Raw genomic sequence first — 288,358 nt, forward strand, 5'->3', positions numbered from 1 at the left:
GTCGGCTGCTGGTATTCAAAATGGCGCCGATAGCCTTTGCACTTACTATGTCACAAGGGCTGACCAATGGCATCAGTAGCCCCTGTGACATAGTAAGGGCAAAGGCTATCGGTGTCATTTTGAATACTGGCAGCCACGACCTCCCCAAGACTTGCCAAAAGTCCCTGGTGGTCCAGCGGGAGTCCTGGAGCGATCTCCTGCACTCGGGCCGTCGGTGGGTTGTAGTAAATTAAATTTAAAGGGTTGGAATGGGGTTTTTTTTGGGAAACGAATATGTAACTAATGAACAGATTGGGGTCCCCCGAGAATGGATGCAATGGATTTGGGTCCCGACGAATACCGAATGGGACGAATCTGTCCCTGCTGCACATCCCTACAGCACAGCAAGTGAGGGCACTGCTTGGTTCGGTTCTGTCCCCATCAGTAGAAGCTGTGAGCCCAGCACAGCTAATTAATCCTGCCTCTAGAACCCAGCAACCTGTTAATGAGCTTAATGCTGACGGCTAAGGAAGAAACTTGCAAAACTTTTCTTCCTGCTGTTTCAGAATTCAAAACATTCCACAGAATTAATGCCAGCTTGTTGTTCTGCCTCCAGGTACCTTCAGCACTTCTTGTCATCAAGTAAGTGAAGTGAAAATCCTGTTAAATCCTTTGCTTCAATAGAAGCTCAATCCTTTAGCCACAGTTCCACCTCAGTAACTAGAAGACTCGTCCAGATGATCAGCTCCGTCCGGAACAGTCCAGTATGATGGACCTATTCCAGCAAGTGCATTCTTTTTTAGCTGAACCTTTACAGGAAGAACCTGCAGCCATAGCCTTGTCCCAGTGGGAACCTGCTTTGTCTACCCCTCTGCCACCTTGAGGGACTCCAATCCAGCCATGCCGCTCCAGGAGAAGCCCCAGTTTACCATGCCAGCGTTTCAACTTTCCACTCACCCTGTGCTGATGAGACAGTTTTCCAAGGATCCTGAGCCAGTGGTTTTACACTTGTCATCCTGTGCCTATGGTTATGCTTTTCAAACCCTCTGAGTCCTGCCCATACAGCCTGACTGCCAAGAATGGGGTGCTCTTCCACAACTTGCTTGCCCAGAAGGGGGCACTCTTTCACAACCTGCCTGCCCAGAAGAGGGTGCTCTTTCATAGCCTGATGCTAAGTGCCCAAGAGAGTCACCCTCTCTTGGAAGAGGTGCCCCCCTTCTAGGCAAGCAGGCTGTGGAAGAGTAGTTTGAATATCCAGCCTTCCTGCTATGTTTTGTCTTGTCACTCTAGCTGAGCCATGTCTTGTTTTACCTGCACATAGCCCTCATAAAAATTGGGACCCAGGAGGAGAGGTTTTTAAAAGGAATGGGTACTGTTTGGATTTCATCTGTTATACAGTCTTATATTACCTCCCTGATTCCTCTCCACCAGCAGAGACCCTCAGCATGGCTCATTACTAGTCTTGTCAAGTTCCTCCTCATTGCCCTTGCCACACCCAAGTCCCAGCCCTATGTAAACCCTTCTTGCCATATTAGCCTTGTCTTCTCATGGTGACACTTCTGGTTCCATGATCTGACCCTTGTCTTGCCTTGCCTTGTCTTGTGGCCAACAGGCCTTCTGTCTTGCCTTGCCTTGTGGCCTTCGGACCTTTTAGTCTTCTGCCTAGCCTTGAGGCTGTTTGGCCTATTCTGTCTTGAATCCTGTCTTAGGGCCTTCAGGCCTATTCTTTTCCAAGCCCTGCTGCCTTCAGGCTTCTGTTATTTGTTCTGTGTTCCCCTTATCTAAGTCCTGCCCAAATCTGCCTTGTTGGTCTTGTTCTGTCTGTTCCAGTTTCGTCCTGCTTGTATCAGAGTCCTGTCTTTGCCTTGTCTCACCTCTGTGTCATCTAGTTCTAGGTCCTGCTTAGTGGCCGGCCGGCCTGCCTTGTCCTGCCCACCAAGCCTGCTTGCCTTACCTGCCCACCAAACCTTGTCTCCAGCCTGCCTTGTCCAAGCCTTGCCTATGTGAACTCATTACTATAAGGTACTGCTGCAGAGACCTACTGGCCCCCAGACCCAGGGGCTCAATCTGCGGGAAAGGGGGCTGGCTAGGCAGAAGACCGGACCTTGTCTTGCTCTGGGTCCTTCCTTACAATGCTGTGCTGCTTCCCAGGTGGGTTTCCCCAACACTGGGGCCTGTAACACTGAATTTAAAGGCATGATAGAGATTTTATTTATTTAAAATCTTTTCTATACTGTCATTAAGCTAGATGCCGTCACACGGTTCACAATAAGGCATATAACTTCATGTTGCTTAAATGTGTTAAATTATATCAACTAAACAGGTGCCATCAAATACTGTAACATAGTTTCATATTAAATATTAATTGGTGGGTGTGATAAGTCATGTCTACTTCTATCTATATCAGCTATAAGATAAATTAATACTTAAATCTAGTCCTTTGTTGTTGAAATACAATAAAAATAAAATACACACAATTCGAGTAAGATGGTGTGTGTGTGGGAGTTCTGCTGACCGCATCCTACATTTCCCTGGATTCTACTCTCCATTCTCTTTGTGGTATGCTTGTTTGAGATACAATAATCACTTCCCCCCACCCTCCCTTTTTAAAATCTAACCCTTTTTTGCAAGCAGTTAAAATCGTTATATAGAGGGCTTGATTTTCAAAAGCATTTATACACTTAAAAATAGGTTTTACATGTGTAAATGCACTTTATCAGTGTAAGTGGGCTTTTGAAAATTGCTACAATAGTAGTTACATTTACATGTGTAAATCCTTCTGAAATTTACCCCCATTGAGTTCAACACGTTATCCTTAACCATAAATGGTGTAGAAATCCATAACAAACATTCCCATATTCATGAGATATACAGTATACACCTCCGTCACAGGCAAAATGTAATTTAAGTCATTCACAAAATAGCTATGAAAAGGGAAGTGCAATTACTAGGTGATTTCAATTTGCCAGATGTTTGTGAGGTCATCTAGATTGCCTGTAGGAAGACCTGGTCCAGAAACCAGTAACAGAACTGACACATGAGGGGTAATACTGGACCTGGTGTGTGGGAAGAGTTCTTCTGATGTCAGGCAGTGGTGGTTTATTTAAAGGCCTGAGACCTGGAGTTCAGGAAAATTAACTTGATTAAGATCAGAAGTACCTCATTAAGTCATTAACTGATGGGATAAGCTAGGGGAAGTAGAAAATAGGGATGTGAATCGGGCTTCGGACGATTGAAAATATCGTACGATATTTTCAAAATCATCAGAAATCGGGGGCTCCCCCAAAACGATAGGAAAACCCCACGATATTGTTCGTGGGGGTTTTCTTTATCGTTTTGGGGAGGGCGGGAAAAACGGCACACAAAAATAACCCCTAAACCCACCCCGACCCTTTAAAACTAATCCCTTAGCTTCCCCCTCCCTCCCGACCCCCCCAAAAACTTTTTACAGGTACCTGGTGGTCCAGTGGGGGTCCCGGGAGCGATCTCCTGCTCCCGGGCCGTTGGCTGCCACTAATCAAAATGGCACCGATGGCCCTTTGCCCTTACCATGTGACAGGGTATCCGTGCCATTGGCCAGCCCCTGTCACATGGTAGGAGCACCATTTAAACCCGCGCCATTTTTAAAGATGGCAGGGTTTAACTTTTTTTTAATCATACTTTCTATCTCTAATGATGATACTTCTTTGAAATTAGACCATTTAGAGGAGAGGAGGTGCAGGGGTGATATGATACAAACCTTCAGATACTTGAAAGGTTTTAATGATCCATGGTCAACAACAAACCTTTTCCATAAACCCTGGCTATAAGGACTGGCTGTCCTTTTTAATTCTTAGCCCTAGAAAGCAGACAAAATAGCTCTCTTTCAGGTATCAATTTCAAATCTGCCCCTTTCTAACAAACAAGGCACAATATTTTACTAATATAAAGCCCTATTACATTAAGCACAACTAAAGAACAAAATAAAATTGCACTTAATTTCACAGCAAGGCTTGGCTCATGAAGATCCCAGCTCCATGTGTTGCTACATGAGATCAGGTTGGTGTTTGGGCTACCTCTGCCCAATTCAATACTTAAATCTGAGCATGTAAACCTCCCTAGGGTCTCCTGTGCCGTGGGCAGCCCTAACTAAGCCTTTTCTCTACTTGGATTGCTGGCATGGTAGATTCTGCCAGGCAGCCCCTACTCCATTTTGTATGCTGGTATCCCCAGGCTACCACCCCCTCACATCCACTGCTCCGTGCAAGTGCACGGCTTGCACAGTGTGTTGCGCTGGCCCTGCCTCTTTGCTCCATCTTGTCCTATTCCGCTAGCTTGCATTCACACTCCATCTTATCGAGTCCTGCCCCACACTCCGGACCTCATTGCACTTGATAATTTGTAATGTGGTCCCAGCATAACAAAGCTTGCCCACCTCTGGGCTAGAGTGCTGCATGAGAATGCAGAGAGTGAGACTTCTTCTGGCTAGCCGCAGGCGTTTCGCTGCCCTTACTATTAGTTTTTGTCTATCCAGATGACCAATAATTTTGGTCTTCACAATAGTTTGTTTATTTCGCTTGGCAGGACGTTAGTCTCACCAGTCTGGGGATTTCACAATTCACCCTTGAAAAAATTAGCTATCAAGTACGATAGCTGATTTGAATAATAAGTTTAAAGCTTTGACAGCCTTACAGCTCACGAGTTTTAAAATTGTAATTCAACCCCATCAGAGAAAAATTTGACAAACCCTAGCTGCATGCCATTTCAACGAAGGCAACAACCGTTAATGATAAATTCAGTCATTATTCTGCGTCATATAAGCTCGTTTAAGGGTATTTGCTTTGCTTACTGCAATCATTCGAGAAATCACGTTGTTACGTCATCGCGCCGAGCCCAGTGCTGACTTGCCTTTCTCCAACAAGGGTGCATATAGAGATAGTTTGGGTAGATATGGCTTTCTGCATGGGGGAAAAATGTAACTTACAGAGAAGAAATAGTATGCCACTATATTGCCGCTCGGGAGGACATTCATTTGAGTCAGGCAATGTGCTCGGTTTCTTTGTTGCTATAGTGATGGGGTCTTGATATTTGAACTGTGACTGGCGAATAGGAGCGTGGTGCGGGAGCGACGCGCGAGGTTTTGTTTCGGGTTGTCGGTAAGGCAGAAGGAAAGGTTACTTATTAGTTATTAATATTCGCAAATCGCAGAGGAGTATACTGCTATGAAGCAACTGATTGATTATAAAGCGCTGGTGCAAGTGGCTATATTTCAACAGCTCCGGTTTTACGGAATAAAATTGAAACATTCGCACTGCAAAAATCGGTCGATACTGGAGGGAGGAAGAGATGGAGTAACTCCAGTTGTGCGACAGGAGAGAGTGAGTATAAATAATACCCTGTGGGAAAGTACAGTGGGTAATGTTCTGCGAGCATGAGGATAAATTTAGTGTATGCTATAATAGTAGTGCTAACACTAAGGTACAGAAAGTACATCATTGCTGTATGAGTTTAAATGCAAATGGTAGGCTTACGTACTTCCTGCTTTTCAATAAGTTTCAATCTTGTTTGACTAATAAGTAGGAAAAGGATGCAAATGTATGACTTTTGTAATGCTTTCCAACATTGATTTGTAAATGGGTTTGTAGAGGAGTATGTCTATGTTTCTGGTTTGTGTGAGATGGAGGGAGCATGTATGGTATATTGGGTGGTAGGTGATGGGTGGCAAGTGTAGGACACGGCTCAACAAACTCTGGGCCTGATCTAATAAAATATGAACTAAAATTTAGTTCATGTTTTCTTGTGCATTAAAAATTGAGTTAACTTATGCAGTAAGCTAATGGTATATTAATGAACTGGGAGTTTAAAAAAAAAAATAAAAAGCTTGCTAACCCAGAAATATGTATAGAAGATATTCTTAGCATGCATAAAATAAGATTTAGGCATATAAAATATTTTCAATATATACAGCATGATTTGTGTGCACATAAAAATAATGTAAGCACAAAAGCTGTATAGAGAGAGGAAGAACCAGCAAGAAAAAGAAGGTGATAATGCCCTTGTACAGGTACTTGGTGAGACCTCACCTGGAGTATTGTGTTCAGTTCTGGAGACCATATTTTAAAAAGGACAGAGACAAGATGGGAAGTGGTCCAGAGAAGGGGCAATCAAAATGGTGTGTGGTCTATATTGGAAGACATATGAGAAGATGCTGAAGGATCTAAATATGTATAGCCTGGAATAAAGGAGGTGCATGGGCGATATGATACAAACCTTTAGATACCTGAAAGGTTTTAATGATGCACAAACTTCAGACCTTTTCTGTCAGAAAGGAAACAGTAAACTAGGGGTCACGAAAGAAAAGATGGGGGGGGGGGGGGTTTGACTCCGAACCAATGTCAGGAAATATTTCTTCACAGAGAGGGTAATGGATGTTTGGAATACCTTTCCGGAGGAGAAGAAGAAAATAGTCAACAAATTGAAAGGGGTATGGGATAAACACTGGATCCCTAAAGGCTAGGACAGAAATGAAGAAGAGGGTGCATGGGAGTAACCTGCATGGACCGGCAGTTATTACGCTTAACAGAAGCCATGGGAATTACTACCCTCAATCAATAGACTTGATGCTTTTGACTCAACTTCAACATCACTCCCTGCTTTGAAAAGGGGGGGGAGGGGACCTGGATACAGACAACAACCAACATGGGCCCTGACTTTTACAGTCTGGGTTACTGACACACAGACATAAAGGAAAAAGCACTGGATGGCTTCTATGGCCAAGTCCAAAGCAAAGAACATCAAGCAGCATTGTCTGAATTATCAAGAAGGTTCCTCACCCAGTAAAAATGTTGATTACAGTAATTTATAGATTTGAGAGTTGCTTGGTTTTGATTGTAACTATTACTACCCTTATCATAAGGCTAACTGCACAGAGCTTGCTGGGCAGACTGGATGGGCCATCTGGTCCTTTTCTGCCAAAATTACTATGTGTTTATGTATATTATCTGTGCATATAAAAGTTATGTGCTTAAAACTTGATTTGTACGCTAATAGTTCAATATACATAAATTCCGAATACAGGACCACTGCATTACAAGCTCTGGGTTCCTTTCCATTGATTAATCCTAAATTAACTGTATTCTGTCAGGAATTATATTTCCAGTGTTGAGAAACCATGCATTAAGCTTACCAACTCTCTCTGCATTGGGGAGTAATAGCTAATGCCTTCATTAACATGGGATTTAAATGGAGATGTGCTAATTTGTACGCATAATTATTTGCAGGTATTTTTGCACACTTTTTAGCAAGCAAAACTCCTTGCTGTTTTAGGAATAGTCTGCGCACACACACTATGCGCACAGCCCTAATGCACCTTCCTACATCAGGGTCCTGCGTGCCAGCCAGATCACAATGGTGATCAGAAAATTTAGGTGTGATACCTAGGGCCTGAATCGGTAAAGAGGATCAAGAAGTGTCAGGAGGCTCTTTGGTACAATACAAGTATTAAGAATGCATTAGCAGTAAATTTGAGAGATTGAGATTATCCTTAACATGCTATGGCTTATGAATGAGGTTCATTCTTGTCAAGGTATGCACGAAACAAACCCAATTAGAGAAATTGCCCATGAAGAGTATCAGCAGCTGGTGCATTCAAAGAGGAAGAGACGTATTAGCGGGTCAGTGAGAGAAGAGGGGGGGAGAGTCAGCAGACCTGTTATGGGCTGAAGAGGAGTAGGTGGTGGGCAAGCCAATAGAAGAAGACGGTAATGTTGGTGCCTGCGCAGGCCAATGAGGAGAGTTGTCAGTGACAGTGTGGGCAGAAAAGAGCACTGCATAGTCTCTCAATTTCTTCTACCAGTCAGTAGACACTTTTGCTGCAGGCCTTGTGGTCCGCTATTTCTTAAACAGCTGACTCTCTTTTTTTGTATTTTTGCATATTTTCATGTATATTAAAATAATTAACATACCCAAAAATAAATACCCCAGGATATTCCTGTGCACTCGGGCAGGCTAGTTCACACCAGTGGGTAATGTACCTCTGCCAGCAGAGAGAGACGAAGAAAAGCTGACGTCACGGACATTTAGTCCTGCCCTGACATTAGCTCGCCAATATTCTTCGTCTCCAGCGGATGGTGGACATGCCTCTCCCTATTGGGGATTACTTTGGTAAAATAAAGAGGAAAACTTAGAAGATAGATTTAGACACACCGCTTGAGCTCCTGAGATGACACCCATTTGGTCCCTCCCTCAGTTGAGCGCTTTAAGTCTGGAAGCTTGACAGGCATAAACTTAAAAGAGGAAAAAAAAGGCAGAAAAGAGGACGAGGGGGTGCTCAATTCCCCCCCCCCCCCCCCCCCCCCCAGCCGTTGATCTGAATGTGCTCTCAGCCAGGGGAAGGCTGATCTCAGGTAACAAAAAAGGAAAGAGTAGGGAAGTTCTAGTTCACCTCTTTTTTTTTTTTTTTTTTCTCCTTACTGGGTCTTCTTTCCCTTTTCGTTTGTTCCTCTGCATCTCTTATCCCCTTTTCCCTCTCACTTCTCTGGGGAGTTTGTGTAGAGAGGAGGTGGCTTGGGCTCAGTGGGTTGAGGAGCTTTTGGCTAGGCCCCGTTTCTCTGGCTCGATTTAGTAAGCCACATGGTAGGCCGCAGCGGCATTGCTTTAGGCGTGTACACGCATTCTCGCCGCATGGCAACGTCCTGACATGGGTGCAGTACTTAGCTCGTAAGAGTTCAGCATATATTTCATTCTGGGGTTCTTGTGCGCATACGCTCGTGGCCTAGATATGAGCGCGTATTTACGCATTCAAATCGGGGGGGGGGGGGGGTATTTGTGCATGTACATGCGTAGCCTAGTTTTGAGTGCCTATTTACGTAGGCGCTGTTGGTGTGCACATAGAAAGTCGCCTAAATCAGAGAGCAGGAAAACTATGGCGCTGGGGGACAAAAGAAAGTTCCCATATTGGTCACCTTTCACAAAGCATCCTGTTTTCTTTTCCTTTTTGGATATGTAGGTAGGGGAACAGTTGCAATTCCTGAAGGTCGATGCCTTGATATAAGCTGTTACCAAACGAACCACATTCCAGTGGAAGGAGGGACAGCTCTAACCAGATGCTCAAGATAGGAGGATTCGTGCTATCCTTAAGCAGGCCTCTGGGGCTATGGCAATACATTTTCCAGTTGTTTCTTGATGCTGCCAGGTGGCTCGGGCTGCTTTGCATCTCTCTCAAGAGACATGAGGAGCAGAGTCCGATAGCTGATCGGTGATGGAACCGGGGGCCGCATTCTTAGCCGATATGGTCTGTGACTTGGTGCGGGGGGTCACTAGAGGGGTGGCTTCCATGTTAGCATATAGGTGCTAGTTGTGGCTGCAAAATTGATCAGCAGACACTATTTCCAAGTCCAATCTCACAAGGTTACCCTTTGAGTTCTTTTATTTGGCAATGAGTTGGAGAAAATGGCAAATAGCTAGGGGGGAGGGGGAGTCCAAGGTTCTTCAATTGCCGAAGGGCAAGAAGGCCACGTCCTGTCTTTTTGGGACGAAGGGCCACTCCAGGAATTTCTGTCTGTTTCATCCTTGCAGAGGAGCATCTACTTAAAGGTCTTGACCCTTCAGAAAATCTCAGCCTTTCGGCCTAAGAATCCTTATAAGAATGCGGGCTCTGGGGCTGGAGAAACTTGATCTTCACAATGAAGGTGTGAGAGCTCACCTACTGGATTAGGCAATAGGCAGTGTCTATCTTACTTTTATCAAAGGTGGCCTCAGGTTATGGCAGACCTGTGGGTCCTGGAAGTAGTGGGTGATTGCTTTGCTCTGGAATTTCTCCAAATTCCTCCAGATGCATTTATGGTCTCTCCATGCAACTCTCTACAGAAGAGATTGACAGTGTAGACTACGTTAAGGAGGCTGTTGGATTTGAAAGCCGTAATTCCTGTCACCAGATCGCAAGAGAAAATGGGACGCTATTCTAGTAATTTTATTGTTCCCAAGAAAGAAGAGGCGGCTTTTTCAGCCCATCCTGAATCTGAAAGGAGTCAAGCGACATTTGCTTGTGGCTCGTTTCAGAATGGAAACTCTACATTCCATAATACTGGCAGTACAAACTGGAACTTATTACGTGTCTCAACCTGTGAGAGATCTATCTGTGTATTCCCATTTTCCAGTAAAATTGTTTCCTGCGCTTCACTGTTTTGGGATGTCATCATTAATTTCAGGCCCTTTCAGGCTGGTTACAGTGCCCAGGACCTTCTTTAAGGTCATGGTGGCGGTAGCGGTTTCTCTGTGCAAGGAGGGCATTCTAGTCCATTTGTATCTGGCTGAGTAGCTGGTTGATTTGGGCCAAAAGTGTAGAAGAGTCACTTGGCATCTTTCAGGAACGAGGCTGAGTGAACTTGGCCAAGAGCAGTTTACAGCTGTCTCAGACTCTAGCGTATCTTGATATGCAATTCAATATGGAGCAGGGCAGGGTGTTTCTGCCAGGGAGTCACATTCAGAATTACTCAATGTCAAGCTCTGATGAGGACTATTCGCCCAATCGTGTGGTTTTACCTGCAGGTTTTGGATCGATGGCAGCCACATCCCCTTCGGCACACCTTGTTCTCTGGGTGGAATCCGCAGTTACAGGAGTACACAGTGGAACTCCACTTGCCATTAGACAGGAGCGTCCAGTTTGCATGGTGGTTACAAGCACATCGTCTCAGAATGGGAGTTTGCTTAGAGACATCAGACTGGTTAGTGCTCACGACAGATGCAGGCCGCCTGGGTTTGGGGGGCTTACTGTCAAAAGTTGATGTAAGATCACTGGAATGCTGAGGAGCAGCAGTAGACATTTAATTGGTTGGAAGCAATTGCAGTTCGACTGGCATGCTTGCAATTCGCTGACCTATTGGAAGCTCGGGCGGTAGGGATAATGTTGGACAGTGGCCTACATCAATCATCAAGGCGGAACCAGAAGACAGCAGGTGTCGGTGGAGCTAGATGCGCTCATGGTGTAGGCAGAACAACTTCTCCAGGACATAATCTGCCTCCCACATTGCTGGGAAGGACACTTTAAGAGCCATCTTCTTCAGCAGGCAGATCTTGGACACAGGAGAGTGGGAGTTGGCAGACGAAGCCTTTCAATTCATGGTGATGTGCTGGGATCACCAGTACCTGGGTTACTGGCAACCTTTGGAAATGCAAAAGTACCATGGTTCTTCAGTCACAGAAGGTATTTGAAAGTGCTGGGCATCAATACTCTCATTCAGGTTTGGCTGCAGAGCAGAGTGTTTGTGTGTCTTCCCGCCATGGCCAATGATAGGCAGGGCCATTCGGAAGATTACAAGTCAGACTGAAATTGTACTTCTGGTGGCTCCAGATTGGCCCTGGAAGCAGTGGTATGCCGATCTTCAGAGGCAACTGGTGGATAATCCACTGAAGAAGGACGTTGCATAAGGGGTCCATACTGCATGACGATCTGGGTCAGTTTTGTCTTACGCTTTGGCCCTTGAGAGGGCTTGGTTGCTGAAGCGTGGTTATTCTTCTACAGTGATTGCCATTTTTCTCTCGGCCAGGAAATTATTTCTAGTATATATTAGAGTTTGGAGAATGTTCGATAGCTGGTATGAGGAGTGAGGTTTTCATCCTCTCAAAGTTGAAATTCTTCTGGAATTGGAATTTTTACAGGAAGGCATGATTAAAGATTTGGCCTTTTAACACTCTGCAAATGCAGGTAGCAGCTCTTTCTTGCTTTATGGGGTGAGTCAATGGTGGACCCTTGTCTTCCCATCCAGATGTTTCCAAATTTTTGAAGGGAGTTAAGCATCTATGCTCTCCCTTGCAGCTATTGTTGCCTCTTTGGCGAGTCCTGCATTTTGGCCACTGTGTGGTTGCTCTTTGCAGTTGCTCACTGTGAAAACTGTTTTTTTCATAGCAATATGTTCACCGCGATGGATCTCCAAGTTGCATACTCTTATTTCTGTGAGCCATTTCTACGAATAACTCGGGGGGGGGGGGGGGGGGGCGGTACAGCTTAGAACTGTACCTTCTTTTTGCTGAAAGTGATTTCAGAGTTTCATTTGAATCAGTCTATTTCCCTGCCCATGCTGGACAGCGATAAAAATGAGCATGATTATTATCTGTTGCATGCCTTGGATGTCAAGCGCCATCTTGTGTAGTAGAAGATTAGTTGCTCTTTCAGGAAGTCTGATCTACGGTTTGTGCTCCGTGGTGGAGGTAAACAAAGAGGACCAGTAACACGGGCGACTTTAACCCATTGGGTGAAAGAAATCATCACGGCCACCTATGTGGATGCAGATGTCCCATTACCTAGACAGGTTAGGGTGCATTCCACTAGAGCTCAGGCAGTTTTATGGGCAGACCTTTGGTTGTCGTCTCCCATTAGATTTGCCGAGCAGCAATGTAGTCCTCCTTACACACTTTCTCCAAGCATTACCGCTTGGACGTTAGGGCTCAGGAGGACACGGCTTTCACATATGCAGGGTTGATGGGGCAGCGAGTAGCCTCCCTTCCTTTTTGGGAGTAGCTTTAGTACATCCCACTTGTGTGGATTGGCCTGCCTGAGTGCAGAGGAATAAAATATGCAGGGTTAGACATTTTGGGGATCAGAAATCCAAGGGGACAGTATTCCAGGGGTGCGCAAACAGGATGGGGGGGGAGGGAACAAGCTTCCAGGGGGCCGCGAATGTCGTACCGCTGGGGAAGGTGAATTCAACCACCGGTGGACCTGATCCCACTGGCGGCAGAGCAGAGGAGGACACCCTGACTATGCAGATCCGTGATATTAAAAATGGACAGGACGAGATCAGCATAGAGAAAGTGCTACTCTCGCCAGTTCTAATACTGCAGGCCTGCACAGTCTGGAGGAAATTCTAGTCCTGCCCATTTTTAATATCACGGGGCCTGCCTTCAGTGTGTGTATGTATATGGGAGCTTGTGTTTTTCTGTGTGAGAATGAGGGCCTGCCTTGGGGTCTGTCTGGGTGAGAGCCTGTGTGTGTATGAGGGAATCTGGGGGAGTGTAAGCTTTTGTGTGCATGGGGGGGAGAGGGACTTAAAGCCTGTGATGAGAGTGTGTGGCGTATGAGAACATGCATGTATGCGTGAGAGAGATTGATCATGCAAGTGTGTATGTGTGAGTGAGAGAAGTTAAAACTTGGATGTCCCCCTAGCCCCCCCCTAATCCTCGACAATCTCAGGGTGACTGGAAATCAAGTTCCCAGGTATAGAAGCAGGGGCTTTTTTTTTAACCTCATTAGTTTTAATTATTGGGTGTCATTTGATCTGTGTGCTGTTTTAAAATATTTTATTGGTGCTTAGAAAATTTTAAAAAAAGTATATAATTTTAATAGATGTTCTTATGTGTTAGTAGTTTTGAAATATTTATTCTTGTATTAGCATGATTCTACTATTATAATTGATGCTTTGTTTCTTGATTTTGTTTTATGAGGAATGGTTGTTTTGTCATTGTTACACTGTAGACAGAGTCTGGCTTCTTGGAGTTTCCATTTCAGTTTTTGTCTGCATATTGCTGGATCTAATTTGTGATCCTTTATTCTGTATTTGGTGAGGATCTGTCTCTGCTCTAAGTGGGACCAAGGGGAGAGATCTTGCTAGCATGTAGTGTCTGTGTAGAGATCTATAGCAATTGTTTCCTCAGTAGTGTGCTGTATTGATATTCTGGGAATCAGTGTAATATTTACAGTGCTGCTTTTTCGCAAGTATGGTTCTTGTTTGAGTTATTGGTGTTACTATTGTTATAATTTAAGATTACAGTATAGATTTTTAGTGTCTTTTACACTGTGTCTGGCAGTGGAAGGAGTTTGTGCTGAGTTACTGTGAGGTGCTTGTCTGGAGGTGGTGTGGTATCTGCTTTTCTCCAAGGACAAGTAGGATGGTAGTCCTCACACGTGGATGACATCATCAGATGGAGCCCTGATGCAGAAACCTTTCTTAGCATTCAGATAGATGAATCCAGAACCAGTGGGTTATGCACCTCTACCAGCAGATGGAGATGGAGCAAAGCTGACGACATAGTATATATATTCCTGTAGTGAGATCAGCCTGCCAGTATTCTTCGTCTCCAGCAGATAGTGGTTGTGCATCTCTCTACTGGGGACTGCTTTAAGTTTTAGAAGGAGAAAGAAGGAAATGTAATTCACCCCACACTCCTGTGGTGTTACCATATGGTTCTGCCTTCAGTTGAGAGTTCTTGCGTTGTTTTCTGTGGTCCCTCAAATGAGTGCCTTGGTCCGGTAACTGTTTTTTTCAGCCAGCTTAGACTTAGCTGTTAAAACAGCTGAAAGGTGTAGTGGGTGCAGGAAGCCAAGCGCGACGGTGAAGGTATATGCTCTCTCTCTCCCCCCTGCAGTCTGAGATCAATTCTGTTCTTGCCTGGGCTCTGCCCATCCCAGCTAAAAAAACAAATAAATAATTTTTGTTATAGGAAGCAGAGTGAGTTTTGTGGGGTTCCTCTCTACTTTGGTCTCTGTGCATTGATCCGATGTGTGTTCCCGCATCCGTGGGAGTTGGGGAATGTGGGAAGCTGGCGAATTGAGCAGCCCTTTGGGCTAGGCCCCGCACTCAGGCTTCTTTGTTGTTCGCTACGTGGTAGGCTGCAGTGGTGTTCAAGCGCTTTCTTTCCCTGCAAGTTACGCTGCCCTCTTCAATTCTTTGGATTGTGTGAGTGCATCCGGCTGTGCGTCCAGATTTGCATCTAATAGTGAGCTTAATTGGACGACCAGTTGGATAGGAGCGTCCATCTTTGCGCCTAATTTCACACACGCTTACATCGAGGTATGGTGTGGAGCACCTAAATTTTGGATGGCTAGAGTTTTGTAGCTGCTTCAGCTAGGCACACACTCCTCAGATGCTTGTTCAGCGTACGGATAGACTGATGGCGCTTATATCTAAGAAACTTGCCTTACCTTCTGTGCTGCTTGTCATATTCGGGCACCTCAGCCTGACATTCCCTCTTTATTTATTTATTTATTTATTTAAGGGTTTTTTATATACCGCGGCAAGTTTGGAACATCACCTCGGTTTACAGTCGAACATAATGCAGCAACAGGATTTACATAGAAATACAAACAACAATGGTAATAAATTACATGGTAACTAGGTAATACATAAATATTTGGTTTAAATTTAAACTTAATAAATAAGAGCTTAAACAGGATAATGCATGCAAAGGGTATAAATATATTCTCATGTTATGGGTATAAATACAGTATAAGAACAGTATATCAGTACGGTACAGTTTAGGATGTTCCTAGATTGGTGGGGAGTAAGTATAGGGAGGATTGCTTGGGAATAAAAGTAGAGAGGGAAGCTGTCTTGGAGAGGAGGCAAGAGTCCGAATTCTGGTCGACATGGGATGTTATCTGCAAGTGGGAGAAGTTTAGAATCAGTCATGGGTATGCTTGTTTGAAAAGCCAGGTTTTAAGGTTTTGTTTGAATTTCTTGTGGCATGGTTCCTGGCGTAGATTAGTTGGCTTGTTGTTCCATAGGGTAGTTCCTGCGATGATAAACGAGCGCTCCCTAGTGGATACATGTTTAGTTAGTTTTGCCAGGGGTTGTGTTCTTGTTGGTCTGTTTGGCTTACGGAATATGAGATGCTCAGAGAACCATTGCATATTTTGGTTGTAAATGGATTTGTGTATGAGGTGAGGGATTTATATATTATCCTGGATGCTACTGGTAGCCAGTGTAGGAACTGGAGGACCGGTGTAATGTGATCGTGGCGGTGTGTGTTAGTGAGTATACAGGCAGCAGCGTTTTGCAGTTTCTGTAAAGGTTGTATGGAGTTTTTTGGTAGGCCTAGAAGGATGGTGTTGCAGTAATCAAGCTTGGAAAGGATAGTAGCTTGTAGTACTGTGTGGAAGTCGCAAGGGTGTAGGAGTGGCTTGATTTTTTTTTAGTGTGTGTAGTTTGAAGAATCCGTTTTTTATTGTGGCGAGGATAAACTTTTTTAAGTTAAATTGGTTGTCAATCATTATACCAAGGCTGCGGACATGTCGTGAAGTGGAGGGAAGGGATTGTGAGTGTGATGATGATATGTGGGTAGTATTGTTGTGGGGTGAAATAATGAGGAGCTCAGTTTTGCTGGTGTTAAGTGCCAAGAAGTTGTCAGTGAGGAGTTTGACAGTGAGGGCTGAATTCCAGATTTTTAATGCATTAGGAAGTGAGTCCGTTATGGGAATGAGGATTTGTACATCATCCGCGTAGATGAAGTGTGGGAGACCCAGTTTGGAGAGGAGTTGACATAGAGGGCGGAGGTATATATTGAATAGTGCGGAAGAGAGTGAAGAGCCTTGTGGTACTCCTTGTGACAGTTTTATCGGTTTTGATTCGCTGTTACCAATTTTTACACTGTAGCGCCTATCGTTAAGGTATGATCAGAACCAGAGATGCCAATTTCCTTGAGGCGCATAATGAGTGTGTTGTGATTGATAGTGTCAAAAGCGGATGAGATGTCTAGTAGTGCAAGATTGTAGGATTGTCCTTTGTCCAGAGCTTTAAGTATGTATTCTGAAAGGGAGATGAGGAGGGTTTCAGTGCTGTGATGCTTGCGAAATCCATATTGGGAGGGGAAGAGTATGTGATGCTCATCAATGTATTCAGTAAGCTGCCTGTTGATGATTTTTTCTATTATTTTGGAGAGGAAATGGAGGTTCGAGACCGGGCGATAGTTGGCCGGCTCAAAAGGATCAAGATCAGGTTTTTTGAGGGTGGGTTTTATGATTGCATGTTTGAGTTGTGCTGGAACCAGGCCAAGGGCAATGGATTTGTTGAGAATGTTTGTTTGCTATGGGTTTTGCTATAATATTGGAGATGGAAAGGAGCGTCTTCGTGGGAATCGTGTCTGAAGGATGTATTGCAGGTTTGACTTTTTTGAATGTAGCTTCTATTTCTAATGCGGATGTATTCTCGAAGTTAGTAAGAGAGGCAGTAGAGTTAGCATTTTGAGTGGATTTAATTGGGTGCGAGTTGTGTGTAGTGTTGGTGTTGGGTGTGTTGTTAGGTGTGAGTGGATTGGTGGTAACAGGGGGAAAAGGAAAGCGTGCCATGAGGGTTTCGATTTTATTGTGGAAGTATAAGGCTAGTTTTTCACATTTGGCTGCGTTATCATTGTCCGGAGTTATATTGGAGGGTGAAGTGATAAGGGTGGAGACGTATTGAAAGAGGGCTCGTGGGTTGAATTGGAATTGGTGAATTCTTAAAGCATAAAAATCTTTTTTGGCTTTGTCCGTGGCTTTTCGGTAGTTGTGCAGTAGAGCACAGAACTTTGATTGTATGGCAGGAATTGAGCCAGTTTTGCTTGTAGTCTCAGGGAAAATTGCCTTCATCTGATTTTACTAAGCATGGTTCTTCCCAGCCTTATGTAGGACTGGGAAAAGATGCCAGAAGGGTCGCATAACTTGGATCTCCCCTAACTGGTTCGTCAGCAGGGGATAGTAGTTCAGTGGGCTCAGGATAGGTGCCCCTGATCTCGGCATGAATCCTTCTGCCTTTCGTGGGTAACATTTTTTTTTTCAAGGACTACAGTCCTTCAGGCGAAGTCCTCTGCGCCAACTTCTATTGCCAGTTCTGGGTTGCAAGCAGTGAAACCCTGCATGTATGCGGGTAAGTGTCAGGGTGTGTCTAGATCAGCTGTCAGTCTTCCCGATGGGGTTCCTGATGGCATGAATGATGAAACCGATCCTTGTTCCCTGGAGGATGGGAAATTCCTCCAGGATTGGAGTTGTATAGAACTATGTTGCAGTTCTTTCATAAAGATGTTACTGGCCCAGATTCTCAGACATTGAGGATGCTGGGTGTACCTGGGACTGAATCCATGTCTGAGCCAAAGAAAGACCTCAAGAAAAGCAGTAACCTGAACGAGAAAAGCTGGAAAGCTTTGAGTACAAACGCTCGCAGTTTGGGCAATAAAATCCCAGATCTGCAAGCCCTAATGGTGGAGGTGGACTTGGATATTGTTGCTGTCACGGAGACGTGGTTCATGGAATCTTATGATTGGGATATGGCCTTACCGGGCTATAACTTGTTAAGGAAGGACAGAGAGGACAGAAAAGGGGGAGGAGTGGCTCTTTATGTCAAAAACAATATCCAAGCATCTGAGCTGCAAAGAAGAAGCACTATAGGCCGACCTTAAAAAAAAGATGATGGGGCATCCATTTTTATTGGAGTGGTTTACAGGCCTCCAAATCAAATGGAAGAACTTGACAGAGATCTGGTTGAAGACATCCAAAAGATGGGAAAGAAGGGAGACGTGATTGTTGGAGATTCTAATCTGCCGGATGTAGACTGGAGAATCCCTTCTGCAGAATCTAACAGTAGTAGAGAGATAGTGGATGCCCTGCAAGGGGCTCTCTTCAAACAAATGGTAATGGAACCCACGAGGGAGGGAGCTATACTCGATTTAGTGATCACTAATGGAGATAATCTGTAATGTCCAGGTGAGTGCCCACCTCAGCACCAGTGATCATCAGACTGTACGGTTTCATATCACAAATAGGATACGGAGAAGTCGCACGAAGACCCGAGTTTTGTAATTCAAAAACACGGACTTTGTTGACATGGGGAAGTACCTGGAGGAAGAACTAGAAGGCTGGGAGAACAAGAGAGATGTGGACCAAACTAAAAGGAGCAGTTACCAAGGTAACTAATCTATATGTTAGAAAAGTAAAGGAAAGCAAGAGAAAAATGAAAACTATCTGGTTCTCAAAAGAGGTGGCTGATAAAATAAAAGCTAAAAGAACAGCATTTAAAAAAATATAAAGGATCCCAAAGGGAGGATCAGAAGGAAGAATATCTGGTGGAACTGAGGGAGATGAAGAAAGTAATCAAGACAGCAGAAAGTCAAGTGGAAGAAAGGATTGCCAAAGAGGTAAAGAGAGGTCACGGATACTTAGAAAAAAAAGAAAAAGAATTGAAAAACAACAAATCAACCGAGAATCTAAGTAAGTACAGAAAACAACTAGCATACTACAAAAAAACAATCTTAGACACCAAAAAAAAAAACTACAGCTCAAAAATAGAAAAATTTGCAAACAATGCCAGAACCCTATTTAATATAGTAAACAACCTAACATGCGACAACACTATCAATCATCTAACCCTACAAGAAAATCAATGCAATGATGTAGCCCAATTCTTTAAAGACAAAATTGAGAATCTAAGGAAAAAAATCCCCATAACTTCAAAACAAGAGATTAGGATGCCCACTAGAGACGTCCGTATCTGGTCTGAATTTGAGGAGGTATCACACCCTGAAGTAGAAAAAATGATTAGGCAATTAAACCCTGCTACCCACAAAAGCGACACCATACCCATTACAGAACTTAAAAAAAATAGCCGACACAATAACCCCAACCTTAACTAAAATCATTAACCTCTCACTAGACGAAGGAGTAATGCCGGATACCTTGAAAGGAGCCATAATCAAGCCAATTATTAAGAAAAAGAACCTTGACCCCTTAAATCTTAGCAACTACAGACCAGTCTCCAACTTACCCCTAATAGCCAAACTAATCGAAAAATCAGTTCAAAAACAACTATCGAACCACCTTGAAAATAACATACTATATCCAGCACAACATGGATTCCGCAAACACTACAGTACAGAAACGTTGCTATTAGCTCTATCAGATAATATCTTAAGAGGATTCGATACAGCAACACACTACATTCTGGTTCTATTAGATCTCTCTGCAGCATTTGACACTGTAAATCACAGAATACTAATCAATAGACTGAAAGAAATAGGACTCACTAACAAAACACTAAAATGGTTCGAGTCATACTTAAACAATAGATGTTTTCAGGTACAAATCAAAAATGCACTTTCAGACAAAATCAAACTGCTAACTGGTGTCCCACAGGGATCAGCCCTATCTGCAACACTCTTTAGCATCTACCTCCTCCCAGTATGTCACTTACTAGCAGGACTGGGAATCATACATTACATTTACGTAGATGATATACAATTACCGTTACCCATTCCAAACACCATTGAAGAAACAATGAAACTAGCCAGTATGTACCTAGAAATAATCAAACAGCTCCTAAACCAGATGGAATTGGTAATAAACATTGACAAAACGGAATTCTTACACCTTGAACGTAAAAACACTCACCACACACAACCAACATTCACAATCAAAAATATTCAAACCACCGGGTTAGCAATAAAAGTTAGGGATCTAGGAGTAATAATTGACCCTGAGCTAAACATGAAACACATCTCACAGAAAATAAAAGAAGGTTATGCAAAACTAATGATCCTAAGAAGACTAAAACCTCTCTTAACGATTAACAATTTTCGCACAGTTCTACAAGCAATGATATTCGCTAGCACAGATTATTGTAACTCCCTGCTTTTAGGACTACCTCAATCTACAATTCGGCCTCTGCAAATATTACAAAATTCTGCTGCCAGAGTTTTGACAGGCAAAAAAAAGAGTGACCATATTACAGGAACACTGGCTGAACTCCACTGGCTTCCAATTGAACAAAGAATACAATATAAAGCACTTTGTATAATCCATAAACTAATCCACGATGATAAAGCTGACTGGCTTAACATGGAACTGCGCGTGCATGTACCACAAAGAAACCTGAGATCTGCAAATAAAGCTCTACTAACTGTCCCCTCTGTCAAATCAGCACATCTCACGCAAGTAAGGGAAAGAGCACTGTCACTGGCTGGTCCTGTACTCTGGAATACCATGCCACTCGAAATAAGACTACAGACAAATCTGAAATTATTCAAAACTAATCTGAAAACCTGGCTTTTTAAACAAGCATTTTATAAAGATAAAGAAAAGGAGAAAAATAGTTGAGCGATAAGGATGCACCAAGCTAGAAGTTTTTAGTAACCTACATAAGCATATTAATGTTAAAATCAAACTGCCTAATTTGTTCCTAACAATCAGGTTTAACTTACACACCTAGTTTATTATTTTAAATTGTTACCATACTATGATGGCACACGAGTAATTTGTAATCTATACCACCCATATTTCTCTTTATCGTGCCCTTCTGTAAACCGATGTGATGGTATTTAACTTAACGACGGTATAGAAAATTTTTTAAATAAAATAAATAAAACTTTTCAGATACATCAGAGAAAGGAGAAAAGTCCAAAGTGGTATATGAAATTGAAAGGTGAAAAGGATCAATGTGTGGAGAGAGATGAAGAAATGGCAGAAATATTAAACAAATACTTCAGTTCGGTGTTCACTAAAGACCCTGGAGAAGGACTGTCGCTAAAGAAACTGGAGGAGAGTGGAGTAGATGAAACTCCGTTTACAGAAGAGAATGTATGGGAAGAGCTTGGAAAACTGAAAGTGGACAAAGCCATGGGACCTGATGAGGTTCATCCCAGGGTACTGAGGGAGCTCAGAGATGTGCTGGCGGGTCCGCTGCGTGACCTGTTCACTAGATCCTTAGAAACGGGAGTGGTTCCGAGTGATTGGAGAAGAGCGGTGGTGGTTCTGTTTCACAAGAGTGGGAGCAGAGAGGATGCTGGAAAGTACAGGCCGGTTCGCCTCACCTCGGTGGTGGGAAAAGTAGTGGAGTTGCTGCTGAAAGAAAGAATAGTGAACTATCTACAGTCAGAAGAATTGCTGGACCAAAGGCAGCATGGCTTCACCAGGGGAAGGTCCTGTCAGACAAATCTGATTGACGTTTTTGATTGGGTGACTAGGGAATTGGATCGATGATGAGCGCTCAATGTCATCTACTTGGATTTCAGCAAAGCTTTTGATACGGTCCCGTACAGGAGGCTTGTGAGTAAAATGAGAAGCTTAGGAGTCAGTGCCGAGGAGGTGGCCTGATTTGCAAACTGGTTAATGGACAGAAGACAATGTGTGATGATAAATGGAACTCTCTCTGAAGAGAGAGCGGAGTTAAGCGGAGTGCCGCAAGGATCGGTGTTGGGACCGGTCCTGTTCAGTATCTTTGAGTGACATTGCGGATGGCAAAGAAGGTAAGGTTTGTCTTTTTGCGGATGATACTAAGACCTGCAACAGAGTGGACACGCTGGAAGGAGTAGAGAGAATGAGACTGGATTTAAGGAAGCTGGAAGAGTGGTCGAAGATATGGCAGCTGAGATTCAATGCCAAGAAGTACAGTGTCATGCATATATGGTGTGTGGAAACCCGAAGGAACTGTATTTGATGGGGGGTGAAGGACTGATATGCACGGAGCAGGAGAGAGACCTTGGGGTGATAGTGTCTGACGATCTGAAGTCGGCGAAACAATGTGACAAGGCGATAGCTAAAGCCAGAAGAATGCTGGGTTGCATAGAGAGAGGAATATCTAGTAAGAGAAAGGAAGTGATGATCCCCTTGTACAGGGCCATTGTGAGGCCTCACCTGGAGTACTGTTTTCAGTTCTAGAGACCGTATCTCCAAAGGGACAGAGACAGGATGGAGGTGGTCCAGAGGAGGGTGACCAAAAAGGTGGATGGTCTTCATAAAATGACTTATGAGGAGAGATTGAAGAACCTAAATATGTATATCCTGGAAGAGAGGAGTAGAAGGGGTGATATGATACAGACTTTCAGATACTTGAACGGTTTTAATGATCCATGGACAACAACAAACCTTTTCCATTAAAAAAAAAAAAAAAAAAAAATCAGTAGAACTAGGGGTCATGATTTGAAACTCCATGATTTGAAACTCTCAGAACCAATGTCAGGAAGTATTTCTTCACGGAGAGGGTGTGGATGCCTGGAATGCCCTTCCGGAGGAAGTGGTGAAGACTAAAACTTGAAGGATTTCAAAGGGGCATGGGATAAACACTGTGGATCCATAATATATTGAACAGTAAGGGTCCCAATACAGATCCCTGAGGCACTCCACTGTCCACTCCCTTCCACTGAGAAAATTGCCCATTTAATCCTACTCTCTGTTTCCTGTCTTTTAGCCAGTTTGCAATCCATGAAAGAACATCGCCACCTATCCCATGACTTTTTACTTTTCCTAGAAGCCTCTCATGTGGAACTTTGTCAAACGCCTTCTGAAAATCCTATCCGCCTTACACTAAACTCCTGCAGAACCGGGCGGTACTCCGCACTCACCCTAAATTTTTACCTAAGGTAGTTTCGGAGTTTCACATCAATCAATCCATCATACTACCTATCTTTTTTCCCAGGCCCCACTCCAACTCCGGGGAACAGACTCTGCATACCCTAGACTGTAAACGGGCTCTAGCCTTTTACCTAGACCGTACAGTTTCTCACAGGAAGAGCACTCAATTATTTGTCTCTTTCCATCCTAACAAGTTAGGACAACCTGTGGGTAAGCAGGCTCTTTCCTCCTGGTTGGCGGACTGCATTTCCTTCTGCTACGAGCAAGCTGGCATTCCTTTCCAAGACCGTGTCAAAGCACACTCTGTGAGGGCCATGGCGACTTCAGTAGCACACCTTCGATCGGTGCCGCTTCCTGACATCTGCAAAGCTGCAACCTGGAGTTCCCTCCATACCTTTGCAGCTCACTATTGTTTGGATAAGGCTGGAAGACAGGATTCCATCTTCAGCCAATCTGTCTTGCGTAACCTTTTTCCAACTTGATGTACCAACACCCTTCCACCTTCCCGGTAGGGTGCGGATGTCCTTTACCAAATTCCACCCCAGTTGTTGTGCTTGTTGCACGCCGTTGGGAACATTTGGTGCATGTCAGGACATCCTCAGCTCGGTACTCACCCATTTGTGAGGACAACCATCCTGCTTGTCCTGTGAGAAAGCAAATGTTGCTTACCTGATGTAACAGGTGTTCTCACAGGACAGCAGGATGTTAGTCCTCACAAAACCCGCCTGCCACCCCGCGGTGTTGGGTTCGTTTATTTTATTTTTCGGCACTGCCTGTAGCTATCAAAACAAGACTGAAGGGAGACCCCTGCTGGCTGCAGGGTTAGTGCCGTGCTGGGCATGCCCAGTAGGGGCCAGTCAAAGTTCCTGAAACTTTGACAGAAGTTTTCCGTGGTTGGGCTCCATCCTCGATGTCACCCATTTGTGAGGACTAACATCCTGCTGTCCTGTGAGAACACCTGTTACATCAGGTAAGCAACATTTGCTTTCTCGGATTAGTTTTAAATGTGCCACATGCTAACTTCATGGAGTGCCCCCTAGTCTTTCTATTATCCAAAAGAGTAAATAACTGATTCACATTAACCCATTCTAGACCTCTCATGATTTTAAACACATCTATCATTTCCGCCCTCAGCCATCTCTTCTCCAAGCTGAAAAGTCCTAACCTCTTTAGTCTTTCCTCATAGGGGAGTTGTTCCATTCCCCTTATCATTTTGGTAGCTCTTCTCTGTACCTTCTCCATCGCAATTATATCTTTTTTGAGATGCGGCGACCAGAATTGTACACAGTATTCAAGGTGCGGTCTCACCATGGAGCGATACAGAGGCATTATATTTTCTGTTTTATTCACCATGCCCTTTCTAATAATTCCCAACATTCTGTTTGCTTTTTTGTCTGCCGCAGCACGCTGAACCGACTATTTTAATGTGTTATCCACTATGTCGCCTAGATCTCTTTCTTGGATTGTAGCACCTAATATGGAACCTAACATTATGTAACTATAGAATGGGTTATTTTTCCCTATATGCATCACCTTGCACTTATCCACATTAAATTTCATCTGCCATTTTCATACCCAATTTTCCAGTTTCACAAGGTCTTCCTGCAATTTATCACAATCTGCTTGTGATTTAACTTCTCTGAACAATTTTTTATCATCTGCAAATTTGATTATCTCACTTGTCGTATTTCTTTCCAGATCATTTATAAATATATTGAAAATTAAGGGTCCCAATACAGATCCCTGAGGCACTCCACTGCCCACTCGCTTCCACTGAGAAAATTGTCCATTTAATCCTACTCTCTGTTTCCTGTCTTTTAGCCAGTTTGCAATCCACTAAAGGACATCACCAGCTATCCCATGACTTTTTACTTTTCCTGGAAGCCTCTCATGAGGAACTTTGTCAAACGCCTTCTGAAAATCCAAGTATACTACATCTACTGGTTCACCTTTATCCACATGTTTATTAACTCCTTCAAAAAAGTTATGCAGATTTGTGAGGCAAGACGCCTTGGGTAAAGCCATGCTGACTTTGTTCCATTAAACCATGTCTTTCTATATGTTCTGTGATTTTGATGTTTAGAATACTTTCCACTATTTTTCCTGGCACTGAAGTCAGGGTAACCTGTCTGTAGTTTCCCGGATCGCCCCTGGAGCCCTTTTTAAATATTGGGGTTACATTAGCTATCCTCCAGTCTTCCGGTACAATGGATGATTTTAATGATAGGTTACAAATTTTTACTAATAGGTCTGAAATTTCATTTTTTAATTCTTTCAGAACTCTGGGGTGTATACTATGTGGTCCAGGTGATTTACTACTCTTCAGTTTATCAATCAGGCCTACCACATCTTCTAGGATCACTGTGATTTGATTCAGTCCATCTGAATCATTACCCATGAAAACCTTCTCCAGTACGGGTACCTCCCCAACATCCTCTGCAGTAAACACCGAAGCAAAGAAATCATTTAATCTTTCCGCGATGGCCTTATCTTCTCTAAGTGCCCCTTTAACCCCTCTATCATCTAACGGTCCAACTGACTCCCTCACAGGTTTTCTACTTCGGATATATTTAAAAAAGTTTTTACTGTGAGTTTTTGCCTCTATGGCCAACTTCTTTTCAAATTCTCTCTTAGTCTGTCTTATCAGTGTCTTACATTTAACTTGCCAACGTTTATGCATTATCCTATTTTCTTCTGTTGGATCCTTCTTCCAATTTTTGAATGAAGATCTTTTGGCTAAAATAGCTTCTTTCACCTCCCCTTTTAACCATGCCGGTAATCATTTTGCCTTCTTTCCACTTTTCTTAATGTGTGGAATAAATCTGGACTGTGCTTCTAGAATGGTATTTTTTAACAATGTCTCTTGCACACTTTTTACTTTTGTAGCTACTCCTTTCAGTTTTTTTCTGACAATTTTTTCTCATTTAATCAAAGTTTCCCTTTTGAAAGTTTAGCACAAGAGCCGTGGATTTGCATACTGTTCCTCTGCCAGTCATTAATTCAAATTTGATCATATTATGATCACTATTGCCAAGCGACCCCACCACCGTTACCTCTCTCACCAAATCCTGTGCTCCACTGAGAATTAGATCTAAAATTTCTCCCTCTTTCGTCGTTTCCTGAACCAATTGCTCCATAAAGCTATCATTTATTCCATTCAGGAACGTTATCCCTCTAGTGCAGGGGTGGGCAATTCCAGTCCTCGAGGGCCACAAACCTGTCGAGGTTTTAGGATATCCTAATGAATATGCATGACATAGATTTGCATACAACTGAGGCAGAGTGCATGCAAATCTCTCTCATGCATATTCATTAGGGATACCTGAAAACCAGACTGGTTTGAGGACCGGAAGTGCCCACCCCTGCTCTAGTGTGTCCTGATGATACATTTACCCAGTCAATATTGGGGTAATTGAAGTCTCCCATTATTACCGCACTACCAATTTGGTTAGTTTCCCTAATTTCTCTTAGCATTTCACTGTCCGTCTCACCATCTTGACTAGGTGGATGGTAGTATACTCCTATCACTATAGTCTTCCCCAACACACAAGGGATTTCTACCCATAAATATTCAATTTTGTATTTGGTCTCATGCAGGATGTTTATCCTGTTGGACTCTATGCCATCCCGGACATAAAGCGCCACACTGCCTCCCAGGTGCTCCTCTCTGTCATTGCGATATAATTTGTACCCCGGTATAACACTGTCCCATTGGTTGTCCTCCTTCCACCATGTCTCTGAGATGCCAGTTAAGTCTTTTTTTTTAATTTATAGTTTATTCAATTTCACAAATATAACAAGGCAATTTTTGCAAGGAAAATCTAAAAAGGCAGAAATAATACATAAATGAAAAAGATTTCCAATAAATACACAAAAATGCCTATTTCAAATCAAGTCCCCAATCGGGGAGAGACCATTACACAATTTCAGGAAAACATGTATTACTACAAATATTAAATTCAAGAGAGTAGAGTAACGAACGTGAGCTATAATTAAGGACTCTTGTGCTGAAATGATGGATCCTTAAGTTGACGAGTCAGGAGAATTATTAACAGGTAACTTATCTGCCAGAAATAACTATAATTGAGTTGGTTGGAAAAAAAAAACACAGGAGACCTCTTTATACTTAATGCAACATTTACATGGGAACTTCAAAAAGAACATCGCTCCCACTTGTATAGCTCTTGGTTTCAGGATCAAAAATTGCTGATGTCTTTTCTGAGTCTGTTTTGCAACATCAGGAAATGTACGAACATGGATGTTCAAAAAAGAATCAGTCTTATGCCTGAAGAAAAGACGCAAAACCCAGTCTTTTATCAGGTTCAAGAAGAAGAGTAGCTGGTATAACTTCTTCTGTAACTGATTCTGTGACAGTTATGATGGCTCTACCGAATGACTGTATATAAAACTCAACAAATAAATAAATTTCTCCCAGATCCCAGATAAATTATCCATATCCAATGCAGGATTTTGCTGTGATGTTGAGGATTCTCTTCTAAAATTCAGAACATAATAGGCTTTAGATATAGGTGGTAATGCCTGTTCAGAAATCTTCAAGACCTCCAGAAAATACCTTCTAAGCATGTCCTTTGATGTAAACGAGGGACACTTTGGAAAATTTATAAATATTAAATTATGATTTCTAATAGTATTTTCCAAATTCTCTATTTTGAAGGTCAACTGAGAATTCTCCTTAATAATAGAAGATTGCATAACTTTAATTGATTCAACCACGGTTTTGTTTTCATCACAATATTTCTCAGTTTGTAATTTAACTACCTCCAAAGTTGTAAGTCTGGTATCCATATCCTTAATTTTTATTCTATTTGGATTAATTTGGGAAGAAATCATCTTGCTTAAACCTTCTATAGTGTTCCATATAGACTCTAAAGTGATATGGGTTGGTCTTACCAGGAAAGATGGAGTACTGGAACCAAGAGTGTCTAATCCATGTTTGGATAAGGAAATATCTCTTGCATCAACAGCTGTTACACAGTCTCCAAACTCAGCACCCCACTGAAGGCTAGATGTATTGAGAGCTTGGGCCCTGGAAGCCGCAGAAAAAAACCTTCCATCTCAATTGAGAGGTGAGGAAACCCGGCCTCTTCTGCCTGCAGTGCAACCCTGCCAGGGGTCAATGCTCTCACCCGTTGTAGGATTTGGCGGGGGAGTCCGAACGCCGGTTAATGAGGTGGTCGATGAATCAAAGGAGAGAGCAAGTGTCTCTTTCTCGCTCACCTCCCAGCGATTCCTCCGGCGGTCTCGGTCCTCGTAACACATGGGCGTCCATTGGTCCGGTCTGAGAAAAGCCAGATAGGGCTGCAGCTGAAGTCCTGTCTTTAACGTATCTCTTATGAGTCGAATGTGGCATAGCCGAGGGAAAAGAGGAACAGTAGAACGCCCAGCATCAGTGTTACTCCGCCATCTTAGACGGACTCCTCCTTGAACAAATTTCTAATAAAAGAAAAGATGATTTCCTTGGGCACCTTGATCCTCCTTTTGCAAAAAGGGGACTAGCTATGCTCTTCGACCTAAAGGACGCATACACTCACATCAAGATCTTCCCCAGTCACAGGAAAGTAGCACTTCCAGTCCATAGGACAATCTAGTGAAAGTCTTTCTATAAGCCACCAGGACCAGAGACCCATGAGTTCTGCCAAGCTGTGTATTAATGTTAAACTGTATGGTGAAGTCTTATCCAAAACTCTGTGCTATTATGGCAAGAACCTTTTGTGAAAAGACCTGGACTTTTTCTTTGGCTTGGAAATAAGCTTTATCCCTTTTGTGCTCTGTTAGAACTTTTTGTTCTAATACTTGCAGTATTTAAATTAGGAACTGTTATATTTATCATCATTTCTGTATAAAACCTCTAAAAAGACAATAATCCTGTGTCCTATGCTACAGAGCCTTCAACCTGACAACACGGCGAAAATGGCTTGGCTTTCCAGGGGTTAAGCAAACATGACTGGCCAGTTTTCTACAGATAATGGCGTCGTGCTGGATTGAGTTGAATGTCCAGTCTCAAAACTTAGTTTGAGCTTTGTGAAAAGTCTTGGGTACCAAGATCACGGATATGGAGTTTAGGTGAATGGTAACAAGCAGGGCAGCACCACGTGGTCTGGTATCTGCAAGTCCAGAGTCCCCTTTTTCTCTTCTCCAGACTTCATACATATGCATGTGCTTATGATCGAAAAGTTGATCTTAACTGGTTGTTGACACAGAAAGAAAAGTGATAAATGCACACACTGCCAAATATACATACAAATAAGGCAAGAGGCATGGTGCATAAATTTGAGGAGTCCTTTGATTGGATGTTACCACAATTCATTGGCAAAAGATTGGTGGGCTTCTGGTATGGCTTCAGCTTAAGTGGTACATGTATATCTGTTCTCACAGAAATGCTGGTGTGAGTTAGAAAACATCTAGCAAATACTTATTGCTAGATTTCAACGATTGCTATTCTTCATACGAAGCATTCTGTTTCTTCTCTGTGCAGTTCACTGGTATTCACCTGTGGCAGAGGCTATCACGTGGCTAGACTTTGTTTGCAGAGGAGAGACAGATGAGAGATAATAAAGTGAAATACCTAAGGTATTAATACCAAGAAGTAGATTTCTCATTGGAAAGGATGTACTAGAACAAGGGGTTATGATGATGTGAGGCTAAACTGAGGAGCAACATCAGCAGATATCTTTTTTTCATGCAACGAGTGGTGGGTGTGTGGAATGCCTTCCCAAAAAAGGTGGTGGAGATTATAACAGTAACATACTTTAAGAAGACACACCAGATCTTCACCTATAAAAGAGGTAGACCTGTGACCTAGAAGTATATGTTTAGGTGTTTAAAGTGTCCAGCGTGAACAATTCAGTGATGAAAACTGGGCTGCTAGAATGAATGGCAAAGTGAGTAATATGCAGTGCTGGAAAATCTTAGTGGGAATGCAGATGCCCACATAACTGTTCCTTCTGGCAGGCTATGCAAGGACTCTAGATGTAGTGGTAAATGGAAGAGAGGAGTGATAAATGGAGTTCCTCAGGGATCACTTATGGGACCGGTTCTGTTCAATATCTTTGTGAGTGATATTCCGGAGTCTTTAGAAGGTTGTCTTTCTATGGATAAAACTAAGATCTGCAACAGCGTGAAGGAGAAGAAAAAATACAAGATATAAGAAAGCTTAAAAAGTGGTTGAAGTTTTGGCAGCTGGGATTTGGGGTATGGCAATTCAAGAGCTGTATGCAATGGCGATTGAGGAGTGGGGTGCCAAAGTTTGATATACACAAACTTGGAGAGAGACCTCTGGGTGACAGTGTCTGTCTGAAGGTAGTGAAGCAATGTGGCAAGGTGGTGGTTAAGGCCAGAAGGATGCTAGGCTGCATAGAGAGTTAAAACCAGTCATAAAAAGGTGATAATGGTGAGGCCTCACTTGGAGTAAGTATTGTGTTCTGTTCTGCAGATCATATCTGAAAAAGGATAAAGACAGGATGGAAGTAATTCAGAGAAAAGTGGCCGACATGGTGTCTGGTCTGTACTGAAGACCTATGAGGAGAGGTTGAAGGATCTAAATATGTATACCCTGGAGGAGAGGGGAAAATATGAACAACACAGACCTTCAGATACAGAAAAATCAAACCTTTTCCAATGGAGAAGAAGTTGTAAAACTAGGAGTCACAATAGGAAACTCCAAGGAGGAAGACTCAGGAACAATGTCAGAAATTTTTTTTTTTTTACAGAAAGGAATGCCCTCCTGAAAGAGGTGCTGAAGATGAGTAATGCAAAAGGGCATGGGATAATCACAGAGGATCCCTAGTGATTATAAGATGAAAATGAAGAAATGGGGTAACCTCTTGTGATGGAATGTACCAACAACTCGCTCATTCTACCATAAGGAGCCCGGTTCAAGTTTTTAACCCAAGTCTCCTTAAGGTAGAAGGCTGCAACAGATTCTGTGTGAAGGGAAGTTCCCTTCACCCTGCCATAAGAGCCCAGGCCTAGAGAGCTTGAGGAGGCCCCAGGGACATGGTAGGACCTCACGATACACTCAGACAGAGGACGTTTGCCTGTTAGTTGTGTTTGATGCAAGGTGAGCTACTATTTTGGTTTTTATATCTTTGAAACACTGAAAATAAAAAAACCCTGCACCATAACTAAGTTGGTCCAGTCTTATTGTATTCCTGAACTATTCCTGCAGCCTCAGCAGGCCTGAATATGCTACATCTCTATTAAACCCAAAGTTTACATTTCTGCATGGGAGGACCAGCATGGAGAAGGAGTTGCTACACTTGTCAGAAGGCATTGGGTAACCTGCATGGAGCAGTAATAATTACACTAAGCAACTTTCTGGGCAGATTGGAGGACTACCTTTTGGTCTTTATCTGCCATCATTGACTGTTACTATGTTAGTATTAGAAACTCTTAAGTTTATTGAAAAACATTGTTTGATGGGAGGGTTGCTGGATGTGAAATAAATGGGGGATCTTGCATGCTCATCTGGCCAAGATGGCAGAGTATAAATTAAAATGATGCCTAGAACTAGATAAAGATCTTAGGCAGAGTTATGCTATATGGCTAGCAGCTGGGACACATCCTTAGTAGAATAATTGGGCAGATTGGATGTGTTAGTTTGTATTTTTCTGTCTGCCACTGTTAATGTGAGATTGTTCTTAGTTACTTCTGGTGTCAGAAATAACTGTTTGACCTGAGCTAACAATTCTCTAGGGCCCCAGTGTAAGAAGGAGTGAGGTAAAACTGTATGCTGAAAATCAGAGCACAATTTTTTAAATTGTGTGGAAAAAAAAAAATCTCTCAAAGCAGCAAGCAAATTGTATGCTAATACATCGGCAGTAAAAAGAAGCATGCAAGCTAGAGTTAAAATGTGCTTTTAGCCTTTTTGCATAAGCTGAGCGCACATTTGAACTCCGGTGGGAAAATGGAATCTCTTAGACTCAAAATTTCTGAACACAAAAATATTCTTTTATGTGCACGCTTTGGGGCAGATTTTTTTAAAAAAGTACGCGAGCGCGTACTTTAGTTCGCGCACCCGGCGCAAACAAGAGTACACTGGATTTTAATAGATACGCTCGTAGCCGCGCATATGTCTTAAAATCCGGGGTCGGTGCGCGCAAGGCTGTGCAAAATCAGCAGCCTGTGCGCGCCGAGCCGCGCAGCCTGCCTCTGTTCCCTCGAGGCCGCTCCGAAATCGGAGCGGCCTCGGAGGGAACTTTATTTCCGGCGCCCCCCACCTTCCCTTTCCTTCCCCTAACTAACCCGCCCCCTGGCCCTAACTAATTCCCCCCCCACCTTTATTTCAAAAGTTACGTCTGCAGGCCAGCTGCCGGCGCGCCATGTTCCAGACCGGGGTCTGGTCCGGAGGCTGCGGCCATGCCCCAGGACTTGCGCGCGCTGGGGGTGGAAGGGGCAGCTTTTCGGGGGTTACGCGCGTACCCCTTTGAAAATCTGCCCCTTTGTGCCTGCAAAAATGCTATCAGTGCAGAAAACACTTTTTGCGCATATAAATTATTTTATGCACCAAAACATGCTTTGTGTGGAAACCATGTTTTCTCTTCATAAAATTCCAATTACAGGTCCTGGCACTAGAACTCCAGTTTCTGCTTGGAAGCTTTACTCAACTTGGTAAGTTGGCACTCCTCTCAGCATTGGGAATAATAGCTAATACTATCATTAGCATGGTCTTTGCATGAGAGGGTGTTAACCAGTATACACGTTGTTGTGCGGACATTTTTTATGTGCACAGAACTACTTGCTGCATTGGTATTAAATTTTGCGCACAACTTCAGGTTAAACTCTGCGCTCTGTTGAGTGCACCTTATATTAGCCAACAGGTACACTACTATAGGAAAATGATCATTGCAGGAGTTATACCTGACTTGGAGTTATGAGTGATTTAGTAGACTATCAAAAGAGCAAATGACAAGGCAAATAGATACACCTAATCTAAATAACATAAAATACCAAACTTCAAGAAGTATATCTTTTTTTCTTGCAGGCTAAGACCTTTGGAACACCTCTGTGTGCGCTGTCTCAGTCCTTTGTGCAAGAATTTGGAAACATTCCAACGTAAGTACAGCCTGGATGTTAAAGCAGTATTTATGATGATAAATTATTAGCTCATTATTAGCTCATTAGCTCCAAGTTACTGCCCTGCCCCTTCCCCCTCCTCCCCCCCAGTTAAAATATCAGTTACAATGTAAAGCCCTGTTGGCTGATTTTGCTGTTGTCTGGAAACCGATGTGATGTCTCGTGCGAATGTCGGTATAGAAAAATGTTAAATAAATAAATAATAAATAAATGTCTTTTCCCCCCACAGATAAGCAAGCTGAATTAGCCATGCTGTCTGGGAGCACACCCTGGTGGCTCGATGCGGGAATTTCTCTTAGAATGTTGAAAGATGTTCTCCTGCATGCCTGTGCGGTACCTTCCCGTGCGTCTGCCTGCATCGCGTCAGCTTTTTCGCTTTCCCATGCAGCAGAGGTCGCAGGTTCTTCTCTCTCTCACCTCTTCGCTGTTTTTCTTCTTTCTTCTCTCTCTTTCTTTGCCTAGGCAAACCCCCAACAGCACCTTTCAGTGCTATCATGGCACCTAAAGCCCCGGGCTTTAAATTTTGCCCATGCGGCAAAATCATGTCCATCACGATGCCATGATCAGGCATCCTGCCGAGACTAACGTCACTGGGCTGTCAGGATCGTAGAGCTAAAAAAAAAAAAAAAAAAAAAGCACAGTCTTCAGGCTCTTAAGCCCCCTCCCAGAGGGCGACTTACTCCTCCCCAGTACGGGAGCTCAGAAGGCCATGGATGATCATCCTCCCTGCAAACTTCTTCAAGTAAGTCACATGGGGCCATACCCCCGAAGGACTGGACAGAGGAGAAAAGGCCAGACCTCGTCTGGCCTGTTACAGGTGCCGAGGTGGCCTCGGCACCCGTAACACCTCCTGCATTGAGTGCATTGACTGCGGCGCCCCTGGCCAGAGATGCACGCAGGACCACACTGACGGCCCCAACGCATTCTATCTGCAGCAAGTCTCCCGATGCTATGCGTCATAGAAAGCATAGTGCTGCTGCATCGGATCCTACGGCGCTGAAGTGCGCCTCGAAGTCATCAATGCAAGGGGTGCCGAAGCACGCTGCGAAGCATTCGACGTGATCGGCATTGGAGCGAAGTGTCCCCGCCATCGACGCCGCCTCCTGCAACGGGAAAGGTCAAGACCCACCACTCCACCTTGATGCACTCGATGTATCAGCACCATGCGCCACACAACGCAGGGAGGAAGAGCAGCTCCCGCCACTCTAGGACTCTGTCTGCGCTCCTAACCTCCGATGTCAAGGGCTCTGGTCCCTCGGAAATGGACACTACAGGCCTATATGGCCTTCACTCTCCTCTGCTTTCGACGAGTGCTCAACAGCCCAGAAACGAAAGAAGCTTCCCTCGGCATCCCCAGAAGGGGTGGGGGGACACACAACAGAATGAGCCACTTGGACCATTTTATTGATAAAGTCCCAATACCCTCCCCTGGAATGGTTGGAAATACTTCCCCGCTGGCCAAAAGGAGGAGAAAGAGATCATCTGCGTCTGCATCACTGCGGCATGCTGTGACCCAATTGATGTCCCAAGTCACAGGGATTCTTTAATCCTTTTTTGACATCGTGATGTCTTCTCAGATCCCACAGTCTGGTCCATCCACCTCATCTTCAGACTATTCTCCTATTTTGTCCCTGCAAGAGAAACACCCAGATCCAGCTCACCATGACGAGGAAGATCAATCCACCACACCCTAGTCAAAGCAGGAGCCAGTGTATTCGCTCCCCCCCGGATCCTCAACAGGAATACCCTCTGATTTCCTTGAGGATTCTCCGGAGCCCACGTCCCCACCAGATGATCTGTCCTACTCCAGATTTGTGGAAAAAGTGGGTACCGTTCTCAGCCTGGAGACTAAAAATCTGCCGGATCGAGGTCTGCAGTCCATGGTTTGCTCAAGATTTGTGACATACCGGCAGAGCCTACAGCCCTGTTCTCAGCGCCTGTCGCCTCTAGAAAGATAGATCTCAAGTTTAGAATGAGGAAACCACTGCCGCATGGATCAGTAGTGGTGGAATCTGCCATGAAGCGAGCCAGAAAGAACAGGTTGTATTCCAATTTCCCTCTGGGTAAAGACAATCATTACCTAGACCAGTGGTTCTCAACCTTTTTTCTGTCGGGACACACCTGACAGATGGTTCTCACATGCGTGACACACTGACCCATGATCGTCACAGGGCTAGATGTAAATGTACAGTTTGCATCCACGGGAACCCCCCTGATCCACAATAATGGATGTAAAGCAGAATTATGACATTCCCCATTCAACTCATCTACAAAAAAGATATTCTGGTTCTGGTGTCATCTCAGTAACAGCAACTCAAACTCCTTCTACTTTCAGGCTCAATAGCCCTACTTATGAAAAGACAGCAGTTTACCACCAATGCATGTCCTCTTGAGAAAACGCAACAAATAAGACTGATAAAACACTTACATGCTAGTAAAATATCTCTGTAACAGACACAGAACCGACCTAACATACTCCCAGGATCTGTAGTAATGCACATAAACTAATCCACACACAGTTACACCTGTATTATGGAATACACTCAAACAGGAGCAACCCTATCTATGAAAAGGCAACACTATAAATATTAAAATCAGGCCCTAAAAACCAATACACCTCTTATTAGGAAAACAGAACTAACAAGCAGCTATAGATCCCCACACAGAAATAATTGTAAAACTATACTAATAAGCAGAATAAATGTTTCACAACAACTATGAACAGAATAACATCCAACAATTAAAAACTCATAAAAACTATTAAAAATTCTCCAAACACCAATAAAATATTTCAAAAAAAGCAGACACATCACATAATATTAAATAATTAAAATGGCAGTCAATCAAGAAAAATAAACTTAAAAAGCCACCTTTACTTACCCCCTCCAGCAGCTGTCCTACTCCTCTTCCATGCAGGCTGTAGCACACACCAGAAGCAGCAGTAGTGGCTAAGCTCTATACTCATGGTCCTCTTCCTTAGGGCCCATGTCTCTCACACACACACACCATACCAGTCATGCCCCCATGACCAGTTTCTGTCTCTCACACACCAATCATCTCCCAGTCTTTGACAAACACACCAGTCACCTTCCTGAACAGTTTCTCTCATGCCATACACACACACACAGGCTTCCCACTCCCGTGTTCCACTTACATATATGGGCTTCTCACTCTCATAATCACTTTCTCTTTCTCACATACACTCACCAGTCTCTCACTCCCATGCTTGTTCTCTCCACATGCACAGGCTTCTCATTCCCATAATCACTTTCTTTCTCTCACACATACACACACACCAGTCACCTGATCTCTCTCATGCATACACACACACAGGCTTCCCACTCCCATGTTCTCTTTCAGATATACAGGCTTCTCACTCCCGTGCTGTATCTCACACACTCCCATGCTCACTCTTCACATGCACAGGCTTCTTATTCCCATAATCACTTTCTTTCTCTCTCTCACATACACACAAACACACACCAGTCACTTGATCTCTCTCATGCATATACACACACACATAGGCTTCCCACTCTCATGTTCTCTTTCAGATATACAGGCTTCTCACTCCCATGCTGTGTCTCACACACACACAGGTTTCTCACTCCCATGCCCACTCTTCACCTGCACAGGCTTTTCATTCCCATAATCACTTTCTCTCTCTCACACATACACACACACCCGTCACCTGATCTCTCTCATGCATACACACACACAGGCTTCCCACTCCCATGTTCTCTTTCAGATATACAGGCTTCTCACTCCCGTGCTGTATCTCACACACTCCCATGCTCACTCTTCACATGCACAGGCTTCTTATTCCCACATACACACACACCCGTCACCTGATCTCTCTCATGCATGCATACACACACATACACAGGCTTCCCACTTCCATGTTCTGTCTTACATACACAGGCTTCTCCCTCCCATGCTGTGTCTCACACACACCCAGGTTCTCACTCCCATGCTCACTCTCTTCACATGCACAGGCTTCTCATTCCCATAATCACTTTCTCTGTTACACACACATACACACACACCAGTCTCTCTCTCTCATTTCCATGCTCGCTCTCCACGTGCACAGGCTTCTCATTCCCTGAATCACATTCTCTCTCTCACATTCACATACACACCAGTCACACCGTCACCTTACCAACCAGTCTCTCTCATATACATGCACACACACAGGCTTCCCACTCCCATGCTTTCTCACATACCCAGATTTCTCACTTCCATGCTTTTTCTCTCTCTCTCTCTCTCTCTCTCACACACACACAAACACACATCCCTGACTGTCTCACATACACATCAGTCATCTCCTTGAGCAGTCACTTTCATTGTCTCTCACATATACACATACATCAGCTCTCTGACCAGTTTCTCTCAATCACACACATACTCTCGATCAAATACATTCTCTCACTTACACACAGGCTCTCAATCACACACATTCTCTCACACACAGGCTGGCTGGCTGCTTCTCTCTCTTTCTGTCCCTCACTTCCTCTCTCTCTCCCCCCCCCCCCCCCCCCAACGGTAGCTGCTCCTCCTCCTCCAGCCCCCGCAGGCCAATAAGGAAGAATTCCATCGATCGCGGGAGGCTCCTGCTGCTCTCTCCTCTCCCGATTACCGTCTGCTGCAATAGCTTGGGGGCCGATGCTGCAGCGGCCGCTGCTACTTCATCACGCGGCACGGCCTTTCTTCTTCCCGCGCACCGCGTATCACTTCCTGGTCCGGGGGGGGGAATGCAGGCGCGGGAAGAAGAAAAGGCCAGCCGCGGATGCCACAGATTTTTTTTTTTTTGCACCGCTGCCGTTGCCGCTGGGCTTGAACGTGCTGATAGCCCGGCGGCAACGGCAGCGGTGCAAAAAAAAAAAATCTGTGGCATCCGCGGCTGGCCTTTTCTTCTTCCCGCGCCTGCATTTCCCCCCCCCCGGACCAGGAAGTGATACGCGGTGCGCGGGAAGAAGAAAGGCCGTGCCGCGTGAGAAAGGCCGTGCCTGCTAGTTTATCACGCGGCACGGCCTTTCTTCTTCCCGCGCATCACTTCCTGTTCCGGGTCCGGGGGGGGGGGGGGATGCAGGCGCGGGAAGAAGAAAAGGGCAGCCGCGGATGCCACAGCTTTTTTTTTTTTTTTTTGCACCGCTGCCGTTCCCGCTGGGCTTGAACGTGCTGATAGCCCGGCGGCAACGGCAGCAGGGAAGAACGAGCAGCGGGAGGGACCGGGAGCCACGCGACACACCTGCCGGTGCTTGGCGACACACTGGTGTGTCGCGACGCACCGGTTGAGAACCGCTGACCTAGACAACTTTAGGAAGAAGATATTCCAAGGGTCGATGCTGAATGCCAAAATTCAGCAACACCAATTCTACATTACTCAATATCTCTACGAATGCCTCCAGTCCTTGAAGTCGGAAGAAGACCAATATGTGGGTGCTCAACCCCAGAAAAAGGGCATTATTGACATGGCAGAAGGGCTCCGACATGATGCTCCGCACAATCTATGAGGGCTTTGATACATCGACTTGGACCTCCGCCGCAGCCATTGCGGCCAGGAGGATGGGTGATTGCGAGCGAGTGCTATTCATGAGGATGTTCACGAAAAGCTAGCAGACCTCCCCTGCAAAGGAGATAGATTGTTTTGGGACAAGCTGCATGAAACAGTTTCCCAGTTAAAGGAACAAAGTGTAGCGGTGTCCTCTCTCACGATTCCAGCAGAACAGGCACCACCAAAATGATACTACTCTACCTTGAGGAAGCCATTTTACCCCAGGCGGTCGTACGGACCTTTTTCATCCTATAAGCCTCCTTACCAGTCACAGACTGCAACAGCAACCACCGCAGCAGAGGAACTGTAGCTGTACCCCTGCGCCTGCCGAACCAGCGCAGAGCATGGGACAGAAGCCTCAGTAGTCTTTTTAAAATCATCCGGGCCACAATTACAGGAAGCTTTGGGCAGCCGTCTGGCTTCCTACACACAGGCATGGGCACAAATCATTGTTGTTCAGAATGGTTACCACCTAAACTTCAGGTCCAAGCCTGCGTTGCCACACCTAACTCCACCCCCCAAGGGGGTGCGGGATGCTCCACTCCTCTTGCAGGAAGTTCACTCACTACTCCGTCAGCGAGCCATTCAGGTGGTGCCTTCAGAGTGACAACTCCAAGGGTTCTACTCCCAGTACTTCCTTATTTCCAAGAAGAATGGGGGACAGCGACCGATTCTGGACCTGCGTGCCCTCAATTGCTGGGAAAGGTTGAAGATAACTTCCCTCAAAACTATTTTGCCTTTTCTTCAACACGACTGGATGTGTTCCATAAACATCAAGGATGCCTATGCCCATATGCCTCTTCCTGGGGCTGCTTTGTTTGAAGGTCAACACTGGACACTACCAATATAGAGTACTGTCGTTCAGCCTATCCTCGGCGCCCTGGGTGTTCACAAAATGCCTAGCAGTAGCTGTAGCTGTGGCCCACCTTCAAAAGAAGGGAATAAAGCTCCTCCCCTATGTGGATGACTAGCTTCTCGGCGCCCCAAGCCCAAAATGTCTACACAAGCACCAACATCTAACAATAAGATGCTTGGAGCAGCTAGGGTTCTTTATCAGTTACTAGAAGTCTCATCTAGACCCCTCTCAGTTTCTACAGCTCATAGGCGCCATCATCAATATGAACCTCTGAAAGGCCTTCCTTCCAAAGGACAAGATTTGCATCTTCTGGCGCTCACTTCAACTTTAAAGAGCCTCTCCCACCTAACAGCACGTCAAGTTCTCACATTGCTAGTTCACATGGCAGCAGCCATGTATGTGGTGTCATCTTCACATGCACCGCCTTCAGTGGGGACTGAAATCCCAATGATCCCTACCCATGTCGAAGACAGTGAGTCTCACTTGTCTGATGTTGTAGGATGTCGACTGGTGGCTGCGGCCAGGAATTCTCCAACCTGGAGCACCTTTCCGGACTCCATTCCACCAGCTAATCTTAACCACGGACGCTTCTACCAGGGATTGGGGAGCTCACCCAAGGCCTTTGATCCCCCTCGGAAAAACATTTTCAGATCAATCTGTTGGAACGCTGGGCTATTTGATATGCAGTCTGAGCCTTCCTTTCCCTTCTACAACACAAAACAGTCATGATCTACACAAACAATCAGGTAGCCATGTTCTGCATCAACAAAGAAGGCGGGTCAGGATCCAAACCGCTTTGCAGGGTAAGTCAGTGCTAATTCTGAAGTGGGCACCGACTCACTGCTTATAGTTGCAAGCCACGTACCTACCCGGAGTAAGAAATGTGGAGGCAGACTGGCTCAGCAGGATCTTTCATCCCCACGAGTGGGAGCTGTATCCAGAAGTGGTGTCCTCCCTGTTACACAAGTGGGGACTTCCGATGGTAGATCTCTTCACCACTGAACAGAATGCGAAATTGCCAGCATTCTGTACCCCAGCGCCCGGCGAGTGGCTCAGGTCGTTGATGATGCATTCCCCCCCCTGATCCCACTAATCGCACGGGTGGTACAAAAATGCATCGCAAAAGAGTTGGATTTCATCCTCAGAGCACCGGCATGGCCCAGACAGCCATGGTATGTCTACCTCGTACATCTCTCCCTTCGACCTCTGATCCTTCTTCCTCACAGACCGGATCTCCTAACATAGGAAGACGGGACGCTTCTTCATCTCATGCAGGACGCTTTCCATTTGACAGCATGGAGATTGAAAAGGAGGTACTGAGCCATCTGCCCATCTCAATGGAGGTACAAGACGGCACAATTTCCTCGAGCAGGCCATCTACGCAGAGAGATTATGCATCTAAGTGGTCACGATTTTGCCGCTGGTTTATGTCTGTGTCCCTGGACCCCTTTTAGTGCCCTCTGGAACATTTCCTTCAGTACCTGCATTCCTTATATATGTTGGGTCTAGTAGTCTTGTCAGTCAGGGTACACCTCAGTGCTATTGTAGCCTATCACTCCTTCATTCAGGTTTCCTCAATTTCCACGCATCTCCTCATCTCTTGTTACATGAAAGGAACTCTACAACTACGCCCTCCCGTTACACGCCTGACAGTTCTGTGGGACCTAAACGTAATCCTGGAAACACTGATCTATCCTACGTTTGAGCCAATGCAATCGTCCTCACTGAAGTTTCTCTCGTGGAAGGTCCTCTTTCTAGTAGGTATAAGTTTGGCATCGAGGGTTAGTAAGCTTCAAGCGCTGGTCCATCATGCGCCCTATCTTCAGTTCTACCATGACAAGATCACTCTTCAGACACATCTGTCCTTCCTCCTGAAGGTGGTTTCAGCATTCCATCTCAACCAGATCATAACGTTACCAACTTATTTCCCATGTCCGCATGCCTCCAGCTGAGAGACCCTGCTGCACACCTTAGACTGTAAAAGAACGTTGGCCTACTACAAGCAAAGGACTAGCATGCCCAACAGACATTCTCAACTCTTCCTTTCCTACGACCCGAAATCTCCGGGACTGCCGGTAACCAAAATTACCTTGGTGAGTTAGTTAACTCAGTGCATCCACTTCTGCTATTCATCTGAGTGTGAAAAGCTGTCCTCCAAAGCCAAAGCACACCAGCTGAGGGCAGTTGCTGCGTCAATTGCACATCTACAACAAGTGCCCATTCAGGACATCCGCAAAACAGCTACATGGTCCTCATTGCATACGTTCACGTCTCATTACTGCCTTCATCAGCATGCCAGTACCGACGCATCCATGGGGCAGGAGATATTGAATTATGCTACCAACTCTTCAACTGTCCACGACCTCGAGGGCATGCTGCACAGCGAATCCTCCTTCCTTAGGAGCTTCCTTCATCTCCCTGATTGCATATTCAGCTGTGCTTTGTTCCCTAGCTGGGGACTCCCCAGACAGCATGGCTAATTCAGCCTACTTATCTGCGAGAAAAAAGCAAGTTTGCTTACCTAAAAGGTGTTTTCCATAGATAGCAGGATGAATTAGCCATGTGTCCCCACCCTCCTCCCTGGACGGTTCTATTCTCTGCCTTCTCTAACTAGATGGCGACTACCGCTGCCCTATATGCTATGCTTTCTCACAAAAACAGAGGCGATGCTGGCAGATGCGCAGGAAGGTACCATGCAGGGGTGCAGTAGCTAGTCTTTCAACATGCTAAGAAAAGGTCCCACCAGGGGGTGCTCCCAGTCAGCATGGCTAATTCAGCCTGCTTATCTGAGGGAAAAACACAGTTTATGGTAAGCAAACTTGCTTTTCTCTATCTTGATTACAAATTAACAATTTTTCCATTGACAAGCAAGGCTGAATAGTAATGGCACATAGGGTGATGTGATCTGATGATGCCAAATGGACCTATCTCTTAACTCATAGAGCCTTTGTTCTACTGAGCATGTGCATGAGTTCCTGCATAGACATTGCTTCATAAACCCCTCTGTCTTTTTTATCATCTGAGGCATAGCATAGACATGTACCCTTCTCTGTTTTTATTACATTCATAAATATTTTCCATCATTTCTTAATTTTTTCCAGCACTCTTATATTGCTGCACTGCCTTGGCAGCCCCCAAATAACACTTTTCTGTGCTATTTTAAATTAAAAAAACAAAACAAAAAAAACCCTTTTAAAAAAAGTAAAGAAGATCGTAAGAAAGCAGCCTTCAGCAGCTTCAAGGATTGCATGTGTGGCAAAAATGTCTATTGCTGATAGTCATGACATTTGTTATGGGTGTCTTAGGCTTAACCACAATGCACTTAACTGTTTTCACTGTCTATCTAGAGATACGGAAACTATTAGATGGAGGAGATGCAGAGATTGGTAAGATCCACTGCTTTTCCTTCTTCAAAGTGGAGCTACCTTTGGTTTACCAGGTGACCAGTCGAGCAGGAGCTCCTTGAGCAGACCTCTTCCCCCCCACCCCCTTTCAGAGCAGGCTTTAGACCCCTCCACCTTGTTGAAATTGAGCAAGCCGTGAAAATGCCATGCTCATGCATCCAAGTCCTTCGCAGGCACTATGGGGCTTGTTGCAGGCCAAGAAAAAAAGCATTTCTCAGAGCCAGAGATGCAGCTGGCACCATGAAGCAGCACTGATCCCTAGCGTAATTGGTACTATTGATGCACAAAGCCTCAAACTGTCTATTCACCACTTGCCAACACCTTGAAGCACAGATCAACGCAGTCGACACACCAGGCTTCGGTGGTACCAGCACAATTATTTCTTAAATTGCTAATTTCTTTACATTCCAGGAGGATAGGAGGTGTGAAAGGAGATATGCTTCATTTGTATCCTCCTATCTCGGGCAGTTTCTCCATTGATGCTTTTAGAACAAGGTCTTTGTCTAGAGAAACTGGATCTTATCTTTTCGGTGGTGTTGGGATGATCTCTATACACCCCATGAGACACCTACTACACTACTACGAAATCCAGAAGGCCTTCAAGAAGAATCTATTGTAGTTTCAGAAGAGGATATTCTACCCCCAGTGCTTGGCTAGAGGACACGACAGAACAAATGGCAGAGTTGGTTAAGACATTGCCTCCATGGTGGTTAAGGACAAGGAAGGCACTCCTTAATCTCTCCTGTCCAAGGTCTCAGGTTTGCTCTCTCAAGAGGGAGACCCTTCACCCCTGATCCCAAGAATATCCCATCAGGGCTCCCATGGATAGATTTTAGTCCTCGTCAATCTCTCGCAGCAGAGTCCAGCCAATCAGAGGATGTTCCTTAGGAATACTTCCTTCCAAGGCAACCAAGGACCCCATCTTAGTTGCCTGCATCTTCATTGGAGTTGTGTGTCAGTGTCCTTTCTCCCATTCGGTCAGAGGAAGGATCAACAGGAATTAATTCACACCCTACCGGAGTTTACGGAGCACTCTTCACCACTCAAGGACTTCCTCTGTTCCAGACTTCTAGGTAAGTTGGGTAAGGTGCTGGGAGCTAACATTTGTAAGGACAAGGACCCTCACGTGGAAGTCTTCTGCCTTCTCCAGATCCTAGACACTGACGGAACAGAATCCAATACATTTGATTCTGCAAAACTTAGACAAGAATGGGGGAAAATCAGATTTCCTGTGCTTCACTAGCCAGAAAACTAGACTTAAAAAGTAGAGTCCAAAAGACCCATGTGGTTTGGAGTCCAAAAGACCCATGTGGTTTGGAGTCCAAAAGACCCATGTGGTTTGGAGTCCAAAAGACCCATGTAGTTTGTGCAACTGCCCCAGGAATTGGTCGTTGTGAAGTAAGCACTAAAGTGGGCAAAGAGAACCAGGATATTCGCCAGTATTCTGCTAGGGAAAGATCCCATGCTGCTGGACAACTTTGAGGGGAAAGATTTTTCAGAACTCACTTCTTAATACCTGTATTGCTATGCACCAGTTCTATATGGTGCAGTGCTTACTTGATTGCATTCAGAAACTGAATATGCAAGGAGAATTATTTACAGTTGACATGGCTTATGCCTGGAGTGTTTTGTGTATCTCAGACAGATGCTTTAATTTTCACTCCTTCCCTAACCCAGGAGCTAAAAAAAAAAAACTATGTAAAAAAACAGGCACTAACAGGTCTCTCTGCTAGCATAGTACTCTGAATTGCCTGGTAATAGTTTAATTTACATAGCATTTGCATGGGCCTGTGCTAAACTATCTGAGAGTTTTTCAGTGCTAAAACCTTTATTTCCTAGAACCCAGACAGCTTAATTCAGGACCAGTGGGTTATGCACCTTTACCAGCAAATAGAGACAGAGCAAACTCTCTTCACAATATATATACTCCTGCAGTGACATCAGCCTGCTAGTATTCTCCGTCTCCAGCAGATGAACATGTATGTTCCTACTGGCTGGATGCACATTCTCCGTTGGCTGTGCACTGATGGCACCGGTGAACAAGAAAGCTAAACGCCTTTCTCGCTCTGTTGCCTGTCATACTCGTGCATCTCAGCTTGACGTGTCCTTTAACATGTGTGTGTGCTTTTTAGAGGCTCAGGGAGAGTTGTCTTCCTCTAATTTCGCTAAGCTTGGATCCTCCCATCCTGATGGTGGTCTGGTTAAGGATCTGTCTGGAGGTACGCCGGATCTTGGAACTCCCTTGACTGGTTCCTCCGCAGGGTTTGGCAGTTCAATAGGCCCCACTCCAGTTCCTTCTGAGTTTGGCCTGGATCTGGCTATTTTTTCTTGGTTGGAGTTTTTTCAGGGTTTGCAATCCTTTATTCGAGCACAGTCTTCAGCTTTGCCCAATCCTATCAGGTTGGACTCTCCACCGGTAGCCCGTTCCTCTTTCGGTCCTATGTTTAAGCACCGGAGCTTACCTCAGTTCACTGTGGGTATTCCTTACAGGAACCCGGAGGGCACTGATGATGAGGCAGATCCTGATTCCCTGGAAGATGGAGAAATTCTGGGACTGGAACCGTATTGAACCATGTTGTGTTTTTTTCATAGTGATGAACTGCCAGTCCTGATTTCCCAGATATTAAAGATGCTGGGTTTTCCTGGGGCAGATTTCATCTCTGAGCTGGAGAAGAATCCTATTTCGGTTTCCTTGCGAAAGGCCTCTTGTTTTTTCTCTGTTATGGATGCCATTCAGGAATTGATTGATCTTGAATGGGGCGCCTCAGAGGCAAATTTCTAAGGGGGTTGGACATTGGAAGTGCTGTATCCCCTGGATCCAGCAGCAAGAGAGGATGGATGTGCTGGTCTGTGCCATCTCTAAGCAGACTATCCCTGTGGAGGGAGGAGAGGCCTTGAAGGATATGCATGATTGGAGGATTGAGGCTATCCTTAAGCAAGCCTTTAAAGCAGTGGCATTGTCTTTACAGATCGCTTCCTGTTGTGCCCTAGTGGCATGAGCTTGTCTGCTTCTCTCCCAGGAAGTTGAAGATTCTGTAGTGAATTCCAGAGCGGTTATGGAACCCACTGCCTTAGCAGATGTAGGCTGTGATTTGGTCCATACCTCAGCCAGAGGAGTGGCTTTGGTGGTGGTGGCCAGGCATCAACTATGATTGTGAAATTGGTCAGCAGACGCAGTCTCCAAAGCTAACCTTATGAAAATGCCTTTTAGAGGCTCGCTCTTGTTTGGGAGCAAGTTGGCCAGTAAGTGGGGCGAGTCTCTGGTCCCTCAGTTGCTGGAGGATAAGAAGCAGTTACAACGCCCCTCTGGTATGAGGGGTTGTCTACGGTGATCTAAGCGTTTTCGTCCCTACAGAGAGTCGACTTTTCAGAGCAGCGATTCTCAACTGATGTCGCCATGCACTGACAGGTGTGTTGCATGCTATTCGCAGCCGGCGGAGCCGAAGAAAAGAAGACCGGCGCAGCTAGCTGCCGCCGGAGACCAGGCTGGCGGGCCGAAGATGAGCTGTTCAGCTGGGGACCTGTGTGTGTGTGTGTATTTGATATCGGAAGGGTGCTTCTGTGTGTGTGGGGTTTGTAAGGGTCATGGCTGAGGCCATTCCCTTTTAGCTGCTCACGGAAGAGGATGTGCAACACAAAATGCTGGAAGTACTCCAATTTGTCAGTGGTTGTGGAGTTTGCCCTGAAAAAGGCCCAGCACTCTTGCACCATTGCCTCCGCAAGAGCACAGGAAACTTGATGCCTTGGGCAGGAAGGTCTTCCAAGGCGCTATGCTGGTGGCTTGCATCACCGCCTATCAGCTGTACATGACCCAGTATAACTGCAACCTCCGGAAAGGAGACCAAGACTTTGCGTAGGGCCTGCCTCAACAGCAGGAGGTGCTTTCGGCCTTTGTTCTGCTGGGCCTAGATGCTGGCAATCCACCTATGATGTCTTCGAAACAGCAGCCCGCGCAGTCTCCGTGGGCATTGGTGCCCAGAGGATAGCGTAGCTCTGAGCCTCTGACCTCCATCCAGAGGTCCAGGAAAGGCTGGCCAACCTCCCCTGCACAGGTGAAAATCTCTTCGGGGATAAGGTCCAGGTTACGGTAGCGCAACTGAAGGATCATCAAGATACCCTTCAGCAGCTTTCCACCAGCGCCTCCGAAGGACCGTCCTTGGCTAAGAAATCCCCGGAAATCATTTTACAAACAGCGGAAATATCCATCAGCCTCCTGAGCTCATATGTCACACACTGGTTCTAGGGGCCGTTCTCGCCAGCAGCGAGCACCTAGTCCCCCGCCGGTGCAACAGCAAGCCCCAGCCACGGGCTTTTGAGTGGCGGCAAGGGAATGGAAGTCAGTTGACTGTACCCCAATGCCGGATCCCCCAGTAGGAGGCAGGCTTCTCGGCTTCACCCATCGCTGGGAAGAGATCACTTCGGACCAATGGGTCCTTTCTGTCATCCGTCAGGGATACCGTCTCAACTTCAGCCGGCTCCCAGGGACCTCTCCCCCATGTCCATTGTGGGGTTTGTCCGCCAAGCAGGTCATACTTCAAACAGAGCTCTCTGCCCTTCTAGAAGCAGACGCAGTAGAGCCGGTCCCTCGCTCCCAGCGGGGCCGAGGGTTCTATTTGAGGTATTTCCTCATTCTGAAAAGGATTGACAGCTTGTGCCCCTTCCTCGATCTCAGGGCGCTGAACAAGTTTCTTGCAAGAGAAAAGTTCAAGATGGTTTCTTTAGGCATGCTGATTCTCCCTTCCTCAGAGGAGGAGACTGGCTTTGCTCCCTTGATCTCAAGGAGGCATACGCTCACATAGCTATTTTCCCCAGTCACAGGAAGTACCTCCGCTTTGTGATGTGGATGGCTCATTACCAATACAGAGTGCTGCCCTTTAGGTTGGCTTCTGCCCCCCATGTTTTCACCAAATGCATGGTGGTGGTGGCAGCCTATCTCAGACATCGAACAGTACATGTCTACCGTTCCTTGACGACTAGCTGATAAGAACACCTCTCGGGTGGGGCCCTGAGTGCTCCGGCTTTGACAGTGCAGGCGCTACAGACTTCGGGGTTTGTTATCAATTTCCCCAAGTCTCATCTCTGCCCGTCTCCTCAGCTGGACTTTATAGGGGCCAGGCTGGACACAACATGGGAGAGAGGGTTCTTGCCCTCGCCTTGTTGGCCACCTATGTCCGCAGCAGCAGGCAGGTATCTGCTCGCTTCCTGCTCCGCTTGTTGGGTCACATGGCGGCCTCCATCCATGTTACCCCTCTCACTCGCCTGTGCATGTGTAGAGCTCATTGGACCTTGCGGTCGCAATGGCAACAGGCCTCCCAGGACCTCGAGACTCCTGTCACAGTCACGGATCCTCTGTAAGTGTCTCTGTCCTGGTGGGAAGACCTCCCCAACTTGGAGAAGGGACTCCCTTTCCAGACTGCTCTGCCTCAGATGGTCCTAACCACTGATGCTTCTCCTCAGGGCTGGGGAGCCCATGTGGATGGTTTCCACATGCAGGGTCTCTAGACCGCCTGCGAAGCCCACTGTTAGATAAACTTCCTGGATCTTCAGGCGATCTGTTACGCCTTGTGGGTGTTCAAGTACCGGTTGTCACACAAGGAAGTCCTTATCTGGACGGACAACCAGGTGGCGATGTGGTATATCAACAAGCAGGGTGGCACGGGTTCTTTCCTCTTCTGCTATGAGGCACTGCAAGTGTGGGCCTGGGTATTTTTCACAGGGGATGTCTCTGCAAGAGACATATCTGCCATGTCACCTCAGTATGCTGGCGGTCCGCTTGAGTCTATTCTTCCAGCACATGAGTGTTTTCTCAACCTGGAGGTAGCGGCCGAGCTGTTTCACCGATGGGGTACGCCAGATGTGGACGTCTTCGCCTCCCCACACAACCACAAGGTGAGCAGGTTCTGCTCCCTGGTGTTTGGGGGATGGACATCCAGCCTGCGATGCCTTCTCCATCCACTGGGGGAGAGGCCTGCTGTACGCATACCCCCCTCTGCCGCTCCTCTTGAGGACACTGCTGAAGCTTCAGCAGGAGAGGGAGAACATGATACACGTAGCACCTTCCTGGCCCCGACATGTGTGGTTTCCGCTTCTGCAGGACCTGTTGGTGCTGGCACCCATCTGGCTGGGGACAGGAGGCGATGACATCTCGCAGAATAAGGGTGCCCTGCACCATCTGAACCTCAGGGCGTTGGCCCTAAGGGTTTGGATGTTGAGCGCGTAGTCCTCCAGCCCTTGGCACACTCAGACTGCGCGTCCCAGTTCTGGTGGCTTCTCGGAAACCTTCCAACAGGATGTCCTACAGCTTGAAGTGGAAAAGATTTTCCACCTGGTGTGCGGGACATTGTCTAGATGCTCGGTCAGGGTTCACCGTAGCGCTGTCAGTGCATGCCATCGAGGTGTCACTGGCACACCCTTTTCGGTGCAACTGTTAGTAGGCCGCTTCATGCGGAGCCTCCTACAATTGAAGCCCCCCTCTCCGGCCTCCTTTTGCATCCTGGGACCTCAACATTGTCCTGGCACTGCTCATGCGCTCTCCTGTTGAGCCGCTACATTCCTGCAATCTGAAGTTCCTCACCTGGACAGTGAGGCAAGGTGTACCTCAAGGTTCCTCACTATCATCTACCCTTTTCAATATATACCTCCTTCCCCTCTGCCACCTTCTATCCAAACTCGGTCTTCCGCACTTCATCTATGCGGACGACGTCCAGATCCTCATACCTATAACACACCCTACCCAGCGCCATGAAAACCTGAGAATCTGCCCTCACCGCCATCAATACCCTGCTATCAAACAACTACCTTACACTCAACACCTCAAAAACAGAACTCCTCCTCATCTCGCCTCTTCACAACAACATCAACATACTCCCACCCAATACCCTACCCCCCCCCCCCCCCCCCACCTTCTCCCAAAACGTCCATAGCCTAGGAGTCACATTGGACAACCACTTCAACTTTAAAAAGTTCATAAATGCCACGCTAAAAGACGGTTTCTTTAAGCTACACACACTCAAAAAACTGAAACCTCTCCTACATCTTAACTATTTCCGCACAGTTCTCCAAACCATCATCCTATCCAAACTTGACTACTGTAACGTCTTCCTCCTTGGCCTTCCAAAGAATGCCATCCAACCCCTGCAAATGCTCCAGAATGCCGCTGCCCGCATCCTTACCAATACCCACCGACATGATCACATCACCCCCGTCCTCAAACACCTGCATTGGCTGCCTATCCCATCTCGTATAATATTCAAATCTCTCACCATCATTCACAAATCCCTCCACAACCAAGACATGCATTGGTTCAATGAGCACCTCCGTTTCCGCACCACTGACAGACCAACCAGAAAGCAATACCTTGCAACGCTGCACACTCCCTCACCCAAGCTCACTAAACTAGTGACCACCAGAGAACGTGCCCTCTCCCTTGCAGGACCTTCTCTCTGGAACAACATGCCTCTCTGTCTCCGCCAGGATCCATGTCCAAGAAAATTCAAACAGAATCTCAAGGCATGGCTTTTTAAACAAGCATTCTCCTGAACCTTGTAACCAACCCTCCCACCTCCTCAGTGTTTGCATCCCCCCTTCCGCTGTAGACCTACCTCTGCCAATGTATTAGCCTAGAACGCTTTCCTCCTGTTATTCTTCTCCCCCCCCTTTAACTCTTCCCCCCCTCCCCGAATTCCCCCCTCACCATGCCAAATTTCCATCCTCCTTTCGCCCACCAAATCCTTCCTGCATCTGCATCTGCCGCTATTCCATAAGCTTCTAGAAACTTTGACAAACGTTTTCCATGCCGGGCTCCATTGGATGATGTCACCCACATGAGGACTAGCATCTTGCTGTCCTAGGAGAACACCTGTTAAAGGTAAGCAACTGTGCTTTACTCCCATAGATAATGGGAGAATAGCTATAGTAATTCTGGCTCCAAATGAGCTGGGATTTCCTTGATGCAGCTCTGGAGGTACAGGTGGAGAAGGACTTGCTTATTCCTGCAGAAGAGGCCTCAGGTGCTAGTTCAGTGGTGGCCAACTCTGGTCCTCGAGAACCACAAACAGGCTTGGTTTTCAGGACATCCATAATATGCATGATATAGACTTGCATACAACGGAGGCAGTGCATGTAAATCTACCTCATTGTGGATGTTCTGAAAGCCTGTCCTGTTTGTGGCTCTCGAAGACCAGAGTTGGCCACGCCTGTGATAGTTTCTCATGCTGCCCAGGGGAGAGTGGGTGGGTGAATAAAACCAAGAGTTTCAGCAAGCCAAGGAGCAGCATTGGTAACAGGGAGCCATGTCATGTTATCAAAGCAATGTGAAATCTATATTAGGACTATTATTAGAGATATCTTATCTATTCTATATCTATATATCTGTATCAGTATCAAATACACAGGACAAGTCTGTAACTGTTGTCACTTTTTCCATAGCTTTCTGATTGAAGCTTGTAAACATTTGGAAGAGCATGCAGAGACTGAAGGGCTTTTTCGGAAATCTGGATCCATTGTTCGCCTGAAAGCCTTAAAGGTAAAAGTGCAGGACAATTTGTGGCATACCTGGAGCATTTAAATTGGAAGTATATCGGACACATTTCCCCCAAGATTGTCCCCATGACCTAACAGAAGTTCATATGGCAGGACTTTGTTTTTGCTTGTTTTCGTGCGGGGGTATTGCCTTTTGTTTGGCTTATAACTGCCATTTATTTTTTTTTAAGTAAATTGTTGCTTTGTTTCTAAGTCTTAGGGTAAGGATACTCACAGCTAACTTGCCATACTTCTCTGCTGGTGCCAGGATATATTCTTGGATGAACCTCTGTCATATTAGTGGTGTTTATTCTCTGCATTGTTCATCCGAAGGCATGGACAGTCCTAGCAATTGCCTTCAATGGCCAAGCTTTTACTTTCCTTGCTTACCAGTATCTCCAGTCCTCCTCTCACCTCATGCCACTACCATTTTTCTTGCTTTACCTTAATCACTGCTACTCTCCCTTTCCCTCTCCACCTCATATTGTTGCTACCACTCCTCTAGTCCAGTGGTTCCCAAACCTGTTCTGGTGGGGACCCCCGGTCAATCAGGTTTTCAGGATATCTATAGTGAGTTGCATGAGATAAATTTTCATGCAATGGAAGTAGCACGTGTAAATCTCTCATACACAAATTCATTGAACATATCCTGTAAACCTGACTGGCTGGGGAAACCACTGCTCTATGAACCTCATGCTAACTGTTGCTCTTCCTCAAGTTCTTCCTCTTCCATTCACCTCCTACTTCTGTTTTCACTCTTAAGATGCCCCTCACCTCCAGCCATTGCTTGTCTGCTTCAACCCCTGTATCCTACTGCTATTGCTGCTTCATAAATTAGACACATCACCCATGGCTTTTTTCGTTGCTGCTAGTGAACCTCTGCTACCTGCACCTGCTAGCTCTTTTTTTATCCTGCTGGAGACTTCCATTGTGGAGCCAGAGTATAGTGTAGACTTCATAAATGACTCACCGTACTGATGAATCACTTTTACACAACAACAGGAAATGCAAACAAATTAAGATGATTGACAGTTAAAATAGAAAACAAGATTGGAAGATGTATCCATGGAAAACACAATTTCCTTTGATTTCTGACTAGGAACAGTAGAGATGTAAAGTTGGATGTGTGGGGGCAAGGCAGTGTTCTATTCTGTTGCAGTCTTTTTCTAAGCTATTCTTTGTAAAGTTTCCAGCATCCCACTGCCAGCTATCCCAGTTTTAAAGTTGCTGTTTTAGCCCTTAATTAAAGAAAGAGGAGTACTCTGACGAGTTATGTAGGTTCTTGGGGACCACTTTGGAGGAATAAAGTATTTCCCAATAAAGAAGATATTTGAAGCTCAGTTGAAATCAAGACATTTGTCTTAATATGACTTTAGTAGTTGTAAAAGCCTGTCCAATACTTTGAAGTGTAGGATGCTCTTAAGAGAGATGTGTGGTAGTAGAGAGTGCAGGCTGAGCTCCCGTGTACTGTTGGTAATAGAGAGGGGATTGGTCCATTTTAAAGAGTGAGCAGGGGCAGAGCTAGAGAGTAGAGTAAGAGAGAGGAGTGGAGTTTGGTTTTCATATGTGGCAGGAGAGAGTGGGGCATAGCTGTAAAGTACAGGGGGAGAGAGGGACGGAGCTCAGTGTCTATACAGAGAGAGAAGAGGGGTGGAGCTGGAGAATGGGGCATAACTGGAGAGTTACAGGGAGGGAGGTGGTAGAGCAGTTTGCTTACCGGCGATGCAGTTGCAGGGCAACTATCCTCTTTATTATAGTTAACGAACTTATAAATGAAAGCCTGGAGAATTTTGGATAGAGGTGTTCATGGTACAGCTTATATATGGAGGGTAATCGTCATAAATTTTTCCTATCTGTTTTAAAATATTTTTTTAAATTCTTATTAAACAATCTTCCAAAATATGTTTTCTCTAAACATAAAGAATATCAAAACTGCAAGACAAGTGGAGTAAAACAGTAAATTGAAAATATTAAGACAAAATATAAGACAACTTAAGGTTAGACCTTAATGCAGTGTTTCCCAACCTTTTCAAACTCAAAGCACACCTACTTTAACAAAAATGTTATGTGGCATACCAACCTCCGCAGAATAGACGGTACAGCATGGAGATGATTCATGTGACCAAAAAAAGAGCTAAGGAAGCACTGAAAGCCCCACCAGTCTCTTTTCCAAATTTTAAAATGAAAGGAGAGAGTGGAGACACACACTAACCTGTCAAAATGGACCACTTCCCTCTAGAGTGCAGGAGACTAGAGAAGTGTATGGTGGTGCGAGCTGCTGGCTTGGTTAGTTGTCTTGGCTGCTGCATTTGGCTGCCAGAGCTCCTCCACTGCAGCTGTTCCCAGCATGCTCTCTCCGTCTCACTCAGACTGGGGATAAGACAGAGACTAGAAGGACTCAAATGAAGAAGCTCAGAAGGGGGAAGACTAAATACTGTGTACAATGTATGTATTGCACAAAGTGGAACCCAGCTACCATGCTCTGCATCTTGCCCCTTAATTACCACATTCTGGGGTTCTTGCTATATCTAGGAAGAAGAAACATGCATGATTATTCATGTTCTCTGAAAGGAGCTCCTACACAATTAAGAGCCATTGCTGGTGTCACTTGTAGCTACTGCTGAGAGCAGAGCTGTGCGCTGACCTAGATCTGAGAATAACAGTGGTGACTTATTTCCATTACACACCTGATCAGGTCTGAAGGTACAGTGATTGGGAAACAGCGCTTTCTCACAGGACAAGCAGGATGGTTGTCCTCACAAATGGGTGACATCGAGGATGGAGCCCACCACGGAAAACTTCTGTCAAAGTTTAAACAGAACTTTGACTGGCCCCTACTGGGCATGCCCAGCAAGGCACTGACCCTGCAGCCAGCAGGGGTCTCCCTTCAGTCTTCTTTTTTCCGCGCAGCAGTTGCCACGCGGTGAAAGGAGCTCCCTTACCACGTTCCTGACAGGAATTCGGTACTTTTCTTTCCGAAGAAAATTTGCCCCTCAGGGGTCTCCCTTCGACAAATTTTTGTCACCTTCGCGGAAACCGGTAAGTTTTTTGCCTTTTTCCTCGACTACCGTCGAATTTGGCCCTCGAGGCCTGTTGGCACTTACCGAGCCCGCGACTAAATTTGGCCTTAAGCCATGGCAACGGGGTTCCGTCGATGTCCGGATTGTACCCGGACTATGTCAATCACAGACCCCCATAGGGTTTGTGTTTTGTGTTTGGGTAGTGAGCATGATGTCCTGACTTGCACCAAATGTGCCCTAATGACACCTAAGGGTCGCAAGGCCAGGATGGAGAAGATGGGGCTCCTCTTCCATGCACCCACCCCAACGCCATCGATAGCATCGACGTCATCGGAACCGGCACCGTCGAAATTGCACCACCATCGTCAACCCTCCGGTGACCGTCCACCATCGATGACTTCTCGGCCGTCGACTCCTGTCCCCTCCCCGGATGGGCGAGGAGACCGGAAGGACAAGCATCGCCATCGACGGCACAAGTCTCGGCCTGTCGAGGATCCACAGTCATCGACCTCTGAACAGGCCGAACCACCGACTAAGAGGCCTCGATCAGACTTGGCACCGTCCACGTCTCGTTCGCAGGCATCAAGGAAACCCTCACCCTCTCGGGGTGTGAGAGCCGTGATCCCACCGGTTACGGTGGTCCCTCCGGCTCTGCCTCAGCCTCCTTCTCCCGTCGAGCCGGGTATTGTTACCCCTGGTCTCCGGGCTGAACTGGACCGGCTGGTCCAGGAGGCCATCGAGAAAGCGATGCAAAGATTCCAACCTCCATTGGCACCGTCTCCGGCACCGATTCCGGCACCGCCACCGGCATCGACCCCGGCACCGACTCCGCCACCGAGGAAGGAACCGACCACCGAACCTTTGGTGGAAGCGCTGGCACCGCTACTACAACGTATGGAGGCACTTGTACATGCCCTTCCATCGATGATTCCAGTAGCACCGACAGCGCCATCGTCTCCGACTGGATTTTCATCGGCGGGAGAAACACCGTTCCTGATTTCCCCCTTCCGGGGTGGTCCCATCGGTGCCTTCTCGTATATCTCCACCGATTTATCCTTTGGCTCCATCGGTTCCAAGACAGGCACCGACTCCATCGGCAGCACCGAAATCCTCGATGCCGTTCCCAGTACCGATTGTACCACCGGTTCCTCCAAGGTTTCCTTCGATGCCTTCGGATCCTCAACCAGGTCCATCGGGGCTTCAGCCCCCAAGTGATCCCTATGATACCTGGGGTGATGATACATCTTCTGACACAGATTTACCATCACCGCCTTCTCCTACAGAGAGTAGAAAAAGATCTCCTCCAGAGGATCTCTCCTTTATTAATTTTGTAAAGGAGATGTCCGAAATTGTACCTTTTCAGCTGCAATCTGAGACCGATGACAGACACCAGATGATGGAACTGCTTCAATTTTTGGATGCTCCAAAAATCATCGCTTCCATCCCCATTCACCAGGTGTTTCTCGATCTCTTAAAGAAAAACTGGGAATCTCCTTCATCTGTATCACCAGTTAACAAGAAGGCTGACTCCACATATCTCGTCCAGTCAGCCCCAGGCTTTCAAAAGCCTCAACTGGATCATCGCTCTGTTGTGGTTGAGTCCGCACAAAGAAAGGCCAAGCGTCTAAAGCCACACTCCTCCACTCCGCCGGTCAAGGACAATAAATTCCTGGACAGTGTGGGACGGAAAGTGTACCATGGAGCTATGCTGATTTCTCGCATAGCCTCATATCAACTCTACATGACGCAATATAACAGAGCCATCCTTAAACAGATGCAAGATTTTGCTGACACATTACCTGACCAATACCAGCCACAGCTTCAGACCCTTCTTAACAAAGGGTTTGAAGCAGGGAAGCACGAGATCAGAACGGCTTATGACATCTTTGATGCCTCCACAAAGGTTTCAGCTACTGCCATTTCGGCCAGACGTTGGGCTTGGTTAAAATCATCCAACCTTCACCCAGAGGTCCAGGATCGTTTAGCGGATTTACCCTGCTTAGGGGACAATTTGTTTGGAGAACAAATTCAGCAAATTGTAGCTGAATTAAAAGATCACCACGAGACGTTAAAACAACTTTCTTCTGTTCCGTCTGAGGTTTCCTCCAAACAACCACTTAAGAAGGACTCTAAGAAGTCGTTCTTTCGGCCACGCCGTTACTACCCTCCATCAGCCAGGCCTCGTCCAGCTCGATCCTCTACTAGGCCTCAGCCGCGTCAGCCTAGGAAACAAAGGCCTACTGTAGCCCCTCCTCCTGGGCCTGCGGCTGGCCTTTGACTCCCCTGTAGGGAACAATGCCAAACCCCTCTTCCAGACATTCCTGTAGGAGGTCGACTGTACCATTTTCTACAACCTTGGTTGCAGATCACCTCAGATCAGTGGGTGCTAACAATTATCGCACAGGGTTACCACCTCAACTTCATAACTCTTCCGGCAGACTCCCCGCCTCTTCAAGCGTGGAGTCTATCCACCCATTTGGCTCAATTACAACAGGAAGTATCTCTTCTTCTGCAATCAAATGCTATAGAACCCGTTCCTCCCTCTCAACGAGGCAAGGGATTCTATTCCAGATACTTCCTAATACCAAAGAAATCAGGGGGACTACGTCCCATTTTGGACCTTCGAGCCCTCAACAAATACCTTCAAAAAGAGAAGTTCAAAATGGTAACCCTAGGCGCGCTGCTCCCTCTGCTACAAAGAGGGGATTGGCTGTGCTCTCTCGACCTCAAGGACGCTTATACCCACATTGCGATCACACAATCTCATCGCAAATATCTGCGGTTTCTAGTAGGCCACGACCATTATCAATACCGTGTCCTACCTTTCGGTCTGGCTTCTGCCCCACGAGTCTTTACCAAATGTCTCGTAGTGGTAGCAGCATTCCTAAGGAAGAAAGGTGTCCACGTCTACCCCTACCTGGACGATTGGCTAATCAGGGCCTCCACCCAACAGATAGCTCAATCCTCCCTAAAATTGACAATTCAAACACTCCTTTCCTTAGGGTTTCTTGTCAATTACGACAAATCTTGCTTAGTCCCATCTCAAACCTTATCCTTCATTGGGGCAGACTTGGACACCTTACAGGCAAAGGCTTACCTTCCTCTTCAGAGGGTCCACACCCTAATATCCCTGGCTCGCCAGCTCCAGTCTCAGAACACTGCCACGGCTCGCCAGTTCCTCATTCTCCTAGGACACATGGCATCCTCGGTTCAAGTCACTCCCATGACCCGACTAGCCATGAGAGTAACACAATGGACTCTACGACACCAATGGATTCAAGCTTTTCAGCCTCTGTCCTCCATAGTCACAGTCACACAAGCGCTGCGCCTATCCTTAACCTGGTGGACGACTCAGGTCAATCTCCTTCAGGGCTTACCTTTTCTTCCACCGGATCCGCAAGTAATCCTAACCACCGACGCTTCTCACATCGGTTGGGGAGCCCATGTGGACGACTTTCAAACCCAAGGGTTATGGTCCAAAGAGGAAGCCGAACACCAGATCAATTTCCTGGAACTTCGAGCAATCCGCTATGCGCTCCGAACTTTCAAAGATCATCTATTTCATCAGATAATCTTAATCCAGACGGACAACCAAGTGGCCATGTGGTACATAAACAAGCAGGGAGGCACAGGCTCCTTCCTTCTGTGTCAGGAAGCTGCGCAGATCTGGGCGGAAGCCCTCTCCCACTCCATGTACCTCAGGGCCACTTACCTGCCGGGAGTAGACAATGTATTGGCAGACCAGCTGAGCCGTGTCTTCCAACCACACGAGTGGTCACTCGATCCTCTAGTAGCGACCTCTCTGTTTCACAAGTGGGGTTCTCCCCGCATAGACCTCTTTGCGTCCCCTCAGAACCACAAAGTGGACGATTACTGCTCTCTCATTCGGAGCCAGCACTCTCGGCCGAGAGATGCATTCTCCCTCAAGTGGACAACCGGTCTGCTCTATGCATTCCCTCCACTCCCTCTTGTGTCAAAGACTCTCGTGAAGCTACGCCAGGACGGAGGAACCATGATCCTGATAGCACCTTACTGGCCACGCCAAGTATGGTTTCCAATACTCCAGGATCTCTCCATCCGCAGGCACGTTCCTCTGGGAAAGGACCCGCATCTGCTCACTCAAAACGACGGATGCCTCCTCCATCCCAACCTCCAAGCCTTGTCCCTGACGGCATGGATGTTGAAAGGTTAATCCTTCAACCATTTAACCTTTCAGATTCCGTTTCTCGGGTCCTGATAGCTTCACGAAAGCCTTCCACAAGAAAGTCTTACTCATACAAATGGAAAAGGTACACATCATGGTGCACTTCTCAGTCCCTTGATCCCCTTTCCTGTCCAATCTCCAAATTCTTGGACTATTTATGGCATCTCTCTGAATCAGGTCTTAAAACCTCTTCTATCAGAATGCATGTCAGTGCGGTAGCCGCCTTCCATAAGGGTATTGGGGGTAATCCTATTTCAGTACAACCCCTAGTAACACGCTTTCTTAAGGGCTTACTCCATCTAAAGCCACCCTTGCGTCCTCCGGCCCCATCCTGGGACCTTAACCTGGTTCTTGGTCGTCTAATGAAACCTCCTTTCGAACCTCTGCATTCCTGTGACTTGAAATATCTCACTTGGAAAGTGTTATTCCTTTTGGCTGTTACTTCAGCTCGCAGGGTTAGTGAATTGCAGGCCCTAGTTACCTATCCGCCTTACACTAAGCTCCTGCAGGACCGGGCGGTACTCCGCACTCACCCTAAATTTTTACCTAAGGTAGTTTCGGAGTTTCATATCAATCAATCTATCGTACTACCTATCTTTTTTCCCAGGCCCCACTCCAACTCTGGAGAGCAGACCCTGCATACCCTAGACTGTAAACGGGCTCTAGCTTTTTACCTAGACCGTACAGTTTCTCACAGGAAGAGCACTCAATTATTCGTCTCTTTCCATCCTAACAAGTTAGGACAACCTGTGGGTAAGCAGGCTCTTTCCTCCTGGTTGGCGGACTGCATTTCTTTTTGCTATGAGCAAGCTGGCATTCCTTTTCAAGACCGTGTTAAAGCACACTCTGTGAGGGCCATGGCGACGTCAGTGGCACACCTTCGATCGGTGCCGCTTCCTAACATCTGCAAAGCTGCAACCTGGAGTTCTCTCCATACCTTTGCAGCCCACTATTGTTTGGACAAGGCTGGAAGACAGGACTCCATCTTCGGCCAGTCTGTCTTGCGTAACCTTTTTCCAACCTGATGTACCAACACCCTTCCACCTACCCGGTAGGGTGCGGATGCCCTTTCCCAAATTTCTCCTCAGTTGTTGTGCCTGCTGCACACCGTTGGGTACATTTGGTGCAAGTCGGGACATCCTCAGCTCGGTACTCACCCATTTGTGAGGACAACCATCCTGCTTGTCCTGTGAGAAAGCAAATGTTGCTTACCTGATGTAACAGGTGTTCTCACAGGACAGCAGGATGTTAGTCCTCACGAAACCCGCCCGCCTCCCCGCGGTGTTGGGTTCGTTTTATTTTTCCTTTCTAGGCACTGCCTGTAGCTTGATAATCAGACTGAAGGGAGACCCCTGCTGGCTGCAGGGTCAGTGCCTTGCTGGGCATGCCCAGTAGGGGCCAGTCAAAGTTCTGTTTAAACTTTGACAGAAGTTTTCCGTGGTGGGCTCCATCCTCGATGTCACCCATTTGTGAGGACTAACATCCTGCTGTCCTGTGAGAACACCTGTTACATCAGGTAAGCAACATTTGCTTTACTGTGAGAGCCAAGGCATACAGTGCTGAGAGTTTGTGAGCCCCCTTGAGCTGGACTGTGTTTTAATACAATTTGGGGTAATTTTTAATGAATATGATAGTTGTGTACATAAAATCAGCACACATATGTAACTAGCTTCGGTGCATGGTAAGTGAATTTTCTGTTGCTGCCTGGAAAAGTGTGCAGACACAAAGAGGGTGTTCCGGAATGAGGGGTTTGGAAGTATGCACACAAAATTTCTGTATTTTTTAAATGGCGTACGTGCTTACATTAACATGTGTATGCTTTTACAACTGCTAATCAAGTCAACTATTAATCTGACTTTTTTGTCTGCAGTTTTTAAGTGGAGGGTATGGGTGAACTGATGTAGGTCTCGACAAACTGGTGCTTGGAAGTATGTACAAAAGTTTTTCCATAAGCAAGATACATGCCTATATCAGCCAATTTGACAAAATACCTGTCTCCATGCCAGGGCCAGATTTAAGATTATAGTTCCCATAGGCAGAGGACTTGGTGGTAGGGGGATTTTGCCCCTGGAAATCAAAGAGCAGCAGGGGGAGTCCCAGTTCTTGGGTGCTTTCAGAGTTTGGTGCCTTAGGCATGTGCTGTATTTGCCTATGCTTAAATCCGACTCTGTCGAACCAAACGTTAACATGCATGTTACCATTATTTAACGTGAAATGTATGCACTCACATAAAATTACTATATAAACTGGAGGTTTCCAACTTTTTTGGGTGTGGAAACTCATTTTCAACATCCAAACATTTGGGGGACCCCCATCCTGCTCACATTGGTCTCTCTCCCCTCTGCCAGTCCCTTCCCTCCCCATTACTTCCTCTCCCCACAAGTGTCTCTTCTGTCACCAGTCTTTCCCCAGCCTCTTTTCACAAGTGTCTCCCTCCAAACTCCTGCCCAGCTCCATCCTACTGTTTCAACCCCCATACCTTCCCCACTAGTCTTTCCCTCAGCCCAGCATATCCTCATTAGTCTTTCTTTCAGTTCATACCCCAAAGACTTTCTCTCCAGCCTCTCCTAACCAGTCTATTTTTCTCAGCTCTTCCTCATTACTTTGTACCCATGGACTTGCAAGCAAATTTTCAAATGGATAGACCCCATGGAATATCCCAGGCCTGGTGGAACCACAGGTATATTACCACCTACAGACTTTACATGTAGGGATTTCAAAATGATCTTGGATAGTTGTCTGTCATTTTGACCCCCTTCCTTGATCACTTGTAGCCACCTGTCTTGACCTTCGTTTTGATCCCTGCAATCATCTCTTCCTCCTGCCTTCTCCCCCTGTGATCCCCCTTAACCATTTCTCTCCCTCCTACCCTCCCCCATAGCCCTTTCCTAAATGTCTTCTTTCCTGCCCTGCTTGCCCTCACCTTTGGCACCTTTCTGAGTATCCTTATTCTTGCCACTTCTCCTCTGTAAACCCTTCCCTGATCTTCTTCCTTCTAGCCTTCCCACAAGAACTCTTCCCAAGTGCTTTCTCTCCTGCCATCTCCCACTTGTGGCACTTCTCCAGTTCTATTCCTCATGAAATAACACGTGCACACATACAATATACTCATAGATACACACACACACATGCATACATCAGTATGAAATACACACAAACATTTGTACAAAAACTCTGACACACAAACCCATACAAATATGCACAGGTAAACACACACACAGACACTAACACAAATAAATACACAATCAATAAAACTCAAACAGACACACAAAACACATACAAATACATACACAAATACTCAAACAGAAACACAAACCAAGAAGTCTTTCTCATACAACTAGCTGAGGAACCCACTGGAGAAGAAAGAATTCTTCTCCAAAAAAAATACACCACCTCATCTTTGATTCAAGAGCTCTTTTTTCCTATGTTTCAACTCTCACCAAACCCCCGGCGCCTACCATCCCAGAAGAACAAGCTCTCAACAAAGCGAACGAACTAGCAAACTTCTTTGACAATAAAATCACCTCACTCCTAGCCCCCCTCAAGGGACCACATCCACACCCAAACTACTTAATCAACCACAGCTCACAATCATCGCACTCAACCGTTCAACAATCCTCGCACTCAACCGTCCAACAATCATCTCACGCAACAGATCAACAATCATCGCACTCCACCACCCAACAACACAACACAACCCCAGCAGTGCTCGACTCCTTTGAGCCCACAACTACATTAGAAATTGAGAACATCCTTAAGAAGATAAAACCATCCTCTCATCCTTCAGACCACATCCCCTCAAACATGCTGAGTCTGATCACTAACACCATAACTAAACCTTTAGCAGACATCATTAACTGCTCACTCTCCCAAGGCCAGGTTCCTAACCAACTAAAGTTGGCCATGCTGAAACCACTCCTTAAAAAGCCCAACCTTCCCACTTCAGACCCAGCTAACTTCAGACCTATAGCAAACCTCCCTATGATAGCAAAAATCATGGAGAAAGTTGTTAACAAACAACTTACAGAATATCTGGACGAAAACAACATCCTCACCACAAACCAATTTGGTTTTCGTAAGACCAGGAATACTGAATCACTATTAACCTCCCTATCAGACACAATTATCTTCAACCTAGAAAAAGGCCAACCTTGCCTCCTCGCACTATTGGATCTCTCCTCTGCGTTTGACACCGTAAACCACCCATGCCTCCTGCAGCGCCTAGCTGACATCGGCGTCATAGGAGCAGCCTTCAACTGGTTCAAATCGTTTCTGGAGAACAGAACTTACAAGGTCAAGATAAATAACAAAGAGTCTCACGCCATTGAATCCAAGAGAGGGGTACCACAAGGGTCATCCCTATCTCCGACACTTTTCAATATATATCTTCTCCCGCTCTGTCACTTACTCACCAACCTCAAGCTAACACACTTCCTATATGCGGATGACATACAAATCCTCATCCCTATAGAAGACTCACTACACAAAGCCATGTCATACTGGAATAAATGCCTTTCATCCATCAACAACCTACTCGCCAGCCTCAACCTAGTCTTAAACACAAACAAAACCGAAATCCTCTTTATAGCTCCGGAAAATTATGTTCCACCCACACCTACTATAGCTAATCAACGTCCGGACACCAGCGTGCACCCCACCACGCAACAAGTAAAAGACCTGGGGGTCATTATAGACAGAAGTTTCAGCCTCAACAAATTCGTTAACAACACAACAAAAGAATGTTTCTTTAAACTACAAACCTTAAAGAAACTAAAGCCACTTCTCCAATACAGAGACTTCCGCTTGGTCCTTCAAGCCATCATATTACCGAAACTGGACTACTGCAACTCTCTCCTTCTAGGCCTACCAGCATGCACCACCAAACCACTTCAGATGGTCATGAATGCCTCAGCCAGAATTCTCTCAAATGCCAAAAAAAGAGACCATATTACCCCAATCCTGCATCATCTCCACTGGCTGCCGATTAAATACAGGATCCAATTCAAGTCCATAATGATGATACACAAGGCATTACATAACATCGCTCCACTCAACTTAACGTTTGATCTTCAGCTACACACCTCCTCGAAACCGACCAGAAGCGCGTATCAGAACAGACTTATCACCCAACCGGCGAAATCATCCCTGAGGAAACGCGCACTATCCACCGCGGGCCCATCACTTTGGAACTCACTACCTCCAGACCTCCGCATTGAACCCTGCCACACCACATTCAAAAAGAAACTCAAGACTTGGTTATTCAAACAAGCATTCCCTGAGAGCTAAGGACAGGAATAAAGTTATCATTCAGTTTTCACTCACCCCCTCGCCCATAGCATAAAACCTCCGTAGAATTCAATTCTGAATCTGTATTTACCCACACAATTATATCATGCATTTACTCACATATTACAACTATTATTTTTAACTGTTTATTTATTTATCTATTTTACAACTACTATTTTTAATTATTTATTTATCTATTTTAACTGTTCCTTGTTCCGTTAACTTGTTTTAGTAATCGTTTTCTACATTATAAATTTGTTATAACATGTTGCAATGTAAACCTTGTTCAATGTAAACCGCTAAATGAAGCGATAGTTTGAGTTCCTTGTAAACCGGGGTGATATGTATTCTATACAGGAACCTCCGGTCTAGAAATACTATAAATAAATAAATAAATAAATATGGACCTGGGCCTGAAACTGACAAATGGATATAGTGGACCTGGTGTTGACAGAGTCAGTATCACAGAGATTATGGCGGGGGACAAACTAGTGACTAGTGATCACCATACCATGTGGTTCAATATAACACTGGATCAGAACAGAATTGTTAGAACAAGAGTCCTAGAGTTCAGAAGGGCTGACTTCAAGAAAATGAATAATTATGTTAAGGAAATCTTAAGAGGAGCAGGGAATCTAAGAGCTACAAAGTATTTATGGACAACAATACAAAGGAGCAATGAAATGGCAACAAATCACTATCAGACATGTTAGCAAGGAGGAGAAAATGAAGTGACCATTAGGATTCAATAAAAAAAAAGGATGGCAGCTTTTGGCCAAACTTTTATTCTCAGGCACACTACCCCTGAGTGATCTGGAAGTCCATGTTCAAAAGCGTTTAGCTGGATAACTCAGAAGTTATCCGGCTAAATGAAGATTTGGGCACTTGTCTGGCTAAATTCTGGCCGGCTAATAAGTGGCTGGCTGGAATTTAGCCAGGTAGGTTAGGGGCATTCTGGAGGGATAACTGGGAAGTTGGTCAAATGAAGTTTGCCGGATAAATTCAGTGGTGCGGCGGCACTATTTAATATGATTCCAAGGTTAGTTGAATAAGTTAACCATCTGACTTTGGTATCCAGACAGTGACTGAATATAGACCACCTGGTTGATTCTTGGCAGCAAAGTCTAGAATTGGCAGTAGAGAAGATTGCTCCTTTAAAATACCAATTGACTTCTTTTGTGAAATTTGAACCATGATATTCAGTACAATTAACATGAGAAAAACATAGATTTATCGCTTATTTTGTTTTACAAATATATTCTATTTCAGATATGGAAGAATGCAAGACTGCTCTGCAGAAATATAAAGTTGCAGCTAAGGAACAGTATTTATCTAGTTCTCTTGATCCAGCTCAAAATAAATCTAAGTAGCTGTTTTCCATTTTTATAATTTTTTTAAAGCCATCCTCTGCAATTAATTTCATTAGTTTTATTTATGAGCATTTATATATCACCATTTCCAAGATAGGTCGTGGTGATTTACAACATATAAAATCATCATAAATAATACATATACCAATAAATCTTACCATAACAAAAAAAAAATAGCTCCCCCCATAACAACCCCCTACCTCACTACCATCCACTCCAATGTACTCTCCAATATCTCATTATATTATAAAACCCTGTACCTCAGCCAATTTACTAATACAGACTTTCACCTCTATTACTACTACTGTACTTTGCTATTGTAATCACATTCCCAGTCACCACATCAACCATTAAGAACTCTAAGATAAATAGTTAAAAAGGCTATTGTATGTACACTGTATCCAATAATCAGGTTTCAGTTTCCTTTTGGAAACAATGGTCCGTTTGTTGCCATAGCGCAAACCATTTCAAAGAACTGGAACCACTGCTGAGAAAATACAAATTGTTCCCTGCATGTAAACCACTCTAACATCTGGACTACATAAATATTCCCTTTGAATGACCATGTTCCAAAAAAGAGCATGCACTCTTCTTAAGCATTTTGCCAAGTACAGAGGGTACTCATCATTCACTGCTTTAATAAACCAAAATCTTAAGAACCAAGGGTCCATCAAGCCCAGCATCCTGTTTCCAACAGTGGCCAATCCAGGCCATAAGAACCTGGCAAGTACTCAAAAACCAAGTGTCTTCCATGTTACTGTTGCTAGTAATAGCAGTGGCTATTCTCTAAGTCAACTTAATTAATAGTAGGTAATGGACATCTCCTCCAAGAACTTATCCAAACCTTTTTTAAACACAGCTATACTAACTGCACTAACCACATCCTCTGGCAACAAATTCCAGAGTTTAATTGTGCATTGAGTGAAAAAGAACTTTCTCCGATTCATTTTAAATGTGCCACATGCTAACTTCATGGAGTGACCCCTAGTCTTTCTATTATCTGAAAGACTAAATAACCAATTCACATTTACCCGTTCTAGACCTCTCATGATTTTAAACACCTCTATCATATCCCCCCTCAGCCGTCTCTTCTCCAAGCTGAAAAGTCCTAACCTCTTTAGTCTTTCCTCATAGGGGAGCTGTTCCATTCCCCTTACCATTTTGGTCGCCCTTCTCTGTACCTTCTCCATCGCAATTATATCGTTTTTTGAGATGAGGTGACCAGAATTGTACGCAGTACTCAAGGTGTGGTCTCACCATGGAGCGATACAGAGGCATTATGACTTTCCATTTTAGTCACCATTCCCTTTCTAATAATTCCCAACATTCTGTTTGCTTTCTTGACTGCCGCAGCACACTGAACAGACAATTTCAATGTGTTATCCACTATGACGCCTAGATCTCTTTCTTGTGTTGTAGCACCTAATATGAAACCTAACATTGTGTAACTATAGCATGGGGTTTTTTTTCCCTATATGGATCACCTTGCACTTATCCACATTAAATTTCATTTGCCATTTTGATGCCCAATTTTCCAGTCTCACAAGGTCTTCCTGCAATTTATCACAATCTGCTTGTGATTTAACTACTCTGAACAATTTTGTATCATCTGCAAATTTGATTACCTCACTCGTCGTATTTTTCAAGATCATTTATAAATATATTGAAAAGTAAGGATCCCAATACAGATCCCTAAGGCACTCCACTGCCCACTCCTTTCCGCTGAGAAAATTGTCCATTTAATCCTACTCTGTGTTTCCTGTCTTTTAGCCAGTTTGTAATCCACGAAAGGACATCGCCACCAGTCCCATGACTTTTTTTATTTTTCCTAGAAGCCTCTCATGAGGAACTTTGTCAAACGCCTTCTGAAAATCCAAGTACACTACATCTACCTGTTCACCTTTATCCACATGTTTATTAACTCCTTCAAAAAAGTGAAGCAGATTTGTGAGGCAAGACTTGTCTTGGGTAAAGCACTCTGACTTTGTTCCATTAAACCATGTCTTTCTATATGTTCTGTGATTTTGATATTTAGAACACTTTCCACTATTTTTTCCTGGCACTGAAGTCAGACTAACTGGTCTGTAGTTTCCCGGATCGCCCCTGGAGCCCCTTTTTTTTTTTTTTTAAATATTGGGGTTACATTAGCTATCCTCCAGTTATCAGGTACGATGGATGATTTTAATGATAGGTTACACATTTTTACTAATAGGTCTGAAATTTCATTTTTTAGTTCCTTCGGAACTCTGGGGTGTATACCATCCGGTCCAGGTGATTTACTACTCTTCAGTTTTGTCAATCAGGCCTACCACATCTTCTAGGTTCACCGTGATTTGGTTCAGTCTATCTGAATCATTACCCATGAAAACCTTCTGCAGTACGGGTACCTCCCCAACAATCCTCTTCAGTAAACACTGAAGCAAAGAAATCATATAATCTTTCCGTGATGGCCTTATCTTCTCTAAGTGCCCCTTTAACCTCTCTATCATCTAATGGTCCAATGACTCCCTCACAGGCTTTCTGCTTTGGATATATTTAAAAAAGTTTTTTAAGGATATCTCTCTGAATGTTTGAATTGTTATGGTCCATTTTGAGAAACTAAGAAGCTCGGAGAAATTGCTGTTCAAATATGCCTCACACTAAAAGGAAGGCCAAATTAAGGCTTTCCTCAAATTTACCAAATGTTGATTCTGGGCAACGAAGTGTATCAGAATGGCTAGGATCTCCAGTTGTAAACCCCGATGGACTGACCGCGTTGGAGGAGGGAGTGGAGCGAATCCATACATCCATTGTCTTAGAAACATCATTGAGTTCTGGGGTACCGGAGACACCGCCCCCACCTGGTAGCAAAGGGAGGTCCCCTTTGGTTGTACCGGGAGGAAATGAGGAATTGAAAGATGTAAAATCCCTAGAGACTGAAATACAAATGGCACCAACCCTAGCCGAATCATTGGAAGAATCCGATATTGATATCTCTTTATCATCTCCAAAAAAGGAAAGTACTCCTTTTGGGAAATTAGTTGGAACTAGGGAACGGGATACTGTTAGATCAGTGATATTAAAGCCTCCTACCATTACTTTAGAAAATCTATGGAATTTTATAGCAAAGTTAGACGGTTCAATAGGAAAAATTATGGAAGAAGTTAAGGAAATAAAGAATTCCCTAAAGATCAACTTGGAGAAAGTAGAGGAACAACAAAAAGAAATTAAAGATTTAGCTAAGAGATGTGTGCAGATAGAGAAAATTCAACAACATCAAATTAAAACGGAATAAGAATTCCAAAGGAAATTGAGTTTTTGGAGAATAATATAAGGGCCTTAAATCTAAGGGTAGTAAATTTTCCCATCATAGATCAATTGGGACCAAGGGAACTGTTTAAAGAATACATTAAGCAAATTCTAAATATTCCAGAGGTTAACCATCCAGTTATCGTAAGGGCTTTTTATATAGGCATAAGGAAAAAAAGTTCCAACAAAATTAGATCAAATACAAAATTCTCAAGAACATCAGGAATCCATAAATATTTTTGATTTGTTGCAAACATCGCAAGGAAAGATAGAAATAAAAAATAGCGGCACATTGTTGCTACAGTTTGCCTTTATTACTAATAAGGATGTTATACTTAAATCTTTTTTTTGCAATAGATCAAAAACTTTTTTATGGACAAAAAATATGGGTCTTTCCAGATTTGGTAAGGGCTACTCAGCTCCGTAGAAAGAGTTTTCTACTACTTAGAAAAGGTAGTGGATAAAGGAGGTTTCTTTTTATTAAAATACCGCTGTAGATGTATCATCAAGAGCGAGGGGAAAAATTACTCATTCCTAGAGCCAGAACAACTTAGAAATTTTCTAGGGGGGAAAACAGCCGGTTAATATAGATTGATGGAAATCCCATAACATTTTCTGGTTAGGTTAAGATTTCAATTAGATTTTCGCTCATAAAATGTTTCACAGAGGATATCCTTAATTTTTCCTGTAGTTAGGAGGAACAAGAATTATTTTTACTGTATTTCAAAATGATACTATATATATTTCTTATTTAAATATTTCTTTCTTGTTCTGCTATTACTGTCTTGGTAATTATGACTGTATAAACTGAAAATTCATAAATAAAAAATTGAAAAAGAAAAAAAACAATTTTTACTGTGAGTTTTTGCCTCTACAGCCAACTTCTTTTCAAATTCTCTCGTAGCCTGTCTTATCAATGTCTTATATTTAACTTGCCAACGCTTATGCATTATTCTATTTTCTTCTGTTGGATCCTTTTTCCAATTTTTGAATGAAGATCTTTTGGCTAAAATAGTTTCTTTTACCTCCCCTTTTAACCATGCCGGTGATTGTTTTGCCTTCTTTCCACCTTTTTTAATGTGTGGAATACATCTGGACTGTGCTTGTAGGATGGTATTTTTTTAACAATGACCATGCCTCTTGCACACTTTTTACATTTGTAGCTACTCCTTTCAGTTTTTTCCTAACAATTTTTCTCATTTTATCAAAGTTTCCCTTTTGAAAGTTTAGCACGAGAGCCGTGGATTTTCTTACTGTCCCCCTTCCATCATTAATTCAAATTTGATCATATTATGATCACTATTGCCAAGTGGCCCCACCACCGTTATCTCTCACCTAATCCTGTGCTCCACTGAGAATTAGATCTAAAATTTCTCCCTCTCTTGTCGGTTCCTAAACCAATTGCTCTGTAAAAATGTGCAATCGGCAGTGCTCAATGCGATGCAAGGCGTTAACTGTGCCACTGGCCCCCATACCGGTACCCAAGCCTCCGCCATTGATGTTGGCACCCCTGCTAGATCATTTGAATGTCCTTCTGGGTGCTCTACCGATGCAGCCGGTGCCTGAGGGGCAGTTGATGCCCTGTCGGCCACTGATGCCCTCCACCGGAGTGATCCTGATCCTCAGGTCCTCCGATGAGGATGAGGCCACCGGGGCCGGGCATCCTCACCCACAGTTCCCTGAGCCGCTGCCAGGCCCCTTCGGCTTGCCACATCCAATGATCCCACCTGTGCTGCCGGTATCCCCACGTCCTCCAAAGACCTCAGTGCCCAGGGTTGATGTCCCTCATGACCCTCGCCCTTGGCGCCCTGGCCCATTTGAGGAAGAGGGTCCTTATGACCCTTGGGGTGATGACTCCATAGACTTGTCTTCAGAGTATTCCATTGACCCCCTCTCGGAGCCTTCGCCCCTGGAGGAGTGCACTGTTCACCGCCTGAGAACCTGTCGTTTGTGGGGTTTGTTAGGGCTATGGCTGAGGCCATTCCCTCTCAGCTCCTCACAGAGGAGGATGCATGTCACAAGATGCTGGAAGTACTCCAGTTCATTGATGCTCCTAAGGAGATTGTGGCAGTTCCAATCCACGATATTTTTAAAGAACTTTTCCTCTGTATGCAGGAACACCCCATCTCCATTACCCCAGTTAACAGAAAGGCCGATGCCACCTATTTGGTGCAACAGGCCCTGAGAAGAGGCAGCTCCCCCACCAGTCGGTGGGAGTGGAGTCAGTCTTAAAAAATGGCCCGTCGTTCTTGCACCCATGCCTCCGCTCCTCTTGGACATGAGCATAGGGAACTCGACGCCATAGGGAGGAAAGTTTTCCAAGGCGCCATGCCGGTCGCCCGCATTTCGGCTTACCAACTTTACATGACTCATTACAACCGCAATCTCTGGAACTGAGTCCAGGATTTTGCAGAGGACCTACCCCAGCAGCAGCAAGAAGTACTTGCAGCCATTGCCTCACTGGGTTTGGAAGCAGGGAAACACAAGGTGCGTTCCACCTCCGATGTTTTTGAGACTGCAGCCTGCTTAGCCACCGTGAGCATCGGCGCCAGAAGGATGGCATGGCGCAGGGCCTCGGACCTCCGGCCGGAGATCCAGGATAGGCTCGCAAATCTCCTCTGCACAGGCGAGAAACTTTTCGGGGACAATGTCTGGGATACGATGGCGCAGCTGAAGGACTATCATGATACCCTCCAGCAGCTATCCGCTAGTCCCTTAGAAGGGCCATCCTCAGCTAGGAAATTTTCCAGGCAAGGCTCTTGTATGCCCTTCTACCGGCAGAGGAAGTATTACCCTCCAGCCACTTGAACTTGCACACCCCGGATCAGTTCCAGGGGTCGCCCTGCCAGGAGCGACCCCCCCCCCCCCCCCTTGATGCTGACTGGTGCCCCAGCAAGCCCCGGCGACAGGTTTTTGAGAAGGGAGCTTAAGTCAGCTGGCAGCACCCTTGGCACCCGATCCCCCAGTCAGTGGCAGGCTCCTCAGCTTTGCCCAGCACTGGGAAGAGATCACGTCGGATCCTCTTCATCGTCCACCAGGGGTACCATCTGCGCTTCAACAGGATCCCAGAAACCTCTCTCCCATGTCCATCATGGGTTTCATTTGGTTGCTCTTCAAAACAAACTCTCCCCTCCTCGCAGCAGGAACAGTGGAACCGGTCCCATGCGAACAACAGGGCCAAGGGTTCTATTCGAGGTATTTCCTCATCCCGAAAAAGAATGGTGGTTTGCACCCCATTTCCAACCTCAGGGCACTGAACAAATTTCTCATAAGAGAAAAATCAAGATGGTCTCTCTGGGCATGCTGATTTCCCCCCCCCCCCCCCCCCCCCTCCTCCGAAGAGGAGGCTGGCTTTGCTCCCTCGATCTGAAGGAGGCGTACGCACACATTGCAATTGTCCCCAACCACAGGAAGTACCTCCGCTTCCTGGTGGGGAATGCACATTTTCAAAACAGTGCGCTACCCTTTGGACTGGCATCAGCCCCCTGTGTCTTCACCAAATTCTTGGCAGTAGTGGCTGCCTACCTCAACATTGCTCGGTCCATTGTTCTCATACCTGACAGCTAGCTGTCCAGGAGTGACTCCCACTCCGGAGCCGTGAAAACTCTGGCCCTGACGGTTCAGACCCTGCAGACGATGGTGTTCGTTATCAATTTCCCCAAGTCGCACCTCTGTCCACCCCTGCAGCTAGACTTCATAGGCGCCAGGTTGGAAGTGGCACAAGTGAAAAGCTTTACTGCCCAGGGACTGGGCGATTGCCTTCGCCTTGCTGGCTACCCTCATCTGCAACAGCAGAAGGGTGCCAGCCTGTCTCCTGCTCTTTCTACTAGGCCACATGGCGGCCTCCGTCCACATAAGTCACTTAGCCTGCCTCCGCATGAGAAACCCTCAGTGGGCCTTGGAGACCCAGCAGGCACCTCAGGATCTGGAGGCTCTGATCACAGTCACTGAACCTCTCAAGCTATCCCTGGCCTGGTGGGAAGCCCTCCCCAATTTAGAACACGGCCTTCCCTTTCAGCCCGTGCCGCCCCAAGTGACCCTCACCATCAATGCTTCTCCTCAGGGGTGGGGAGCCCACACGAACAGCCTACACACTCAAGGCCTTTGGACCACCTCGGAAGCACGTTGCCAGATAAACTTTCTAGAGCTTCGGGCAATACCTTGTGGGCATTCTGGGAGCAGTTGTTGTCGAAAGCAGTTCTGATCTGGACGGACAACCAGGTTGTGATGTGGTACATCAACGAACAGGGGGGCACAGGCTCATTCCTCCTCTGCCAAGAGGCAGTACAGGTTTGGAACTGGGCCCTCTCCCAGGGGATGTATTTACGGGCGACGTATCTACCAGGTCACCTCAATGTGCTCATGGACCGTCTCAGCCGGTCCTTCCATCCACATGAGGAGTCCCTCAACCCGACGGTAGCGGCCAGCCTCTTCTGCCACTGGGGTATGCCGGATGTGGACCTGTTCAGGTCCCCTCTCAATTACAAGATGAACAGATTCTGGTCCCTAGTACCGGGAATCAGATGTCCGGCCTGCGATGCCTTCTCCCTTCACTGGGGCCAAGGCCTCCTGTATGTGTATTCGCCTCTCCCGCTCCTCTCGAAGGTGCTGTTGAAGCTTCAGGGAGGTGGGGGGGGGGGGGGTGTATGATTCTTGTTGCTCCCTCCTGGCCTCGACAGGTTTGGTTCCCGCTCCTCCAGGACCTGTTGGTGCATGCGCTCATCCCTTTGGGACAGTGTCTGACCTCATATTGCAGATTCAGGGCACTCTGTGCCACCCAAACCTCCGGGTGTTAGTCCTCATGGCTTGGATGTTGAGCACATGATCCTCCAGCCATTACAGTTTTCAGACTGTGTTTCCCAGGTCCTGATCGAATCCCAGAAACCTTCGACTAGGAAGTCCTACACCTCAAATTGGAAACGCTTTTCCATCTGGTGCGGAGGGCATGGGTTGGACCCCTTCTCATGCCCTCTTCCCCCAGCTGCTGGACTACCTGTGGCACCTGTCTGAGTCTTGGCTTCAGACCAGTTCCATCAGAGTACAACTCAACGCTGTCGGCGCATACCACCCAGGTGTCGCTGGTACGCTCATTTCAGTCCAGGCCAGAGTTGGCCGTTTCATGCGGGGCCTTCTCCAACTGAAGCCCCCTCTTCGGCCTCTGACAGCGTCCTGGGTCCTCAATGTTGACTTGGCGAGACTGATGCAGCCTCCCTTTGAGCCCCTACAGTCCTGTGGTCTGAAGTTCCTCACCTGGAAAGTCATATTCCTGGTGGCGATCACTTCTGCTTGCAGGGGTCATTGAGCTTCAGGCCCTGGTTACATATGCACCATACACGAAGTTCTTCCACGTCCGTGTGGCCCTGCATACACATCCTAAATTCTTGCCCAAGGTGGTGATTGATTTCCACATCAATCAGTCAATTGTTCTACCCACCTTCTTTCCGAGGCCACATTCTCACCCAGGGGAACGTGCTCTCCATACCCTGGACTGTAAACAGGCGCTAGCCTTTTACCTAGACCTCACAGCGAGCCACAGATAGTCCACCCAGCTCTTCGTGTCATTTGACCCCCAACTCACTGGGTTCAGTGGTGGGTAAGCAAACCCTATTGACCTGGCTGGCAGATTGCATTGCCGCTTTCTACTTGCAGGCAGGCCCCCAGCTGGATGGCAGAGTGAAGGTTCACTCTGTGTGGGCCATGGCATTGTTGATGGCCCATATGCATACGGTCGCTATCGCTGAAATTTGCCGAGCTGCGACCTAGAATTCTCTCCACACGTTCGTAGCTCACTACAGTCCTGCGCAACCTGTTCCAGACTTGAACCCAACTCTCTTCACTTTTGCTCCTTGTGGGACCAGACCACCCCCCTGTTTTTCCTGCAGCGCAGCAGTTGTATTGTGCCCATTGGCACCTTGGTCGGCCGCTGTTGGTCTCTCTGGTTGAAAGGGGCAGTCTGGAGCTCTGTACTCACACACATGTGAGGACTATTATCCTGCTTGTCCTAGGAGAAAGCGCAGCTGCTTACTTGTAACAGGTGTTCTCCTAGGACAGCAGGAGGTTAGTCCTCAGGAATCCCGCCCGCCTCCCCATGATGTTAGGTTCACCTTCGGTTTGCTGTTTAATTTTTTCGCTCGTTTCTTTTGCTATGTTACAAGACTGAAAGGGGACCTCGCGTGGACACGCAGATAGTAGCAGGCTGGGCATGCTCAGTCTGCTGGCCAAAGTTTCTAGAAACTTTGACAAAAGTGTTCTGTGCCGGGCTCCATTGGATGATGTCATCCACGTGTGAGGACTAACTTCCTGCTGTCCTAGGAGAACACCTGTATGAGGTAAGCAACTGCGCTTTCTAGGTGGTCTATACCTTTTTTGTGATGCAGTGACCAGAATTGCACACAGTTGCGGTCTCATAAATGATACAGAGATATTATGATATTCTCTGTTCTATTCTCCATTTCTTTTCTAATAATTTCTTTTTATTTTTCTTTTTTGGATGCTGCACCTTGAAGCGAGGATATACTTGCTTGAGGAAAGAAGTGAAAGTCAGAATATGATATTAATGTGCAAATATTTGACAGGCTTTTATAAATTTCAAGAATGTGAAATTTTCCATAGAAAAGGAATTTCTGGGGACATGGGATCCATGATATGAGGTTGGAAGGAGAAAGGTTCAAAGAAAATACGAGAAAATGTTATACCAGTGTTAACCAACCACTTTGTTGTCAGACCTGGTCCAGGTGTGCCTTGGAAAAATCAGCACTGCTTGATGTTCAGATCCAGCCAGCACCTGGGCTCTGCTCTCATTACCTCACAGCAACAAGGGACACCAGCGGTGGCTCTTAAATGTGTAGGAGCTCCTTTCAGAGAACATGTATAATCATGCATGCTGCCTTTTCCTAGGTATAGCATGAACACCCAGAATGTGGTAATTAATGGGCAGCATGCAGGGCATGGATTGTCAAGCCCCACTTTGTTAGCTCATATACAGTACACACAGCAGCTCCTGATCTTTCCCCTTCTGAGCTTCTTCATTTGAATTCTTCCAGCCTCTGTCTTATCCTCAGGCTAAATGAGACAGGGAGAGCATGTAATGAGCACTAGATGTCACTCTTGAGTGTTGGGAACAGCAGCAGTTGAGGTCTAGCAACCACATGCGGCAGCCTAGATAACTAACTATGCTGACTGCCCACAATATACCTAATTCTCTCTTCTCCTGCACTTTTATGTATAGAGAACTGATGTACTGTAAAGAGTTTGTGTGACTCTGCCCTTCTCCCCTTTTAAAATTTGGAAGAGAGACTGGTGAGACTTTCAGTGGTTCCCTAGCTCTTTTTTTTTTTTTTTTTACCTCTCCATCAGGCCGATACAGTAAAAGTCGCAGGAGAGCGGGCGAGCGCACAGGCCACTCTCCTGTGCGTGCAATTTGGTATTCAAATGAGGGCCCGTGGTAAAAACAAGGCGCTAGGGACACTAGCTCGTCCCTAGCGCCTCTTTTTTTTGACAGGAGCAGTGGCTGTCAGCGAGTTTTTACTGCTTTTTACTGCTTTTCTGTACACTTTCCCGGTGCCGGCAGAAATTAACGCCTATCTTTGGGTAAGCACTAATTTCTGAAAGTAAAATGTGCGGCTTGGCTGCATGTTTTACCTTCTGAATCGCACGGGAATAACTAATAGGGCCATCAACATGCATTTGCATGTTGCGGGCACTATTAGTTTCGGTGGGGTTGGCCGCGTGTTTTTGACGCGCTATTACCCCTTACTGAATAAGGGGTAAAGCTAGCGCGTCAAACGCGGGTTAACAGTGCACTCCGCCGGAGCACACTGTACTGTATCGCCTGCTGTCTACATTGCTTGCCCCATAGAGATTGGTGTGCCTTTCAAAAATACTGTTAATGTAGATGTGCCTTTGGCTTGAATAGTTTGGGAAAAACTGTCCTATACACTGATTGTGGTAGATGCCTTGAATAATCTACCAACAGAAAGATAAGGTCTGGAAAGGTACAGGATGCAGACTAAATGCTTATGAAAAAATGACCACTCTAAATTTATAGATTTTTTAAAGAGGAATTCATTTCTCAGAATTGATGGATGTTAATTCAGCAAGGCTAAAATGACATCCTCACTGGACCATGAAGTTTTAGACACATCTGGAGTGTGAGTCATCTTACCTGTCTGGAGCATCCTTCTGCTGTTGGGAGAATCCATATTAAGTTGTTTGTACAGAATGTGGGAAATGAATAGCTATAAATTGGATAGGAGCTAAGAAATGGGAGTCTCAGGTGAAGGCTATCGTGTCAGTTTGTTCATATCTTGTTTATGTGGAACTGCAGCAGATCAGAGGTGTCGGATTCATCTCTCCAATAGCAGTATAATACTGGCAATTGGGTTGGAGATTAAGGAGAATAAAAGCTTTGAAATTAAAAATAATAAGATTTTAGCAAACTTAAGGCTAGAATGGATTTGATCTTTATTTTCAGAGAAAATTAGACCATGGTGAGAGCTGCTTATCCACAGCAGCCCCTTGTGATGTGGCAGACCTGTTAAAGCAGTTCTTCCGAGAGCTGCCCGAGCCCATTCTTCAAACAGAATTCCACGAAGCTTTTTTCAAGGCTCAGCAGCTGACATGTGAGAGAGAGAGGATCACTGCCATAATGTTACTGTCTTGTCTTCTTCCTGGGAGAAACATTGAGATATTGCGATTCTTCTTCAACTTTCTCCACAATGTGGCACGCAGGTAAGCTTGCAGCAAACAAATTACAACTGTTTGGTATTGGGTCCTGGTCTTCCCAAATTAAAAAAAAAAAGGTAGCGAAAGTATTCTGTGTGTTTAGTGTCACCACTCTGGCATTGTTATACTTTCTATTGATTCTAGATGTATTTATATTCTTTTACTATAGTTTTGTTTGCTTGAATATTTCAGTTGACATAAACTGCCCAACATTTTCTAGAAATGTTTTGTAGTGCAAGTACAAACACTGAATGGAAAATCTGGCAGTAACTTCCTGTAAACTAACATTACCAAGACTTTTTCCCTTTGGAGTAGAAGGAAAGTCTTTCCATCTTCTATGTTCTGAAAGGCCCCTATAAACTCCAGATAATGAGTTGAGATCAATTGATTAAAAAATGTATCACAAACCCTTGAAACGGCAACATTTGGAGGACAAAATGCATATTGCACTTGGATTCTGTGTAATGTATGCTCATATTAGCCAATCGCCTAATAGGGAAAGACTAGTAGTACACTGTTATTCCTGATGCAATTAATAGCCACTGCTATTAATTGCATCAGTAGCATGGGTTCTTCTTAGTGTTTGGGTAATTGCCAGGTTCTTGTGGCCTGGTTTTTGGCCTCTGTTGGAAACAGGATGCTGGGCTTGATGGACCCTTGGTCTGTCCCAGCATGGCAATTTCTTATGTTCTTATGTTCTGAGATGGGTAACCACATCTACACAGCACTTTGAAGACCCTGCGGACTGCCGCTAGATCAAATGGAAGGACTTTGTACTGGAAATGTTGATTCTCCAGAATAAACGTAGGTACTATCTCCGAGGACAAGCAGTCCTCATACATGAGTGACATCGGATGGGAGCCCCAGTCCGGAACTTTGATCTCAAAGATTCTAGAAGTTTCAAATATGCCCTATTGAACATGTGCAGCTGTCCCCTAGGCAGAGTCCATCAGTCTCTTTTTCTTTTTTTTTTTTTTTGTGGAGCCAGTTGGTCATGGGAGCCGTGTGTGCCATGATATTCAGCTTTGCTCTCTCCTCACAGTTTTTCTAGAGCCTCAGCTGTTTTTCTTTCCTTTCCCTTATGGTAGGCAGTTTTATTTTCTTTTTCATCATTTTTCTACTGTCTGTCAGCCGCATGATGGGCTTTAGTCGCTGTGCAGTCTGTCAGAGTCTACTACTATCCCTTATTAAATAAATACTGCACCTGCAGTTTAATATCTGTGTCCTTTCCTTACTCTGCCTGTTTTTGTACCTTTGTCAGGTGCTGGCAGGACTGACTAAATGCTGTCCGTGGGTGATCCATGTAGGCTTCTGAGCCTGAGGACTTGCCTGATTTCTACCTAGGCAGGAGTTCCTTATTGTTTCATCATTCGATCTGCATTGATAGAGATTCAGATAGTGAAGAGATCGAGGATCACACTGTTCCTGTGGAGGAGGGGGGGGGGGGGAGGGATGGAGAGCTCAACCTCCCCACATTGAAAGGAACTAGTTTCCAAGGGTAGGAGCCCAGGGTGATAGAGCCTCCGCTCCTGCTTGCCTGTGATGGCAGTGCAGTCTCATTGAGAGAGGGCAAGCAGGAGCCTGGCAAGCAGTTTGCTGCTGCATCTTCTGTGCCGTGCCCAGTAACAGTTACCCGTGACCTTCGAACTGTTGATCTGATGTGTTGATGTCAGGACCACGTCTGGGACCAGGACTGACACCAAGTGCCATGGTCACCCTGGACGCCATCGAGGTGCTGGTACGCCCTCCCTCAATGCTGCAAGGGCCTTTTGTGCCATAGGCATTGTCTCGATACACCAGAGTCATCGAGAGCCTTGAGACTCGATGTCGCAGAGTAGCGGTACTGACCTCTAGTGTCGGGGACCAGGACTGCCATCGAGTACTATGGTCCCTCTCGATGCCATCGGAGACACTCTTGATGCCATTGAAGGCCCCGAGGGCATTAATACCATCAGGGCCCTCGATCCCATCAAAGTGCATGCATGGCCACCTGTGATGTTGTTGAGTTACGTGGCCTTGATCCCGTGACTGTCCTTGATGCTGTCAGGGTGCATGGCTTTGTCGCGGCTGCCCTCGATGCCGTTGAGGTGCGTAGCTTTGATGAAGTGGAGGCTGTCTAGGTGCATGGCCTTGATGCCATTGCGGTGCAGAACTGCCTCGATGCCATCAAGGTGCGGGACACCATGGAGGGCCATCAGGCATGTTGGCCGTGGATGCCATTCGTTGCTACTCTCGACGAGGACGACCACCATTAACGAGACACTGGGATCGCTGTTGAATGCCCTGGTCATCCTTGAGGCTATCGACCGCCGGGACTCTTGAGAGCTCTTGAATGCCACTGAAGCCCTTGTGCAGTGGGGGTTTTGGCCTTGGACGGATGGAATACAGAGGTCATCATCCATGCAAGGCACTCTGGATGCTGAGGCATCCAGACACTGTAGTCTGGTGCCCGCCAGGCTCCTTGTGGCACTGAGGGGTATCCTGCTTTCCCATCACTGGCCTACGGCTATGGAGCACAATGGATATAGACTATTTCAAGGGCCTGAGCTGCTGGGATCAGGGAGCATTGGAGGTCCCGCCTGGATTTGTGCACCATCAGTGCTAATGAGCACTAGCAAGGCTAAAGTCAGCCATAGCCTCTGGCGAGGGACGCCATCGTGCTCACAGCATCCACATCCTCTGACATGTAGGTGAGCCAAGGGGAACTGTCAATTGTGCAGGCAGCCACCGGTTCCTTTGGAAACCATGAGAAGTGTCGGGGCCTTGTTGGGGCTACAGAGTCTTTGCCTCTGACATCCTTGGTTGCTGCCGGTCCATCGATGCCTTTGGGCATGGGGGTCTCTATCGGTGAAGCTGGACTGTCGATGTCCATGGGCGCCTTTGGTGCTGGGGATGGCGCTATATACCATCAACCTGATCAAGATACGGTCAAGTGCCATCAAAGCCCTGGGCGCAACATTGTTTGGTGCCCTTCATGTGATCCATCATTGGTGAGTGTGAGAGTGCTCTTGGCCTTACGGACACAGTCACCATGGTGGGCACCAGTGGACGTGGTTGGATGCCGCAGGACACGATCACAGAGCATCATGGGCACTTTCAGTTGCCATGGACTTCGCTGCTGCTATTCCATGAGGGAAACAGCAGTTAGCCATTCCTGACTCAGTTTCAAGGGCTTTATCCAGCCTCTTGGAGCGTTATCAGGTACAGGAGGGGGCAACGCTATTGATAGCTACCCACTACCATGCTGTAACCAGAGCCCCAGTGGTATTGGGGACGCTGTCATCGCACTGTTCCTATTCACTCCACTGGGAGTTAGTGTGACAGTGGAGCACAACATGTGGGTCGGGTACAGTAAGGCATCTGCTCCAAGCGCCTTGTGCGATGGCAGGCTGCATTCTTCCCTGACTGTGTAGTACTCAGCCATGCCGGGGTTCTGCCATCGTTGCATCAAGGTTTCAGCCCCTTGTCAGCTCTGCACCACAAAGTGCTGGGGAGCATTGGAAAGGAAGGCACTATCACACACACTGCATGCAGCCAATGACTTTTAACAAATGGTGCTCTGTCTTTGCTGTGACATGGGATTTTACCCACAAGCACGGTGAGTGGTTTCGTGGATGTCCCGCCATCCGTAGGATGGCATAACACCGTATGAGTAGTAGTGTTCTTTTACAGTGGATAGCTTTATTCTTCCAGTTGCCCTCTACTGTGTGTGTGTGTGTGCGTGCATTTCCCTCGTGGCGAGCACAACAGATTATGTGCCATAGGCATAGGACTGAACTAGGACTGCGTTCCTGGTCGAATACTTAGGGGAGAAGACACCAGGAGGGTAATGGGGGGAGTCTTTTCCTTCCTCAGAAGAGGAAATGGGTCTTTCAACCCCCCTCCCAGATCACAAATCCCCTTTTGGAGAAGCCCCTGGGGCTCCGTCCCTTGCAGGGTATCGTCGTACTGGCACCTCAGTTTTTGAATTGATGCCTCTCCTTGTAGGCCAGGACCAGGGGACAACAGCAGCAGTCATTGGCCCATTTTTGCTGAGGTCCCTTCGTTAATTATTGTGGTGACCTACCCCATCTGAGGGTAGCTGCCAGTGGCAGATTCGTTGCTTCTGAACCTCAGTGATCAGTGATTGTAACTTAACTCTCAGCTGGAGAGTTGAAAGTTTTTTCGGGATTGTGAGGCCCCAATTCCCATTGGTTTCCTGTCCCTTCAGGAAGGGGAGATTTGACTGGGTTCCAGTCAACCCTTATGGGTTCCCCTCTGGAAGCTTGGTTATCCACTCCTACAAGGGGTTTCCCTCGTTCTCCATTTCCTGGAGAAGGGCTGTCACTGCTTCTGAATGGCGGTCATGCTCGGTTCCTCGCGGGCGCTCTCCTTATATCATCTTAAGGCACTGCAGGTCTATTTTGCATGGGAGCCATTACAGAATACCTCCCCGGTAAAGATTATTTATTTTCTCCTAGGACAAGTAGGATGGTAGTCCTCACATATGGGTGGAGCCTGGCACATGACTGGCACACTGAGCATGCCCAGCATGCCACTAACCACAAGTCCACGCGGGGTCCCTCTTCAGTCTCTCCTTTTCCGCGGAGCTATGATTTCATGGATGTGGAGCTAGCTCTGTTTCTTCTGGAAAACTATCACGTTCTAGTTTTTTCTCTGATTTTTCCTGCACTGTCCCTTGTCATCTTCCCGGCCTTAGAGGGTATTGCGGTGAGTTTTGCGTTTGTTGCAGTTGATTCTTGATAATGCCATCTCCCGATGGCTGCTGACCATCGACCGCTTGTTGGTTGTTTTTTGATATGGTGGCATCTGGCTTTCGCCGATGCCCCCAGTACCTCGGACTATGTCCATTACAGACCCTCATGTGCCTGGGGGCATCGCACAACATCTCGGGGTGCTCGTTCTGTGTCCAGATGACGCCTTAGGGTTGCCGCGTGTACCTAGATAAAATGGAGAATCAGTTTGGCCTCTGGAAATCCAGTCCCTCGACCTTGGCGTCGGGATCGTTGACGCCTCTGGGGAAAAAGGACCCAGTGGCTACTAGCCTGTGCTGTCTTCTCCACCGCTGGGTCTCCAGGTTGAATTGGGCGCTGGAGACCGACCTACATCCCTTTCTTCTCGTTCCAGGTCCGATCCTTAGCATCTTCGGTGCCAGGGAAAGACTGGGCCAAGCACATGGGAAGTCTAGGAAGCACCCTCACCAGTCGCCGTCTTCACAGGAGACCAAGCTTAGGAAGGCACCAGCGCTGACCGAGCTGCACCCAAAGTGGTCCTGGGCCGAGGAGGCCTCTAGCCAGAGGGCTCAAGGCGGTTTCCACTGATTCTGATGCTGGACATCAGTCTCCCTCAGGGCTCTGAAGGAGGCCAGGTGGCACCTCCTCCTCCAACTAATAATATAACACAGTAAATATGATTTTTTTTGACCTGTAAAAGTACCTTCTAGGTACACCTGGCCAGAACCTACATCACTAAACATTTGTACGTATTTTTATGATTTAATGTAACCGAAACTTGATGGCACTGGTTAGAATGTACTACAGTACGCTTACTACAAACTTACTTATGGGCCTTCATGTAAAGCGTTGCGATGGTATATAACTTAGCGACGGTATAGAAAAGACTTTCAATAAATAAATGAATAACTAACTGTCCTGTCTTTGGCAGTTTTTGAGGAGGAATTAGAACGCAGTTGCCAGTTGACCGAGCCCTACAAGGCATCGAGCTGATAGTCTCACTAGGGCCGCCACTGATGCCAGAACCGGCGCCTTCGATGCTGGCATTGTTGCTGCAGTGTTTAAACATGCTCCTCTGTGTCCTACTGATGCCCTGAGGGCACAGATGCTGCCTCAGGCGGAGACCATGCCTATCGCCCTGGAGTCTGGATTCTTCGGATGAGGGAGGTCCATCGGGACTAGTTGCGCCTCTTCCGAGGCTGACTCCCACAGCCCTTCCGGGTTCATCGAAGCCTTTGGTGTCTCCGATGCCCTCCGTGCTTCTGGGGCTCTTGGTGCCTCGCGCCAAGAGCATGGTTAGGAATCACCCCACTGGTGTCCCTAGGCACGCTCAGTGATGATGCCGCCGCTGCATATGACCTATAAGAAGATGATGCCTCTGAGTCATCCTCGGATGTCCATCCCCTTCCAGCTCTTGACTGAGGTGGACTCCAGCCACAAGATGCTGGAAGTCCTCCAGTTTATGGATGTGCCTAAGGATGTGGTGGCAGTCTCAGTCCATGACATAGTCAAGGAATTGTTTGTTTGGCTCTGGGAACATCCCATTTCAGTGAACAGGAAGACCGATGTGGTGTATCTGGTTCAGCCTACCATGGGGTTTGTATGGTGCCAGCTTCCACACCACTCTGTGAAAGTAGAGTTTGTCCTATGGAAGGCAAAGCATTCTCGTATCCACACCTCTGCTAATCCGGGCCGAAAGCACAGGGCTCTGGACGCCCTGCGGGGGAAAGTCTTCTGGGGCTCCTTGCTGGCTGCCCGTATCGCCTGCTACCAGTTGTACATGAACCAGTATTCCAGGAAGCAGGAATGCCTACCTCAGCAGCTGAAGGAGGACTTCCTGAAGGTGGTCCAGCATGGCTTGGAGTGCGACAAACATGAAGTCCGGTCTTTACAAAGTGCCTAGTGGTGGTGGGGGCCTAGCTGAGGAAGTTACGGGTGCAGATCTTCCCCTACCTGGACGACTGGCTCATCAAGAGCACCACCCAGGGGGGAACACTACAATACCTGCACTCCATCATTTGGTTATTAGAGACCTTAGGCTTTCTGGTCAACTACCCGAAATTTCATCAGGTCCCATTGCTGTAGCTGGACTTTATTGGGGCCAGGTTCGACACTATTCAAGCTCGGGCGTTTCTAAGAACATAAGAAAATGCCAAACTGGGTCAGACCAAGGGTTCATCAAGCCCAGCATCCTGTTTCCAACAGTGGCCAATCCAGGCCATAAGAACCTGGCAAGTACCCAAAAACTAAGTCTATTCCATGTTACTATTACTAATGGCAGTGGCTATTCTCTAAGTGAACTTAATAGCAGGTAATGGACTTCTCCTCCAAGAACTTATCCAATCCTTTTTTAAACACCGCTATACTAACTGCACTAACCACATCCTCTGGCAACAAATTCCAGAGTTTAATTGTGCGTTGAGTAAAAAAAGAACTTTTTCGATTAGTTTTAAATGTGCCCAATGCTAACTTCATGGAGTGCCCCCTAGTCTTTCTACTATCCGAAAGAGTAAATAACCGATTCACATCTACCCATTCTAGACCTCTCATAATTTTAAACATCTCTATCATATCCCCCCTCAGCCGTCTCTTCTCCAAGCTGAAAAGTCCTAACCTCTTTAGTCTTTCCTCATAGGGGAGCTGTTCCATTCCCCTTATCATTTTGGAAGCCCTTCTCTGTACCTTCTCCATCGCAATTATATCTTTTTTGAGATGCGGCGACCAGAATTGTTCACAGTATTCAAGGTGCGGTCTCACCATGGAGTGATACAGAGGCATTATGACTTTTTCCGTTTTAGTCACCATTCCCCTTCTAATAATTCCCAACATTCTGTTTGCTTTTTTGACTGCCACAGCACACGGAACCGACAATTTCAATGTGTTATCCACTATGACGCCTAGATCTCTTTCTTGGGTTGTAGCACCTAATATGGAACCCAACATTGTGTAATTATAGAACTTTCAAACATGCCCTACTGAGCATGTGTAGCTGTAATTATTACCCTGCTCATCTGTGGCCCCTTCTATCACATATTTAAACGTTGATGATTTTGAATGTCGATATGTATATAAATCTGAATTTTGGAAACGTAATATTTTGGAGGTGATATGTATATGGGGCAGGTACTTTTGATTGTTTACAAATGTTAACAAAATGGATTAATCGGTAGATCCTAATCTTCAATTTTTGTTTAGTTGTTTTCAAGACTGTATTCCTTTCTTGGACTTATGGATCTATAAGCAGCATGGTGTCTTGAAAACTTCAATTTTTCAAAAATCTACTGATAAAAATACTTTGTTGCACTATAACAGCTTTCAGCCTAGGTCCTTAAAAGATAACATACCAGTAAGCCAATTTTTGAGATTGAGGTGGGTTTGTTCTACAATGGATTGTTTGTTCTACAATGAATTTAAAAAAAACAAGCGGTAGTGTTAACACAGATTTCCCGGTGATAGCAGGCTGAATTAGCAATGCTGTCTGGGAGCGTCGTCGCGCGATCGGCAGGCGGAGCTTTTCCTAGAGTTCAGAGTTCTGAACTCTGTGCGTCTGCGCGGTGAGGTTCCCACGCGATTGCTTAGTTTATCTCAGTCTCTTTTTTTTCCGCGAGCAAGACTGCAGGCGGTTTTTCTCCTTCTCCTTGTCTCTTCATCCTTCGAATTTTTTCGGAATTTTTTCAAATTTTTTTGATTTCGCGATGGCTCCGAAGCCATCGGGATTCAAGTATTGCGAATGTGGCAAAATTATGTCCATTCACTGGTGGGCATAATTATTGTTATATTTGCTTGGGTCCGGAGCACGACACGGCCTCTTGCAGAGACTGTGGTCGGATGTCGCCCCAGGCCCGAAGACAGCGCGCTGAAAAAATCGCGCACCTACGGTCCCCTCTTTCCTCGCCAGGCCCGGCGAAGAAAACAAGAACCAAGCCACGACGATCCACATCGTTGGAAGGGGACTCTGCCAGGTCGGTGTTGCCACCAAGGCCAGGAAGGGATAGCGAGGCTTCAACTCCCTTATCAGTTAAGTCGACTGTGTCGTTGGGGACACAGGGCTCTGTGTCCCCTCGCTCCCGCTCCTCGACGCCGAAGCACTCTGAGCACGGGAGGAGCTGAAGTGCTCATACGAAGTATGGCGCATCGGCGCCTAGGATACTTCAACGCGAAGATAAGAGGCTAGGTGCTTCGGATGCTCCTTCAGGGAGATCTGCTTTGCTATCGGGGTCATCCCATCACGCTATTCAAAAAAGAAAACACGTGCACCATCACCATCATACTACTGTGAAGCGTGCAAAACATCATGACCCACCTACAGCTTCACCTCTCCCCTCTCCCCAGGGTGCAACTCAACAGGAGCACATGTTAAGAAAAAAGCCAAGACAAAACATCTCCACATGGCTCCTTCACCAGTATGAATTCTGATGGGGGACATACTTTCTTCAGAGGGGGAGAGTTCTCAATCTAATTGGTTCTCTTCCTTGAGATCTCAATCAAGTCACCATGTGGAACCAAGTCGCCCTTCTCAAGATTTCTCTCTGGAGGCACCACCTCCTCCTTCAGAACCATTTCCTACGTCTTCATATCATACTTTAGCTTCAGAAGCGATGTCTCAAATTTCTCTTGCTTTGTCATCTTTTTTTCCATGATCTTGATGAACTACACCCAAGGGACCCAGGTTCTCAATCTCCAATTTCTACTCCACATATCCCAATGGTTCCACCACCACCAAAGCAAAGAGAAAAATCAATTCCAGATCCCTATCGGCCAGACTCTCCACATTCACAATGGTCCACGTCTTCCCCTTCATCATCTACAGGTTTTCCATCAGACCCACCCGAAGGTCTTCCCAAACCATATTCTCCTCCCGAGGATCTATCCTACGCTAAGTTTATTGAGAAAGTAGGATCTTTGCTAAATATTGAAACGGGAAAACTTTCTGACCTTCGGGCGGAGGTCCTAGGCATCATAAAAAATTTTGAAATGCCGCCTGAACCAACTGCCTTACCACCACATGCGGTGTTGGATGCGGTTTTACATAGAATGTGGGAGAAACCTTTTTCTACCTTGGCGGCCTCAAGAAAAACTGATTTAAAATACAGGATGCGAAATTCCACAGTATATGACTCCACACAGTTACCTCACAATTCGATAGTGGTGGAATTGACTCTAAGGGCCAAGAGATCGAAACTCCATGCAAATTCACCACCAGGAAAAGATCTCAAGTCTCTGGATGATTTTGGCCGTAAAGTCTCTCCTCCATGCTGGCCACAAAGATACAACACCATCAGTTTTATGTCATACAGTATCTCTTTGAATGCTTGCAGAGATTACGTCCAGTATGTTTGGCAGAAGATAATTCTTTACCACAACCATTCACAGTTATGGAGGAGGGTCTCAGACACTTGCTGTGTTCGGTATATGAGTCATTTGAGTCACCGGCTCATTCCTCAGCAACAGCAATAGCGGCTCGCCGAATGGCATGGTTAAGAGCTAGTTCCATAAGGGACGATATCCATGACCAACTAGTGGATATTCCTTGTTTGGGGGAAATCTCTTTGGTACCAAGTTTGGGGAAACTAACTCTTCTCAAGGAGCAGAATACAGCTGTGCAATCTCTGACTTCTTCAGATCCACATTCTTCCGCTAAGCGTTTTTATCCTTCATATCCTTCATATCGACGAAGATGTTACGGAAGGATTCCCTTTAGACCATACAACGCATACAGATCTCAGTATTACCAGCATCAACGTTTCCAACAACAACCACAGGCGTCTCGTGGACAATCCCGCCAACCACGTCCGCCAAAACCAACTCTGGCGGCACCACCAAAACCAGCTCAGTCTTTTTGAGTTACCCAGAATCACCTCCACCCAACTACATAGGAAGACGCCTTCAGCATTTTTATTCCAGCTGGGAAAACATTACTTCGGATCGTTGGGTGCTAAACATCATAAAGGAAGGTTACCGTCTAAATCTGTTAACTCTCTTCCCACACTTCCACAAATTTCTTCTCTCAAGAACATATCAACTTATTCAACAGATCTACAGGAACAATTAGTCAGTCTGCAGACGCAGAGATCCATTCGAATTCTTCTGAATTCGCTACCGAATCAAAGATTTTACTCCCCATAATTTCTCATTCCAAAAAAGTCAGGAGGACTTCGACCCATCTTAGATTTAAAAAATCTCAACAAACACATTCAAAAAGAAAAATTCAAGATGACATCTCTCAAGAGTATCCTACCCCTCCTGCAACCCAACGACTGGCTATGCTCCATAGACCTGAAGGATGCTTATTCCCATATACCCATGCATCCTTCCTCCTGGCAGTACCTTTGTTTCCAAATTCAGAACATCCATTATCAGTTCAAGGTACTACCCTTTGGCCTTTCCTCAGCCCCGAGGGTGTTCACAAAATGCTTAGCGGTGGTGGTGGCTCATCTCCGACAGCTCTCGATACAGATTTTTCCTTATCTCGACGACTGGCTGTTAGTAGCCTCGGATCCGACTACCTTAAAGACTCATACATTCCAAACAATCAGTTGTCTTCAGAAACTGGGATTCATAATCAATTACGAAAAATCCCATCTTCTACCTACTATTCATTGGAGCCCTCATAAACACGGTACATCAGAGGGCGTACCTCCCACAAGACAGGATACAAACTATGTCTTCTCTGGCACAATATCTGTTCAACCAATCACAGACACTGGCACGACAAGTTCTTCAACTGTTGGGTCATATGGCAGCAGCCATCCATGTAGTCCCATATACAAGACTCCACATGCGTCGCCTACAGTGGGGTCTCAAGAACCAGTGGTCACAGTTCTGGCAACCACTATCAACCAGAGTACGCCTCACCAAACAAATGCGAACCGACATTCAGTGGTGGATGAATATCAACCACCTGAACTCAGGAGCACCGTTTCAGCGACCTTCTTATCAAGTCACTCTCACTACAGATGCCTCACGGAAAGGCTGTGGAGCCCATCTGAACAACTTAGACTTAGGGCCGTTGGTCTCTAAGGGAGTCCAATTTTCAAATCAACCTCCTCGAGCTTAGAGCTGTTTGGAAAGCACTTCAAACCTTCTCGGTCCAACTTCAAGAAAAACAAATCATGGTGTACACAGACAACCAAGTAGCTATGTTTTATATAAACAAAGAAGGAGGGTCAGGTTCTTGGATCCTCTGTCAAGAAACGCTTCGCATACTGATGTGGGCAGTATCCAATCAAGTTTTAATACAGGCCACTTACCTTCCCGGTCTCGACAATGTAACAGCGGATCGCCTCAGCAGAATTTTATATCCATACGAATGGACTTTGAACCGGGATGTAGTAGCCAACATATTCCATCAGTAGGGATTTCCAACAATAGATCTGTTTGCCACAGAGAGCAATCGACAAACTCGGACCTTTTGCTCAATCTACCACAGCAAACTCAGTTACGCTCCAGATGCTTTCCTCATTCCATGGATGGAGGGTCTACTTTACGCTTACCCTCCCATTCCACTAATTTCCAGAACAATACAGAAATGCATCACAGATGCAGCGGACATGATACTCAAATCCTCATCTTGGCCGAGGCAACCATGGTATCCATATCTCAAGCGACTATCCATTCGCCCTCCGATTCTACTAGAAGACCATCCCCAACTTCTGACTCAGGAAGGGGGATCCCTTCTTCATCCAATGCATCAGTCCCTCCACCTGACAGCGTGGAAATTGAAAGGCACGTATTAAATTATCTGGGGCTCTCATCCCACCTTGAAGATATTCTCATTGAATCCAGAAAGCTGTCCACTAGGCGTAATTATGCAGGAAAATGGTGCAGACCAAAAAACCTAGACCCTTTCTCTACTAAGGATAACACATCTTCTTGAATACCTTCATACTCTATTCGCAGCGGGTCTCGCCTATGCCTCCGTGAGAGTACATGTTAGCGCAATAGCAGCTTTTCATAATACTCAAAACGGACTATCTATTTCCAACCACCCTTTAATCTCCAGATTTTTGCGGGGTATTCTACATCTGAGACCACCGGTCACAAAACCACTGGTACCATGGAATCTCAATACCATACTGGAACAACTAATGTTTCCTCCTTTCGAACCTATGGACACCTGTCATATCAAATACCTCACTTGGAAAACAGTTTTCTTAGTAGCGGTAACATCAGCAAGGAGAGTAAGCAAATTACTAGCACTAGTTCACTACTCCCCATACATACAATTTTTTCATAACAAAGTCACACTTCGTCCTCATCCCACCTTCCTCCCGAAAGTGGTATCGGCGTTTCATATCAGCCAGACCATTACTCTACCAATCTTCCAGCCAAAACCTCATCAGAACGATAGAGAAAAACTTCTCCACACCTTAGACTGTAAAAGAGCGTTGGCCTATTACAAACAAAGAACTCGTTCGGAATCCAGACCATCTCAATGATTCCTCTCTTTTAATCCAAATTCTCCTAACCAACCAGTCGCCAAGAGGACTTTGGCTAGTTGGCTGTCCCAATGTATTACGTTTTGCTACAATAAGCGTAATCTACCACTACAAACAAAACCAAAGGCACACCAAGTCAGAGCAACTGCAACATCAGTCGCCCATTACAGAAATGTTTCCCTAATAGACATTTGCAAAGCGGCAACTTGGTCTTCTCTACATACTTTCACTGTACATTACTGCTTGCAACAGCAAAGAGCTTCTGATGCGGCCATGGGCTCGGCAATCCTGACAACCATGACACAAAGATAAGACTGTCTACTATATATAGGCTGACGGGTGGCGTCCTAAACTACAAGCAAACATGCCGGGTCCATTCTAACTTTTGATTCTCTTCAGGAGCTGTATGGGTTATCGAATACTCATATGTTTGGGTATATGCAACTACGTCAATATGTACAATCCCTGGGACCCCCCACACAGCATTTGTCAGCGTTCAAAGCTTTAGATTTGTTTTTTCAATTTGATCATTCAAAAATTCCTACCCTCTCGGTTTATTATCGGCGAAGTTTTCCCATGGACCGTATAAAGTGTCGGTGGAGTGCTGGACCCGGGACGGGGTTTTTATAATGACACCCACCGTTTTTTTCATTCAGTATAAGGAGTGTGTTTTCCATTATGGGGAATATGTATTTTCGAGAAATGCACTTAAAATTTTTGCGCAGAGCATACATATCCCCTCAAATTGCATTCCGTGCTGGACTGGCCTCTGACAAGTGTATACGCTGCCAGATGTCCGTGGGGACTATGTCTCATGTATTCTGGGCGTGCCCCTCCATTCTGCTTTATTGGAAACTGATTGCCAGTTATCTGGCGAAATTAGTTGGGGTTCACCTTCCGATGTCCCCTTATCTGTGGTCGTTTCACTGTGTTACTCGAGTTTTGGTGAAGGAGGTGGGCCTGCGAATTCTCCTAAAAAAAAAAAAGGCCTGAATGGTGGGGAAAAAAGGTTATCCTTATACAATGGGAGGAGGCGGCGAAGCCTTTGTTTTGGGTTTGGCGAAACCACTTTCATCGATTGATGCAAATGGAGAATATGTCATCCCAAAACTCACCTAAGCATCGACGATCCTTTATACAGACATGGAAACCCTACCTACAATTGCTACCTCACAGAGCCAGGAGTTTGATCCTAATTGCTTAAGGACTTTCTGTACTGGGACAAGATGCCGGTTTCTTTCCCAAGGCTAGTGGATGGAGGACGGATACGGAAAATTCTGGTTTGGATCTCTTGGGGGGTGGGGGGAGTGGGCTGGGGCTGGGGGGAGAAAGGGGGGGGGGGCAATTCATTCACTGGGAAATATAGTGATCACACGACTGTGATGACTACCTTGATGGAAGTTGATAGTTTTTTGTTGCTTGTTATGTCTGTATTTTCTTTCCAAGTTTCTGTATTCCTTTTCTAAGCATCACTTAATAAAACATATTGAACATAATTTTACTGCACTGGCAATATTTATGTCCATCACAGATGTACATAACTAATGCTACATCTGTCTCGGGCCGGACCACGATCAGTCCTCCTGCTGGGACTGTGGTTGGATGTCCCCTCGAGATCAGCGACAATGCACCAAGAAAATGGCGTGCCTCAGATAATCGGGCTCCTATGCCCTGATGCCGTTGACTCATTCCTCGCCGGGACCGGCGAAGAAGAAGGCGTCAACTATGAAGAGGGCCTCCTCACTGGGACTGCGAGGCCCACTCAGCGCCGTTACTGTCATCAGGCCCAGGTTGTCACAATCTCCAGTGCCCACACAGAAGGCCAAAGGATCGGGTAACTTACCTCCTCAGGGAGGAAAACCACCAAATGCGTCGGGCGGGAATCAGGGACCTGTTCACGGCCCTTCATGACCTTCGGCGCAGAAAGCATCGAAGCATGCGGCACAACCGGAGAGTCCGAAGGCTTTTATATACCGGAGTTCATGTACTAGTACATACCACTTCGGTTTACACAGAACCAATATTGGAAAATTACATCAAACAAGTGGGTATAAAATAACAAGGCTAACTTTGTAGGAACTTAGAACTTGAGGTAAAGGAGAACAGGACCAAGTGGTAACAGATCAATGTAAATAGCTAAATAATAAATACAAATTCTTACAATGAATACAAATGCTTACAGATTACAGTCTTCAAAATCTAAGTTTACATCTTCAGAATAATGTTTAAATCTACAAGAACTAACGGTTACATCTTCAAGGTTTGTAGACTTCAAAGCTGAGGTTACATCTGACTTAAAAGGTATTGGTGTAGCATGCTGTAAATTTAACGATTGGGAATATGAGACCAAGAAATACAATTAAGAGTTGCGGCATCAGACATCTGGTTAACGTGATTATGAAATGCGTGAATGAGTCTAGTTCTGGGACGTGGCTCTGAGCGAAAACTTTAAGTGAAGGCTTTTGTAAAGAGCCAGGTTTTGAGTTTCTTTTTGAATGTTCGAGTACAGGTTTCAAGACGAATGTCCGTGGGGAGGGCATTCCAATGGAGGGGGCTGGCAGTCGAGAATGCACGTTTCTTGAGTGAGGACTTGGCTGAAGGTACGTGTAAGGTGCCTAAGTAACTGGTTCTGATTGGTCTTGATGATGCATGTGGACGAAGTGGACAGCTTAGATCAAGCGATGTTTGGGAATGGATGGTCTTGTGTGTTATAGTTAGCACTTTGAAAATGATTCTGGATCTGATAGGGAGCCAGTGTAAGTTTTTTAGTATGGGTGTTATGTGTTCACCTCTGCTGGTGTTAGTAAGAATCCTGGCAGCGGAGTTCTGCAACATTTGTAGAGGTTTGGTGGTGATGGCTGGAAGGCCTATAAGCAGAGAGTTGCAGTAATCGATTTTAGAAAATAGAATTGTTTGGAGGACTGTTCTAAAGTCCTGAAAATGTAGGAGAGGTTTCAACTTTTTCAGAATGTGTAGTTTGTAATAGCATTCTTTCGTTGTGTTCTTGACAAATTCTTTGAGGTTCAGCCTATTGTCTAAGGTAACCCCAAGGTCTCTTACTTGATTGGAATTGATCATTGGAGGTCTGGTTAGGTTGTTGGTAGGCTGAAGGTTCTCATCTGGAGTGATTAGCAAAAGTTCCGTTTTTGACGTATTAAGTACTAGGTTAAGGCTAGAGAGGAGTGAGTTTATGGACTGTAGACAATTGTTCCAGAAGTTGATGGTGCTGGAGATGGAGTCAGTGATTGGCAGCAGAATCTGGACATCGTCTGCGTATATGAAGTGTGTGACCTTAAGACTTGAGAGTAGATGACATAAGGGGAGAAGATAGATGTTAAAAAGGGTAGGGGAGAGGGAGGATCCTTGAGGAACTCCGAAAGTGGACTTGACCGGGAGGGAATCCTTGTTGCTGATTCTGACCTTGAATGTCCTATTATGAAGGAAAGATCTGAACCATCCCAGGGCTGATCCTGAGATGCCTGTGTCTGAGAGCCGGTCGATTAAGATAGAGTGTTTTACGGTATCAAACGCAGCTGATAGGTCGAGAAGAATCAGGAGGTATGGGGTCTTTTTCTCCAGACCCGCTAGGACTCTGTCAGTTAGAGAGGTTAGGAGGGATTCCGTACTAAGGGATTTGCGGAATCCGAATTGGGCTGTTGTGAGGATCTTGTGATCTTCTAGGTATTCAGATAACTGTTGACTATCCTCTCCATAAGTTTGGCTACAAATGGTAGGTTAGCGATGGGGCGAAAATTAGCCGGGTCTGCAGGGTTCAAGTTGGGTTTTTTGATGAGAGGTTTGAGGGTGGCTAGTTTCAGTGTGTCTGGTACTAGGCCTTGGGTTAGCGAGCGATTGATGATCTCTGCTAAGGGCTTCGCTATGATGTTCGGGATGGTGAGTAGGAGTTTAGATGGGATGGAATCTATCGGATGAGTGGAAGGTTTCATCTTTTTGAGAGTCATTTCGATTTCGAGTGAGGAAATAGGTTCGAATGAGTCTAGGTTTGTATTCTGGTTGCATGAAGGAGTGTGGATAGAAGGAGGTACTGTGTTACTGGTTGCCAGAGGAGCCATTAGATTGAGGATTTTGTTTTCAAAAAATTGAGCAAGTTCTGTGCATCTGGATTGTGCTCCAGCCATAAAAAACACTCATCACATCCTAAACACTCAGAGCATCCCAAACATCATGCTCCTAAAACCCCATCGACGCATTTGGAACGCTCAGGACATTTAACACACCGCAAACAGCCGCGAGGAAGTCCTGATGTTGATGTGGAACTGCTATCGGACCCTGACTCCACATCCTCTAAGGGTCCTTCAGGAAGTGGAGATTCCTTCTTCTCCGACTTGTCTTCCATATCCCAAAGGAAGAGATTATCACCTCAAATGCAGGAACCACTCCTTAAGAGACATAGACCATCTCCCATAATTCCACCAGGTCCTCAAAGCGTACGGGAGCGCAGGACATTCTTCTTGCAGCATTGGCTTCAAGACCCCCATCCAATGGAGGACAGATTCCTCCACAGCCGAGCAACCTGGCATCTAAGGCCATGCTACAAATGTCACAGGCCCTAAGTTCTTTTTTTGCAGACTTAGAGTCCATGGGGACCAAGCAACCAGCAGCTTCCCCACCTACTTTGCCACTGATTATAACACCACCTAGACCTGCTTCAATTCATCCACACAGCCCGGAATCACAGATATCTGTATAGTCTCCAAGCTCCTCTACGGACATGCCCTCTGATCCACCAGAGGGATTGCTGGAACCATACTCACCGCCAGAAGATGTGTCTTATGTGAAATTCATAGAAAAGTGGGTCATCTACTCAAGGTGGAAACGAGGAAAATTCCAGATCCACAATCCGAAGTCCTGGACATATTAAAAATCTCTGAAATGCCACTGGAATTGTCGACCCTACCGCCACACCCAGTTTTGGACGGAGTACTTCAAAAGATGTGAGGGAAATCCCTTTCTCAACCCTTGCTGTGTCATGAAAAACGGACTTAACATTTTGCATGAGAAATTCTTCGATTTACGAGTCTGTCCAACTACCACATAATTCCATCATGGTGGAATCTGCAATGGTGAAAGCCAAAAGATCAAAACTTCACGCCAATGTTCTGCCAGGTAAAGACCACAGATACTTGGATGTCTTCAGACAAAGGGCTTATCACGCCTCTATGCTGTCTTCCAAAATTCACCATCACCAATTCTACATAACACAATACTTGTACGAGTGTTTGCAAAACCTACGACTGGCCTGTCTCTCGGCCCAGGAAACCTTGCCACAACCCTTCCTAGACATGGAAGAGGGCTTACGCCATTTACTGAGATCTATTTACAGAGCCTTCAAAACCTCTGCTAGGTTGTCTTCAGCGGCAGTCGCTGCCCGGTGCCTTGCCTGGTTAAGGGCAAGTGCAATTAGAGACGATTCCATGAAAAACTAGCGGACATACCGTGTAAAGGAGACAATTTATTTGGAGACATGTTCGGCGAAACAGTTTCGCATCTCAAAGAACAAAGCACTGCAGTACTGTCTCTTACTTCGCCTTTGGAACATCACGCTGCATCTCGAGGGTATTACCCTTCTTACAAGCATAGGTCTTATCCAAGAGGCCAATTCCAACCTTTTCCTCCTTACTGGTCGCAACATGACACCCAACCGAGACTTTCAAGCCAACCCCATCTCCTCGCTCACATCCACGCCAGCAGAGACAACCCAGACAAAGCCTGACAGCTCCACAGAAGCCGCCAACAAATTTTTGAAAGTCGCCGAGCCACCTCTACTGCTTTTCATAGGTGGACGAATCCAGCACTTTTACAACACTTGGGAGTCAATCACCTTGGATCGTTGGGTTCTCGAGATCATCCGAGAGGGTTATTGCTTGAAATTTGTAACTTCTCCATCTCTTCCTCACGTAGCCCCTCTTCAAGTGGCATCGACCCAGTTACCATCACTTCAAGCGGAAGTCTCAGATCTTCTAATTCAGATCTGTCCAACAGATTCCGCAACAAAACAGGGTCAAGGATTCTATTCCCAATACTTCCTCATTCCAAAGAAGTCTGGCTGACTTTGCCCCATCCTAGACTTACGGAACCTCAACAAACATATTCAGAAAGAAAAGTTCAAGATGACCTCTCTGAAAAACATCCTCCCTCTCCTGCAACCCAATGACTGGATGTGTTCCATCGATCTGAAGGAGGCGTACTCTCATATACCCATGCACCCATCCTCCTGGCGCTACCTCTGTTTTCGTATCCAGAACACACACTACCAATACAGAGGTCCTGCTGTTTGGCCTTTCCTTAGCCCCGAAGGTGTTTACAAAATGCCTGGCGGTGGCTCATCTCAGACAACTGTCAATCCAGATCTTCCCCTATCTGGATGACTGGCTTCTAGTGGTCTCAGTCCCCATTACTCTGAGAGCACACACAGTACGCACGATCAATTGTCTACAAAACCTGGGTTTCCTAATAAATTACGAGAAATCGCACCTATAGCCTACCCAGTCACTACAGTTCATTGGAACCCTAATCAATACTGTAGCGGGAAGAGCCTACCTACCACAAGACAGACTCTTTCCTGCCTAGCACAATGCTTACACAGCCAATCTCATTCCTTTGCATGTCGAGTGTTTCAGCTCTTGGGTCATATGGCAGCAGCTATTCATGTCATGCCTCACACAAGACTACACATGCGTCGCTTGCAATGGGGCCTCAAACAGCAGTGGTCTCAATTCCTAAAACCGCTAACAACCATGGTACTGCTAACCAAACTAACGGTCGCAGACATTCAGTAGTGGCTCTCTCCCACCAACCTATCCATGGGAGCTCCCTTTCGGGTTCCTCCTCAACAACTAATACTCATGGCAGATGCCTCCAGAAAGGGTTGGGGAGCCCATCTGGCCGACCTCAAGACACAAGGCTTGCTGTCTCCCGAGGAATCCAAATACAGATCAACCTCCTGGAACTACGGGCAATCTGGAGAGCACTGCAGACCTTCTCTTCTCAGGTTAAAGGAAAACGCCTAATTGTGTACACAGACAACCAAGTTGCCATGTTTTACATAAACAAAGAAGGGAGGGTTTGGTTCATGGTCACTGTCAGGAAACACTTGGAATACTCCATTGGGCGGAGAAGGCCAATGTATCCCTTCAGGCCACCTACCTGCCAGGTTTGGACAATGTCACGGCGGATCGCCTGAGCAGGGTTTTTGCCCACACGAATGGTCTTTAAATCGAGAGAGAGCCCTCACCATCTTCCAACAGAAGGGCTTCCCAACAATCGACCTCTATGCCATGGAAGAAAACAGGCAAACTTGAGTCTTTCGCTCCATTTACCCCAGCAATATTCGGTACGCTCTGGACGCCTTCCTCATTCCATGGACGGAGGGCTTGCTGTATGCCTACCCTCCCATCCCTCTAATATCAAGGACCATTTAGTAATGTATTCAAGACATAGCGGACATGATTCTCATTGCTCCAGCTTGGCTGAGACAACCATGGTATGCGTATCTTATCCGACTTTCCATAGCCCCACCCATTTCTCTGGGGGCCGACCAGCATCTCCTCACACAGGAAGGAGGCTCACTCCCTCCACCTCACAGCGTGGAGATTGAAAGGCAACTATTAAAACACCTCGGCCTTCCTTACCAGGTGGAAGATATACTTATTGACTTGAGGAAACCTTCAACCAGACGCAACTATGAAGGGAAATGGCATCGCTACTCCAAATGGTGCAGATCATGGAAACTTGATCCGTTCTCCTCTACTGCTACGGATCTTCTGGAGTACCTCCACTCTCTCTACCAAACTGGTCTAGCTACCACATCAGTTAGGGTGCACATCAGTGCTATTGCGGCCTTTCATCTCCCCCACAATGGCCTTCCCATTTCCAATCACCCTCTGGTCTCCAGATTAATGTGAGGCATGCTTCACCTCCGGCCTCCAGTAACAAAGCCACCTGTACCCTGGGACCTTAACATTATCCTGGAACAGCTAATGATGCCTCTTTTCGAGCCTTTAGAAACTTGTCACATAAAATACCTCACCTGGAAAACGATATTCCTAGTGGCGATTAGAGATGTGAATCGTGTCCTCGATCGTCTTAACGATCTATTTCGGCTGGAAGGGGGAGGGAATCGTATTGTTGCCGTTTGGGTTTTAAAAATATCGTGAAAAATCGTTAAAATCGTGAGCCAACCCCCTAAAACCCACCCCCGACCCTTTAAATTAAATCCCCCACCCTCCCGAACCCCCCCCAAATGCTTTAAATTACCTGGGGATCCAGCGGTGGTCCAGAACGGCGGCGGTCCGGAACGGCCCCCTCAATTGAATCCTTTTGTCTTCAGCCGGCGCCATTTTGCAAAATGGCCGCCGCAAAATGGCGGCGGCCATAGACAAAAATGATTCGACGCAGGAGGTCGTTCCGGACCCCCGCTGGACTTTTGGCAAGTCTTGTGGGGGTCAGGAGGCCCCCCCCCCCAAGCTGGCAAAAGTTTCTGGGAGTCCAGCGGGGTTCAGGAAGCGATTTCTTGCCGCGAATCGTTTTCCGTACGGAAAATGGCGCCGGCAGGAGATCGACTGCAGGAGGTTGTTCAGCGGGGGTTCCGGACCGCCGCTGAATGACCTCCTGCAGTCGATCTCCTGCCGGCGCCATTTTCCGTACGGAAAACGATTCGCGGCAAGAAATCGCTTCCTGAACCCCGCTGGACTCCCAGAAACTTTTGGCCAGCTTGGGGGGGCCTCCTGACCCCCACAAGACTTGCCAAAAGTCCAGCGGGGGTCCGGAACGACCTCCTGCGTCGAATCATTTTTGTCTATGGCCGCCGCCATTTTGCGGCGGCCATTTTGCAAAATGGCGCCGGCTGAAGACAAAAGGATTCAATTGAGGGGGCAGTTCCGGACCGCCGCCGTTCTGGACCACCGCTGGATCCCCAGGTAATTTAAAGCATTTGGGGGGGGGGGTTCGGGAGGGTGGGGGATTTAATTTAAAGGGTCGGGGGTGGGTTTTAGGGGGTTTTAGTGTGCCGGTTTTCCTGCCCTCCCCCTTCCCCCGATTTACGATTTTTTAACGATAAATCGGGGGAATTGGTATTGTATCGTGGCCCTAACGATTTTTGACGATTTAAAATATATCGGACGATATTTTAAATCGTCAAAAAACGATTCACATCCCTAGTGGCGATGACATCAGCTAGAAGAGTGAGCGAATTGCAAGCCTTAGTTTACTACCCTCCTTTCTTGGAGTTTTACCACAATAAGGTTACCCTGCGACCTCACCTCACCTTCTTACTCAAGGTCCACTTTTCATCTCAATCAGACCATTACCTTGCCAACCTTCATGCCGAAGCCTCCTCACAACGAGCGAGACCGCCTCCTGCACTCTCTAGACTGTAAACGAGCTATAGCTTACTATAAACAGAGAACTCAGGCTCCTTCCAGACTGTCTTAGCTCTTTCTCTCTTTTAACCCTAATGTTCATGGTCAACCTGTCTCTAAAAGAACTATTGCCAGCTGGTTTTCACAATGCATTCAATTTTGCCACGAGAAGCGCTCTATTAAACTAGATAAAAGACCTCATGCGTACCAGATACAGGCCACAGAGACATCAATCGCCCATCTCAAGAAAGTACCGTTGCTGGACATCTGTAAAGCAGTTATTTGGTCCTCCATTCATTCTTTCACATCGCATTACTGTCTGCAACAACAAGCAGCCTTAGATGTGGCACTTGGCTCAGCAGTCTTGTCAAACCTTCAACACCGATAAGACACTCTACCTTTTCCATAGGTTAGTGTCCTGAACTTCTAACACAAACCTTACAAGGACACAATCCGACAGCTTGGGACTCCCAGACAGCATGGCTAATTCAACCTGCTATCGATGGGGAAAAAAGCAAGCTTGCTTACCATAAACGGTGTTTCCGTAGATAGCAGGATGAATTAGCCATGCGATCCTGCCCGCTTTCCTAGACAGTCAATTAAAAAAAAAAAAAAATTAGTTCATGAATACTAGCTTGTCTACAAAGGGACTGAGGGGAGGACACTGATTCGCGCGGGAAGACGACCGCGCAGCTGCACAGAGTTCACAGCTCTGTGACTCACTGAGAGAATCTCCGCCTACACCGGTTGCGTGCACACTCCCAGACAGCATGGCTAATTCATCTTGTTATCTACGGAAACACCGTTTACGATAAAGCAAACTTGCTTAAACATGAAATCCAGATATCAGATTGGTTATTTTTTCTTTAAAACCCTCTTCTGTTTTCTTTAAAGCCTTTTTCCGGCTTGTGTTCCGCCATTTTTTGAGCATCAAGTAGATGAGTTTGACAAATTAAAGTTTTGATTATTGAGTATGTAAACCCCAAGGTAAAGTTTTGAGTCAATATATAAATTGTTCTTTGAAATGCTTGCAACTAAATTTGATTGATCGTTTTTAAGATTTTTGAGACTGTCACAAAATTAAAACTTATGGGAAGCCAGAACACTCCCTGATGCAGCATGCTTGGCGAAATGCTGGCTATCATCGCAGAATTATGGAAAATTACATTTTCATCTTCAGTAAGGAAGATTACAGGATCTTCACAAATTGTCTATTCTTATCAACTTTCATGATCATTCAGATTTATTTTTCATGTTTTTAAGATATGTGGTCTATCTATGGAGGTTTTTTGACAGATGATTAAGAATCCCCAACTCTGGCGATAAGCGTTAGCTCCGCTTGGTTTCTGAAGTCTTTTTCCTCCATGAAAAATATATAAAGTTAAATAAAATATAAGAATATAAAAAATCTTATTTATATGTAATCAGTGGGGATCACATTTGTAAACGATTGATGGGTATTTTTTCTTTTAGTTTATATTTACCAGGTACCCTGGCCTTGGCTTTTTGCATTTTGACAGTATATTTCTAGACATATTCGACTAGCCCTCACATGTGAGAGGTCTTTCTCTGTTGCTGGTCTGACATGCTTGAACTCATTACCTCTGGCTATTTGCTCCATCACAGGCCCCAAGGAATTTAAAACAGCATTAGAAACCTACTTATTTACACTTGCCTTCAGCCCTTAGAGCCTTAAATCTCCTCTTCTAGGACAAGCAGGATGGTAGTCCTCACATGTGGGTAACATCATCAGATGGAGCCCGGCACAGAAAACATTTGTCAAAGTTTCTAGAAACTTTGCCAGACTTTGCCAGTCAAAGTTTCTAGAAACTTTGACTGGCAGACTGAGCATGCCCAGTCTGTTGCTATCCGTGTGTCCACTCGAGGTCCCCCTTCAGTCTCTTCTTTTCCGCGGTGCAGTAACCTTGTGGTTGTGGAGCTCCAAACCCTTGAAAGCATTTTTGATGAATTTTTCGGGGGGGGTTTCTGAGTCTGGTCCCCCTTCGCATTCGGCATAGGGAAGAAAATGTTCCAAGGAGCTATGTTGATGGCCCTTATTGCAGCCTACCTATCTAAGCAAGTCCAGCAGTTTGCGGAGAGCCTTCCCCTGCAACAGTAGGGAGTCCCTTGCAGCCATTGCCTTGCTGGGACTCGAGGTCAGGTCTACCTATGACGTCTTCAAAACCTCTGCCAGAATAGCCACTGGTGGAGTCTGCGCCAGACAGCTAGCTTGGCTCCGGGCCTGTGACCTGATGTTCAGGATAGGCTTGCGGACCTCCCCTGTACAGGAGAGAACCTGTTTGGGGATAAGGTGAAAGAGGTCATGGCGCAGCTGAAAGATCAGCATGATACTCTTCAGCAACTCTCTGCCAGCCCTTCTGCCGCCAGGAAGTCTTCCAGGCCGGGCTCTCGCAAGCCCTTCTACGTGTCAAGGAAATACTTCCCTCCAGCTGCCCGTACTCGCCTGCCTAGGTCCAGCCCTAGAGGCCGTGGCCGGCAGAGGCGATTTCCAAGGGCCCAATCAGCCCCCCAGCAGGCCCCGTTTGCCGGTTTTTGACTGGCGGCAAGGGGGCATGAGCCAAACGCTGGTTCTCATGGCGGCCGATTCCCCAGTTGGCAGCAGGCTTCTTTGCTTCGCCTGCCACTGGGAGACTATAACTTCGGACCATTGGGTCCTCGCCATTGTCCGCCAGGACTACTGCCTGAATTTCAGCTGGCACCCAGAGACCACGCCACCATGTCCATCATGGGGTACGTCCGCCCATCAGGTCGTTATTCAATCGGAACTCTCTGCCCTTCTAGCGGCAGATGCTGTAGAACCTGTTCCCCACAAGCAGTGGGGCCACAGTTTCTACTTGAGGTATTACCTCATTCTGAAGAGGAATGGCAGCTTAGGCCCCATTTTCGACCTCAGGATGTTGAACGTTTTCTCGTAAGAGAAAAATTCAAGATGGTCTCGCTGATCTTGCTCCTCCGAAGATGAGACTGGCTCTGCTTCCTCTACTTAAAGGAGGCTTACACCCATATTGCAATTGTCCCCCAACCACAGGAAGTACCTCAGCTTTCTGGTGGGGACGGCACATTTTCAATACAAAGTGCTGCCCTTTGGTCTGGCTTTAGCCTTACGCGTCTTCACAAAATGCTTGGCGGCATCGCTTGGTCCACGCCTTCCCGTACCTGGACAATTGGCTCATCCGAAGCAAATCACACTCCTGGGCCATGAATGCTCTAGCCTTGACGGGGAAGTTGATAACAAATCCCAAGGTCTGTAAGGTTTGAACCAAGTCACATCTCAGTCCATCTCCACGCTGGACTTCATCAGTGCCAGGTTGGATATGGCACAAGCGAAAGCTTTCCTGCCCAGGGATCGAGCAGTTGCCCTCTCCTCGCTGGCTACTCTCATTCGCAACATAAAGAAGGTACTGGCCCGTCTGCTAGTCCGCCTGTTGCGTCATATGCAGGTGACCCCCTTGGCCCACCTCCGCATGAGGCACCTGCAGTGGGCCTTGCGGTCCCAGTGGTGGTAGGCATCCCAGAATCCGAAAGTGCTGGTGATGGTCAAAGGACCCTCTTTGTCGCTCCCTAACCTGGTGGGAGGCCTGGTCCAGTCAGCCCGCGCCACCCCAGGTGACCCTCACCACCGATGCTTTGCCTCAGGAGTAGCAGGCCCAAACAGACGGCCTACATACCCAGGGCCTCTGGACTGTGGCAGAGACCCTCGACCAGATACATTTTCTGAAGTTGTGGGCGATCCGGTACGTCTTGTTGGCTTTCCAGGACAGGCTGTCCTCCATGGTCGTCCTCATCAGAACGGACAACCAGGTGGTGATGTGGTACATAAACAAGCAGGGTGGCACAGGTTCCTCCCCCTCTGCCAGGAAGCAATACAGGTTTGGGATTGGGCCCTGTCCAGGCCACATGCCCGCCGGGCCACCTAAACACGCTGGCGGAACACCTCAGCCGGTCCTTCGAGCCACACAAGTGGTCCCTGAATCTGGCAGTGGCAGCAGTCTTATTCTGTCGCTGGGGCATGCCGGACATGGACCTGTTCGCTTCTCCCCACAGTCACAAGGTGAGCATGTTCTGATTCCGGGTAAGGACCGTCCGGCCTGTGACATGTTCTCCCTTCACTAGGGACAAGGTCTCATGTACGTGTACCCCCCTATTCAGTTTCTCTCGAGGACTGACGAAGCTGCAAGAGGACGGAGGGACACCATGATCCTGGTGGCACCCTCCTGGCCAAAGCAAGTATGGTTCCCTCTGCTCCAGGACCTGTCCATGAGCACACCTGTTCCGCTGGGGACAGTTCCCGACCTCCTATTGCAGAACCAGGGCACCTTAAGCCACCCGGACTCTGGGCCCTGGCCCTCGCGTCATGGATGTTGAGCACATGATCCTCCAGCCCTTACAGCTCTCGGATGGTGTTTCCAGGGTCTTGATTGAATCCCGGAAACCTTCCACTCGGAGATCTTACTGCTCAAAGTGGAAGCGTTCCTCCACCTGGTGCGGCAGTCATGGACTGGACCCTTCCTCCTGCCCAATCCCCCGCCTGCTGGATTATCTGTGGCACCTGTCCGAGTCTGGCCTCCAGACCAGCTCGATCCGAGTATACCTCAGTGCCCTCAGCACCTACCTTCAGGGCGTCGCGGGGGTGTCCTAGTCCAGCCACTGGTCGGGCGTTTCATGCGGGGCCTAGTTCAACTGAAGCCCTCGCTTCACCCGCCAGCAAACCCATGGGATCTCAACGTTGTCCTGGTGAGGGTCATGCGGCATCCATTCGAGCCTCTCAAATCCTGTGACCTGAAATTTCCAAGTGAAGAACTTTGTTTCTGGTGGCGATCACTTCCACTCGCAGGGTCAGTGAGATCCAGACTCTGGTTATGTACATTCCCTACACAAACTTTTTCCATGATCATGTAGTGTTGCGCATACATCCAAAATTTTGACGAAGGTGGTGACTGCTTTCCACATCAACCAGTTAATCATCCTTCCCACATTCTTCCAATGGCCTCATTCTCACCCTGGGGAACATGATCTTCATACCCTGGACTGCAAGCGGGTGCTTGCTTTCTACTTGGACCGTACAGCGAGGCATAGACAGTCCACTCAGCTCTTTGTGTCCTTTGACACCATGAGGCTGGGAGCAGCAGTTGGGAAGCAGACCCTATCCGACTGGCTAGCGGATTGCATTGCCTTCTGCTACGAGCAGGCAGGCCGACAGGGTGAAGGCTCACTGCACGTCTATGGTTGCGTTAGTGGCCCATCTGTGTGCGGTCGCCGAAATCTGCAGAGCCGCGACCTGGAGTTCACACATTCGCAGCTCACTACTGCCTCAACAGGGATAGTCGTCAGGGCATCGCTTTTGGCCAGTCTGTTCTCCACATTCTATTCCAGTCTTGAACCCAACTGTTCTCATCATACTCTCTGTAGAGCCAGACTGTCGCTGTTTTTACCACAGCGCTGCAGTTGTGTTGTGCCCATTGGCACCTTGTTCGGCTACTGTGGGGCTCTCTGATCACAGGGGACAGTCTGGAGCTCTGTAATCACCCATATGTGAGGACTACTATCCTGCTTGTCCTAGGATAAAGCACAGTTGCCTACCTGTAACAGGTTTCTCGTAGGACAGCAGGATGTTAGTCCTCAGGAATCCCGCCCGCCTCCCCACGATGTTGGGTTCCCTTTCGTCTTGTTTTATTTTTCGCTCTTATTTTGCTATGTTATGAGACTGAAGGGGGACGTTGCGTGGATGCGCGGATAGCAGCAGGTTGGGCATGCTGTCTGCCAGACAAAATTTCTAGAGATTTTGACAAAAGCTTTTTGTGTCGTGCTCCATCTGATGATGTCACCCACATGTGAGGACTATCATCCTGCTGTCCTAGGAGAACACCTGGTAATAGAAAGCAACTGTGCTTTCCTCTTCATAGATGACCAGATTGAAATTTGAAGCTACAATCTTGTTTTTCTATCTATTTTATCCATGTCAATGTTCATTTTATGCTTTATTTTAAAAGTTTTTCATTTAAATTTATTGTATTTTACTTATTTTTTATAATGCTAATATGTATGCTTTGAAGTAACCCACCCCAAACTTTGGAAGATACGGGATATAATTTCTGCTAGTAAATAAGTAGTGTTCTTCCTGCGGTAAAGTCAAATTTGATCGTGTTGTGATCACTATTGACAAGTGGCTCCAACACTGTTATCTTTCACACCAAATCTTGTGTTCCAATAAGGACTAGGTGTAAAATAATTTCTCTCTTGTTGGTTCTTGTACTAGATGCTCCATGAAGTAAACCTTCATTGCCTTGGGACTTAAGTGTGGTCCTGGCTCAGCTCATTAAATCTCCCTTTGAAATTTTGAGCCATTGGTTTTGAAGTTTCTATCCTGGAAAGTTTTTTGTTTATTTTGGCTGTTATTTCAGAATGAAGAGTAAGTAAATTAGAGGTCCTGGTATTTTATTTGCTGTACTTGCACTTCTTTCACAGCATGGTGGTTCTATGAACTTTCCTAAATTCCTTCTAAAAGTGGTCTGCATTCCACGTTAACCAAGCTATTGTGCTATTGCTGCTGATCTTTCCAAAACCATATGCATACAAAGGAGAATGGGCGCTTTACTCCTTGAATTTAGAGGACTCAACCTCATCAAATTTCTCAGCTCTGTGTGTGTCCTTTAATCTCAGCAGATTGGGACGGGTGGTTGCCAAAAGAGCTCTAATTATCTAGAGTATTGGATAGCGCACTGTTATGCTCTGGCTTATTTACCAATTACAAAAATCTTTCAAGGATCAAGTGAGAGCCATAATGACTTCAGTGGCTCATCTGAGGGCCACTTACATTGAAGAAAGATGAAAAGCTGCTATTTGGTCATATGTTTATTTATTTAGACATGTTGTATACTGTCGTTCCATATATAGATCACAACGATTTACAGGTGACATTCATAGTTATAAATTCAGCAATCAGAAACAAAATGATTGGTTTCAATGTTATTAATCGTCTGTAGGTATTGATTTCTATCTATCTAAAGGCGGTTTCTGGGACATAAGGAATAAAATTAACACAAAAGGCAAGAAGTATGGTTAGTTTCAGAAAAAAAAATGTCATTTTCAGAACTTAGTCTTTTGAGTAGTTTGAGAATCTTGCATTCTTTGTTGATTTATTCTTCATGATACAATTGTCTTTTGTCCTCCTTGTCTTTGTGGCTCATATATTCTGAGTTTTTAAGTTAAATTATATGCATTTATGAATAGCCATGTTTTTAATTTGCCTCTGGTAAGATACATTTTATTTATTTATTTTATTTATTTAAGGTTTTTATATACCGGCATTCATGATATAATCACATCATGCTGGTTTACAGTTAAACAGGGGTGCATAATAAACTTCAGACAAGAACTATAGTGCGGAAGAAAGCAGTTACAAATAACAAGGATGATTAAACTAGGAGAGGAGGGAAATAAAAGAAAAGGTTAACAACAGCTAAAAATATTTACAAAGAGCTGAAATTGAGCTGGCTGTGTTATAAATGTTGATAATGACTCCAGTACAGATTTCCAGAGCTTTGAACCTACTATGGAAAATACTCTTATTTGTGTCAGGTGTGTGCTCCATGTTGTGGGAATATTCAGTAGTTCTTTATTTTGACTACCATTCCCACCATGGACATCAAAAAACTAGCTGATATAACCTCCTATACTATAGCAAAAATAATTAACCTATCACTTAGTGAAGGACTAATGCCAGACTCTCTTAAAGGTACAATAATTAAACCAATACTGAAGAAAAAGAACAGTGACCCAAATGTCTTAAGTAACTATAGACCTGTTTCAAACTTACCCATGCTTGCTAAATTAATAGAAAAAAACAGTACAAAAGCAACTGGCAGAACATCTAGACAACAATAACATACTTTACCTCTCACAACACGGCTTCAGAAAACACTATAGCACTGAAACATTACTAATCTCACTAACAGATAACGTATTACGGGGGTTTGACAGCGGAAAACACTACATTATGATATTACTAGACCTGTCAGCAGCATTTGACACAGTAAATCACAGCATACTAATAAAAAGGCTTGAAGAAATAGGACTACAAAACAAAACAATTGAGTGGTTCCGCTCCTACCTACACAATAGATTTTTTCAGGTACAGATAAACACAATATCAGACAAAATCAAGCTAATGACTGGGGTCCCACAGGGGTCAGCACTTTCGGCAACTCTATTTAATATCTACATGCTGCCTCTATGCCACCTCTTGGCAGGACTAGGTATCATACATTACATATACGCTGACGACATTCAGCTAATCCTACCAGTAGAGGAAACAATTGAAAAACACTAAACTTAGCAATGTTGTACCTAGATATAATAAAACAACTATTAAGCCAAATGGAACTGGTAATTAATATTGAAAAGACAGAATTCATACACCTTGAAAGAAAAACCACTGAATTAATACAGAATCCCATCAAACTTAAAAAGGATCAGATAGTGGAACTAAACGAAAAAGCCAGAAACCTAGGTGTAATAATTGACAATGAACTCAATCTTAAGCAACACATATCAGTGAAAGTTAGGGAAGGTTATGCCAAACTTATGGTGCTTAGAAGGCTAAAACCCCTATTAACCCAAGCGATCTTTAGAACCGTTCTTCAAGCACTTATATTCGCGAGCACAGACTATTGTAACACACTCTTCCTTGGATTACCATATACAACACTAAGACCACTACAAATCCTACAGAACTCTGCAGCCAGAATTCTAACTGGAAAAAGCAGAAGAGATCACATCACTCAAACACTCGCTGAATTACACTGGCTGCCAATTGAACAAAGAGTGCAATTTAAAACACTATGCACAATCCACAAACTAATTTTTGAGGAAAATACTGACTGGCTAAACACTGCACTACGACTACATGTCCCCCAGAGAAATCTAAGATCAGCCAATAAAGCTCTACTAACCATTCCCTCTGTAAAGACAGCAAAACTGACGCAAGTAAGAGAGAGAGCACTATCCCTAGTCGGTCTAATATTATGGAACACACTACCACTCGAAATAAGACTAATGAAAGATTTAAAACTCTTTAAAAAAAAGTTTAAAAACATGGTTTTTCAAAAAGTTTTTCACAATGAGAGTGGGGAGTAAGGAATACTAGCGGACAAGAAAGAGAACTCCGGCAGACTGTTAAAAGTCAACAAATAGCAGTTATCCCTCCTTTATTATTTATTATTTTTTCTCATACCTAAAGATTAATTTGAGTACAGTATTCTCATATGGATATCCTATTATTCATATAAATGGAATTTCCAATCCATAATCCAAATAGCATATATTATTTGATTCATGTAACCAAAACTTTATTGGCACCTACTAGCTAATTTATAATCCTAACCAGACTTATTTATGTGCCTATCTGTAAACCGTTGTGATGGTATACTACTAAACGACGGTATAGAAAAGTTTTTAAATAAATAAATAAATCTTAGTGTTCACTGAGGGTTGTATGGCTGTAGTGGCACGCCTAATAGTCCAGTGTTGTTGAAATGAATGATGTTGAATATTGTCGCTATTACTTTATAGTAGATTCTGGATTGTACTGGTAACCAATGTAGTGCCATCAGTGAGGGTGTAATGTGATCATATTTCTTAGATCCTATTAATAGTCTTGCTGTAGCATTTTGTAGTAGTTGTATGGTTTTAAGTGGCTTGCTGAAAAACCTAGAAGTAAGGCATTACAGTAGTCAATATTGGAGTTTGTAAAACTGTATGAAAGTCCACAAAATTAATAGTGATTTCAGCCTTTGTAGTATACACAGCTTTGTGTAGCCTGTCTTAATCAATTTCTTGATGTGCATTTTCATTTTGAGGTTCTCATCTAGCTGTGCACCTAAATCCCGTACTTGATTTGAGGGATTAATTTGAAAGTTGCCTAGGTCTAAGGCAGGTGGTTTAACTATCGATGAGCTTCTACTCAGATTATTTCAGTCTTTTTAGGGTTTAGTGTCAGTTTGATTTGCGAAAGCTCTTGTATTGCTTTCATGTATGTAGATATTATTGCAGCTGTATTTTCAAATGATCTGGAGAGTGGTATGTAGAACTGCATTTCTGCGTACAAGAAGATGTTTATTTCTAGATTCTTCAGTAATTTACATAGTGGGACGATGTCAATATTGAATAGTGTTGCTGAGCCTTAAGGGACACCTGGATCACACAAGAAGGTATCAGATATCTGGTTGCCCAGTTTGACTTGAAATGTTCTGTTAGAGAGAAATGGTGAGAACTATTTGCTAACTGTACCATCGATCCTAATGTTTCTCAGCTGATCACATAATAGATTATGATCGACAGTGTCAAAGGCAGCTGTTAAATCAATTAGCACTAGGCAATAAGATTCATCTGCGTTGAGTCCTTGTAAGACCGAGTCCGTTAATGAGAAGAGTAATGTCTCCATTGAGTGATGTTTCCTAAAACCAAATTGATTTGGGTATAGGATATTATGATCTTCCAAATGATATTCAAGTGGGGATAACACTGCTTTCTCAAATACTTTGGCTAGAAATGGCAGGTTAGATATTGGGCGATAAGTTGTCCCAAACGTCTGTTCGACCAGACTTATGTTTTAGGATCGGTTTTATCACTGCTTGTTATAAACCTTCCTTCTAATAGTGAATGGTTAATCAGGGGTGTGATTGTTGGAGTGATAACTTGGTGTACTTGTTTTAATGAAATAGCCGGTATTGAGTCACGTGGGTGAGTAGCTGGTTTAATTTTATTAATGATTTGACTAATTTTCAACTTCGATACTCTGTTAAATGTGCACCATTTGACTGTGTCGTTTGAGCCTTCAGGTGCTTTTGTTTGGGGAACTGATAGTGAATTGTTTTTTCAACTTATCGATTTTGTCTAAGAGTATGGTGGCATACTCATTGCAAGAGGACTTTGTGAATTTATAGTTTCTTGATATGTAAGATGTCAGGTCTTTAATTAGATGCTTAACCCTTAAAGAGAAGTTTAAAATTAAAAATAGCCCAGTGAATCTGTTTGACATAGTAATCTTTTTTTTTTTTTTTGCTTTATTGGTTAGTGTTCGGTATTTTATGAGGTAAGACATATATTTTTCTAGGGATTCAATCGAATGACACTTCCGCCATTATTTCTTGAGTTTCCTAAGGTTCTGTTTTGTGCTTCTTAGTTTATCATTGCAATTTGTGGTCTTTCTGTATTTGGTGAAGGTCAATTCTATGTATGTGACAGAGGTGAAGTATTGCATTGGTGGTAAATTACTGTTTTTTCATAAGGAAGGCTGTTGTACCTGGTAGATGAGAGTGTTTATATTGCTGTTACTGAGATGACACCAGAAATATCTTTTTTGTATGGTAAATTGAAATAGGAATGTCCTAGTTCTGTTTTATAGCCATTGTTGGGGGCGGGGGGGGTTAGGGTGGATCCTGTAGATACAGAATATATGTTTACATTTAGCCCCATGATGATCATGTGTTCAGTGTGTCACGCATGTGAGAGCCATCTGTCAAGTGTGTCCCGACAGAAAAAAGGTTGAGAACCACTGGTCTAAAGTGTGGCCTGCTTTGTGCGTTGCATTCGAGGCAAATTGTGACCATCCTATGACTTCTATTGCTTCTAGAAACATTTTACATACTAAGGATCTTGGTGTTTTGTCTACCTGTAGGTTAAAGTCTCCTACAATTATTGTAGATTCTGGTGTAGGATACCTTGGTGAATAGTTCTATTAATGGTGAGCAATCTTTTTGTAGTAAACCTGGAGGGCGATAAAATCTCATCAGCTAAACCAGTCCTTTGGTTTAGCTGATGAGATTTTAGTATTGCCACATCATAGGGTGGGATAATGTCTATTTTGCAGGGTTCTAGTTTTAGTTCTTTTTTTTTTTTTTAACTGATTATGTTCACACCTTTACATCCCACTATTGTCTGGCAAGCATGTCCTGGGAGACTAACTTTGGACAAGCAATTCTGCATAGGCTCTTCACCTAGTAGTCCATTCTCTCCACTGGTGCGTTCTGGGTTGTTTAAGTTGCTCTGAATGCAATCATGAGCTTGGGACTTCCCATGCATTGTGACTGTTTTATGCCTTCTTGTTGATGGAGTTTGCTTACCTATAAGTATGTGTCTTCATAGATGATAGAATGAATCAGTGATATCTAATACCCACCCACCTCCCTGGAGAGTCAACTACCTAGCTAAAGCTTAAGCTCTGGAGGAAACAGGGGCTCAAGAAGCAGCATCCGCGTGCAGAAAATCCTGTGCATTCTAAGACTTAGAGAGTTGGGTCCATGTCTGTGCTGTTGGATGACATCACCCATGCATTATAGCTGATCTATCTTGCTGTTTACAGGAAAGCAAGCTTGATATGCATGCTTTACTAGGGCTATTATAAGGGAATAGAGGTTAAACTTAAAACAAGTATAGTGAGAACTGTCACCCTTAGGCATTTGCTCTGTTTCCTCTTTGACTGTAGTTTTGTCAAAACATTAACACAGTGTACATAAAAATCAATAGGAAAATACAACAGTAGTAAATAAGGCAATATTATAATTTAAAATATATAGCAACTAACAAATACTACAGTTACCAGCTGGAGTGTGGTGGCGGTACAGTTTGATTGCTGGAATAGTGAAGAGACTATATCCAGGTACATTTTTGTCCTATATTGAAATGTAATAATGTGTGGAGCTTGCATGTTGAAGTGAGACAGCTTCAGAAAGATAAAGTGGTGTTCAGGAAAGGGTTTATTTATTTTATTTTATTTTTATAAGATCTGATGAAAACAAGATGAACAGCAACAATCTGGCAGTGATCTTTGCCCCCAACCTGTTGCAGTCAAGTGACGGACATGAGCGAATGTCAGCAAGCACAGAGAAGAAATTGCAATTACAGGCTGCTGTGGTGTGCACTTTAATTGACCATGCAGCAAAGATTGGTAAGCTGGCTTACTTTGCAGCATTATGTGAAAGAGCAGACAGCAGAGATTGGTAAACTGCACCCTGAGTACTCTGATCAAGCAGGCTACAAATTTCTAAACCTTGTGAAAGCTTTACTAAAGTAGAACTCCTTAGTGATCCACTGATGATGATTTAAGTTTTCAAACTTTTTTGCAAGGGACCCAGTAGAAGAAAAATATTCCTGCCCAGCCCCCTATTGCTCACTTTCACTCCCCACTGCTGACTCTCACTACCTTCCTTCTCTCAGCCACTTTACTTACTGTCACCGTTTTCTCCTGCTCTACGTAGCTCTGTCACTCTGAGCTGCATTGTGCCTGTATGCAGCCTTCTCACCCCTCATTGCAAAAGTAAAGCTGAGTACAAGAACTATTATGGCTCAAACTTCTGAGAAGCATGCGATTGTCTCAATGGGGTCAAGAAGCTTGAGAATACAGGCACTGCACTATTCTAAATAATTGAGCTGTGCAGAGAAGGAGCGTAAGGAACCGGTCTGCGACACGATACTTTTAGAATCCCAAGTTTGAAAACCACTAATTTAGGTAGTAGCAGATATGACCTGTAATAATTCTACCTGCAAATGAAAACCTGAAATGTAACTTAAAGGTGCTTTCAATAGCTAGCTTTCCCTGTGTATAATCTCTGTATCCTTTGTAATTAAGGGTCTTAGTTTTCAGTTTTTATTTAATTTTTCTGAGAATTTCAATGATATAACAAAAAATTAGAGAAAACAATTTCTCCTAGGACAAGCAGGATGGTAGACCTCACATGTGGGTGACATCAGATGGAGCCCGGCACGGAAGACGTTTGTCAAAGTTTCTAGAAACTTTGACAGGCAGACTGAACATGCCCAGCCTGTTGCTATCCGCGTGTCCACGTAAGGTCCCCCTTCAGTCACTTCTTTTCCGCGGTGCAGTAGCCTCGCAGTTGTGGAGCTCCAAACCCTTGAAAGCGTTTTTGCTGAATTTTTTGGGGTTTATTCTCTGTCTCATCCCTCTTTGCATTCGGTTCCTCTGGTAGATACCTGTGGCTTTTGCAGTTGGTTTTTCGTGGTTGATTCCCAACTCCCACCTTGGATTCCCGTAGGTCATTGACCACGCGCCGGCTTCTCTTTATTTTTCGATGGCGTTGTCAGGTTTTCGACGGTGCCCCCAATGTCCGCGGACCATGTTCATCACGGATCCGCATGAGGTGTGTATCCTCTGCCTGGGGGCCTCGCACAACGTTCGAGGGTGTCGTTTGTGCGATCAAGTGACTCCCAAAGGGCGTCTTGCATGCATAGTTAAAATGGAGAAGCTTTTTGGTTCTCTAAAAACCTCCACTTCGGCGTCTGTGTCCTCCACGCCTAAGGACCACGGGGAACAGTCTCCATTGCTTCCCCTGCTGCGAGGAGAAGGAGATCGATCCTCGGTGGTCTCTCCCTTCCCTCTAACCTCGGGGTCGTCTTCATCCTCTGCACAGGGGAAAGACCGGGCCGAGCACCAGAAACCCAAGAAGTATCGACACCAGTCACCGTCCCGACACAATTCCAGGTCCTGGCTGCCGAACCGCCATTGAAGTGGCATTGGACACCGGAGGCCCCATCCTCCAGTGCCCCTCGTTAGCCCGAGGCGTTCCCCACCGGCAACAGTGCAGGGGGCTGTTCCTCCTCGTGATTCCTCAGAGGATGTGCCAGCGATGCATTGTCCCCCTCCACCAGTCCTTACTACCCAGAACTTTCAGGAGGAGTTGGACCAGAGGGTGCAATCGGCAGTGCTCAAAGTGCTTCAGAGCGTCGAGCTGCCAGTGCCACTGGCCCCCCATACTGGTGCCCGAGCCTCCGCCTTCATTGTTCGCACCTCTGCTGGAGAATCTGGACGTCCTTCTTGGCGTCCTACCGATGCAACCGGTTCCCGAGAGCCCTCCGATGCCTACTCGGCCACCTCCCTCCACCGGAGCGATCCTGGGTCCTCCGAGGAGGATGAGGCCTCCTAGGGCAAGTGCACACACGTTGCCTACACTTTTGAATACGTCATGGTGGGACCCTCGGGGGCGTCCCCACCGCATGACGTCAGTACCTCCGGGTATTTAAACTTCAGCTCCGCTCCAATACAACCAGTTAGCAAGGACTTCGGTTTTGCTACTCTGACCGTTTCTAAGCTGTTCGCTTGGATTCCTCGCTACTCTCCGGGGTATCTCACTCCTACGGAAGCTCTGGGTACCCGCTCCTTGGGGGCCTCTCGCTTCTACCTGCCCTTCGGGGGTTCGACTGCCTAACTTTAAGGACACCCGTGTCAGTTGCCCCAGTGAACAGGAAAACTGATGCGACTTAGCTGGTTCAATAGACCGTGGGCTTCGAACGGCGGTACTTACCCCACCAGTCTGCGTTGGTGGAGTCCAAGCTTAATAAAGCCAGATGCTTCCAGACACATGCTTCTGCCCCTCTGGGGCGCGAACACAGGGAACTCGACGGCATAAGGAGGAAAATGTTTCAAGGGGCTATGCTGGTGGCCCGTATTGCAGCTTACCAGCTGTATATGACTCAATACAACCGCAACCTATGGATGCAAGTCCAGGAGTTTGCGGTGAACTTTCCCATGCAACAGCTGGAGTCCCTTGCAGTCATTGCCTTGCTGGGATTCGAGGCGGCTAGACATGAGGTAAGGTCTACCTATGATTTCTTCGAAACCGCTGCCTGCCCAGCCACCAGTGGAGTCTGCGCCAGATGGCTAGCTTGGCTCCAGGCCTCTGACCCAGATAGGCTCGTGGACATCCCCTGTACAGGAGAGAATCTGTTTGGGGATAAGGTGAAAGAGGTCATGGCGCAGCTGAAAGATCAGCATGATACTCTTCAGCAACTCTCCGCCAGCCCCTCAGAAGGCCCTTCTGCCACCAGGAGGTCCTGCAGGCCAGGCTCTCACAAGCCCTTCTACCAGTCAATGAAATACTTCCCTCTGGCTGCCCGTACTCGCCCACCTAGGTCCAGCCCTAGAGGCCTTGGCTGGCAGCAGCAAGTTCCGAGGACCCAACCAGCCCGCCAACAAGCCCCGTATGCTGGCTTTTGACTGGCAGCAAGGAGGCATGAGCCAAACGCCGGTTCCCATGGTGGCCGATCCCCCAGTTGGCGGCAGGCTTCTTTGCTTCGCCCGCCACTGGAAGACGATCACTTCGGATCGTTGGGTCCTCTCCATGTCCATCGTGGGGTACGGCCGCCCATCAGGTTGTCCTTCAATTGGAACTTTCCGCCCTTCTAGCGGCAGATGCGGTAGAACCAGTTCCTCGCAAGCAGTGTGGCCATGGTTTCTACTCAAGGTATTTCCTCATTCTGAAGAGGAATGGCGGCTTACGCCCCATTCTCGACCTCAGGGCGTTAAACCTTTTTCTTGTAAGAGAAAAATTCAAATGGTCTCTCTGGGCATGCTGATCCTGCTCCTCCGAAGAGGAGACTGGCTCTGCTCTCTCGACATAAATGATATTTTACACCCATATTGCAATTGTCCCCCAACCATGGGAAGTAACTCTACTTTCTAGTGGGGACGGCACATTTTCAATACAAAGTGCTACCTTTTGGGCTGGCTTCAGCCCCACGCGTCTTCATAAAATGCTTGGTGGTGGTGTCTGCCTACTTCAGGTTCGGTCCACGTCTTCCCGTACCTGTAAGATTGGCTCATCCGGAGCGAATCATACTCCGGGGCCGTGAATGCTCTAGCCCTAACGGTTCAAATATTACAGACCTTGGGATTCGTTATCAACTTCCCCAAGTTACATCTCAATCGTCTCCACGGCTGGACTTCATTGGTGCCAGGATGATACTGCACAAGCGAAAGCTTTCCTGCCCAGGGATCGATCGGTCACTCTCTCCTCACTGGCTACCCTCGTTCGCAACAGAAAAAAGGTACCGGCCCATCTGCTGCTCCACCTGCTGGGCCATATGGTGGCCTCTGTGTGCGTGACCCCCTTGGCCCACCTCTGCATGAGGGACCCGCAGTGGGCCTTGCAGTCCCAGTGGTGGCAGGCATCCCAGAATTTGGAAGTGCCGGTGACTGTCACAGGCCCTCTCCGTCTCTCCCTAACCTGGTGGGAGGCCCAGTCCAATGTGGAACTCGGGCTCCCATTCCAGCACGCACCACTCCAGGTGACACTCAACACCGATGCCTCGCCTCAGGTGTGGGTGGCCCACACGGATGGCCTGCATACCCAGGGTCTCTGGACTGAGGCAGAGTCCCGCTGCCAGATAAATTTTCTGGAGCTCGAGCTATCTGGTATGCTTTGTGGGCCTTCCAGGACAAACTGTCCTCCAAGGTAGTCTTCATCAGAACGGACAACCAGGTGGCGATGTGGTACATCAACAAGCACGGCGGCACGGGCTCCTGCCCCCTCTGCCAGGAATCAATACAGGTCTGGGATTGGGCTCTCTCCAGGGGGATATACCTGCGGGCCACATACCTGCCAGGCTACCTGAACACGCTGGCGGACCAACTCAGCCTGTCCAGCCTCATGAGTGGTCCTTGAACCCAGAGGTGGCAGCTGACCTATTCCTATTGCTGGGGCAGGCCGGACATGGACCTGTTTGCCTCTTCCCACAATCACAAGGTGAGCATGTTCTGCTCCCTGATTCTGGAGAAGGACTGTCCGGCCTGTGACTCGTTCTCCCTTCACTGGAGACAAGGTCTCATGTACGCGTACCCCCTATTCCGTTGCTCTCGAGGACTCTGACGAAGCTGCAAGAGGAAGGGGGGGACCATGCTCCTGGTGGCACTCTCCTGGCCAAGGCAGGTATGGTTCCCTCTGTTCCAGGACCTGTCCATGAAGGTACCGGTTCCACTGGGGACAGCTCCCGACCTCTTATCGCAGAACCAGGGCACCCTGCACCACCCAAACCTCCGGACCCTGGCCCTTACTGCGTGGATGTTGAGCGCATTATCCTCCAGCCCTTTCAACTCTCGGATGGTGTTTCCAGGGTCTTGATTGAATCCCAGAAACCTTCCACTCTGAGATCTTACAACTCGAAGTGGAAGCATTTCTCCACCTGGTGAGGCTGTCACGGACTGGACCCTTTCTCCTGCCCGATGCCCCGCCTGATGGATTACATGTGGCACCTGTCCCAGTCTGGCCTCCAGACCAGCTCGGTGCAAGTACGCCTCAGCGCCTACCATCAGGGCGTCGGGGGGGCACCCATCTCAGTCCAACCACTGGTCGGGCATTTCATGTGGGGCATAGTTCAACTGAAGCCCCCGCTTTGCCCGCCAGCAACTCCATGGGATCTCAACGTTGTCCTGGCGAGGCTCATATGGCATCTGTTTGAGCCTCTCCAATCCTGTGACCTGAAATTTCTCACCTGGAAAGTTATGTTCCTGATGGCGATCACTAACGCTACAGGGTCAGCGAGATCCAGGCCCTGGTTACGAATGCTCCCTGCACGAAATTCTTCCATGATCGTAAAGTGCTGCGCATGCATCCAAACTTTTTGCCAAAGCTGGTGACTGCTTTCCACATCAACCAGTCAATTATCCTTCCCACATTTTTCCCATGGCCTCATTCTCACCCGGGGGAACGTGCTCTTCACACCCTGGACTGCAAGCGAGCGCTCGCTTTCTATTTGGACTGTACAGCGAGGCACAGACAGTTTACCCAGCTCTTTTGTCATTTGACACCAACAGGCTGGGAGCAGCAGTGGGGAAGCAGACCTTATCCAAATGGCTAGCGGATTGCATTGCCTTCTGCTATGAGCAGGCAGGCCTCCTGCTAGCCGGCAGGGTGAAGGCTCACTCTGTGTGCTATGGCGGCGTGAGTGGCCCACCTGCGTGTGGTCTCTATCGCCGAAATCTGAAGAACCGTGACCTAGATTTCACTCCACACATTCATGGCTCACTACTGCCTCGACAGGAATAGATGCCAGGACAGCACTTTTGGCCAGTCTGTCCTCCCCAATCTGTTTCAGTCTTGAACCCAACTGTTCCCATTTGTGCTCTCTGTGGGGTCAGACACTCCCTGTTTTTCCCACTGCACTGCAGTTGTGTTGTGCCCAATAGCACCTTGTTCAGCTACTGTGGGTCCCTCTGATCACAGGGGACAGTCTGGAGCTCTGTAATCACCCACGTGAGGACTACCATCCTGCTTGTCCTAGGAGAAAGCGCAGTTGTTTACCTGTAACAGGTGTTCTCCTAGGACAGCAGGATGTTAGTCCTCAGGATCCTCCCCCCCCCTGCCTCCCCACAATGTTGGGTTCACTTTCGTTTTGTTTTATTTTTCGCTCATATTTTGCTATATTATGAGACTTAAGGGGACGTTGCGGACGCTCGCATAGCAGCAGACTGGGTTCTAGAATCTTTGACAAAAGTTTTCTGTGCCAGGCTCCATCTGATGATGTCACCCACATGTGAGGACTAACATCCTGCTGTCCTAGGAGAACACCTGTTACAGGTAAGCAACTGCACTTTTCCTCTGACTTTTTTCCTATGTTATTTTTACACTGATTCTATTTTATTATAACATTGAATTTGCAGGAAAAATAAACTAAAAATTGAAAATGAAAATCCCTATATGTAATGCAGTGCATTAACGTACAGTTTGTCTTTCTTTTTAGGATTTGTCCCTGAATTTATCCTGGAAAAAATCCCTGCTTTGCCGGGTGTAGAAGTGCATTGTGGGACTCCTTCCCTGGAGGGTAATAAGGAAGGGGAATGTGAGTCTCCTGGTGAAAGCAGGGGACACAGAAGACGGAGTGTAGGAGGTGAGGAAATTAGCAGAATCAGTTGATTTCACAGATTATCATTAATCCTCTAGAAAGCAACATATTACATTGACTCACAGCTGTGTGCAAAGATCTCTACAGCATTTTCTTTCAATGTTCTGGATACTTGTATCTATCCCTTCTTGCATCCACACCAGGAGCTTTTGGCCTAGGAACGATTAAAAAGGAATATAAGGGTACACATCCACATATTCCTGAGAGTCCTGATCATATATAATGTGTTTTCAGGTCTGTAAGGTTTTCTTTTTTTTTTTTTACATGCTGTAATGAAAATGTTCATCTTTCATTAATTTATAAAGAAACAAATTAAGGAAAGCAGACAGAAAATAATCCTGAAAATAAGAACACAAGAAATTGCCATATTGGTTCCATCAAGCCTAGCATCCTGTTTCGAATAGGGACCAATCCATGCTAAAAATATCTGGCAAATACCCAACAGTAAATAAATCCCTTGCTATTAATACTGGTAATAAGTATTGGATATTCCCCAAGTCAACTTGATAAATAGTCGTTTATTGACTTCTCCTCCAGGAACTTATCCAGTCCAGCTATACTAACTGCCCTAACCTCATCCTCAAGCAACGAATTCCAGAGCTCAATTGTGCATTGAGTGAAAAAGTATTTTCTCTGATTTATTTTAAATGTGCTGCTAACTTCATTAAGTGCCCCCTAGTCCTTCTATTATTCGAAAGAGTAAATAACCGATTCACATTTACCCATTCTAGGCCTCTCATGATTTTATAGACCTCTATCATATCCCCTCTCAGCTATCTATTCTCCAGCCTGAACAGCTCTAACCTCTTTAGCCTTTCCTCATAGGGTGCTTTTCCATCCCCTTTATCATTTTGGTCGCCCTTCTCTGCATTTTCTTCAATGCAACTATATCTTTTATGAGATGTAGTAACCAGAATTGCACACAGGTATTTAAGGTGCAGTCTCACCATAGAGCGATACAGAGGCATTATGACATTCACCATTTTATTTGCCATTCCCTTCCTAATAATTCCTAACATTCTGTTTGCTTTTTTGACTGCCACAGCACACTGAGCTGATGATTTGAATGTATTGTCCACTATGATGTCTAGATTTTTTTTCCTGGGTAGTAACTCCTAATATGGAACCTAACATTGTGTAACTACCTAGTAATTTCATTGTATGTCCCCTGGTCTTTGTACTTTTCGAAAGAGTAAACAACTGATTAACATTTACTCGTTCCATTCCACTCATTATTTTATAGACTTGTATCATATTCCGCCTTAACCGCCTCTTCTCCAAGTTGAACAGCCCTATCCTCTTTAGCCTTTCCGCAGAGGGGAGCTGTTACATCCCCTTTATTATTTTGGTCGCCCTTCTCCATACCTTTTCCAGTACAATTATATCTTTTTTTTTTTAAAGATGCGGCATCTTTAATCGCACACAGTACTCAAGATGCAGATTCACCTTGGAGCAATACATAGGTATTATGACGTTCTACATTTAAATTCTTCATTCCTTTCCTAATAATGCCTAACATTTTGTTTGTTTTTTTTTTTTGCCTGCTGCAGCACACTGAGCTGATGATTTCAATGTATTCTCCACTATGACGCCTAGATATTTTTCCTGAGCAATAACTCCTAATATGGAGCCTAATATTCTGTAACTATGGCATGGGTTACTTTTCTCTATGTGCATCATTTTGCACTGTGCACATTAAATTTCATTTGCCATTTGGTTGCACAGTCTTCCAGTCTCACAGGGCCTCCCTATAATTTATCACAAACTGCTTGTGATTTAGCAACTCTGCATAATTGTCTTCTCCAAAGTTGATCACCTCATTTGTCGTTCCCCTTTCCAGATCATTTAAAAATATATTAAAAAGCACCAGTCCCAGTACAGATCCTAGGGCCACTCCACCAGTTACCTCTCTCCACTGAGAAAATGGACCATTTACTCCTACTCTCTCTTTCCTATCTTTTAAGCAGTTTGCAATCCATAAAAGGACCTTTCCTTCTATCCCATAATTTTTTAATTTTCTTAGGAGTCTCTCGTGGGACTCTGTCAAATATCTTTTTAAAATCTAAATACATTACATCTACCGGCTCATCTTTATCCCCATGTTTACTAACCCCTTCAAAAAAATGTAGTAGATTTGTGAGGCAAGACCTTCCTTGGGTAAATCCATGCTGACTCTGTCCCATTAAACCATGTCTTTCCATATGTTCAAAGATTTTATTCTTTAGAATAGTTTCCATAATTTTTCCTGGCACTGAAGTCATGCTTAGCGGTCTTTAGTTTCCTGAATCATCCTGGAGTTACATTGGCCACCCTCCAGTCTTAAGGACAATTTTAATGATAGGTTACAAATTATGAGTAATAGATCTGAAATTTCATTTTTTAGTTCTTTCGGAACCCTGGATTGCATACAATCTGGTTTGGGTAATTTTGTTACTCTTCAGTTTGTCAGTATGCCCTACGACATCTTCCAGGTTCACTTTGATTTGGTTCAGTTCATCAGAATCATTACCTTTGAAAACAGTCTCTGGAATGGGTATAAGAACATAAGATATGCCGTTCTGGGTCAGACCAAGGGTCCATCAAGCCCAGTATTCTGTCTCCTTCAGTGGCCAATCCAAGTCACCTGGCAAGTACCCAAACATTAAATAAATCTCGAGCTACTATTGCTTATTAATTAATAGCAGTTTCCTAGCGTGTAGCCAGATGGACTCAGGACCATTGGGTTATGTGTTCCCTTGCTAGCAGATGGAGACTGAGTCAGGTTTCAAAGCTGATGTCACCCTAGATATAACCCTGCAGTGACCTTAGCCATTCAGTATTTCTCCGTCTCCTAGCAGATGTGGACGCTATCCCCACACCAGCAGCAGTGTTTAGCGGGATTGCAGCACTAATTAATAGGAGAAATTTTACCTTCAAATTGAAAGGAAGATTGAGCCCCGCTCTCCTGTGGTGATACCTAAGGGTTCCCTCCCCCAGTTGAGAATTCCTGAGGTGATTTCCGACATCCCTCAGAGGTGTGACTTGGTCCGGTAGTCGGCTCCTGGCATGGACTTTGCTGCTGAAGCAGCTGAAAGGCAGCTGATGTAGAAGTAGAGCGATGTGGCGAAGGCCTAAACCCTCTCCCCCCACAGCCAGAGACCGTCTCTGTATTCAGCCTGAAAGCGCTGAGACTAAGTAAGTAGAGGAGAATTCCTCCGATCCAGAGACATGGAAGGGCTTCGGTAAGTCTTTTCTCCGGTCTCCTTGCTCGGCGCGCCATACCGGCATCATTCCTGTTCGGGCAAGGGAAGGGGGTTTCCGAGCGGGTTGAGCGGCCTCCCAGTGGGCTAGCCCACAAAACAAAAAGGTAGGCAATCTATAAAAGCCATGAGGAAGTAAAAAAGAAATAGATGCCTGATGTCCATCAATTAAAATTTATTTCAAAGGAGACAATAAAACACTTTAAAAAAAGCCCGACTCAGGCTGAGTTTCGCTCCTGTCTTGGAGCTGCTTCAGGGGCTGAAACATGCAAATAGTTTAAATTAACACAAATATAAACACTAATAAAACACATATAAATAAATAAACATATATATAAAGAGTAAATCATGTTAAACCCATATCATGGTGACATATAAAAAGACACATAATTAAAATATAAATGTAAAAAGTTAAATATCAAAATAAATATAAGAAGGGATGCAAAGATATCAAACAAGAATAAAATTATTAAGTTGTAGATTTAAGGTTAAAAATCTAGTGGTTCTAGCCAAAAATGATATATATGCAAAAAGTGTACATTGGCAATGGATTAAAACATATATTGGATGGAAGCATAGACTAAAAAATCTATGAATGATGTCAGGGTGAGCTATAATAAAATGTATAAAAGTCCTTATAAAATGATGCTTTAACTTAATGTGCTTTATATGAGTTATACTGTTCAGCTTGAGGGAATGGGATGGCACTGTGAATGAATAAATAAATGATCACTCTTGAAAGTGAGCTTACAGTGTAGTATTTATAAATATGTAAACCAGAGGGGGAGAAAATGAGATCCCTTTTTCCTCAATCAGATTTGCAGTCATTGGATGCAATGTCTAGGAACAGCTGATATTAGAAAAAGAACATTAAGCAGCATGGATCGTAAGGTGCAACTTAATGAAGTAGGATGACACTGTTAAAGATAAATATATGGTGATTCTTAGAATGAGTTTACTGCAGAATGTATGAAAAAGACCCATAATAGAGTGATGTACCTTTTTGCTCTTACTGTCAGTTTTACAGTATTGGATGAGCTGTGCAATATGAGGTGATACTGGAATGAGAATATTGTTTAATGAGGTGAAGTATAGATGAGGAAACTGTATTTAAAAAATAATTTTTAATAAAAATGTACCTACTATTTTTCAATAAAACCGGTTCCCTGTACGTACCAGGATCAGTCCAGACTGCTGGGTTGTGCCTCCCCTCCAGCAGATGGAGTCAGAGAAAAGCTGAAAGGCACCCCCTAGATATACCGGTGTGCCTCCTGCGATCCCTCAGTATTTTCTCTGACTCTAGCAGATTGAGAGGCATAACCTGCGGTCCTGATCTCTCGGTTTTCTACATTATTTACAGGTTTTGTTTGTTGGAATTAACCCTGACTAGATCAAGTAGTTTGTTCTTCCTTCCTTGTCTGCTAGTTTAAAAAAAAAAAAAAAAAAAAAAAGATTTTGGGTTAAGGGAAGCTGGTCTTGTTTGTTGGGGTATTCGCGCAGCGAGGTAGCAATCTTGCGGGCAGGCGTGTAGGGCACTGCCCTCTAACTAGTTACCCGGAGCTAGGATAGTCCCAGGGGACAGGGGGAGAGCTTACCGGTGGGCCGGTCACCCCCCCCCCCCCCAGTGCACATCTTCCAGAGGATTACTCTGAAGGGGGGCTTGTACTCAGATTTAATTAATCTTTAAAAAAAACAAAAAAAAAAAACTTTGTGCTCTGCGGCCGCGTGAGTCCTGCTGGGGGCAGGCAGTGAGCCTTTTCATTTCAGCCCCAGCCTGCCATCGATCGGTCCCGGGACTCCGGAGGGGGTGGCTGGTTCACCCGGCGCGATTCTGCAACTGTGTAGTGCTTACCTTTTTGGCGCGCTTTTTGTGGCAGCTTCTCTTCCCGCGTCGCCATGCTGCGTTCTTCGGCCTGCACGGCCGGTGGGGGGGGCGGGGGCGCGATTCTCCCGAGAGGGTCTCTGCTCCCGATGCCTTCCCGGGTGCGAGGGCCCCTCTTGGGGGCCGAGCACTGCCCGCAGGTCTTCTTCCCCTGCTTCTTCTGTGCGGCCCCGGAGGGTTGCTGGATCAAGGTCGGCAGCCCCGCCTCCCATAGAGGAAGAGGCGGCGGCCATTTTGAACACGTTGAAATCAGTAGGTACAGCGTTGGAGGAGGAAGATTCCCCTCCTCCCTCCCCGCCGGTGCTTAGTCCGCAGAGCACAACAGAGTTTGAGGTTCCTCGACCCTCCACCCCCCCACCCCCTTCCTCCCGACCCGTGAAAAAAAAAAAACCAAACAACCCAAAAACTGGTAAGGGCATTTTCCTCGACGTTTGTGCCTTTAAGGCACAAACCCTTTTTGGAGGCAGAGGCGGGTTGGGAGGCAGCTGGACCCTCTTCCCCGAAGATTCCCAGGTCGGCACCGGAGCTGGGGGGAGAGGGCCCCCCCCCCCCTAGGATTCCCAGGTCCGTACCAGAGGTGGGGGGAAAGGGGGCTCGAAGTCCTCACACGCAGGGGGCTGCGGGAGTTCCGGAGGTACCGGATCCCTACAATCAGGGGGCTGTAGAAGGGGCTGATCCCCAGGTCCTTCCTTTATTGGGAAGGACGAATTGAATTTTTTTTAATACAGCATGTTTTGAAGAGGGGACCCCTGTGAACTTTTCCCTTTCACCACAAGTTGCTGCAGATTGCATATAAGGAATGGGACATTTCTGAAGCCTCTTTGCGGGCAGGGCTATGGATAAGCTGTACCCATTGCCGCCTGAGTCCTGGATAAGCTGTACCCATTGCCGCCTGAGTCCTTGGACCTTCTCAAAATTCGTGGATTTGGCGGTCACGGCCGTAATAAAGCATACTACCATCCCCGTGACAGGGGGGATAGCTTTGAAAGGTCTCCAAGTCTGAAAGTTGGAGGTCTTATTGTAACATATCTTTGAGGTGCCGGCCCTAGGTGTCTGGGCGGCGGCCTGTAGTAGCCTCATACCGCGGGCCACGCTTCGCTGGATTCAGCAGATGCTTACAGTCCAGGATCTTCCACCGGATGAGGCGGAGCAGGCCAATTGCAGGAAGGCTGCGGTGGCCTACACGGCGGATGCCTTATATGATCTTCTCCGGACTTCAGCTCATACTATGTCTTCTGCTGTAGCCACCATACGGTAGCTGTGGCTCTGTCGATGGGCGGCAGATCCTTCCTCTAAGTCCCGTCTGGGTTCCTTTCCCTTCCAGGGAAAGTTGTGGTTTGGGGACGAGCTGGATCAACTCATCAAAACCTTGTTGTCCCCCAAGGTTATCAGTTACCTGAAGACAAGCCCCGGCAGTCTCGATCCTTCGGGAATTCCAGGGGTCGATCTCGTAGCCAGCGCCGGTTCTCCTTCGGGAATTCCAGGGGTCGAGCTCGTAGCCAGCACCGGTTCCGCCTGGGGAGGGGCGGGGCCTTTCCCCAGAGACAGCAGCGAGCGGGATCCTTGCAGGCTTTCACCCCTACCAAGGCTACTCAATGAAGGTGTGCAGACCCATTCCTCGCTTCCGCGAATCGGGGGTCGGTTGTACCTTTTTTGGGAGGAATGGGTCAAGATAACCTCGGACCTGTGGGTCCTCGACGTGGAAAGTCAAGGTTACGCGTTGGATTTTACTTGTCCGCTCCGGGATCCTTTCCTGGTGTTCCCCTGCTGCCCTCCGGAAAGGAGGGTAGCTGTGGCACAAACCTTGAACCGATTACGGGCGCTAGGGGCGGTGGTCCCAGTCCTGCCAGCCGAGCGTCGCACTGGCCTGTATTCGATTAGCCTGTATTCGATTTCCTTCATAGTTCCAAAGAAGGAAGGCGCGTTACAGGCCGATTTTGGAGTTAAAACAGATCAACAAGGCCTTACGGGTTCCCCTTTTTTCGTATGGAAACGCTGCGGTCTGTCATTGCGGCCATCCACAAGGCAGAATTTTGCCTTCTTTGGATCTAACTGAAATGTATCTCCATATTGGCATCCAGGAATGCCACCAGAGGCTCCTGAGGTTCATGGGTCTGGGTTTTGAGCCCTTCCATTCGGGTTAGCGACTGCCCCCAAGGGTTTCACCAAGGTTCTGGTGGTCGTCGCGGCTTTTCTGCGCTGTCAAGGGATACTGGTTCATCCCTATCTCGACGATTGGCTCATCCGAGCAAATTCGGAAGTGTGGTGCAAGCAAGCGGTTCAGTTAGTGGTAGAGCAGCTTCAGTCACTAGGTTGGGTAGTCAACTTCGTGAAGAGCCAGTTGAAACCAACTCAGCACTTGGAGTTTCTTGGAGCCCGATTCGATGCTGCGCTGGGCAAAGTTTCCCTGCCCCATCAGCAGCTGGTCGATCTGATGGCGCAAGTTCAATCTCTGTTGGATCTGCAGCTGCCTACGGCCTGGGTTTATTTACAGGTCATTGGTCATATGATGTCTACTCTGGAGATGGTACCATGGGCCTTGGTGCATATGCGGCTTTTCCAAACAGCGCTGCTTTCTCGCTTGGACACTAAGTCCGAGGCGGACGACATGTTGTTACCATTGCTGGAGCCGGCCCGGTCCAGCCTCGCAAGGTGGCTGATCCCGGACCATGTTTTGAAGGGGGTGGACTTGAAACCTCCACCTTGGCTAGTCGGGATGACGGATGCCAGTCTGTCCGGCTGGAGGGGCTGGGTGTCACTCCCGAGCAGTGCAGGGGAAGTGGTCTCCTCACCAGACCTCCTGGTCCATCAACCGTCTGGAGACCAGGGCGGTCCGTCTGGCCTTGCGTCACCTTCTTCCGATGATTCACGGTCAAGCGGTGCGAGTTCTGTCGGACAACGCGACTACTATTGCATATATAAACCGACAGGGAGGCACGAAGAGTCGTCCGGTGACGGCCGAAGCGTCATTGTTAATGGCCTGGGCGGGACGCTATTTATTCCGTATCGCAGCCACCCACGTTGCAGGAGTGGACAACCTTCAGGCAGATTCTCAATCGACAGCAACTAGACCTGGGAGAGTGGGAGATGTCGGCCGAGGCGCTGTATCTCATAACTCAGCGATGGGGAACTCCGCACTTAGATTTGATGGCGACTCGTTTAAATGCCAAGGCGGTGCGTTTCTTCAGCCGAAGACGAGAGCACGGATTATGTGTTTCCTCCGTGGCCTCTAGTGGGAAAGGTGTTGAGGCGCAGAGTCCCATTGCGGTCCGGTGATTCTCGTGGCGCCAGAGTGGACACGACGCCCGTGGCTCGCGGATCTCGTCACTTTAGCGGTGGACGGACCGTTGCGTCTAGGTCATCTCCCAAATCTACCTCACCAGGGTCCGGTGTTTTTCGATCAAGCGGATCGCTTTTGTCTAGTGGCTTGGCTTATGCGAGGCGACAGTCGCGGAAGAAAGGTTATTCAGAAGCGGTGATATCTTCCCTCCTTCGGACGCGCAGATCCTCCACCATTTTGATTTATGCGAGGGTAGGTAAGGTTTTTGACTCAGGGTGTCGTGACTTACATATTGCGCCATGGCAGGCTTCAGTGGGCCATATCCTTACCTCCTTTTCAAGATGGTTTGAAAAAGGGATTGGCCTACAGTTCGTGTTCAAGTGGTGGCTCTAGGCTGCCTGAGGGGCAAGGTTAAAGGATGTGGCTTGGTTTTTTTTGCGTGGAGTTCGGAATTTGCGTCTGCCGGTGAGAAGTCCTTGCCCTTTCTGGAACTTGAACTTGGTGCTCCGGGGTCTCTGTTCAGCCCCTTTTGAGAAGGTTAAGAGGGCTGCCTTGAAGGATTGACTCTCAAGATGGTGTTTCTAGTGGCCATTTCATCGGCGCATCGTGTCTTGGGGTTTCAGGCTCTTTCATGCAGGGAACCGTTCATGCGTATTTCTCAGTCTGGAGTGTCCTTGCGTACCGTACCTTCATTCTTGCCTAAGGTGGTGTCAGCCTTTTCACGTTAATCAGACAGTGGATTTGCCCTCCTTTTCCGAGGAGGAGTTACAGTCCTCGCAAGGTCGGGACTTGAGGCGGTTGGATGTCCGGGTTCTCCTGCGATATTTGGCAGTAACTAATGAGTTTCGACCGGATCACCGGTTTCTGTTGTGGCATGGGCCCAAGAAGGGTCTTCCCGTCTCCAGGACAACTATCGCACGCTGGTCGAAGGCCGCAATCACGTCCACTTCCATTGGTTGCTGTAAGTCTGTCCCTGATGGGCTTAAAGCTCACTCTCTGAGATCTAAGGTGACTTCTTGGTCTGTTAGCCAGTTCGTGTCTAGACAGGAGGTTTGCAGGGAGGCCACATGGAAGTCCTTGCATACGTTTGCTTGCTAGGATGTTCATGGTCCGCCAGAGAGTCCTTTGGAAGTACGGTCATTCGAGCGGGACTCTCGGGGTCCCACCCCATTTAAGGCGGCTCTGGTACATCCCAGCAGTCTGGACTGATCCTGGTACGTACAGGGAAAGGAAAATTAGTTTCTTACCTGATAATTTTCGTTCCTGTAGTACCAAGGATCAGTCCAGATGCCCGCCCAAGTCTTTTTCAGGAGAGTCCGTTCGTACCTTGTTCTGTGTCTGCTTACTTTATTCACAGTGTTTTACATTGCCATGTTGGATAATAAGTATGAATGCATCTTATACGGTAAGTTGTTCTAAGTTTCGTCTCTGGTGCGAGGCATCCTTTCTGTTTAGACACACAGGGATTTGTGTGTTTTATGTCCTTCGGGGCACTGTTTCTACTGGCAGATGAAATTTAATGTGGATAAGTGCAAGGTGATGCATATAGGGAAAAATAACCCATGCTATAATTACACTATGTTGGGTTCCACATTATGTGCTACAACCCAAGAAAGAGATCTAGGTGTCATAGTGGATAACACATTGAAATCGTCGGTTCAGTGTGCTGCGGCAGTCAAAAAAGCAAACAGAATGTTGGGAATTATTAGAAAAGGAATGATGAATAAAACGGAAAATGTCATAATGCCTCTGTATCACTCCATGGTGAGACCGCACCTTGAATACTGTGTACAATTCTGGTCGCCGCATCTCAAAAAAGATATAATTGCGATGGAGAAGGTACAGAGAAGGGCTACCAAAATGATAAGGGGGAATGGAACAACTCCCCTATGAGGAAAGACTAAAGAGGTTAGGACTTTTCAGCTTGGAGAAGAGACGACTGAGGGGGGATATGATAGAGGTGTTTAAAATCATGAGAGGTCTAGAACGGGTAGATGTGAATCTGTTATTTACTCTTTCGGATAGTAGAAGGACTAGGGGACACTCCATGAAGTTAGCATGGGGCACATTTAAAACTAATCGGAGAAAGTTCTTTTTTACTCAACGCACAATTAAACTCTGGAATTTGTTGCCAGAGAATGTGGTTCGTGCAGTTAGTATAGCTGTGTTTAAAAAAGGATTGGATAAGTTCTTGGAGGAGAAGTCCATTACCTGCTATTAAGTTCACTTAGAGAATAGCCACTGCCATTAGCGATGGTTGCATGGAATGGACTTGGTTTTTGGGTGCTTGCCAGGTTCTTATGGCCTGGATTGGCCACTGTTGGAAACGGGATGCTGGGCTTGATGGACCCTTGGTCTGACCCAGTATGGCATTTTCTTATGTTCTTATGTTCTTATCTGGTCAGTGGTTGGGTTGAATTGGTTACTTATTCAGCGGAGGTATTTAATTATTTCCTGCTTTGATATCAATTATACTGAGGGATCGCAGGAGGCACACCGGTATATCTAGGGGTATATCTTCAGCTTTTCTCTGACTCCATCTGCTGGAGGGGAGGCACAACCCAGCAGTCTGGACTGATCCTTGGTACTACAGGAATGAAAATTATCAGGTAAGAAACTAATTTTCCTTTATATGCTAATGATGAATTGTCTGTACTTATTTATTTGATAAAACCAACAAAGTATCAGCTGCTGTATAAAGTAATTACAATATATTAGCAACAAGCGACTTCAAAATTGAAAATAAACTTTTCTGCTATTGACTAGTAGCAAGTAAGGCTTACCTATAAGTTCCCTCTGCACTTATGCTGCTTCCAGATATCCTGGGTTGAGCAAAGAAACAAAGCATCATGTTGGAGCTAATCATACCACATGTATGTCCTAAAAGTGCCTTGAGATAACAGATAAATGTGAAGAGCCTTGTATATTATTTTTTGGACCAGATAGAAGCAGAGTGCAGCTAAACTGAAAGTTACTGATTGAGTAGGCAATGTTAAATAAAATATACATGTAAAGACATTTGGATTTACCTTGTCTTGCAGCATACTGTGTTTAGTGTCCTCGGCAAAAGTTTGAAAGAATGCCAGCATCAAAGGCACTGTTTAAGTACTTGAAAAGCTCGCCAAAATTAGTGCCAACGGTCACAGGGGGAGGAGTTGAAATGATTGACAAGGGGGAGGAGTTACAGAACAATGATGTCGGATTCAGGAAAATTCAATGGGACTAATAGAAAAAACTAATAGATGATATAAATAAAACCAAATATAAAGAAAAATTGCAGAGGAAGAAGTTTAAAAAATATGAGCAGGAACCTAAGAATAAGAGTGATAAATAAGTTAAAAGGTGTATTGCTGTAATGTGAAGTGTGAAAAAAGTTCCTGAACATACCCAGATCAGTCCAGACAAATGGATTTTATTCATCCCTACCAGCAGATGGAGGAAGAGAACAAGACTTTGGGCACAGCCACATATACGAGAGTGCCACCTGCAGTCCCTCAGTATTTCTCTACCTCCAGCAGATGGTAGAGGAGCTAACCCTGCAGTCCTGACTGATGTGGATAGTTTGAGGAAAATTTGCTCCCCAAGGTGCCAGGTTCCTGGAAATGGGCCATCCCTCGGGTTGAGCCGGGCGAACGGGGGGGGGGGGGGTTGGATACCCCTGCCTAGTTCAGCCCGCATCTCCAGGATACCGGACAGCCAGTGGTCTGGCTCCTTCGGTGGGACCTGAAGCCCCCTCCGCCGGCCAGGACACCTCTCAGGGAAGTACCCTAGTTTTTTTTCTATGGGGACTTTCTTGTGGGGTGCACGTGCCTTTAAATTTTAGTTAAAAAAAAAAAAAAAAAAAAGCCTGCTTTGCGGCTGAGGTGGTTCGAGCTCAGCTGAGCTGCCTCTAGGTACAGGAAACTCGGCAATCGTTGCGGGTGGGCTCAGAGGAGAGCGGCGCATTGGGGACAGCTAGCAGTGGTAGAAACTCCCCGGGGGTGGGGGGGTGTTCATTTCACTACTTTTTGACTTAGCTGCATGGCCGTTTGGACCGTGTGGTTTCTCAGCCACTCCAGAGGCCTGTTTATGGGCGCTGGCGGGGATAGTGCACCCTCTTCTGGTTTGTTCCCGGCCGCGTGGTGAGCCCCTGCACCTTGCGGCCCGACCGCGTTCCTGGGCAGTGTCAGCGTGACTGCAGCATTTTTTGGCAGGACCTGTTTGTTTATTGCCGTTTTGAAATTTTGCTGGCTATTTCAGGGGAGTCACTGATTTGCAGCAAGGGGAGGCCTGCCAGTCCTGTGGGGGTCGGGTGCCCTTCCTCAATGACCTTCTCCTCTGCACGGATTGTGCAGAAGGGGGGGAGGGAGCATCGTAGGCAAAGGTAAAGGCGTGGAAAAATTCCAGGCCCACGGCAGCAGGTCTGGGGGCTCCGGAGGGAGTGGCTATGGCCGTGGAGGCGGCATCAGACAGTGGTCAGCCGCCCCGGGGTTTTGGCGGGGCCCGCGCCGCCTATTACTCCCAGGGTTCGGACAGAGCCGGAAGTCTCCGGGGGCCTCGGGTCCGAGCAGCCCTAAACGCCCTTCGGGAGCCTCGGGGGGGGGGGGGGGGGGGGTTTCTCCTGAATTTCTACACGACGCCTTCCTGGCTAGGCATGCAGGTACGTGCAGGCGGAAGGATGGTCCCACGGACTCGGCGAAGCAAAAGCAGGGCCCCTCTAAAGGTTCCTACCCCAAGGGGAACGCCGGGCACAATTGGAGTCGGATTTAGAAGATTCGGAGGAGTCACGGGAGGAGGATGTCCTTTCCTTGGAAGCTGATCAAGATGAGGATTCGATAGGGGACCCTCTTCTGAATTAATTGATTCTAGACCGGATCAGGGGGTTGCGGAGATACCAGATTACATCAGACCGCTGGGTGTTGAGTGTGGTGAGCGAAGGTTACGCCTTAGAGTTTTCTCATCCTCTGCAGTTCGCCTTTCTGGAGTCACGTTGTCTTTCCCGAAGCAAACTGGCAGCCTTCCAGAAAACTCTTCAACGGTTGTTAAGTCTGGAGGCAGTGGTGCCAGCGTCCGAACGGGGACAAGGCCGGTATTCCATCTATTTTGTGGTGCCAAAGAAGGAGGGCACTTTCCGTCCTATCCTGGATCTGAAAAAGGTAAACCAGCGTTTGAAGGTACCATGCTTTCGGATGGAGACGTTACGGACAGTGATTGCGGTGGTACGGAGAGGAGAGATTTTGGCGTCCCTGGATCTCACCGAGGCTTATCTTCATATTCCCAGCCGGCAGGAACATCAGAGGTTCCTCAGATTCATGGTGCTGGGACAGCACTATCAGTTTCAGGCGCTGCCCTTTGGTCTGGCCACCGCCCCGTGCACCTTCACGAAAATAATGGTGGTGATGGCTGCGGCTCTGCGACAGGAGGGATTGTTAGTGCACCCTTACTTACTTAGACGACTGGCTGATCCGGGCAAAGTCTCTGGAAGAGTGTGTATGGTCAGTAGACCTAGTGAGGTCATTTCTGGAATTGCTGGGTTGGATCATCAATGTGCAGAAGAGTCATCTGACACCCTCTCGTTCCCTTGAGTACTTAGGGGCCCGTTTCGACACCCAGCGGGGCAGAGTGTTTCTCACGGACGACAGGATGAACAAGATTCAGGAACAAATAGCTCGTCTACTTCGTCTGCTGCAGCCAAAGGTCTGGGATTACTTACAGGTCCTGGGCTCGATGTCGTCCATGTTGGAGCTGGTGCCTTGGGCGTTTGCTCATTTGAGGCCTCTGCAGAGAGCGTTACTGTCCCCTTGGAGTCCTCTGTCGCAACAATACTTTCTGTCCCGGTCTCTGTCGGAATCGGCAAGGGTTAGTCTGGCCTGGTGGATGACAAGCAGCAACCTGGAGAATGGCTTGGGTATCGATTAGGGAATGCCTCTCAAGGTCCCGGATTGGGTGGTGGTCACCATGGATGCCAGTCTTGGGGGCTGGAGGGTGGTTTTTCTGGGCAAGACTGTGCAGGGCCTATGGTCGACGGCAGTGCAGGCATGGTCCATCAATTGACTGGAGACTAGAGCGATGCACAGGGCTCTGATGGAGTTTCTACCCTTGGTCCGTGATCAGATGGTGTGAGTTTTCTCGGACAGCTTGACCACCGTGGCTTACATCAACCGCCAGGGGGGAACTAAGAGTCCCATGGTAGCGCAGGAATCTCAACTGTTGTTCGAGTGGGCAGAGCTCCATCTCGAGGGGATTGCTGCCTCCCACGTGGCAGGAGTCGACAAGGTCCTGGCAGACTATCTCAGCCGGCAACAGTTGGATCCGTGGGAGTGGGAACTATCTCCGGGAGCCTGGAATCTCCTTTCCTAGCGTGTAGCAGATGGACTCAGGACCAATGGGTATAGTGTACTCCTGATAGCAGTTGGAGACAGATCAGATTTCAATCTGACGTCAGCCCCTAGTACATATACCCCTGCAGGAAGTGCACCTCTTCAGTATTTTCCGTCTCCATAGCAGTTAGGGACTATCTGCACGCTCTCACAGCGTTAGTACAAAATTCAACGGAGAAAACCCAAATTCGGAAGAAAACTTACCTCTGAAGACGAGCCCCGCTCTCCGGTGGTGATACCCTCAGGTCCCTCCCCCAGTTGAGAATTCCCGAGGTGAAAAGATATAATGTACCAGTGTTTATGGACTATCCAAGCAGTGACAGCTGATTTGTTAGAAAGTTGTAGTACGCATACAGCACGGGAAGATCTTGCCAATGTACAATATTGCAGTAGAATATCCCTTTCTGTATATCTCGCTCTTTTATGCACTGTCTTGATTGATCTCATAGGATAGCTGTAGTCAAAAAAATAAAAAAGGCAACCCAATTAACCATTCTTGAAATTTAAACTCATATAAATCCAGGGCCGGTGCATCTACTAGGTGAACTAGGCAGTCGCCTAGGGTGCCAACTATTAGGGGGCGACAAAGAGCAGCGGTTTTTGGCTTGCGAGCGGAGCCCAACCCGCTCAGAGCTGAGAGGAGCAGATACTCAGCGGGCCGTGAGTGGAACCCATCCCAGTTGCAGCCAAGAAGAACAGCGATTTGGTGGGCTGCAAGCGGAGCCCATCCCGCTCATGACCGAAAGGAGCAGAGCCCATCCCACTTGCAGTCAAAGATTTGTGCCACCAGGGCCGTGGGCAGAGCCCATCCCGTCCGCAACAGAAGAGAGAGAGAGAGAGAGAGGGGAGCCTGGGAATGGCCAAAGATAGAAGAGATAGGCAAGGAGGGCTTTTCAAGATGGCGACTTAAGCAGACGGGTGTGTGAGAGGCTCCCTGTTTTTTTCTTATTTCCTGCTTAAAGTATGCCTCATACTAAAAGAAAAGCCAGGGTACGATGTGGAGAAAGTTCCTCCACACCGTTGGAAGACACTCAAACCCAAATTTATTTATTTATTTTATTTATTTATAGGTTTTTATATACCGATAGCCGTTTGCACATCGTATCGGTTTACAGATAACTAAAACTTTTTGACAGTGTCATTATACAGAACTTTTGGCACTGCCATTACATAGAACAGTAAACTTTGCATACAAGAAATAAACATCAACAAACAGTAACTGGGTAACTATTTACAGGGAACGAAGGTTCCTCAATTGGTAGCTTTTTCACCCCGATTCCACCTATACATCCGGGTGTGCAGGTCGCTGAAGGGACGACCCTGGAGCACGAGCCGTCCTCTCTGACCACGATATCTCTATCCCCCGGCTCAAGACCGGAGCCGCCAACCCATGGAGAAGGATATTGGCAGCAGGAGTCCGTGCCACATCGGAAGGGCTCCGAGGAGTGGCAAAACCGGCCGGACAGAAGGAAACAACAATAGGATTTACCATCTCAGAACCCAGCGAAGGTAAAATCCCGCGGGGAGGCTGGAGGAGAGGGATTGGACTCCGCTGGAGAGTTTGAGTGCTTGGGTGCTGGCAATGGCGTCGATCTAGCAGCGGGTGGAGGAGGGGGAGAAGGGATCCGAGAATCCCCAACGCTGCTGAAATTGCAAACGCCCTCTGAAATAAACCTCACTACAATATGGTTTGCTTTGCAATCAATAGAAAAGGCCATAAATGGATTGACTAGAGAAGTAACTGAAGTAAAGAAACAAGTGAATCTAAATGCCAAGGAAATTGTTGCTCAGAATAAAAAAATAGAAAAGATGGAAAATCAAATGATTGAAATGGACAAAATACATAATGTATTAATTCAGAAAGATGGAGAATTGGATAAAAGAGTGGAAAGGTTGGAGAACAGTATCAGGTCACATAATCTAAGGTTTATAAATTTTCCCGTGATAAGAAATATTGCACCATTGGATCTTTTCAAGTTTTATGTTTCTCAGGTATTAAAAATACCTGAGGAAGTAAAGCCTGTAATAACGAAGGCATATTACTTAAATCCAAGTAACAGAAATTTGGACGATCTCCAGCCGCAAGAAGAAGAAATTCCACCTGATCTAACAACACTTCTAGATTCATCCCAAGAATTGATGGTTTCACAGCGGAGACCTTTATTAATATCATTTGCTTTCCTAATGGACAAGAACAATATCTTTAAAACAGTTTTTCAGAAATAGTCAGGCCCTTTTCTTTGGGCAGAAAATTTGGTGTTACCCTGACTTGGTAAAGCAGACACAAGAAAGGAGAAAACATTTCCTGAATATGAGGGCTGAAACGCTCTCTAAGGGCACAGCTTTCAAATTACAATATCCATGTAAATGTTGTCTGCTATACCAAGATCAAAAGTATGTATTCTTTGAACCACAGCAGTTAAGGGCTTTCTTGGACTCTCACTCCACTCCTAGTTAGACTCGCTGTCTGATGTAAAGTAGAAATGTAGGTGAATCTGCTTTAGTTAACCATCAGCGTATTTCTATATACTTTTTGTATTTGTGCTCTTATTTTCTTAAGCCCTCCCACCTTTATTCCTTTATTTTATTCAAGTTCAGATTTATAATTTGGATTTTGTGGCTACATTTTGGTATTATTTCCATTCTGTACTTGAAGCGATTACCTACAAGTAGATACTTGTAATATGTTAAAATGCAATAAATAAAAAATTAAAAAGAAGAGATAGGCAAGGGAGAGCTGGGGATAGAGCCCAATTGTCTGCAGGAGGAAGAAGAAGAGACTGAGCAATCCTGAGAGAGAGAGATTGGAAGGTATGTGTATATGAGGACGCCTCTGATGTATGTGATAGAGAGAAGGGAGCCCATGTGAGGGAGTGAGTGCGTATATGTGTGTGTGAGAATGGGAACCTGTGTAAGGCTGTGTGTGCCAGAGAGAGAGGGATCATTTGTGAAGAGGCAGAAAGTACAAGAGACAGTATCTATATGAGGGGATGTATGAAAGAGAGACAGAGGGATGATGTGTGAGAGAGAGAGGGAGCCTCTGAGGTAATGTGTATGTTAGTGAGAGAGAGAGGAAGCTTGTATGAGGGTGTGTGTGAGTAAGAGGGATTTTGTGTGTGTACGCAAGAGTGATGGTGTTAGTGAGAGAGAAGGAGGGAGCCTGTGTGAATGAGATGAACCTGTGTGTGTGTGTGAGAGAGAATGAAGGTGTATAATTGTGTGTGTATATATGAGAGAGAAAGGAGAGAGTCCCCACCCCATTAGTTAATCCACGACAATCTCAGGGCATCTGGAAATCAAAGGTTCCCAGGTATGGTGAATAGTTCATTTTATATCCTTGTAAGTTTTAATTACTGGATGTTGATATGTAATGTGTGCGCTGTTTTTCAAGTTTTGTTTTGGAGTTGAAACTTTTTTTTCAATTTTGAGTTTTTAATGGATGTCATTCTGTTTGTCTTTTATTTGAATTATTCCTTTTACTAGTATAGTTTTACTATTATTAATTTTTTATATCTCTTCATCGTATTGTTTGATATTTTATGAACAATGGCATTGTTTCTGTTTTCCAATTTTGCTGCATCCAGAATCTGGTGTCATGGTTTCCAGTTTAGTTTTTGTCTGCATATGTTTTATTTTTGCTTAGGTCTCTCTAGGAGTTCCTCAAGGTTCATCTTTATCACCGACGCTATTCAATATCTATCTTCTCCCCCTTTGCAATCTACTCTCCGAGCTGAAACTTACATATTACCTTTATGCTGACGATGTCCAAATCCTGATACCGATCACCGACTCGCTGCAAAAAACTCTTCTCCATTGGAATGCCTGTCTCATCCACATTAACAACCTCCTCTCAAAGCTTAATTTGTTACTCAACACCGACAAAACAGAATACATCCTAATCACACAAGATGGCAGCGTACCTCTAAATAACGTTCACCAGCCAATGTCCCCTACTTTCTCACCCAAGGTAAGAAACCTCGGGGTAATCATAGACAGCCAAATGACCTTCACAGGCTTCAACAACACAGTAAAGGAGTGTTATTTTAAACTCCAAGTTCTAAAACGACTAAGACCCCTCCTCCATTTCCACGATTTTAGGTCAGTTTTACAAGCCATCATATTTTCCAAAATTGACTTGTAATTCACTACTTTACGGCCTGCCTGATGTTTCTCTCAAACCTCTCCAGCTACTACAGAACACCACGGCCAGGATCCTCACAAAATCCAATAAGAGAGACCATATAACTCCAATTTTAAAGAATCTACATTGGCTACCAATTAAGTTTAGAATCCTTCATAAACTACTAACAGTCATTCACAAAGCCATACACAACATTACTCCTCTGGATCTTACAAGACCGTTGCAACTCCACACCTCGGTCCATCCAATTAGACTAGCCCAGAGAGGCTCTCTTCAAGCACCCACCATCAAGACCTCCTTCAGTAAGAGAGCTTTATCCGCCTCGGGCCCCAAGCAATGGAACCGGCTCCCTCCTGAACTGAGACTGGAACAATGTCCAATCACCTTTAAGAAGAGACTTAAGACTTTGTTGTTCAAACAAGCCTTCCCATAACTACTCACCTCAACCTTGGTTCTTATCCGCATCATGTGTACACTATCCAACTTGAGGCCTTCACAGTCCTCCTCTATTTAATTTCCCTCCTGTTCACCCAAGTTATACAATCCCAATTCTCTATACTTGCCTCACCCATTTTATGTTTTCCAGGTTATTTCTACCCTGTTCATTGTTTCATCCAGGTTATTCTACCCTGTTCATTGTAAAACAAGACTTTGTGTCTGTTATTTTTTGGCTGGTTGTAATGTAAATCGAAGTGATAATTAATCTTGTTAATTGAACCTCGGTATATAAAAGTTATAAATAAATAAATAAATATTCTGTATTTGAGGTTTTGTCTGTGTTCTGCATGTGTGATCAAACTTGAGGTATTCTGCTAGCGTGTAGTTTCTTTGTAGGGTTCTATAGCAGCTGGATTTGTTCTGTTTTCTAATAGGAGGTGTATTTGTGTGTTAGGACCTAATATAATATTTACATCATTGCCTTTTCATAGGTAGGGTTGTTTCTGTTTGAGTGCTGGTATTTAGTGCTGTTTGGGGTAAGGGAAGTTCACTATTGCAATTCTAATTCACTTATACTCATGATTGTGGGTACCAAACCTACACCCAATATGCATTATAATAGGTCTAATACCATATACCGTATTTTCGCGTGTATAGGCCGCGGCTTATACACGGATTTACATTTTTGAAGAGAAGGGTGCGGCCTATACAAGGGTGCGGCTTATCTAAATCTGTATTTACATAGGATAGACTAGGATAATCTATATAATACCTACCGGTATTCTTTATATATTTTTTTTAGTTTGCTTGTGGAAAGTAATACCGGAATGTTTACCACTGAAAGTAGGAGCAATAACGAGCACACTTCAAATTACCGTATATAACAGTATTGTTATTAAAGAAGAATGCACTGCAGACAATTCAAAACCAGATTGAGATGTTAATTTAATTAAGTGTATATATCGGTACAGTACCTTTAATTTACCAGTAATTTTGAATTGTCACATGAAAATTTAGAACACAAAAGCATACAAATATTTCCAAGTACTGTATTTCCATTTGGAACCAGTTACACATAAAGAATTCGGCAAAAACATGTAAACTTCAGTCTATATATTAACGGGGAAATAAGAATCTCAGTTTGTTATAGGCAGCAGTGTAATCTCAGTTGGCTAACACAATAAGTCAATATACAGACAATATATACAGACAATGATTCGTTGCCAAATATTTTGTCATATCCAGTTTGGCGATTCCGGAGTACCGGTATTTACAGTTGTAGAGCAGTTTTGCTCATTTGGTCCCTAGAAAGAAGAAAAACATTTATTTATTAACAAGGAAAAAATATTTTCCGGAAGAGAGTCCAAAATTAAAGTACGGAAGATGTATAAGATTTTAATGTTTTATGATATTTACACCATACCTCGTCATATGTTGAAAATCCCTCAAAGTCTGTCAAGCAATCAGAATTAGCAAAGTGTTCAGCTGCATAGTCATCATCTGAAGCTGATTCCAAAGCCGATGAATTAGCGCCATCTGTGCTCTCCAGTAAGCCTGCCTTCTTGAAGCCATTAATTATTGTCGTTGACTTTACAGCCTCCCAAGACCTCAAAACCCATAAGCACACTTCTGAATAGGTAGCTCGCCGCTGCTTCCCCGATGGCGTGAATGAGTGCACCCCATCTGACATCCACTTCTCCCATTCCTTCCGCACCAGGCACTTAAAAGGGTAATTAACCGCAATATCCAAAGGTTGTAATTTGCAAGTTAAACCTCCCGGAATTACTGCAGTATGAGCGCCTGCTTTATTTAGAGCTTTCTGAACAGATTCCTGCTTATGGGCAGCCATTGAGTCAAAGATCAAAAGAGATTTGGGTGAAAAGAATGCGCCAGGCCGTGCACGAAAGCACTGCTCCGTCCACTGCATCATAATGTCTTCATTCATCCAGCCCTTTTTATTGCATATGATGCTTAGGCCCTTAGCAAATTTTTCCTGCGGCATAGTTATGCGCTTAAAAATAACCATTGGCTTTAATTTCTTGCCATCGGCAGTGCACGCCAAAACCACAGTGAAACTGGTGCGTTCATGTCCTGTCGTTGTAATGGGTACCGTTTTAGTGCCACGTGGAGCAACCGTTCGAGTAGCAGGAATATCAAACCACATCGGTATCTCATCCATGTTTACTATATCTCTGGGCCCTAAATTACCCTCAATACACTCTTTCCGCACAAAATCATGAAAACTTGTACTTAGTTCTTGCCAGTTCTCGGGCAGCTTTTGACCTACAGTGGTCCTAGACCTTACTGACAACTCGTTGCTATGCATGAATTTGTACACCCAATTCACTCCTCCAGAGAAATCACCAATTTCTGTTCAGTTCAGCAGCCAATGCTTTAGCCTTATGTTTAATGCTAATGGTAGAAACTACCCTGTTGCTATCCCCTCTGTGCAAGCACCCATTCTCTTAGATTGGCTTCAAGAACTGGCCATTTGGCAGGCATACCTTGATGGGCACGCTTCTTTGGATTCATCTTTTCAAGTTCAGCTTCTTCTTTTCTCCAGCTTCGAATACACTTTTCGTCCACAGAAAATTGACAACCCACTTCTCGATTTCCGTGTGTTTTTGCGTATTCTATTGCTGCCAGTTTAAAATCTGCCGTGTACGAATGACGCTTAGGCATAGTACGGTATACAAGGGTGCGGCAAATGTATGGGTACAGCCTATACAACAACTTGCTGACATAGACACTGGATTTCCGTAGCTTATACATGGGTGCGGCTTATACTCGTGTGCGGCCTATACACGCGAAAATACCTTTTTAGCAGGGTTTTCTGGTTGACATACAATATATATATTATATTTATTTGCACTTTTGTAAGTGATATTTTTATCTCGGAAAACTATACTTTGAATGTCCTATTTCATGTAAAATCTATTATAAATGCATAATTTTTACTTGTGTGTTTGGGCGGGAGTGAAGGCAGAGGCTGGGGGGGGGGGGAGGGGTTACACAAGGCAGAATGTTCGCCTAGGGTGCCTAATACCCTTGCACTGGCCCTGTATAAATCTGAACACAACCTATGGATCCAGAAGAACTGGCTAACAAGAAATTCCCATTTTCAATGAACGATGATGGCAACTCTCAAACCTCAATAAATTATTTTGCTCAACCAGCTTCCGATAAAGCATAGTAGATATCTTTTTTGGATATCATAATCTATATTTGTTGCTAATAAAATTAAATAGTAAATTTTGAATTGTTGTAGAATGAATTAATCCATGCCTGAAAAGCCAATAATTGTTTCCCCCAATAACTAAACAAAAAATATATCCTCTATATAGCGCTACCATGTCACAATTTGTCAAAACAGCTCTGAAGAATAAATCAATCTTCAAATTGAGCCATGCATAAATTTGTTATATTTGATGCCATAGGTGATCCCATTGGCTGCACAATGTTTTTAAAGATAAAATTATTGTTGAAAGTTGAAGAAATGTTTTGTTAATACTATGTGTGCCAATTCTCTAATGAAATCTGCCAGAATACATTGAGGTGCTACACTAAGAATTTGACTGACCACCGCAAGCCTTGACAGTAAATATTTTTTTTGTGCACCCTGCATTGAGAGGGTGTCTAAGGTAGAATTTGTATGGTATTTAATTGATGGATAAGAACATACTAGGTCAGACCAAGGGATCATCAAGCCCAGCATCCTGTTTCCAACAGTGGCCAATCCATGCTACAAGGACCTGGCAAGTACCCAAAAACCAAGTATATCCCATGCTACTGATGCTAGTAATAGCAGTGGCTATTTTCTAAGTCAACTTGATTAATAGCAGGTAATGGACTTCTCCTCCAAGAACTTATCTAAACCTTTTTTTTAAACCCAGCTACACTAACTGCACTAACCACATCCCCCCCCCCCCCCCCCCAATCTATATAGGTTTAGTTTATTTTTTGGTATTTCTACAAAACATAAATTAATACCACTTACTAAATACAAAGAGCTTAAATATAATTAATATGTATTTAAGTCTTACGGCTGCTAATTTTTGTTGAGGGAGGAGAACTTTTCATTTGATTCTTTCCTCTATTCTCTGATTTACTGTTGCTAGGCCTTACTCCTCACAGTTGGCAGGAAGAGAGCACTCTTACTTGCCTCGTCCCCCACTGGTTGATGTCTTCTTGTGGTTTGAACTGCATGGGCCCTTTGTCTTGTGAAACTACATGGCCCTGCACAGTTCAAACCACCAGAGTGAAGGTGGTTGCCAGAGGAAGACACAAGTAAGCATACCCTCCAGTTAACCCGACAGCAGTCATAGAAAACAGAGCGCTATAGGAGTGGTAGTGTTGCCCTTTCCCCTGCTCAGCAACTGCATCTATTGGTAGTAAGAGCTGAAACAGTAACTGAGAAGGCCCTGAGCCTGTCACTTTTCTGACTGAGTCTGGAGTTGCTGACTGGGATTTGTGGGATGTGGCTGCTGACCAGCATTTCATTTTTTTTTTTTTTTGTCAGAGCCTATACTTTTCTGGGCTTTTTTTTTATGATTTATTGCTAGCATGAGGAATATAATGAAACTTCTGTTAATTGGGAAGATCTGTTTTCAGCTGTATTTCAGAAAGTCATGTGAGATGGTAATTCAATTACTATCTTTATTTCTTAGTTATATGTGTTACAGTTCAGATATTGTTAGTGGAGCATTGAATAAACTTAAATCTAATAGAACACCCTCCACTACACCACAACCTGACAGAAATGGTAGGTATTGCTTATGTGTATATTAAACATAAATTCCTACAGTATTTGTTGAATGCTGTGAATTATATTTCAGCACTATTGGGGCTGTTTGAATTTATTTTATTTATTTAAAAAGCATTTATTACCCACCATTCCTACATTCATTAATTGGGAAGCATGTTACCTGACAATAAGTGTCTTCAGGCATTTATCATAGACACCCAATAGTGTATCAAGTACATAAATTTGGTAAATTAATATTACATTTTAAGCTATTTTGTGTCTACATGCTAAAGTTCAGTTTTACTCTGAGGCCCTTACTAGCTGGGTCCTAGGGCAGTCAGAGCATTAGGTTCCCATCTTAACTTTCTAGACCAGGTAATGACAGATTAGGTATCTAGATAGAATGAGCATGTCCCATTATAAAGGTATTGAATGCAGTTCTGGTTATCAGTGGAGATACCGTACTTGCAATATCAGAGCTCTTGGTGCTATTAATGATGTTGGATTCCACAGCTTTAGGATATGAGCTAGCAGTTACTGCTGCACAATAGTCTCTTGCAGATTAATTTCTTGCTGGCATGGATTATGTGCATTGTCTTAAAAAGCATGGTCTTTAACACATTCCTGTATAACCTGAGGGCTGTGTAACATTCATGCTTTGCACATTTGTCATGTGTAGCAACTCCGTTTTTGTACTTCATCTGCAGCTATTCTGCTTCAACTAAGTTATTCTGTTTTGCAACATCACATTTCATGCTTTTTAAAGTACTTTTTTGTAAATGGATCATGTAATGGTTTCTTTATCTTGATTAGGGATGAAGGGAATGATTTCTATAATGTGTGTCTCTGTCAAAAATTAATTATGGAAACTCCTCCCCTCTTGGGTGAACAGCAAGAATAAAACCATTCATCTGCTGTATGGCTGCTAGGAATTCTGTTTGCCGTTGTGACACTGATCACAACTGATTAATTAAAGATGAGCCTTTACTTATTCCAAACCCCTTAACAAAAGTTATGACTGTTTTGAATGAAAATTCCATTTTTGTTGGTTTTCTTTTAATAGAACATGTTTCTCCCTTAGACTTGTTCTCATTGTTCATGAATCATGGGAGAGGGCTTCTTAATTCTTGCATGTGAAAAGAGGGTACAATTGCACCTCTTCAGCAGGAGAACATTAATTTTTTTTTTGTTCTTGGTTCTAAAATTTTGCCCTTTAGGGTAGCACTGCCACAAATCATGCACTGTATAAAACCTTTTATGGACATGACATTGTAATAAATGGCATTCTGCAGATGAAACACTGGGGCCAATGTAATAAAACCCATGCTAAAATCGTAGTTAAATTTTAGTGCAGGTTTTACTTAACACATGCATTAAAAACATGTCGCCACGGGATGCAGTAAGCTAAGAGGATGCAAATCAAACAGGAGTAAAGGAGGTAAGTGCTTGAAATTGGAATAAGTGACCAAAATGACTTGAATGCAAGATTGTGGCCAAGTTGGAATTACCAGTGTGAGTCTAGCATGCAAGACCATTTGGGCAAGCCATGCCAAGTGAAATCAAAGGATAAACTCTCTAGGGCAGGCACCTACAGCTGAACTGAATGCACTTTGGTGCTGTACATCTCAAATGGTTGTAATTGCCTGTTCCAGAGAGCATACCCTTAGATATCACTTGACAAAATGATCTTGCATGTGAGATTGTGCAGAAGTTAGGATGCCAGTACCAATCTCGCATGCAAGTCAGTTTTGGTCACACTCCTTCCAACTTCTATACTGCCCAACCCACATTCCAGCAACCCTGCTCCCAGCACCAGCAACCCCCGCAGAGAGGATACCAGCGAGAGTGAAGGCTACAAAAGCAGCAACAGCAGTAGACTCCAAAGAATCCGCAGGGTTTTTAGAGTCCACCGTGCCATAATCACCACTTCCAGACACAGGCAGGCTTTACAACCATCGCACAGCATGGTCCCAGATAACATCGGACAGCTGGATATTGATCATCATTTCAGTTCGGTTATCACCTGGATTTCATCACTTCCCCGAATCTCTCTCATCTAGCCCCTCCCATTCAAGATCTTTCTCACAATTCTCAACTACATATGGAAGCAAAGAAGCTGCTGAAACAAAATGCCATCCAGTATGTTCCACCAGCTTTCATTCACAAGGGATTCTATTCCCAAGACTTCCTCATCCCAAAACGGACAGATCTGTGCCCAATCCTAGACCTTTGCCCGCTCAACAAGACATTACGAAAGGAAATATTCAAAATAACTCTAAAATCCATACTGCCCATAATACAACCGAACAATTGGATGTGCTCACTTGACCTCAAAGAAGCATTTGCACACATTCCAATACATCCTTCATGCTTGGCAGTACCTTTGTTCCAGATAGGAGGTGAGCACTACTAGTACAAGGTGCTCCCCGTTGGACTCTCATCTGCCCCAAGAGCCTTTACCAAGTGATTAGCGGTGGCTGTGACCCACCTCCATCGCAAAGGGCTACCTATTTTTCTATATCTCGATGACTGGCTGATAGTGTCGCCAACAGCAGAAGCCCTCCACACAACGATATGCTGCTTAGAAGCATTGGGCTTCATAATCAATTACGAGAAATCAGACCTCCAACTGACTTGAACGATTCAGTTGATCGGAGCAACTATAGACTCCACCTGCTCAAGAGCTTTTCTACCCATGGACAGACAGCAGCACTTGCGGCTTTGGGCTCTAATATACTGAACCAGTACAACGGTGCGCAAGCTTCTAGTCCTGCTAGGCCACATGGCAGCCATTCATGTAGTTTCACTAACTAGATCGTGAATGAGAAGGTTTCAGTGGGATCTAAAAGCAGAATGATCACAATGAATGCAACTAATGTCTACCATGGTAATACTTACAGACTCCATGAAGTGGGACTTACAATGGTGGCTAAGACCAAACATATTAAAAGAGGGAGCACCCCCTAGACCACTCCCTCACCAACTAATTCTTACTACCGATGCATCCACCTGAGGCTGGGGGGGGACACATCTGCTGCATTACCAGTCTCAAGGCAGTGGTAAGCCCAGAAATCCACTTACCAAATAAATCTACTAGAGCTCAGAGCTATTCACAATGCACAATTGTGCACAATGCACAATACAGTGGTATTCAACTCACATGCATAGTTCTCTTCCTCACAGCAATTACTTCTAGGAGAATCGGTGAACTCCAAGCTTTAGTTCATATTTCGCCATACCTACAATTTTCAATGATAGTGGTCCTCAGACCACATCCAAAATTCTTGCCAAAGATAGTACCCGCATTTCACCTCAATGAATCAATCTCCTTACCATCTTTCTCCCCAGTATCGCATTGGAATGAAAGAGAGAAGTTATTATACACCTTAGATTGTAAACAAGCTCTAGCATACTGTAAGGAAAGGACGCAAAGCTACAGATGAGATCAGCAATTGTTTGTCTCCTAGACCCTAATAAACCAGGAATTGGAATGGCCAAGAGGACGCTATCCAATTGAATAACAAGTTGCATTCAATATTGTTATAGCAAAACCTCCCTATCTCTCTCTGGGACAGTGAAAGCTCATAAAGTTTGATCCACTGCATCTTCTTTAGCACATTTGAAGAATGTACCCATCGTGGATATTTGCAGCCGTGGCTTGGTCATCAGTTCACACCTTCATGGTTCACTATTGTTTGGACAATTTATCAAGATTGGACAGTGCAGTTGGCAAAACTGTATTGAGTTCACTATCAAACCTCTAGAGACTACCACACAGGTAGATGGGTTGCAAAAATAAAAAAAAAGATAATACTAATAACGCAGAGCATGTTATCCTGCACAATACATAGCAACCCTTACCTTGGGACTCCCGAAGACCACATGGCTAATGCAGCCTGCTTATTGACGGAGAAAAGCAAATTTACTTACCATAAACTGTTTTCCATAGATAGCAGGACGGATTAGCCTCCCTGGCAGTCTTCAAATGTACAATCTTTGATATCAACTGAGGAAACCAGAGCGGTACAATCGCACAGGAACTGCCCGCATGAGCAGAGCATCACAGCTGTTCTATATAGAGAAGATTCCAGATCGTGCTCCATCAGATGATGTCGTCCTAGACTGCATGGCTAATCCATCTTATTATCTATGGAAAACACCGTTTACGGTAAACCTACTTGCTTTTACTCTATCTCTGACCCAGGGGATGTTGCATTTTTTTTTCTATAATGCTTGAAATTTAAACTAAACTCTTGTGTATCTGAGCCAAAGAGACTCTATCCCAAGACCAGAAAGCCCTCAAACCATCTCCCAGTCCATCCATCACTTTTGCTGGACTAACCATCCTCATAGTTTTCTTTGTGATCCTGCTATTGTCTGGCTCTTTTCCTGTGTGTTCTTGCTACACCCTGTCTCTTGCTCTGTTCCTGAGCCTTGGCTCTGATTCAGGTCTTTGACTCTATTCACCTTCCTACTCTCCATCCCACGGATCTCACTATAGGCTGAACCAGTCCCATTTTAAAAATGGTGAAGTTTCAGCTGAATTCGGTGACCTCAGCTGAGTCCCTGCCATTTTTAAATAGTTGGCACTGAAAATAAGTTTCACAAGGGAAAGGTAAGCATAGTAGGACCTGTAGTTTGGGGAGGATGATTCTAACTCTGATCCTGGGGCAGTGTCCACTAGCACAGAGATCCTGGACTTGACAAGAGCCTCCAGTTTTTGTTTGGTTTTTTTTAAGTCAGAAATGGTAATAAGTTAATACATTATTCTACCTTAACTGTTTAAGATACCTGGTTGATGTAATAAAGGTGTGCTAAGCTTGACATATTTTATTACTGTTTTTAGCATATATATTGTCTTAGCGTGATTTTTTTTAACCCAATTAGCATACCATGTGTTTTTGGCATTGGGAGTTAATTCAACTTTTAATATGTGAGAGAAAAATGGATGAATACTAAATTTTTAACATACATTTTTAAATCATATTGTAGTATATCCAAGGTCCAGGTGTCAACCATAGGTACACCTGTGGTATCTCAGGAAGACATGGTCTTCCTTCCTGCCTCCCAACCTGTGTTGGTATTGGCAGTCTTTGAGGAGGAGCTGAACAGCAAGATCCAGTAGGCCTTGGATTTCCAGCCCATTTGGGGAGGAAGCTTCATAGAGATGCAATTGTTAATCATCAGGGTCTAGGCCCCAACAGACAAGTCTAGCCTTGTCTGCTAGCCAGGTGAGATTCAGGTCCACGCCTCTGACCTACTTGTCAGACTCAAACTAAATATTCTTCTGAGTATGTTAATTTATCTGGAAACTTCTTGAATAACGACGAATTGCCACGTTTCCAATCTGACCCATCTTCACAGGAAAGGAGAAGGTGTCCATCTGATGACATCTTCTTTGCCAGTTTTGGTCAGAGAATGGCACTCAATTCCTTTTGCTTTGCAGGAAGAGGATGAATCCAGAAACAAGATGTTGTACATTCTCTGATTTATGGAGCCTCCTAAAAAAAAAATTGTGGTACTCCCAGTTAATGATATCCTTCAGGAAGTGCAAATAAGGATGTGGTAGAATCCCTTCTCTATGCCTCCCATCAACAAGAAGATGGTAGTGAAATATATATGTATGTATATAGAGAGAGGCCCTATATATAGGGTCTAGAAGGCTCCAGTATTAGAAAAGCAGTAGCTACTGCACCAGTTTGTGATGGTCAAATCTGATCTGAAGAGGACCAAGCAACCTGTTTGTTTTTAATTTTATTTTACAAAAAATGCAAAGAAATAGTGAATTATGACTTTGAACATTTACTTTAAGAGCATACTGGCTTGCAGTAAACATACTGTGTGGAGCAATCTGTGTGTCATTTGTAATCCACATAAATCTGCTGACTTTTTAGGGGTTGAATACTTTTGCAAGCCTGTGTGTGTATATATATATAGAGAGAGAGAGAGAGAGAGAGAGAGAGAGAGAGAGAGAGAGAGAGACACAGATATGCACATACTGCCAAAACATGCAGTATGTTAAAGAATTGGTTGGTTCTATTACAGTCCTCTAATCACTGGGTACTTTTGTTTGGGAAGTGTCATAGACCCAGGGCTACCACAAGTCTAGTAGAAAGTGGAAGAAATCTTTGAAAGCTCATACATTTGGAGAAAGCTTATGTTGGTCCAATAAAAGGTGTTACACCTATTTCCACATTTGTACAAGATTTCTCAGGCTATGACTGGTGGGCCGCATATGGCCTGCTGAGATTTTGCTGGCCCACCATGCTTTTCATTGGCCAGATCTAGCCTGCTGACTGTGTGTGGGGGTTTTTTTTTGTTTGTTTTATTATGCACTGGTGCACAGAAAGGTTGACATAAGCTGCTGGCAGGGAGCCCAGGCTCCGCCAATGGCAGAAAAAGCAGACCCGCAGCTGGCACTGAAGAAAGTTGCTGGTAGAGAGGCTAGTGGGAGCAGAGGCATGTCCTGCCCCTGAAGGGATACCAGTTGGGGAGGGTGGGCGAGTAAGAAGGGAGTGGGAAAGGAAGGGAGTGAATGAGAGAGGTGAGGAGGTGAAAAGAATGGGGGGAGAGCAGAGAGTAGAAAAAGGGGAGGGCATATAAGAGAGAAGAGGAAAAGAGTGAATAAGGAGTGAAGGAAGGGGAGAGAAGACGGGAAAAGAAGTGATAGGGTAGGAGGGATTGAGAGGACAATGAAGAGCCGGGAGAGAATGTGAGAGAAAAAGGGGTGAAACTGAGAATTGAGTGGGTGGGAGAAGAAGAGCCAAGAATGAAGAGAGGGGGGAGTGAATGAGATGGAGGAAAGGGGTGGGGATTTACAGTATGCACAGGTTCACATGTACCTGAAGGGAAGACATAGAGCAGTGTTGCCAACTTTGGAAAAATCTAAAAATATTACTGGCACTCTGCTTTGAGAACTGTGTTCCTTCTCTTTCCCAGTATCTTAAATCATCTAAACATGCCCCCTTTCAGCAAATTGCGAGTGCCCCCACTCCCCCAGCTTTGCAAAGTGGGGGTGTCTAAAGGAGATACCCCACTCCTGGCCCTCTGGGCGATTTGAAGTTTTCTATGTGGTCCTTCTCTTGAAAGGTTTGGGGTTGCCACCATTGTATTATACCTTTTATTCTCCAAACTGGACTACTGTAACGCTCTCTTGCTTGGCCTTCCAACAACCACTCTCAGACCGCTGCAACTACTCCGAAACGCAGCAGCAAGACTACTCATAAACAGCAAAAGATCGGACCACATCTCACCTATCCTCTAAAACCTATACTGGTTACCCTTTCAATTCAGAATTCAATATAAAGTCCCCACCCTCATCCACAAAGCTCTCTACACTGACAAGTTTAACTGGATGAACACATTCGTCTACTTCTGCGACCCACAAAGGAGCCTCCGCTCCAACAACACCGGACTCATCCCAATCCCCTCTACAAAAGTACTTCACCTGACCACAATAAGAGAACGCGCTCTATTTGTGGCCGGACCCTCGCTCTGGAATAACCATCACAGCTAAGGCTGGAAACAACAACGCAAACCTTCAAAACAAAACTAAAAACATGACTTTTCCAAAAAGCCTTCACAACAACCGCTTAATGCCTATTTCCGATGCCACCATACGATAAGATACTCCGTAGGACATATAAGTTACAATTCAATATTCACGTTATTACACAATAAGACACTCCACCAGACGTATTGTTTTTCATTTCATGTCTTTTGTAAGAATTTAATTTTAGAGCCATAATAAGACTCTACGCAGGACATTCTGTCGTTACTATTACAGTTTAATCTCCTATTTAAGAAGTAATTAAGTTTAAAGTTACAATGTTAATTAAGAATTGATAACAATGCTAAATAAGAACTAATTACGATGTTAAATAAGAACTAACTACAATGTCAAATAAGAATTTACTGAAGTTATAATGCAAACAAGAAGGCCTCTACCTCTTGAACACAGTTACAAATACAATGTTAAATAAGAATTTAATGAAGTTATAATGTAGAACAAGAAGACCTCTACTTCTTGAACACAGTTACAATGTAAACCGATGCAATATTCTAAATTGAACACTGGTATATAAAAACCAATAAATTATAATTAAAAAAAATCATACAGAGGAGAAAGCTGGCACTTAACTTTATGTGCTTTTAAACATCCCAGTTTATTATCACTTAGTCTATAAATAATTTTTATGTATTTTCTGTTGCAAATAGCTACTTTTTTCAAATAAGATGGACAGTATTTTTATCTAAGCCATAAAGTCTCTGACATGCTTGCAAATATGTCTCTACTGTTATGAAAACATAGGTCTGTTGAGAAAGATCATATCCTATTTCAGTGGAAAACACAGTAAGCTGTCCAATAATGGCTACTATTGCTAAGGTGACATATGCTATCTTATGATTATATAACAAATGATGGCCCACTATAGGTGATTGGATCTTTCAAATATTTAGACAACTTTGATGTTCCAAAAATCTGGTTTCTACCTCTTTGTTCTACTTACTTATAAAACATGGGCATGGATAAATAACCATCCATATTATAAACTGACATTTACAGTCTGTGTCCTGTTTCCATATATATTTATCTCAGTCACCAGAGACATCCATTCTTGACCTGTATGCTTGCGCATGTATGCTATATTGTTCACGTTTGCTGACCACTAAATGAATGTAGTGTGTCAAGGCTCCAAAACTGATTTAACTAATCAGTCTAATATTGTTTCCTCTATGCAATCTATGGCTTATCCTTGAAAGCCACATGCTATGCAGATACATGCTAATAGCAATATATTTGCAATGGAAAATACATAAATATGTATTTATATGACTGGTTATAAATTTGAATACTTAAAGGGATATAAGTGCCAGCTTTGTCCCTGTATGGTGTATCTTTTATTATAAGCAGTCATCTAGGTATAGTATATAGCTGATTTAGTATAGTATTAGAGTGAATATAGGTGCAATATTGTGTGATTTTCATCCTTTTGAGCTAATTACAGTGCCAATAAAAGCAATGAATTAAGGACAAAGCAAGCTTTTGAAACCTTTAGTTTTTCACTATAAGAATGAAAAATAAAGTTATTAAATGGGTTTTAGATAGTTCTTGTTTCAGAAGTCAATCTGAAAACAGGACCGACATAGCTGCTGCTATAAGAACATTTCTGGAAATTTATTTTTTTGGAAACTTGGCACATATTTTGACACAAGTTTCTACCCATTTTTCTTCTTTCTTTTTTTAAGGCCAGTAGTTGAGCAATTAATCTGTCTGTTGCTAAGCTTCTAACAAACAATCTTGCAAACATCTTACTTTCTTAGCATCCAGTCATATAAATCCAGAACAAATGGGTAATGCACTCTCACTAGCAGATGGAGATGGAGAATGCTGACATCACAGTACATATACCTCTGCAGTGACCTCAGCCTGCCAGTATTCTCCATCTCCAGCAGATGGTGGATGTGCATTTCCCCACAGGGGATTGCTTCAATTTAAAGAAGGAGAATTTAGGAAGAAAATTATTGCCCTGCTCTCCTGCGGTGATACCAAATAATACCTCCCCTTTTGAGATTTTCTGAGATGATTTCCATGGTCCCTCAGAGGTGTACCTTGGCCTGGTAGCTGGTTTCCGGTGTGGGCTTAGCTGCTTGAGCAGCTGAAAGGCAGCAAGTCCTGGAAGCCGAGTGTGGCGGTGACAGCAAATGCCCTCTCTCTGCTCAGCCAGATAAGGCTGAGCTCTGGTAAGTTTAAAAAAAAAAAAGAGAGATTTGGCAGGAGGTTTTACTTGTAAGGCTTCCTCCTCCCTCCGGTTTTCATGCTCAATGCGCCATTCCGACTTTCATCCCGCTCCATGGGAGGTCAAGGGCTAGGCCCCGCTCTGAGGTTTTTGCTGCATGCTGTGTGGTAGGCCATGATGGCTTTTCGTACACTTTTGGGCCGATTCAGTAAAGTCCGCGGGAGAGCGGACGAACGCCCACTCTCCCGGCGTGCGCACAGGCCACTCGCCTGTGTGCGCAATTCTGTATTTAAATTAGGTGGTGCGGTAGAAATGGGCAAAAGGAGGCGCTAGGGACACTAGTGCGTCCCTAGCACCTCCTTTTGACCCGGAGCGGCAGCTGTCAGCGGGTTTGACAGCTGACGCTCAATTTTGCCGGCGTCCATTCTCGAGCCCGCTGACAGCCACGGGCTCGGAAACCGGACACCAGCAAAATTGAGAGTCCAGTTTTCGGCCCGACAGCCGCCGGCCCATTTTAAATTTTTTTTTCTTTTTTTAACTTTTTTTACTCTTCGGGACCTCTGACTTAATATTGCCATGATATTAAGTCGGAGGGTGCACAGAAAAGCAGTTTTTACTGCATTTCTGTGCACTTTCCTGGTGCAGGCAGAAACTAGCGCCTACCTTTTGGGTAGGCGCTAATTTCTTAAAGTAAAATGTGCGGCTTGGCTGCATGTTTTACTTTCTGTATCGCGCAGGCATACCTAATAGGGCCATCAACATGCATTTGCATGTTGAGGGCGCTATTAGGTGCCGCGGGTTGGACGCGCATTTTCCGCCCCTTACTGAATAAGGGATAAGGGAAAATGCGCGTCCAAGGGCAGGTTAACAGTGCGCTCCGTCGGAGCGCACTGTACTGTATCGGCCTGTTTATTAGGTTGCTCTCTTAAGTCGTGTGAGTTTGGCGTGAGCGACCTACTGTGCGCTCAGTTGTGCGCCTAGTTTTTGTGCACATAGTATTGCCTTATCCTCTGAGCGCCCACGTTAAGCGCTGCCTAGTGGCTGCGTGTTTACTTGGAAAGGGCTCGCTTATTGAAACGTGGATATTCTGTGTCAGTGGCTAAGAACTTGCAGCTTCTCCACTTCCTTGGCCTATGTGTGAGTTTGGCGAATATTTGAGGCCTGGTGTGAGGATCAAGGTGCTCTTCCTTTCTTGAGCCAGATTCCATTCATTTTGGAATTTTGCCGGATGGTTTGAAGAAAGGCTTGGCTCTTCTCCCAGGGCAAGCAGGATGGTAGTCCTCACATATGGGTAACATCATCGGATGGAGCCCTATCACGGAACACTTTTGTCAAAGTTTCTAGAACTTTGACTGGCACACTGAGCATGCCCAGCATGCCACTAACCCTGTATCCATCAGGGGTCTCCCTTCAGTCTCTTTTTTTCTGCACAGCAGTAGCCTCGCGGTTCTTAGGAGTTCTGTGAGAATTTCTCACAACTTTTTCCTCACTGAAATTTTTCCTTATTTTCAAAAATTTTCCCCCGTCCCGGGGTCCCCCGTCAACCACCATCCTCTGATAACGCTAGTAAGTTTTTACCTCATTCTTGCAATTGGTTCCCAGTGGTGCTTCCTTCAGTGCCTGACGACCACCGACCGCGCTGCCTCATTTTGTCAAAATGGCGACCGGTTTTCAGAAGTGCCCTGAGTGTCCGAGGACTATATCCATTATGGACCCTCATGACATCTGCATCTTATGCTTGGGGCCTTCCCTCGACGTCCGACGGTGCAGCAGTTGCACCCAAATGACTCCAAAAGGCCGCTGGGCCCGGTTAGAAAAAATGGAACATCTATTCACATCTAAGCGCTTGTCTCTGTCTACTCCGGCCAAGAGTGCACAGAGTCGGAAGCCGTCTTCTTCATCGATTCCATCGCCATCGATGTCTCAACACTGTCAAGACACCGGTGACTGGCCGTCACTGGCATCTTCGTGCTCAAAGGCATAGACATCTTCGTCGTTGGTGCTGGAAAAGGACCGGACTGAGCATCGAGAAAAGCACCATCATCGACACCAAGGTGAGCCCTCTTCGATGCTGGTACCGACAAACCTTCGACATTGACTGAGCCGCCGTCCAAGAAGTCCCAGGGAGAGAAGCCCTCATACGCCTCTGGACCCGGGACACAGTGGCGTTCCCCACCTGCACCGGTGCCAGGAGCGAGAATCCACAAATTTCTGTGGACTCCTGGCAAAACGTATTCAGCCTCCAACCCCGGCTGCTGTGTTGCCAGCACCAGCTTTCTGGGAGGAATTCGACCGGATGGTCCAAGAGGCTATGCTTCAGGCACTTCATGGATTCCAATCGCCACCGGCGCTGACTCTCATGCCGATGCCTGATCCGGTGCCTACCATGCTGGCTCCACTCCTCGAGCGATTGGATACCCTGATTGGTGCACTTCCATCGGTGCCCATTCCTTCTGGATCAGCGGCACCTCTGAAGCCATCGCTTCCTCCACCGGTACCGATCTCGATTCCCTTGTCCTTGGACGAGGAAGAACCTCCACCGATGCTGGAGCCTATTCCAGGACCATCGGGTCTACTTTCACCCCAACAACCATCAAAAACACCGATATCGGTAACACCGATATTGGTGCCACCGCTGTCCTCTGTGCCGCCGCCTCCTCTTTCAGTTCCTCCATCCTTCCCCTCTGTGCCACCTCCAGATCCAGCTGGTTTTGGATATTTGCCTCCATCTCAATGCCCGCAGGGTGGAGGAGATCCACCATTCGACCCCTGGGGTGATGATTCCTCTGACTCTCAAGATTCCAAGGAACTTCTGTCAGAGCCTTCGCCCCCAGAAGAATGCCATCACTCCCCTCCAGAAGACCTCATATTTGCCAACTTCATAAAAGAGATGTCTGAAACCATCCCTTTTAAACTGCAAATGGAGGAGGATGCCAGGCATAAAATGCTGGAGGTGCTTCAGTTCATGGATGCCCCCAAGGAGGTGATGGCAGTTCCAATCCATGAAGTTCTCCTTGACTTGTTACATGGTACCTGGGCGCACCCTCGCACAGTTCCACCAGTAAACAAGAAAACTGATGCCAACTACCTGGTACAGTCAGCTCCAGGTTTTCAAAAAAGCCAGCTACCCCACCACTCTGTGGTGGTTGAGTATGTCCAGAAGAAGGCTAAAAGATCCCGGCCTCATTCTTATGCCCCTCCTGGCAAAGAGCAAAAGTCCTTGGACGCCTTCGGCAGAAGAGTGTTCCAGGGATCTATGCTTATGGCACGTATAGCAGCCTGCCAGCTATACATGACACAATACTCGAGGAATCTCTGGAAACAAGTCCAAGACTTTTTCAAGGAACCATAAAACATTAAGGATTCTTTATTATCACAAATCTTTACAAACTGCCCGACTCAGGCCGAGTTTTGCTCATGTGTGAGCTGCTTTAGGGGCTATTGTAAATATAAACAGATAAAAATCACACATAAAGACGTTTAAAATATACAGACATTCATTTAATTTTTATATATTATTAACATACCAACTGAACATACGTTTAATGGAGAAACATAACAAAACATAAATATATACCAAAAAATGATACATGTATAAAATATGACATACAAAATTCAATAAATACCAATGTGGCAAGGTTTACCCATGATGGTATTGTACTTAAATAGGTTGATTCCTTATGGTGATCTTTTGAAATCACTTTATCATATACCTTAATATATTTACAAATAAAAAAATCAGTGTCAACAATTACACCAATCAATAGTGTGTGTGTGTGTGTGTGTGTGTGTGTGTGTGTGTGTATATATATATATATATATATATATATATATATATATATATATATATATATATATACACACACACACACACACACACACACACACACACACACACACACTTATTTATTTATTTATTTAATAATTAAAAAAAAAATATTAATCAAAAATAACACACACTAAAAAGCCCTGATTATTAAACTGGTGCCATAAAAAATGAATAATAAAATGGGAAAAGTGACTTAACACAATGTGAGATCTAAACATGGAGTAATACTGACCAAGCTATAACAGGATGCTTTTCATCCTTGAGAAATGTTGCCACAGAGGATCCTAAAAAGCATGCTTATTGTATGCAGGCACAAATAACCATTTGACTTCAGTGGTAGCCTAAAGGGAGAGCTCTTTAGAACTGCCAAATTTTTTACTCTATTCACATCCAATTTGAGATACTGGAAGGAAAAATGTAAATAAATGCCATGGCCAAAACTCACTAATGTAATTAAAATAAGACTATAAGGGAGGAGTCGGTGAGAGATACCCCTCGGAGAGAGGGAAAGGCCACGGGACTGTGACGGGGCTTTCGCTGCGCCCAGGAGGTCGTGGGAACATCCTCTCAGTACGCGACCTCAGTGACGTCATCTACTGGGGCCCGGACTGCCCAATAAATTCGGAGGGACTGCGGCAGAGAACCGGAGGAGTCAGTGAGAGATACCCCTCGGAGAGAGGGAAAGGCCACGGGACTGTGACGGGGCTTTCACTGCGCCCAGGAGGTCGTGGGAACATCCTCTCAGTACGCGACCCCAGTGACGTCATCTACTGGGGCCCGGACTGCCCGATAAATTCAGAGGGACTGCGGCGTGCAGCCGAAGCCGTGCACCAAAGGGGTGCGCCCCTTCTGAAAATTTTTCTTTTTCCTTTTACACCTATATATGGGTAGGAAAAGGAAATCCAAGCTGTTTACTTCGTCACCGGGGGCCTCTATGGTTAGAGGACCTATGGACCTTCATTAGGATCGTAGGGTAAGCTATTTTCCCAGGAATATTCCTGAAATTTCATTTTCCTCTGGTTCCCCCGAGAGTCCAGGCCCAGTGCAGATATCCCAACTATAAATGGAATCGTTGGAAGTAGTCCCTCGGGATATTAACCCTGAGGGAATGCTACCTCTAACTAATTCCCCTAGTAATACGGTTAGGGGTAGATTTTTAAAAACGGCGCATTCGCGTACTTTTGTTCGCGCTCCAGGCGCAAACAAAAGTACGCTGGATTTTAGTAGATACGCACGTAGCTGCTAAAATCCAGGATCGGCGCGCGCAAGGCTGCCGATTTTGGGCAGCCAGCGCGCGCCGAGCCGCACAGCCTGCCTCCGTTCCTCTACCTAACCCTATCTAACCCCCCCCCACCTTTGTCCGCGGATTTGAGAAGTAAATCCGCGCGCGCCAGCGGGCCGCTGGCTGTTCCGGAGGGTGCGACCACGCCCCCGGGCCCGCCCCCGAAATGCCGCATCCCTCCCCCAAAGCGCCGCGTCGATCGGCCCCGGCCCCCCGACAAAAAACCCTGGGACTTATGCGAGTCCTGGGGCTCTGCGCGCGCCGGCGCACAAGGACCTGCTCGCGTAAATCCGGGCGGATTTACGCGAGCAGGGCTTTTAAAATCCACCCCTTATTGAGGGGGAACAGATCGAACCTGGTTCTCAGGCGACATCTGAACCCCCTCAAGATATTAATTTAAATCTAGTAAGTATTGATCCTCAAAAAGTTACTTTGGATGATGTCTGGAAAGTCTTAATGGATATGCAAAAATTTCTTATAAATTCCACTACTCAGTTTAATAATGTAACCTCGGAGATTAAAAAAGTTATGGATAAACATGAAGTACGCTTGAATCAGTTAGAAGAAACGTCTAAAATGGTTAATGTGCAAATACCTGTGATACAGGCATCAAATACTGCTTTCATTAAAGATAGTTTAATAATACATAGACAATTAGAAAATATTGAGAATGAGACTAGAAAGAAAAAATCTTAGATTGTTAAATTTTCCAGTATCTAGACTCTTGTCTGCTATATCTATCAGAAATATTGTCTGTTACATCAATAGAGGAAAATAATATTTCTAAAATATATTATGTTCCTAAAACAAAGATTAGGGCTCAAAATGATTTGGAAGAAATGGATGTATTACAAAGGGAATCACCTAATCTAACTTCTTTCTTAGAGGCATCAATAGATGACATACCGGAAAGAGCGACTCTTTTGGTCTCTTTTTGTAGTGAAAAGGATAAAAACTTGACACTACAAAAATATTTCAAAAATAAAGATTTTGTATTTTGTGGCCAAAGGATTCAAATCTTTCCGGATGTCTCTCGCACTACGCAATTTAGAAGGAAACAATTTCTAGCTTTGAAGCCAAGGGTACTAGCTATTGAAGCGACTTATTTACTTTGATTTCCTTGCACATGCTCTGTGATTTATCAGAAGAACAAATTTATTTTCCAAGATCCTGTCCATTTAGAGACTTTTTTGACAGATAAAAAAGTTGAGATATATATCTGCACAAAGAAATGAATGATGCTCTCAATTAATTTGCTGATGCAAAATGTTATTTGGTTTGTTTTTTTTCCTTATGTGTACCCTCCCAATTATGAGGACTCCTTTTTTTATGTGTACTTATAATGTGATAACTTGTTTCATGGAATTTGCTTGTACACAGGAAAAATTTCTTATTTTGTGCAAATGTTTAATTTGTGTAAAATGAATAAAATATAAAGTAAAAAAAAAAAAAAAGACTATAAACAAAAATAAGGACAAGTTGGAAAGTATACTATTAGTGGTAGATTTTAAAAGGTTGCGCGCAGGCATGCATGAGCGCGTGCTACCCAGTGCGCACATGTACACCTGATTTTATAACTTGTGCACGCAAGTTATAAAATCAAGGGTCTGCGCGCCTCATGTGCGCCGAGCTGCGCTTCCTTCCCCCGTTCCCTAGCCTGACCTTCCCCCCCCCCCCCCCCCCAGCCCTACTCTAACCCCCCGATCTTTATTTTACCTTTTGCTCAGGCGCAAGTTACACGTGCCGGCTGACTGCCGGCCCGCGATCCCCGGCACAGCGGCAAATATGGTTGCTGTGCCGGGAGCCTGACCCCGCCCCCCGGACCACCCCTGGGACTTACATGCGTCCCGGGGCTTTACGCGCGCTGCCGGGCCTTTTTAAAATAGGCCCAGCGCACGTAACCTTTTGAAAATCCAGCCCTTAATGTTCTACATCAATGAATCTAACTAAGTAAAATGAAATTATGAGAAGGACACAGCCACCACATTATTTAAAGGCAGGGATGCACACCAGGAACCTCAGAAAGATTGAGAGAACCTACCTCTGACTCAATTCTGGATGGGTACACTATTAAAATACTAAAAGCAGCTTTAATGTCAGAAAGCAATAAATAAGATGCAATGAGCCCGAAGAAAAAATGGATCAAAAAACGGCTAGAATTAAACATGCATTTGTAATGACAATTGCTATCGCTAAAGTAACAAAGCTGCACTGCTCATAAATAGCCTGTTCGCGTCCAAAGATTCATGTATATGTAAACCTTAAAAACAGTTTCTCTACTCTAAAGTTAACAGACCCGTGCGCTGCCATATAGCACCCGATTACAGTAGTGCAAAAACAGAGAAATATGCGCTCGCATTGATTAATTAAAACATATTAACTAAAAACTGAGTATCCTGTTTCCACTATGTAAAGCAAATTAAAATACAGACAAGCCAGGACATACCAAGATTAAAAACGCTGTGTCAGAAGCTGGCCACCGCTGAGTAAATGGAAACCTGCGCGCTGCAGACTGCTATTTAAATGGCTGCTTTTCGCGCCAAAAATGGGGGTATATTAAGGAATGGACCAGGGCTGAGCCATGGTGAAAAAATAAGTAAAAAGTAATAAATGATAAATAAAAAAGGGCATATCGAACTAAAAATATAAAAATAAAAAAATGGGTTATATATTTAAAAAAATAAAAAAAAACAAAGGACTGTTTGTTTTAAAAAAATATATTGAGTAAAAAGTAGTTATATATAAAAATTATGGAGGGTAAAATTGTGGACACCTTGCATACAATAGAAATATACACTAAAAACTTGGACACCTTGAATAAAACAATAAGGACATATAAAATAAAGGTACAAAACCAAAATTGAACATAGGAAGCCATCATAAACTGTATCAGTGGTAAAAAGAACATCTGAACAGGAAAGCATCGTAACTTAGTAATTATAAAAAAAACAAACCCAATAAAATCTAGTTCATGGTTAAGACCATTCGGTATTACAGTATTAAAATAAAAAATAAATTTCTGTTCAAGTCGTAGAGGATTATTATCAGTCACCCCTTCTCCAACTCGCTTTTAGTTTTTTAATGACACAAAATCTATAATCCTTAAAACAGTGTTGATAATAATCTTCTACGACTTGAACAGAAATGTATTTTTTATTTTAATACCAAAAGGTCTTAACCATGAAATAGATTTTACTGTTTTTTTATAATTAGTAAGTTACGATGCTTTTCTGTTTAGATGTTCTTTTTACCACTGATACATTTTATGATGGCTTATTGTTTTATTCAAGGTGTCTAAATTTTTAGTGTATATTTCTATTGTATGCAAGGTATCCACAATTTTACCCTCCATAATTTTTATATATAACTACTTTTTACTCAATATATTTTTTTAAAACACACACACAGTCCTTTGTTTTTAGTTATCTTTTTATATACATAACCCATTGTTTTTGGATTTTGATTTTTTAATTTTTAGTTCAATATGCCCTTTATCATTTATCAGCCCCGAAATCTGTTGGGGGCAGCCTGTAGCTAGAGATTCCCCACATGCAAGGACTGCCATACTGCTTATCCTCAGAGAAAGCAGAGTTGCTTACCTGTAACAGCTGTTGTTCGAGAACAGCAGGATGTCAGTCCTTATGAAACCTACCTCCCCTTGGACGGCTTCTCTGATTTTCTTCATTGTGAAAATACAAGACTAATGGGACCCCACATGGGCACATGATATAATGGCATGTGTGTATATGCCCATTGAGGCACAGTTAAAATTGCAGAAACTTGGACATTAGTTTTCTGTGCCGGGCTTCATTGGGTGATGTCACCTATGTGGACTGACATCCTGCTATCCTCAGAAAACACTTGTTACAGGTAAACAACTCTGCTTTCTCTTGGCAGTTATTTTGGTAAGAAGGCATAATTGAGCTTCAAGCATTAATAATCTTCAAGCCCTATACACAAACTTTTAAGAATAAAATCTGCATCCAGAATTTGTCTAATGTAGTCTCACAATTTTATTTTAATGAGTCAATAGTTCTACTGTTCCCCCCCCCCCAGCTGCATTGTTCTCATTTGTAGTAGAGCTCTGCCATTTTATTTGAACTATTCAAAAATCTCAACCATTATTTTTATCATTTGATCAAGTATGTCAGTCGTGCAGTCAAGCAACAGATCTTATCTGGTTGGATATCGCAATGTATATGTTTCTGCTCTTTATGGCAGGAATTCCATTTCAACAGAAAATAAAAGGCTCTCCAAGTGCAGGTATCCAGAACATCAATAGCATTCCACCATTCAGCATCATTACAAGACATTTGCAAAGCAGTTACATGGTCCTTTATTCATATTTTTACTAAGCATTACTGCTTGGAAATTGATTCTCGTACAAATTATAACATTGGTCAAGCAGTACTGTGCAACTCATTCAAATAGCTTAAACTAACCCCCACCATCCTTTCATGAACTGCATAACCTGCTGTCTAGTTAGTTCTTCCTTCTTATATGCAACCCTATGCTTGGAAGTCCCCACTTCTGTGGCTTTTTCTCTGCTTGTCCACACAAGAAAGTGAAATTGTGTTCTAATTGTTAAGTTTACATCAGGCCGTGGACATTATTTAAAAATACCATCTTGTAAGCCTAGACCAGATTTATTGCATGCGTTAGAAATGGTAGAAGGAAAGCTAAATGACTACCAACATGGTTTAAAGGAGAGGTGAGAGAGGCTATAATAGCTAGAAGAACATCTTTCAAGAAATGAAGAAAACAGGAAATAGCATAAGCCATGGCAAGTTAGATGCAAAGCTTTGATAAGGAAGACAAAGAGAATTTTAAAAGAAACTTGCTGTGGAAGTAAAAACTAATAAAATATTTTTCAGGTACATTTCAAGTAAAAAGCTCATGACAGTTGATCGAGGGGTAAAAGGGGCACTTAGGGATAACAAAGCTATAGCGGAGAGACTAAATGAAGTCTTCATTTTGGTCTTTACTGAGGAAGATATAAGAGAGATACCATGCCAGGAATGGTATTCAAAGGTGATGATTCTGCACAAAAAAAACATAGATGTACTAGGGCAAATTACCAGTTAAAGAGTAGCAAATCACTTGGATCAGATGGTATACATCCCAGAGTGCAGAAAGAACTAAAAAAAAAAAAAAAAGAAATTGCAGACCTGCTATTATTAATTTGTAAACTATCATTAAAATAGTCTATGGTACTTGAAGACTGGACGGTTGCCAATGTAATGCCAATTTTTAAAAAGGGCACTATGGGTGATCCAGGAAACTAAAGACCAATGAGTCTGACATCTGTGCCAGGCAGAGTGGTAGAAAATATCATAAGGAACAAAATTGCTGAGCATATACCGGTAGATAGGCATAGTTTAATGGGACAAAGCCAACATGGATTTAGCCAAGGGAAGTCTTGCCTCAGAAATTTGCTACATTTTGTTGAGAACATAAATAAACGTGGATAAAGGTGAGCCAGATGATATATCTGGATTTCCAGAAAGCATTTGAAAAAGTCCCTCATGAGAGACTTCTTAGGAAATTAGAAAGTCATGGGATAGAGGGCAGTGTCCTGTTTGTGAACTTGTGATTGTGAACTGTTTAAAAGATAGGAATCAGAAAGTAGGGCTAATGGTAAATTTTCCCAGTGGAGAAACTTAAATAATGGAGTACCTCAAGGATTTGTTATGGGGCCATTGCTTTTTAATATATTTATGAACAAACTGGAAATGGTGATCAAATTTGCTGATGAAACCAAATTATTCAAAGTTGTTAAATCACAAAATGATTGTTAGAAATTGCAAGATGACTTTGCAAAACTGGGAGACAGCATGCAAATGAAATTTAACATAGAAATGATGGCAGAAAAAGACCAAACGGCCCATCTAGTCTGCCCAGCAAGCTCCCACACTTATTTTCCCATACTTATCTGTTTCACTGTCTACCAAGTTCAGGGCCTTTGTTGGTAATTGTTTGATTCAAATTTCCTGCCACCCCTGCTGTTGATGCAGAGATTAATGTTGGAGTTGCATCAAAGGTGAATCGTAAGGCTTAATGGTTAAGGGTAGTAACTGCCGCATCAAGCAAGTTACCCCGATGCTTGTTTACCCAGACTGCACAGATCAATGCCTTGTTAATGTGGACAAGTGCAAAGTGATGCACTTGGGGAAGAGTAACAAAAATTATATCTGCACAATGCAAGGTTCCACATTATTAGTCACCATTCAGGAAAAGGATCTAGCCGTCATCATAGATATGTTGAAATCTTCTGCTCGGTGTGCAGTAGCAGCCAAGAAAGCAAATGAATGTTTAGAATTAAGAAAGGAATGGAGAATAAAAAAGAATATCATGCCTCTATCACTCCATGGTATGACCTCATCGTGAATATTGTGTGTAGTTCTAGTCACCACATCTCAAAAAAAGATAAAGCAGAATTAGAAAACGTACAGAGGGCAATCAAAATTATAAAAGGGACGATTCTTCTATGAGGAAAGGCTAAAGAGGTTAGGATTCTTCAGCTTGGAGAAGAGATAGCTGAGGGGGGCGATATAATAGAGGTCTATAAAATGAGAGGAGTGGAATGAGTAAATAATAATCGGTTTGCTCTTTCAAAGAGTACAAAGACTAAGGGACACACATTAAAAGTTAATAGTTGATACATTTAAAACTTTTAACCAATGCATAATTAAGCTCTGGAATTCATTACCAGAAGATGTGGTGAAAGCTATTTGTGTAGTTGCATTTAAAAATGGTTTGGACATGTTCCTGGAGGAAAAGTCCATAAACCATTATTAAAGTAGAGCTGCAGAAATCCACTGCTTAATCTTGGGATAAGTAGTTTAGAATCTGTCTACCCCTTGGGATCCTGCCAGATACTTGTGACCTGGATTGGCCATTATTGGAAACGAGATACTGGGCTTGATGGCTCTTTAGTCAGACCCACTATGGTAACTGTTATGTTCTTATCTGTAAGGGGTGTTCTTTGTGGACAGCAGAACAAATCAGTCACACCTTCCCTCCTTCTTTAGTTTGTGAAAAAACTGATGAGCCTCGTGCATGCTCAGAAGCTTTAAAAAAAATTCTTCTGAGCTTTGAGAGATAGTGTTTTATCCCAGCACCGTAGGAGGATGACAGCTTGTGAGGCTGATGTGGTCTGCTATTCACAGAAAACAATCATTAGATAAGCATTTTTGCTTTATTGCGAGATAATGCAATACTGTGTTTTTCCTCCTACCTGGCAATTTAAATGGTGAGACACATGCCACTTTTCATTCAACACCTGCATGAGTTTTCCCTCTTCTGATAAACTCACTCTTTTTGCCAATTCCAGTTTTATCATCTATGGTGACACCATTGAGTCTTACTCCAAGCATGAAACGTAGACTCCCATCGGACTCTTCACAGGGATTCTCCAGCAAGAAACTGAGATCCTTCAAGCATAACTTGGCTTATAGTTTACTGCCTAATAGCCTTTTTGACAGTGGTTCTACCCCAGCTTCAGGTAAGACTTTAAATTGTTTTTAACATCAGTTCTTAAATAGTCACATATTATGGTACTTTTATTCGCATGGTGTATGGTTTCATGATTTAATTGAGAGAAGTCAAATTAAGTTTGTGTTGAATTATCTATTCTTTGGACAGCCAAGGAAAGACTGAAAACTTTGTTTCAATAGGATAAAAGGTCTTATCTCTATTAGCAATCTTAACAAATTACTGAACCAGAACTCACCAAATCTTAACACCCAACTACACTACCAACCACTATTGTCCATCTTAATTTAACATGTTTACTAAGGGTAGATCCTCAATCTGCAAAATATTCCATAGATTAACTTTTTATTTTTATTTGCTTTTAATCTTTATGGATGACCCTTTTGGTTTATGATTCTGGTTATTAAAGGTTTTGACTTGGTTTCTGTATAGTGTTCCTATGGAAAAAAAACTTTAAAAAATGTATTCAAAATAGTTGTTTATCTATAGGTTGTTAACATCACAGAATTTTTATGTGTTTTGCCTGGCTGTGAAGTTGGTTTTTTGAATTAATGCAAATGAGAGAAACCTCATAAAACTATTTTATAAAGAAAGTGAATAGATTAATTTTTTTTAAAAATTGTACAAGATATCCATGATCTTGTCATTTGTAGTAAAATCTGTCAAATCGTGCAGCCACAGTAGGAATGTAATAAGCAATTTGATATTGTCGCAAACCTTTAAGGCTGCTCGAGTGAAGTTTTTAAAGGAGTAAATATTCCTACATATGAAATAGCATGGACTCTATAGAAGGACTGAGTGTTCCTATAAGGGGCAGTTTTCAAATCATGCAGGCAGGTAAAAAGTCAGGATACTTTTTCCTGTAGATTTTGCAGCAGTTTCCAAAGAATCCACATGTACTTTCCCTTTAAAAGGAAAAAGTACTTGTACAGATTTTTACCTGCTTTTTTCTGCAGATAATATTTGCATCCAAAACAACCATTCATAATTTTGAAAATCCAAAAATATGTGCACTGTTGCCCGAAAACACCACCAGGAATTTGTGGCTAAAAGTATATTTATTGTAAAACATGCATATTTTTGCCAGCATGCAGGGTGGCCAAGTTTGACAGCCTATTTACAAGAGTAAATAGTTTTGAAAATTGCCCTTGTAATTATATAGTATAACAGATAACTTTTGAAGCTGGATGATTATTTGACTATCTATTGACGAAAGCTAATAAGCTATTTGTTGCCACTTGCTTTTGCTTGCTCTTGTAGGTCAAAATGAAATGAGTCCCTGTACATCTTTTGAGATCTCCCAGAGCTCCCTGTCTCACTCTGTCATCAGTGGGAAATGTCTCTCTAACTCAGGAAACCAAAGGCGAAGCAAAAGACTGGAAAACAAGAAAGTACATAGGTGATTACCCTTCTATACATTTACCACATCCCATTTTCTATTGTGTTAGAGGTGTGATTAATAGGGGAAAAATCTGTGCATAATAAATTCCAGGTTCACATCTCCCTATGTGAAGTGAGAGATTCTAGGCCAGGGTATTTTAATTAACCCTTTAGTGATGAATTACTGTAACATTGCAATGCTTAGTTTTAGCCGATAAGCAGGGCTGAATTAGCTGTTACACATGGGTGACATCTGATGGCTTAGAATGGACCCTTCTCTCCTAGCTTATTGAGCTTTTGCTCTACTGAGTATGTGCCGGAATTCAGCATGTGCGCTGCCTCTTGAGCCATTTGGTCCTTTGTCCAAGCTTCTGCAGGAATCTGTTAAGGAATGTCTGGCTCCAAGAAGGCTACTTCCAGTGGCTACAAGGATTGTGATTGTGGCCAAAAGATGTCTATTACCATTGGCCACAATATTTGTTACACCTCAAGGGCCAGACCACAACACAGCCAATGCTATTACTGTGGCAGGATGTTACCGAAGAAAAGAGCACGAAAGGTGGAAGAACTTCGCAGGTCGGTGAAAAGCCAGAGTTTTTCCTCCTCAAGCTCTCTCCATGCCACCTTGAGCAAAGCTCCCCCTTCTGCAGTGCCAGTTTCCAGATCTAATGCTCTATTACATCTGTATGCCCCTTGGGGTTCATTGGCACACGAGAAAAAAGTGCCTTCAGTGCTGCTGAAGCTAAAGTCAGGATCAATCCAGTCAACATATCTGTCCCTAGCACTGTTGACACACCAGCTGTCAGTGCCGTTGGACACCGCGCCCAGTACTTTTTCTAAGATCATAGTGCTGATAGCGGCAGTGTTGAGATAGGATAGCATGCTGTTCCGCCCGTACTTTGTCGATTTGGCTAATTTGTGCCAAGAGCTATAAAAGAGAATTTTCAGGCTCCATTCAAGGTAATCTCCTTGCTGCAGGAACTAGTTTGGGTCGTGAACTTGGCCAAGAGCAATCTGCAGCCATCCCAGACACTGGAGTATATAGGTGTTGGTTTTTGACATGAAGCAAGACGAGTGTCCCTGCCGGGGGTCCGTATTCAGAACTGATGGTACAGGTGTAACTATTGACAGAAGCAATATGCCTGGTGGTGTGGTCTTATCTACAGGTGCTCGGCTTGATGGCAGCCACCCGAGAAGTAGTTCTTTGGAAGTGGGGAGCATTTGTGTCCTCTTCGGCGCACACTGCTTATGCATTGGAGTCCACAATCTCAGAACATTTTGATACGATTTCAGTTATCGGTGGAGATCAACATCCGAGTGCAGTGGTGGTTGCACGTGGGTCATCTAATGAGGGGTGTTCCACTACGAACACCAGACTGGCTACCACACACAACAGATACGAGCCTCCAGGGTTGGGAAGTTCACTGTCAGGAGGTGAAAGTGCAGGGCCACTGCAGTACAGAGGAGTACCTCTGGCGCATCAATTGGCTGGAAGCCCCTGCAGTTTAGTTGACATGCTGAGAATTCAAGCAGTTGCTTAAATGCTCGAGCAGTCCGAATAATGTCAGACAATATGAAGACAGTGGCTTATATCAATTGACAGGGAAGAACCAAGAGCCAGCAAGTATCACAGGAATGGGTGGAAGTACATCTTCAGAAGATCTCAGCCTCACATTGCAGGAAAAGACTTTCTCCGAGGACAAGCAGGATGGTAGTCCTCACATATGGGTGACGACATCACAGAATACTTTTGTCAACGTTTCTAGAACTTTGACTGGCACACTGAGCATGCTCATTATGCCACTAACCCTGTGGCCACACGGGGTCCCCCTTCAGTCTCTTTTTTTCCGTGCAGCAAGTTGCCTCGCAGTTAGGAGCTCTGTGAGAAATTTCCTTACACATTTCCTCACGAAAAATTTGAGTCTATCTTCCTAATTTCACCCTCACCGGGGTCCCCCATCGCGCTCCGGTCCCTCCGATGCTCGATAAGTGCTTTTCCCGTGATATGCGGTCTGTTCCCAGCGGCATACCTCTTGGTGCTCGACTGTCACTGACTGCGCACTACTTTTTTTGGCATGACGACCGGGTTTAGAAAATGTCCCGAATGTCAGAGGACTATGTCCATAACGGACCCGCACAATGTCTGTGTTTTGTGCCTAGGGCCCTCGCACGACGTCCGTCGCTGCTCCAGTTGCGCAGAAATGACCCCCAAAGGCCAGCGTGCTTGACTGGAGAAGATGGAGCATCTGTTTGCTTCAAAACACTCTGCTCCATCGACACCAATACAAGTTGCGCTGACAGGAGAGGGTCTATCTACTTCAGAGACGCCCCGCCAGGAACACTGTGGAGCGAGTGACCTTCTGTCACTGACCCCTTTGAAGACATATGCTTCATCATCCTCTGTGCCAGAGAAGGACCAGACCGAGCACCGCGGGAAACACCATCACCGACGTGCATCCTCACCAGGTGCCGGCACCGATACCGCAGCAGCATCGACTTCCACCGAGCTGCCTGTGAAGAGAGCCCGGGAAGAGGAGCCCCTATCCTCCTCTAGATCCGGGATCCCGAGGTGTTCCCCACCAATATCGGTGCCGGGTACTGAGCCTCCACAGACTCCTGTGGAGGCTCCAGTAATGCCTAGCCTGCCTCCTACCCCAGGCGCAGTGTTGTCTACACCAGCCTTTAGGGAGGAGATGGACAGACTAGTCCAACAGGCAGTGCTGAATGCCCTTCGGGGCTTCCAGTTGCCACCGGCGCCAGCCCCCATACCGGAACCGGTGCCCTCTAAGTTCACTCCACTACTCGAGTGCTTGGACACCCTCATCGGTGCCCTGCCAACTCAACCCGTACCACCGGACACACTGGCACCAAGTCGACAATTGAGGCCTCCATAAATTCCAATTCCCATACCGGGTTCCTCGGAAGAGGAAGAGGCGACTTCCGGCCCGATCCCTGCATCGGAACCCTTTCCCAGGACCATCGGGGCTGTCTGTGCCTAAGCGCATATCATCTACTTCAGTGCCCTTGATGCCAACACCGCCTCCTTTGATTCTGGTGCCGCCTCCATCAATGCCACCTCACCATCCATCGATGCCTTTCCGCCCTCTCGACTTTGGCATCCTTCCTCCCTCAGGAAGCACACTGGGAGAAGGAGAAACTCCCTATGATCCATGGGAGGATGCATCCTCGGACCATTCCTCACAAGCTTCTGATGAACTGCTCTCAGAGCCTTCACCCCCGGAAGAAAGGCGTCGTTCTCCGGAAGACCATCCATTGATGCCTTCCTGCCCTCTCAGCTTTGGCATCCTTCCTCCCTCAGGAAACCCACTGGGAGAAGTAGAAAATTCCTATGATCCATGGGAGGATGCATCCTCGGACCATTCCTCACAAGCTTCTGATGAATTGCTCTCAGAGCCTTCACCTGCGGAAGAAAGGCGTCGTTCTCCTCCAGAAGATTTCTCCTTTGCCAGCTTTGTCAAGGAGATGTCTGAAACTATCCCATTTCCATTGGTAATGGAGGAAGACGCTCGCCACAAGATGTTGGAGGTCTTACAGTTTGCAGATGCTACAAAAGAGGTAATAGCAATACCAGCGCACAAAATTCTTCTTGACCTCTTGCACCGCCTGTGGGACCATCCGGGTACTGTACCTCCAGTCAACAGGAAGACGGATGCTATGTGCCTGGTCCAACAAGCCCCAGGATTTCAAAAAGCCAATTGCCCCCACCATTCTGTAGTGGTGGAATCAGCCCAAAAGAAGGCTAAAAGATCCCGTCCACACTCCTCTGCTCCTCCTGGAAAGGAACAGAAGGCATTGGATGCATTTGGGCGCAGGGTCTTTAAAGATTCCATGTTAATAGCGCGAATATCAGTGTACCAATTATACATGACCCAATATAATAGGAATCTCTGGAAACAGGTCCATGAATTCGCAGAGACCCTACCACAGCAACATCAAGAGACCTTGACCTCCATCCTACAAAAAGGATTGGAAGCAGGTAAACACAAGATTAGAGCTGCTTATGACTCTTTTGAAACAACATCCAGAGTCTCTGCAGCGGGCATCAGTGCTAGACGCTGGGCCTGGCTAAAGGCCTCAGACCTATGCCCGAAGGTGCAGGACAAACTTGCAGATTTCCCCATTACAGGGGAAAACCTGTTCAGGGACAAGATTCAAGATGCAGTGGCCCAGTTAAAGGACCATCATGAGACCCTGCGTCAGCTTTCAACTGTCATCTCAGAGAACAGCCTCCATAGCCCGCAGGGACATACATAGGGACACCAGGAAGCAATTCTACAGACCACACAGGTATTATCCTCCTGCGGCCCGTGCTCAACCAGCTCGGGCCCCTCAGAGAGGACATGCATGCCAAGCGAGAACTCCTAGAGCGCAACCAGCTCCACAAGCTAGTCCTGCGACTGGATTTTGACTCCTTTCCAGAGAGCAGCTGCCACCCCCCCTTCCCCATCCCACAACCTGGTTCACTAGTGGGAGGCCGTCTCTGCCACTAGTGCATACTTATTTAATTATGACTATAGCACTCACCAGAAGCAGCAAGGGCTGCTGAAGCTCTGTCCTCACAGTCCTCTTCCTTAGCGCCCACAACCAGTCACAAACCTCCCCCCCCCCCCCCCCCATTAGACCCCACGACCAGTCTCTGTCTTTCTCTCACACCAGTCACAGACACAAGCTCTCACCCATGCATCCATTCACAGCCACAAGCTCTCACCCAGGCATCCATTCACACCCACACACACACAAGCTCTCACCCTGGCATCCATTCACACCCACACACACACACAAGCTCTCACCCTGGCATCCATTCACACCCACACACATAAGCTCTCACCCTGGCTTCCATTCACACCCACACACACAAGCTCTCACCCAAGCACCTATTTACACCCACACACACAAGCTCTAACCCAATCACCTATTTACACCCACACACACAAGCTCTAACCCAATCACCCATTTACACCCACACACACAAGCTCTCGCCCAGGCTTCCATTCACACCCACACACACAAGCTCTCGCCCAGGCTTCCATTCACACCCACACTCAAGCTCTCGCCCAGGCTTCCATTCACACCCACACTCAAGCTCTCGCCCAGGCTTCCATTCACACCCACACACACAAGCTCTCGCCCAGGCTTCCATTCACACCCACACACACACAAGCTCTCGCCCAGGCTTCCATTCACACCCACACACACAAGCTCTCGCCCTGGCACCCATTCACACACACCAAGCTCTAACCCAAGCACCCATTCCCTGTACATACAGGATCAGTCCAGACGGTGGGTTATGTCCCCCGTCCAGCAGATGGAGTCAGAGTAAACTTTGGAGGGTGCTGGTATATAAGCCAGTGCACCCTCCTAGATCCCCAGTATCTCTCTGACTCCAGCAGATGTGAGGAGGGGAACCCGTTGTTCCCCCTACTTAGTGGTTCTACGCTATATATATAGACTTTATTCTTATCTCTTTCTTTTTGGTGGATCAAGCTATAAAAAAAAAAAAAAAAGTTCCTGTCAGGAGGAGCCGGTTTGTGCTTGGCTCCTGTGCACTACCTGCCATCAGGACTGCCTCTTCCTTTTTCCCTTCCTCGCTCACTCTTCTGGTGATCGTCAGGGGTAAGCTTGGGGGAGGTTTTATTTTTTCCTTTTGTTTCCTTCATTTTCAGCTCAGGTTCGGCACAGTAAGAGGTGGATGCTGGTGGTATGCTGGGCATGCTCAGGGTGCTGGTCAAAGCTTCTAGAAACTTTGACAACATGTTTTCATGCTAGGCTCCATCAGATAATGTCACCCACAAGTGAGGACTAACATCCTGCTGTCCTAGGAGAACACCTGTTACAGGTAAGCTACTGTGCTTTCTCTTACCTCGTCATGTTGTCAGTCAGCCCTTTGATCCCTCTGCAGTTTGGTCTTTACTAACTCAAGAGGAGGTTTGTATATATCATGTGAATATTTTCTCTCTCAGCTTGATATCATGGATGTTGAGTTCTCATTAGTTTCATCATTGTCGCTGTCCAAGGAAGTTGAGGATATTGTGATTTCGGCAAGCAAGCCATCTGGAAGCTAACCAAATTGGTAGTGCAGTAATAATGGGAGACTTCAATTACCAAAAAGAGAAGAAGCAGGAACCTTGCACATCTGCAAGTAATAAAGTACACTGGTGCAAGATAGATTGTATCACCACCAAGGATTCCAAACAAACTTTTTATTCCAATTCAAGGTAGAACCAGGTGAATAGACGTTGAAACGGCAACTCCATAAATTAAATAGCACACAATTTATAGCGACCCCCCGACACGGACCGTGTTTCGCTGGGCTGCATCGGGGGGGACCAGCACACACATTTCAATCTAAAACATAAACAAATTATATAGTCATAATATGGTGGTGAAATGTGGCCAAACAAATTCTGAAAATAGTACACATACCTTCTCAAAATGTTCAATGGAGCGCAGACGCCCTCAATACTAACAGCCATTTAAAGGTGAGAAAAGGGCGCGAAAGCAGACAGTCTCGCGAGCGCTGTCAAAATTGAACATGACAGCCAAATGCAGGACTCAGTTGAACAGATACCAGTCAATATCCTTATTTAATCCTTTGGGGGAAACTGTATCCAAAATAAAGATCCACTTCTGTTCCCTCCGACCCAGTACCTCGGGATAGTTGCCACCCCTAAGGGGACGGCGAACCACCTCGAGGACCGAGAAGGAGAGGTCGGAAATGGAATGGCCGCGTTCCAGCCAATGTGTCACCAGGGGTTCGTCCGCTCTGCCTAAACGAATGTTCGAACAGTGCTCAATCATGCGAGTCTTGAGCATGCGGGTGGTCTTGCCGACATACAGCAAGGGGCAGGGACATTTAATTACATAAACTACTCCTTTTGTGACACAATCAGAGTCAGTCCGAATTTTAAATAAACGGCCCGTGGAGGGATGAACAAAATCCGTGGATAGCTCAGTGTGGCAACACATACTGCAGTGTCCACAGGGTTTGTGTGTAGCATGCATGGAGGGCATAGAATCAGCCGTAGATAAGGTTGTATCTGTGGATGAGGCCGCGTGTACAAGCCTGTCACGTAGGTTTTTACCCCGCCGAAAAGTGAAGCGGAGGGGACTGTGCAGCAGCTCAGAAAGTGATAGCGACGTCCAGTGGCGGCGGATCATGTTGGCAATGGTATTCCCCAAAATGGAGAATGGTAGGATACAATTGTTCGCTACATCGTCTGACCTGGTGGGGGGTAGAAATAGCCAATCCCTGTGGGTATACAGTGCCCTTTTAAAAGCTCTCTTGATCACCCTGGGGGGGTAGCCGCATTCCAAAAAACGGGTTGTCAAGCCCTGTGCCTGTGTCAAAAATTCCGACCGAGATGAGCAGAGGCGGCGGAGCCGCAAAAACTGTCCGGTGGGAATATTATCTTTTAGGGGTCGGGGGTGGCAGCTCTGATATTGAAGAAGAGTATTACGATCGGTGTCTTTTCTAAACAGACAGTGTTTAACTTCTCTTCGCGCCCCTTATCTGTGTCAGAGATGAGTGTTTTACATCGAGGACATGTTTGATCTCTTTATACACCTACATCGGTTTTTCCGCCGACTGAAAGTTAAGCTTTTCTTCGCTGACTCTCCGCCCACAATGGACCTGTCCGTTGTCCACCCTAAATCGAGATGGTGTCCTCCGGCACCTTGTGATGTATCTCTAGGGGCTTTTGAACGCCTGGTATGTAGGGATGTTCGGTCCATATGTGCTACAAAACATTATGCTAGGTATAACCTTTCTACCGATGACATTCACGCGATTGAAGCTCTAGCCAGGGACCCTACCATTGTTATTAAGCCGGCAGACAAGGGGGGTGCGATTGTGGTGCAGAACCGCGTGGACTACCATGCTGAAGTTCTTCGACAACTCAATGATGAGTCCTACTATAAGTTGTTATCCTCTGATCCCACTGAATCTCTCCAGGCCATAATAAAAACGACTGTTCAGGAGGCTTTTGATCAGCACATGATCACTAGTAGGGAGTATAAACTTTTACTTACATCGCATCCGATCATGCCACTATTCTATACCCTCCCAAAGATTCACAAGTCTCTACAACAACCCCCGGGTCGCCCCATTGTCTCGGGCATAGGGTCTCTTCTGGAACCCTTGTCACAATTTGTTGACGTTTTTTTTAAAACCTTTTGTTCCCCTTATAAGATCCTATGTCCGCGACTCAGCACACCTCATTACCATCCTTACTCAATTGGAACTCCCTCATGAACCGTTCTTCTTAGTTACCTTAGATGTAGTAGCACTTTACTCAAATATCCCGCAGGGGGAGGCATTGCTTGCTATTTCACAAATACTGAATACTCGCCCTTTGCCACACCGGATTTCGACATCCTTTCTCACTCAGTTATCTGAAATTGCCCTGACAAAAAATTTCTTTCAATATCAAGATTTGTTTTACCAGCAAATTAAAGGCACGGCTATGGGTGCCACCATGGCCCCTAGCCTGGCTTGTCTGTTCATGGACAAATTTGAAAGGGATTTTCTATACTCCTCGGAATGGTTTGGCTTTATTCATGAATGGCGACGTTATATAGATGACGTGTTCTTGATTTGGAAGGGCACTGAACCCCAATTTTACATGTTTTTGGATTGGCTCAACTCACGTCATTCACACATTCAATTCAATTTTTGTTTACATGCTTCAGATATTCCCTTCCTGGATGTCTTGATCTCGGTGGCAGGGGACAGCTTTCAGACCACATTGTTTAGAAAAGACACCGATCGTAATACTCTTCTTCAATATCAGAGCTGCCACCCCCGACCCCTAAAAGATAATATTCCCACCGGACAGTTTTTGCGGCTCCGCCGCCTCTGCTCATCTCGGTCGGAATTTTTGACACAGGCACAGGGCTTGACAACCCGTTTTTTGGAATGCGGCTACCCCCCCAGGGTGATCAAGAGAGCTTTTAAAAGGGCACTGTATACCCACAGGGATTGGCTATTTCTACCCCCCACCAGGTCAGACGATTGTAGCGAACAATTGTATCCTACCATTCTCCATTTTGGGGAATACCATTGCCAACATGATCCGCCGCCACTGGACGTCGCTATCACTTTCTGAGCTGCTGCACAGTCCCCTCCGCTTCACTTTTCGGCGGGGTAAAAACCTACGTGACAGGCTTGTACACGCAGCCTCGTCCACAGATACAACCTTATCTACGGCTGATTCTATGCCTTCCATGCATGCTACACACAAACCCTGTGGACACTGCAGTATGTGTTGCCACACTGAGCTATCCACGGATTTTGTTCATCCCTCCACGGGCCGTTTATTTAAAATTCGGACTGACTCTGATTGTGTCACAAAAGAAGTAGTTTATGTAATTAAATGTCCCTGCCCCTTGCTGTATGTCGGCAAGACCACCCGCATGCTCAAGACTCGCATGATTGAGCACTGTTCGAACATTCGTTTAGGCAGAGCGGACGAACCCCTGGTGACACATTGGCTGGAACGCGGCCATTCCATTTCCGACCTCTCCTTCTCGGTCCTCGAGGTGGTTCGCCGTCCCCTTAGGGGTGGCAACTATCCCGAGGTACTGGGTCGGAGGGAACAGAAGTGGATCTTTATTTTGGATACAGTTTCCCCCAAAGGATTAAATAAGGATATTGACTGGTATCTGTTCAACTGAGTCCTGCATTTGGCTGTCATGTTTAATTTTGACAGCTCTCGCGAGACTGTCTGCTTTCGCGCCCTTTTCTCACCTTTAAATGGCTGTTAGTATTGAGGGCGTCTGCCCTCCATTGAACATTTTGAGAAGGTATGTGCACTATTTTCAGAATTTGTTTGGCCACATTTCACCACCATATTATGACTATATAATTTGTTTATGTTTTAGATTGAAATGTGTGTGCTGGTCCCCCCCGATGCAGCCCAGCGAAACACGGTCCGTGTCGGGGGATCGCTATAAATTGTGTGCTATTTAATTTATGGAGTTGCCGTTTCAACGTCTATTCACCTGGTTCTACCTTGAATTGGAATAAAAGTTTGTTTGGAATCCTTGGTGGTGATACAATCTATCTTGCACCAGACTTCAATTACCCCAATATAGACTGGGTAAATGTATCATCAGGTCACGCTAGAGAGATAACGTTCCTGGATGGAATAAATGATAGCTTTATGGAGCAATTGGTTCAGGAACCGACGAGAGAGGGAGCAATTTTAGATCTAATTTTCAGTGGAGCACAGGACTTGGTGAGAGAGGTAACGGTGGTGGGGCCGCTTGGCAATAGTGATCATAATATGATCAAATTTGATTTAATGACTGGAAAAGGAACAGTGTGCAAATCCAAGGCTCTCGTGCTAAACTTTCAAAAGGGAAACTTTGATAAAATGAGAAAAATTGTTAGAAAAAAACTGAAAGGAGCAGCTACAAAAGTAGAAAATATCCAAGAGGCATGGTCATTGTTAAAAAATACCATTCTAGAAGCACAGTCCAGATGTATTCCACACATTAAGAAAGGTGGAAAGAAGGCAAAATGATTACTGGCATGGTTAAAAGGGGAGGTGAAAGAAGCTATTTTAGCCAAAAGATCTTCATTCAAAAATTGGAAGAAGGATCCAACAGAAGAAAATAGGATAAAACATAAACATTGGCAAGTTAAATGTAAGACATTGATAAGACAGGCTAAGAGAGAATTTGAAAAGAAGTTGGCTGTAGAGGCAAAAACTCACAGTAAAAACTTTTTTAAATATATCCGAAGCAGAAAGCCTGTGAGGGAGTCAGTTGGACCGTTAGATGATCGAGGGGTTAAAGGGGCACATAGAGAAGATAAGGCCATCGCGGAAAGATTAAATGATTTCTTTGCTTCGGTGTTTACTGAAGAGGATGTTGGGGAGGTACCCGTAATGGAGAAGGTTTTCATGGGTAACGATTCAGATGGACTGAATCAAATCACGGTGAACCTAGAAGATGTGGTAGGCCTGATTGACAAACTGAAAAGTAGTAAATCACCTGGACCGGATGGTATACACCCCAGAGTTCTGAAGGAACTAAAAAATGAAATTTCAGACCTGTTAGTAAAAAGTTGTAACTTATCATTAAAATCATCCATTGTACCTGAAGACTGGAGGATAGCAAATGTAACCCCAATATTTAAAAAGGGCTCCAGGGGTGATCCGGGAAACTACAGACCGGTTAGCCTGACTTCAGTGCCAGGAAAAATAGTGGAAAGTGTTCTAAACATCAAAATCACAGAACATATAGAAAGACATGGTTTAATGGAACAGTCAGCATGGCTTTACCCAGGGCAAGTCTTGCCTCACAAATCTGCTTCACTTTTTTGAAGGAGTTAATAAACATGTGGATAAAGGTGAACCGGTAGATATAGTATACTTGGATTTTCAGAAGGCGTTTGACAAAGTTCCTCATGAGAGGCTTCTAGGAAAAGTAAAAAGTCATGGGATAGGTGGCGATGTCCTTTCGTGGATTGCAAACTGGCTAAAAGACAGGAAACAGAGAGTAGGATTAAATGGGCAATTTTCTCAGTGGAAGGGAGTGGACAGTGGAGTGCCTCAGGGATCTGTATTGGGACCCTTACTGTTCAATATATTTATAAATGATCTGGAAAGAAATACGACGAGTGAGATAATCAAATTTGCAGATGACACAAAATTGTTCAGAGAAGTTAAATCACAAGCAGATTGTGATAAATTGCAGGAAGACCTTGTGAGACTGGAAAATTGGGCATCCAAATGGCAGATGAAATTTAATGTGGATAAGTGCAAGGTGATGCATATAGGGAAAAGTAACCCATGCTATAATTACACAATGTTGGGTTCCATATTAGGTGCTACAACCCAAGAAAGAGATCTAGGTGTCATAGTGGATAACACACTGAAATCGTCGGTGCAGTGTGCTGCGGCAGTCCAAAAAGCAAACAGAATGTTGGGAATTATTAGAAAAGGAATGGTGAATAAAACGGAAAATGTCATAATGCCTCTGTATCGCTCCATGGTGAGACCGCACCTTGAATACTGTGTACAATTCTGGTCGCCGCATCTCAAAAAAGATATAATTGCGATGGCGAAGGTACAGAGAAGGGCTACCAAAATGATAAGGGGAATGGAACAACTCCCCTATGAGGAAAGACTAAAGAGGTTAGGACTTTTCAGCTTGGAGAAGAGACGACTGAGGGGGGATGTGATAGAGGTGTTTAAAATCATGAGAGGTCTAGAACGGGTAGATGTGAATCGGTTATTTACTCTTTCGGATAGTAGAAAGATTAGGGGGCACTCCATGAAGTTAGCATGGGGCACATTTAAAACTAATCGGAGAAAGTTCTTTTTTACTCAACGCACAATTAAACTCTGGAATTTGTTTGCCAGAGAATGTGGTTAGTGCAGTTAGTATAGCTGTGTTTAAAAAAGGATTGGATAAGTTCTTGGAGGAGAAGTCCATTACCTGCTATTAAGTTCACTTAGAGAATAGCCACTGCCATTAGCAATGGTTACATGGAATAGACTTAGTTTTTGGGTACTTGCCAGGTCCTTATGGCCTGGATTGGCCACTGTTGGAAACAGGATGCTGGGCTTGATGGACCCTTGGTCTGACCCAGTATGGCATTTTCTTATGTTCTTATGTTCTTTTGACAAAGGATTTGCTATAGTACTTATTCTCCCTCTCCTTGTCAGATATCAGCTCATCATTGTTCAAGGTGCATCTCAGTGCCATTGTTGCTTACCATATTCAAGTATAAACATATCTCCAAATATCCTCTGGTTTTGAAGTTGATGAAAGACATGGCATTTGAATTCTCCGATTATCCAAACCACTGGTGGCATGAGATCTTAATGTCGTGTTAGCACAATTGATAAAGCCACCTTAAGAACAGTTAGTCAGCTTCCTTAAAGTTTCTTACCCAGAAAGTGGTGTTTCTAGTTGCCATGACATCAGCTAGAAGTTTGTGTATGTACAAACATTTGTTTCATTATTCTCCAGACCTCTGGTTTGTCTACAACAGAGTGGTGCTTCCAAGTTTCTGCCAAAAGGAGTTTTGACTTTTCATCTGAATTAAGCCATTGTTTTGTCCACATTCTTTCCAAGACCTCATGCACATATAGGTAAGAAGGCCCTCCATTCACTGGACTTTAAAAGGTTCTTGGCATGGTACCTGAAGAGAACTCAACCACATCATCACGCTCCACAATTTTTCATATATTACAAACCTAATAGGTTTGGAATAGCTTTTGCTAAGTGCATATTATCCAATTGATTGGCAGACTGTATCACAAATTTTTGCACTATGGCTGGCTGGGGGCTCACTGTTAGCTGATAGCACAAGGGTTCTGAAGTCAGAAGAGTCTCTGGAGTATCAATCCGCTGGAAGCCCATGTGGTCCAGTTGACGTGCTTGCAGTTCGGTGACCGATTGCAGGGTCAAGTGGTCCAAATAATGTCTGAGAATGCAATGACAACAGCTTATATCAATCAGCAGGGAGGAACCAAGAGCCAGCAAGTATTGCAGGAAATTGCCCAGATTATGGAATGGGTGGAAGTACATCTTAAGGATATTTCAGCTTTGCACATTGCAGGAAAAGGCAATGTAAGAACTGATTTTCTCAGTAGACAGAGTTTGAATCCAAGAGAATGGGAATTGTCAAACAAGGCATTTCAGCTAATAGTGGATCGCTGGGGTCTTCCGTCTCTGGACCTACTAGCAACTTCTCGCACTGCAAAGGTTCCTCGTTTTTTCAATCGCAGGAGAGATCCAAAGTCCTTGAGAATTGATGCCCATGTGCAGGAATTGCCAGAGGGCGAGCTGTTGTATGCCTTTCCCCTGTGGCCCATGTTGGGCAGAGTGATCCAGAAGATCTAGGGTCATAGGAGGGTGGCCCAGAAGTCCATGGTATGCAGATCTGCAAAGGGTCCAGGTAGACTCCCCCCTCCAGCTTCCAGTGCACAGGGATCTGCTGCAGCAGAACATCCAACTCACTTTTGACTTACGGTTTGGCCCTTGAGAGGGCTCGCTTGCTGAAGCGTGGATATTATACTGCAGTGATTGCCTCCTTGCTGCGAGCGAGAAAGTTTTCCACTTCCTTAGCTTATGTGCAGGTTTAGCGAGTGTTTGAGGTTTTCTGTGAAGATTGAGGAGTTGTTACACAGTTTTTTAAAATCCTACTCACTTTGGAATTTTTGCAGGATGGATTGAGTAAAGAGTTGACCCGTAATTCCTTAAAGGTTCAGGTAGTGGCTCTTACTTGTTTCAGGTGTCAGGTGAATGGACCCTTGTCGGCTTTCCAGATGTGGCCCGTTTCTCAATAGGAGTGAAGTATCTTCATCTTCCCTTGCAGTTAACAGTGTCCTTGTGGAGTCTTAATCTGTTTTTGGAATTTTTAGTGGGCCCCACTTTGATGCGTCAACTCTTCTTGCAGTTACTGACTTTGAAATCGTTTTTTCTTGTGGCAATTTGTTTGGCATGTAAAGTATCCAAACTGCAGGCTTTGTTTTGCCGGGAGCCATTCCTTTGAGTGATTCTTTTTTGCGAAAAGTGGTTTCAGATTTTCACTTGAATCAGTCCATTTCTCTGCCATCTCTGGACAGGGAAAGAGATGCGGAGGAATATCATCTGTTGCAGCCTTGAATGTCAAGAGATATATTGTGAGGTATCTGGAGGTTTCTAAGCCTCTGAGGAAGATGGATTGCCTGTTTGTTCTCCAACGTGGAAGTAAAGAGGGCAAGCCGGCATCACGGGCTACAATAGCTCACTGGATTAAGGAGTTAGTCATGGCCATGTAAATGGATGTTGAGCAGCCGTTCCCTTGTCAGGTTGTGCTGATTTCACTAGGGCTCAGGTAGTGTCATGGGTGGATGTTAGATTTTCTCCTCCCGTCGACATTTGCCGAGGTACAACGTGGTCCTCCTTACACACGTTTTCCAGGTATTATCATCTAGATGTGCAGGCTCGGGAGGACGCAGCCTTTGCACATGCTGTTTTGACTGGACCGCGGGCGGCCTCCTGCCCTGTTCAAGAGTAGCTTTGATACATCCCACTTGTTCTGCATCCACCTGTCTAAACGCTAAGAAATGAGAAGTTACTACTTACCTGATAATTTCCTTTTCTTTAGTATGGACAGTTGGATCCATCTTCCCACCCTTGGCTGCCGGCAGGTTGTTCTATTATCCTCTTGTGTGGCGGTGTGTTCCAGGGGTTACTGGTAATTGTTAATCCAGTCCCTAGACTAGTGTTAATACATTGTTTGTCTGAGCTCAGTGTTTCCTGTTGGCTGAGTGCTGCAATGGTTATCTGCTATTAATCAAGTTTTGTTAGCCTGTCCACAGTTGACTTTTACAGAGAATACTGGTGGGGTGATGTCAGCTTTGCTCCATCTCCATCTGCTGGTAGAGGTGCATAACCCACTTGTTCTGAATCCACCTGTCTATACTAAAGAAAAGTAAATTATCAGGTAAGTAGTAATTTCTCGTTAGGTTTCTTAGTTGGTTCTGTAAGTTTTCACTGTTTTTTGGTGTTTGTGTGATGCTCCAGGTTCAGTGCACTGCAGTGTAGTCAACAACGTGGTCAGTGAATCTCTTGATTTTATGGCATTAATTTTTCCATCCGTTCCCTGAATGTCAATTTGTCCTCTTTGTGTGACAGTATTATGTCTAGCCTGGATCCAGATGATGGTCGTGTTCTGTGCCTGCGGGCCACCCATGAGATTAGGTGGTTTTAATTTTGCACAACTATGGGGCTTTACTGCATAGAAAAGCACTTTGATAACCATAAGTTTGTCCCATCTATATTGGCATTGACATCGATGGACCCAGGAGCTGATTAGTATGCTGTCAGTGTATCGGAAGGGCTTCAAACTTCCTTGACATCGAGCATCAGGTAGGACCTCCCATCCAAAGAAGGCAAAGGTTCAACCCGTTCAAGGACTTCTGATGTTGAGCATCGAACAAAGGACAAGAAGCATCTGCCTCTGTCTATGCACAATACTAAGAGTGGGAATATTCTAGCTGCATTTGTGAAAGCCCCGAAAGGCTTTATTGGTGAGGAGAGCTCATCCTCAATGCATTCCCAGAAATTCCAACATTCTTCACCAGTCCAGGTATCTTCCACCTCTGGTATCCAAGGAAGACTTGCCTTTCATTAGGAGCTATTACACAATTCCAACTTAAGGTCTCTGGCTTTCACAGCCTGGATAATAAGAGGATAGCACTAGATCCCGTAGACCTTTCAGAGTATACTGTATGTCTCATATTCTTATGGCTTCAAGGACTCCATAAGAAAGTCCTCTGGATGCAAGTCGAGGAGGATTACTTTGTGGTGTGAGAGGCTCTAGATCTTTTCTCCTGTTGCACACAAAACCTGCTTGATTACCTGGAGGACCTAAATATGTATACCCTAGAGCAATTGTTCTCAACCTTTTTTCTGTCAGGACACACCTGACAGATGGTTCTCACATGCGTGACACACTGAACGCATGACCATCATAGGGCTAAATGTAAAAGTACAGTTTGCATCCATAGGAACGCCCCTGACCCACAATTATGGATGTAAAGCAGAATTATGACATCCTCTGTACACCTCACCGTACAAAAAAGATATTCTAGTTCTAGTGTCATCTCAGTAACAGCAACACAAACTCATACTACCTGGCTCAATAGCCCTACTTATGAAAAGACAGCAGTTTATCACCAATGCATGTCATCTTGAGAAAATACAACAAATAAGACTGATACAAATGCTTACATGTTAGTAAAATACCTCACCTCAGTGACATACACAGAACCGACCTAACATACTCCCAGGATCTGCAGTAATGCATATAAACTAAACTGCACACAGTTACACCTGTTTTATGGAATGCATTCAACAGTAACAACCCTATCTATGAAAAGGAAACTATTAAATCAGGCCCTAAACACCAATACACCTCCTATTAGGAAAACAGAACTAGCCAAGCAGCTATAGATCCTAACGCAGAAATAATTGTATAACTATACTAATAAGCAGAATAAATGTTTAACAACAACTATGAACAGAATAATATCCAACAATTAAAAACTAATAAAAATTATTTAAAATTCTCCAAACACCAATAAAATATTTCAAAACAGCAGACACATCACATAATATTCAGTAATTAAAATGGCAGTCAATCAAGAAAAATAAACTTAAAAAGCCATACTAACCCCCTCCAGCAGCTGTCCTACTCCTCTTCCATGCAGGCCAGAGCACACACCAGAAGCAGTAGTGGCTGAAGCTCTGTAATCATGGTCCTCTTCCTTAGGGCCCACGACCAGTCTCTCTGTCTCTCACACACACACATACCAGTCACACCCCCATGACCAGTTTGTATATTTCACACACCAATCATCTCCCAACCAGTCTTTCTTTTACACACACATACACCAGCCACCTTCCCGAACAGTGTCTCTCTCATGCACACACACACACACACACACACAGGCTTCCTACTCCCATGTTCTATCTTACATATAAAGGCTTCTCACTCCCATGCTGTGTCTCCCACACACCCAGGTTTCTCACTCCTATGCTAGCTCTCTCCACATGCACAGGTTCTCATTCCCATAATCACTTTCTCTCTCACACACACGCACTCCAGTCATCTCCCTGACCAGTCACTTCCATTGTCTCTCCTATATACACACATCACCTCTCTGACCAGTTTCTCTCAATTACACACATGCTCTCTCTCATGATCTCAATCAAATGCTTTCACTTACACCCAGGCTCTCGATCACAGTTACACATACACACTCTCAATCACACATACATTTTCTCACTTACTGGCTGGCTGTCTCTCCCCCCCCCCCCAGCACAAATTGAAGTGTCAGTGAGTGTGATAGGGTACACTCTGCTCCTACCCTACCTGAATCACACGACCCTTCTGCCCTTAGGAAGAAGTTTATTGTATATATAGAGATGTGGATTTTTACTTTAGAGGAATGAACCAGTCGGAATGTATGAAAATAATTTCTTTATTTCAGATAAAGTGAGAAAGCATGTGAATATTGTAACAATAGAAATTAGATAAACATCTACTAAAGACATTTCTCTTGTAAAATAAATGCATTTCTAATACATATCTTGCTAATACTTGCTAGAAAGGGCTCTCTTATGTAGAAAAAGTAATCAAAAGCTTACTGATATCAATGAAGCAATTAGCCCGTCTGACTGTCTCTCTCGTGCACACGGTCAGTCACAGTTCCGCCTGCATTGCCCTCTCTCTTTCGGGCCGATTCAGTAAAGTCCGCGGGAGAGCGGACGAATGCTCTGTATTTAAATTAGGTGGTGCGGTAGAAACGGCCTCCTTTTGACCCGGAGCGGCGGCTGTCAGCGGGTTTGACAGCCGACGCTCAATTTTGCCGGTGTCTGTTCTTGAGCCCGCTGACAGCCATGGGCTCGGAAACCGGACACCGGCAAAACTGAGTATCCGGTTTTCGGCCCGACAGCCACCGGCCCATTTAAAATTTTTTTTTTCTTTTTTACTTTTTTTTTTACTCTTTGGGACCTCCGACTTAATATCGCCATGATATTAAGTCGGAGGGTGCACAGAAAAACAGTTTTTACTGCTTTTCTGTGCACTTTCCCGGTGCCGGCAGAAACTAGCGCCTACCTTTGGGTAGGCGCTAATTTCTTAAAGTAAAATGTGCGGCTTGGCTGCACATTTTACTTTCTGTATCGCGCGGGCATACCTAATAGGGCCATCAACATGTATTTGCATGTTGAGGGCGCTATTAGGTGCCGCGGGTTGGACGCGCGTTTTCCGCCCCTTACTGAATAAGGGGTAAGGGAAAACGCGTGTCCAAGGGCAGGTTAACAGTGTGCTCCGTTGGAGTGCACTGTACTGTATCGGCCTGTTTGTTAGCAGTGGTTTAAATAAACAGAAAAGGCCAGGTAGGGGCTGTACTGCTCCTCTTTCAAAAAGTTAACAAATTTGCCCCCCTTCCTGAAACAGAGGGGTCTGAAGCTGGAAGGCTTCCCAGCTCGGTAAAGTTGCCTTCCTTGCCCCCCTTCCAACGGGGGTAGTCAGGAAGAGCTCCCATTTCCTTCTATCCCAGAGCAAAGATAAGAAATAAAAAGATTTATTTTTTCTTCTGAGCTTCCAAGGAAACAGGTGTGTAATTGGAAAGCTGTCTTTACCTGGAAAGCATCCCCTAAAGAAGCCCCCCCTTTCTAGTGCAGGGCCTAGGAAAAGCAATTCTTAGGTTTCAGAACTAACTTAATATTACTGACTACACTGTATATACTTGATTACAAATAAACACATTTTTCATATTTAATAACATATTTTCTGACAGTAGCTGCAGCATCCTCCTCCTCTAGTCCCCGCAGGCCAAGAAAGAAGAATCCCATCAACCACGGGAGGCTGTCTCCTGTGCTGATTTCTGGCTGCTTCTGATTTTGCTCCGGGCCCACGCTACTGCTCGGGGCCGATGCTGCCACTACTTTTTCGTGCAGCATGGCTCTTTCTTCTTCCCACGCACCCCACTGTGCATCACTTCCTGTTCCGGGCCAAGGTGGGGGCAGGTGCAGGAAGAAGAAAAGACCCAGCCGCAGTTGCCAGCTTTCAATGACACTGCTGCCGTTTTTATCCGGGCTTGAACATGCTGATAGCCCGGGCGGCAACAGCAGCCATGGAAGATTGTCCCTCTCACTCGGTGAAGGAAGAGGAGGGAAGAGCAGCGGAAGACCGGTAACACGCGACACCTGCCGCTGCGTGGCGACACACTGGTGTGTCATGATATTAAACTCGAAGGGCGTAGACTTGGGAACAACATTAGGAAATATTTCTCGATGAACTGTCCTGCTTCTCCCTACAACTCCACCTACCTACATTTGTGATCATGAGCAGCCAGAATTTGAAAAGGGCAAACAAGTGGTGGTACCTGTTGTTCCAGTCTTTTCTGGCACTGTTACTGTGTGCTGAGAGTTGTAGACAAAATCTTCCCAGCTGGTTTTATCTGGTGACACTGTCCCATGAGTTCCTCTGTTTTCCTTGCTGAGCTGTCCTGCTCCTGCCTCAACTCCACCTACCTGCACGCCCCCAATGATGGTGTCTGTGATCATGACCAGATAGAACTTGATATCTAGAAAGGAACAGGGAAAGTTTTTCCTTTTTTCATGATTTTGTTTTGGGGTCAAAGCTTCCTAGTATAACAGAGAGAAAGGCAGGGCAGCAACTGAATGAGTGGCAACTGGCAGCAACACAAGAAGATGCTGAGGGCAAAATGTGTGGGTGTTCTTTGTAGCTGTGCAGTCAATCCTTCTGCTACTCATGAAAATTCAGGAAACCCAAAATAGGGAGGTTGATTTTTAAGGAATACCAACTTTTCCACCAACTCTAATGCCAGCCATGTGGACTTGAAATCTCCCCTGCAATTCAGGGTACCCATTCACATCAGGCAGATTGAAGTCACCTAACAATAGCATGTTCCCTTTCACAGCAATTTTATGAATGTCTTCAATTAAATCTCTATCTATTTCTTCTACCTGCAAAGGATGTCCATATATTGCTCCAATATAAATGGATGTTTATTCCCTCTTTCCAGATTAATCAACAGTGCCGCCTCCTTCCCTCATGTCCTGCAGTTCTCTCTTAATATTTTTTTATATATGCCACTCCTCCACCCTTTCTTCTTATCCTGTCCTTCCTGAATAGATTATAACCTGGCAAAACTATATTCCAGTCATCACTGCCCCACTATATTCAGGTCAGCCTCTTCCTTTGATTGCTTTTGGATCTGAGACACCCCCCCCCTCCAAAAAAAACCCCCAAACAAACCTGTGTATATTAGAATATATAGTTTTCCTGATTTTGTCCTTTTTTTTCCCCATTTCAGTTTCATATTACCTGAGTCTTTTATTTATCTTAGGGCTTTGTCCACCAATCTCCTGCAATCCTTACTGGGTTTGCTAGTTTGTTTTGGAAAATGCTGTCCTTCAGAAGGTGGACTGCATCTCTGATTCGTAATCCTTGGAATATCATCCCATGATTCAAGAAGCTAAAACATTTTTATTGACACCATCTAAGCAGCAATTCATTCATCTCCAGAATGTGATTTTCTCTGTCTTGTCCCTTTATCCTTGACTAAGAGAACGAAGCATACTACCTGTCCTCATATCTGCTTCACCCTTTCTTCCACAATCATGAAGTCACTTCTGATACATTATGTGCAGTACCTACCTGTAAAGCTTTTGCCAGTGTGGATGATCAGCATTAGATAGCAGTTAGGCTTGATGATTCTCTGCAGTCTCTCCATAATATTTCAGATGTTGGCAGATGAGTGCCTCTCAGAAAAGGAGTAAACACCACCACTACTCTGCTTCCTAAGTGCAGTGGTTGCTGAACCTGCAGCTTTGGGGTTTGTATTCTAGCTCTTCCTAGGATGTTTTTTCTTCTTCCAGGGCTGCATACTGGTTCTTCAACTTGAGAGAAATTGGAGTTGTGGTCTAGTGGCATTGGTTAACTGGCATTCTAGCTTTATGGTTTCTACAAAAGAGACAATTTCCTGTTTCAGGTTTCATAAGAGAATGCTGTTAAACAGTCAGCATTTGCTAAAACTTAGCTTACAACTTCATTTATTGCTTTCAACATAGGTCTCAAACACTAGCATTTTGGATGTAAAGACCAAATATGAAAAATGGCAGTAGACTATATAAATCTTCATAAGTTCGGCTCTCCACTAATATGTCTTAGAGATATGGCCCCCCAATGAAGCAGTCCATAAAGATGAATGTCTTGTAAATGATGGCTGTTCTCTTGGCTCTGACAGCCTTTTAAAATCTGTTTTGAAACAAAGATTAGAAAATATTGTTCCCCTAATAAGAGGACAATGATTCAGGAGATAGTGCTATATTAGGTAGAGCCCCACTTAGCCTTTCAGAAATGTATATTGTTGGATGATTGATTGTATAAACAATCTTTCTTAGTTATGAACTATGTGACCAGGAGATTGGATGTTAAAGCAAAGTGTATTTCAGATATTTTCATATTGGAGCACTCCTTTAACAGATGTCGTGGCTACATCTTTCAGGACAGTATTCCCAAGGTTCTTCAGATGTTCTAGAGAAGAATAAGCAATAATAATGAATAGGCCCAGGAATAGGGGGAAAAAAGCTTCTATATATTTTTTCTGTTGGTAATATTACCTTGAATTATGTAAAAGTTAAGAGTACGCAAAGCAGAAGTAATTTTGGTGGTACCTTGGCAGAGACACAGTTTTTTGACTTTGTTAGATTTGAAGTTACTGGAGCACTTTAGGTACCAAAATGGGTCAGATTCACAAAATGTTTTCCCATAGAAACAATGAAATAAGAGCCTTCATGGATCAGGCCTTATAGGTCAGTGTCCTACAAATTACCTAGACCTGTGGTGTCTGAAACTCATGACCTGGAATTTGAAACAAGAGACTTGTTGTTTAAGGACTATTCCGATAGTCATTTATATTTATTTATTTATTTGTTGAGTTTTATATACCGTCATTCGGTGAAGCCATCACAACGGTTTACAAGATTCAAAAGGTATTTTCTTAACAATTGTGAATTAAGGGTATAACCGGATACATATTATAAACGTAAAGTTAATCTTTTTTTATAGTCCAAAGTAAAATCATTTTTGAATGAGAAGGGTTTGTTTGGTGCTGGTTGATGACAAGTTTTTTTCGTGGATTCGGTTGGTAATTCTATTGGGTGTTCAGATGTTGTGATACTTGATTGTCAATGTAGAATTTGTAAAACAGCCACGTTTTTAGATCTTTTTTGAAAGTTTTGAGGTTAGGTTGGGTTCTTAAGTCTTTTGGGAGGGAGTTCCATATTTTAGGGCAGGCGATGACCGATAACGCTGATCCTTGGGGAACTCCAGTGTCATAGTCTATTAGAAGCAGGAAAGGCCTCTACAAACACACACAGTATTATGCAGTGCAGAAAAGCTTTGTTAATTCCTTCAAAGACACACTGGTAAGAGAGTCAATTTCTTTTTTTTATTGCTTTTAGATTGTTTCAGATTCTAGATTTAGTCTTCAGCTAAATATATAAAAATCATGTAGCTGTTATTTAATATCAGAGGTATAAGTAATGGAGTATCACTATGCATCCCTGATTTTTAAAAAGTTATAGTGGTAAAATTTGTTAAAGCCAAATGTGACATGGTCACTACCTTCTTGTAGTGTGAATATTATACTAAACTTCCTTATGGAGCTACTGTTTGAATCCTTGGGATCCAGCGTTTATTTTTTTATCATTTAAAGGTACATTTTTCATTGCAATCTGGCAAAAAGTGGTGAGTGAACTGAAATCTCTAGTCTTGGTGCCACCTTTTCTGCACTTATTTTTATGGACAGATTTATGTTGCAGACTATTTCAAGGTTTTTCCTAGGTTAATGCTGCTGTTTATTATTAACACATTGAAGTGTTTTTCCTAAAGCTTGAATTAAGAAGCAAGTTCGCATTCTTTGGATCTTTAGAGATTGATATATTGAGACTTTGTCTAAGTTAAGGACTTAGGGGTAGATTTTATAAATTTGCACTAGGGCGTACTTTTGTTCGCGCACCAGGCGCGAACAGAAGTACGCTGGATTTTATAAGATACGCGCGTAGCTTATAAAATCCGGGGTTGGCGCGCGCAAGGGGGTGCACATTTGTGCAACCTGCACGCGCCGAGCCCGGCGCGCATTGCCTATTCCCTCCGAGGCCGCTCCGAAATCAGAGCGGCCTCGGAGGGAACTTTCCTTCGCCATCCTCCCCACCTTCCCCTACCTAACCCCCCCCCCCCCCACCTTTGTTGCCAGATTTACGCCTGCTTTCAGGCGCGCCATCACCTGACCCGGGGGCTGGTCCAGAGGCCTCGACCACGCTCCCTCCCCCCCCCTTTTACGAAGCCCCGGGACTTACGCATGTCCCGGGGCTGTGCGCGTGCCGGCGGCCTATGCAAAATAGGCGCGCCGGCACGCGCAGGGCATTTAAAATTCGGCCCTTAGTGTGGCAGGATTTTGAAATCCTGCAATATGTTTGGCTATGTCTAGAATAGCTGGGTAAGTTTTTAGCCGGATATAACTTACCTAGATAAATTGTTGGCATGTCAGGGCGGGCCATACTTAGGTGAATAAGTCCAATATTCAGGTAAGTAATCCGGATAATTTAACTTTGACTGCCTTGCGGCATGGTTAATTTGGGTAAACTTACCCATATAACTTTAGGTCTCTTCAGGTATATTCAGTGGCATACCTGTGCTGCAAAATATTTATAGAAACATAGAAATGACGGCAGAAGAAGACCAAACGGCCCATCCAGTCTGCCCAGCAAGCTTCACACATTTTTTCTCTCATACTTATCTGTTTCTCTTGGCTCTTAGTTCTATTTCCCTTCCACCCCCACCCTTAATGTAGAGAGCGGTGATGGAGCTGCATCCAAGTGAAATATCTAGCTTGATTAGTTAGGGGTAGTAGGGGTAGTAACCGCCGCACTAAGCAAGCTACACCCATGCTTATTTGTTTTTACCCAGACTATGTTATACAGCCCTTATTGGTTGTTTTTCTTCTCCCCTGCCGTTGAAGCAGGGAGCCATGCTGGATATGCATTGAAAGTGAAGTATCAGGCACATTTGGTTTGGGGTAGTAACCGCCGTAACAAGCCAGCTACTCCCCGCTTTGTGAGTGCGAATCCTTTTTTCTTCTCCCCTGCCGTTGAAGCTATGCTGGATATGCGTGAAGTATCAGTTTTTCTTTTCCCCTGTCGTTGAAGCAGAGAGCTATGCTGGAAATTCGTGATGTATCAGTCTTTCTCCCATGCCGTTGAAGCAGAGAGCCATGCTGGATATGCATCGAGAGTGAAGTATCAGGCACATTTGGTTTGGGGTAGTAACCGCCGTAACAAGCCAGCTACTCCCCACTTTGTGAGTGCGAACCCTTTTTTCTTCTCCCCTGCCGTTGAAGCAGAGAGCTCTGCTGGATGTGTGAAGTAACAGTTTTTCTTCTCCCCTGCCGTTGAAGCAGAGAACTATGCTGGATATGCATTGAAAGTGAAGTATCAGGCTTATTTGGTTTGGGGTAGTAACCGCCGTAACAAGCCAGCTACTCCCGTCTTTGTGAGTGTAAATCCTTTTTTCCACATTTCCTCTTGCTGTTGAAGCTTAGAGTGATGTTGGCGTCACAGTAACCATGTGTATGTTTATTGAATAAGGGTATTGTCTCCAGGCATTAGCCATCGTTCTGGCGAGTCACCTACTCTTCATTAGCGGCCTCTTGACTTTATGGATCCACAGTGTTTATCCCACGCCCCTTTGAAGTCCTTCACAGTTCTGGTCTTCACCACTTCCTCCGGAAGGGCATTCCAGGCATCCACCACCCTCTCCGTGAAGAAATACTTCCTGACATTGGTTCTGAATCTTCCTCCCTGGAGCTTCAAATCGTGACCCCTGGTTCTGCTGATTTTTTTCTTATGGTAAAGGTTTGATGTTGCCTTTGGATCTAATTGCAATGTAAGTTTATCATGTAGCTTACCCGGGCAACCCGCAGCTCAGTGTTCACTTCTTAAATGTTTTGAAGTTTTACTTAGTAAAACAGTCTTGTTGGAAAGAACAATATATTTTCCTGTGTGGTGCTGATAAAGTATTACCATTTTCTATTACTTTACCTATGGTTGGTGTCTCAATTGTATAAAAGACTGTTTTTTCAGAGCACAAACCAAAAACAATATCTACTTCTGCTTATGTAGAGATAGCATGCCTGTATAGAAGAAAATCTGTAAAGCAACTATATGGAGAGGAGTCTATTCCTATCTTCACAAAGTACTACAGCACGGTGCAGTAAACATTAGCAGCTATTGGGATCTGAATTCTCCAGCTGCTGTTAACCCCACCCATTTGATATTGCTTAATATGTAAATAAACTAAGAATTTTTTTGTTGTCCACATCTATTAACTTCTGTAATAGTCAGGGTTGTCCTCACAATTACAACTGTAGACTACTAGTCAGGGCCTTTGGGTCTGTAGTGTATATGTGAGTAGAGTTGCTGGAATGTGCTTCCTAGAAAAGATGTAATACTGGAAATCTATACAAATGGTTAGGCTGAGATGTTTTTACAAATAAGTGGTGACATGTTCAGACTGGGAAAAACTGAACTGAGAAAATAGGAGAGACTAGGATAAGTCACATGGTTTAAAAACTTTCTAATTTGTATTTTTTCACACATCTCAAGGTATTACATAGAAACATAGAAATGATGGCAGAAGACCAAATGGCCCATCCAGTCTGCCCAGCAAGCTTCCACACACTTTTTTTTTTTCTCTCTCATACTTATTTGTTACTCTTGGTCTTTAGTAACCTTTTGGTTCTATTTCCCTTCCACCCTCGCTATTAATATAGAGAGCAGTGCTAGAACTGCTTCTAAGTAAAGTATTAATGTAACCTATTGGTTCTATTTCCCTTCCACCCCCGCCATTAATGTAGAGAGCAGTGCTTGACTGCTTCTAAGTGAAGTATCTAGCTTAATCGGTTAGGGGTAGTAACAGCCACAATAAGCAAGCTACTCCCATGCTTACTTGTTTACCCAGCCTGTGCAGTTCAGTCCTTGTTGGTTGTTATATGAATATAGATCCACTTTTCTTCATTTACCCCTGCCGTTGAAGCAGAGAGCTTCTCTGGATATGTATTGAAAGTGAAGTGTCCACTCTATTGCAGATCTTAGTGTCATCCGCAAAAAGACAAACCTTACCTTCTATCTCTTCCGCTACTTCGCTCACATAGATATTGAAGAGGACCGGTCCCAGCACCGATCCTTGCGGCACTCAATCAGCACCGACTGCTATGAGTTAACAGAATGGAAATTGGCAGTAAAGAGAATTCCTATTCCCTATAGCCATTAAGAGCTTCTGTTTTGAAACAGCCTAAATGATCTCTTGTGAAATGGAGTCTGATCATGCATTGTGATATAGATGCTATAGATTAGATTCATGTTATGATATAATTTGTAAAATCAAACCAAAGTGGACCAATGTAAAACAATTTGTGAGACTGTTTTAAGCATGGCTGCTCTCCGGGACATTGCTCAATAAATTCAAAAATAGCAATAAAGCTTTTCCTAGCATGTAGCAGATGGACTCAGGACCAATGGGTATAGTGTACTCCTGATAGCAGTTGGAGACTGATCAGATTTCAATCTGACGTCAGCCCTAGTACATATACCCCTGCAGGAAGTGCAGCTCTTCAGTATTTTCCATCTCCATAGCAACTGTTACCTGAAGATTCCCTACTTCTGTATGGAAACCCTACGCTCGGTAATAAGAGTAATACAACCGGGAGAGTTCCTTACCTTCCTGAATCTGTCGGAAGCCTACCTACACTTTCCGATTCATCAAGAGCATCAGCGTTTTCTATGCTTCTCGATCCTGGACCGTCACTACCAGTTCCGGGCACTACCTTTCGGGTTAGCCACCGCACCCCGGACGTTCACCAAGATCATAGTGGTGGTGGCAGCAACACTGAGGAAGGAAGGAATCCGCGTGCACCCTTATCTAGACGATTGGCTGATCAGAGCGAAATCCCCAGAGGAAAGCCACCAGGCAACCAAACAGAGTCAAAACTCTACTGGAGAGCCTAGGGTGGGTGGTCAACACAAACAAGAGCTGCCTGCAGCCCTCCCAATCTCTAAAATACTTGGGAGTCCGGTTCAACACCAAACAAGACAAGGAGATCAAAACTGATGACCCAGTTACGAACCCTGTTGAGCGAACTTCGCCCCACAGCATGGGATTACCTACAAGTTTTCGGCCTTATGGCATCCACACTGGAAGTAGTCCCATGGGCACGGGCTCACATCAGACCCCTACAACGCTCACTATCACGATGGAATCCACTGTCCCAGAAATACACCGTACGGCTTCAGCTCCCGGACAGAGTTCGAGCCCAACTACGATGGTGGCTACAAGAAACCCATCTGAGCCAGGGAACGAGACTATCCTCCCCAGCCTGGATCCTACTCACCACGGATACCAGTCTACGAGGATGGGGAGCACATTGCCAGGAGCTAACCGCCCAAGGGCAATGGAACAAAGAAGAGTCGGGATGGAATATCAATCGCCTAGAAGCCCGGGCAGTCAGACTAGCCTGCCTAAGGTTCGGTCACAGACTCCGAGGCAAAGCGGTCAGAGTAATGTCGGACAATGCCACAACAGTGGCCTACATCAACCATCAGGGAGGAACCAGAAGCCAACAGGTGTCTCTGGAAATAGACCCCCTAATGTCATGGGCGGAAGGGAATCTTCAAGAGATCTCGGCCGTCCACATTGCCGGGAAAGACAATGTCGCAGCAGACTACCTCAGCAGAGAGAGTCTTGATCCAGGAGAATGGAAGCTGTCAACCACAGCATTACAATTGATAGTAAACCGTTGGGAAACACCAAACATGGACCTCCTGGCAAGTCGGTCCAATGCCCAGGTACCCAGTTTCTTCAGCTGCAGGAGGGAACCCCAGTCCCAGGGAATCAATGCCCTGGTACAGAACTGGCCACAGGAGACTCTGTTATACGCCTTCCCGCTGTGGCCCCTATTGGGCGCGATCATCCACAAGATAGAACACCACAGGGGGCCAGTACTTCTAGTGGCCCCGGACTGGCCAAGAAGACCATGGTATGCAGACATGCAAAGACTGCTGGCAGGGAACCCCCTGCCTCTACCTCCACACAGAGACCTGCTCCAACAGGGACCGATCCTCCATGAGGATCCAGCTCGATTCTCTCTTACGGTCTGGCCATTGAGAGGACTCGCCTAAGGAGGAGAGGATACTCGGGGGCAGTAATTGACACCCTACTCCGAGCACGCAAGTTCTCCACATCCCTAACATACATAAGGATTTGGAGAGTATTCGAATCCTGGTGTGAGGACCACGACATCATACCACACTCAGTCAAAATTCCTGCGATTTTGGAATTCCTACAGAACGGACTACAGAAAGGATTGTCCCTCAATTCCATCAAGGTACAGGTGATGGCCTTATCATGCTACGGGAACCAAGAGCGAGAGCGGCAGCATAGCCTCTCACCCGGATGTCTCCCACTTCCTGAAAGGAGTCGAGCACATCCGACCACCCCTAAAGTGGCCGGTGCCTCTTTGGAGTCTTAGATTTCCTAGCAGGAACCTCCTTCAGACCTCTCTGCGGCCTGTCTCTCTGACTATTAACATTGAAGACAGCCTTCCTGCTGGCAGTCTGTTCAGCTCGTCGTATATCCGAGCTACAAGCACTGTCCTGCCGGGAGCCGTCCCTCAGACTTACCCTGGGAACCATCCAGTTATGCACAGTTCCGTCATTCCTCCCCAAAGTGGTGTCTCACTTCCACCTCAACCAAACCATCTCGCTACCATTCCCAGATGAGCATAAGAATTCGGAAGAGGCTCGAAGTCTACGACATCTCAACGTTGGCAGGCTCCTAGTCCGATACCTGGAGAGGTCGGAATCCATACGAAAGATGGACCATCTATTCGTCCTTCACAGCGGGAAGAAGCAGGGGGAAGCGACCTCGCGAGCAACCATAGCCCGCTGGATCAAAGAAGTCATCAAGGCAGCCTAAGTGGAAGCAGGTAAGCCACCGCCTTTACAAGTCAAGGCCCATTCTACTAGAGCCCAGGCAGTGTCCTGGGCGGAAACCAAGATGCTGTCACCCGTTGAGATCTGCAAGGCGGCGACATGGTCCTCCATCCACACCTTCTCCAGGTTTTACTGCCTGGATGTTCAGGCTCGGGAGGACACAGCATTTGCAAGGGCAGTACTAAGTGGGTCACGGGCAGCCTCCCACCCGGTTCAGGAATAGCTTTTATACATCCCATTGGTCCTGAGTCCATCTGCTACACGCTAGGAAATGGAGAAATTACTTAACTGAAAATTTCGTTTTCCTTGGTGTAGACAGATGGACTCAGCATCCCACCCATGGCTGCCGTTACTCATGGAATTCTCGGGGGACATCCCCGGGAGCAAGTGATTCAAGGGTAAACCATGATTCCTTCATCTCGGTTGAGGGCACTGGCGGTCTCCAGCTGTAGCCAATTCAACCAGTTCAAGTTAATCAAGTTATAAAGTTAATCAAGTTATTCAAGTTATAAAGTTAATCAAGTTATTCAAATTAGTCCTTCACACATACATCCACAATGCTTTTCGAGGAGAATACTGAAGAGCTGCACTTCCTGCAGGGGTATATGTACTAGGGCTGATGTCAGATTGAAATATGATCCGTCTTCAACTGCTTTCAGGAGTACACTATACCCATTGGTCCTGAGTCCATCTGTCTACACTAAGGAAAACGAAATTATCAGGTAAGTAATTTCTCCATTTAATATAATGTTGATATTGATGGGTGCTGCTGACCCCGTGTGGATAATTTTAAGGTACCTGGATGATTTTGATAACTTTCTACAGGCAAATAGTAACTGCTGTTCCTCTGACAGTTGTAGGACAATACAAAGAAGGAAGGAAAGGCTGACTTGTTTATCTCTTTCTTTGTTTTCCAGGGTGGAATCGGGGAAGACAGGCTACTTCTCTCCCAAGATTAGCCGGAAAGAGATGGTGCGCAGGTCATTGCGTCTCAAATTTAGTCTGGGCAGAAACAGCAGAGATGTAAGTTGAAAGACAGTTACTTATAGCAGTCTTTCCCAGTCCAGTCATGGAGTTACCCCCTTGACAGTCTGGTTTTCAGGATATCCAGAATTAATATGCTTATGAGAGACTTGCCTTCACTGTCTCCTTGGATCTCACCGAGGCTTATCTTCACATCCCGATTTGCAGCGCTCACCAGAGATTCCTACGATTCAAGATCCTGGGTCAGGATTTTCAGTTCCGGGTGCTGCCGTTTGGGCTGGCACCAGCTCTGCGCACCTTTACCAAGATGATGGTCGTGGTGGCGGCGACCTTCCAGAAGGAAGGGATAATGGTCCATCCTTACCTCGATGATTGGCTGATTCGAGTCAAGTCGGAAGAGGAAGGCAAGCGGACTGTTCTTCGTGTAATCCATTGTAATCCATTGTCTCCAGTCCCTAGGCTGGGTAATCAACGAAGCGAAAAGTCATCTGACTCAGTCACAGTGTCTGGAGTATTTGGGAGCTCGTTTCAACACCCTCCAGGGCAGGGTGATCCTCACGAACAACAGGATGTACAAATTGCAGCAACAAGTGTGTCTCTTGTTACAGCTTCCAGTCCCCAGTGTGGGATTACCTACAAGTTCTGGGATTCATGGTTTCAACATTGGAATTGGTGCCTTGGGCCTTCGCTCACCTGAGACTGTTGCAGAGAGATCTACTGTCACGGTGGGACCCAGTGTCTGAGCAATACCAGTTGCCCCTGCCTTTGTCGCAGCGAATCAGGTCCAGCCTGCAATGGTGGCTGTCGGAAGACAACTTACAGAAGGGGATGCCCCTCGAAATCCCAGAGTGGGTGATTGTGACAACGGATGCGAGCCTTCAAGGCTAGGGAGCAGTGTGCCTCAGTCATACATCGCAGGGAACCTGGCCCTTACCCGAACAGTCGTGGTCTATCAATCTCCTAGAGACAAGGGTAGTCCGCAAAGCGTTGTTGGCATTCCAGTCCCTGGTGCAGGGGAGAATGGTTCGAGTCTTCTCGGACAACGCCACCACTGTGGCATATCTCAATCACCAGGGAGGAACCAGGAGTCTGGCCGTGGCACAGGAAGCACACCTCCTCTTCGCTTGGGCCAAGCTTCATCTGGAAGGCATCACAGCCTCTCACGTGGCAGGCGTGGACAACGTGCAGATGGACTTCCTCAGTCAACAGCTGGATCCCGGGGAGTGGGAACATCCACCAGGAAGTCTTACAAGTTGAAGTGGAAGAGGTTCTCAGTGTGGTGTACGGGGCATGGATTAGATCCATTTACTTGCCCGCTTTCAAAGTTCTTGGACTACTTTGTGGCACATTTCCGAGGATGGACTTAAAACCACCTCAGTCAGAATCCATCTGAGCGTGATTAGTGATTACCAACAGGGTGTTTCTGGTACACCCATTCAGCCTATAGTAAGTTGCTTCATGCAGGATCTCCTGCAGCTAAAGCTGTTTCTGTGGCCCCCGTGGAGCCTGGGATCTCAACGTGATGCTGGCATGGCTCATTCATCTTCCTTTTGAGCCCATGCGCACCTGTGAACTGAAATTCCTCTCCTGGAAGGTCCTCTTTCTGGTGGTGGTTACTTCGGCTCGCAGAATAAGTGAGCTTCAAGCCTTGGTGACGTACTCTCCCTGCGTGAAACGTTTTCATGATTGTGTGGTCCTCCTTACACATTGCAAGTTCCTGCCTAAGGTTGTGACTGATTTCCACCTTAATCAATCCATTGTGTTGCCCACCTTTTTTCCAAGACCCCATTCCCATCAGGGGGAACGGGATCTACATACGCTAGATTGCAAGAGAGCTTTGGCTTTCTACTTAGAACGCTCAGCAAGAACCAGCTGTTCATTTTTTTTCTATAAGAACAGACTAGGGGTCGCAGTGGGTAATCGGACCTTATTGAACTGGCTTGCAGATTGCATCTCATTCTGCTGTGCACAATCTGGCCTTCATCTAGAAACCTGAGTTAAAGCTCACTCTGTGAGGGCTATGGCGGCATCGGTGGCCCACTTACAGACGGTCCCCATCACAGAGATATGCAGGGCTGTGACATGGAACTCCCTTCACACGTTCACTGCCCATTACTGCTTGGACAAAGATGGTCGACAAGATGGGAAATTGCGCAGGACAGATTGGCCGAATCTCTTCCAGACTTAAAACCAACTGTTCCTACCTAGGGCCCTCTACTTAAGACCAGGCTATCTCCCTATCCTCCAACAGTACCTCAGTTGTTCTGTGCCCGTTGGCACCTTGTTCAGTATGTTTTGATCTTTGTTTCCGGGAACAGCCTGAAGCTTGGTATTCACCCATCTGTAAGGACTACCATCCTGCTTGTCCTAGGAGAAAGTGCAGTAGCTTACCTGTAACACGTGTTCTCCTAGGACAGCAGGATGGTAGTCCTCAGGAAACCTGCCCACCACCCCACGGAGTTGGGTTTTTCCTGCGTTTTTTGTTGTTTTATTCTTTTGCTTGTATTTTGCCATGTTTCGAGACTAAAGGGGGACCTCGTGTGGACACGAGGAAGGTGGCATGCTGGGCATGCTCAGTGTGCCAGTCAAAACTTCTAGGAACTTTCTCAAAAGTTTTCCATGCCGGGCTCTATCTGATGTCGCTCATCTGTGAGGACTAACATCCTGCTGTCCTAGGAGAACACCTGTTACAGGTAAGCAACTGCTCTTTCTCCTAGGACAAGCATGTGGGTGACATCATCTGATGCAGCACAGCATGGAAAACTTTTGTCAAAGTTTCTAGAACTTTGACAAGGCAAACTGAGAATGCCCAGCATGCCCTAATCCACGCAGGGTCCCTCTTCAGTCTGTTTTTTTTTCCTGCGCAGATTTTGTGTCGTGGTTTGTGAGCTCGTGTTCTTTAGCTGAAAAAAGTTTCAATGGAAAACTTTGCACCAATTCATTGGTGTTTTTTTGTGATTTTCTCAATTTCAGGTCCCTGTTTGGTTCCCCTCGCTTTCCAGTCAGGATTTTTGCAGGTTCAACAAGTTTCTTTTCACTTTGTTCCCCTGTGGCAACGGTGCCTCAGAGCCCGCCAGCATCAGTAGCCTGCCGCTTCCATGTCATTTTTCACCCCTCTTAGTTCATATCGTTATGTCCTCATCAGATTTTCGCAGATGCTCCCAGTGCCCGAGGACTATGTCCATCACGGACCCGCATGAAGTATGCACCTCTGCCTGGGGGCACTGAATGACGTTTGGGAGTGCTGCACGTGCTACCAAATGACCCCGAAGGGACATCGAGTTCGCCTTGATAAGTTGAAGAAGCTCTTCAGGGCGAGCAAGTCCAAGCCATCGACTTCTGCATCAGTGGCTTAGACACCGAAGGGCCAAAGAGCCACACTGATGGACACCGAGGCCTCGACACTGGCGGGGCCATCATTTCCGTCAGTGCTGCCGGTGGATAGGGGTGCCGGGGACCAACTGCTGTCTCTGTCTCCAGGTCGAGGGCATTGGGTTTGTCATCAACGACCTCTGGATCGAGGAAAGACGAGGCTGAGTACAGAGGGAAGTCAAGGAAGCATCAGCAGCGGTCACCTTTGCATAGTGCCAGGCTCGGGTTGGTGCCGGCGCTTGCCATCATGCCTCCGAAGCGACCCTGCAGCGAGAACGATGATCATCGATGGGGCGTCAGCGATGGTATCCATCGGTCCAGGTGTCAGTCACCAATCCACCTCATGGCTCCGAGGAAGATCTGGTCGACCCTCCTACCTCCCAGTCCGTTTCGGCATTGGCATCCTTCAAGGAGGAGTTAGAGCACAGAGTCCAGCTGGTGATCGATAGGCACTCCCAGGCATCGAGCTGGTGGCACCGACATTATAGGTCCCTGGATTCTTCCTGCTGGAATCACTGCTAGAGCGCCTCAATGTCTTTATCGGTGTATTGCCGATCCAGCTGGCATCTGTTCCCGGGCAGCTGTCTGTGCCCACCAGGCACCGATGCTTCCCCCGACTGATGTAGTGGTCGTTGCAAGTTCCTCTGAGGTTTGTGCCGATGGTGCTACAGCAGCTTGCAGCCCCCTATCCAGCTTTTGCGGGGCCCACACCAGTGCCACTGGTGGCCATGCCCCTGGACGAAGGCCAAGCACCTGGGGCTCCATCCCTTGTGGAATACAGTGAGGATGAGAGGTGCCTTATGATCCCTGGGGGGATGACACCACAGAGGACTCAGAGGATCTCCCCTCGGAACCCTGTCCTCCAGAAGAGTGAAGGAGGTCTTCGCCTGAGGACCTGACCTTTGCAGGTTCTGTGAGGGTGATGGTGGAGGCCATCCCATTTCAGTTAATGACTGAAGAGGATGCCCAGCACAAGATGCTGGAGATCCTCCAGTTTGTAGAGGTTCCTAAAGCGATTGTGGTGGTCCCGGTGCACAAAATCTTTAAGAAGTTGCTGTTGAGAATTTGGGAGCGCCCCTTCATGGTTCCTCCTGTTAACAGGAAGGCAGACGGGGTTTACCTCTTCCAACAGGCTACTGGATTCAAGAAGCATCAGCTGGGACACCAGTTGGAGTGCTCAAATCCGTTCTTAAGAAGACCCAAGTGCTCTCGGACCCATGTCTCAGTGCTCCCAGGATGGGATCACAGAGCGCTGGATGCCCTTGGGAGGAAAGCTTTTCAGGGGTGTATGATCATTGCCTGCATCGCCTCCTACCAGCACTACATGAGCCAATACCCTCGCAACTTCTGGAATCAGGTGCAGGAGGCAGCAGAGCGGCTGCCTCAACAGCAGCAAGACACCTTTATGTTGCTGGTGCATCAGGGCCTAGAGTGCATGGAACATGAGGTGCACTCCACCTACAATGTTTTTGAGATGGCAGTGAGAGCCTCTGCAGTGGGAATCGGTACTCGCAGAATGGTATGGCTGTTGGCCTTGGATCTCAGACAGGAATGACTCTCTGACCTGCCGTGCATAGAGAATCTCTTTGGAGATAAGGGGAGGGACACAGTGGCCGAGTTGAGGGATCACTATGAGACTCTCCAGCAACTCTCCACCAGTACTTCAGACCTGCCCTCCGCCACCAGGAGGTCAGCGAAGCAAGGGCAGAGGAGGTCTTTCTACCGCCAGAGGAAGTACTATCCTTCGCCCTCTTGCTCCTGTGCCCAGAAGGTGAGCTTTTGCGGCCGTCCCAGGCAGCAGTGATCTCCCAAACAGTGCCCCAGCCAAATCTCAAGAAAGGGTTTTGACCGGATCATAGGGAGCATGAGGAAGCTGCCCATACCAGAGACGCTGGTTAGGGGCAGGCTATGGTTCTTCATGAACCGGTGACCTAGAATAACCTTAGACCAGTTGGTTTTGTCCATCATCTGCCAGGGGTACCGATTGAACCTGTTGGGTGTCCTTTCAAATTCTCCTCCGTGCCTGTCTTGGGGGCCGATAGTACATCAGGAGGTACTATTGCAGGAGCTCTCTGCCCTCTTTACGGCCAGAGCGGTCGAGCCTGTCCCTCCTGGGCAAAGAGAGCAAGGTTTCTACTTCCAGTACTTCCCGATTCCAAAGAGAACATAGGGACTCTATTCTATCCTAGAACTAAGGGCCTTGAACAGATTTCTCAGAAGAGAAAAGTTCAAGATGGTTTCCCTGGGCACCCTGATTCCCCTCCTGCAAAAAGAGAACTGGCAATGCTCCCTCGATTTAAAGGACGTATACACCCAGATCAAGATCTTTCCAGGTCACAGGAAGTATCTCAGATTTGTGGTGGGAAATGTTAAAAAAGGAGACCAACTCAAAATATGTTTAAAAGAACAACTCTGATTTTATTTTACATTATTAGTCTGTATTATAAATCATATACTGCGTATAAGCAAAATGGATACACACAGGAAACAAAAACGTAGCACAGCGCTGGCTCTGGAACAGAATTTTTTGCTTAAAGCTCTGCTACATCCCAGCTCTACTTATATAGGTTAAACTAGCAAAGTCAGCAAGCCATCTGGTTTCTGCTTGCATGTTTCACACCACAAACTTTATTGCGCTCGTCTGCTTTGTCTCCCCTTATCTCTCCCTTCGCATTCCTTCCCACAGATTATCTGCTTCGTACCCTCAGTGCCGTCTCCTGCTCATTCTGTGTCTCACTTTGTTGATTCTGCTGTTATCTATGAAGTCCTGCAAGAATGGTTTATAACTTTTTCTTCAGAGCTGGCATTCACGGTCTCCGGTATTTGTCTGGTTTTTTTCTATCAGCAAAACTTGCTATCAAGCAGAGTCTGCAGAAAACAGCACTTCCAGTACAGAGTGTTGCCGTTCGGGCTAGCGTCAGCCCCACGTGTCCTTACGAAGTGTCTGGCTGTTGTGGGGGCGCACCTCCGCAGACTGGTAGTGTATGTTTTCTCTTATCTGGACGATTGGCTGGTCAAGAATGTTTCTCAGGCAGTGGCCGGTCGGTCCTAGCGCTTGACCATCCAGGTGCTGGAGTCACTAGGGTTCGTCATCAACTACTTGAAGTCTCACCTCAGCCCCTCACCTCAATTGGACATTATAGGAGCCCTGCTAGACTCTGCTCAGGCCAAGGCCTTCCTGCCACACTCCCAGGCGATCATTCTAGCGTCCTTGGTGGCAGTGACTCAACAGAGCCAGCAAGTTTCAGCTTGCCACATGTTGCAGCCATGAGGCCAACAGTTTCCACTGTCCATGTCACTCCCTTAGCACGTTTACACATTCGCAAAGCCCTTAAGGTTGTAGTGGTGCCAAGCCACGCAGGACCTTCGGGATCGCTTCCGCATCACTCCTTCCCTCCGGGACTCTTTGTCCTGGTGGCATGTTCTTTCAAATTTGGAGCAGGGAGTCTCATTTAGGCTACCCCTAACCAAATTGTCCTCACTATGAATGCGTCCACCCTGGGGTCGGGTGCCCATGTAGAAGGGCTCTGCACTCAGGGTCTATGGTCCACGCAGGAAGCACAGTTTCAAATCAGCTTCCTGGAGCTCCAGGCAATCAGGTACGCTCTGTGGGCTTTCCGAGATCGGCCGTCCAACAAAATTGTCCTGATCCAAACAGACAACCAAGTGGCAATGTGGTATGCCAACAAGCAGGGAGGCACAGGATAATACCTCCTGTTTCAGGAAGCAGTCCAGATCTGGTCCTGGGCCCCTCTCATGGGATGGTGCTCAGGGCCATATATCTGGCTGGAATGGAGAACGTGATAGCAGACAGGCTGAGTCATGCCTTCAGACCCCACAAGTGTTCTCTGGATCAGAGGGTAGCAAACCGGATCTTCTGCCTCTGGGGGAGCCCAGTTGTGAATCTGTTCACATCCCTCTGCAACAGGAAGGTGAATCAGTTCTGCTCCCTGTACAGAACAGACGGCAAACGAGTTTCGGATGCCTTTGCCCGCCATTGGGGAAGGGTCTTCTGTACATATATCCTCCAATTCAATTAGTGGCGAAGACTCTCTTGAAACTAAACAAGGACAAGAGGGACTATGATTCTCATAGCCCCTCGTTGGCTAAGACAGGTCTGGTTTCCACTTCTTCGGGAGTTGTCCATTCGGAAACCGATCAGTCTGGGGACTTCCCCAGCACTCATCATGCAAGACTGTGGCAGGTTGTGGCATCCCAACCTCCAGGCTCTGTCGCTCACAGCCTGGATGTTGAGAGGATAAATCTGCAATCGCTCAAGCTCTCTGAGGATGTCTTGGGTCCTGGTGGCTTCTAGAAATCCTTCCACTAGAAATTCCAGCGGACTAAAGTGGAAGAGGTTTTCCATGTGGTGTGAGCAGAAGGCTCTAGATCCGTTCTCCTGCCCCACACAAAAGTACTTAATTACCTTCTACAACTAACGGAGGCTGACTTCAAAACCAACTCTGTTAAGAGTTCATCTGAGTGCAGTTGGCGCACACCACCATGGTGTAGATGGTACACCCATCTCTGTACAGCCTATAGTTGTATGTTTTATGAGGGTCCTGCTTCAATTGAAGCCTCCCCTAAGGTCTCCTGCTGTGTCTTTGGACTTCAGCCTGCTGCTAGCTCAGCTGATGAAAAGCTCCTTTTGAGCCACTGTGACCTGAAGTACCTGACCTGGAAGGTCTTATTTTTGGTGGTGGCCACTTCAGCATGTTGGGTCAGTGAGCTCCAGGCCTTAGTGACTTGTCCACCTTACACTAAATTTTTTCATGACTTGTGGTCTTGCTTACGCACCCTAAGTTCCTACCTAAGGTTGTAACGGATTTCCATCTTAACCAGTCAAACATCCTGCCAACATTCTTTCTCGTGCCCCATTCGCACTAAGACAAGCAAGTACTGCAAAGTTTGGACTGCAAGACAGCCTTAGCCTTCTGTCTGGAGCAGACAGAAGCCCATAGACAGTCCACCCAACTTTTTTTCTTTTGATATGAATAGGTTGGGAGTTACCGTTGCCAAACAGACACTATTTAATTGGCTAGCAGATTGCATCTCCCTCTGTTATGTCCAGGCAGGGCTGCACCTTGGGGGTCATGTCGAGGCTCATTCTGTCAGAGCTATGGCAGTGTCAGTGGCCCACTTGCAAGCAATTCCCATGGAGTTCTCTCTATACATTCACATCTCATTACTGTCTGGATAAGGATGACCACGTGACAGTAGGTTTGGCTAGGAGATTCGGCCGGTCTGTCCTCAGGAATCTCTTCGAGGGGACTTCCGGGATGATGTCACTTGGGTCGGAAGCATAACCAGCTCGCTCTGCCCCCCCCCCCCCCCCCCAATCAGTTGCCATCCCTACCTAAAAACATTTTATTATTCCCTTTTTTTGATGGGAAACTGACAAGGGCATCTGGGGCTGTGATTTCGCCGTGAATTGCAGCAAAAATGAGGCTTCTGAGACTGGTAAGGCGATCCGGAACGGCACAACTCTGCCTGCTGCGTTAGTGAGCCAGGCCCAGGCTCCCTTCTTTCAAATCAGCCGCCATCCTTCCTCCTCTTGCTTGCATCTGCCTTTTGGATTCGCGGGGGTTGTAGCGGACGCTTAGGGCTGCAGATTCGCCGCATTTTGCGGCGAAAACAAGCATTCCAGGGCCAGTAATGCGCCAAAGATCGGCACGATCCTCTCAGCACAGTGTGGCCAAGATGGCGGCTGCAACCGTGGGAGACCACACAGCCCCGTTTGCAGAGGTCTCTGAGGAGGCCCTGCTTAAAATATCTGCTAAGGTCGCTGAAGTGGTGGATGCTTGGCTCCTCAAAATCAAACTTTTATAGAGGATGTTGTAAATACTGTGGAGGGGCAGGCTAAAAGATTGGACGAAGTGGAGCACAGGCTGTCTGACCAGGAAGACCGGCTGCATGCAGCGGAAAGGCAAGTACAAGTGCTCTCTGTGCAGCATTCTTCGATACTAGACAGACTGGAAGATCAAGAGAATAGGAATCGGTGCAATAATCTGAAAATAATAGGCCTTCCCGAATATGTGCCAGACCAGGAACTGTATGATCTTATTGAATCCTGGCTGCCCAGTCACTTGGGCCTGACCTTGAACACTGGTCTCCTGCGCTGTGAAAGAGTGCACAGAATGGGGCAGCCCAGGGCTGATTCTAGTAAACCATGGCCCGTGATGGCCAGAATTTTAAACTGGACCCACAAAATTCAGCTCATGAGTGCCTTTCGGTAGCACTCTGGCGTAGAGTACCAGGGGCACAAGATCCTGCTGTTCCATGATTTCTCCGCCGCAGTCTCTGCACAACATAAAGCCCTGTCTGCTGCTTGTACGGAGTTGCACAAAAGGGGGATACCGTTCGCCCTACTTCTTCCTGCTAAGCTACGAGTTCAACACAACGGTACTGTCCTCTTTTTCTACAAAAAGGAAGAAGCCAATTCCTTCATATCCTCGCTGGAGCCAGAAAATGTTACCTGACAGACAGCGGTGTACCGGCTTTGCATTAGTTAGAGTTTCAGTCCTCCTTCTCATACTGCAATTACCTGACTGCTCTTGCACATTTACAGGGGGATGAGCCATTGTCTCTGCATTGCTTTTATTACGTTTTCTATTTTCACTGTCTGGGGGATGGCTTTGTTTGGTTGTCTGTCTCCCCAGTTCTCTTTAACCTGTTCTAAATACTAGTAGAAATATGTTCTGCAGAGGAGGGGGGGGGGGGGGGAGAGATGTTACGGGGGGGGGGGGGAGAGGGGGCTGAGGGAAGCCCATGGTCCTGTAGGGAGGATGGGTACTTTGTGCCTCTTGAGGAGCAAGAAGTTCTGGGTTTGGTTGTATTCAGTGTGTGGGGGGTATGTCTGGGTATGGATGCAGTTTGTGTGTGAATGCAAGAAGCAGGCTGGGGGGAGGGGGGTTCCGGAACATGCCCAGGAGCCCTTATGTCTTTCCAACATGTATGCAATTGCTTTTGCAATGTGTTCTGAGGTGAGGGATGGAGTGCTCAGGCTGGGGGGCGTTCGGTCTACCCACTGTAAATGCCTTTTCTGTGATACACGCTGTACTTTCTGTTCTCTTAGCCAACTGTCATGGTATCGGTTAAGATAACATCCCTGAACGTGGATGGTATCCACACTCCAATTAAACGCAAAAAATTATTATCCTTGTTTCAGGGTTTAAAAGCCCAAGAGTTGGGTTTTTTTTTTTTTTTTACAAGAGACTCACTTGACGGAGGTAGAACATAAATTGGAGTGGGTTGGGGGCTGCTACTCTTCATCTTATTCTTCGAGGCAGAGAGGTGTAGCGATCCTTTTGCACAAACAGGTACCATTTCAGCTGGACAAGGTGCTGCAGGATGTGGAAGGTTGTTATGCTGTGGTGGTGGGGCACTACCACCAAAGGATAGCTTTCTGCAATGCATATGCTCCAAATGTCTACTCTCATGACTATTTTGTCCACCTGGTGGGTATTTTAACGAAATTGCCGGATTGCGCCCTCATTTTGGGAGGCGACTTTAATACTGTCATGGACAAGCAAATTGATTGTAAACCCCCAAGGGCCATGAGCAGTAATGACCTGCATTTGGGTGTCAGTTTTCTCTGTCATGAGTTAAACTTAATAGATGTTTGGAGGCTTTTGCATCCAGGGGACCAGGATTTCACTTTCTTTTCTCATCCTCATAGCTCTCACTCTCGTTTCGACTATGTTCTGGTACCAGAATACTTTTTCCCTCACGTCACCGATGACAGTATAGGGCCTATCTCAATTTCTGATCATGCACCTGTATCTGTCACTCTACAGCTGGGTAAATCCCCTTCCTCGGCTTTTTCCTGGTGAATGCCTCCAGATTTGGATTCTGATGAGCACTTTCGGGAGTACCTTAAAGAGGGCTGGGAAGAATATATTAAATTTAATAATACGCCCAACATTGCCCCACACACATTATGGCTCGCTGGAAAAGCAATAAGCAGAGAAATGCAGAAATTCTGCGTCTCACCACCGAGTTAAAGAGAGGCACAGGTCAATTTTGTATGGGATTCCACCATAGTGAACAAGCAGGCAGCAGACCGAATCAGTCAGGCCCTAAATAATGCTTTGCATCAAAGAGCATCGAAATCCCTACGATATTATAAATATCAGCTGTTTAAACATGGGAATGTTCCGGGTAAGCTCCTTGCCAACTTTTGGGCCGATACAGTAAAAATTGCGGGAGAGCGGGTGAGCGTAGGCCATTCTCCTGTGCGTGCGATTCAGTAAGTTAATTTATTTAAATTAGGACCAGCGGTAAAAAGAGGCGCTAGGGACACTAGCGCGTCCTTAGCGCCTCTTTTTGGACAGGAGCGGCGGCTATCAGCGAGTTTGACAGCCGACGCTCAATTTTGCCGGTGTCGGTTGTCAAACCCGCTGACAGCCACGGGTTCGGAAACCGGACGCCGGCAAAATTGAGCGTCCGGTTTTCAAGCTGCGGGCCCATTTAAATTTTTTTTTTTTTAACTTTTTTTTTTAACTTTTGGGACCTCTGACTTAATATCGCCATGATATTAAGTCGGAGGGTGCACAGAAAAGCAGTTTTTACTACTTTTCTGTGCACTTCCCCGGCACCGGCAGAAATTAACGGCTACGTTTCGGTAGGCGCTAATTTCTTAAAGTAAAATGTGTGGCTTGGCTGCACATTTTACTTACTGTATCGCGTGGGAATGACTAATAGGGCCATCAACATGCATTTGCATGTTGCGGGCGCTATTAGTCTTGGGGTGGGGGGGGGGGTGGGGGTTGGACGTGCGTTTTCGACGCACTATTACCCCTTACTGAATAAGGGGTAAATGTATCAGCCTGTTAGTTGGACCTCGCCGAACCAAATCCTTTATTACTGGGGTTAAGGGTAGTGATGGTGCATATCATACTTGTCCACATGATATTGAAGCCAGTTTTGTGGTATATTATTAGAAATTATATGATTCCAAACCTCTCCTTCGGCCAGTGTTGGAGGGTTTTTTCAAAATTTTAATTGGCCACAACTGCTAGACGACAAGCTTTCCGTGGTCAACGCCCGCATCGTGGACTCTGAAATTTTTGCTGATATACAGAAACTGAAAAAGGGGTAAAGTGGCTGGTCCTGATGGGCTCAGCAATGAGTTTTACAAAACCCTGAAATTCTCCTTATTGCCTAGTCTAGTCTTTTATTCAGCTTAAACATCTCCCGTCGGACGAGAATTGTTCGACTATCATTTTATTGCCAAAGAAGGGGCGGGACCCACAAGATATGGAATCTTACAGGCCCATTTCTCTCATTAATGTGGGCATAAAAATCCTCGTGGCGGTCCTGGCGGCCCGGCCCAATACTATTTTGCCTTCTTTGGTGCACTCAGATCAGACTGGCTTTGTCCCTAATCGTCAGGAGGTGGAAAATGTGAGAAGGCTCATTGCCGCCCTTACTTACCACTCACAGGAGGAAGCCCTTATTCTTAGTTTAGATGCCGAAAAGGCTTTTGATTCCCTATCCTGGGATTATATGTTTTGGGTGCTCCAGCAATATGGGATAGTCGGGGATTTTGTCACGTAGTTACAAGTCCTATACCACAATCCTAGTGCTAAAATTCTTATTAACGGGGGCATGTCAGTCCCATTTCCCCTACAATGAGGTGTACGGCAGGGATGTCCACTTCCCCCCTGCTATTTGTATTAGCAATTGAGCCACTAGCTGAAAAGCTTTGGCGGGAAAAAGGATTTTGGGGGATTAGTTTGTGTGGGCACCCTGTTAAAATTGCTATGTTTGCGGATGACATCTTGTTAGTCGTAGGCCGGCCCTGGCAGAGTGTACTGGTTATACTCTCAATTTTCACACAGTTCCAGGACATAGTGGGCCTTCGCATACATTTTTCCAAATCCGAGGCATTGGCCCTACATCCACAGCTTCCTATGAAGTGGCCAGGCTCCTTTCCTTTTATGTGGGCACCTGGGAAGCTGAAATACTTAGGGGTTTGAATCCCAAGAGAGTTGGATAAGCTCTGAGTTAAATATATGTGAAATCTTGGCTACTTTGGGGCAACAGTTGCAGGCTTGGCAGTCTCTTCCCCTCACTTTCTCTGGGCATTGTGCCTTAATCAAAATGATGATTGTTCCTAAATTGCTATATAAGTTGCACATGCTCCCTCTTTGGCTCAAAGTCCACAATCTTAAAAAACTGCAGGCTGGTCAAATTTTTATGGGCGGGTAAGCATGCCTGGATTAAATATCAAACTCTGGTGCACCCTAAAGCTCAGGGGGGGGGGATGGGCCTGCCTGACTTCCGAGCTTACAACATCACCTGTCAGCTGCACTTTATTGGGGAATGGATTCTTGATGCCTATTCTTACTGCAAAGAGGGGATGTTAACCCATATGACTTTGCCCTGGTCCCCTTTATATGTAGTTCAAGCCCCCGCGGCCACGGTACAATCATTAGCCATTCCCAAATGTTTTTTCTATCCATGCTGAAAGGCCTGGCAATGGCTGTTATCTCTACCGACTGCCAGGCTCGTTCTCGTTGCTCACCCCGCTGGTGGGTAACTGTGATTGTCAGCCTGGTACCAGCACAAGTGGGATATTCAAGGCCTGGGCTCGTTGTGGCCTTATGTATGCCTTCCACTATTTTGAAGACGGCGCCCCTCAAGTGTTACAATATGCAACTATGGTTGAAAATTACAAGTTACCACGTAAGTTCTTCTTTGCTTCTCTCCAAGCTCACCACTACCTGCAGGCCTTTCACTGCAGCCAGAGGAGAAACCGCTTTCGCTAAAACTCTGTTCAAATTTGCGTACTCACACAATTCTATCAAAGGATGGAAGAGACTGATTAACAGCATGTTGCTGACTTCTTATCTTGAACTTCTGGCCAGATATTAGACACCGTTTTGTGCGAGGGGCGTCACTGTTACCTTCCTTCTTGTTTCACCTCGCTCCATAAACGGCTGAAGGACTGTGGTTTGCAAGATCTGCAGTTTCGGATTATCCATCATACCATTTGTGATGATGTGCACCATCTTCGTATGGGTCACCTCTCTTCTTCCGTATGTATTAAATGCTCCAAAGCCGAAGGCACCATGTTACATCAGTTGATTCTTTGCTCGTCCCTGGAGACTTTCTGGACTCCGCTAATGGCCTGCGTCACTAAATGTATCCAGCTCCCTCTACAACTGTCTGCTGTTCTTCTGCTGGCTGGACTGCGGGCGCTCTCTGCGCAGTGTTCCGGGGCCCAGGATCGCTTTGGCAGGATTGCTTTTCTACTAGCCTGCTGTACTATACTTGCTGATTGGACTGACCCCTTGGTTATGTCATCACTTGCGGCCTGGCATCATCGCATGATGGACATGGCTCTACTGGAGCGAATGGACTTTCCCAAATCTCCTAAGCCCATGGACAAACACTATGCAGATTGCTGGGCTCACTATTATTTCTCTTCTCTCCTCGGATTTTCAAAGTCAATTGAGTACAGCGGGCTACCACATCACTTGGTACTCCACTCCTCCCAGGGCAAATAACCCCTGAGTGGATTATGCTGCCTACTTTTTTTTTTCTCTTTTTTTCTTCTTGTTTTGCTAGTTTAAGGGTCCTATTAACGTATATGGGAAATGGGGCTTCTGGGCAGGGCTCGCGGGGGGGGAGGCTGTCTCTGTTGGATGAGGTAGTTGTATGGGTGGGACGTGTGAGGCGTGACTGGTATGCATAGCTTGAATGTGAGTGGGGATCAGTTCGGGGGGTTTTGTTTGATTACAGGGGTGGGTGCTGTTACTTAAAAGAAGACTTGCATAACCACTGTACCGATTGTTCTCCTGTTAGTATCGTTTTTCTTGTATACTTCCTCGTGCTTGTGGAAATGCATGTCTTTGCAATAAAAATGATTTTGCAGGGGAAAAAAAAAAAAGGAATCTCTTCGAGGTATAGAACCGAACTCTCCCTGCCTTGGGCCCATTGTTTGGATTCAAGCCATCTCCCCCTCTGTCACCAACAGCACTGTGATTGTTGTGCCCGTTGGCACCTGGTTAGTGCTTGTTGGTCCCCTTTTATGTTAGGGAGCAGCCTGTGGCTAGGGATTCACCCATGTGTGAGGAGTACTATCCTGCTTGTCCTAGGAGAAAGCAGAGTTGCTTACCTGTAACAGGTGTTGTCCTAGGACAGCAAGATGTTAGTCCTCCCAAAACCTGTCCACCACCCCGCGGAGTTGGGTCTCTCTTTACATTTCTTTTCATATAATTCTGTTATAAGACTGAAGAGGGACCCCGTGTGGACGCTTGGTATAGGGCATGCTGGGCATGCTAGTGTGCCTAGTTAAAGTTTCAAAAACTTGGACTTAAGTTTTCCATGTCGGATTCCATCCAATGATGTCACCCATGCGTGAGGACGGCCATCTTGCTGTCCTAGGAGAGCACCAGTTACAGGTAAGCAACTCTACTTTCTTTAAGTTAAAGATTATATATATACAGTTACTTTGATATAGGTATTTTTAATGTATGCCTACATACCATTTTATATTGCTACTGTTTTATCTTTGTTGCTTTGTGTGTGCTTTTCCTTCCTTCCCTAAAAGTCTATACTAAATGGACATCTGACTACTACTGGATCTGAAAATATTGGCTGGCAACAAGCCAACAAGTTGGAATCAGAAAAAGGAACTGAACCCAGGAAGAGAGAAACAACCTTCAGCCCCAGTCAGGATGACAGATTTACAAAAACTGGTTAGTGGGAAAACACCTAACACCAGCCTTTTGGTTTCCTGTCCACTGAATGTAATGGTCTTGTTATCTTGTTGATCTTTTTCCAATCTTACTAATCTGATTCTTATCTTAAAACAATTTAAATACTCTTCTTGACTTGTGTGATTTTATGAATTTTCTCCTATTTTTATTTCCTTTACTATATTATCTACTTTTCCTATTCACTTTACTGACTACTATTTGGACCAATTCTCTTTGAAGGTATGCTCAGTCTTTGTCATCTAGTTCTCATTTCAGCCTCTGTCTGAACTGTAATCTACTTCACAGTTCTATCCCTAACTCTGCATTTCTATACTATTCTCATTCCCATCACAATCTCTGTAATCCAAGCTCTTTAGCTTTCAGACCTGCTGTTCTGTCATTGTTTCCCTCATCTGTCTTCTAGTCCCTTGATTCAGTCTCTACTCCCAACTCCTTCAACTCGCCTATCCTCTCTATCTTTTTAGCTTGATGTCCTGGTTCTCTCGGCTCTGCCTAACTTTATACACACCTAGGATGACCTGCCTCTACATCCAGCACAGGCAACTTCACAAAGCCTTTGGAAGTAATCTATTTTTCATAAGAACATAAGATTTGCCATACTGGATCAGATTAAAGGTCCATAAAACCCAGTATCTGTTGTGTTCCGCGGCCGTGGCGCCCCACGACCGCGGCCCCCTACCTTATCCGCGGCGTTCCTGAGCCCCGGGGGAGGGCTCTGATTCGGGCCGTCGCGCCTGCGCGGCCTCCGGTGCTGCTCGCTGCAGGGGGAGCCATCCTGCTCGCCCCTCGTGGCATCCAGCGGCGTGTCTCCTCCGTGGGGGAAATCTAAGATGGCCGCCACCATCCTTAGGTGCGAGGCCGCGCCTCCTCCACAGATTTAAAGGGACCTAATCCCTTTAAATGGCTTCACCTGTTCTCTATCAGCCAGAGCAGGAGAAGTATAAAAGGCAGCTTCCTCTGCTCATACAGTGACTTGGCAACATCCTTCAGCGCTGTCTAGTCTGCTTGCTTCGGTGAGTTCCTTGAGCTTTGGATCTTGTTCCTGCTTCGTCTATACGTTCCCGGTTCCTGACTTCAGATTGGCCACGGTGATTCTCTGGTGTACGACTTCTGATTGGCAAGCGGTTATCCTTCGGTGTGTGACCTCGGACTGGTGAGCGACGACCCTCTGGCACTCGACCTAGGACTCCTTCCAGACTACCGTCTCCAAGGGCCCGCCTAAGTCCCAGCGGCCCGGGTCCCTACGGGCTCCTCCCGGGGGGACCGTGGGCTTCCAGGGCGAAGCTCCAGTCAGCCCTTGCACCATCACCCTGACCTCTCAAAGGTCCGCCTAAGTCCCAGCGGTCTGGGTCCCTACGGGCTCCTCCTGGGGGGACCACAGACTTCCAGTGGTGAAGACGCAGCTCCTCTTCTCGTCTCTTCATCCGCCTCCACAGGCGCATCAGCCTCTAGTGCCCAGGGTCAGCCGGTCCCGTCTCCTGCTCTGCCTCGCCACCCGACGAGAGAACCTACGGATCCCCCGAAAGGTATACCATCCTCCCGTCGGCCAAGGGTTCACAAGCCTGAGCATAACAGATTGCCAAGTCCATGGACCCGGCAGAGGCATCCGCCCGTCAGGCCATTCCAGGAATGGCCCAACGACTGATGGACCAGCAGAAAACCCTGGACACCCTGGTTTCCTCAGTGTAGAGTTTAAACCAGCATTTTGATGCATTGGGTCCCATGAACCCTACGCTGCCTTCCCCGCCTATGGCTTCTGGGGGTCGGCCGGTCATCCGCCTGCCCACACCGCCACGGTTCTCTGGGGAACCTCGGGCCTGCAGGGGTTTTATGAACCAGTGCAACATGCACTTCCACCTACAGGCCGCTCTCTTCCCAGATGACGCCACCAAGACCACCTTTATCCTGGCTGTTCTTAAAGGGAAGGCCCTAGAATGGGCCTCCCCCCTATGAGAGCGGGACGATCCCGTTCTAAGGAACCTCAGGGAGTATTGGAAGTTGTTCCGAATAAACTTCGGGGATCCGGCTCAAGAAGTTTCGGCAGGCCCGAGACTACTGCAGTTACGTCAAGGCTCGAGGACCTTGGCAGAATACGCCATCAACTTTTGGGCCCTCTCCTCGGAGCTCAGCAGGGGCTCCGACTGCCTCCACACCATTTTCTATCAGGGGCTGAGCCCCCAAATTAAGGTCGAGCTCGCGGGGCGAGAGATACCGAGGTCCTTAAACGCCTTGATCGACTTGGCAGGCCGCATAGATCGGCACCACCAGGAGTGCCGCCAAGAGACCCAGACGACATCTAAGGCCTTAACTCCGTCCAGACGCCCTTGCCATTCGCCCTCACCAAAGGGTAGGTCGGGAACCCCCCGGTCGCTCCCCGATGAACCCATGGATGTGGGACGTGGGAAGTTGTCCTTCCGCAAATGCCATCGGCGAATAAAGAAGGACCTCTGTTTTTATTGCGGTGCAGCGGGTCACCGGATAGCCGCATGTCCTGCGTGATTGGAACTCCCGTGCCTAGGACCAGGGGGAGGTCTCTCCCTAGGCTCAATTTCATCTGCACCTCCACTAACTGTTCCAGTGGCGCTAACGTCACCCATGGGTGAGTTCCATACTTTGCCCTGGTCGTCTCACGCGCCGGCGCAATTTCATAATGCAGAAATTGGTGGAGCACCTGGAGATCCCGCTGGTCCGCATCCCTGCTCCACTGGTCATCTCTTCCATCCAAGGGAAACCCCTCCCAGGTCGTGTGACCCATATGACAGAACCTACCCCGCTACGGGTCGGGCTCCTTCATCGTGAAGAGATGTCGTTCCACATCTTGGAGCAGTCTATGCAGCCGGTAGTCTTGGGCCTCCCGTGGCTCCAAGAACACGGTCCCCAGTTCGAGTGAAAGACTTTACAGCTTACCCATTGGGGCCTGAGCTGTCATGGTAAATGTCTCCAATCAGTAATCCCAGTCTCCTACTCTGTGGCCTCCACCGGTCTTCCAGGCTTGCCGGCGCCTTATGCTTCATACGCGGATGTGTTCTCGAAGCAAAAGGCCGAGATTCTTCCTCCTCATTGATCCTTTGATTGCGCCATCAATCTTCTCCCTGGCACTGAGCCGCCTCGTGGTCGCACCTACGCCCTCTCGCCTGCAGAAACGCAGGCCATGAATGAGTATATCAAGGAAAACCTGGAGAGGGGCTTCATCTGGAAGTCAAATTCCCCCGCAGGGGCTGGATTCTTCTTCGTCGGGAAGAAGGATGGAACTCTCCACCCCTGCATAGACTACCGGGGCTTGAATGCCATAACGGTCAAGGACCCCGCTATCCCTTGCCCCTCATCTCTGAACTCTTTGACCGCTTGCAAGAGGCGAGGATTTTTTCCAAGTTGGACCGTCGAGGAGCTTACAACCTCATTTGAATTAAGGAAGGTGATGAATGGAAGACGGCCTTCAATACCCGGGATGTCCACTATGAGTATTTAGTGATGCCGTTCGGGCTTTGCAGTGCCCCCGCAGTATTCCAGAATACCATGAATGAAATATTCCGCTACCTCCTGTACCAATGTGTGGTGATATATTTGGACGACATCTTGATTTTCTCCGATTCTTTGACCGCCCACCGCTGACACGTCGTCCAAGTCTTACAACGCCTCAGGGAACATAAGCTGTATGCGAAGCTTGAAAAGTGCCTGTTTGAGCAGGAGTCTCTTCCCTTCCTGGGATACATAGTCTCCAGTCAGGGATTCCGCATGGATCCACAAAGCTAAGTGCCATTCGGGAATGGCCACAGCCGTCTGGGCTCAAGGCACTCCAAAGGTTCCTGGTTTTCGCAAACTATTACCGGTCTTTTATCCCTCACTATGCGTCCATTGTGGCGCCAATGACAGCCCTGACATGAAAAGGAGTAGATCCAAAAAAGTGGCCTCCGGGAGCGGAGGTCACCTTCCGCCGTCTCAAGGAGGCATTCATGCAGCAACCATGCCTTCGGCATCCGGATCCGCAACGGCCATTCTTTATCGAAGTGGATGCTTCGGAGGGAGTAGGGGCCGTCCTGAGCCAGGCCTCAGAGGGCCACAAGCTACGTCCGTGTGCCTTCCTCTTCCGCCAGTTCACGCCAGCTGAGCGGAACTATGCCATTGGTAACAAGGAGCTCTTGGCCATCAAAGTGGCCTTAGAAGAGTGGCGCCCATGGCTGGAGGGGGCACAGCACCAGTTCACGGTCTTCACAGACCGCAAAAATTTAGAGTATTTACACCGGGCACAACAGCTCAATCCCTGACAAGCCCGGTGGGCTCTGTTCTTCACCCAGTTTAACTTCATTCTCTGATACAGACCGGCTGAGAAGAATACTAAGGCCAACGCCCTATCACGGGTATTTGATTCCATGGAAGGGTTTGAGGAACCACAGTATATCATTGAGCCATCCCGGATCCACCTGGCAGCTACCACAACCATCCCGCCTGGGAAAACCCTAGTCCCGCCGCACTTGCGGAAACAAGTGCTGGTGTGGGCCCACGATTCCCACTGTTCCAGCCACCCAGGGCAATCCCGCACGTTGCAGCACCTACGCCGGTACTACTGGTGGCCCAAGGTACAGAAGGATGTCCGGGCATATGTGGAGTCCTGCCAGACCTGTGCTCGCCAGAAGAGGATCTCCGGTTCAACCCCAGGCTTACTTCAACCATTGCCTGCCCTGCGGAACCGTGGACCCATGTGGCAACTGACTTCGTGGTGGATCTGCCATTATCCAATGGCAAGACGGTAATATGGGTGGTTGTCGACCGTTTTAGCAAGATGGCGCACTTCGTACCTTTGCCAGGGTTGCCGTCCGCACCACAGCTGGCTCAGCTATTCGCTCAGCACATCTTCCGGCTTCATGGCCTACCTAAAGGCATCCTATCTGATCGAGGGCCTCAATTTATCGCCAAATTCTGGAGGGCCCTTTGCCAGAAGTTCGACGTCACCCTAGATTACAAGTCCGCTTACCATCCACAAACCAATGGTCTCGCAGAGAGAACAAACCAGACCTTGAAGCAATTCCTTCATCTGTATGTTAATGAGAAACAAGACGACTGGGCTAGTCTGCTACCTTGGGCCGAATTTGCGCTGAATTCCCATATCTCAGCAGCTACGGGATCCTCCCTGTTTCAGATAGTGTATGGGAAGCAGCCACGCCCGCCACTGCCTGTTCCCATCACGGTTGCATCTCCAACAGCTCAACTCTCCACCGATGAGTTGCATCGTCTGTGGACATCCACGAAACGCACCCTGATAAGGGCCGGCCAGGCAGCTAAGAGATATGCGGACCAGCACAGAAGGCCGTACCCGCCTCTCAAGCCGGGCCTAAAGGTTTGGTTGTGCACGCAGTTCATCCGGTTGAAGCTGCCATCATCGCGACTGGCCCCGCGATTCATCGGACTGTTTTCCATCATCCGGCAGGTGGGTGCCGTCTCGTATCAACTTCGTCTCCCTCCGTCTCTCATGATTCACAACACGTTCCACATCTCCCTACTGAAGCCTCTGGTACTGTCATGGCCTTCCAGCACACCTCCGACCCCGCAACCTGTTGCCTCAGAAGATGACCTCACCTATCAAGTCCGAGAGGTTCTAGATGTAAAGAAACACAGGAAGAAATGGGAATACCTGATAGTGTGGGAAGGCTTCGGCCCCAAGGAGAACTCCTGGGAACCACTGGCTAATATCCTGGACCGGAATTTGCTGGAGCAGTTCCACAAGGACCATCCAGCTAAACCCAGGCCTCCGGGGAGACTCCCTAAAGAGGGGGGGGGTACTGTTGTGCTCCGCGGCCGTGGCGCCCCACGACCACGGCCCCCTACCTTATCTGCGGCGTTCCTTCGCTGCTGGAGCCCTGGGGGAGGGCTCCGATTCGGGCCGTTGCACCCGCGCGGCCTCCGGTGCTGCTCGCTGCAGGGGGAGCCGTCCTGCTCCCCCCTCGCGGCGTCCAGCGGCGTCTCTCCTCCATGGGGGGAAATCCAAGATGGCCACCGCCATCCTTAGGTGCGAGGCCGCGCCTCCTCCACAGATTTAAAGGGACCTAATCCCTTTAAATGGCTTCACCTGTTCTCTATCAGTCAGAGCAGGGGAAATATAAAAGGCAGCTTCCTCTGCTCATCCAGTGACTTCGCAACGTCCTTCAGCGCTGTCTAGTCTGCTTGTTTCGGTGAGTTCCTTGAGCTTTGGATCTTGTTCCTGCTTTGTCTATACGTTCCCGGTTCCTGACTTCGGATTGGCCACGGTGATTCTCTGGTGTACGACTTCCGATCGGCAAGCAGTGATCCTTCGGTGTGTGACCTCGGACTGGTGAGCGACGACCCTCTGGCACTCGACCTAGGACTCCTTCCAGACTACCGTCTCCAAGGGCCCGCCTAAGTCCCAGCGGCCCGGGTCCCTACGGGCTCCTCCCGGGGGGACCGCGGGCTTCCAGGGCGAAGCTCCAGTCAGCCCTTGCACCATCACCCTGACCTCTCAAAGGTCCGCCTAAGTCCCTACGGGCTCCTCCTGGGGGGACCACAGACTTCCAGTGGTGAAGACGCAGCTCCTCTTCTCGTCTCTTCATCCGCCTCCGCAGGCGCATCAGTCTCTAGTGCCCAGGGTCAGCCGGTCCCGTCTCCTGGTCTGCCTCGCCACCCGACGAGAGAACCTATGGATCCTCCCGTCGGCCAAGGGTTCACAAGCCTGAGCATAACAGTATCCTGTTTCCACCAGTGGTCAATTTAGGTCACAAGTACCTGGCAGGATCCCACAAGGTAAAGAAATTCCATGCTGTTTAACCCAGGGATAAGCAGTGGATTTCTGCAAGTTCACCTTAATAATGGCTTATGGACTTTTCTTCCAGGATTCTGTCCAAACCTATTTTTAAACACAGCTACACTAATAGCTTTCACCAGATCTTCTGGCAACAAATTCCAGAGCTTAATTATGCGTTGAATAAAAATATATTTTCTCTTATTAGGTTTAAATGTATATGTCCCTTAGTCTTCCTACTCACTGAAAGAATAAACAACCGATTAACATTTGCTTGTTTCACTCCACTCTATCACAGTGGTTCTCAACAGGTGTGAGTTGATTGACTTCTCTTACATTGAGCCTGATGGGAGGCTTTTCTCACTTCCTTCTCTTCTTCCTGGTCCAGTGGGAGGCTGTTTCCTCCTTCACTCAGATCTGAGTGAGACATTGCAGCTCCTGCTGTTCTGGGCCTGATGGGTCGCAAACTTTATCTTCTTCTGAGTCTGGGAGTGATTCTGCTGATGAGCTCTTCACCTTGTGGAGGGTGGGGGGAAAAGAGGTTGGGGATGCTGGGAAGATGAAGGTGGAACGGAGAGGGAGTGTGGGGGCTGCTGAGCAGGAAGGGGTGGGAAAGGGGTTGGGGTAGCTGGGCAGGCAGGGAGATGGGATGAAGGGGATAGGGAGTGTCAAGCAGGGGAGAGAGGGAGCACAGGGAAGAGAATGTGGGTGTCAGGAATGCTGGGCAGGGATATGAGTGTGAACAGACGGTTAAAAAGGAGTAATTGGGAAAAGTGAAGGATGATGGAGGCATGGAAGGGGAGTGATATCAGTTTTGGGAATGTGCATTTCTTCTATCTTTGTACTTTGCTTAGTGTAGGAGGATATGTATTTCTGTTTCTAGCTCTCCAGTTTTGCACTGCATGCAGAGTGGCTTTTTGAGGTTTCTGTTCCAGTTTTTGTCTCCACATTTGTAAATTGTGGTCTTTTATTCTGTATTTGGTGAAGGTCGGATCTGTATGTGTGACTGAGATTAAGTATTTTACTAGTAAGTAGGGATTTATATCCATCTTTGTTGCGTTTTCTCATTCTCAGTAGGACATGCATTGGTGCTGCACTGCTGCCGTTTCTTAGGGAGGGCTTTTGCTGTTTTAAGTTCTTGGAATTAGTTTTGCAGTGGTATGGAAGGTTTGCTACACATGTGCTTGAGGTTTTTTTTTTCAGGTTTTATATTTTACAATGCGTCTAGTAGTACGGGAGAGTTTGTGTTTTTGTTACTGAGCACCAGAATCATATCTTTTTTTATATAGCGAGTTGTATTTTAAATATCCTTCTTCTGCTCTGCATCCATTGTTTTGGGGGGGGGGGGGTGCAGGTTCCTGTGGATGCAGAGTATATGTTTAAATTTATCCCTGTGATGGTCAAGTATTCGGTGTGTCACGCCTGTAAGTATTATCTCCCAGGTGTGTCCCAATAGAAAAAAGGTTGAGATCCACTGCTCTATCATACCTCCCTTCGGCCATCTCTTCTCCCAGCTGAAGAGTCCTAACTTCTTTAGCCTTTCCTCATAGGAGAATGCTAGAGAGATAAAGTTCCTGGATGGAATAAATGACAGCTTTATGGAGCAATTGGTTCAGGAACTGACAAGAGAGGGAGCAATTTTAGATCTAATTCTCAGTGGAGCACAGGATTTGGTGAGAGAAGTAACGGTGGTGGGGCCGCTTAGCAATAGTGATCATATGATCAAATTTGAATTAATGACTAGAAGGGGGACAATAAGCAAATCCACGGCTCTCGTTCTAAACTTTCAAAAGGGAAACTTTGATAAAAAGAGAAAAATATTTAGAAAAAAACTGAAAGGAGCAGCTATAAAGGTAAAAAGTGTGGAAGAGGAGAGGTCATTATTAAAAAATACCATCCTAGAAGCACAGTCCAGATGTATCTTTTCTAAGTCTGCTATAACCTTTTTGAGATGTGGTGACCAGAACTGTACACAGTACTCAAGATGAGGTTGCAGTATGGAGCAATATAGAGGCATTATGATATACTCTCTTATCTCCATTCCTTTCTTAATAATTCCTAGCATTCTATTTGATTTCTTAGCTGCTGCTGCACACTGAGCTGAATATTTCAACTTACTTATCTACATTAAATTTCTTTTGCCAATTGCATGCCTAGTCTCTGTTTTGCAAGTCCTCTTGCAATTTCTCACAATCCTCTGGCAATATAACAACTTTGAATAATTTTGTGTCATTGGCAAATTTGACCACCTTATTCATTGTTCCCAATTACATGTCATTTATAAATATATTTAAAAGCTGTGGTCCCAGAACAGATCCCCGGAGCACTCCACTATTCACCTTAGCAGATCGGTGAGGCAAGACTTCACTTGGCTAAATCTGTTAGCTTTGTCCCATTAAAATATGCTTATCTATATGTTCAGGAATTTTGATTCAGGCTAGCTCAGTCAGTAGAACATGAGACTCTTAATCTCAGGGTCGTAGGTTCAAGCACCATGTTGGGCGAGGGAGGTTTAATTACTTTCAACTGAGCATTTCAATATTTTTCTTCCAGAAAATGTTAGTGAAGTACAGGTGACTCCGTTTGTGAGCTCTTAAGTGTCATAAGATGCAAGAATTAAATATAACATCAGTTTCAAATCTCAAGATCATATATGGAAACTTCATTTGCTTCTTATGAAAAAAGAATCCATGTTGAAATTGCCAAATTATTCACCCAGAGGGGAAGCATTTTCTAGAATTTATGAAAGAATTGTACTTAACGTGGAATTGGACTCAGACAGCAACCAGCAAGGGCCCTGACTTAGATGGTCTGGGAAACTGAAGTATGGGGGTGACCTGTATGGTGTGGCAGATGCTACCATGAGCTTGCTGGGCAGACTAGATGGACCATTTGGTCCTTTTCTGCCATAACTTCTATGTTTATGATAGTTTCTACCAGTTTGCCTGGCACAGACGTTTCTCACTGGTCTGTAGTTTCCTGGTTCACACATTGATTCCTTTTCAAAAATTGGCATTATGTTGGCAACCCTTCACTCTTCAGGTACCATAGACTATTTTAATTTACAAATTACCAATAGATCTGCAGGTTCATTTGTCAATTTTTCCAGCATTCTAGGATCTGTGCCATCTGGTCCAGGTGATTTGCTACTCTTTAGTTTGTCAGTTTGCCCTATTAAATCATACAGGTACACTGAAATTTGTTTCAGTTGTACAGAATCATCACTTTTGAATATCATTTGTGGCATGGGTAACTTACATTTCCCTCAGTGAAGATCAAAATGAGGAATTCATTTAGTCTTTCTGCTATGGCTTTGTCATCCTTAATTGCCCCCCATACTCATCATTCATCTAATGGTCCAACTGACTCCCTTACAGGCTTTTTACTTTGAATCTTCCTGAATGAGTTTTTGCTCCTGGGGCAAGCTTATTTTCAAATTCTCTTTGCCTTTTTTTTTAATCAATGCTTTGCATCTAACTTATCAGTGCTTATGTTTCCTGTTTTTTTCATTCAGTTCCCTTTTCCATTTCTTGAAAGGTGTTCTTCCTCTTCATCTTGGTAAGCCAGTCCACACCAGTGGGTTGTGCACTCCAACCAGTAGATGGAGACTGAGAATGACGATTCACTAATGTCACCCTCATATAGGTCAGCTTAGGCACCAGCCAACCAGTATTTCTCCATCTCCAGCAGTTGGTGGACATGCATCCTTGCTTATGGACTGCAGTCTGCTAGGATTGAACAGGCCATATTGACCTCTTGTGGTGATAGCATTGGCTCCCTCCCTCAGTTGAGAATCTGGAAGAATTCAGGAGATAAATTCAGGACAGGCGAGAGGTGAAGGCTGAGGCCCTAGCCCTGCTCCTGACAGGGAAAGAGCTCCGGTAGGGTAAGGAGGTCTTGGGCTCGGCCCTGCTGCATAGTCCTCATCTCTATCTAGTCCTTCTCTCTTCCCTCTGCTCTCTGTTCCCTGCAGTTCTTGCTACTGTGGGCTGGTTCAGTCTTTTTCAGTGTGGTTGGCCGGGAGAGTTTAAAAAAAAATGTAAAAAGTGCGTGTTGGACAGCGCTGAGATCGGGTGCTGACACGCTACTTATAGGGCCTGTCAGGAGCGAGAAAGAAAGCTGTGATCATGGCCGCACGGTTGGGAAATGCTGCGGTGCTATTTTTGAAGCTGGCCCGGAGATCAGCATGGCAGTGCAGGGAACATGCGGCAGGTGCCATTTTGGTTGTTTGCAGGAGCTGCTGATATACACAGTTGGAGGCGTTTGCTCATTTCTGTCGGGGGAGAGAGAGAGTGAGATGGTGTCGGAGAGAACGCGGGAAGAAACTTCGCATCTGCTTTGCCTGCCTTATGAGGGTCCTTATCCCACGAAGTCCCTCAGTGTTTGCCGGAAGTGTGTGGAGGTGCAGGGAGATGTCTCCTCAGAGGAATTTGTTTCTGCAGGGAGAGACTCCCACTTTACAAGAAGAAGGTATGGTGGCTGCTCCTACCAGGGAGGGTGAGGAGTCTTCTCCCTTGCCTCTCCTACTGATCCCCTCGGGAATGGGCTCAGAGAAGGTTTTGCCTACCCCAGGGATGGATCTTTCTGCCATTTCGTGGGTGGAATTTAAGGGCCTTCAGGCTTTGTCAGGGGCAGGAAGGGTCCCGGGAGGAAGCTATGGATCGCCTGCTTCAGAGGTCTCCCTCCTTGGGTCCTAGGAAGCGCTCCAAGGAGTCACTGTTTCCTCTCAAAGGGGGAAGAAGAGAAGGTGAAGACTGGGATCTTTCAGGACACTTGGAGAGTTGGGATCCTCAGTGGAGGATCCCAACAAGCCATTTTTGGAAGCGGGAGAGATTACCTCAGGTGCTGAGCCTTATAGAACAATGCTTTGGCTCTTTCACAGGGACGAGATGTCTGGTTTAATTTTGCAGACCTTGAAAGCCCTTGGTTGTGAGGAGACCTTGCCAGCAGTGGCTAAGGATCCGAAGAACCATCCTGTGATGTTAGTTTGTGCAAGGCATCCTTGTTTTTTCCTCTGTATGAGGCCGTCTAGGAGCTTAGATTTGGAATGGAGCGCACCTGGGGCTAATTTTAAAGAAGGTCACTCCTTAGCAAGATTGTATCCTATGGATCCTAAAGCTAGGGAGCAGCTCCAGTTTCTCAAAATGGCTGCCTTGGGCTGCGTGGTGACAGTGGACCACCATTCAGGTAGAAGGAGGTATTGCTTTAAAGGACGCTCAAGATCAGAAGAGTGAGGCAATTTTGAAGAAGACCTGTGAAGTGATGGCCATGAATCGCCTAATCTCTGCTTGCTGTTGTATGGTGGCAAGGGCCAGGTTACAGCTGGCCCAGAAAGCTCTGGGCAAGAATAGCCTATACCTTGAACTGGGAGTAGCCTTCCTGCTGGATGCTGGCTATGATTTGGTGCATGGGGTGGCTTCACTGATTGCAGCCCAAAGACTCCTTTGACTGCGAAACTGGTCTGCTGATACTATTTCAAAGTCAAACCTTACCAAGTTGCCTTTTAAAGGGAGGGAGTCAAAATGTCCTCGGTTACCAGTGGATAGGAAGTCAACTCCCTGGTTTTCTCGGTGATGGGGCAGTTTCGGAGCTTTCTGCGTTTTTGCTCTAACAGAGGTTCGAGTAGTCCGAGTTGATGTACGCTCAGTAGGTCTCAGTCTTTCGAGCAAAGAAGCCAGGTAAGGATGGCGCCTCTGGATCCAGAGCTTTTCAATCCTCCCAATGAAGGTTTGGGGGTCCATCTTCTGGTTCCAGAGGTAGGCGGATACCTGTCTCAATTTTAAGAGCATAAGAACATAAGAACATGCCATACTGGGTCAGACCAAGGGTCCATCAAGCCCAGCATCCTGTTTCCAACAGTGGCCAATCCAGGCCATAAGAACCTGGCAAGTACCCAAAAATCGGGTATTTGCCAAGAGATGGACCCATATCACTTACGACCAGTGGGTTTTGGAAGCGGTGCGTGACTGGTATGCCTTGGAACTTATCCATTCTCTCATATGTTTTTATGATTTCCTTCTGCAACTCCATGGAAGAGATCAGCGGTCCAGTCCATGTTGCAACAGCTGCTTGCCCTGAAGGCCATTATTCCAGTTCCAAAGGATCAGGAAGGTATAGGGTGCTATTCAATTTACTTTAAGGTTCCCAAGAAAGAGGGCTCATTTCGACCTATTCTAGATCTCAAAGAGGTCAGTCGATCCCTTCGAGTTACTCATTTTCAGATGGAAACGTTAAGATCAGAGATGGTGGCGGTGCAGAAGGCAGAATTTCTCACGTCCCTGGACCTCTCGGAGGCTTACCTGCATATACCGATTCGCAAGCAGAATCAGACGTATTTGCACTTTGCATTTTTAGGTTTGCACTACCAATTTCAAGCGTTGCCCTTTGGCTTGGCCACAGCACCCAGAACCTTTTCCATTGTGATGGTAGTTGTGGTTGTGGCCCTCAGAAAAGAGGGCATTCTCGTTCATATTTGGACAACTGTCTAATCAGAGCCAAGTCTTTAGAGGAGAGCCGAATGGTCTTGAGCAGGGTGATTCAGTTGTTAAAGCACCTGGAATGGGTAGTGAACTTAACCAAGAGCAACCTGCAGCCATCTCAGGTTCTGGAGTACTTGGGCGTTCGGTTTGATGTGGCTCAAGGCAAGGTGTTTCTTCCAGAGTCTCGCATAGAGAAGATCTGGGGGGTCATGTCGAGGCCTGCGGTTGGCAATTGGTCCATACGGCTGGTTGTATCTGCAGATGGGATTGATGGCCATGATGAAAGAGGTTGCATCTTGGGCGCAAGCTCATATGCATCCTCTGCAGTGGTCCCCCCTGAATCGATGAAATCCCCAGTCTCAGGAGTACAATGTGACATTGACCTTATCGCCAGAGTTGAGGCAGAAGTTGCTCTGGTGGTTAAAATAGGGAGCTTCTCAAAAAAGGTATGGATTTGGAGACTCTCGAGTGGTTGGTGGTCACAACGGATGTGAGTCTCCAGGGCTGGGGAGCTCACTGTTAGGAGTTGGTGGCGCAAGGCCAGTGGGCTTCTGAAGAGGTGTTTTGGTCTATCAACTGGCTAGAGGGCCGAGTGATCCGATTAGCCTTCCTGAAGTTCGCAGACCGGTTGGAAGGAACAGCAGTGAGGATTCAGACAATGCGACATCAGTGGCTTACATAAATCATCAAGGGGGTCTCAAAGTTGGCAAGCCTCTCTAGCAATGGATGCCCTTCTTCCATGGATGGAACTTCAATTGCAGGCACTGTCGTCAACTCCTGCTATATGCGAGGCTAACGTGTGAGCAGATTCTCAGGCATCACGAGTTGGATCCGGGAGAATAGGAATTGGTTCCGAGGTCTTTCACCTCATCGTGGATCCCTGGGGTTGTCTCTTTCTAGATGTAATGGTGAGTCACAGGAATGCGAAAGTGGAAAGATTCTACAGTCTGACAAGATATGTTCAAGCACTCGAAGTGGATGAGCTAGTTCAGTTTTGGCCACAGGAGAAGTTACTCTATGCGTTTTTTGCCGTGGCCCATGATTGGCCGGTTACTGCAAAAGATAGCATGACATCCAGGCGTGATGCTTCTGGTGGCCCCGGATTGGCTGTGGTAGGCAAATCTGCATCGTCTTCTTATGGGGGATCCATGGCAGCTCCCTCTTCTCGAGGGGGGCTGTTGCAGCAAGGCCCAATATTTTATGACAATCCGGGTCAGTTTTGTCTTACAGTTTGGCCCTTGAAAGGGCTCGGCTCGGCTCATAAAGCGATGTTACTTGGGGCTCTTCTGAGAGCGCATAAGTTTTCCACCTTGTTGGCCTATATCTGCATCTGGCGGGTTTTTGAGCATTGGTGTTAGAATCATGCTTGTCTTCCCGCTTCGGAGCCTGTTCCCTTAATCTTGGATTTTTTACAGGAAGGTCTGAGTAAGGAGTTGGCCTTGAACATGATGAAGGTGCAGGTGGCTGCTATAGCGTGTTATCAGAGCCACGTGCAGGGGAAGCCTCTCCCTTCGCACCCGGACATGTCTAGGTTCTTGAGGAGAATGAAACACCTTAGGCTTCTTTTGCGTTTCCCAGTACCCTGAGGGATTTGAATCTGGTCCTCTCCTTTCTGGCAGGTCTGACCTTTCGTCCTCTTCGGGGTATTTCCTTGCGTTTGCTGACCCTGAAGACACTGTTTCTGGTAACTATTTGTTCAGCAAGGTGGATTTCAGAATTGCAAGCCTTGTTGTGCAGAGTGTCTTTTTTTTATTATGATGCTGGATAGGGTGCAGATACGGACAGTACCTACCTTTTTCTGAAGGTGGTTTCGAACTTTCACTTAACTCAGTCACTTAAATCAGTCAGTTTTGTTGACATCCTTAAACAGGACTATCAGGATTTCAGGAAATTGTGGCCATTGAATGTGCAGTGGTATTTATTGCACTATCTGGAGGTTACGAACAATTTAATCGGATCAGCTTTTTCTTCTTCAACAGGGGGTGAAGAAAAAGGAGGTGGCTTTTTGGGGCACAGTGTCTCATTGGATTAAGGAAGTGGTGACAGCATTGTGGATTCTGGGAAGCCCCTTCTGAGGCAAGCTCAGGCACATTCGACCTGGCCACAGGCGGTTTCCTGGACAGAATTGTGTTTTGCTTTCTCCAGCAGAGATCTGTAGAGCGGCAAATTGGTCTTCCTTGCATACATTTGCCAGGTATTACTGGCTGGATGTGGCGGCACGAGAGGATCCTGCCTTTGCGAGGGTAGTGCTACTTGGGCCTTTGGTGCATCCCACTGGTGTGGACTGGCTTGCCGGATGAAGAGGAAGGTAAAATTACTTCTTAGTTGATAATTTCCTTCCCTCGAAGTAGGGCAAGCCAGTTCACCATCCCACCCCAAACTGCCTTTGGGGCGGTTGACTTTCTTCTGTTTTGCAACATCCTTGTTAAGAATGAGATTCAAGGATCTCCCATGGAGCTAGACTAGCACAAAACCAGGTAAGTGAGTCCCGTTTCTAGGAGATTCTGGTTTTCTGATTGTCCTAGGTAACTACTGTTAATGGAGCTGAGTCCAGTGTTTCCATTATTTAAAAGAAAAAAAAAAGAGAATAAACACAAGATTAATTTTTAACAGTGTTTATAGGATGCAATATTTCTTGTTGTTTAGTGGTTAGTGTCCACAGTTTGCTTTTGAAGAAAATACTGGCTGACTGGTACCTGAACTGAGCTATATGAGGGTGACATCAGCAAGTTATTGTTCTCCGTCTCCATCTGCTTGTTGGGAGTGCACAACCCACTTGTGTGGACTGACCTGCCCTACTTCAAGGAAAGGAAATTATCAGGTAAGAAGTAATTTTACCTTTTAGCTATTATAGCCTCTCTCACCTCACTTTTTAACCATGCTGATACTTCCACCTTTTCTAATGTGTGAAATGCATCTGGTCTGGGCTTCCCAAAATGATATTTTTAAACAAGATGTTATTTCCAAGATGGCCTTTCCTTGTGGAAAGGCAGTATGAATCCGACCTAGAAGTCTTTCTGAGCATGTGCAGGTGTTCCAGCACAGATGCCACTGTGTAAACCTCCTCAATCCTTTTTTCTTCTGCAAAAGCAAAAAATTATTTTTTGCGTGCTCATCTGCCACCCCATTGTTTGCTCTTTAATTTGGAAAGAGGGAATGCATTCTATTTATATTGGTGTAATATACAGACCTCCATCAGAGACAGAGGAATTAGAGATTTAACAGAGAATATTCACAAAATTGCTATGAAAGAGGAGGTGCTATTGTTAGGAGATTTCAATTTGATGGATGTGGATTGGGAGGTCCCAGCTATCTTCTTAGAGACAAGGGAGATCCTGAATTCTCTGCAAGGAGAATTGTTCTGTCGATTGGTAATGGAACCTACATGGAAGGAGCAATTCTGGACATAGTGCTTACCAATGGGGATAATATCTCTGATGTTGATGATGATCATCTAGGATCCAGTGATCCACTGAATGGTCTGATTCAGTATTAGAGCACAAGAGATAAAAGTTAATTCAAAAGCAAGGGTCCTAGACTTCAGGAAAACTAATTTTGTAAAAATGGGAGAGTACCTCAAGGAGTCACTAGCTAGTTGGGAAAATCTAGGGGAAGTAGAAGAGCAGTGGGCAAAATTAAAAAGAGATATAAGGGCAACTAACCCTTTTATTAGGAAAGTAAATAAAGGAAAGAGAAGCCACTATGGTTTTCTAAAGAAGCTGAAAAGATAAGGGAGAAAAGGTTAGCATTCATAAATTGCAAGAGATCACAGGCAGTGGAAAACAAGCAACAATATCTGGAAAAGCTAATGGATAAATTTTTAAAGCCCGGCACACACAAATACCAGGAGATAAGTGCGTGGCTGGGCCGTGCGCATGCCGAGCGCATGCCGAGCGCATTTTCAAAATGGCCTGGCCAGGTGTGTACCTTTTGTTCCTGTACATACTCAGATCATTCCAGACCAGTGGGTTTTAACATAACATAAGACATGCCATACTGGGTCAGACCAAGGGTCCATCAAGCCCACATCCTGTTTCCAACAGTGGCCAATCAAGTCACAAGTACCTAGCAAGTACCCAAACATTAAATGGAACCCAAGCTACTATTCCTGATTAATAGCAGTTTATGGACTACTCCTCTAGGAACATATCCAAACCTTTTTTTTAACCCAGTTACACTAACTGCCATAACCACATCCTCTGGCAATGAATTTCAGAGCTTAGTTATGCATTGAAAAAGAAATTTCTCAGATTTGTTTTAAATGAGCTACTTGCTAACTTCATGGAGTGTACCCTAGTCCTTATATTATCTGAAAGAGTATATAACCTATTTGCATTTACCTGTTCAAGTCCTTTCATGATTTTGTAGACCTCTATCTTATCCCCCCTCAGCCGTATCTTCTCCGAGCTGAATAGCCCTAATCTCTTCAGCCTTTCCTCATAGGGGAGCTGCTGTATGCCCTTTATCAGTTTGCTCGCCTTTCTCTGTACTTTCTCCAGTACAACTATATCTTATTTGAGATGTAGCAACCAAAATTCCATACAATATTCAAGGTGCAGTCTCACCATGGAGCGATATAGAGGCATTATGACATCCACTGTTTTAATGATAGGTTACATTCTCTTCCTAATAATTCTTAACATTCTTTTTGCTTTTTTGAATGCCATTGCACACTGAGTCAATGATTTCAATGTATTATCCACTATGACATCTAGATCTCTTTTCTGGGTGCTAATTCCTAAGAGAAGAGCATAAGGACATGCCATACTGGGTCAGATCAAGGGTATATCAAGCCCAGCATCCTGTTTCCCACAGTGGCCAATCCAGGCCATAAGAACTTGGCAAGTACCCAAAAACTAAGTCTATTCCATGCTACTGTTGCTAGTAATAGCAGTGGCTATTTTCTAAGTCAACTTAATTAATAGCAGGTAATGGACTTCTCCTCCAAGAACTTATCCAATCCTTTTTAAACACACCTACACTAACTGCAATAACCACATCCTCTGGCAACAAATTCCAGAGTTTAATTGTGCGTTGAGTGAAAAAGAACTTTCTCCGATTAGTTTTAAATGTGCCACATGCTAACTTCATGGAGTGCCCCCTAGTCTTTCTATTATCCGAAAGAGTAAATAACTGATTCACATTAACCCATTCTAGACTCTCATGATTTTAAACACCTCTATCATATCCCCCCTCAGCCATCTCTTCTCCAAGCTGAAAAGACCTAACCTCTATAGTCTTTCCTCATAGGGGAGCTGTTCCATTCCCTTTATCATTTTGGTCGCCCTTTTCTGTACCTTCTTCATCGCAACTATATCTTTTTTGAGATGCAGCGACAGTATTCAAGGTGCAGTCTCACCATGGAGCGATACAGAGGTATTATGACATTTTCCGTTTTATTCACCATTCCCTTTCTAATAATTCCCAACATTCTGTTTGCTTTTCTGACTGCCGTAGCACACTGAACAGATGATTTCAATGTGTTATTCACTATGATGCCTAGATCTTTTTCTTGGGTGGTAGCTCCTAATAAGGAACCTAACATTGTGTTACTATAGCATGGGTTATTTTTCCCTATAAGCATCACCTTGCACTTATCCACATTAAATTTCATCAGCCATTTGGATGCCCAATTTTCCAGTCTCAGAAGGTCTTCCTGCAATTTATCACACTTTGCTTGCGATTTAACTACTCTGAACAATTTTGTATCATCTGCAAATTTGATTACCTCAATTGTCTTATTTCTTTCCAGATCATTTATAAATATATTGAAAAGTACGGGTCCCAATGCAGATCCCTGAGGCACTCCACTGCCCACTCCCTTCCACTGAGAAAATTGTCCATTTAATCCTACTCTCTGTTTCCTGACTTTTAGCCAGTTTGTAATCCACGATAGGACATCTCCACCTATCCCATGACTTTTTACTTTTCCTAGAAGCCTCTCATGAGGAACTTTGTCCAACGCCTTCTGAAAATCCAAGTATACTACATCTACTGGTTCACCTTTATCCACATGTTTATTAATACCTTCAAAAAAGTGAAGCAGATTTGTGAGGCAAGACTTGCCTTGGGTAAAGCCATGCTGACTTTGTTCCATTAAACCATGTCTTTCTATATGTTCTGTGATTTTGATATTTAGAACAATTTCCACTAATTTTCCTGGCACTGAAGTCAGGCTAACTGGTCTGTAGTTTCGCGGATCGCCCCTGGAGCCCTTTTTAAATATTGGTGTTATATTAGCCACCCTCCAGTCTTCAGATACAATGGATGATCTTAATGATAGGTTACAAATTTTTACTAATAGGTCTGAAATTTCATTTTTTAGTTCCTTCAGAACCCTGGGGTGTATACCATCTGGGCCAGGTGATTTACTACTCTTCAGTTTGTCAATCAGGCCTATCACATCTTCTAGGTTCACCTTGATTTGGTTCAGTCCATCTGAATCATTACCCATGAAAACCTTCTCTGATCCGGGTATCTCCTCAATATCCTCTTCAATAAACACTGAAGCAAAAAAATAATTTAATCTTTCCGCGATGGCCTTATCTTCTCTAATTGCCTCTTTAACCCCTCGATCATCTAACGGTCCAACTGACTCCCTCACAGGCTTTCTGCTTCGGATATATTTTAAAAAGTTTTTACTGTGGATTTTTGCCTTTATGGCCAACTTCTTTTCAAATTCTCTTTTAGCCTGTCTTATCATTGTCTTACATTTAACTTGCCAACGCTTATGCATTATCCTATTTTCTTCTTTTGGATCCTTCTTCCAATTTTTGAATGAAGATCTTTTGCTAAAATAGCTTCTTTCACCTCCCTTTTTACCCATGCCAGTGATCGTTTGGCTTTCTTTCCACCTTTCTTAATGTGTGGAATACATCTGGACTGTGCTTCTAGGATGGTATTTTTTAATAATGACCTCTTCCACACTTTTTACCTTTATAGCTGCTCCTTTCAGTTTTTTTCTAAATATTTTTCTCTTTTTATCAAAGTTTCCCTTTTGAAAGTTTAGAACGAGAGCCGTGGATTTGCTTATTGTCCCCCTTCTAGTCATTAATTCAAATTTGATCATATGATCACTATTGCTAAGCGGCCCCACCACCGTTACTTCTCTCACCAAATCCTGTGCTCCACTGAGAATTAGATCTAAAATTGCTCCCTCTTTGTCAGTTCCTGAACCAATTGCTCCATAAAGCTGTCATTTATTCCATCCAGGAACTTTATCTCTCTAGCATGTTCTGATGATACATTTACTCAGTCAATATTGGGGTAATTGAAATCTCCCATTATTACCGCACTACCAGTTTGGTTAGCTTCCCTAATTTGTCTTAACATTTCACTGTCCATCTCATCATTTTGACCAGGTGGACGGTAGTGTACTCCTATCACTATATTCTTCCCGAACACACAAAGGATTTCTACCCATAAAGATTCGATTGTGCATTTAGTCTCATGCAGGATATTTATCCTATTGGACTCTATGCTATCCCGGACATAAAGTGCCACACCGCCTCCTGGGTGCTCCTCTCTGTCATTGCGATATAATTTGTATCCCGGTATAGCACTGTCCCATTGGTTATCCTCCTTCCACCATGTCTCTGAGATGCCAATTAAGACTGTCATTATTCACTGCTATACATTCTAATTCTCCCATCTTACTTTCTAGACTTCTGACATTAGCATACAAACATTTCAAAGTTTATTTTTTGTTTGTATTTTCATGCTGCTTTTTAATTGATGGGGATAAGTTAGAATTTTTTAGCTCAGGTGAGTTTTTAGTTACAGGCACTTGGACTACTTTTCTTATTATTGGAACCTCACTGTCGGGATGCCATAATTCTAATGCATCATTAGTATCCTTTGAAGATACCTCCCTCCGAACCATTCACTGCTGAGCGACAGTAGGCTTTCCCCTTTGTTCTAGTTTAAAAGCTGTTCTATCTCCTTTTTAAAGGTTAGCGCCAGCAGTCTGGTTCCACCCTGGTTAAAGTGGAGCCCATCCCTTCGGAAGACTCTCCCCACCCCTTCCCCATCCCTACCAGCAGATGGAGTCAGAGAACAAAACTTTTGACACTGCTACATAATAAAGTCTCTCAGTATCTCTCTGACTCCAGCAGATGGCTAAGATGCAAACCTGCAGTCTAGGTCCTAGTTAAAAAAGAAAAAGTTTAGGAAGTGTTAAGTAGTTGACTTTGCTCCCTGAGGTGTGTAGTGTTTGGGTAATTGCCAGGTTTTTGTGGCCTGGTTTTGGCCTCTGTTGGAAACAGAATGCTGGGCTTGATGGACCCTTGGTCTGACCCAGCATGGCAATTTCTTATGTTCTTATGAGGTCTCGGCCCTAGGTCTGCGTGCGTCGGTCTGTGCCAGCATGATGCATTGGGCCTGTCTGTGTTGGGTCCAGAAAGCTTTGGGGGGTGCTAAGTCTGTCTACTCTTTCCTTGCAGGCTGTCCACCTGGAGGCGGGGGTCGACTATGTGGCGGATGTGCTGTATGACTCTGCTTGTAGTATGGCTTCCTCCGTTGTGGCCCATAGATTTTTGTGGTTGCAGAACTGGTCGGTGGATTTGTCCTCCAAGGCACAGCTTTGTAATCTCCCCTTTAAGGGAAAGCTCCTGTTCGAGGAGGATTTGGACCAGTTGGCGAAGGAGACGAAAGGCCATAGGTTGCCGGAGGATAGGAGACCGAGTAAGAAGGTGTTTCTGTCCCAAGATCATTTTAGAGGCTCACGTAGGTTTCGTACCAGTAAACCTGCTCTTCCTCCTGTGTCCAAGCCAAGCCCCGGTTGTCAGCAGACCTTTTGTGGGGGCCGTTGGACGTCCGGAGATAGCGCAGGCATGGGCTCGGGAGGGAGCAAGCCTGCCCAGTGAGGCCAGGGGTCCCCACCCCTGCGTAGAAGCTGTAGGAGGCAGATTATCCAACTTCTACGAGGAGTGGGAAAAGATTACCTCGGACCGGTGGGTCTTGGAAGTGGTTAGGCATGGTTACGCTCTAGATGTTTTATGCCCGGTCAGAGGTGCCTTTGTAGAGTCTAATGTCGTTTCGCGCAGCAGGAGAGAAGCTGCAGCGGTTGCTCAACCTGAATGCCATTTGTCCCATCCCTCCTTCAGAACAGGGCCAGGGACGGTACTCATTGAACTTTGTGGTTCCCAAAAAGGAGGGCTCCTTTCACCCTATCCTCGACTTGCAGAAGGTACACAGGTGCCTGCAAGTTCTCAGCTTTCGAATGGAAACCTGAGAACTGTGGTTGTGGTGCATGGTGGTTGCGGCGGTACGCAAAGGGCAGTTCCTGGCGTCTCTGGATCTGCATATCACGATCCGCCAAGACCATCAGATGTTCCTGAGGTTAAAGGTGCTGGTCGGCATTTCCAGTTTTGAGCTCTTCCCTTCGGCCTGGCCACCGCGCCTCGCACATTTACCAAGGTGATGGTGGTAGTGGCAGCAGCTCTGCGCAAGGATGGGATATTGGTGCACCTGTATTTGGATGACTGGCTCATCCGGGCGAAGTCTCGGGAGGACTGCGAGAAGTTGATTAAGAGAGTGATGAGCACATTACGGTTTCTCGGTTGGGTCATCAATCTGCAGAAGAGCCATTTGCTGCCCACGCAACGTCTCGTGTATCTGGGAGCATTGTTCAATACTCCGGAGGGCAAGGTCTTTCTGGCGGCAGACAGAGTATTGAAGTTGCAGGCTCAGGTGAAGTGCCTTCTTCGTATGTGGATACCAACAGTTTGGGATTATCTCCAAGTCCTGGGCTCTATGGCTTCCACTTTGGAGTTGGTTCCTTGGACCTTTGCGCACATGAGGCTTTCACAGCGTCGCTATTGTCCAGGTGGATTCCCTTATCAGAGCAGTTCCATATCCCCTTGCCTCTTCTTCGGGAACCCAGGCTCAGTCTCTCTTGGTGGCTGTCGCGTTGCAGTTTAGAGAAGGGGGTGGATCTGGATCCCCCGGAGTGGGTGGTGGTCTCCACGGATGCCAGTCTCTCCGGTTGTAGAGCGGTCTGCCAAGACAAGACGGCTCAAGGCCTGTGGCGAGTTACGGAGAAGTCTTGGTCAATCAACAGATTCAAAACCAGGGCGATTTGCCGGGCCCTTCAAGTGTTTCTGCCCTTAGTCAAGGGTCAAATGGTGCACATATTGTCCGACAACGCAACGACTGCTGTGTACATCAACAGGCAGGGGGAAACAAGCTCTGTGGAAGCACTGGAGGCGCAGCAGCTGTTTGCCTGGGCTGAGCTTCACCTAGGCGTCTCACAGTGTCGCATGTCGTGGGGGTAGAGAATGTGCAGGTTGACTTCCTCAGCAGACCGATTGGAGTTGTACTCCATGGCGTGGAACCGCATTTGCGCCAAATGGGGTGCTCCCCAGTTGGACCTGATGGCGATGCAAACCAACTTGAAAACGGAGAAGTTCTTCAGTCGAAGGAAGGAGAGCGGATCAGTGGGGCTCGATGTCCTGGTGTGTCATGTGGCCCATGGGAATCCTTCTTTACGTCTTCCCTCTGTGGCCTCCCATAGGCCACATCCTAAGGCAGATAGAAGTGATTCATAGGATGGTGGTGGTCATGGCACCAGAGTGGCACAGATGTCCTGGTCATCTGGTGGAGGAAGGCCCTTTACGGCTGGCCCATCTTCCATGACTGCTGTGACAGGGACCCATATTATCGGATCGGGAGGATCAGTTCTGTCTCGCAGCTTGGCTTTTGAGAGGCAGAGGTTACGCCTGAAAGTGTATTCGGAGCCGGTCATTTCCACGCTGCTTTAGATTTAGGAGGTCTTCTCACAAAGTCGCAATATAAGAAAAATCACACAACATAAGTTTGAGATTGTTAAAAAAAAATTAAATCTCTTGATGCTCATAAATTTAACAAATTATACATTGTAATGCTTTGCATAGAGAAAACAAAAGACAATACACAGTCCTAAAATTCACAGTCCATCCAAATCTACATACAGTGAAGGTTTCTTCACTAATCAACTTCCTAGCAAGTAGGCACTCTTTGGAGATGGACACTTTCTGGGCATTTACCTTTCATACTTGATTTTCTTGATAAAGATCACTTGTTTCAAGTAGAAACACTTTTCTTGAAGTAAATAGCAATCCTGTAGACTTTCTCCTTGAATGGCAGTCCTCCCTTTCACGTGCAACAGAAAAATCTACATGTTAGACATTTAAGATAACTTCAGTGAAGAGTTAGGAGAATGGAGCAGGGACTGTCTTTCATATATATCTGCACAGTAGTACTTTGAAATCAGTAGTAGTAACCTACACTATTTCTGGGTCTTCTCTGGATCCTTTAGGGCCCCAAAGAGACTCCCACATCTTGGCTGACTGAATGTTCTTCCCTTAAGCCTCCAAACATTCTTAAGACATGCAGTGAACAAGAAGAGCAAGAGCCAAAGTGGGCTCATGAGTTTTATGAAATGCACTACTCACTAGGCACCTTCCACTGGGGAGTGTCAAGGAGCTCTCTACATTCATATTTTGACTTCATCCAGTGTCTGTAAAGACTCTAATGTCTTTAGTCAGGGACATACATTTTGGTGATGCCCTTACATGATTATAAAATGATTAAAAAAAATTTAATTTTTTACTTAAAAATTTTAATGGAGCCATGAGTACATTGTGATGTCATCAGGTACTATTAAAGCTGCTTTGCCATTGCTTTGTCTTAGGATTTGTTCACTGTTTTCTTTAAAAAAAAAAAAAAAAAAAAAAAGTGACTCATGAGATTGTAATGCTGTTTAACAAATCACAGTCCTTGATCATGCTATTGGCCATCTAGTTTGCATTGCTGGACATTAGCTAGTGATGGGATTATATATAGCAGGGGTCCTCAAACTGGTCCTTGGGACTTCCCAGCCAGTTGGGTTTTCATGATATCTAATGAATATACATGAGATTTATTTGCATGCACTACCCTATATATGCCAATATTTCTCGTGTACTCATTAGGGATATCCTGAAAATCCAACTGGCTTGGGGAGAGCCCTAAGAACCAGTTTGAACACCTCTGATTTATTGAATGGTTTGTATTCTATTTTCATTGTGCAGAACTTGGTTATGGAGAAAAGTGATTGTAACAGTAAACTTGGCTGCATACCAGGTACTGTGCAAAAATAAGACCTTTCCATTAACTTTGGGTTCACACAAGGATGCTTTAAGGTGCCATTGCTTATAATGTATCCTGATGAACTGTAAACTATTCTTATTTGTTTGCAGATGCAAAAAACAGCAGATCAGAGGAAAATGTTTTAACACCAAAAAACACCAGTGCAGGGAGTCATCAAATGTCCTGGACTGGGCCCAGCCCAATAAAGTTGCAGGAGTTTAATGATCAGGAAGGAACTCCGAAAAAGGAGTATCTTGGTGTAACAAACCATTTCTCAGAGTCTGCGCTGGTAGCTGGGAGGCCGCCTGCTATCCCAGTGGAGCTGAAATCTGCTACTATTGCAAGTTATAAAGAGGAACAACAAGAAATTGTTAATGGAGATGAGAATGCAACTGAAAAAATGTTACTGAAAATCCAAAAGGCTTTTTCTGAGTCTGGCAGTAACTTGCATACCTTAATCAGTGAAACTAAGTCTTCAATAGTAGTGTCTATTGAAGAAAAAGTAGCTGAAACGATAAGTGAGCAGCAATTGGAATCAGCAAAAGATCTGATTATAACTAGTATGGATATTGCAGAAGCAAAGGATGATTTTAATAAGCAGACTCTTCATAAATCATGTAATGCCAAAGGTACCAATCATGAAAATACAAACAGTCTTGAGAAAGACGAGTTTCAAGGCTACTCTGAGTCTCAACATCACATAGAAGATCTGCAGGAAGGAAACACAACTGAAGATCTTGGGACAGGCCTGTTAGTGAGTAAGGAGGAGGAACAGTCTCATTTCATAAATCTCTTAGATGGTAAAGTAAATATGCCAGACTATCCCAGGCAGATAAAAGCAGTTAAACTTCAACCTTCAACAGACCATTTAAGTGGAAAAAAGAATAGTAGATTGAATCCTCTGACTTTAGGAAGAAGTGTTGCTACAGCACAGCCTATTTGTACACTTCCAAAATCGTCCAAGACTGAAAATGTGTCTGTCTTCAAAATATGTTCCGTAGCAGGAGCTTCTGTGAAATGCAAGCCCAAGGTGGCACAAGCTACCAATCATGTAAAAGTTTCCGATCACATACAATGGTTCAATAAACTTTCCTTGAATGATCTCAGCTCTGGAGCCAGACCAGCATCTTCTCCTAAGTTTCCATGTACCCCTGTCCGCCAGTCTGTAAGGAGGATTAACTCACGCTGTGAGGACAAGAGGCAAGTCGCAGGCAGCACAGTGGTGACATTTGGTGGTGCTAGCGTTTCTCTGATGAAATCTGTGAATTGCAATGGCATGATCTCATCCTGTATAGAACCAGTCATTCCGGATTCTGCACCATTGCTGCAATATCCTAAAGCCACAGCTGGACGAGTATCCACCTCTCATGAACACCTAACTATTGGCAGCATTTATAAGAAATCATGTTCTCAAACCAATGATACAGTTGAGCATTCTGATTCACTTGAAAATACCAGAGTTAACAGATCTAAAGCAGCTCTTCTTATCCAATCAACATCTGTTTTAGAAGATGTTACAAATCATGAAGCACAACAAGCTAGGAAGGGCTTGGTGAAAAAGAAAAGTAATCTAAACAGCATTCCTGTTGCTACTGCAGAAAATGGTGTCCTCTGGAGGATTTCAGCAAAAGAAAAGAGCCGCTTTAAAGGCTCACCAAAGAATCCTATTGCAAAAGCTAGACTCTTGCCAGCTTCTAGACCTTTGGAATTATGAGCTAATCGCACAGTATTTCCACATACCTTATGGTGTAAAACGGTCATTTTAACATATGCTTTTGCCATATTTGCTTTGCTTTTTATATTGTTTTCTGTTTGCTGATATCAAATGATGCACAATGTATCACATGATGAACAAGCACCAAAGCCTTGTGCCCGCTGCAGGCTTTATAGGCAGATGTTCTGCCTTATTGTCAAGTATGCATTTATTAAAGGACTGATTTTATCTACTGTTTGATTTTGCTGTAAGCCAGGCTTCAGAGCCAAAGTATTTGTATGTTTCTATTCTAAGTCACTCAAATCAATGTTTTTATTTATTTTTTAATTTTTACATTGAATTATTACAGTGAGGTTTTAAAGATATCTCCCATTGTGTTGACAGCTTCATGTAACTTTATTTTTTATACTGTTCTGTGATATGAATATTAATGCTGAAAGTGTCAGTCTGTGGTTGTGATTGCATGGTTGATCTTTGAACACTTCTCCGATATCTCATTTTGAAGAAATGAAGTCATATGATGACCCAGCTCTTGCAAAGTCCTGATTTAATACCTTGTGTTCCTACAAAATTAAAAAAAAAAAAAAAAAAGATTTCAAAAAATGGAACACCTGCCTAGCAGCAGTTAGAGTGTATATGTCATTTTAAATCTTGGAACAGAGAAAAAATTACCACTTTATTTTTTATTTACAGGAAGTCTTTTTTTGGTTAAAAGTAGTTGGTGGCAATTTAGTTTGGTGATTGGGAAAGTTAGACTATTAAGTTAAAGCAAATTTAAATTGTATGTTAAAAAGGGGAAATGGAGGGGAAGTGTAAAATAAGATTTTATTGTGAAGCAGAATTATGACATAAATAATCACACCGTAAAACTGGATGGCAGTGTGTGTCTGTGAAATTTTTATTTTCAAGGCGAATGTAAAAAGCCATAATGCATCAACTTTTAAAGTTCTGTTCTAGAAAACCAGGTGCTTACCCTAATTGGTTATAATTTATTTAATTTTATTGTAAACCACTTAGATGACACGGTACCTAAAGGTGGTAAATCAAATTGAATAAATATTTGAGGAGCTGAGCAAAGCTTGAAAATGTTTGAATTCTTGCTGTCTCATTTCTCTCTGACTTCAGTATATAAGGAGTGTTTGTTGTTAGAAGAGGCTTGAGCTCATTTCCTTTGTAGTATGCTAAAGCTTTTTCTTATGTAAGTATTTTTTTTATACTGACTTTTAGCATTCTCTCTGCAGCACAGATGCAAGCTGAGAACTGAATAGAGAAGGAAATACCTAATCCCATTCTGCATTTGCCAATTCTGCTTGCATATCCAGGTAGCTTTTCTGTAAGCTTGCAGTGCAGGCTGGAAAATAGTGTACATATAATCCTGTTGACGAGCAGAATGATCAGGCACACAAATGGGTGACGACATCTGACAACACTAATATGGAAAAAGTGTTCTCTGTGATTTTTCTGATCATGTGCAAACCTTCTTAGTCTTTTATATGCTTATGTGACCTGGCATGACAGATTTTCCCTTATTTCTGGTAGTGTTTTTGCTATTTACTTTGAGATTGCTATTTTTCGCTGGAGCCTCTTTAGTTGGTGTATTAGTTTTATTAGTAGGATTTTAGGCACAGCACGTTTTTCTTTTTTGACATTGCTGTGAGGCCCATTTTTTCAGCATCATTCAGCATTTATTTTATTTATTTATTGGCTTTTAATATACCGACATTCGTGGGTACATCATGTCGGCTTACAATGTAACAGGAAGGAGGAAAATACATAAAACCAGGGGGAGGGAAGAGGGAGCAGTTGGAAAAGGAGAGACGAGGAAAAGGAGGAAACGTAGGCAGGGAAGGAAAAGGACCAGTGACTGAACGGGAGCCACCGAGAGAGTTACAATAAAATGTGGTAAACTGTGTTTTCCTAGGAAGGCACTTCGCTCAACTTTATACAAATTGAAATATTCTTATACATTACAACTTCAGGTCACCCTAATTCTTTGCTATCATTTCATTTGATTTTACCTCAATAATTTTTCTTGCTGTGATACAGTAGCAGGCCACCAGCCGCAAGAGGAACCTCACATGGAACCAGAAACTGTCCATAATGGACTATCCCAAGAAAGACCATGATGTTGCTGATTGTAATATATGCACTAAAATGTCACCGAAGGCCATCAGATTTTGAAGGCTAAAACTCCTCAACATCTTTGGTTCTGCTAGTGAAGTCTTATGCCCCACCGGCATTGAAGGTTTCCAGTTATAAAGGTTAGGGAGCTGCGCCATCTGCTAGTGGCTCATCAGTGCCAAGAGGCAGATCAAACATCATGGAGTTCTGGTGGAAGAAGAGGTCCAGCAGCATAGAACAATCCTGCCTTTGCATGAACTGAAGAAGGATTCCAGCATGTCAAGATTAGCCTTAAGGGGATTATAGCAGCGTCAAGAGCTTAAGGCCATCACCATTGAGGCTGAGAGCTTGGAAATAGGCAGCTATCATCCTGCTCTTAAATGGAAATGATACAAAGTGAGCTCAGCTGCTACATTTTTTTTAAAACTTTGTTTATGCAATTAAATATAATTTCCTAGTGTGTAGCAGATGGACTCAGGACGAGTGCTCCTGATTGCAGTTGGAGATGGAGTCAAATTTCAGTCTGATGTCACCACCAGTACATATTAGGGATGTGAATCGTTTTTTGACGATTTAAAACAGTCGTCAGATATATTTTAAATCGTCAAAAATCGTTAGAGCCGCAATACAATAACAATTCCCCCGATTTATCGTCAAAAAATCGTAAATCGGGGGAGGGCGGGAAAACCGGCACACCAAAACAACCCTAAAACCCACCCCGACCTTTTAAAACAAATCCCCCACCCTCCCGAACCCCCCCAAAATGTTTTAAATTACCTGGGGTCCAGTGGGGGGCCCGGCGCGATCTCCCGCTCTCGGGCCACGGCTGCGTTAATAGAAATGGCGCCGGTGGCCCTTTGCCCTTACCATATGACAGGGCAAAGGTAGCACCGGCGCCATTTTGGTTCCTGACACCCGACGTCACAAGTGCAGGAGATCGCTCCTGGACCCCCGCTGGACCCCCAGGGACTTTTGGCCAGCGAGGGGGGGCCTCCTGACCCCCACAAGACTTGACTAAAGTCCAGCGGGGGTCCGGGTACTCATATGACATAGTGAGGGCAAAGGTAGTGCCGGCGCCATTTTGAATATTGGCAATACGGCGCGAGTGCAGGAGGTCGCTCCCGGACCCCCGCTGGACTTTTGGCAAGTCTTGTGAGGGTCAGGAGGCCCCCCCAAGCTGGCCAAAAGTCCCTGGGGGTCCAGCGGGTGTCCGGGAGCGATCTCCTGCACTCGTGACGTCGGGTGTCAGGAACCAAAATGGCGCCGGCACTACCTTTGCCCTGTCATATGGTAAGGGCAAAGGGCCACCGGCGCCATTTGCATTAACGCAGCCGTGGCCCGAGAGCGGGAGATCGCGGGAGATCGTGCCGGAACCCCCCCCACTGGACCCCAGGTAATTTAAAACATTTTGGGGGGGTTCAGGAGGGTGGGGGATTTGTTTTTAAAGGGTCGGGGGTGGGTTTTAGGGTTGTTTTGGTGTGCCGGTTTTCCCGCCCTCCCCCGATTTACGATTTTTAACTATTTAAAAAAAACAAAAAACAAACATGACGATCAGATTTCCCTCCCCCCCCCCCCCCCCCCAGCCAAAATCGATCGTTAAGACGATCGATCACACGATTCACATCCCTAGTACATATACCCCTGCAGGCAGCTCTGCTCTTCAGTATTTCTCCGTCTCCATAGCAGTTCGGGACTCTATACACGCTTGCACAGCGTTAGAGTATTCAAACCAAAGAAAATTCCAAACAAGAAGAAACCTTACCTTTGCGGTGATACCTACAGATCTCTCCCCCAGTCGAGAATTCCTGAGGTGATTTCTAAGATCCCTCGGAGGTAGGCCTCGGTCCAGCAGCTTGTTCCCAGCGTGGACTTAGCCCCCGGCAACTGGAGAGGCTGAGAGGCAGCGGGTGCAACACCGAGCGTGGTAGTGAAGGTACTTCCCTCTCCCCCTGCAGCCGGAGACCGCCCGGAATGAAACCCGGGAAATGCCGAGACCAAGGTAAGGTAGAAACTTTCTAAAAGTCTCCGATGCTCGGAAAGCCACACAGATCGTCAGCTGGCATCTGTGCTATCAGGTTGATCAGCCCCATCTGGGCTAGACCCAGATCTGATACGAGGGTCCTCCGACGTGGAGACCTTCCCAAGGTGGTCGCCATATTGCTTGCGTGGTTGCCGATGCCATTTCCCATTGATCGCTGTCCTGTCCGCCTAACCGAGCCGTGCGCACAGAGACGAGCCGGGCGCACAACCTACTTGTGCGCACATCGGCGCAGGCATAAGTGCCGTGCGCACATCGGCGCAGGCATAAGTGCCGTGCGCACATCGGCGCAGGCATAAGTGCCGTGCGCACAGCAGCGCCCACGAAGGGGCTGGGTGCACAGCCACACGCTCAACGGTGCTAGGCGCATAAATTAAATCTGTGCGCACAGCGGCGTGTGCATCTTGTGAGCGCGCATCTCGGCTTATGCGCACATCTTCGCACCCGGAGCGCATAACTAAGCCTTCCGGCGCACGCATTATACAGGGCTTTCTGCTGCCCTATGCGCACAAACCATGGCACCACCAGCCAAGAAGGTCAAAGCACAAGCCCTCTGCCCAGCCTGCCACATAAGAGTTGCGCAGCACGAAGAGGCCATGGCCCTGTGCCAACAGTGCGAGGAGGCTCTGGGAGAACCAGGTCAAGGCCCTCCCCAGCCAGTACAGGAATCCGGATCCATCGATAGTACACCGGACCTCTCCACCCCCAGTGCGAGCCTCCCTCAAACGGGGCTCCCCGGGGATGCAGTGGCTTTCAATCTAGACCCAGGATCCTTTTCTTGGGTAGAATTCTTTAAAGGTCTCCACACCTTCGTCCACATGCAACTGGCGCCACCGATGACACAACCACAGCCTCCTCCAGAGGACCCTAACCTCCCAGGGCCCTCTAGGCCCCCCAGAGACGTGCCTCTACCAGCCAAAAACCTCTCCATAGGGGACACGGACACCTCGGACGAGGATCAAGAATCCCTGGAGGAAGGGGAAATCCCTCCAGGAACGGAACCTTACCGAACCATGAGGCGTTTTTTCTTCAAATACGAGCTATCAGACCTCGTGGCTCACAGCTTGAAGGAGCTCACCATTCTGGACATTGGTGCCACAGGGGAACAGAACACGAACCCTCTCCTAGAGGGACTCCGTCAGGCCTCTCGCCATTTCCCTCTGCTGCAAGCCATACAACAGCTGATCGACCTGGAATGGGATGCCCCGGAGGCCAGTTTCAAAGGCGGACGGGCCCTAGAAACCCTCTACCCACTGAAACCCTCAGCCAAAGATCTCCTGGCATTCCCCAAAGTGGACGCCATGGTCTGCACGGTCACAAAGCGCACTTCCATCCCAGTTGAGGGAAGAGCGGCACTCAAGGATGCCCAGGACAGACGTCTGGAATCCATCCTTAAACAGTCATTCGACGTATCAGCTGTGTCACTACAGATTGCTGCCTGTTGTGCCGTGGTAACACGCACCTGCTTATCTATGACCAGGAATGCCGCCACGCCTGTCGAAGCACTAGAACCAGAGGTATCCTTCCTCACGGATGCGATCTCTGACCTGGTACGCACCTTAGCCAGGGACGACTCATCCGTAGTGGCAGCCAGAAGGCAACTCTGGCTCCGAAGTTGGTCAACCGACGCGACTTCCAGGACAAAACTCACGAGAATGCCCTTTAAAGGAGCCTTCCTGTTCAGAAGTGAACTGGAGAAGTTAGCCAACAAATGGGGCGAATCCTCAGTACCTCGGCTACCGAGGACAAGAACAAAAGAAGCCAACACCCCTCCCCCCGATTACCTAGAGGCAGAGGATCACAGTGCTTCAGACCCTACAAGAGTACATATCAAGCCCCTCACCCCGCAGGCAGGGGCCAGTCCTTTCGGAACAAACAACAAGAGAGGAGCCGGCTCTGGCACAGGCTCCAGCCGCACCCCATAATGAGAATCAGCCGACCCATCCACAGGAAAAAGCCATCGGGGCAGGCTTGCCCTATTCTACCAAAGATGGGTCGATATAACAGCGGACAAATGGATCCTAACCATCATTCGAGAGGGATACTATCTGGACTTCCACAACATCCCTCTGGACAAGTTCGTGAAATCTCCTTGCCACGCACCCTCCAAGAGGACGGCAGTGGAAACCACACTGGCCAAATTGCTCACCCTAAAGGCCATAACGCCAGTGCCCACGCAACAACAAAATACTGGGCACTATTCCATCTATTTTATCATCCCCAAGAAAGAGGGAACGTTCCGGCCCAGCCTGGACCTCAAGTCGATCAACTGCTACCTGACGGTACCACACTTCCGCATGGAAACCCTGCGCTCGGTCATAAGGATGATACAGCCGGGAGAATTCCTTACATTCTTGGACCTGTCAGAAGCATACCTGCACATCCCGGTCCATCACGAGCATCAGCGCTTCCTGCGCTTCGCAATCCTGGACCACCACTACCAGTTCCGAGCGCTACCCTTTGGGCTTACCACAGCCCCTCGGACGTTCACCAAAATTATGGTGGTAGTAGCGGGGACACTAAGGAAATGGAATCCTCGTACACCCATATCTGGACGATTGGCTGATCAGGGCAAAGTCTCCAGAGGAAAGTCATCAGGCGACCACCAGAGAAACTCGGGTGGGTTGTCAACACAAGCAAGAGCTGCCTACAGCCATCCCAATCTCTAGAATACCTGGGAGTCCGGTTTGACACCAGACAACACAAGGTCATTCTTCCCCCTAGGAGGAGAAGAAAACTGACGAACCAATTGCGAAACCTGCTAACAAGTCTTCGCCCCAAAGTATGGGACTACCTCCAAGTCCTCGGCCTCATGACATCAACCCTGGAAATGGTCCCAAAGGCAAGAGCGCACATGCGACCGCTACAGTGCTCCCTACTGTTACGGTGGAACCCAATGTCCCAGGACTACTCTGTTCGCCTGCAGCTCCCGGAGGAGGTGCGGAACCAGCTCCAATGAGGGCTACAAGAAGACCATCTGAGCAAGGGAGTAAGGCTATCCCCACCAACCTGGATCTTGCTCACCACGGACGCGAGCCTACGAGGGTGGGGAGCCCACTGCCAGGAACTGATGGCCCAGGTGCAATGGGACAAGGAAGAGTCGGGATGGAACATCAACTGACTGGAAGCCTGGGCGGTCAGACTAGCCTGCAATACGGTTCAGGCACATACTCCAGGGCAAATCTGTCAGAGTCATGTCAGACAACGCCACGACAGTTGCCTACATCAACCGCCAGGGAGGAACCAGAAGCCAACAGGTGTCCCTGGAAATAGATCCCCTAATGGCGTGGGTGGAAGCAAACCTACAAGGGATCTCAACCGCCTACATCGTGGGAAAAGACAACGTCACTGCGGACTACTTCAGCGGAGAAAGTCTAGACCCAGGGGAATGGAAGCTGTCTACCACAGCCTTCCAGTTGATATTAAACCACTGGGGAACCCCAGCCATGGATCTCCTGGCAACCCGGTCCAACTCCCAAGTTCCCAACTTCAGTCGCAGACGAGAACCACAATCCCAAGGGATCGCTGCCCTCATCCAGACCTGGCCACATGAAGTTCTGCTATATGCCGCAAGATAGAGCACCACAGGGGGCTAGTACTTCTAGTGGCCCAGGACTGGCCAAGAAGGCCGTGGTACGCAGACATGCGAAGACTCGTGACGAGGAGCACTCTACCTCCACACAGGGATCTGCTCCAGCAAGGCCCGATCCTCCACGAAGACCCAACTCGATTCTCTCTTACGGTCTAGCCATTGAGAGGACACACCTGAAGAAGAGCGGATACTCAAGGGCGGTGATTGACACCTTGCTCCGAGCACGCAAGTTCTCCACATCACTGACCTACATACAGATATGGAGAATATTCGAAGCTTGGTTCGAAGACCACGACATCCTTCCGCGGACAGTCAAAATTCCCACACTCCTGGAATTTCTGGAGGACGGACTACAGAAGGGGTTGTCTCTCAACTCCATCAAGGTTCAGGTGGCCGTGCTGGCCTGTTTCAGAGCCAAAGTGGAAGGCACCTGCCTAGCATCTCATCCGGACGTCTCCCGCTTCCTGAGAGGGGTCAAGCAGATTCGACCACCCCTAAAGTGGCCGGTACCCCTATGAAACCTCAATTTAGTACTAGACTTCCTAGCAGGAGCCTCCTTCAGACCTATCCGAGGTCTGTCTCTACGACTCCTAACCTTAAGATGGCATTCCTAGTGGCAATATGTTCGGCCTGTCGCATCTCTGAACTTCAAGCACTATCCTGCCGAGAGGCGTTCCTCAGGTTCACACCGGGATCCATACAGCTACACACGGTCCCCTCTTTCCTCCCAAAAGTGGTTTCTCACTTCCATCTCAACCAAACCATCTCGCTGCCATCTCCAGACGAGCATAAGGACTCGGAAGAATCTCACCGCCTTTGCCATCTTAACATCGGCAGACTCCTAGTCCGATACCTATAAAGGTCGGAATCCGTACGAAAGAGGGGCCACCTATTCGTCCTTCACAGCGGGAAGAAACAAGGGGAAGTGGCCTCGTGGACAACCATAGCCCTCTGGATCAAAGAAGTAATCAAGGTGGCCTACCTAGAGGCAGGCAAGTCCCCACCTCTACAAGTTAAGGCCCATTCCACTAGAGCCCAGGCAGTGTCCTGGGCGGAAACCAAGATGCTGTCACCCGCCAAGATCTGTCAGGCGGCGACATGGTCCTCCATTCACACCTTCTCTAGGTTCTACCGCCTGGATGTTCAGGCTTGGGAGGACACAGCATTCGCAAGGGCAGTACTAAGTGGGCCATGGGCAGCCTCCCACCCGGTTCGGGAGTAGCTTTTGTACATCCCATTAGTCCTGAGTCCATCTGCTACATGCTAGGAAATGGAGAAATTACAAACCTGATAATTTCGTTTTCCTTAGTGTAGGAACCTCAGTTGACAATCCCCGAGAGCGAGACAAGTACGGGTAAGCCACGCTTTACTCTAGTTAAGACACCCATAATTACCGGGTGTCGGCGATTCTCGGTTGAGTGCACTGGCGGTCTCCAGCTATAGCCCACATCAACCAGTTTATTTTTGTATTTATTTAAAAACTTTTCTATACAGTTGCTAAGTTAAATACCATCGCAACGGTTTACATGTAGGCACATATTTAATGTAGGTAAAAGTGTACTATAGTACATTCTAACAGGTGCCGTCAAAGGTTCGGTTACAATATATCATTAAACATAGACATTTAGTGAAGTAGTTCATGACCAATTGTACCAAGGTACTTACACCGGTAGTTTTGTCACATATAGTATTATCGTTATGCTTTATTGTGGTGTGGAGTTCGTAGACTAATCTACTGTACAGTCCTCGGACTATGTCGGTGCCTTTCTGTCTTTTCCTGAATAATTTCTCTCTATTTTCCTGTCTCTTTATAAAATGCTTGTTTAAAAAGCCATGTTTTTAAACTTTTCTTAAATGTCTTGAGATCACTTTGTAGTCTGATCTCTGGAGGCATTGTGTTCCAGATTATGGGTCCTGCTAGTGATAGGGCTCTTTCTCTCACTTGGGTTAGTTTTGCTGTTTTAACTGATGGAATGGTTAGGAGTGCTTTATTTGCTGATCGGAGGTTCCTGTGTGGAATGTGTACCCGTAATGCTGTGTTCAACCAGTCTGATTTCTCATCATAAATTAGTTTGTGAATGATACATAGGGTTTTGTATTTAATTCTGTGTTCAATTGGTAGCCAATGTAACTCTGCTAGGGTTTCGGTTATATGATCCCTCCTTCTTTTTCCGGTTAGTATTCTAGCTGCTGTTTTGAAGTATTTGCAGTGGTCTTAATGTTGTATTAGGTAGTCCTAACATAAGGGCATTGCAGTAATCTGTGCTGGAGAAAATTAGTGCCTGTAGTATTGTTCGGAAGTCATTTTGAGTTAGTAGTGGTTTAAGTTTTCTGAGTACCATGAGTTTTGCATAACCTTAAGAACATAAGAAAATGCCATACTGGGTCAGACCAAGGGTCCATCAAGCCCAGCATCCTGTTTCCAACAGTGGCCAATCCAGGCCATAAGGACCTGGCAAGTACCCAAAAACTAAGTCTCTTCCATGTTACCATTGCTAATGGCAGTGGCTATTCTCTAAGTGAACTTAATAGCAGGTAATGGACTTCTCCTCCAAGAACTTATCCAATCCTTTTTTAAACACAGCTATACTAACTGCACTAACCACATCCTCTGTCAATAAATTCCAGAGTTTAATTGTGCATTGAGTAAAAAAGAACTTTCTCCGATTAGTTTTAAATGTGCCCCATGCTAACTTCATGGAGTGCCCCCTAGTCTTTCCACTATCCGAAAGAGTAAATAACCGATTCACATCTACCCGTTCTAGAACTCTCATGATTTTAAACACTTCTATCATATCCCCCCTCAGTCGTATCTTCTCCAAGCTGAAAAGTCCTAACCTCTTTAGTCTTTCCTCATAGGGGAGTTGTTCCATTCCCCTTATCATTTTGATAGCCCTTCTCTGTACCTTCTCCATCGCAATTATATCTTTTTTGAGATACGGCGACCAGAATTGTACACAGTATTCAAGGTGCGGTCTCACCATGGAGCGATACAGAGGCATTATGACATTTTCCGTTTTATTCACCATTCCCTTTCTAATAATTCCCAACATTCTGTTTGCTTTTTTGACTGCCGCAGCACACTGTACCGACGAATTCAATGTGTTATCCATTATGACACCTAGATCTCTTTCTTGGGTTGTAGCACCTAATATGGAACCCAACATTGTGTAATTATAGCATGGGTTATTTTTCCCTATATGCATCACCTTGCCCTTATCCACATTAAATTTCATCTGCCTTTTGTATGCCCAATTTTCCAGTCTCACAAGGTCTTCCTGCAATTTATCACAATCTGCTTGTGATTTAACTACTCCGAACAATTTTGTGTCATCTGCAAATTTGATTATCTCACTCGTCGTATTTCTTTCCAGATCATTTATAAATATATTGAAAAGTAAGGGTCCCAATACAGATCCCTGAGACACTCCACTGTCCACTTCCTTCCACTGAGAAAATTGTCCATTTAATCCTACTCTCTGATTCCTGTCTTTTAGCCAGTTTGCAATCCATGAAAGGACATTGCCACCTATCCCATGACTTTTTACTTTTCCTAGAAGCCTCTCATGAGGAACTTTGTCAAATGCCTTCTGAAAATCCAAGTATACTATATCTACCGGTTCACCTTTATCCACATGATTGTTAACTCCTTCAAAAAAGTGAAGCAGATTTCTGAGGCAAGACTTGCCCTGGGTAAAGCCATGCTGACTTTGTTCCATTAAACCATGTCTTTCTATATGTTCTGTGATTTTGATGTTTAGAACACTTTCCACTATTTTTCCTGGCACTGAAGTCAGGCTAACCGGTCTGTAGTTTCCCGGATCACCCCTGGAGCCCTTTTTAAATATTGGTAACCTGGTGTGCCTCCTGCATCCCTTCAGTATTGCTCTGTCTCCAGCAGATGGAGGTGGTGCAAACCCTACAGTCTTGCCCTGTTTCTGGGGTTTAGGCTATCCCTTAAAAATAACTAAGAGTGAACTAGCTATAAGTTTTGAATCAAGCAAGTTAAAAAAAAAAAAAAAAAGTAGTAGTTCTTCTGCAGAAGGGAGTGTTATCCCAATCCTTCCAGAGGGTTGTTAGATCCTGCGGGGTCATCCTCTCTGGTGTCAGGTTATTGGAGCTGGGGTTGGTAACCCCATGGGGCTCCAGCCAGGTAAGGAGCTGTGGAAGAGATTACCGGTGGTCTGGTCCCTCTCTTACCCCCGTGGTGATCCTGAGCACTTAAAAAAAAAAAAAAGAAATTTTTGAAAAAAAATGTTTTGCTCAGCTGCAATCCAGGATCCCTCGCCGTCTGAATCGCCGTGTTTTTGACGAATTTCGCCTCGTTTTTCGCGTGTTTTGGGCAGTTCCCCCCCCCCCCCCCCCCCCCCACGATGCCATGGCCATCTTTGTGTGCGGCATGTGGAGAATTGTCCGTATGGCTTTCTCGGGCTGGTATTTGCTCCCTCTGCCTACCTCGCTTCCAGGACTACACAATGAGATGGAGCCGGCCCATTCCTCGACCCCTTGGGTTAGGGGTCGCCTGTCCTGGTTTTCTGAGGCATGGGCCACAATTACTTCCGATCAGTGTGGGTGCTAAGCATAATAGAACGAGGCTACTCTTTGGAATTTGCTCGGCCTCTCAGAGATTTCTACTTAATATCTCCATGCGGTCCCCAGGTCAAACTGCAGATTGTTCGTCAGACTCTCGAACATCTCCTGGCTCTCGGAGCTGTAAAGCCGGTGCCTCCAGAACACTGGAGGAAAGGAAGGTACTCTTATTTACTTTGTAGTCCCAAAGAAGGAGGGATCCTTCTGGCCAATTTTGGATCTTAAGAAGGTAAACAAGTCTCTCAAGGTGCCACACTTTTGCATGGAGTCCCTACGTTCAGTCATCGCGGTGGTACGCAAGGGCGAGTTCCTGGCCTCTCTAGATCTAATGGAGGCATACTTGCAGATTCCCATATGCGATGATCATCAAAAGTTCTTTCGCTTTATGGTCCTGGGACTGCATTACCAATTCTGCGCTCTACCATTTGGTCTCGCATCCGCCCCCCATATGTTCACCAAAGTCGTGGTTGTGGCGGTGTTCCTCCAGAGACGAGGCCTTCTCATTCATCCCTACCTGGATGATTGGCTTATCAGAGAAAAGTCGAATGATTGCTGTGTGGTAGTGATCCACAAGGTGACCACTCTTTTGGAATCCCTCGGATGGGTGATCAATCAGGCCAAGAGCAACCTCGTCCCCTCTCAGACATTGGAATTTCTGGGAGCCCGGTTCGACACTACTATCGGGAAAGTTTTTCTCCCGACGGATCGAAGGAAAAAACTGATGGGACAAGTTTGTCGCTTGTTGGACCTTCCACTGCTCAAGGCCTGGGACTACCTTCAAGTTCTCGGCTCGATGGCATCCACTCTGGAGATGGTTCCTTGGGCATTTGCTCATATGAGACTGTTACAATGAGCATTACTTTCCCGATGGGATCCGAAGTCGGAGAATTTCCGATTTCCTCTGCCACTCACGATCACGCTAGGTCCAGTCTTGGGTGGTGGCTTTGCCCGCACAACCTATCTCAAGGGAGGTGGATCTGGAGGTCCCGAACTGGATAGTGGTGACCACGGATGCCAGTCTCTCCGGCTGGGGAGCTGTTGCCAGTATCTTTCAGTACAGGGCAGCTGGTCCCCGGAGGTCGATCAATCGCCTGGAGACAAGAGTGGTTTGCTTGGCCTTGCAACACTTTCTTCCCCATTTACGACATCAGGCAGTTCGCATCCTCTCTGACAATGCGACAATGGTGGCTTATATCAACCGTCAAGGAGGCACTAAATGTCAAGCTGTAGCCGACGAAGTGGAGCTGCTCATGGCTTCGGCGGAGCAAAATCTTGCAGTGCTAGTGGCTTCTCACATCACTGAGAAGGACAACATACAAACGGACTTCCTAAGTCGGAGGCGCATGGATCCCGGAGAGTGGGAACTCTCGGACCAAGCAATGGATCTCATTTCTCACAGATGGGGGACTCCCCACACGGACTTGATGGCAATGCGGGACAATGCCAAAGCTCCTCGCTTCTTCAGTCGCAGGAGAGATCACAGCGCAGAGGGGGTCGATGCGCTAGTACTTCCCTGGCCAGCCTCAGTTCTTCTGTACGTGTTCCCTCCTTGGCCTCTAGTGGGCAAGGTGCTTTGCAGGATAGAGGTCCACCTAGGGAGGGTAATCCTAGTGGCTCCTGAGTGGTCCCAATGTCCGTGGTTTGCGGATCTCATCAATCTGGCCATGGATAGCTCGCTACGACTCGGGCATCTTCCACTTCTTCTCCGTCAAGGGCCTATATATTTCAACCAGGCAGACCGTTTTTGTCTAGCGGCTTGGCTTTTGAAAGGAGGAGATTGAGGTAGAAGGGGTATTCTGAGGAAGTTATCACTACCCTGCTACAAGCCAGGAAAACATCTACCTCTCTCTCATACATTCGGCTAGGGAGAGTTTTTGAGACGTGGTGTCTTGAGCGAGACGTTCTTCCCAGACACGCTATGATTGCTCAGATGTTAAGCTTTTTGCAAAATGGTTTGGCCAAGGGCTTGTCTTTTAACTCCCTCTGGGTATAGGGAGCGGCCCTAGGCGCTCTGATTTGTAGCTCGGTGGCGTCACATCCTGATGTAGTGCGTTTCCTCAGAGGAGTAAGGCATTTGAAGCACCCTGTCTGTCCGGTATGTCCGTCGTGGAGTCTTAATTTGGTTCTTCGCGTATTGTGTGATTCACCATTTGAACCCCTAAGTCGGTGACGTTGAAGGACCTCACCTTGAAAACGGTGTTTTTGGTGGCTATATGCTCAGCTCGCAGAATTTATGAGTTGCAGGCTGTCTTGTAGGGAACACTTTTTGAGAATCTCTGACTCGGGGGTTTCTCTTCGAATGGTTTCGTCCTTTTTGCCCAAAGTGGTGGTATATTTTCATTTAAGCCAGTCAGTTGAGCTTCCGGCTTTTCCTAATTTGTCAAACGATGTACAACACGCAAGAGAGCTTCGTCGACTGGATGTTCGACGTTCTTTGTTACGTTACTTGGAAGTCACAAATTCTTTCAGACTCTCAGATCATTTAATTTGTCCTTTGGAGTGCTCCCAGGAGAGGTCACAAGGTTTCTAAGACAACGATTGCACGATGGTTGAGAGAAGCCATTTTGTCTGCATATATTTGTAAAGGACGACTGGTTCCTGAGGGCCTGAAGGCCCATTCTATTTGCTCTTAAGCAGCTTCTTGGTCAGAATGCCACTTGGTATCGCTTCAGGAGATTTGCAGAGCTGCTACTTGGAAGACGCTCCACACATTTGCCCGCCACTAGTGCTTGGACGTTCAGGCGCCCGGAGATTTTGGCAGTGGCGTGCTGTGAGCGGGATTAGCGAGGTCCCACCCGATTTAGGGAAGCTTTGGTACATCCCATGGTCTGGACTGATCCAGGTACATACAGAGAAAAGAAAATTGGTTCTTACCTGATAAATTTCATTCCTGTAGTACCACGGATCAGTCCAGACACCCGCCCAAAGATTAGGAGTGGGTAACAGAGGGATCTATAAAGTCCACGCACGCATATTCAGGTTATGGTATTGCAGCATACTAAGAAAGAAAGCTACAGTTTCCATGTTTAGACGTTCGTTCTTACAGTTCGGTTCTTGCTTGATTCATTGCTAGTAGTATTCTGCTTTGATACTCTATATACTGAAGGGATGCAGGAGGCACACCAGGTTAAGTGAGGGTGCCTTTCAAGTTTTTCTCTGTCTTCACCTGCTGGAAGTGAGGCATAACCCATGGTCTGGACTGATCCGTGGTATTACAGGAATGAGAATTATCAGGTAAGAACCAATGTTCTTTTCCAATATATATCTTGTTAGAAAATAATTATCCAAGCAGAAAACAAAATACTCATACGAAGAAAAATTAAGAATAAACAAGTATAAACTCTTCATACAAACGTCCCCAACATTTAAGGGCAAAGCATTAAAAAAATAACTAAAGAAATACAGACTTTAACAAGCTAGCCACCAGGAAAACAAGGTAAACTTGTTGCTTGTGAAAGGAGGAATAACAATTTAGCCCTCAGGTTCTGAGGTAGCTACAGGTGAAATGATTGGAGTAGGTTTAAGACTAGGCTTATCACTACGAAAACATGTTAATTATGCACAATAAAACTAATTTCACATATTTACATTAGAATTTCAGGAAAAAATATCACCAATTTGAAAGACTGACGCAACAATGGAAATTTCTCCTGCATTGCTTTCGCTACATCTGGGAAAATTCTAACGTTCAAATTCAAAAATTTCTTCTCTGTGCCTAAAGAATACTTTCAATATCCAATCTGTCTGGCTCTAAAACAAAGTTCACCAACAAAGTTGCTAAGGTATCTGAAAAAGTGTTGTAAGGTTCAAACTGGTGAAAATTAAAACAAAGGCAAATAGAAAACCCAGACAAAGCGGTACAACTTCAGTTATTTTAAAAATCTCCAATAAATACTTTTTTAAATATTTTGATAACAGAAAGTTTAACCACTTTAGGAAAATTAATCAAACACAGGTTCTTACATTTAGGCGTGTTTTCAGGATTCTCCAGTTTATCATGCAGAAAAATATTATCATTAACCTAAAAATCCTCATTCTTTGAACTTTATCCATTTTTCTTCCAAAGAGTCTAATCTGTTGTATTCTAAAAGTCCTAGTTCATGGGCAGAAACTTTAGGCATAAGAGACTGTAGCTGAGTAGATAAATGCTTTGCTGGGCAATATTCTCATTTAACAAGCTCCTCAATGACCATCCAGATATCTTCCAAAGTGAAGACCCCCCTGGCTTGAAAAGAGAAAATTTAAATTGCTCAGGCTCTTCCAACAATATTCCAACTGCTGTCAGCCAAGACCAACTCACATCTGCTGCATCTCTGAGGGCAGTAGCAGACCCCCTGCAGCACCAAGAACAGATACTGCCATTCTGGCACGATCTTCCTTTAGGCCTGCTGAGCCAATGATGATATTGGTAGTGACCACTCCTGTGCTGCAGAACCAGAACCTCCTGCAGCAAGGGCTGACTGTGGTGTCCTATCCTCTGGCCTCAAGGAGATATCAACAATCAGATTAGTCAGCAGCTCACCAGCCACCACATTGACTCCCAAGGGCACCACACCAGAGGCTTGAGGCAACACTGCTCCTAGGAACACAAACTGGTCTATTGGGCCAACCACTGAAGCAGACCCGGGAAGAGCAGGAAAAACCTGGACTTAACCTTACTCTTCACCATCAGGACTAGAATTGCAAGACAACCAGTAGCATCCAGAAGCTCAGGTCAAAGACCTATTCACCCCAAACAAAGTTCAGCATCTGTTGTAGCACCAAAGCCACACCAGTCTCCAGGGATCTATGCCATAACCATTGGTTTCTAACTCTGGTCATCCAGAAGGATGTCTCATCTCTTTTCTCTGCCTTGGCATCAACCATCTTTAAGCTGAAGGTAGACTGGATGATCCACAAAACTCTTCCTCAGCACATCAGTTGACCAGAGATTTAACTGAGTACTGTGTTTCCCAATTCTGTCCTGGATGCACAATTAGCCAGTTGGGTTTCAGAATTTCCATGATGAATATGCATGAGACAAATTTGCATATACACCATGTCTCCAAAGTATGCAAATCTGTCTCATCCATATTCAGTGTGAAAATCCTGAAAACCTGACTGGCTAAACATGTCTCTAGGACAGAGGTGGGAAACTATTCTACAGAATTCCCATCAGATCCCTCTCTTCAGACCAAGATTAGATCATGTCTGCCTTGCCTTTGTTTAGCCATTAACTGAGATTATCCCATTTAAGTTGCAGGCAGAAGGATAACCTAAGACACCTATGATTTCTCTGGTTGCTTTGATGCAGCTAGTGGTAATACCCATCTACAAGCTTCTTAAGGAAGTATAGATGCATAAGTGTGAAACTCCACAATCTACTTCCTGTTTCTAAGAAGGTGGATGTGAGGTATCATGTCTAGGAGACTCCTGGATTGAGCAAGACCCAGAATGCCCAGGACCGGTGAAGGGGATTAAGCGCCCTAGGCACCTTCTGCCTTGTGCCCACACCCACCCGGTCGTGCCATCACCCCAATTAGGGGGCACAAGCCATGTGGGGCCATGAGCGGCGGTGCCACGGCGGCAAAAAGGCATGGAGATTGCCGAATCTCCATTCCTCTTTGGTGCCATCGCTCGCAGCACCACATGGCTCGCACCCCCTAATGGTCGGCGTCCTAAGCCCAGGCCCTAGTTCACCTAGTACTTCCGCTGGCCCTGAGAATGCCATGCTAGTCTGTGGTGATTGAATTTGTGCTAAAATGGTCCTTAGACTCTATCCCTTCATTAGCACTTCCAGGCCATGATCCCAATACTTTGGACTTTTTTGAAAAGATATTGTAGAACACTATTTAGCTCCCACATAGCTTCTCTTTGACTCCAGTCTACAGAGGGGCTTTGTTTTACTGAGTTTCTCCTTCAAGAGAAAAAGGAATTTGTTTATTCAGTGAGACAAGAAAAGAAATGTGGCAGCATCTGGTTTGCTCAACTGTTGCGTCTGAGGTGGACCCTTGGGCCGAGGTGGGGTTCACGCAACCCGTAGGCAAGGGCCTACGGGTCCCCACCATCGGCAAGTGGAGTGGACTGATAGGCAGAAGCCGCTGGAGCTTCACTTATACTAGCCCTCGTTCCCTGCAAGTTGAGCCTGTGGGAGCCGGGGCCAGCAGGACTTAGGTGGGATAGTGAGAGAAGCTGGTTCAGCCTACTCTGGACTGGGTAAGGTTTTGGAAACTCGAGCGCCACTGAGAGAAAGGCAGACTAGGGGCGCTTGAGCAAAGATAGGCCGAAGCTTAGTAAGTCCACATCCAGGGAGTAGGCAGAAGAGGCATCCAATGGTAGGCTTGAGTCAGGGCCGGTGGCAATCCAGGGGCTGTGGTAAGTGATGCTGAGGTCTGATCACGGAGATAGTAATGTAGTCAATCAAAACTGAGGTCAAATCATGGAGAAGTCAATAGTGTAGTCGGTCGAAGCGGTGGTCTGGGTCTGGAGATAGGCAATACGTGGTCAGGCAAAGCAAGGGTCTGGGTCTGGAGATAGGCTGTAGCGTAGTTGGGCAAAGCGAGGTCAAAGTCTGTGTAATCAATCCGAAGCATAAGCAGGACAGGAACAAGGAGAACAGGAACCAGGAATAAATTTCTAGCAGCGAGTACTCAAGAAGCGAGGAGACCTGTTGCAAAGGTAATGCTATGGAGCAGGGCCTGAGCTTAAGTACTATGTGGAGGTTGACGTCATGATCCGGGGCCATGGCCAGGTTCCCGCCGCGGTCCCTTCATAAGGATCAGCGATGCGCATGCCTAGGGAGGAGTGTGGCACGAGTGGTAGAGTCTCTCCACGGGCCATGCAGAGAGGCCCGACGAGTAGTGGTATCAGGCCCAGGAATACTGGAAGCTGCAGTGGGGCCGGAGGCATCGGGGGAGGCCCGAGGACAGAGCTGGCGGCCCACCGCTGCTAGCGAAGAGGATCCAGAGGCTGGGGTCCTTAAGTAAAGGTGAGAGGGCCGTGCCGTGGGTCTGCTGCGGCCGGCACGCGTAACAGAACTTACAATGCTTTTGAAACAGCATTGAATGCCTTGCCAATGACTATCGGGGCACACAAATTCTTTTGGCTACAAACTTCAGACCTCCGGGAGAGATATGCATGACAGACTTGCAGTAATGCCTTGCACGAGTGAGACCCTCTTTGGAGAGAACTTCAAGAAAGTTGTGGATCTGACAAAGGACCAGAAAAGATTATGATCCTTTTCCACACAGCCCCACCAGCAGCAGAGCTCAAGAGCTTGCCAGCATGATCATGGGAGCTAGAAACCCCCAGGTATCAATCTGGGACAAGGTTTTCACTGGTGTCAGAGCCTATAGAAAATATTCCAGTCTCCATGATGAAGAATTTACCTGTCAAGAGAAGGCTGAGATTGTATGTAAACTGTTGGCGCCTAGTGACTTCACACAGATGGGTTCTCCGAATATTAAAGGTACACTGTTAAATTAATTTTTCTCTGTTCCCACTGTAACCAGTTTGAATCGTGCCAGCCAAGTCTGTTTTTCCAACAACATGCACCTATTCCAGCCACATTTCTAGACAAATGTTTAAAAAAATCAGTACCTGCAAAAATGAATCCTGCTCCAGAATCAAGACCTCTTGTTGCTCCGAAGTCTCTATCTTAGTTTGCAGGGGTCCCAAGTCAGGCAGCTGCTCCTAGTAATGTGCTTGGGAGCTCTATCCATTCAGGTAATTTCAGTTCAGTATCTATGATTTCACCTCAATCAGCAGATTCCTGCTTGCAAGTTCAGGCTCCTGCTTCACCAGCTGCTTCAAGTCAGGCTTTAATAAAATCTGCATTACACCAAGAAAGGTAGCATGTGGCCCATTCTGAACATAAGAAATTGCCATACTATGTCAGACCAAGGGTCCATCAAGCCCCAGCATCCTGTTTCCAACATTGGCCAAATGGTAGGAAAACATGAGGTGCATTCCAGCTATGATGTTTTTGAGACAACAGCCCATTTTAGCCGCTGTTGGCATCTGCGCCAGAAAAATGGCTTGGCCAGGTTCTTATGGCCTGAATTGGCCACTGTTGGAAACAGGATGCTGGGCTTGATGGACCCTTGGTCTGACCCAGTATGGCATGTTCTTATGTTCTGGGCCTCTGATCTCCAGCCAGAGGTCCAGAACAGGCTTGCCGACTTCCCCTGCACAGGTGAGAACCTGTTCGGAGATAAGGTCCGGGATGTGGTGGCACAACTGAAAGACCATCATGATACCCTTCAGCAGCTGTTCGCTATTTCCTCAGAAGGGCTGTCCTCGACCAGGAAATCCTCCAGGCACGGTTCTCGTAAACCCTTTTCTCCGGCCGCTTGGACTCATCCACCTTGCACCGGTTCCAGGGGTTGTCCCCAGCAAGCCCCAGCCACGGGCTTTTGACTGGCGGTGAGGGAGCATAAGTCAGCTGGCTGTACCCCTGGCATCAGATCCCCCAGTCGGTGACAGGCTTCCTAGTTTTGCCTGTCACTGGGAAGAGATAACATCGGACTGCTGGGTCCTCTCCATCATTCGCTAGGAGTACTGTCTGCACTTCAGCCGACTCCCAGAGACCTCTCCCCCATGTCCATTTTGGGGTTCATCTGCCCTTTTGGTCATCCTTCAAACGGAGCTATCCACCCTCCTTGCAACAGGCACGGTGGAACCGGTCCCTCTCCATCAGCAGGACCAAGGGTTCTATTCGAGGTATTTCCTCATTCCAAAAAGGAATGGCGGCTTGCGCCCCATTCTTGACCTCAGGGCATTGAACAAGTTTCTTGTAAGAGAAAAGTTCAAAATGGTCTCTCTGGCCACGCTGATCCTGCTCCTTTGAAGAGGAGGCTCAATCTCAAGGAGGTGTACGCACACATTACGATTGTCCCCAAACACCGGAAGCACTTCCGCTTCGTGGTGGGGAGTGCACATTACGAGTACAAAGTGCTGCTCTTCGGACTGGCATCGGCCCCCCGAGTCTTTAGCAAATGCTTAGTGGTGGTGGCTGCCTACCTCAGGCGTCGCTCGGTCCATGAGTTTCTATACCTGGACGATTGGCTGCTCAGGAGCGACTCTCGCTCCAGAGCCTTGAAAGCTCTGGCCTTGACAGTGCAGACCCTGCAGACGGTGGGGTTCATTATAAACTTCCCCAAGTCGCACCTCTGTCCGTCCCCTCAGCTGGACTTCATCGGTGCCAAGCTGGACAGGACACAAGCGAAAGCTTTTCTGCCCAGGGACCGGGCAATCGCCCTCACCTCCCTGGCTCCACTAGTCTGTGACAACCGGAGGATGTCAGCACACCTTTTGTTCCACCTACTAGGCCATATGGCGGCCTCCGTCCATGTGACTCTTTTGACCCGCCTCCACACGAGGAACTCTGTGGCAACAGGCATCTCAGAATCTAGAGGCCCCAGTCACTGTAATAGACCCTCTAAGAATATCTCTGGCCTGGTGGGAAGACCTTTTCAACCTGGAACGAGGACTTCCCTTCCAGCTTGTTACGCCCCAGGTGACTCTTACCACTGATGCTTCACTCCGGGGATGGGGAACCCACGTGATCCAGAGGCACAGGGCCTCTGGACCGCTGTCGAAGCCCACTGTCAGATAAACGTTCTTGAGCTTCGGGCAATACGGTTTGCCTTGTGGGCATTCAGAGATCAGTTGTCCAAAGAAGTTCTGATCCGGACGGACAACCAAGACGCGATGGGGTACATCAACAAACAGGGTGGCACGGGCTCATTCCTCCTCTGCCAGGAAGCGATGCAATTGTGGAACTGGGCCTTGTCTCAGGGGATGTCTCTGCGGGCGCCCTACCTGCCAGATAACCTCAATGTGCTGGTGAACCGCCTAAGCCGGTCCTTCCAACCACACAAGTAGTCCTTCAACCCAGCGGCAGCAGCCGAGCTATTCCACTGATGGGGTATGCTGGATGTGAACCTGTTCGCCTCCCCTCACAACCAGAAGGTATGCAGGTTCTGCTCCCTGGTAGCGGAGAACGACCATCCGACCTGTGATGCCTTCTCCCTTCACTGGGGGACGGGCCTCCTGTATGTGTACCCCCCTCTACCACTCCTCTGGAAGACTATGTTGAAGCTTCAGCAAGACAAGAGGATCATGATACTCGTGGGACCTTCATGACCTCGGCAGTCTGGTTCCCACTTCTGCAGGACCTGTTTGGTGTGAGTGCCCATCCGGCTGGGGACAGTGCCCGACCTTATATCCCAGAATCAGGGCACCCTGCACCATCCGAACCTCGAAGCACTGGCCCTCACAGCTTGGATGTTGAGCGTGTAGTTGTCCAGCCATTGCAGCTCTTGTATTGTGTTTCCCGGGTCCTGTTGGAGTCCCGGAAACCTTAGACCAGGAAGTCCTACAGCTCAAAGTGGAAAAGTTTTTTCATTTGGTTTGGGGGCCATGGATTAGACCCTTTCTCATGTCCCTTCCTCCAGCTGCTGGACTACCTGTGGCACCTGTCCGAGTCTGGGCTCTAGACCAGTTCCGTCGGTTGCACCTCAGCGCTGTCGGCGTGTATCATCGAGGTGTCGCTGGCACGCCCATTTCGGTCCAACTCTTAGTGGGCCCGTTTCATGCGGGGTCTCCTTTAGCTGAAGCCCCCTCTTTGGCCTCCGGTTCAGTCCTGGGACCGCAATGTTATCCTAGCAAGACTCATGTGGCCTCCTTTCGAGCCGCTACAGTCCTGCGACCTGAAGTTCCTCACCTGGAAAGTCATATTCCTGGTGGCGATCACTTCAGCTCGTAGAGTCAGTGAACTTCAGGCTCTGGTTACATACACGAAATTTTTCCATGATCATGTGGTCTTGCGTACGCATCCTAAGTTTATGCCCAAGATCATAACTGATTTCCATCTCAATCAGTCTGTTTTACCCACCTTTTTTTCTGAGGTCTCATTCCCACCCAGGGATACGGGCTTTAGAGTTTTACCTGGATCGTACAGCAAGCTACAGGCAGTCCACCCAACTCTTCGTGTCCTTTGACTCCAACAGGCTGGGAGTGGCGATGCGTAAGCAGACCTTGTCCAACTTGCTGGCAGATTGCATTGCCTTCTGCTACGTGCAGGCAGGCCTTCGGCTAGCTGGCAGAGTAAAGGCTCACTCTGTGCCGGGCTATGGCAACATTAGTGGCTCATTTGCTTGCAGTCCCCGTCATTGAAATTTGCCAGGCCATAACCTGGAGTTCTCGTCACACATTTGCAGCTCATTACTGCCTGGACAGGGATGGCCGTCAGGACAGTGCCTTTGGTCAGTCCGTCCTGCGTTATCTGTTCCAGGCCTGAACCCAACTCTCCCTGCTTGTGCTTCTTGTGGGAACCAGACCGCCCCCTGTTTACCTACAACGCCGCAGTTGTGTTATGCCCGTTGGAGTCTTGTTCGGTCGCTGTTGGTCTCTCTAGTTGAATGGGGCAGTCTGGAGTTTTGTACTCACCCACATGTGAGGACTACAATCCTGCTTGTCCTAGGAAAAAGCACAATTGCTTACCTGTAACAGGTGTTCTCCTAGGCCAGCAGGATGTTAGTCCTCAGGAATCCCGCCCACCTCCCCACGATGTTGGGTTCACCTTCGGTTTGTTTTATTTTTTTCGCTTGTACTTTTTGCTATGTTAGGAGACTGAAGGGGGACCTCACTTTGGACGCGTGGGTAGTAGTGGGCTGGGCATGCTCAGTCTGCTGGTCAAAGCTTCTAGAATCTTTGACAAAAGTTTTCCGTGCTGCGCTCCATCGGATGATGTCATTTACATATGAGGACTAACATCATGCTATCCTAGGAGAACACCTGTTACAGGTAAGCAACTGTGCTTTATGCTGGATGAGGGATCAGCCCTACTGGGAAATAAAGTCTCCGATCTAGAGGCAGTCGCAGAAGAAGCTGACTTGGATATTGTTAGAGATGTGAATCGGAACCGGAATCTGTTCGGATTCCGGTTCAGATTCACATGTGGGTTTTTTCCCATCAGGCCCCATCGCGTTTTGTTTATCGGCTGCCCAGCCGATAAACAAAAAACCCACCCCGACTCTTTGAGTAACCCCTTAGCTTCCCCCCGCCCCCAAAACCTTTTTACAGGTACCTGGTGGTCCAGTGGGGGTCCCGGAAGTGATCTCCCGCTCTGGGCCGTCCTCCGGCTACCAGGCCGTCCTTTGCCCTTACCTTGTGACGGTATCCGTGCCATTGGCCGGATTCTGTCACATGGTAGGAGCACTGGATAGCCGGCGCCATCTTGTGCTCCTACCATGTGACAGGGGCTAACCAATGGCACCGGTTGCCCCTGTGACATAGTAAGGGCAAGGCTATCGGCGCCATTTTGGTTCCTGGCACCCGACGGCATGCGTGCAGGAGGTCGCTCCCGGACCCCCGCTGGACTTTTGGCAAGTCTTGCGGAGGTCAGGAGGCCCCCCCAAGCTGGCCAAAAGTCCCTGGGGGTCCAGCGGGGGTCCGGGAGCGATCTCCTGCACTCATGCCGTCAGGTGCCAGGAACCAAAATGGCGCCGATAGCCTTGCCCTTACTATGTCACAGGGGCTACCGGTGCCATTGGTCAGCCCCTGTCACATGGTAGGAGCACAAGATGGCGCCGGCCATCCAGTGCTCCTACCATGTGACAGAATCCGGCCAATGGCACGGATACCCTGTCACAAGGTAAGGGCAAAGGACGGCCCGGTAGCAGGAGGATGGCCCGGAGCGGGAGATCGCTCCCGGGACCCCCACTGGACCACCAGGTACCTGTAAAAAGGTTTTGGGGGGGGTCGGGAGGGTGGGGGAAGCTAAGGGGTTACTTTTAAAGGGTCGGGTGGGTTTAGGGGTTATTTTTGTGTGCCGTTTTTCCCGCCCTCCCCCAAAACGATAAGGGAAGCCCCACGATCAAAATCGTGGGGTTTTCCTATTGTTTTGGGAGAGCCCCCGATTTCTGACGATTTTGAAAATATCGATGATATTTTCAATCGTCAGAAGACCGATTCACATCCCTAGATATTGTGGCTCACAGAGATGTGGTATATGGAAAACCATAACTGGAATATAGTTACACTGGTCTGCAAGCTGTTCAGGAAGGACAGAGTGAGAAGAAAGGGAAGATTGGTGGTGCTATTTATATATATAAAAAAATATATATTAACAGAGCTGGCAGGATGAGAATAGGAGGCTGCAGGTGGACCGAGATGCAGGAGGGGGCCTAGAGCCAGGCCTGTAATTTTAAAATTTTGCTGTGAGTGAGCTTGGGCTGCTATGGCCTGCAGTTTTTATTTTATTTTGAGTAGTGGGATCATGCACTATGTTCCTATTTTTTTTTTTAATTAGGGGGGGGGGGGGGCCTAGCAGGTTTTTACTTAACCACTATAGGTTGAATATGGACAGTTAAACTTAGTTATCCGGGTAAACTTCCTTGAATAACTTTAACCAAATATATTAAGAAGCATGGCTAAAGTTATACAAGAACAATTACTTGGATAACTTTAAGTGAGTATATTTAGCAGAAGACTTGTCCCACTGGATATTTGGCTAAAGTTATCCAGGTAACTTTACCTGAATATATTTGCCACTTGTTGACCTACTGAATATAAACCTCCTTGTAGTTAAAGCAATTGGGAAAATAATTACAAAATAGTGAGAAAAATAGGAAAACAAAATTATAGGGAAGTCAAGGACAATTCCTGGTGTAACTGATAGTCATATTTTGTTACCAGTAAGGCCTGGGTCAGTCCTATTTTCAAGCTAGAGCAGTACAGGTCAGTAAAGGGGAGGATACCATTCAAATACAGCCCCTCCCTTTTGAGGGGTCTGGAATGGCTGTCCCCCTGGGAGGTTTTTTAAGCAGCTCCCTAGAGGAAGTCTGTGGGCAGTCTGTTATGGGTTTTGAGAAGTTAGTAGGTAGTTGAGAGCTTTTGCCATTGTTTTCAGGCCCAGTGGGGGAAATCGGGCTAACCCAGCCTGTGGAAGCTGACCAGAGTTGGGAGGATTTTCATCCAGTGCACTCACTAGCTGGCAGGGATATTCCTCTGGGTATATTTTTGGGCTTCTTACAATTTTTTTGGTAGGAGACCTGGTAAAACCCTGTGCACCACCTGGACTCAGGGACTGGGGAACCCTGTTTTTGGGGGCTGCCTGGGTTAGGGAAGACCTGCCCTCTATACCTCAATGAGGACAGAGGAGGTGGTGATTTGGTGCCAGGACCCTCTGCTGATAAATTTTTTTTACAAGGGAAGAGTCTTTGAGACTTAGAAGGATGTGTTTGGCTGCCCCTTCCTACCTAAAGGGAATATCAGGAGTTGCTGTTCCAGAAAGATTCCTCCTATCAGAGATCCAGGGACCTGGAAACAAAAACCAAGGGATTTAATAAAACTGTGAGTAAGAACATTTCTGACATCACTGAGGACACCCACCCAAAGTCTTCGCTCTTAGGGAAAGAGCAGATTTTTAACTCTAGGCCAAGACTTTTACCTGTTTTCATCTATGCTTGAAGAGGATCCTTGTCACCTAAAAAGGGGTACTTTCTATACCCAAGAAATACCATGGTTGCAGGCCAGCAGGATCGGTGAGGAGTTCTCTAGCTCTTATCCTCTGCTACAGTGGCTGTAGGGAAAGGCTGAGATTGCAAACCCCTCCTCCCAATTCCTGCCTATGCCTGCTAGGACTGTACTTCAGTCCCTAGACTGCCCTGGACTCCAGTATCTTTGAGGAGTGATGCGTGAGACACATTTTTTTGTTTTTGTTTTTTGTATCGGTGGTGCTTGTGTACTGAGGTTACATCAATGAAGCAGGGTATCTGTTTTGTGCTGTAAGAGATGATGGCATCAGTAAGCATAACATCCATTGATGAGCTCAGTAACATTAAATGACAGCTGATAAAAAAAAAAGGGTCAGTTGAGATTCATCCATCATGTGTAGATACTCTACAAGTTTCCATATGCAACCCTATACCAAGTCTCCTTGTCCTATATCTCCTACCTGACCTCTCAAAATCACTCTTCCCCCTTCGTGCTCCCTCCCCTCCCCCTTCCCCACACACACATACTACCACCCCAGCATGCAGGTTCTCTCTGCTTTTTTGAAAGCTCGATGCAATCATATGCTGTTTAGGGCTTTAATCACTACTAAATGCAGTTTAAGCCACTACTAGGAAATAAAAAATGACAGTTTAAAGGGAGCAGTGTGCGGCTATGTCCTATATAGTTTCTTGCCTCTATGGGCTAACATAAAGTGTCAGCCTTACTCTGTGGCCTGATTGATTAGTTTGTGATGCAGGGACAATCAAGTCCTGGAGTGTTCTCAATGGGAGTAGCCTTAAGGGGAAAAAGAGCTGTCGGCACCCCCTGACTTGGATACTGTGCTGTCTCCTAATCATCGTCACCCACCACCAGACAGGCTGATTGAGGAATCAAAGCATAGTCAACTAGCATGGGGACTGCTGATATTGACCCGCACCAGTCTCATATGCTGGAGCCAGTACTAAGTGGGGGAGGTGTTTATGTGAAGCCCCTCTGGTCATGTGCTCTTCAATTTTACATCTATCGAAGGTGGTTAGAGATTTGGTGGAAGGTGTGAATGAAGACATTTCTCTCCCCACCCCCTTTTAAACCTGAACTGTGGTACCAGACTTTCTGAGGATGTAATTTCAACCACAGATATTGGAGAATTTCGCTTATGAGTTTACACTGGCGGCTATTAGGCTGCCTACTTTGAATCTGGGGTAAAAACCTCTTAGCAAATTGCTCCATTCACTGTGTGTGTGTGTGTGGGGGGGGGGTGTCTAAATGAGGGAATAAAGTATTTAGAAGACTGACCAAGCTATTGCAGTGTGTCAACAATGTGTTATGATTTTGGAAACTAAAGAAGCAAAAGGATGTGAACAGGGCCTTATTTAAAGACCGTTTGTTTTTAAGGAATAAAATGGAAAATATAGTTAGGACATTTGTCTTTGGTATTTAACTCAAGTATTTCATATTCACTTAAGAACACTGTATCCTGGTACATTGTAGTGTATTATAGTTGTCATATTCTTTGTTATGCTTTTCAGCATTATTTATAGTTCCAGTTGCTGTAAATGCCTATGATACCCCAATTTATTTCTGGGTCTTAAAACATATTTATCTTAGCACACTTATCCCCCTTATTTCTGTTTTGGTACTTGCCATTCGATTGTTACTTGTAAGGGCCATGCCCAAGAGTTATTTGTTTTATGTAAACCGATACGATGTGCAAACGGCTATCGGTATAGAAGAGACTCTAAATAAATAAATAAATAAATAAATAAATAATATTCCATCTCGGTCTCTCCCTCCTGTTATCATTTAAAAATAGTGAGAGATGGTGAAGGGGACAAATGGAAATATCTCAAGTCTCAGAATAATCTGGTTCACTGCATTATTACAAACCTTGGATTGATTTTATTTCAACAGCTGCAGTCTTGATTGTGACTTTTGCATTGGAGCCAGACTAAGGTTGGTTTTACGGTTATATTTTCGACATCATGGTGATATGTTTTGTAGCATGAGAATTCATATATTTCCTGAAGTATCCAAAGTGATTAGAAGAAAAGGAAGTTGTTTTTTTGTTTTGTTTTTTTTGTGAGCAAGAGTGGTGCATCTAAGAGCTTCTTAATTTTCCATGCAAGTGCTGGACAAAATATCAGGGATAAACTTATATTTTCCTTAAGCTCTCCCAACTTTCTTTTTATCTTGGACCAGGCGTTAATTTCTGAGCGTAAAATGTGCAGACCGGGCACACTTTTTTTTCTATATCTGGTGCAAATGACTAATAGCCTCATAAATATGCATTTGCATGTGATGAGTGCTATTAGTTTTGGGGTGTTTTGGACGTGCTAAACACCTTATTGTATAAGGGATAGTGACTGAGCATCCATTACGCACATCCAGCCGTGGGCTGTGCATGGGCTAAGCGCGTTTTACTGTATCGGCCTGATAGCAACAATCCATGGGATAAGGGAAGGGGGAGAGACTAAGGGGAAACTAAAAAGAAATATTTAATTTGATTGACCACCTTTAAGTACATTATTATCTAATTGGTTTACAATAAATCCAGTAAATTGTAATCAATTAGTGTAAGCACCTGGTTTTCTAGAACAGAACTTAAAAAGTTGATGCATTATGGCTTTTTACATATCCCTTGAAAATAAAACTTTCACTGACATCAACCACTGCCATCTGGTTTTTATGCTGATTATTTTTCATAATTCTGCTTCTCAATAAATTCTTTTTTTTTTTTTACACTTCCATTCCATTTTTGCTTTTAACATACAATTTAAATTAGCTTTAACTTAATAGTCTAACTTTCCCAATCACCAAACTAAATTGCCACTAACATATTTAACTAATAAAATTCTGTATGAAACATCAGAAAATAGTTTTACAAAAAGACTTCCTGTAAATAAAAAGTAAAAGTGGCAAGTTTTTCTCTGTTCCAAGATTTAAAATCATATAGACTCCCTTATACTGCTAGGTAGGAACACATGGTACTAAATCAGGATTTTGCAAGGCTTGGGTCATCACGTGTCGTGCTTAGGTGTTATGTATGTACTATTTTTGTGAGCCACCTTGAGCTGTGGATTTAAACGGTATAATTCTTGTAAGTAAATAAATAACTATTATGATTTACCTGTAATCGATCCTATACTTTGGCTTGGAGAAGTGCAAGACATATTGTTCCTGTGCCAATTAGGTGTTTGGGAGACGGCAGAATGGAGAAGCAAAGGAGGATAGGTTAGCACCTGCCACACAATCGCTTCAAATCACACAGAGCCAAAAGACCAGAAACAGGAAAAAGAGCAGCAAAGTCAAAAACTGCACTGGGATCAAATTCAAGCTGCAACTCAGCTCCAGGCAAAATGTACGGGGATTGAGTGGCGACGTCATGAGCTGTAACTGAGGCAACGGGTAGGGTAGTGACGCCCAGTTCTGAATGCGGGGGAGTTTGCGGCTCCCTCCACCCTCAGAAACGTTGGCTCGGGTTTCTCTTTCTGCTGCTTACGTTACTATCTCTACCCCTTTGTTCTCGTTTTCTGCACATCTCACTCAGTGTAACAGTCTGTACAGCTGTGTCTCTTCCCTTTCTTCACTGTTATCTGTCTCTCTGCTGGCAGGCTCCATTTTTATTTGGTAAGTGAATTTTAGTCTCTGCATGGAATCTTATTTTGAGAATCCAAAAAATCCATATGATGTCTATCAGAAGTGGTCTATTTTCGAAATAATACCCTAAACCTAGGGTAAATGAATTGTACTTTTGTAAAAATATTTTATGATGTTTCATACAGAATTATTGTCTTTTATTTTACAACTCTAACCAAACAGAATAAACATTTATCAGTGGGCATTTCTTCTGTGGATACTAACTTCATGCTTTAATTTGGGAAAATGATACTAAGGTAATGAGATTTTTTATTATTGGTTATAAGACTACTGGTCATTTTGAGAAAGCACAAATAGATATTTAATATATGTTAAGACAGAATAATGGATCTATTACTGTGAAAAATGAAATAGTCATAAAGTCTAGATTTTAATCCAGTAGGAGAGCTATAGCAAACTCAAATGTAACAGAAAAATATTCAGTTGACTGTCTTAATTGAAACAATTAACATATATTTTATTTTGAAATGTAAAGAGCATGCAGTGCATTAAATATAGGGTTTCTGGGTTCCCCCATTTTCAGAAAACCCTTAAGGAAAAAAAATAACAGGCTATATGATGCTTGATTGAATGAATAAAAATATATTTTGACTAATGACTTTTGGGAACAGCTGGAAAAACTACATGCTAAAGCAGTGTTTCCCAATCCTCTCCTGGAGACTCACCTGACCATTTAGGTTTTCAGGATATCTATAATGAAAAATGCTGAGATAGAGTTTTATACATTGAAGATCCAATGTATGCAAATCTATCTCATGCATATTGATTGTGGAAATCCTGAAAACCCGACTGGCTACATGTGCTTCCAGGAGAGGCTTTTGGGAAATACTGTGTTAAAAATTCAGTAGCACTTAGTTTATAATTTTGTACTACATAGCAAATACAATCACATGTCTACATTTAGCCTTCAGACCTGTGCATTTCCAGAGACCTGTACATTTCCAGGAGTCAGGCTCCTAGTTGCATTATTTTTAATAATACTTATAAAACAAGAGACACTATAAACAGGAACTATTTTATGATTTTCATAAATGAACACTGCAGTGAAGCTATCCAACCATTAGCCTATCATTGGTGGAATAAACCAGAGTAACTGTTTAATGAAAGACAGTAGGATCTAGAAAAACCAGGTTTCTAAATCCTCTTAAATTCAAAGTAGATTACTGCAGACAGCTATGTTCTTTAGACATAGATTCAATGAAAGGAGGAAAATAAGCAGTCAAACTAAAGTGACAGAAATCTCTCACTAGCTCAACTCATTACTAAATAAGGATTTCCATTAGGGTTGTGCAAGGAAAAACAAATTTTGTTTTCGGGAGGTTTTTTTCCCACGAATATCAGTTGGTGGAATGTTTGATTCATTTCATTCATGTGAAAAAAAAAATCAGACATTAAAAAAACAAACAAAATTCCCCCCAAAACCCCAAAACAAAGTTTCCTACCCACCCAGAAAAATACCATGGCCAGCATCCCCCCAGCCCTCATTTACCCTGTCCGATACGGGTCAACCAGCAAGGCCTAGCCGAGACAGCAGTAGAATGCTAGGTCCCAATGCCTGGGCCTCGGCCTAGGCTGGAATCCAGCCCGGAGGACAAGTCCCAACAGTGAGGCTTCAGCCCAGACCCAACCCGATGCTGGGTCCTTGCATCTGGGCTCAGCTCAGACCCAGGCCCAGAGGCTGGGAACTGACGCATGGGCCTGGCCTGGAGGTCGGGTCCTGATGCCTGGTCCTTGGCCTCAGGTCAGACTCAGGCCCAGAGCTCAGGCCTCAAAGCACGTCTTTTGTCCTCTTTCTTTTTCAACTGATGCCGTCCACTGGGGTTGCACTGGGTGTCGCAATTTTGATGTAGTAAATACTATTCACCACAACACCCCACTAACAATAAATTGTAATATGGGATGAAATAGGTTTCATACACAATCTGTTGCATGCCTCCATGGCCTTGCTCACAAAAATTTCTTAGATGTAATCATGAACCTACCTTCTTCCCAACCTCACTTCTTTTTTAAATTTTTCTTTGAGTTAATTATATTATGTGAGCATTATGTCTTGTGAAAATTTAAAACCCAACTTATTGTTCTACAAATATTTCATTTGAATGCAATCTGAACCAGCTTTGCGTACACCACTGCTATTTCTCAACCAGTTTAAATGTTCCCCGATTCACTTAGCTGTCAGTTTCTCCCAACATGGCCATGCTTCGAAAAGAAGATTTCTTCATCAGGGGAGTCCTTGTTTCATTTCATCTCCTCACTGTCAGGTTTCATCGCTCAATGCAAATGGCGTTTTTTTCTTCTCTGCAAACAGTTGTCCTTTTAAACTAGTCAGCAGATCTGTATTACATCAATGGAGGGTTGCTACAATTACATCATCACGTCTTAAACCAATAGCATACCTTCAGTTCAATCAACTAGTTTATATGCCACCTGTGAAAGATTACCCTTGTAGCTTGTTTTCATAATAACGATGCCCATTCTGTTTCTTCATCTAGCCCCAGAGGAGTAACAGTTTGAGTTTAAAAATCCATTGTTGCTCCCGAAAATTTAAACTCTTCTTAAAATCTCCTCCTCTGATATTTTCTTCCACCGTATCGATGATTGAACATTGAAGCTGTTCAAACTCCTGTTTCTGGTCTATGCAGTGCTCGACCATCGGGGCTTCCATAGATTTTTTTTATTGAGTCTCGATCTAGGCTCAATTAACCTGGTTTTTAATGCCCTTGAAATCCGTCCGACGTAAATCTTTGGACAGGGACATTGAATGATGTACACAACATTTTTAGAAAGACAATTTGTGTCCCTCCTTCTTTTTATCAGATAACCCGTCACTGGATCCTTCCATTCTACCCCTTCAATTGTTGTTTTACACATATCGCATTGGGCACATTTACTGTGCCGGCCCTGAATGGGTACACTGGTGATCCTGTTAGCAATGTCCGCATGTACCACCAGATCTCTAATATATGGGCCTCTTGTGGCAATAAGCGGCATCTCTTCAAATACCTTATGTAAAGAAAATATATGCCAATGCTTGCTTATCGAAGATGTAATCAAAGCTGCTGTTGTACTTTGGGGTAATATACATGTCAGCCTACTTTGGTCTTTTTTTACTCTGGTACTCCAGGAGTTGTTCCCGGTCTGCATATTTAGCCCTTTATAGACTTTGGTGATTACTTTTTTTGGGTTTGCCCTGGACCTAAATTTCTGCTTAAGCCATTGAGCTTGTTTTTCAAATTCCTCATTGGTGGAACAGATCCTCCGAAAATTGGAAGAACTGACTGACCGGCAATCCTTGTTTTAAAGAAAATGCATGGTGACTGTGGTACCGTAATAAGGTATTTCTCTCTATGGGTTTATGATACACAGTTGTGTTCAGATGTCCACCTGTCTTCAAAACTTCCTCATCCAAATAATTGATTTTCTTTAAATCCCTACTGGAAGTGAATTGTAGGTTGGGATCCACAGTATTGATCCATCGTAAAAATGTATTTAATTCCTTTTCAGTAGATGTCCATATGAAGAAGATATCATCGATGTTCCGATGCCAGTACACTATCTTCTGCCACCATTTAGACTGGTAAATGTGTTGTTCGAATTCTGCCACGTAGATGTTCGCTACAGACGGAACCAACGATGACCCCATTCATATTCATGTACTTGGTGGTAAAATTTCTCTCCAAATCTGGAATAGTTTTTTGTTAATACCAACTCCAACATTTGTATAAGAAAAGGTATAGGGATCTGATTTACTCCTCTTTCTTTTACCAACCTGTCACCACTCTTATAGCTTCCCCTTGTGGGATTTGCATATATAGGGACTGTATGTCCATAGTCACCAGCCAGTGTTCACCTTTATCCAACTGGATTGCTTTTATTTCTTTGAAGAACTGTATGGTGTCTTTCAAATAAGAGTGAGATTTCACTACTATGGGCTGTAATACCTTATCCAAAAAACCCACTGGTGGTTCCAAGACTGAATCTCGTAGAGAAACTATAGGTCTAAAAGGCAGAGGTGTCACATTCTTGTGAATTTTAGGGACTGAATATATGAGTGGGAGGCTCGGATGTTCCTTCTGATAATATCTCTTCTAGGGATGTGAATCGGGCTTCTGACAATTGAAAATATCGTACGATATTTTCAAAATCATCAGCAATCGGGGGCTCCCTGAAACCGATAGGAAAACCCCCACGAAATTGTTCATCGGGGTTCTCATCGTTTTGGGGGAGGGCGGGAAAAACGGCACACAAAAATAACCCCTAAACCCACCCCGACCCTTTAAAACTAATCCCTTAGCTTCCCCCACCCTCCCGACCCCCCAAAAAACTTTTTACAGGTACCTGGTGGTCCAGTGGGGGGTCCCAGGAGCGATCTCCCGCTCCCGGGCCGTCGGCTGCCACTAATCAAAATGGCACCGATGGCCCTTTGCCCTTACCATGTGACAGGGTATCCGTGCCATTGGCCGGCCCCTGTCACATGGAGGGAGCACTGGATGGCCAGCGCCATCTTTAAAAATGGCGCGGGCCATCCAGTGCTCCTACCATGTGACAGGGGCCGGCCAATGGCACGGATACCCTGTCACATGGTAAGGGCAAAGGCCTTGTGATCGTCACGGGGCTAAATGTAAACATGCATTCTGCATCCACAGGAACCTCCTCAACCCTCAGCAATGAGTGCAAAGCAGAATTAGGGCATTACCCTGTACAACTCACCATACAAAAAAGATATTCTGGGCCCTTAAGATGGCCGCCTGAGCAGTCACGCCGGTGAGAAGCTCCCGATTTTCTTCCTTGCTTCATTACTTTTTGAAATGCCACACACCAAAAGAAAAGCGAGGGTACGGGGAGGAGAGACTGCTTCTACCCCATTGGAATCCACTCAACCCCGCATAGGGAACTATTTCATGGCAGTACCACCATTGACGTCGGGAGAGCTGGTCACTGAGGGGATGGCCGGGGAGCGCGAGCCGTCCTCTCTGACCATAGATACATCTCTTAACCCCGTCTCCCCTACCAGACCGGCACCACCAGTTCGAGACAAGGGAGGAAGTAATTATGCGACCATGGCCCCGTCGGGGGAATCCCGAGGAGGGACAGGAACGGCTGGGCAGGGAACAACATCTGGAGGATACAACACCATGGAGCATACGACAAAGGTACAGCCCCACAGGGGTAATGGAGGAGAGGGACTGAGCTTTGCCTTAACGCTGGGGCTGTCGGGCCTGGGTAATGATGTTGGTGAAGCAATGGGAGGAGGAGGAGGGGTCCAGGATCTCCCAAAGCTGGAAAGAATACTGCAGCCTACTACTGAAATAACACTGTTTACTATTTGGGTAGCGTTACAGTCACTGGAAAAATCAATAGTGGTGCTAACTAATGAAGTAATTGATATTAAAAACCAAATTTTGCAGAACGCTAATGGACTAGTCCAACAAAACTCAAGATTGGATAATATAGAAGGACGTCTGAAAGAAGCGGAAAAGATAAAGATTAATATAATAAAAAATGATACAGAGGTGAATAAGAGACTTGAAAGAATTGAAAATAATCTGAGGGCACACAACTTAAGATTTCTGAATTTTCCAGTTCTAAGGAATATTCCCCCTTTAGATTTGTTTAAGTTGTATGTGTCACAGATTATGAAAATTCCGGAAGAAATAAGGCCGGTTGTGACTAAAGCTTATAACATAGGGATGAATAATGCATGACCTTGCTGTCCCATTTCCCAATAAACACATGAAACCTTCTGGCATTTAAATTGGCTGCAGTTTATTGTAACCACATTAACCTGAGCCCTTACAACACAACAATTAAACGACCCTAACCGCCCCTTACCCCGCCCCCCTGACTCCCGCCTTATCTCCACCACCTTGTCTCCAGTGGTGAAGTATGAATTCCCCTCCCCCAACCCCGCCTACTCCGCCTCAACCAGCGAGAGTAAGGTCGAACCGAGAACTTTGGCCCCGTAGTTCACCGGTCCTCCCATGTAGCGGCCCCTCTAGCTACAAGGGGATCTCCCCCCATCCCCCCCTTTTCCCTGCCCCCATTCCACAAACGTTTTGGGCTCGGGTTTTCTGTCAAGGAAAAGCTGCTACTAACAGCTTGCTCCCCCCACAAAAAACTGCGGCCTCTCACCACTTGCGAATAACTTGCTCCAGCCCTTCCTGTACAGAGTTATTGAAGAGGTCCAAGCCTACTTCAGACAGGTGTATGCCATCCCCACTAAATAGCCCCGTTTCCCCACCTCAAGACCACAAATGTCTAATCCAAAATCCCCCCTCCCATCCCATCCATTTGCCCAACTGCCTGCTCAGTTTTTTGACCCCGCTTTTCCAAATCATCTCATCTGTATTACATAGTCGCACGATTATCTCTGAGCATCCCAAAACTATACGTGGCCACCTTATCATCGCTTGGGAAAGATCCTTTTTCATGCAGGTAAGAAGCTCCCTGCACGATTTGTCACCTTTGTCATTTCCGCCCAAGTGAATGATTAAGATATTAGGCTCGCCCCACATCTGTATTCTCTCGGACAGGGAAGGCAGCAGGTCGTCCCAACCCATTCCCCCGTTTACTGAACCAAGAGAGACACCATCCTGCCTGATCAATGTCCAAATGCTCCCCGTACGGACGCTTCAGCGCCCTTCTCTGCACTCGATGGTTGTAAGAATGACCCACGATCCAGGCACATCCTTGGAAACGCCTTACCCCAATTCGCTGTGCAACAGAAATAAAAGAGCAACTTCAAATAATACCCCTTTCTACCCCTGGCCTCTGAAGCACTATGACATACACCGCCCTTTCGGTAAACCTTCCCCTTTGCCGCCTACTGTCGCACGTAAGATCGAAAGGCATTGGACTTCCACCGTCCCAGCCCTTTTATGCCTTCTACCGACATACCTGCCTCCGCCGCGGATGTGGCTGCTCTGATCCGAAATGAGTGTGAATTATAATCGCTGGGATCACCACCTGCCGCGCATACTGTCAAACTCGGCACCCTAGCGAACTGATAACCCGTAAGCGGGGTACCGTCCTCGTGCATCAAAAACATGGCTTCCCTGTCTAGCCGCCTGCTAATATATTGCTGTGCCTGCCTAACTGGACAAGCCAACTCGTTGGCTGCCCTCTCCAGTGTCACAAACTCACCTTTACCTGCCTGATCCGTTTTGGATCTTGGAATAAACAACTGGACCTTAAACTTGAAAATTTGCTCGCACTGCCGGGTTATGCCTCCCTTGCTCACACCGTGTCTCGATTTGGCTACCAACTCACTGATTCGCATGGCCCCAAAGAACGCCCATGTAAATGCAACTCTGAACAAAACTACTTCAAAGGGAGACCAACAAACTAGAGACAGTGTATGGACTAACAGCTCCAGATCACCATAATGCAATGGCCTCCTGCTATCTGCCTTGAACCCTACGCCCTGCATTCAACCACCCAAAATTTCTTCACCCTAAAACTGCTCATGGGAGTGGCTCTCCCTCTTAATTTCTGAAAGAAAGTGAAACCGGCCAAATGCGATCTCACTGTAGCAACGGAAATCCCCTTGTCTTTGGCCTCCAGTATAAATTGGATAATATCATGACCCGTGATCTCGCGCACTCTTCGCCCAGTGCGCCGCAAAAAACCTGCCACTGCCACTTGTCCTGCAGTGTACGCCTGCCAGGTTGCTGGCGCGACTGATCTTTGAATCAGCTCCCATTCCTCTTCCTCCCCTCGAGCCATGTCGTCGACCGAGCCTCCCTCGTCTGGGGACATTCTGCCAGAAATTATGTGAACGATCATTGGCGCTTACCCCCTCCTATCCTTCCCTAACTCCCGTCCTGCTCCTCTCTTTATTAACCCGAGCTATAACATTGCCCTGCACTATTACCTCTACTATCTAATTCATAACCTCTCCCGTCTATCGATTGTGTATTGTTTCCTCTTTTTTATTTTATATTTATCATATATATATATTTTTTGTTTGCCCTACGGGCGCTTAACCTAGCTCGTCCCTTTAACGCCAGATGCCGTACTCGCTAGGGTACACTTGGCTGCTGGGTGTGCCCCGCTGCATGATGAACACGCATGCCTAAATTTACACTCGGGGAATAAGCAAGTAGCCCTATTGAAACGCCAGCACACGTTGGACCCGCTCAGAGCACTTCTGGCCTCCTGCCCTTTTGTGGGGGGTAACGTACCCCGCGGTGCCCCTAACTTCCCGCTACCCACGGACCCTGTACTCACTATGCTTCCTACTTCTCCCTGCTCCAGTTTTCTGCTCCTGCCCCTTTATTGGTCATCTGAGTCAACCACAAGTTTATGTCTTGTGTACCCCATGACATAAACCGGTTACCGGCCATTTTTTCCCTAAATCTCTCATCTAGTTGAGCCAAGCCCAACCTTTGTAATCCTTATAAGCACCCAGGATGCTATCACGTACGCTAATAACGCCCCAAACTGGTCCGGCTAGTAATGGCTAACCACGCTGGCTAACCAGAGAGAACCTCAAATCCAGTTAATTATGTTCTTGGCTATTTTAGGTTCAGTGTAATCCCCCCCCCCCCTTCTTCTTCTTGCTCTTTCTGCGCATCTCCTTGTCACCCCGCCTGCCTGCTAATAATCGAAAAATGTTAACGTATCTCCTTTTCCTTATCCTGTGTCTTACGCGCTTTGGTACTCCCTCCCACAATTCAGTCAAAGATGCTAACGCCGGGTGACCCATGTCCTGGCTGGGGCCTGCACCTGTAGTACGGTCGAATTTTCCAGCCGCAGAGCTATCCGAGGAGGACGTAGTAGACGAGTCTGAACTATCAGTAGTGCTATCCTTGTGACTCCTCCTTCTCTTACTGCCCTTTGCCGTCATGTTCATGCTATTCCCTGCCCCTTCATTACCTTTGCTTGCTCTTCGCAGTGATCCGGACATGGGTTCTCTTGCTCCACGCTCATGTGACTCTCCCCTCTGTGTCCACCTCGCACTGAGGCCTCCCGCCTCTTGGCCCCTTCAGCCCTCTCGGCACGACAGAGCCTGCTCCTTCTCTTCCTCATGACCTGAAAACGCTGAAAACCCAGCAGCAGCATCTCGCCCCAACACGATCCTTCCCGTTGCGTGTGTACCCTCCTTAACAGACATCCTCCCTGAAACCAGGGCTAACCGGCTCTGAGGGTAGTCACCCTGGTGGGAAACTATCTGGGGGGGGATCCCTTCCTGTTCCCCAAATTGTGTCCCGTACCTGTCCCCGTGAATTCCTCGGCATTTTGCCTGGCCCCTTTTGCCCCCACGACATCCCCCATCCCCCCAGGTCTCCTGCCTCGGCCCCCATACCCAAAACATTGGCCTGCCCTAATGCCCCTACTACAGAGGACCGCCTCTTTCATGGAAGCATACGATAAACCACACTCACCGCATGCGGTCCTCTCTTCCCTTATGGTATGGTCAAAGAAACGCTGCGATTGAGCCATCGCACTCTGTTCTCGCCTTCGGCAACCTCGAGTGGCTCATCCTCCCTTGTTTTCCTCCCCAGCTCCTGAACTCCGACCTCCTCTGTTCGTGCTTAAAGACTCGGCCCTTGGCGCCATGCGTCCACGCGCCGGTTTTCGTGACTTCATTCCGCCCATCATTTTGTTCGTTGGTGCCTCGCCACGCGCCGGTAAGCATGCCTCCTCTGACCCCGACTCGCTCAAGACCAGCACTTCATCTCCGGTCTCTTGCAGGGGGGGGGGGCTGTTCGTGACTCCTTCCCCCCCCCCCTGCTGCCTGCGGGGGGGGGGGGGGAGGGTTGGGACCATCGGCACGGGCTGAGATCTACGCCCTTTTCTGGCAAGGATAGGCACAGCTCCCGCTCCAGCCCCTTTTTCTTTACCCTTGGGCATGGCCGGATAATCGTCGCTTACCGTTAAACAGATAACTTGCGACAGCAAGGACAACAAGTCTGGCCTCCTGTTCAGCTAAACTGCCCCTAGCTGAATGGCAACGAGGCTCCCTGAACAAGGGGCTTAGTTGCTGGGTTTGACGTGCCAGCCTCCTATTGGTCGACAGTTCCCGCCTAACTAGATCTAACTCCTCTCTCCCCCTCCCCCTCCCCCTGCGCTACTGCTGTCATGCATATTCCCCCATGTTATCATCGCAGCACCATACAAGCTGTTGCTGCTTTCTTTTTATCTCCCTTATATTGATCCCAATCGTGAAAACCTGGAGGAACAAATATTACCTGATTTGTCTACATTGCTTGAATCCTCACAAGAAATGGTGGTAACACAAAGGAGACCACTGTTGGTCTCCTTTGCATTCCTGATGGACAAGAATAACATATTTAAACATTACTTCAGAAGTAGTCAAGCTATGTTTTTTGGACAAAAAATATGGTGTTTCCCAGACTTGGTTAAGAGCACTCAAATAAGAAGAAAATTATTTCTCAACATGAGAGGGGAAGTATTACAAAAGGGAGCGGGGTTTAAACTTCACTTCCCTTGTAAATGTATTTTCTATCAGGAACAAAATTATGTGTTCTTTGAACCACCACAGCTTAGGGCCTTCTTGGACTCTCATCCTTACTCCTAGATTGACCCACTGCTTTAAAAGATTAGATAGGAATAAATGAGTTGGATCTTCTCAGGCTAGCCTTATACACAAAGATTGTAATATTTCCTTTTTGTTTTATATAATACCCCTTTTACCTAGGGCTCTCCTGTATTTCTTTTATTATGTTAAGTACAATTAAGCTGTTAATGAATGTTATAATTATTTTCATGCATATTGTGATTTCTTTTTTCTGTACTTTAAAACTTCAATAACAAGTGGATACTTGTCTGTATACTTAAAATGCATAAATAAAAAAAAAAAAAAAGATATTCTGGTTCTATGACATCTCAGTAAAAGCAAAACAAACTCCCTTTACTACCACGCACAATAGCCTTCCTTATGAAAAGAAAGTAATTTACCACTAATGCATATCCTATTGAAAAAACACAACAAATAAGATTGATACAAATGCCTATATGCTAGTAAAATACCTCACCTCGGTCACACACCCAGACCTGACCTTCACCAAGGACCAAAAAACCACAAATTATAAATATGAAGACAGAAACTGGAATAGAAAACCAAAAAAGCCACTTTGCATACAATGCCAACCTGGAGACATGGAAAGAGAAATATAGCACCTACCAGACTCTCAGGATTTGCAATAATGCACACAAACTAACCCGTACAAAGTTACACACTCAAACAGTAACAACCCCATCTATGAAAAGGCAACATTACAAATATTAAACCAGGCCCTAAACACTAATATACTTCCTATTAGGAAAACAGAATAAGCCAAGCTGCTATAGAGCCCCACACAGAAATAATTGTAAAGCTATACTAAAAATGATACAAAACATCTGCTGAACAGAATAACATCCAATAATTAAAAACTCATAAAAATTATTAAAACATGTCTAAATATCAAAATATTTCAAAACCGCAGACATCGCATAATACCCAATAATGAAAATGGCAGTCAATTAAGAAAAATAAACGTAAAAAGCCACCTTTACTTACCCTCTACAGCAACTCTCCTACTTATTTCCCTTCCAGGCCAATAGCACTCACCAGAAGCAGCAAGGGCTGCTGACGCTCTGTCCTCACAGTCATCTTCCTTAGTGCCCACAACCAGTCACACACACCCCACGACCAGTCTCTGTCTCTCTCTCTCTCTCTCTCTCTCTCACACACACACAAACACTCACACACACCACGACTAGTCTCAGTCTCTCTCGCACACACACACACCATGACCAGTCTCGGTCTCTCTCGCACACACACACCATGACCAGTCTCGGTCTCTCACGCACACACACACCATGACCAGTCTTGGTCTCTCTCGCACACGCACACACACACACCATGACCAGTCTTGGTCTCTCTCGCACATGCACACACACACACCATAACCAGTCTCGGTCTCTCTCGCACACACACACACCATAACCAGTCTCGGTCTCTCTCGCACACACACACACCATAACCAGTCTCGGTCTCTCTCGCACACACACACCCCATAACCAGTCTCGGTCTCTCGCGCGCACACACACACACACACACACACACACCCACACCATAAGCAGTCTCTGTCTCTCTCGCACACACACACACCCCACGACCAGTCTCGGTCTCTCTCACACTCACGCACATCCCAAGACCAGTCTGGGGCTCTCTCTCTCACACACACACACCCCACGACCAGTCTGGGTCTCTCTCACACACACACGCACCCCACGACCAGTCTCTGTCTCTCTCACACTCACATACTAGTCATCTTCCTGACCAGTCTCTCTCTCAATCACATACATGCTGTCGTATATATAAAGCTCTCAATCACACACATATGCTCTCGCACTCATTTATACCCAAGCTCTCACCCAGGCACCCATTCACACCCACACCCCATTCACACCCACACATCCAAGCTCTCACTCAGGCACCCATTCATACCCATACACCCAAGCTCTCACCCAGGCACCCACAGACACAAGCTCTCACCCAGGCACCCACTCGCACCTACAGACACATGCTCTCACCCAGGCACCCACTCGCACCCACAGACACATGCTCTCACCCAGGCACCCACAAACATATGCTCTCACCCAGGCACCAACTCGCACCCACAGACATGCTCTCACCCAGGCACCCATTCGCACCCACACCCATAAGCTCTCACCCAGGCACCCACGCGCACAAGCTCTTACCCAGGCACCCACTCGCACCCAGACACACAAGGTCTCATCCAGGCACCCACATGCACAGAAGCTCTCACCCAGGCACCCATTCACAAACACAAGCTCTCACCCAGGCACCCATTCACAAACACAAGCTCTCACCCAGGCACCCATTCTCACCCACAGACACAAGCTCTCACCCACAGACACAAGCTCTTCTTCCTTCGCTGCAGGGATGGGCTCCTGTGGCGGCCTAGCTTCATCGGGGTTTGACACTGTTGTTCCTCTCACGCCACCCCCAGGCTATGCGATGCCCCTTCTTCCTGCCTCACCGGCCAATCAGAGGCTTCCTTCCTTCTTCCTACTCCCACTGGTAGGTAGATGGGAGGAGGCTTCCGATTGGCCTGCACAGGGGCAGGAAGAATGAAGGAGGCTTCCCATTGGCCTGTGGAGGCTGGAGAAAGAGAGAAGGAAAGTACAACTGGGGCAGTGGGACACCGGGAGCTGCGACACCTGCCGGTGCTTGGCGACACACCTGCTGGTACTTTGCGACACACTGGTGTGTCGCAACACACCGGTTGAAAATTGCTGGCTTAGAGGGTTTGAATGGCTAAGTCCTTTTAAATATGGACTTCAAAATGCCTAAACTCTAAAAGTTGCATTTGTCTCTCTGCTATCAGTATGTTGTGAAACTCCCACGTTGTGTGTGTTTCCTTAAGCGAAGGAAGGGGAGAACAGCAGAGGATCCTTGTATTAAGGGAAAGGATAATCCCTTACTTGTACATGGTGTTCCCTGATTGTTATCTTCCTCACAGCCTTCTCACAGAGGGCACCAAAATTGTTGTGGGCATTTCCCACTAATGGAATAAGCAATGAATATTGACAGTTGTCAAAGAGAAATTTATTAGTAAGATATATCTCACAGAGCTCTGCACAACCTCATAGCAGAGTAAGGCACATTCAGAGCCCACTCTTCTGAAGCTGTGCAATAAATTATATATGTCCCTTCCTCCAAAACTACACACCAATGGATTACTTTCTTTGTAAGCATAACGTTTTTCAATTGGTTAGTACCATCTTATCTCACATATGATATGGCATTCTTGTAAGTCATGATATCTTGCAAGTTGAGCCCAGAAGGCAGTAGTGAAACTTAATGCTGACCTTTGAAATACTTTGGATTTCTAGCTGACCTCAAGCATAGTTTAGCATTCCAACAGGCTTGGCTATTTTCACAGGTCTGATCAGTTCAATCTTGTTATGCTACTGTTATCTTTCTGCTTCATCACCATCAGCAACTTGTCCATCTCCACCCCCTCAAAGCACCCTTACAGTGGGGTGAAAGAGGGTGGCAGGGGGAGATAAGAGAGAGTAACAGAGAGTTGAGTATATGTGTGTGTGTCGGGGGGGGGGGAGAGAGGAAGGAAAAACTAATCCATGCCAGTCTGGCCAAGAGAAGAGAAAATCTTCCCCCTTTACCATTTTGACCTTCCTACCTCTTGCCCCCAAACTAAACAGGCAACTTTTATGTGTGAACAAATCTTACACATTGATTTCAAATTAGCCTTAGTCTTCTACATGTGACTGGACCCCCAGTCCATCACTATATGTCTTAGTTCCATTTCCCTTTTCTAATCTTGAGCTATCCATCCCCTCTTGCCCTCCTCCCATCTAGGAGAGCCGGGATTGGTTACTCAGGTATTTTATAACCAGCCATTGTCTGACTGAGATGTGCTAGAGTCAGTGCAGAGCAGACACCAGCGAGACAAGATGTAGATTTTTCCCTGGTGAGGTCTCCCTGCCTCACCAGTGTCCTTTTGGAGGGGGATTCACTGTGCACAGCCTGCAGTAGATTCTAGATATTTAGTTACAGTAAGGATATCTTGTTGGCCTGGATCCTTTTGGAACCAGTGAGCCCATTCACCCCCTTAATGAGGCAAGCACCTGTGACAGGCTTGGCTGTGTGAGGTGCATGAAGGCTGGAAGAACTCTACCACAGAAGGGATTGCATTTCACTCTGTTCCTGTGATAAAGATCATCCTTGCTGGCTGGATTCAAAGTAAATGGGCTGAAGACCAGTGAGTCCATTCCCTCCATGAACGTGGCAAGCACAAGTGACAGCAGAAGTCCTGACTAGAAAGATTTTGTAGAAGAAAGTATAACTCTTGTTTGTGAGGAGGATTTTTTGGCCACCTAACTTCACTGGGAACTTGGCTGGGTCAGCAGGTTCCCACCCTAAGACTTTTCTACTCAAGGAGTACTTTTCAGAACATCTAAAGGAATCAAGGGAGATCAAGGAGACCCTATCTGGATCTGCAACATCATGGGACCAGTATACAGGGCTGGGTGATTGGGAAGATACTGGACTGAAAGCTAGGATTTTTCTATGCTAGAAGGGGACCCCTGACCTAAGAATCCTGGTTAAGCTGCTGGGAGAGCTTTGAGTACACAATTTACATCACCATGGGAAGCTCAGCTAGTGTGCTGAAATAAAAGGACACCTGACCACAGTGAAACTCAAAACTGTACAAGAATCAACTTTAACTGCACAAGTATTTAAAGATGGACTTAATTTTGCCTTAAATTGATCAGCAAATTATTAACACCCAGTTCCTGATTATGCCTGTTCTTTCTCAGCATCTCCTTCCCAGATATGCCACAGCTACAACACACAAGGGGGACACTAAAGTTTTCTTACTGTCTGGGCCATAGACGAGAGTTTCCTCCCATAAAAAGAATTCCCCCAGTGATTAAGAGTCAAGCTGGGAAGGAGTCAGCTAGCCAGAGCAGCCCCAGAGGTTATAAATGTGATTGTGTGCCCTTGGGTCTAAACACCGCAGGAAAGGGTTACATACAGATCAGAGTAAAACAAAGAAGAGCCATTCTGAACCCTAATACAGGCCCTCTGCTCCTGTATTCCTCTATCACACATTCTCTTCCTGTCATGCATGGAACAGGAGCTGATGGGGAGGCTAGAGTGGTAGAACAGAGTGAAGCAAAGAGCTACTCTGGTCCCTAATCCAGTCCCTCTCTTCCTGTTTTCCCCTTCCCTTCTATCCTGCAGGGAAGAGGAGGGGACAGGTTGAACCTGAATTGGATAAGAGTTCAGATTTTATCTGCATATTTCTGTTTATAACATTTAGTCACTTATTCAGTATTCAATGTGGATTTTTCAGTCTTCTTGTATGTTACCAACATGAGGTACTCTGTGTAATTTCTGTACAGGCTAGCTTTTCAGTTTTCATAATAGGAGATATATTGCTGCTAATAAATTTGGATATTTGGTCCACTTTTCCAAATAATGCTCAAGGTGGCTTAGAACATTTTTAGAATTCAGATATTTTAATTCCCTTCCTCTAAGAACTTACAAGCTAAAGTGGGCACCCGAGGCAATAGGAGATAAAGCGACTTGCCCAAAGTTAAAAGAAATGTCATGAGATTTTAATCCTGGTTTCCTGGTTTTCAGCCCATTGCTTTAAAAACTAGGCCACTCCTTTTATCTGCTGAGAATAGTAATGCTATTCGAGTACCTAGTGTAATTCTTGCATTGCTGCCTTGTCATACATACAGTTGCTGCTGTTGGAGTTCTCGGAGTTAGTTCTGTTTTGATATAGTAAAGGTAACATTTTTACTATACTGATTTTCCAACAAGATTAAAGTGGTGACAAGTTCAAAAGAATGTGACAGACAGGGCCAGCTCTTCCATTAGAACAATACTGTAAAAAAAACATAATTGCTATGTATCACTACAACCTAATAAAAAGTGGAGTACCCAATTGCAACCATGCTACATGAATCTGATAAAATTGGGGTCCAAATAAATTACAATGAACATAAGAACATAAGAAATTGCCATGCTGGGTCAGACCAAGGGTCCATCAAGCCCAGCATCCTGTTTCCACAGAGGCCAAAACCAGGCCACAAGAACCTGGCAATTACCCAAACACTAAGACGAACCCATGCTACTGATGCAATTAATAGCAGTGGCTATTCCCTAAGTATAATTTATTAATAG

At 45.8% G+C, this 288,358-nt stretch overlaps 2 protein-coding genes across 3 annotated transcripts in view; both read left to right on the plus strand.

Annotated features, from left to right (window-relative positions):
• Positions 1-4,824: 4,824 nt before the first annotated feature.
• ARHGAP11A (Rho GTPase activating protein 11A) lies at positions 4,825-242,052 on the plus strand. 2 transcript variants are annotated; one of them, XM_029600193.1, is made up of 11 exons: positions 4,825-5,336; positions 33,048-33,118; positions 51,378-51,474; positions 77,112-77,368; positions 112,717-112,880; positions 119,465-119,611; positions 165,894-166,064; positions 167,315-167,453; positions 197,962-198,067; positions 213,960-214,107; positions 239,577-242,052. In XM_029600193.1, the coding sequence occupies exons 1-11, from the start codon at positions 5,181-5,183 to the stop codon at positions 241,178-241,180; spliced, it is 3,060 nt and encodes a 1,019-aa protein (XP_029456053.1). In that variant the 5' UTR covers positions 4,825-5,180; the 3' UTR covers positions 241,181-242,052. The 2 variants fall into 2 exon arrangements, with proteins under 2 accessions (XP_029456053.1, XP_029456054.1); XM_029600194.1 differs by lacking the exon at positions 4,825-5,336 and adding an exon at positions 32,641-32,674.
• A 29,380-nt stretch (positions 242,053-271,432) lies between these two features.
• The window catches only part of SCG5 (secretogranin V), a 195,037-nt gene continuing 178,111 nt past the window's right edge, over positions 271,433-288,358 (plus strand). The window contains exon 1 of the mRNA XM_029600202.1: positions 271,433-271,629. The gene's annotated coding sequence lies outside the window, so the exon portion shown is untranslated. The remainder of the gene's footprint in view (positions 271,630-288,358) is intronic.

The sequence above is a fragment of the Rhinatrema bivittatum genome, chromosome 4 (assembly GCF_901001135.1).
Source record: "Rhinatrema bivittatum chromosome 4, aRhiBiv1.1, whole genome shotgun sequence".
Lineage (NCBI taxonomy): Eukaryota > Metazoa > Chordata > Amphibia > Gymnophiona > Rhinatrematidae > Rhinatrema > Rhinatrema bivittatum.

Excerpts from the sequence above, each read along its gene's own strand:
- ARHGAP11A (XM_029600193.1), top strand. The coding sequence starts at position 5,181 with ATGAAGCAACTGATTGATTATAAAGCGCTGGTGCAAGTGGCTATATTT. Across the intron at positions 167,454-197,961 it reads GAAAACAAGAAAGTACATAG|GGTGGAATCGGGGAAGACAG; the intron begins GTGATTACCCTT and ends TTTGTTTTCCAG. Across the intron at positions 214,108-239,576 it reads TGACAGATTTACAAAAACTG|ATGCAAAAAACAGCAGATCA; the intron begins GTTAGTGGGAAA and ends ATTTGTTTGCAG.